The 288,358-nt window shown below is 44.0% G+C and overlaps 1 long non-coding RNA gene across 2 annotated transcripts; it reads right to left on the bottom strand.

The window, feature by feature from the left end:
• Positions 1-113,460: 113,460 nt before the first annotated feature.
• On the bottom strand, positions 113,461-285,502 carry LOC146805123 (uncharacterized). 2 transcript variants are annotated; one of them, XR_014967430.1, is made up of 3 exons: positions 285,409-285,502; positions 283,569-283,655; positions 113,461-114,412 (listed from the first exon to the last, which is right to left on the bottom strand). It is a non-coding gene; the product is annotated as an uncharacterized LOC146805123 (long non-coding RNA). The 2 variants fall into 2 exon arrangements; XR_014967429.1 differs by lacking the exon at positions 113,461-114,412 and adding an exon at positions 269,713-269,842.
• Between the last annotated feature and the right edge of the window lie 2,856 nt (positions 285,503-288,358).

The following is a 288,358-nucleotide window of genomic DNA, read 5'->3' as shown; positions in this document are numbered from 1 at the left end:
GAAATTGCCCCGTTATAGTTAGTGCTGGCAACTCTAACTCACGCGACCGCAATCCTCTGCTGATGCTAATACTGTATTTAGACACTTATTTGCCCATGTCTTCTTCCATACATTTTTAGCTATACATATATTACAAATATTTTTTTTTCATAAAGACACATATGTCATCAGCAGAAGATTGCGGTCGCGTGAGTTATAGTTGCCAGCACTAACTATAACGGGGCAATTTCACTGGTTTTTTATCAGTAAAATTTCCGCTAACTATAACATGTGTGAAACCTATGGTTTTTTCAGTGAATTTGCAAGGTTTTTTAAATGCTAATTCCTAACTATAACGTGTGTGAAACCTATGGTTTTTTCAGTGAATTTGTAAGGTTTTTTAAATGCTAAGTTACTTTACGCCATTCGAGGCGTGCGCGCCCACTAAACGCAGTTCGTTCCGTGCACGGTTTTTATCAACTTTAATAAGCCCTGTACATTTGGTGGCCTTCGGCCACCAAAAGCACAGGGGGTGGGGTCAATGTGGATAGTGTTTTTTTTATTTCGATTTTATAATTTCATGTTGCCAAAATTTAGTTTTTTTTACCTATTAATAAGCCCTGTACATTTGGTGGCCTACGGCCACCAAAAGCACAGGGGGTGGGGTAAGTGTGGATAGTGTTTTTTTTTTTTTTTTTTTTTTTACCGTACGCTTACGGTAAGCGTACGGTAAGCGTACTCGGCGAAATTGCTGAAAAAAAATAAAACCGTTTTTGCTCTTGGGGGATGTTTGTGGACTCCCTCAACATGACTATGTGGGAGGGAGTTGTCAAAACAGCCCCGTAACATGTTTTTGGCCATCATGTTTGATAAACAACACTCCGTGCGAGAGACAAAATGGCGGACGCCGCTTCCTGGTTTCGGCCGATTCGAATGTTTACTAAGATCTAAGAGCCAATCAGAATCGCGCTCGCGCACGCCACCGTACGCTTACGGTAAGCGTACGGTAAGCGTACCGTAAGCGGGCTCAGATATATATATTGATTTAAAGGCTATTTTCTCAGAATCTACTGAACAGATTTACACCAAACCTACAAAAGGCACTTCCTTGACCTAGGGACTACCTCTCTGCCAAATTTCTAGTAATTCTGTTCAGCCGTTCGGGCTGTAGCTCGTTCTAAAGGTCCTATGGAAAAATGCATGGGAAAAACGCGTTTTGGGACCCCCCTTTTATCTCAGCCCCCGCTTGACGAATCCCCCCGAGACTTTCAGGGTAGGAGCGGAGCGTAGCGCCCCACCTATTTTGAGAAATTCGCGAGGATTCATCGACCGGCGCCAAAGTTATTCAAAATAGAATGTTGAGGTTTTCCTATGGAAAAGGGGTCCTAACTATAACTACCTACTGGCGACCGCCAGTAGGTAATATATATATATATATATGCACACACACGCATGCACTCACGCACACACACCACACACCCACACACACACACAAAAAAATAATAAGAAAGCAATGCACGTACACCAGTTCTACGCTGCTACACAGCTTACTCTTATGTCTCTCTGCTGTCTTGTGGGCTTCAACAATGGAGTACAGCTTAGGTCCTATATATACCATACCAAGAATTGCACCTACGTCTGGACATACACATCACACTTAGAGTGTCTTATTGAGAAAATAAAAAAGTGATAGATGGAATACGTGATGTCTAATGAGTCCAAAACTGGTCTGATTTGCTTTTGTTGTCATTTAGGGGGGACGTACTTTGGCAGTACAATCTGGATTGTCCCTGTTAGGGAAGAGCCAGGGTAAATTTAAACAAAATTGGGCACAGTGTCGAGTGGAACATTGAGCAAAAAATCTGATCAACTGGAATGTTAGGCACCATGTAACAACCAGTGACTGAGATTAACTCGAGACTTCTACCCAGCACTGTTTTCCTTTTCAAAGCAAATATGGCATTTAGTACAGTGTCTAATTTGTGCCGGTGGTTTCCGGTGCTGAGCATCAACACTTATTTCACAGGTCTGGGGCTATAACAATTTTCTCCCATCTGCAGTGGGCCTGATAATTATTACAAAATAAATGCACCTGTCCTTTGGGTGGCTGCTGGTATGTTTTCACAGACTGGCCCACCAAGGTCCATGCACGATCAATGTGCATCATCACATTAGTGAAGTCAGCACGGTTGTCTAGAGTGCGAACGTCGAAATCCCATGTAAGTGTTTACTATGAAAATTGAGATATAGTTATTTGAACTTGAAGACCTTGAAAAAATGATCCCAGAGAATAGATGATTGCCCCCTCTTATGTTATATAATTTTGCACACTGGATCCCAAATTGTTACAGGGTGTGCCTTAGTCTGTAAAGCACATTTAGCTCAGTCTTATTGTTGAAATCACTTTTCTACTCAGACTCCAGTGTCTTCTTTTTTTGGCCCTTTTTGGACCTCTTTTGTGCTGCTGCTAAGTATAGAATGATCAATTGTAGCGCTCTGCCGCATGAATTACTATATGTAGGAAGTCTCTACTAGCACAAAATATTTTTAAATAGAGGTTACCAGCTCGTCAATTCAGGATTTCCAACACGGCACGCCTCTTAAACACGTTTAAATGTCAAATCTCATTCTTGAAGTCAGAAAGGTAAGCCCATCTAATCATTACAGCTGAATTACACAGTGCAAAACAGGAGAATCCTAGCTTTCTCGCTGAACCAAATCGTATGATCTTAGGCAAAGATAGAGACCATTGTCAGTGCTGGCTCCTTGCTGCTCATTTTTGTGTGTGTTTGCTTGCGAAAGAGGTGGGTGGGCTGCTGAAAGTCCAAGGAGCTTGCAAGGGACAGGCATAGGAAAGCTGGTTCGAATCCCTGGGCGCAGCAGCATCCTTTGAATTCCGGCAAATCTGGATGTGCTTCGAAAAAAAGTGTAAAATAGTTTGTGTCTGCTTGTTGTGAAGTGCTCCTCTCTCTGTCCACAAAAGTGTTTGCCCAATGTAAAACTGCAAAAAATAAAATGTGGATTCTGCTTGTCACCCCTGCACTAATCTTATGTCCCCATGGATTAAGGACTAATTGGCACATGCATCAAGCTAGGATTTTGCGAGTACTTAATTGCGAATATTAAGGATTCGCAATTAAGGATTCGTAAAATCCTATGCATGTAGGAATCGCTATAATAATAGCGAGTCCTACACATTCCTTATTTGCTACTCGCAAATTGCGAGTCGCAAATAAGGAATAGCTTCCCATTCATTCCTACAGGCCCATAGGAATGAATGAGAAATTGTAAGCACAATTTGCGAGTACCAATAGGTACTCGCAAATTGCGCATGCAATTTCAGGGTGCAAGGGTCTCAAAAGGACACCCTGCTGCACCCCTGAAATTGACCTGTGCACATATGTTGCGCACACACATGCCCTAAGGGCATGTGTGTGTGCAACATGAAACTTTGAAAAATGCACAAAAGTGCATTTTTCAAAGGTTTAGCAAATTACCATGAAGTTCAACTTCATGGTAATTTGCGCCCCATTAGAGAAATCGCTAATATTGTTATTTTAATGCATTGCATTTAAGGAATCTCAATTTGCGATTCCTTAAATGCAATCACAATTTAAGTAATCGCAATTTAGAGATTACTTAAAATGCGATTTTTGCATTTGGGATGATGCATCCCAAATGCAAAAATACCGGTCGCAAAGGGGCAGATTCTGAGAATCTGCCCGTTTGCGACCGTTTTTTTTTTTTGATGCATGTGCCTATAAGGGCCATATGTATCAAGCCTTTTTCCCGTTTGCAAATGGGCAGATTCTCATCGCAAAATAGAGAATTGCAAAATTTGCGATTCTCTATTTTGCGAATGCAATTAAGGAATTGCAAATTGCGATTCCTTAAATGCAATTCTGGAAGCACCAGAAATTTGCTATTTGGCCTTAAGGAATTGCAAATTATCACCAACTTCAAGTTGGTGGTAATTTGCGATTTTCCTTAAAAAAGCACTTTTTTGATTTTTTAAAAGTGCCGTATATCGCACATACATGCCTTTAGGGCATGTATGTTCTATGTTCGCAAAATGTGCACACATGCATATTTCAGGGGTGCACCAGGGTGTTCTTTTGGCACCCTTGCAACCTTGAAATGGCATTCTCAATGTGCGATTCTCTAATTGGTAATCGCAAATTGAGAATGTCTTCCCATTCATTACTATGGGCCTCCTAGCCCATAGGAATGAATGGGAAGGTATTCCTTATTTGCGAATCTCAATTCGCGATTCGCAAATAAGGAATATGTAGGATTCACACATTTTTTAGCAAATCCTACATATATTGCATTTTGTGATTCTCTAGTTGCGATGCGCTAAAAATCGCAATTTGAGAATCGCAAAACTCTTTTTTGATCCATATGGCCCTAAGGATTAACCTTTGATGTCAGAAAGAAATACACATCTAATTATAATTGGTAAATTGCGGAGTGTGAAAGTGGAGAACCTGGGGTTAGTTCTGGCTTTCTTGCTTGACCAAATAGTGTGACATTAGGCAAACACTTTATTTCACAGAGCGAATCACCTTTTTGTTAATTTTCACTTTCAGATCACCTTAAAATACATGAGTTCAGGATGTGTGCTGCACAAAAATCTCTCTTGCCTTTGACTTATTAGCCTTATTAGCCTATTTTGCTCCATCAGTCATTATCTAGTCCACATTATGGGGTACATATCACTGGAGCCAATGGTGTAAGTGGGTGGAGCCAATGGAGGATGTGGGTGGAGCCAGGAAAGTGAGTGGTGGCATCCTACGAAAACATTTGAGCACCTGCACTAATTATTCTACAAATTAAGCATTGATTCAGTAGACATTTCACCAGCCACGGCCCGTATAGGGCATGCTACTGGGGTGGTGACGTGGGGCGGGGGAGGGGCAGGGTGGGGGGTTGTAAAATGCGGCATGCGGCCGATTTCAGGTAAGTTACGGGAAAAAAAACGAATTACGTTGCGCGCGCAACATCGCCAAATGCGATGCAGCGCGCGCAACAACATTTCATGAGGATATTTGAAGCTTATCCCTTCTAAGCATGACATTACTCCTGCTTGCAATCTTCTGGATAAGAAGGAAAAGAAAAGTTTTTTTTACAAAAAACGCTTCTGAAGCTACCCCACATTTGTATACAGTTTCTGGGTCCAAAAAACAAACCACAATAACCCGCTGCGTAACAAATGAATACACCTACGATTTTACACTTTCCCTACTAAAGATAACCCACTTATCTAGGGGAATAGAGACCACAAATGGCAATATGTGCCTACATTGCTGTTAACATTTCATCATCAAACTCAATTGAGAGATACCTGTCTAGATCACTAAATTCATTTGTATGTCTGCAGAGGGCGTTCTCATTATTCTCACCTGAATGAAAGGGAGTTGATATTTGCACTTATTCTGTTAAGAGGTCCCCTAATAGATAGAGAGTGTTTATTATATTACTATTACTGTACCAGAGAGTGTCTGCCACATACTCTAACTAAACACACTACAGTGCCTCTCCTCCTATATATTTCATATCGTACCTCCTTAAACAGACTTGAAGAATCACTGTTTCCCAACTGCTGTATATTTTTGAACGGTTCAATCCGGAACCCCAGGTTTCTAGTTCTGTGTCCAAAAAAATCTGCAGCTAACGTACAAGGTAGAGGGGCTTAAATACATCCACCTTCTCACCTGCCAATGCGCTATACCCACAGAGTGGTCAAGACCGGGTCTGGTCTGACAGATGTCTTGAGCCAAGCGTCGGCAGAGTCATAGCAGTTCCCATAGGAGTTTATTTCTTGTGTTAAGAATAGGTCTGTTTGGCACAGTGACAGTTCCCTTCACAGGTCAGCTCTAATGTCGCACCCTGGGCACTACCACCTCACTTGCCCACTGCACTCCTGCGTCCCTCAAAAATGTCGTCTCCGCCCCACACTCTCCACTGGATCTGTGGTCCTCTGTCATCACGGTGGAAGTTTATTCCCCTCTGTTTGTTTCCCCCCCTATAGGTGTTGTCAGGTTTTGGGGGGCTATGGGGCCCCTGGGCTGGCGAGTTCTCCCATCTGAGGGAAGTGGGGAGGAGTTTAGTTTTTTTGTTGCCTTTGTTTGGCAGGGGAGAAAGAGTTTCTCAAGGGTGCTCGGGGACCAAATCCAAGCAGGGCCCCATCCGCTGCCTCCATGTCAATATGCGCTCTATCTCCATGCACCTGGCTGTCTGGCAAGTTTGGGATCCCCATGGAGCAGCCCTCCCACCTGCTGCAGCTTCACACACACCCCGCAACTCATAAAGATTCGGGCAACGGGCACCCAAGCCTCCCCCCCTCGGGTACCTCTATCCTCTGGTGGGGTCCCCACTGTCTGTAGCCCCAATGGGGCCTTGGGGTCTGCTCAATCACCAGGTCCTGGCTATCCAGCGATCACGGGAGCCTTGTGGACGCACCATCTTGCCTTCCATAGCTCAAAGTATGTGCCTGCCTCATGGCTTGTAAAGAGCGGGCCCACGGGTGCCGCAGCTGCCTCTCAGGTTGCCTCCACTCTCAAGCCACCTGCCTGTGATCTCTGGGGTGCATCGGGGTCTGCAGGATGCCTTCAGTCGTGGGCCTCAGGCACTGAAGTTCAGCTCTCATGCTGCCGACTCCACGTCCCTCAGGCCACACACCAGGCAAAATATTCATTTTAATAATGTTACATCTATTAATTAGACCTAGACACAATCTGTCCCATTTTGGAGATATGGAAAGTGATTCCGAATATAGTGCTTCATAATTAAGAATGATAATAATTTTCATATAAAAGGCGATATGGCCACCAAGGTACCTAGCCAATGTAACATAACAAGCATCATAGATTTCTGAATAAACATTAGAGACGATTTCTGTCATGTCCATGTTCAACTTACATCCTGAGAGTTGCCCAAATACCATGGCAGTGTCCTCAATAGCTTGCAGTGCCTTCTTAGGGGATGATGTTAAGATTGCAATATTATTTGCATATGCTAGGAGTTGGAACTTCCAATTATGCAATCACAACTGTGGAATGGAAGCAGAAATTTGAGTACCCAAATGTATGGACCTAAATAGAGAGCAAACAGAAGCGGGATAGGCGGCATCCCTGCTTTGTGCCGGGATTAATTTGAATACCTTCAGAGAGTGTTCCTATATAGATAATCCTGGAGGTAAAAAAGAGCACAGCAACTGACACTGTGTTATGAAATCTGAACCAAACGCCCTCTCAGACATAATTGCCCACAGGTACTGCCAGAAGAACCTGTCAAATTCTTTGTCAGCCACTAACAAGATCATTCTGGCTGGGCTTTTCATCTCACCTGCAACCTTGAGTGCTTATATAGCTAGATGTATGTGGGAGGTGGTATCCTGTTAGGCTGTTAATATCTTAGAACAGCATGAAACAATTCTGTCCATAGCAGCTCTCATACTTCTTAACACGTTTTAATTATACTTATCCTTTAGTTGAAATGCCAATAGATAGCCCATCTCACTATTCTCAAAGCACAACAGATATTTGGACCAATAATTAGAGCAGGCCCTGTCCGAGATCCATTTCTTCAATTTCATGGTCAATTGCCTAAATATATGGGATGCATACCAAGGTGATTTCGGTACCTAAGTAGGAGTGAGTATTCCATCTCCAGCTGGAGATCAGCGACCCATTTAGCCATACCCTTTCCAATAATATAGTTAGTAGTCTAGCCATGAACAAAGGCTTTCAAAGCATCCCAAATCATTTTAGGGTTAGTAGACCCTGTATTGATGCTAATAAATTCACTTAGACCAGAGCCCATAAACTAATGTACGCAGGGTCCAGCATACGAACAAATGGCCATCTGCATGGGGATGTAACATTAACCAATTTGATTGACTTAAGAAATAATGACAATGGGTTAGGATCTGAAATGATCCTAGGAATTAATTTGATCGATACAGTGAGCAGGATACTATAACTTACAAAGAACATAGCTATGCGACAAGATGTACCATGTGGAGTGGAATGGAAAGTGAAACCAGGTTTATTTGGCCGACAAGCCTGCCATACATCACAAAGAGCATGTGTTTCAAGAGTTTGTTTTATAGCTGCCCTAGATTTTCTCCTGTGCCACTGACTTGATTCATAAAAGGTTATTGAATCCACCCCAGGGTGAATAGTCAAGTTAAAATCTCCATGCATAAGGATTGGATCCTGCCACATACTGAGCTTGCCAAGAAAGAGATTAAAGAGTGCAGTATCATCTGTATTTTCTGCATAAATCACACATACCATTAGTTGTAAACTACAGTTCACTATACGAGTGATCAACCATCTCCCGACCTTTCCAATTTGACATGATGATCGAACCATTCCTTCTTCCTAGATAATAATGCCACCCCTCCTTAGGTATAACAATCCCAGTTTTAGCCAGGGTATAATAACCTAACCTACTCAATTTATGTAGTTCACTAATAGTAAGATGAGTCTCCTGAACAAAGAGAAGATGAGGATTCAGAGTGTACAATTCCTCCCTTTTTAAAGATTTAGCACTATATAGCACATCGAAACCTATAGCGCCTATTGGGACACCTGGTCACGCTAGACCGGGTTAAAGTCAAAGTTTCAGGTCGACCGCGACTGAGTCCTGTGTGGCTACCCTTCGCAGTAAGTCTTGGTCAAGGTTCTTACCTTCTGACTTACAAGGTTTTCTAGAGGTTTTCTTCCCGGGGGTCCCTTGAAGCTCTCAGCCAATATAGATTTGGTGAGGGTTCCCCGGCTTGCCTAGTGGCGAGCTCCAAGTCAAACTTGTGGGTGTCAGAACTCCCGAGCTTTCCAGTGGGACGAACCAGGGATCCATGCTGGCTTGCAGTTGAAGATAGGTGGCTTGGCTCTCACGGTTAGTCCCGGTCATCTTTTCTACATTTGAACTTAGAAACATTTACAGAGCTTTTTCGTCAGGGGTCTCTCAATGTTCTTCACCCGGCCAGCTTCGGTGAGGGTTCGTCGCCTTGGGTTTCAGCTTACTCCCAGTCAACTCTGGAAATTGGACCTCCAGAGCTTTTCAACAGGACAAACCTGGACGGCAGACTGGCTCGCTGTAAAGGGTTGCAGGCATGGCTGGCCAGGTCGAGTTGGTCCACTTATGCAACTTTTTTCCACAGTTGATCCAAACTTCTCTAAACTTCTGATACTTCTTCCTGAAGTTCACCAAAGGGTCCCAACGTGTTCAAAGCTTACTCCAAGAGTCTGGAAGCCCCAAGATGGTCCTTGAAAGTTTGGGACTTCAGTTCCCACAATCCACTTGGACAAAACCATTACAAATCCACTGGTAGTACTCCAGACTGAGGATTTTTAGTGGTGATGTTCCAGGTGAGCTCTGTTTACCTGTAGCTTGCAGGGAGTCCACTCTTTAGTCCTTATGAAGAAAGTTAGGCCCACAGGGCTCTAGTTCAGATTGTACAGCAGGCACAGTCTTCTAAGTGCAGGGCCTGGTTGGTGCAAATAAAACTCCTCAGCATGGACCCTTCTTCTGTTTTCAGTTTCAAGCAGCAGATCTGAGAGGCTGTGCCCCTCTCAGATACTTATTCCAAGTTCCCTGGGTGAAGCAGGAGGGCACTCCTGTCCACTGAGATACAGGGCAACACCCCCAGGTGTGATCACATCCTCCAAAGAACGACACTATATTCTCCTAGAGAGGACCATGTCTCCAAAATTCATCATGACTGATTTTGGAGCAGGGAGAGAAGAGCTGGCTAAGCACACCTCCAGGTTGGCTAATCTCCATAGTCCCTCCCCCTTGCATCTGCTCATTCCTTCCTTAATCCTAGCATCTGGCTGGGTTCAAAGAGTAGAGATGTAAATGAAACTGGTTTCTTCTGCCGGTCTCCTCCTTCCATTGAAGGATATTATTTACAACCCCTCCCCCTGCTTTGGCATTCCTATGTAGCAGAACCCTGTTCTCTCAGAAGAGATGGCTAACCCCAGGGGATATTTATTACCTCATCAAAGGAGCCTGGCTAATCCAATTAACTCTGACCAATCAGGACAGGCCACTGGAAGGCTGAATTTTGGTCGCTAAAAAGCTAACGCGCTGTAGGCCAGATGATCCCTGCAGTGCCATCGGCCTCTTGGTAGTGTCAGTGTGGGGGACGGGAGGCACAGAAAGCCCAGTCAGTTGCCGCAAGGACGTGGCATTCTAGTCCCCAGGTCTCTCTCTCTCTTCCTGCCTTCCTGGCACGCTATAAACAGGACGAAAAACCCCCAGTCCCCAACTCCTGAAACTAGCAGGGTGTGCGGGTGGTCCAAAATTCCTAACAACCCTTCCCCAATGGTGCTGGGATGCAGGAAGAGGATGAAACCTCTTCTCCTGCCCCCTATAACCCCTCGGGCTAATCCCCACCCCTAGCCCAACCCCCTACCCCCGCTACACCTAGTCCTTCCTTTCAATGCACGAACACCCCGGGGGATGACTGGTCTGTCGACCCTACTTCTGCCGGGGGCTGGCATTGCCAATCTCACCTGATAGGGCAATAACCAAAGTGAGCTCTTAATCAGCGAGTAAAATGTTCATGTCTGGCTGCCCCTTCGCTGTTATTGCTGCGAAATGAAATGCGAAGGCCTGATTGTGATGCTTGTGACAATGCTTCCTAAATACTCACTTGGCTTCATTCCTCACAACTTAACTTGCTGCGTCATTGAAAACTGACTTAAATCAAATGAAAACCCGAAGAGTTTTGTTTGTATACAGAAAGCAGTTGACTCCAGGCTGCCTGGGTCACGAGATCCCTGCTCTAACAGAAGGAGACAATACAGCGTAGCCAGAAAATGGTCCATGTATGTATCGCTGCATACCCCCAGCATGGGGGAGCCCCACAGCACGTGGGAGTCCCCCAGTAATGCAGGAGCCCCACAGCATTCCAAATCTCCAGCTTGCAGAGCCTAACTTTTCATTCTGCTCACAGGGTAAGTGTTTTAAATGAGAAGGGACTTGTTCTTTGCTTGCACTTCTTCAATTTAAAAAAAGAGTCCCTGCACTTTTTATCAGAGGTCCAATACTTTTAAATGGAGAGTACCTGCACTTCTTAGTAGCAAACGGGTACGCTGGAATAGTGAGCGCCTACATTTTTATTTCCATTCCAAAATCCTGTCAATCGGACCCCTGTGTGGTACCATTGTTACACGTCATGGATAGCCAACAGAAGCAATATAAATCTGTAGAATTCATGCAAACATTTCATAGCTTACAACTTTAAATTCTGAAGACCAGCTTAATGCAATAATTCCATTAGACGCTAAATGGCAAATAAGCTGTATGACTCATCAGTATACAAAAGACAGGGCTAAAGGAAGCACAGCTAATTATATTGTAATTCTGATAGGGACAAACAAGTCCATGGTGAAGCTCTGCTTCTACTTGCTGGAATAAGACTGGGGCAATTTAGTATGAGGCAAACTGTTTTCGTATTGAAAATAAACGCTAAGCACCAAAGCTAAGACAGAGAGTCGCCACCACTTCTGGACTACAGATGCACTGCCAGCAGGATCACTTTCTCTCTTGTCCAAGAACATGGGACAAAGAAGCTCTCTGCCTCAGTCTGGCACTGCAGGGAGGACTTACTTCTGTTAGCAAAGGTGAGTCCAGCAAGAGAGCACTTACTGATTTGTGCAAAGTGGGCATTTTCTGTGAGATTGTGGGAGCGGGCTAATACACTTTTAGAACTTCTCATTTCTCAAAAGGGTCTAATTTTTAATATTTTATGTCTTTACATGCGCTTCATTGCTTGGTTTTACTCATGAGAAAATACCACTTTAAATGTCACACATTTGGCAGTTGGATATCACTCATAAGACTGGGACCTTGCAGCACTAAACATACACAAGTCACTATTCTCCACTGCACCAACCAGGATTTAACTCTCTGGCTTTCTGGTTCAGTGCATTTACTAATAGAGGTCCCACATGAAGAGCCTTGACAGACTTCAGTTAGTGCCCTTCCATTTATGGTGCTTGCCAGCAGTTTAATGATCTTCTTGGAGTTTCTTGTTGCTCCAATGGATGAAATTTCTGATATTTATATGTTTTTCTAATCTTCATTGCTTGATTTTTGCCTGCGAGAAAGTGTCACTCATAGGTGTTGAATGTCATTCATAATTACACTGAATTTATGAATATTTCACACATAAGCAATCTGAAACCTTGGCAGCTATGCCGAAGGTTTCTTTAGGAGGGCGTTGATGGCTGTGTGTTTCCTTTGTTCTGGGTAGGTGGCTTTACTGAGGGAGGTGTTGCGGCTAGGGGAGGCGGCTTTGCTGAGAGGGATTGCTCCTTTGTCACAGGCATGGTGGGGGCTGGGGATCACTGGAGCCCCAGAGTGGTTCGTTTTTATGACTGTTGTGGTTTCCTCTGTGGTAATGGTGTCCCATGTGGTGATTGTGTTGACTTCCTTCATCACTGGGAGACGTCTGGAGAGGGCCATGGGATCTGGTTGCGGGGGTGAGCTGCTGTATATGGTTAAGATTTTGCTGCAGATGTTTGAGAGGTTGTTGCACATATCTTGTGATGAGTTGATATTTCTGGTGACAGCTCTGGGTTTGGTGAAGTCTTTGAAGATTGCAAAGAAGTCATTGCCGCTGTTGGAGCTGGTGTTTGTTTGTTCAACTAGTGCCTTCCTCTTGGTTTCTCAGATGAGCTAGTCACACCTCCACTCCTCTGAGCACCTTTAAAGGCATCTTTTTTCACTTCCCCTTTCCTGGTTCTTTATTTCTGTTCCAGTTGTCCAGTGTTGCTTGCTCATTTTGAGGTCTTCTTGTGCCAGCTGGGTTGTGTTCTGGTTTTTGCTCTGTTGCTTTATTTCATGGGGGCCATAGTGTCAGCTCAGTTGGTGATTTGCTTGTTAACCCCTTCCATGCTGCGCGAATTCCGCCGCTGTGCTGACGGTTTCTTGCGCGGGCGTGGTCATGACGGAACGGTTCCGTCATGAGCACAGCTCAACCGTGGCTCATGACGGAACCGTTCCGTCATGAGCACCGAAGGGGTTAAAGTTCTCAATGGTATATGTCAAGATGCCTGTGGGTTCCGGTTTGTTCGCCTGTAGAGCAGACTTTGCCTCTGACTAGACTATATTGGAGGGTAGTTATTGAGAATTGAGATTTAAAAAAATCTTGCCTTTAACAACTAACCCCAAAACTAAAACCCCAAGGACTCTAATTGGATTTCTGTGAATAGTATTAGTTTGTTTGTTTTGTTTTCCTGAATCGCTTTAAGAATCATTGCGAAAAAAGTATTTATCATGTATCCATTATCCTGCCCTGGATATGAGTGCAACAATTAACATGGCTTTTGGTATGGATGTTTATCCTTGTAATGGTTAACCTATTCGTTGTGAATGTTCAAAAGTATAACTTCATCTCATGTACAAATTGCCCGGCTTGAATCTTGGTTTGATTGTTACCAGGAATTACAGTATGTTCCAGTCCCAAACAAATTGATTAATCATTTGCATTATGCTAATAAATAATTGCACTCATATGAAATATTGCACCAGTGAAGTATTTCTCATGAGAGTGGGTGTTGCAAGGCAGGAATATCATGGAAAATTGCTGAGCACCTTAAAATTTGTGAGTATATTCAATATTTGTGACATGGCCATTTTTCTAATAATAGTGGTTAACTGTTTCAAATAGTGATGGTTTTAAATATTGGTACTGTTATGTTTGTCTCTCGCTTGTTAACTTACAGAAAATAAACTTAACTTGAAATTTCCTTTATGGATATTTACAGTCAGATTTCTGTCTGGGATACAGCTGGAGATTTGCTCCTGTCAAGAGCAACAGTAAGTCTCGATCCAGGGTGGGTATAGAGAGGGAACAATCTAGCCAAATTAGAGAAAAATATGTTTGACAATATCCCCCTGTGATAAAATATGTACTGGACAGGCAGGATGAAAAGTGAAGCTAAGGTGAATAAACACAATTACTATATTTGTATACAATATCTCACTTCAAGTTTGGCAAAACATTTTTGTTAATTTCCCCACAATATAATTCGATCTGTCTGAAATTTGAGAAATAATGAGGAGAACACTGATGGGTGGCAATTTGACATGAATTATACTAAAATTAGAAATTTGGTGGCAGTAAACATTAAATGCAGTTATTCTGAATGCAATAAATAGCTCACAATACATATCTTGTTCCTTGTAGAAAATATCTATGTGGGGAAGCAGTTGATGGAGAATATCCAAGAGGGTGACTGAGGATTATATACTTTAGTCCAAAACATTTCAGTGTTTTCTGACATGGATAATAGAAGATATGGTTATCAAAAATGGAGTAGGACTGTGCTACGACCATATTGGAATATGCATCTCAATTGCTGAATGAACAACAGACCATTGTAGGACTGGTTTCTTTGTTTGGAGGTAAAAGGGACTCTGAGAGATCTGTTATAAGTTTATACTGTATATTCTATGCTTAGTTTCAATTATCTAAGAGATTTATTCTATTAATATTCATTTAAATATGTCTGATGATATGAACACCTTAAGAAGAGATCACGTCTCAAAACACAAAGTACTATGCATTTCAAAATGACAGTTGCTAAAGAGATTAGGTTTTCATCCTTTCATCCATTCAACAGTTGATTAAACACACCAAGGGGCATATGTATCAACATCTCCATTTGCGATTCTCAAATAGCGATTTTTAAAGAATCGCTATTTGAGAATTGCAAAACGGGATGTATTTAAAAAATCGCAAAACTTTTGCGATTTCTTAAAATTCCTTAATTGCGATTAGCAAATTGCGAAATCGCAATTAAGGAATACCTTCCCATTCATTTCTATGGGCCAGGAGACCCAAAGGAATGAATGGGAAGTAATTCTCAAATTGCGATTCGCAATTTGCTAATCGCAATTTGAGAATAATTTCAAAGGTGCAAGGGTGTTGTGATGACACCCTGATGCACCCCTGAAATGAGCATGTGTGTGCATATGGCGCACATACATGCCCTAAGGGCATGTATGTGCGCCATGTGGCACTTTGTAAAATTCCAAAAAGTGAATTTTTAACAGAAATCGCAAATTACCACCAACTAGAAGTTGGTGGTAATTTGCGATTTCTTAAGGAAAATTCGCAATGCTTTGGTGCGTGTTACATATCATTTAAGAAATCGTAATTTGCGATTTCTTAAATGCTTACGCAAAATTAAGAAATCGCTAAATTAGCGATTCCTTAAATTTGCGATGAGAATTTGCCTCATGCATACCGTTTTGCGAATTTTTAATCGCAAACGCTGTTTTTGCGAATCGCAGCGTTAGCGATTAAAAATTCGGTTGATACATATGCCCCCAAGTTATGTGAAATTTGGAAATCTCTTCCACTCATCAATAACCCTTTTGCTACCAGTTACTAAATTCAGACACATTTCACCTAACTTGGTTTGTTTAATCAACTCATCTGAATGGATGGAAGGATGAAAACCTAATCTGCATAATAATAATAATAATACCCGTCCTCCCCATTTCCATTTTAAGAATATGCCGTTTTTGGCCTTCGACTCATTTCACACCCGTTCTGACTGGGTTGGAATTATCACCGGTCCTACGATTCTACACGCGTTTTTTCTCCATTCAGCCCTGAAGAGTCACGAGTGATTACCCAAGTAACAAAACACTTGTCAGCTGGTTTTCCTATAATGTTACTGTCCACCCCCCTTTTGAGTGACATCTGACCAAAATGAGCAATCTTTATTGGTGAGACTATATACATTAAAAATAGAGACAGGGACCTTGTCAATAGTAAGATTAGTGAGTAACCGTCATCCTTGGGTATCAGTTTCTGGCGAAGTCAGACGAACATTTAGAGATATGTGAGATAAGGTGGCAACCCTGTTGTTTTTACCATTACCCGGTGAAAAGTAAATATTACTGACCCACCGTCTCTTCAATTTCAAGGACTCCAATTCTGTAAGGTGACACTTTATGAGAGCAATATCCGCTGTAAGATTGGATAAGTGTGTTAAAACCTGTTGCCTTTTAATAGGTGAACTTAGATCATTAACATTCCAAGATACAATTTTTTATGGCATAAACCGGAAATATAAAGTGATATATCAGATAACAGAAAAAGAATAAGTAACAAGGACCAAGATTGATATCAAAAATAAATGAAGGAAAAATGGAAGGGATGGAAAGTGGAATACAGAACTGAAAAAAGAAGTAGTGATGAGTAATCAACACAAATGGAAAAACAAAAGGTATCATACATATGAGACAAGAGGACTACGAGACAGAAAACAAAGGGGAAAAGGGTCATACCTAACTATATTTCCAAAAAGTCTGGAGGGTGTTGAAACCATATGGAAGGATGCCACATCCAGGCTCCGGAAAGTGTGCACAAGGGAAACTTGAATGTGTAACAGCATAGATGGAAACAAATACAAAATCAGTGCTTGGAAAGGTAAAGTTAGTTGAAGTAACACATTAAGAGAGACAAATACAATCAATTAATAATAATGTGAACCACAGCGCATGTCAAACAATGTAAATTAAAAAAAAGACACTTGCAATTGAGAAAAAAGATAAATAAATCAAAAAGAAAAATGTAAATGTTTTGTAGATCTGGATACATCTATGTCTTCAATTTGACAATTTTTAAATTCTTGTAGACATGAAGGCTCCTGGAAGGTAGACATTTTGCTCATGTATGGGACCTTGAACAATCAGGGATGAAAAAGTCTATAACAAGCTCCAAGAGTGGGAAGTGCTGGTCTCAAGGGAAGAAATGGTTTGCGTCTGTCTGCCATATTTTTTGCATAGTCTTGGAAAAGGTCAATGTTATTGCTGGACCCAGCGATCTTCTTCATTGATCTAGCTGCTGAGAGAACCTTAAGCAAGTCAGTATATTCCAGAAAGTAGAGAATAACACCTCTGGGTCTTATAGAAGTGGAAGCAGCATTGGGTAGATTACCAAGTCTATGAGCACATTGAATGTTGAGAGGAGGTGCTTCCGATATGTTAAGTATAGTAGGCAGAAAGTGTCTGAGGAACAAAATGGGTTCAGGACTCTCAGAAGATTCTGGAAGGCCATAAATGTGTAAATTGTTGCACCAGTTTCTGTTTTTCAATTCTTCAACCTGTTTTTGAAGCATGGAGGTTTAGATTTGGAGATAAATAACTGTAAGAGAAATGTAAGTGAAGGAAGCGAAATTGATGCTTAGATGATACAATTCTTTAGTCCATACTTGACCATTTATTATCGAGGCCTTTCAGTTTTGCATTGGTTGCCTTATAGGCTCTTATTTCCTCCATTAAAAGGTCCATTGAAGCAGAGGGAGGAGTTTTGGAAGAAGAGGAAGGATCTTTTTAAGATGTTTGGTCGAGCCTTCCTCTACTGTAGTTAGAGGAATGATGAATTCTGGCATGACAGATGAAGAGAGATGTAAACCCCGAGACGTGGGAGGAGTGTGAGGAGTGGAGTCCTCCATCCCTTGTATGGTAGAAAGTGAAGGAGATGGAAGAGGGAATACGAGTGATGATTTTGAGGAGTTTCTATGAGAAACGCGTAGCTTTCTCAATGTGCCCATATAACCAAGTATATGTAGAAGTATAGTATATTTCCAATCATGAGGAGCATAGCAATGGGAGTTAGTACTATTATGATAATGATAATGCAGGAAGAAAAGTAAGGCACAAGGTGAATCCATAAGCTACTGCAGGAAGAGGTACAGTTTCACATGAAGGAAAGTCATATATGGGAGGAAGTATTTATGAGGAGGAAAGGCATAGACATTGGAAGCCAAAAAGAAACCTCAAGGAGCCATAAGTACAAATAAATGTTAGTGTCATTTCACTGAAAAACATACTCAGGCCTAAACAAATAGCAGGAGTGCGCGTTGTTGTAGATGAAATGGAAATATTCAGCATTATGAAAGTCTCCTGAAGCCTTTATCAGCCATTGTGCATCGCTCTCATTGCGGCAGCAAATCAAGATGGCAGGCGCTATGAGGAGAGCAGTGCGTCATGATGAAGTGCAGAGAGATGTGACCTAGCTGTAACTAATGGAGCTGCGCAATTTTGTTCTGAGGCATCTCTGCTGTAGAAACTATCCTTGACAGCGAGCAGCATATGGAGAAGCCGCCGCCTTGTACAAAAGTCATCCCTCGGCCCGCGGAGCTCTACAGGAATGCCGCCATCTTCCCTGGATGAAAGCCACGCCCCAATAGGGACTTTCTAAACCTGGAGACCCAATGGTATTATGTCTGCATTTAAACATTAATTAAAGAGTTTAGAATGGAATGCAGTTCTCAATGCCTTCTTTTTCTGTTTTGTGGTAAATAATTTAATTACCGGGACTTAATTTGATACAGAAACATAATAAAATAGCTCAGTAAATAAGAGGCAGAATCCGTGGTATTAGAGGTTCGGAATGGGCTTTATTCCAGTGGTCGATTATAATCGGTTGCTCCAGGTTCCATCACCACGAAGGTTCAGGAAGTGAAGTACATACATTATTAACAATCAATTACTTTTATACAATAGGCATTACAGTGAGGCAAATACAAGAGGCGTAACAATTGATAGTGGTGATAATATATTCGTACGTAGCAAAAATAGGCGTAACTGGGAGTGATTTAAAGAACGTCATCAGATGTGATGTCATAAGAGGGTGGTTACATGAAAGAATTTCGCAATGTCAGCAGAAATACTTGGCAGATATGCGCGCGCAGCAGCATGACGTGTAATTGACGTGCAACTAGGGGGTGAAGGGGACTTGACATTTAGCTCTACATGTGGCGACAGAAGTCTGGAGGGTCAAGTCAACCTAATCCCAAATCATATCTAACATCCTATGTTTAAAGAACTAAGTTATCCAAAAGAGAGGTCTCTTCGAGTAGAATCTTATTCTATACTGACTATACTGACTGTTAGTGCGTGTACAAGCGTCTAAGTGTCTATACTAGATGCGAGGGCGGAATCTTCCATAGTAATAGGGCTATGAATTACTTGCATGAAGACAGAGAAACCGGGCCTTTGCTCGGTAGCTGGCAGAATGTTTACTTAAACTACTAGACAGGAATGCATTGGGCAGGGATCGGAGCAGATAACTTCGAAGGTGAAATACAGTTTTTGGCAGGCAGCAGGCTGATGTCAGGCTTCGTGAGCCGCGCAGAGAATGAGACAAAGTTCATGGTCACAGATGCAGGCTCAGACTGGAGCTTTCAGAGGCAGAAGGCAAGAAGAGTTTGATGACAGAATCAGGGCCTACTTGCCTGGACTGTAAAATGGCATAAGTGAACCATATAAAGCCGGTGGCCTTTCATACTTAGGAATGGAATATCCGGCCTATTCATGGCGGATCTGACAGAGGACATGTTAACGGTGGACGCACATGTATTTGCGTCTTCATAACTGGAACTGGAGGGAACATACATGTACTTGTAACATGCACATAGAACCGTTGGGGTCCAAGATAGGGGACATAACTGACCAGAAAAATCCATATTTCCACATTCCCTCCTTGTCCCCTACTTGCCCGTCAAGAGATATCAATCTTCATTAATCCATTGATCTGTTCATATAGCATCATTTGTTCTTCTTTCTTCTTCCGGGATCTTGAATGAAAATCTTGATGTGGAGTGCACGATGTGGCACACAGACCACAAATCGCTGGTCCACATTGTAGACATAGACAGCAACTGAATAGTATGAGAAGGCCAATACCTAGGAAAGATAGGACCTTCCATCCAAAGGTAGATAATACACTCCAAAACCACCCGGACCAAGTCCAGGTGCCTGGATTCTGGTGTATCTGGCTTACAATCTTATGAAGACGAGTTATGGCTTTATATACAGATGGCGAATTTTCTGGTATGAAAATGCAACAGCTTGATCCGATGACCCTACAAGCTCCGCCCCTATCGGCCAGGATGACGTCAAGGACAAGACGATTTTGAAGCACAACAATCCGCATAGCAGACTGCTCTTCTGTTAAATTGCCTAAGGCGGAAATAGTTTCGTTCACTACTGCTTCAAGGGTTCTAGTTAATCTACGTATCAGCTTACTATTAGTAACGGTACCTATATAGGGAAAGAGACCTTTATTGAAATCTGTGTATTTTTCCCATGCTGTTTCAGTGTAATCGACTATCGGGAGATCTCTCCTTACTCTATTATATACTAAATGAATATTTCTGTGATAATCAGCAGGAGCTAGAAAAACAGGTGGCAAAAGGAATCCAATATAGCAAGTACCATCCCAATCTAGAGGTAAACGTACATATGCCGTCTGACCACATATGAAATAGGAATGGCGAGAAGCTCTAAATGTAGACTTGCCTTGATCACTAAATTCTACTACAGTGGTGCATTTACTATGGCCCATGTGTATGGAACCATTCTTTCTTATACATAATTCACCTTTTACTGGAAATATTGACATAGCGGGCAAAATTGAAGTAGCTTCTGATTCGACATTTAGGATCATAAGATTGAGCGTAAAATTACCTAATCCATACACTTCATTTTCTAGATCAGTTCCTGTTCTCTGGGGAAGTCCCTCCTTGTTAGGGTGGCAGACTTTAAGCAAAACTAAGTTCAAATTTCCCCATACCCAGTTATCTTGATAAACTGCAGAATTCGAATCTAGAGAATTAATTAAACTAAACCATGCTCCACAGGAGCCGTTGTGTGTGAACGGGTATGGAAAGAGAGGTAGAATTCCTTTATAATTCTGATAGGGAGGGAGTCGGCCACATATCCAACAATTTGTAGCATTGCTAACCTGATGGGAATGATGCAACATACTAATAAACGTGTTATTGCGCAGTGCAAATCTGTAAGACAACTCAAGCGGAGGTAATTCACTAAAAGAATGTTCAGCAGTAACATTGTAAACATGTCTAGAAATAGGATAATATATGTGCAACAATATACTTGCAGTAATTATTAAAAGACTTGAGAAAAACAAAATTAATAACGTCACTATGCAATGACTACGCAGTGATTTACAGTACGCCTGTCGTTTCAACATTTTTCGGGTGCTTTCTCTATTCAGGTCCAAGGGATACATGTCAGAGACAATTCAACCGCTTCACCTTGGAGAGGACTTAAACAATCAAATTGCTCGACTGATTGGGCCTGAGCTTTAATTTATAATGTTCGGAATCACTTTTTTTTCCACAAAAGGAAGTTTTGAGTCAATGGGTGAAGACACACAAGGTGTGGTATTCACATCTGATTTTAGTCCATGAAATTTCTTGATATGACTTGAATGAATCCATCCTTTTCTGCCTTCGATCTTCACGGCTGTTCTTGTGGTGAGCAACACCAGCTGAGGTGACCTCCACCTAGGTTCCAGCTGAGTCTTTCGATCAAAGTTCCTCACGAGGACCAAGTCTCCCGGAACCACGTCATGGGGTTTCACCTCAGTGTTGTCAGGAAAAGCTGCAGCTACCTGTGAACGACAAGATTGTAGTGCAGACATCAAGGAAGCCAAGTAATCTGTCAGCATGTTACAGTCAATATCAGTTATTTTGCGTGATATAGGCGTCCCCCACATATTTGGTGGTCTGCCGAAGATCACTTCATACGGGGATAGCCCTGTTCGAGAGTGTGCTACCATTCTTGTGTAAAAGAGTGCAACTGGTAATGCTACTACCCAGTCGACACCTTTCTCTCTGCATATTTTGGATAATCTTATTTTCAGAGTCTGATTATGTCTTTCTACGAGACCTGCTGCTTCGGGGTGTCGGACACAGTGGAATTTCCACTGATAGCCTAACAAAAGTGAAACGTGTTTCATTAATTCGGATGAGAACGGCTGGCCGTTATCTGAGTGAACAACACGTGGTAAACCGTATCGTGGGAAGAATTCTCGAACCAACTGTTTGGCAGTAGTCGGGGCAGTGTAATCTGAAACCGGGTATGCCTCCGTCCAACGGGAAAGAGCACACACAACTACGAGAACATATTTGAATCCTCTACATCGTTCCATCTGGATATAATCCATCTGGAGGACTTCAAAAGGATGATCAGGAGGATGAAATCCACCCTGTTCTACGGGAACGCTTTTTCCTGGGTTGAACTGGCAACAGATCATACAGGTACGAACTTTTTGTTTGGCTGCAGCTCGTAAATGTTTATTAAACCAAATGTGTTGAATGCTATCTAGCATAGCTTTTTCTCCTAGATGTGCTGGACTATGTACAGTGTTAATTATAACTTGGACCATTGAATCAGGAAGGAACCACACAGACTTTTCCTTCATCATCCATCCTTGATCGGTTTGGATCCCTCCTAATTCAGTCCATTTCTTTATTTCGTCTGGTGTAGCATGTGTCTGTATGTCAATTACGTCAAGAGTAGGATCTTTAACCGTCATACAATGTGTTGGCGTCGGGACTATTGTCTTTGTCATGTCGGATGTTTGAGTTTGAGCAGTCTGTTTAGCTGTTCTATCAGCTAAATCATTGCCTTGAGAAATGATATCAGTAACTTTCGTATGAGCTTTACATTTCATAATTGATATTGCAGTGGGTAGATGTATTGCATCTAATAAAGCATGAATGAGGGGTCCGTGCTGAATGTGGGCACCGTGAGAAGTTAAATAACCTCTCTCTCGCCACAGCACGCCGAAGTCATGTACGACTCCGAATGCATAACGTGAATCAGTGTATATGTTGACTTTTTTATTTGTGGCTTGAATACAGGCTTGTGTCAGAGCGACGAGCTCTGCTGCTTGAGCGGACAAGGTATTTATGCAATTTGTTTCAATGATTTCAGTGTCTGTTGTGACTGCGTAAGCGGCCACTAGTTCTCCTGTACCTTTTCTCATACATGAACCATCTACATACAACGTCAGGTCTGGGTCTGATAATGGGACATCGGTTAAATCTTGTCTGGGTTTCGTCGTGATTGTAATAACTTCAATACAATCATGTGCTAGTGGGTCTGTTCCATTTACAGGTAAAAGTGTGGCAGGATTCAATGTGTTACAACGTCTGATTTCTATATGTGGCTGAAACAGTGTTAGTTCATACCCTGTAAGTCTTGCTATAGTCAAATGTTGTGTTTGCGTTCGATTCACAAGAACCTCCACTGCATGTGGTACTTGTACTGTCAATGGATGTCCTAACACTATGGCATCGCTTTGTCTGATTGCTAAAGCTGTCGCTGCCACTGATTTCAGGCACGCAGGCAGAGCCTGAGCTACGGGATCTAATGTACTAGAAAAATAAGCACATGGTTTGTGTGCTCCTGCTTGTTCCTGTGTGAGTACTGACAAGGCAGTACCTTCGCGTTCTGTAATAAAGAGTGTAAACTGTTTACTGTAACATGGTGTTGCTAAAACAGGTGCTTGACATAGAGCTTTCTTTAAGCTTTCAAAAGCTTGTGTATGTTCCTGAGTCCAAGGGAGAACAGTCGATGTGGCTGCCTCCTGTGTTGTCAACTGAATGAGTGGTTTTGCTAGAAATGCATACTGAGGGATCCACTGCCTACAATATGAAGTGAGGCCTATGAAAGCCCGTACCTCCTTTTGTGTCTTGGGTATTGGCATATTAGCTATTAACTGAATGCGGTCGGGTGTAAGCTGCCTTCCCTCCTTGGACAGCGAGTGTCCAAGATAAACAACTCGCTGGACACAGAATTGCAGCTTAGAAGGGGACACCTTGTGCCCCTTTTCGGCTAGAAATTGTAAAACTGTCAGTGATGCTTTCTCACATTCGGGTTCGCTTCTAGCGGTGATCAGCAGATCATCGACATATTGAAGCAAGGCAGTGTTAACTGGCATGTGGATACTGTCGAGTTCTCGTTTCAGTGCTTGGCTATAGATGCTGGGGCTTTCTGTAAATCCTTGAGGTGCGCGTGAGAATTTGAAGCTACGTCCATTTAAACTAAATCCGAACAAATATTGGCTTTCCGGATCTATTGGGACGCTGAAAAAGGCATTTTTGAGATCAATTACAGTAAAGAATGTTGCTTCGGAATCAATAGCTGTCAGTAATGATGAGATATCGGGGACCACAGGGAATTGTGGCACAATACACTTGTTTAATTCGCGCAGATCAATAACCAATCGATATACTGGCGGGGCCTTCGGATCTGTTCGTTTGAGAATCGGAATTATCGGTGAATTACATACATTGGAGTCTGTTTCTACAACCACTCCTTGGGCAATGAGCTCGTCAATGATTTGTAGTAAAGCCACTACAGCATCTGGTGGTAACTTGTATTGTCGCATTCGTGGTAGTACCACTCCTGCCTTTAGTGTAACTCGATATGGTGTAATATTCATGCAACCAACATCAGTAGGGCCTTGTGCCCATAGATGTGTAGGTAAAGTCTGCAATCGGGGATCCATGTCTCTAGACACATAATGACCTTTAAAATCACGTAAAAACAATCTTACTCCTTCCGGAGAACAACATATTATAGCTCCTAGAGCTTTCAATGTCTTTATTCCTAACAGGTTTTCTGGACATGATTTAGTAAGCAATAAATCTGTAGTTCGGGTCAAAGGTCCTATCGTAAGTGGAAGAGGTTGTGACACTTCATTAACAATAGGTTTTCCCGAAAAACCAAGGGAAATATTCTGTGAGCCTGAGAGGGGTGCCCCTGGAACTTCACTACGTTTTATAGTTGTTCGACTTGCCCCTGTATCGAGTAAAAATTTTCTGTCTTGGCCTAATAATTCATTATGTACATAAGGTCCTTCTTGATCTACAGGGATCTCGATAAGGGGTAAGTCAACTTCCCTCTCTAGGCTGGTTCATGCATATCGTTGATAATCAGGATAGTCATACTGTGCGGTCTGGTACAGTTGTTGTGTCGTGGTTTGCGTGGCAGCAACAGGCAGCGCTGGTGCAGCTGGCACAAACTGTATAGTCTGTTGTGGAGCTGGCATGGACTGTGTATGCTGCAAGGCTCCTTGTTCATTCTGATCCTGTCTAAGTGGCCGTGGTCTTTCTTTTGTAATACCCGTGGCGATATTACGCTTCAGGACTGGACAATCGTGTACATGATGACCTAGTTGTTTACAATAGTTGCATGTCCCTTTTACAGGTCCTGCTAAATCGCCAGAATGTGTCGTACCCTTTTTATGTCCTTCAGCTGGAACTGTCTGGGAGACTAGCATTTTCATTTTCGTGTCTTTCATGCGTCTTTGTTCATGATCTTGTTCCTCTCTAATTCTATTGTGATGATACTGTAACATTTGTAACATTTGTGATGGAGTGTTACCTTGCCAGGTACTCTCGAATTTTAATACTCTATTCTTCACTTGGGGCAAGGAATTTTCAACTAATTTTGTCACAAACAGATGTGGGTATGATTCGCTACTTGCTTTTATGCCACTATTTATACCGAAACATTTTTCAAATTGTGCATAGAAATCACTAGTGTCTTCATCTTGCTTTTGTTTACAGGCTGAAATTGCACCCCAGTCTTCCTTTTTCGTGGTTAATAAACGTGGCAGTACCTGTACTAGTAAACCTGGTAGTGCTTTAGTTTTGTCCCCAAGCCCCGAACCTGGACCTCGGGCCTTTTCTTCATTTTCTAATGCTGTCCAATCTATCTTTTGGTCTCCCACCTCCCACTCTTTTTCCTTGAGTTTTTCATAAATGCCAGCAGGCATTAATACCTTTAATATTGTCATAATGTCGGGATAGGTATACTCTCCCATGAGTAACATGTCTTTAATTTCTCGGTGGAAACCCGCTGGGTCTTTGTCATGACTGGGTACCACTTTCTTCATTTCTAACAATTCTATTTTCGATATGGGTGTATATACAAATACACGTTTAAACTCATTGTCCTCGCCTTTTATTGGGTGCACTTCTCGTAAGGGATTCTGTCTGTCCATGTAATACGTGGTTCTTTCCTTAATGGGCAGTGAGACATGTCCTGTACATACAAAAAGAATGTACTGCTTTCTTGATTCTAGTATTTCTTTAATTAGCTTAGTACCTGAACCTCTCCATTTATTCGTGAGTAATTCAGTCAATATATCAGGTAAGGGACCAGGATCTGAATGTTGGCTTTTATATAGTATAAGAAGTTGTTGAATCATATAAATCCCAGCTAAACGCTGTTCATCTGGGGTGAGATTCAAAAATGTGTGTGCTACTGTATTATCACCATACATTCCGGGACTGTCAACCCAATGGACAGCTGACCTGGCTAATTCTTGTTCATCCATAGAATCGAGAAAATGATAACCCCTTCGTTCTCGCAGTAATTTGTCAGCGGCTTGGAATGAATGCTCGTTAGACCTTATATTTATTATTGGTGTTTGAAAATTCCTGTTATTTTCTAGACATATCGGACGTATCGGATCAGTAAGACATCTAGTACTATTACAAGATCTTCCTCTACCTACATAGGCTATAGTTTCTGACTGTCCTGTGGGCAGTCCTGATGCTTCTTCCTCGCTTTGTTCGAACTGGTCTACCGCTAATCTTTCTTCGTGTAGGCGTTCTATTTCTTTACGGATCTTTCGGCACATGGCTATTATACAGTTTTGCTTATCATGTCTCCCTTCTGATATATTCTGGCTCCATCTGGTAAGAATTTGCATTGCTTCCGGGTCTACCCCCGGTCGGTCTTGATTTCTGATCACACAATTTATGAGGAAACGTAACAGTTCCCCCTGTATTTCCACTTTCTGGTATTCCATAGCTCTGTTAATACATTCAGAATCTCGCCCTGTTTGGACAAAATGGTATATATTATCTAGATGCACAGTCATTCCTGGTAACTTCCCTAAATACACCGCGGCTCGTCTGATACGTAATGATGCTAGGGTCATTTCGTCCTCTTTTCCGGGCACAGGGTCATATCTACAATCTATAAGAAGTTCCTTAAGCGTACGGGCATTTATGAGTTTGGGGGTACGTGAATGTGCTGACTCTTGAAAAGTAAGTTTATTTATTCTAGGTGGCGTAGAAAAGATATTGGTAGCACCTCCGGTAGCCCCGTCTGGGGTATCGGGTGTGAAAGGATTCGTTGAACGTGATACAGCAACTATAGGTGTGGATACAGCTATAGAAGTAGCTGTAGGAACAGATGCAGAAACAGATGTGCTTGCCGGAACTTGTGTCAGAACTTGTTGCTGTAGGGATACGGGTACTGGATCTTGGCGTTGAACCTCCCTGGCAGGCGGTCTATGTGGGGCGGGATTAGCATACTCGGGAGCTGCGTCATCTAAATATGAGGAAAGAAAAACATCTTCTGCGGTTCTAGGATGCCCCTTAGGATGTACCTTTATTGGAAATAATGGGGTTGGCAAGTCTTTTGGTATCCCTGGAGTAGCCTTAGGTAATCCTTCGGCCAGAAGGGGATACATACCATTCATAAGGGCATTTCTTTGTCTGTCTACTTGTTCTGATTTCACTCGTGCACCTTCTTCAATTAATAGATTTTCTCGGACTTCATTTGAATTCTCTTTACTCTTCTCTTCCTGTTTACGTGCTTTTTCTGTACGTCTATACGATTCTTTACGCCATAATTCAATGGCGTCTTTCTGTGATTGTCTAGCTTTCTTTTTCCATAATTCTTCCTCTACTTTCACGATGCACTCTGCATCCCAGGTCCCAGCCGCGGGCCACCTCTGACTTTCTGGTAATTCCTTAGTGTAGTCTACCCATAAATCAAGAAATAATATAGCGTCTAAGCCATGTTTATGATACATGAAGTACCCTGGAGTGTCCCTAGGAGGAATAGGAACGGCTTCTTCGAGTACCCCTTTTCTTGTTGTGATCTGTCTTAATTTCGAAAAGAGCGGCATATTGAAAACTGATCTGATACTTGATTTTGAACAAACTTAATGAGAACTGATCTAATACTGGATTTTGAACAAACTTAATACAATAAACACAATAATGAACAGTCATTCATACCACAATATGCAGGACGTTATTAAAACATTTAACATTTAACATTTAACTGAGCAACGATGATGATGACGATCTAAGAAAAACTTAATCACTAAACATAATACTCGACTTGAACTGAATTATTCTGAATTTATATACTTGATATACTAGATATACTGCTAAACAGTACAGATACACTGCTGAAACAGTGCAGACCGGATTTGTGTACCCAAACCCGTCTGGACCGGCACAACTTATGTGCACGCCAGAACGCCTCCCCAGTAATGGTACTCACCGGGTAGCTCGGAACGGAAGGCCTCGGAAACTGAACTGAACTTGAACCGGACTGGACTCGACTCGAACACTTCGGACACTGGACTCGACTTGGGACTTCGGAAAACTGGTGGGCCTCTGTATACCTCGGATCTTGCTCTCTCAGCTAGGCTCTGGTCGGGATACTTCGCACTTCTCACCGCCTCGTCTGGGTGTTGATCGCAGCCTCAGTCGCCCCCGCTTGACCGGAGGGAGATACAGGAAATCCTGCTGGTACGCGTTATTGTCCGTCCAGCTGTGGCAGGAGACCGGGCCTGCAACGCACCGCCGGCGCGTGAGATGAGAAAGTGTCCCTGTTCGGGCGCCATTCATGTGGTAAATAATTTAATTACCGGGACTTAATTTGATACAGAAACATAATAAAATAGCTCAGTAAATAAGAGGCAGAATCCGTGGTATTAGAGGTTCGGAATGGGCTTTATTCCAGTGGTCGATTATAATCGGTTGCTCCAGGTTCCATCACCACGAAGGTTCAGGAAGTGAAGTACATACATTATTAACAATCAATTACTTTTATACAATAGGCATTACAGTGAGGCAAATACAAGAGGCGTAACAATTGATAGTGGTGATAATATATTCGTACGTAGCAAAAATAGGCGTAACTGGGAGTGATTTAAAGAACGTCATCAGATGTGATGTCATAAGAGGGTGGTTACATGAAAGAATTTCGCAATGTCAGCAGAAATACTTGGCAGATATGCGCGCGCAGCAGCATGACGTGTAATTGACGTGCAACTAGGGGGTGAAGGGGACTTGACATTTAGCTCTACATGTGGCGACAGAAGTCTGGAGGGTCAAGTCAACCTAATCCCAAATCATATCTAACATCCTATGTTTAAAGAACTAAGTTATCCAAAAGAGAGGTCTCTTCGAGTAGAATCTTATTCTATACTGACTATACTGACTGTTAGTGCGTGTACAAGCGTCTAAGTGTCTATACTAGATGCGAGGGCGGAATCTTCCATAGTAATAGGGCTATGAATTACTTGCATGAAGACAGAGAAACCGGGCCTTTGCTCGGTAGCTGGCAGAATGTTTACTTAAACTACTAGACAGGAATGCATTGGGCAGGGATCGGAGCAGATAACTTCGAAGGTGAAATACAGTTTTTGGCAGGCAGCAGGCTGATGTCAGGCTTCGTGAGCCGCGCAGAGAATGAGACAAAGTTCATGGTCACAGATGCAGGCTCAGACTGGAGCTTTCAGAGGCAGAAGGCAAGAAGAGTTTGATGACAGAATCAGGGCCTACTTGCCTGGACTGTAAAATGGCATAAGTGAACCATATAAAGCCGGTGGCCTTTCATACTTAGGAATGGAATATCCGGCCTATTCATGGCGGATCTGACAGAGGACATGTTAACGGTGGACGCACATGTATTTGCGTCTTCATAACTGGAACTGGAGGGAACATACATGTACTTGTAACATGCACATAGAACCGTTGGGGTCCAAGATAGGGGACATAACTGACCAGAAAAATCCATATTTCCACAGTTTGATTAGGTTGTAAAGATCTCTGGCTGTTCTGTGCTGGAGAGGTCCTAGAATCCAAAAGTGACTTTCCCCAAATAATGTTAGCAATGTATTGATCTGTCTATGTTTATTACCTCCTCAAATTCTGGCATATAAGAAATATTCAGTCACTGTACTATAGTCAAAAGAAGCAAGCACACTTAAAAAATGACATAGTGCCTAATGGGAAAAGCATAGTACCAAACGAAATATTGAATGAATAGACAACTTCACAATGGACTACCAGTGTTCTTCTGCACTTGGAACTATTCTACCCCTCCAATCTCTCATTGACTGTATTTTCCTTTCAGCTAAGTTTGTGCAATACATACACCATGCACGCATGCATAGATTGGTGCTTATCTACTGGAATCTTTCCCAGCCAGGTTACATGTGGGAAGCTGTAAACTCATAAAAGTACATTCACCTAGCACAAACAGAACTGGCTTGGGAAAAGGGGAAGTGGAAGTGGGCGCGTTTTGGTTGGTTGAGAGAATAAACATGTTTCCACTGGGTGCGCTGTAAGAGCAAAGGGCCTGATTACGATGGCGGAAGGCCTGCCACCGACAGTCTGTCAATGGAGGGCCCTACGCCATTGTACTGCAGTTTTTTGTCCATCAGATTACCATGGTGGGCGGAAACATTGGCGGTCCGAAAGACCGACTGCAATGGTTCCGACAGGCGGTCATTGCCCAGCATGGTGGCAGTGCCTGTCAGGCACCGCCGTCGGGATAATGATATCCCTTTCCGCCCGCCTGTTCATGTTGGTTAACCCGCCATTAGCAAATTTGACGGAAAGGTACCTTGGGGACCCATATCAGACCCCCTTTCAGCCCGGGCACTTTCTTTTGGGGGTTAGGGGCACCTATGGTGCCCCCCTACATTTCCATGCACCATGTGGCAGGCACCGCATGGTGCCTGCCACGTAGTGCAGGGAAATGTAAGCAGTGCCCTATTTACATTGCAGCGGGTTCTGCAGCCAGCAGCACCCGCTGCAATGTAAAGTATGGCCGGTGCGACCGCCACGGTGGCGGTTGCATCATAATGTAGTGGGTGGGTAGGCCATCTCGTAGGGGGCCATTTTCACTACCGCAACAATGGCTGTCGGACTTCGTAATGACCCCCAAAGTTTGAACCTCTTGGTAAACAAGCATGGAGGGATGGATGGGCACCAATAGAAGATACATTGTTGACAGTAAACATTTAAAGGGATAATAATCATGGAGGGTGTATGGGTAAATGGATTGGCATTGTACTGCAGTTTTTCCTCCGCCAGATTACCATGGTGGGAGGAAACATTGGCGGTCCGAAAGACCGACTGCCATGGTTCCGACAGGCGGCCATTTTCTGACCGCCTGTCGGAGCTGCCGCATTGCCCAGCATGGTGGCAGTGCCTGTCAGGCACTACCGTCGGGATAATGGTATCCCTTTCCGCCCGCCTGTTCATGCTGGTTAACCCGCCATTAGAAAATTGGTGGAAAGGTACCTTGGGGACCCATTTCAGACCCCCTTTCAGCCCGGGCACTTTCTTTTGGGGGTTACACCATGTGGCAGGCACCGCATGGTGCCTGCCACGTAGTGCAGGGAAATGTAAGCAGTGCCCTATTTACATTGCGGCGGGTTCTGCAGCCAGCAGCACCCACTGCAATGTAAAGTATGGCCGGTGCGACCGCCACGGTGGCGGTCGCATCATAATGTAGTGGGTGGGTAGGCCATCTCATAGGCGGCCATTTTCACTACCGCAACGATGGCTGTCGGACTTCGTAATGACCCCCAAAGTTTGAACCTATTGGTAAACAAGCATGGATGGATGGATGGATGGGCACCAATAGAAGATACATTGTTGAATGAGTAAACATTTAAAGGGATAATAATCATGGAGAGTGTATGGGTAAATGGATTGGCAAATAAATATGAGCATTTCTTCAAAGATTTGGTGCTGTAGCTTTCTTCTCTACTGCTGGTGTACCCTAGGCTGCCTTGCACCATTGCACTCATCTTTGCACCACAGTACATGGATAGTTCTGTGAGGTCAAGCTTACGTTTTGACTGTAAGTGTACCCTTCTGGCACACAATTCTATGCTTTTACAAAGTTTAACACCTTACCACTTTGTATATTTGCTGTCCGGTACAGGTGTTGGTAGCTCCACTCACCTGAAAACCAGGTACTGCAGAAACTGAGATAATCCAACCTCTCCCCGAGTGTTTAACCCTCCACGCTGACTGGAGAACAGCTATGGGTGGTAAAGCACTGGGGTAAAGGAGGTAATTAGGGAAAACAAGGGAAGGATTCACAATGTCCAGCAGTAGCTTAAACAAGGGAGGTATCTTGGACAGGTGTTTTCCCTGGCCGATCTCCCTTTGCTTCAAGGAAGAGGCATCAGCATTGGATACTTTAAGAAGAAATAAAACACAACATGAAAAAGATAATAGAAAGAAACCATACATTTATTTTTAGTAACGTGTGTAGTCTGATTTATTCAAAACATGCATAATATGCTCACCCAAAGCTCAATTTGCAGCCATTCAGGCAGGCAAACAAAGAGCTACCAATCAGCACAAAAATCTCCCATTAATCCATAGGAGCAAGTGATTGAAGGATTCCTATTGTTCTCACAGGAATGTAAGGGGCAAGCAAGCAAGAAAAGGGCAAAAGAGGAATTACCAAAACCAAAGGTCCAGGAGGAGAAACTCCAATAAGAATTCAAAATTTGTGAACATTCGTGACAAGAATTTTCAATTCTATTAAGGACACGGAGGCGAGGATTATGCTTCTCATTTCTTTACTAGAAATCTCAGCAGCCAATCAGATAACAGTAAAAAATATATAAAACTACAATACCCATGAGCATACTGGGTATCACCTGACAACAATAGAGTAACCACTATAAAAGGTCCACAAGAGAATACCATATACTCTTTCTTTGGTAAGTATAACAGTTAAAGTGAAGAAAACACAGTCCAACATTTGTGAAGAACTTGGAAAAACAAAGCAGCTCGAGCACTGAAACAGCAGACCAACGGGCTGGAACAGAAGACATGATGCTTGCATCATCAGAAAAACCGGAACCTGCAGATATCCATGAGACAATCCATAGAGACAGAGCAACGCACCTCACTTAGGATCTGAACCTGCAAGGAAAAATAGAGTCGTAATACACCATTCCCTCTTAGCAGAGATGATACAGTAAAAGGGGATGGAAAAACAAGGAATATATCCATATTATATAACATACATATGTAATAAAGGCAGATAATGCAAATCATCATATGGAACACAGAAAAAAATGGGTGGGATAATCCTTGCCTCCGTGTCCTTAATAGAAGTGAAAATTCTTGTCACGAATGTTCGCAAATTTTGAATTCTATGTCAGGACCGGAGGCTCCGATTATGCTTGTTCAAAGCTGCGCCACCACAACAGATGCAATATCCACAATCGGTTTATAATAAAAAGTCTTAAACATAGAATCAGTTGACCAATCAGCTGCTTTCATAATGTCCATTAAACTCACTCCCATGGAAAAAGCTTTGGAAGCCATAGCTCCATGAGCTGAATGTGCACCACATTTTGTAACATCAATACCTGCTTCACTCATGAGCCATCTCACCCATCTTGCCAATATAGCCGGGGTGACCGGACGAAAAGGTTTTTGTAGAGCAATTAACAATTGACCATGCATATCCTGTCGAAACTGAGCAGTACTTACCTCATAATCCTTGATACATTGTACTACACAAAGTTTTGGATTAGTAGGAAAACTCGGATAAGTAACCGAGGCAGTATTACACTTAGTGCATCTGGAGATAGTAAAAGTGACACCTTCTGGTAAAAATCTACGAACTGCAAGATCCAGAGCACGGATATCAGAAAGACGCTTACAAGAAACCAAACATAATAACATGGTTAGTTTTGCCGAAAGCTGTTTGCGGGATAGATTAGTATAGGAGGGCCAAGCGTCCAAGAATCGCAAAACAGTAGAAACATCCCATAAATCAACATATTTTGGGTGAGGCAGTTTTACCAACCTGATACCCCTGAGTAACTTGCAAACCAAGGGGTGCTCACCAGCAGGTTTGTCATTGTTCGTTATATGGCCTGCAGAAATGGCAGATCGAAAATTATTAACCGTTCTATAAGCAAGACCGGAAGAAGCAATCGATGCAAGAAAATTCACAATCAAAGAGATACCTGCTGAAGCGGGATCTCCCTCCCGTTGATCACACCAACTACACCATCGCTTCCAGGCTGTGGAATAATGTTTATGTATGTTGGAAGACCAAGCCTCGCTGATAAATCTGGTAGCGTCTCACGAAAGGCCTAGGATTTTCCAGCGATCCCCGAAACCCGCCATGCAACTAGAAGGAGTTGACCTGACTCTATCAGTGGATGCGGGTTGTTGAGAGGATCCAGCAACAGATTCCAGCACTGGGGAAGAAGGAGCGGCACTGCACAAATCATCTCCAGAAGAACCGGGAACCAAGCCTGAGCCTTCCACAGAGGAGTGATCAGAATCAATTCTGAATGATAATGCTTTGTGCGTGCTAAGACCCTGGGGATCATTACAAACGGGGGAAAGGCATAACACAGATGAGACGGCCAGTCCTGCAGAAATGCATCCGTGGCCACAGCTTCCGGATCGGGGCGCCAACTGAAAAACATTGGAAGTTGCCTGTTGAATCGAGAGGCACACATATCGATCTGGCACTGACCCCATAAGCAAGTTAGGGACCTGAATACATGAGGATGAAGCCTCCAATCGCTGAAATCTCGGAGTTGACGAGAATTCCAATCTGCAATCAGATTGCTGCACTCCAGGAGATATTCTGCAAGCACTGTGAAGTTTCTCTGAAGACAAAAGTGCCAGAAATCCTTGGCGATTTCTGCCAGAATCTTGGACCTCGTCCTCCCTAATTTGTTGACATACCGAACCGCTGACATATTGTCCATGCGGAGAAGAATGCAGCAGTTCGTCATGCGTGGAGACAGACAACGAATCGCAAAAGACCCTGCCAGAAGCTCCAGACAATTGATATAAAGAGACAATTCGTCCTGAGACCCCCGGCCCCCCTTTGTTACCTGACCGCAACGGGCTCCCCATCCCCACCGACTGGCGTCGGACTCTATCACTGTGAGAAGTTGGCCTGGTATATGCTGCTCACTATTTCTAGTGATCACCCTGTACCATGCCAAGCAACCCTTATGGTGGTGGTTGAAGTCAACCTAGATAGACCAGCTATCCTAGTGGTAGCGTGGACAGTGCAGTCTTCAGGCTAAACTCTTGAGGGCATGTGAAGCCAGCTGTTTTACCATATGTAACCTCCTTGAATACCAAATGAAAGGACACCACACAGATATATATTCAAAATATATATGTATTTATTTACTAAAAGTATCCCCTATACTCTTTATGAGCACAGAAGCACATTCGTTAAAACAAGGCAATGCTTAAATATACAAAAGTTGCACAATTATGGATGGGCCGGGGTGGCCCGCTAAACCATATACTAAAATAGTGGTATAAGAACTACGTATAGAAAAGTAAGAAGGCCTAGGGCCTTGAGAATTGCTGGGACTACAAGGAGCTAACAGTAGTTAGTGACCAGGAGGCCCACAGGATGCGTGTGTAGTGCTGAAAGTTACACATGTGCACCTATTGGATTCAATGGGTGCGTAAAAGTCACAAAGTTAAAGCAAAGGGAGTCTTCCGGATGGACCAGAACCTAACAACTGGAAACCTAGACACTAGAGACGTTTCTCTACACAGGAGCACCGGAGTGCCAGCTTTACCTCACCCACAGGAAGCGGGTGCATAGGTGTCAAAGTGCGTCGGGTTTCGTCGTGCAGGTCTATGGAGCCTGAAGGTGAAGATGCTGCAGGCGGCCAGGCGAGAAGAGTTCCGGTGGATCCAAGGGTGGATCTGAAGAGTAGAAGACCTGAAAGCAGAGGGGACAATGTTCAGAGTCACTAGCCAGTGACCGGCGTGGAACCAGGAAGGAACCAGGCGATGTCGGGTGCCAACAGGTGAAAAAGTGAAGCTTGTCTCTACAGCCACGTGGAAGTGAAGATGTCGACGACGTCCAGGAGACCCTCACGAGCTGTCCCACGAAGGCTCTAGCTGATGGCGGTGTTGGCTTCTCGATTGGAGCAAACAGGCCTTGGCTAATGCAAGCCACGCAGGAGTCGATGAAAGCTTGGTGCTCTAACCAGCAAGGTCAGAGGGGCTGCTCCTTTTCACAGGAGCAAGGGCTAGTCTGGAGCAACCAGACCAGCAGGGTTGTTTGTAGATTTCGTCACCAAGATGGCCACTAGCCAACGGGCCAGTAACCGGGATGACGCGTCGAGTGGCAAAAAGCAAAAGGGCCCCACGCAGATCTCGTGGATTCTGGAGGGCTGGTCTTTGGTGCAAATGCTGCTCGGTGTTGGGGCTTCTCAGGGCCCTATGCACAGCGATGAGGATGCCTCGGGTGCTGCGCAGTCAGCCTGTCGTGGACGTTTCAAGAAGGCCGGTCCCACGTCTCTCGGTGCCTCCACGGGTCTCTTCTTTGCAGGGACTGTGGATCGGGCTGTGAGATGTCTGGGAGTCTGGGTCTTGTCGGGCTCTGGGCTCGGTCTCCGGCGATAGGCGGCGACAAAGCAGTCATCGAGTTGCTGGATGGTGCCTGTGTTCACAGGGTGGTCACTCCTTGACCACAAGGGAGATTCTCTTCAGTCTTCTGTGCAGCAGAACGTCGAAGTCCAGTGATTCTTCTTCTTTAAGTTGAGTTTCAGGATGATCTAAAGTCCTGGGACACAGCTCCTACTCTTATTCCAAATCTAGGGGTTGGATTACCTGCTAGGTCCCTCCTCTGGGTGGGACCAGGAAGGGGGGTGGTTATACCCCCTCTACTTTGTTCAGTTTCGCGCCAGGGCTGGGGCTGGAGAGCCCCAGCTCCGGTTTGAACTGGCATATGCACAGGGACACCTTGTGTGCCCCAGGCATGTCTCAATCTATTCAGCCCTCCCTAACCCACTACACAAAATCCTGTCTGGGGTGGTGCAAGCACCTCCCCTGACAGGAAACCCTTTGTCCAAACCTCCCAAGCTGGAAGGACTCCCAGCAGCAGGAGGGCAGACTTGTGTCTGTGGTGGCAGCATCCATTTTGTGATGCTGAGGCTCTGTCTAACTTTACCCTGGTTCTGGTTCTGGTTCTTTTGCTTAACCCTGGTTCTAACCCATTTGTCTGCCTTCTTTCCCACTTCTTGGGGAGAGGTCAGATCTGAGTCAATCAGGTGTTGATGCAACTGCTGGTTCTGACAATTATTTAAGATTTGCTCTCTCATAATTAGATTATACAATCCTGTGTAATCTGCAACCTTACTTCCCAGCAACCAGCCCTCCAGAGCCTTAGTGGCACACTCAACAAATTCAGACCAGTCCTGAGTCTGTGTCTTCTGGGTGTCTCTGAACATTAACCTGTACTGTTCAGTGGTTAAGCCGAACCCATCAATCAGAGCACTCTTCAGGACCAGGTAGTTTCTAGCATCCTCACCACTAACTGTGAGGAGCTTGTCTCTGCCTCTACCTTCAAAGGAGAGCCACAAGATTGCTGCCCACTGCTCTTGAGGGACCTGCTGTACTCTGCAGGCCCTCTCAAGGGCAGTTATCCATTTGTGGATGTCATCCCCAGCTTTGTAGGGGGGCACAATCTTACTCAGGTTTCTATTGTCATAGGACCTGTCTTTATCCTTAGGGATATTGCTGCCACCAGTGGAATCTAATCCACTCTCTCTAGACTGTCTTGCTCTAGAAAGTTTCTCCTTAGCCAAGGCAACCTCTAGTTCTTGCCTTTGGATCCTAAGTTCAGCCTCTCTCATCTTGGCTTCATGCTCTCTTCTCTGAGAGGAAGTCATCCTTCTCTGATCAGAGGCATTGGAGCCTTTAGAGCCATTGGAATGGTCAGATCCACGTGAGCTGGATCTTCTCACCCTCTGTCCCTGGTTAAGCCTGCTTGGGGGTCTGTAGGGAGGTATCCCATGTCCAGTCTCATGTAAACTTAAGTTGGCCTGGCTAAGTCTCCTGACTGGCACCTGGCCATTTCTATCATCATCTGAATCATCTTCCCCCTCATCTACATCATCTTCCTCTTGAGTGCTAGGGACAGGGGCATCAGTATTATCATCTTCAGAGGGTTGACCTCCATCTCCAGACCCTGTAGGGACTGAGTCAGGGGCCCTTAGAGTATCAGAGTAATCTAATAGCTCTAGGAGTTGGGCTATAGTAGGGTTTTGACCCTGCTTAAGACTTCTGGTGTTACACAGTTGTCTTAACTCCTGAAAGTTTAACATAGAATATTTGGATGGTGCCCTTTGAGGGTCACTCTCAACAGCTGGAAGCCCATTGGCTCCTGCTGCTCCGGCCATTCTCTTAGTGAGGTGGATGTGTTGCAATCTACCTGCACTGGTGTTTTCCTATTGGACCTTCTCTAGTTAGTTCTAGTCAGGGAGTGCTACTCCCTTTGCTCTACAACAACTAAGTTCAGTAGAACTTATGTATACTAGTCTTGTTTTATATGTACCTAAAGGTACCTGTATGATCTTTCAAATGATATTTTCAAAGATTACAATTGGTAAAACACAGCAAGCTCAAATCCCAACCGCTGCTCACCAATGTGAGAAGTTGGCCTGGTATATGCTGCTCACTATTTCTAGTGATCACCCTGTACCATGCCAAGCAACCCTTATGGTGGTGGTTGAAGTCAACCTAGATAGACCAGCTATCCTAGTGGTAGCGTGGACAGTGCAGTCTTCAGGCTAAACTCTTGAGGGCATGTGAAGCCAGCTGTTTTACCATATGTAACCTCCTTGAATACCAAATGAAAGGACACCACACAGATATATATTCAAAATATATATGTATTTATTTACTAAAAGTATCCCCTATACTCTTTATGAGCACAGAAGCACATTCGTTAAAACAAGGCAATGTTTAAATATACAAAAGTTGCACAATTATGGATGGGCCCGGGTGGCCCGCTAAACCATATACTAAAATAGTGTTATAAGAACCACGTATAGAAAAGTAAGAAGGCCTAGGGCCTTGAGAATTGCTGGGACTACAAGGAGCTAACAGTAGTTAGTGACCAGGAGGCCCACAGGATGCGTGTGCAGTGCTGAAAGTTACACATGTGCACCTATTGGATTCAATGGGTGTGTAAAAGTCACAAAGTTAAAGCAAAGGGAGTCTTCCGGATGGACCAGAACCTAACAACTGGAAACCTAGACACTAGAGACGTTTCTCTACACAGGAGCACCGGAGTGCCAGCTGTACCTCACCCACAGGAAGCGGGTGCATTGGTGTCAAAGTGCGTCGGGTTTCGTCGTGCAGGTCTATGGAGCCTGAAGGTGAAGATGCTGCAGGCGGCCAGGCGAGAAGAGTTCCGGTGGATCCAAGGGTGGATCTGAAGAGTAGAAGACCTGAAAGCAGAGGGGACAATGTTCAGAGTCACTAGCCAGTGACCGGCGTGGAACCAGGAAGGAACCAGGCGATGTCGGGTGCCAACAGGTGAAAAAGTGAAGCTTGTCTCTGCAGCCACGTGGAAGTGAAGATGTCGACGACATCCAGGAGTCACTCACGAGCTGTCCCACGAAGGCTCTAGCTGATGGCGGTGTCGGCTTCTCGATTGGAGCAAACAGGCCTTGGCTAATGCAAGCCACGCAGGAGTCGATGAAAGCTTGGTGCTCTAACCAGCAAGGTCAGAGGGGCTGCTCCTTTTCACAGGAGCAAGGGCCAGTCTGGAGCAACCAGACCAGCAGGGTTGTTTGTAGATTTCGTCGCCAAGATGGCCACTAGCCAACGGGCCAGTAACCGGGATGACGCGTCGAGTGGCAAAAAGCAAAAGGGCCCCACGCAGATCTCGTGGATTCTGGAGGGCTGGTCTTTGGTGCAAATGCTGCTCGGTGTTGGGGCTTCTCAGGGCCCTATGCACAGCGATGAGGCTGCCTCGGGTGCTGCACAGTCAGCCTGTCGTGGACGTTTCAAGAAGGCCGGTCCCACGTCTCTCGGTGCCTCCACGGGTCTCTTCTTTGCAGGGACTGTGGATCGGGCTCTGAGATGTCTGGGAGTCTGGGTCTTGTCGGGTTCTGGGCTCGGTCTCCGGCGGTAGGTGGCGGCAAAGCAGTCGTCGACTTGCTGGATGGTGCCTGTGTTCACAGGGTGGTCACTCCTTGACCACAAGGGAGATTCTCTTGAGTCTTCTGTGCAGCAGAACGTCGAAGTCCAGTGATTCTTCTTCTTTAAGTCGAGTTTCAGGATGATCTAAAGTCCTGGGACACAGCTCCTACTCTTATTCCAAATCTAGGGGCTGGATTACCTGCTAGGTCCCTCCTCTGGGTGGGACCAGGAAGGGGGGTGGTTACACCCCCTCTCCTTTCTTCAGTGTCGCGCCAGGGCTGGGGCTGGAGAGCCCCAGCTCCGGTTTGAACTGGCATATGCACAGGGACACCTTGTGTGCCCCAGGCATGTCTCAATCTATTCAGCCCTCCCTAACCCACTACACAAAATCCTGTCTGGGGTGGTGCAAGCACCTCCCCTGTCAGGAAACCCTTTGTCCAAACCTCCCAAGCTGGAAGGACTCCCAGCAGCAGGAGGGCAGACTTGTGTCTGTGGTAGCAGCATCCATTTTGTGATGCTGGGGCTCTGTCTAACTTTACCCGGGTTTCAGGTTAGGTACATGTCGTGTCCCTCTAGAAGGGTGGAATGCTACACCCGTCGCCAGAATTGGCGAGTGGGTAGTATCCCAAATCGTATGACACCTTACTCGACATGTTTTGATCAAGCCAATCCAGAGTTCGCATTTGACCGCAAGGTTCATAATGCACTTAAGAGTATATGGTATGGCAATATCATGAAAACAGCTAAAGGACGATGTTCCGAAAGCTGCAGACAGGCTCAGCTCATGCCAGAGCACCATCTCACATGAAACCAAGCACTCTGCCTCCAGGATTGTTAAGGCCTGCCATAGGAGTGACTTATAGGTTACCATGTGTCCATATATGTTAGATATAGATATACTATATCTAAGTAAGAGGTGATTACACCAACTTACCCCAGCTGAGTGATCAGCCAGTTGTGTCAAATAGTGAGGCCAGGCCAGGGGTGGCATAATACATGCTGCAGCCCCTGGTAGGCCTTGGATACACCTATGCCCTGGGTACCTGGGGTACACTGTTACAGGGTCTAATAAGGTGAACCAGTTCCCATTGGTAATGCACCTAGTGTGCATTGGCATTAGTTGAGGGAGAGAACAGCAGAGCTGTGGGTCTGATTAGCAGGCCCACAGCCGCACTAAGTCATAAAACCAGTGAAGCAAAAGCAAAAATTTGGGGGGCCATAGGACAGCAGACCCTACTCTCCTACAATCACCACTTCCGGAGACACTCCGAACAGGGTTCGACCATTCCAAGACTCCATGTGTTCTAGCCACCACAACATCTCCCACCTCGCCTCCTCCGAAAGAGGAATCTGATCGGAATACTTGAGGCCTTTCTGGAGATGGTGGATTTTGAGTCGCTGAAGTGCTCGGTAATGGAGAGGACCCGGAAATATGGCTTGAGGAAGCTAGCAGGCCGACAATCCGAGCTACAGACCTCAATCTGTTTGTGTAAAATGAATCTCAACTCCCTCTTGATAGATCTGATCTTCTGATGGGGCAAGAGGAGTTGGCAAGTGAGGGAATTGACGAGAAAACCCAGGAATTCCATCGATTGAGACGGAATGAAAAATGACTTCTGAGGATTCACCAGAAATCGGAGTGACTGTAAAAGATCTATTGACCACTCCAAATGAGTCATTAACAGACGAGGGCAATGAGCCATGATGAGAATGTCGTCCAGATAGATTATCAGACGAACACCCCGGGCTCGCAGAGATTCCATGTCAGGCCTCAGGAGCTTCGTGAAGCACCAAGGTGCTGACGAGAGGCCGAAGGGGAGAACTTTGTACTCAAACCAGACTCCCTGCCATTGGAACTGCAGAAACCGATGATGAGGACCGTAAATGGGAATCGACAAATACGCATCCTTCAGATCTAGATGGACCATCCAGCCCCCTTCCTGAAGAAGGTCCCGCAGAAGATGTATGCTCTCCATCTTGAAGTGGCGATAAACAACCCAGCCGTTGAAGTCTTTGAGGTTGAGAACTAGTCTGGAACCACCCCCTTTTTTCTGAACCAGAAAGACGTTGCTGAAGAAACCCTGAGGATGACGGGTGGTCCGAACTATGGCCCCTTTTCTTAGAAGAGAGTCTATTTCCGCGGAAATGACAGCTTGATCATGAAGGGAAAAAACGAAGGGTGAAGGAGGAAGAGGTTGAATGGGAAAACTGAAGAACTCTATTTTGTAACCCTTGACAGTCTTTGACACCCATGCATCGGTCGAGTTCAATTGCCGACTGGGAAGAAAAAATTGAATTCTGCCCCCCAAAAAAACTTCTGGAGTTATGATCAGGCTCACCTGAGGAATCATGATGTCCTCCTTGGTTTCCACCATAGCGTCCTTTCTTGAATTGGTTTCGTCCCCTGCGAGTGGGATAGAAGGAGGATTTGTTGTAGCCGGAGTCGTGAGTACCTCCACGATGGGACTGATAGCCACGCTGGGCGTTTTGGTTAAAACCACGGCCGAACGATCGTCCCCTATATCATCCGGCCCATCCAAAAAAACGGGCGAAAAGCTTGTGTAAGGGAGGACTGAGCTTTATCGAGTCCACTAAACGTGGCAACAAATTTGGTCAATTCCTTAAGAAACGGTGGACCAAACAATAAACCTTGAGCCATAGGGCCAGACTCAGAAGTGGACAAATCTGCTAATTTTGGGTCCAACTTCAAAAGAATAGAGCATCTACGCTCACATGATATGGCACAATTGGCGTTTCCCAATTGACAAATGGCCCTCTGAGACCACCCAATTAACTCATCTGGGTCAATGGCGGAGGAAGACTCCTTAGTCCGAAAACCAAGTTCCAAAATATTTGTGAGGGGACCCAGTAAGTCTAATACCTTGTCCTGACAAGAGCGCCATGCTCATTCAATACCTTTTTTGGGATCTTTAGTGTACTTCTTAAGGTAAGTAACCATGGTTGGATCAGTGTCTCAGCTAGTTTATCAGCCAAATCTGGCCGAGGATATTCAGACCGCAGACGGGTCCTCACCTCTTTTTCAAACGGTTGACGAATATGGGACTGGACATACTCCGCTACTTCTGCAGATGGAAGCCAAGAAGAAGAGTTAGGGTGCACAATTTCTGAAGGGTCAAAAGTAAGGACTTGGGGATGTGTAGGTGCATCCGCAAAATGCTCTTTACGAGCCTTCTTAGTTGGAGGAGGAGAGACGTCATGGTCCAAAGACGTGGTAGAAGAAGTGTCACCATCGTCCGTCTGGTGAGACTGAGAAGCCAGCGCCTCCTTAGAAGACTGACCATAGGAGTGGTCATTTGAGAGAGGCTTAGCTAACTTAGCAAAGTCCGACTTGTGAGGATTCACAACTTTGGTAGCATTTGAGGAAGAACGCCCAGAAGACGTAGGTAGCCAGCCCTGTTGCAAAGCATAATTAGAAAGGTGATGTTTTAAGGGCTCAATAGCGTGGACCAGCGCCTTATTCACTGAGTGTTGAACACCCGCTTCAAGAGCTTCAACCAACTCTTGCTCCATGAAGCCAGAGTCCCCTTCATCATAATAATAATATCCTTCCTCATCATAGTATTCAGCCATAGCAACACACTAAAGTGCCAATAATGCCCACAAGAGGAAGTAGCAAAATACTGCAATCCAATATAAAGCCAAAGGCAAATGAAAGGGGGGTTGGTAAAATCCCACAAGGCAAGCCAACAAAACATTTACAAAGTAACCTGAATATGACCAATTAAATGTGGAGGGAGGGCTTGCCAGAAAAGACACCACTCTAGGCAAAGCCTATGCTCTATTATGCAGCCCAAACTGGTAAAATTGTCAGCAGGGCGTAAATTGGGGCTTGGACAGGCTTGTGGGCAATGAGCATGTGAAGCTCTGCTCCCGCGCTGAATTTTGCGATGTTCGCACTCAAAATAAACAAAGAAAATGGCCGCCGCGCATGAGATGGAAGAGGGAATACGAGTGATGATTTTGAGGAGTTTCTATGAGAAACGCGTAGCTTTCTCAATCTGCCCATATAAACAAGTACATGTAGAAGTATAGTATATTTCCAATCATGCAGAGCATAGCAATGGGAGTTAGTACTATTATGATAATGATAATGCAGGAAGAAAAGTAAGGCACAAGGTGAATCCATATGCTACTGCAGGAAGAGGTACAGTTTCACATGAAGGAAAGTCATATATGGGAGGAAGCATTTATGAGGAGGAAAGGCATAGACATTGGAAGCCAAAAAGAAACCTCAAGGAGCCATAAGTACAAATAAATGTTGGTGTAATGTCACTGAAAAACATACTCAGGCCTGAACAAATAGCAGGAGTGCGCGTTGTTGTAGATGAAATGGAAATATTCAGCATTATGAAAGTCTACTGAAGCCTTTATCAGCCATTGTGCATCGCTCTCATTGCGGCAGCAAATCAAGATGGCAGGCGCTATGAGGAGAGCAGTGCGTCATGATGAAGTGCAGAGAGATGTGACCTAGCTGTAACTAATGGAGCTGCGCAATTTTGTTCTGAGGCATCTCTGCTGTAGAAATTATCCTTGACAGCGAGCAGCATATGGAGAAGCCGCCGCCTTGTAGAAAAGTCATCCCTCGGCCCGCGGAGCTCTACAGGAATGCCTCCATCTTCCCTGGATGGAAGCCACGCCCCAATAGGGACTTTCTAAACCAGGAGACCCAATGGTATTATGTCTGCATTTAAACATTAATTAAAGAGTTTAGAATGGAATGCAGTTCTCAATGCCTTCTTTTTCTGTTTGATTAGGTGGTAAAGATCTCTGGTTGTTCTGTGCTGGACAGGTCCTAGAATCCAAAAGTGACTTTCCCCAAATAATGTTAGCAATGTATTGATCTGTCTATGTTTATTACCTCCTCAAAGTCTGGCATATAAGAAATATTCAGTCACTGTACTACAGTCAAAAGAAGCAAGCACACTTAAAAAATGACATAGTGCCTAATGGGAAAAGCATAGTACCAAACGAAATATTGAATGATTAGACAACTTCACAATGGACTACCAGTGTACTTCTGCACTTGGAACTATTCTACCCCTCCAATCTCTCATTGACTGTATTTTCCTTTCAGCTAAGTTTGTGCAATATATACACCAAGCACGCATGCATAGATTGGTGCTTATCTACTGGAATCTTTCCCAGCCAGGTTACATGTGGGAAGCTGTAAACTCATAAAAGTACATTCACCTAGCACAAACAGAACTGGCTTGGGAAAAGGGGAAGTGGAAGTGGGCGCGTTTCGGTTGGTTGAGAGAATAAACATGTTTCCACTGGGTGCGCTGTAAGAGCAAAGAGCCTGATTACGATGGCGGAAGGCCTGCCACCGACAGTCTGTCAGTGGAGGGCCCTACGCCATTGTACTGCAGTTTTCTGTCCGTCAGATTACCATGGTGGGCGTAAAAATTGGTGGTCGGAAAGACCCACTGCCATGGTTCCGACAGGCGGTCATTTTCTGACCGCCTGTTGGAGCTGCCGCATTGCCCAGCATGGTGGCAGTGCCTGTCAGGCACCGCCGTCGGGATAATGATATCCCTTTCCGCCCGCCTGTTTATGTTGGTGAACCCGCCATTAACAAATTGGCGGAAAGGTCCCTTGGGGACCCATATCAGACCCCCTTTCAGCCCGGGCACTTTCATTTGGGGGTTAGGGGCACCTATGGTGCCCCCCTACATTTCCATGCACCATGTGGCATGCACCGCATCGTGCCTGCCACGTAGTGCAGGGAAATGTAAGCAGTGCCCTATTTACATTGCGGCGGGTTCTGCAGCCAGCAGCCCTCACTGCAATGTAAAGTATGGCCGGTGCGACCGCCACGGTGGCGGTTGCATCATAATGTAGTGGGTGGGTAGGCCATCTCATAGGCGGCCATTTTCACTACCGCAACGATGGCTGTCGGACTTCGTAATGACCCCCAAAGTTTGAACCTCTTGGTAAACAAGCATGGATGGATGGATGGGCACCAATAGAAGATACATTGTTGAATGAGTAAACATTTAAAGGGATAATAATCATGGAGGGTGTATGGGTAAATGGATTGGCATTGTACTGCAGTTTTTCGTCGGCCAGATTACCACGGTGGGCGGAAACATTGGCGGTCCGAAAGACCAACTGCCATGGTTCCGACAGGCGGTCATTTTCTGACCGCCTGTCGGAGCTGCCGCATTGCCCAGCATGGTGGCAGTGCCTGTCAGGCACCGCCGTCGGGATAATGATATCCCTTTCCGCCCGCCTGTTCATGTTGGTTAACCCGCCATTAGCAAATTGGTGGAAAGGTACCTTGGGGACCCATATCAGACCCCCTTTCAGCCCGGGCACTTTCTTTTGGGGGTTACACCATGTGGCAGGCACCGCATGGTGCCTGCCACGTAGTGCAGGGAAATGTAAGCAGTGCCCTATTTACTTTGCGGCGGGTTCTGCTGCCAGCAGCACCCACTGCAATGTAAAGTATGGCCGGTGCGACCGCCGCGGTGGCGGTCGCATCATAATGTAGTGGGTGCGTAGGCCATCTCATAGGCGGCCATTTTCACTACCGCAACGATGGCTGTCGGACTTCGTAATGACCCCCAAAGTTTGAACCTATTGGTAAACAAGCATGGATGGATGGGCACCAATAGAAGATACATTGTTGAATGAGTACACATTTAAAGGGATAATAATCATGGAGGGTGTATTGGTAAATGGATTGGCAAATAAATATGAGCATTTCTTCAAAGATTTGGTGCTGTAGCTGTCTTCTCTACTGCCGGTGTACCCTAGGCTGCCTTGCACCATTGCACTTACCTTTGCACCACAGTACATGGATATTTGTGTGAGGTCAAGCTTACATTTTTACTGTAAGTGTACCCTTCTGGCACACAATTCTATGCTTTGACAAAGTTTAACACCTTACCACTTTGTATATTTGCTGTCCGGTACAGGTGTTGGTAGCTCCACTCACATGAAAAACAGGTACTGTAGAAACTGAGATAATCCAACCTCTCCCCGAGTGTTTAACCCTCCACGCTGACTGGAGAACAGCTATGGGTGGTAAAGCACTGGGGTAAAGGAGGTAATTAGGGAAAACAAGGGAAGGATTCACAATGTCCAGCAGTAGCTTAATCAAGGAAGGTATCTTGGACAGGGGTTTTCCCTGGCCGATCTTCCTTTGCTTCAAGGAAGAGGCATCAGCATTGGATACTTTAAGAAGAAATAAAACACAACATGAAAAAGATATTAGAAAGAAACCATACATTCATATTTAGTAACGTGTGTAGTCTGATTTATTCAAAACATGCATAATATGCTCACCCAAAGCTCAATTTGCAGCCATTCAGGCAGGCAAACAAAGAGCTACCAATCAGCACACAAATCTCCCATTAATCCATAGGAGCAAGTGATTGAAGGATTCCTATTGTTCTCACAGGAATGTAAGGGACAAGCAAGCAAGAAAAGGGCAAAAGAGGAATTACCAAAATCAAAGGTCCAGGAGGAGAAACTCCAATAAGAATTCAAAATTTGTGAACATTCGTGACAAGAATTTTCAATTCTATTAAGGACACGGAGGCGAGGATTATGCTTCTCATTTTCTTTAATAGAAATCTTCGCAGCCAATCAGATAACAGTAAAAAATATATAAAACTACAATACCCATGAGCATACTGGGTATCACCTGACAACCATAGAGTAACCACTATAAAAGGTCCTCAAGAGAATACCATATACTCTTTCTTTGGTAAGTATAACAGTTAAAGTGAAGAAAACACAGTCCAACATTTGTGAAGAACTTGGAAAAACAAAGCAGCTTGATCACTGAAACACAGAGTGCACGAAGTTTGGAAAAACTCCAAGGACTGCTTGAAAAGGTGCTAATAGTCCTGCACATACGTTCTTAAATACATGTACAATACTGCTCGTATCAGACATGTTTAAGATACGAGCTAACATTTCTGAGAAATGCACAGGGCAGTTAGTGTACAAAAGGGTATGTATCTCCGCAGAAGTCCTTGCGACTTGGAGATCATAGGTTTCTTTGGCAGAGGTCAAAGGCACAGTTTTTTGTAAAAGAATGGCTTTCATTCTGCTGAGAGTATCAACTCGTATAGAAGAGATATTCATTGAAGTCCGTAAAGGCGACTCCCTGACTATGTCTATTTGGGGAAACAAGACTTGCATACAGCAAGTGACCCTGGATGTCACCGTTACTAGATACGGGATACCTAGCATCATTCCACAGCAGCTGTGATCATTCAACATAATGTAACTCCCATTTGAAAGTTGACCAAAGATTGGATTAATCACTGCTGCCGGTGAACCGTGCAGGTGGCAGGATAATTTGTAGTGGAACCATCACAGGCCCCGTGTAAGTTAATACCCTGACAAAGCAGAGAACCGCTTAGTGCGTATTCACAGTTTTCACCGCTAAGAAACACTTTACGTACCCCACTCCAACATCAGTGTGTGTAAGGTAAATCCCAGGATGTCTTGATGTATTCTTTACCCAACCTTTCGTATTTGCCTGCTGGTATATTTTTTAGGCAATACTGAAAATGGAAAGTCGTAACAGGCAGAGTAATCTTACCATGTATGATCCACTCAGTAGCTGGTTTTTCTGCCACTGTGAATGGTAATTTCTCCAGTTTTTCAATGCTCAGCACCGTATAGTCTGCTCCCCTTTGTGCCAGTTTGATCTGTCTATCAGTGAGATTGAATTCTGCAAACAGTGACGTAGTATTGATTAAACGCCAAGGCACATAGCCAGAACACAGGTTTTGAAGCGTCCAGCCTAATAGCATGATAGAACGTAGGGTGTGACTGAGCATGTTGCAACATGACCAAGTCTTGTTCCATGATGTCTATGACAGAAGATACAATGCTGTCCAAAGAATAAATCCTGGACGACAGAGTCGTTAACCCATTGTCTACTACAGAGAGGGATTTCTCTAAATTATTACAATCAATTTCTCGTATTCGTTCTGCAGTCTCTGCTTGGGTGACCTTCCATGCTTCATTATAAGCAGCATAGATACCGGCATATATGAAACCTTTCTGACGCGGTTTTCTTGGCCCTAGCAAGAATTCCCTAAGGTCTGCACCTTCTTGAAGTAAAGTTAAGTGATGTTTTACATCCTCTAGTGTAGCTTTCTGTAGCCAATCAAGGCAAAGTTTCCCTACACTGTATGTTGTTACTACCCCCGAATGCTGTCTTTGGACATAGCGTGGGTCTGGCCTATGAAAGCTAAAACCTTGTGTTTTCTTCAGGAATCTATCTTGACAGATGTGTGTGTCTAAGGGCCAGAGCAACCATTTTTTTCATTCTGGATCTGATCTGTTGTGATGCAAAATATTATGTACGTCGACCTCCCCCTGTGTAATGCTTTCACTTGTAGGTGCAGGTATAGACGGAGTGTTCATGTCTTTTATCTTGGCTATTCCAAGGCATGATGTTTGTTGGACAGTGTCGTTCAAAAACATAATTTGCTCAGGGATGATACAGGCTCTAAACAAAACTTCTATTCCCTGTACTTGCCAATCTTTAGTACCCCAGAGAGTTTTCATCTCAATGTTGTCTTTCCGAAAGTCGTACCCCCGTCTAGACATTTGGGCAATAAAGGCTGCAGAATAAATCTGTTTGGTATTTGTTAGCATAGTTTTCATTCCTGTCTTATTGACATTCCTAAAGTAAAATGTCTCTGCTTTCGAGAAGTTAAACCCTGAAAAATATGGAAATTGCATTGGAAATGTTTTCGAGCTACCCTTTGGTGGCGTAGAACAATGTTCCCATTGGTTATACATAAATACATTTCTAGGTGTTGCAGATTTATGCAAAAAATTATGACCATAGTGGTTATAACAATACAGTTGTTCATAGTCTGATGAACCTTGTAAATATTCATTATTAGTAAATGCAGTTGACATCTCTAGATCAGACATTATATTATTACCAGTCTCGAAGTCCCAATCACCAGAAAAGGTACTGGAGGTAATAAAGTCACTTAATGAAATTTTAAATAAATGGGGAATCTTCAAAAGCTCAGATGGGCCAAAAATGTCATATTCGGTTTTGTTCCAAACTATACCATCATGTATAGGAATCGCTGTGATGTTCACTGCTGACAAGTCTCTTGCTTCACGATGGGAGGATTTGTGTGGCTGGAGAAGTAAGTTCACTCTTTTACTTGCTGTGTCCATTTAAATATATCGTTCATTAATCAGCATACCCAGAGTTATTACCAGAGCTAACCAAAGTAGAAAGAAGAATATTCCCAAAACAATCCATGGTGAAACCAGATAAGTCTTTTTTGAGAACTGAAAGAAGTTTGTTGCTTGTTCTTTGAAAGTTCTTTGTACTGGTGTCATTTCAGGCTCGCTGGGATCCTCAGGAAATGTATCAAAGTTCATGAAATAGCCAGAAGTAGTTCTGTCAATGGTTGGAATTGCATCTGTATTTGATGAAATTGCTGGAACCAGTTGATCACTTGTTACTTCGTTGTAGACAGGTGTATCTGGATGAACTGTTATTTGGGTCTCAAGAGGTACAAGGTCCATAGCATTGTTGCTTAGTCCTCTATTTCTTACTGTTGAATCTTCAAAGGTGATGAGTCTCTCAGTTTGAACCTCTTGGATTGTAGCTAGAGGAGTGCATCTGCTACATTGGCGGAGTCCACTTGGCCTACTGTTCAGTATCAGCCACATAGTGTGGTTTGATCAGGTCGATGGACACAAATCTTTTCTCCTTTTTACCAGCAAGGGGCGGCAAAAGTACTGTTCTTGATCCGTGGATTGCTAGGACAGGTACTGGTTGTCTGTATGAAGGGACAAATTCCTTCTTATCCGCGATCTTTTATCTGACTAGATCTCCAAGCTTTGGGATCAAGACAGGCCTTGCTGGGATGGCCGGATTTTTCTCAGTGGTAGTTGGCTTCAGGACAATGTTGCTTTGTTGCTTTCTTAGTTAATTTAAGTCCTGTAAAATAGCCAAACGATCTTTGATATCAAATTGTTTGTTTTCCACCACTGTGCCTTTCATATCTAAGTCCGGAACCAACATTCTAGTCCCAAACAGGACCTCATATTGAGTGACACCCCCTAGAGAACTTCTTGGCAAGTTGTTTAGTGCATGCTGGACCCCATATAATTGTTTGACCCACCCATCACCCGAACCTAATACCCTAGCTGTTATAGACGGCTTTATGTCCCGGTTTTTTCTTTCCACAACAGAATTTCCCTCAGGATGGAATGGAGAATACCGCAATGCTACACCCAGACTGGCCATGGCTTCTTTGTAAGTCCTAGAGCTAAACACAGGACCCTGGTCAGAATGTAGTGTACCTATTGCGTATGTGCCAATAAAGACTCGCAAATCTTTTATAACAGTTTGAGCGTCAGCCGAGCGCTGAGGCCACATCCATAGGAACCTAGACTTAGTGTTTCTGGGATTGCATTTGTTCAAGAGGACGCCTGCACATAGATAGTCTAATGCTGTCTAATAATGGTGTCTGAACTGGGCTGGCTATGTTGTAGTCAGGTATCTGTTGGCGTTCTGTACTGCGATCTCCATTGCAGTCTATGCAGTTATTAATGAAGATGTGAATGAAAGTATTCATCCCTGGCCACCAGTACATCTCTTTTAGTTATAAAATTGTCTTTGAGATCCCCTGATGTATCAGACCCTCTCCCAGATGCGCTTCGTAAATCAAAGCTGCTCTACATTCCCTGTTTGGAATTACTCTATCCCCCTCTCCAGAGATTCGAGCAAACGGAACGCCATTTGCATCAATTATATATGAGTATTTGAGTGGAAACTTATTAGGTAGTGCCGCACCGCTGCCTTTGCTTGATGCATTGACAGCCAGCATTATTTCGCTGTTTAGTTTCGTTTTTGAATGAGTGATGCAGCTATGGAAGCCGTTTGCACAGCCCCTTTCGCGGCTTTATCCGCCAATAAATTCCCTTCAACGTGAATGCCATCACATTGGTGACTCAGCGTGTGTATCACGTGAGTGTTCTGTAGTCCGTTTTGCAACTGAACTACTTGTTCCCAAAGCAATTTGTGCTTGATTGTGCCACCTTTTGCATCTTTGAAACCATTTTGAATCCAAATCTGTAAATATTCATTATATGATTGAACACAGTAAAAGGAATCGCACACTATGAGTGTGGAGAATTTGCGATCCGTGTTTTCAAGTGCCATCTTAAATGCTTGAAGTTCAGCTCACTGAGCTGTACAATCTCCTAGAGATTGGGTTTTTGTGACCATTGGTCTGAATTTGCCATCACGCATGCGACCTTTAACGATAGCACACACTGCACTGTAAGCTTGTTTACTCCCTGTAGCGGGTTGTGCAGATCCATCAGTATAAAGTATAAATTCGTACTGGTCAAGAGGGAGAATTTCAGTAGGCAGAATATGGATCAAAAATGTATTCAACATCAGTTGCAGCAAGAGAATTAACCCATTGTATCCATCTCTGATGTAAAGCTTTTGCATTCGGAATGCTAGCCTTTGTAACTGCCTCTAGGGCTGGTACAGAAGTCACAACCATAATGCGTTTCCCCTGTGCTAGGGCTCTTTCTTTTGCTACAGCGGTTTGAACTGCTGTCAGAATTTATTCTGAAGAAGTGAATTTCATTACTGCTTGTGTATACAAGTGGGATTTGTATGCAATTGGTACTTTTTCACCTTCGTTAAAAGTTAAGTAGGTGAATCCGCATTGACCTGGAATTATTCGGATCACTAAGTTGCGTACGTTTACGCGTGTTTGCAAGTATTTCGTTGCTAACATGTCTGTTTGGAGTGAACGCAAAATTTCTGTGTGTTTTTGTGTCCAATGTGTGATTTTAAAATCAGGTTTGATTAATTCGCAGAGAGGTTTAACCCTTTTTGCGTAATTTAAAATGTAAGATCTTCCAAAATTCAGGAAACCTAGAATCAACTGTAAACTTTTCAGCATTTTTGGAGGTTGGAGCAGCGCACACTTTTCTAAACAGTTGGCTGCCAGGCTTTTGCCTTCACTTGATAGTTCATATCCTAGGAAAAGGACGTTGAGGTGGGCAATTCTTGACATTTTAAAGTTGAATTTGTAACCCTCTGAGGCGAAGCTCAATATTATGGTGCTCACCCTGTTCAAGTGCCTATCCAGGTCACCGTCTGTCAGATATATATCATCGCTATATGACAATGCCTCGTCATCATAAGTTTGTAGTAACTCTGTTACCCTTGCTGAGAATAACCCCGGGCTGTTTTTGAAACCCTGGGGCAGGCGACAAAATTGATCCTGTGTCCCCATTATTGAGAAAGCTGTCAAATATCTGCTTTCTGGTGCAATATTTTGACAAAAGAAACCATTTGAAATGTCTAATGTGGTTTTGTACTTTTTACGCACAATGTTATTCATTAATGCTGTACTATGTGCATTTTGTACTGCAAATGTTTTGCAACAGGAATTTAAGTGTCTGTAATCCAAAACTAGACGATATGTATTGTTTGGTTTGGAGACAGGAAACAAAGGATTGTTCATTGATGAGGTGCATGTTTCAATCACCCCCGATATTCAAGTTGATCTAAAATCTCCCTGACCTGTTTTTTAGCTTCTTGCTTAACTGGGTACTGCCTTTGTGCAGTCGGTTGATTTTTTAACTGGATTTTATATGGTGAGGTGAGTCCTCATCCCATCCTCCATGATTTTTATACAGGGCTGGGGCTTGGGCTCCTGCCCATTTCCTGGCCAATGTATATTTTAAATGAATTGGAACATGGTTGGAGAAGGCAGGCATAATGATGTCCTCACCATGTGGGCACTCCCTGACAAATTCTGGTGGCCAGTCCTGTTCTGCTAGAAGTATATCATAACCCTTTAAAAGATGCTCCCAAAAGAGTCCTTTTACTTTTCTCGGTATGTCTCCCTCCATCCGGAGTGTTATTTCATATAACCTATGTGGAGAACTAACCCTGGCGTCTACAGTCTCAACTTGTATGTCTTCATTCAAGTCCACTGTCTCCAGAAGTCTCTTTAGGTTCTGGCGAGCTATTGTAACTTCTGCTGCACTGTCCAGCATGGTCTGGGTCCATTCTCCGTTCCTGAGTTGGGTTCTCAGTATTCTCGGCATGTCTGATCTTCAGACCTGCTACCTTTTCTTGGAGAATTGAGGTTTTGCTTTATTTTTCTGAACGTGTTGATCGTCTTTGGACTTCACGCATTCTTCCTTGTTTTCTGACTGTCCTCTTCTTTCGGATGTCTGTGATGATATCTGAAAGGTACAAGAGGAACGTGTTTTAATATCTTGATATCAGTCAGGTTTTCTCAAATTATCCTTATTCCTGAGGTTGTACCTCCTTTCAGAGGGCTCCTTCTGTGGAGGAGACCTGCCTCGAGAATGAGAACGCTTCTCTTTGGAATTCTGTTTGCCATTTTCCCACTTCTTTTTAGAAGAGGTAGGAGTGTTTTTAGGAAAGACCTTATCAGTACTTTCAGACAGTTGTGGTTTAGCTGTATAGTTCTATTAGCTTTTGTATGTTTTTAAGTAATTCCTCATCTGACATTGATTCAATGTCATGGTCAGGTGTGTAGCCGGCTAAAATCGGCCATGTTGCTCCTGGTCTACCTAGTGGACCGAGCCTGGTAATGTGATTGTAATGTTTTAGGGCGCCTTTAAACCAGAGCTCATGCTCCTGGTATGTGAATGGAATTTCAATATCCTCAAAAGGAATATATTCCTCAGATGGTTCATCTTCTTTATAGAAGTGAAACACATGTGTTACTGGATTTGATTCTGGGAATACTATCCATGAATAGAATACCTCTGTCTGGTGAGATTCATGTGCCTCTATCACGAAAACTGCTCTACCACCTTTTGGTGTTAGGCCATGTTTTATATGTTTTAGAGTGATGGCTCTCCTTAAATTTGGTGGTATGTGTATAACACCCGCCTCATCTTCATTAAGACCTGTAAGGTCAGCCGCAGCTTGACCGTTGTTGACAATAGGATCGTCATCCGACATTGTTTAATGAAAGTTTGCAGAGCAAGTTTCAAGGAAACAAAGATAAGGTGCACAATATTTTGGAACACTGTATCCTTCAACGCTGAACAAAACCAAACAGCTAATACATAGGACTTTCGTCCTACTCAGCTATGGCGAATATTATCCCTACCCATTCCAGACGTCTCATGGAGTTTTATGAGTAGAGGGTCTCTGAGAAAAGCACGACTGAGTTACTTCAGTATCTAGCGTTAAATTAGTGCGTTACCAGACCGTTGGGCACCATGTAGTGTAGTTCGTATATCCCTGATAGGCTCTGCTCTTTGGAGTAACATACACTATAGATTTGACATAGGACTAAGGTCAGTATGTCTCTATCAAGTATATTCAACTTAATTACTTGTGTGTGCCAGCTAACTCAGAGGTCACTAGAAACTTCTCGCATATACAAGAAGGGATTAGTCTCTGACAAACGCATAAACATGACAACTTTGTCTCCTTTAGAATCGGAACAGTCTCAGAATCGTGGAAACAATACATAACAGTTTCCCTCAGTCAATCGTGCATGCTTCGTTTCTACAGAGTTGCACAGAAATAGAGAAACGGGCGTTTCAATAAAAGGGTTTATTGAACAGTCTTATTTCTCATGCAAGTAATATGAATTGCTACAATAGTAAGACAGACTGCGAAGTACAATATGTACGAGGTTAGCAGTAAGATAAAATAATACTGCAATAGCATGGTTTGTAGCTATGACATATATTCATCAAAATACATACATAAATAACATAAGCTTAAATGTGATACTCATCTGATGCTTCTAAACTGTTCTACCCCAGTGTACCTAACCTAAGTGCAGTATGAGGTTTGAAGTAGGTGTCATTACTAAAGTATAGCTAGAAATATTTTAGTTTAGCCAAGAGTTGCCAAAAGTTTCTCTAAGTTCTAGTCAGCTCCATACCTTAGAATGAGAGAGGTTGGAATCTCTTTTCTGGACTCGATAGTCTAACCCCCCACAAGGGAAGTCAGAGAGCACTGGAGCTGAATTCTCTGCGAGGAGGATGGCAGCGTCTGTGCATCAGGCTGGAACTCATCTCCTTCCGAACTTGCCGTGGCGAACCGCGTTGTCTGGATTGGATCGAATCCTCCAGGAATCGCAATTTGCCAGGGCAAGTGCTGGTATATTTATACCTTGAAGGTGTCTAGGAATGCCAGAATTGACGTAAAAGTCGGCAGAGGAACGTCATGAATGAACCCCTAAGGATTAGATGTTCATGCATACTTAATGAGTTCTTGGAGAAATCAATATTCAAGCAGAGGGAAATTCCTAAAGGCTTAAGGGTCTGGTTTTCCAAGAATTTGTTGTGACGTTGATGGATGGATGTAGGTGGCCATGCCTGTATTTGGTTTGTACAGACAATGTCTAAATAAGGGCCGGATTTCTATGTCCAAATAAGGGCAATGTGAATTTTACCTATATAAGGGCATAAATCGGGAAACCTCTATATGGAATCTAAATCTGCACACAACAGTGGGACGGGGGGAAACAACCTTTACAACGCAGTCATTACATCGCACTACCTTTACAATGCAGTCATTATAACGCAACATCCTTTACATCGCATGCCATTACAACGCAGCCATTACAACGCATGTGATTACAACGCATGCCATTACAACACAATATAAGGTAAGTAATGAGGAATAGTAATTTTTACACCTCCCCTATCCAACACTTACCCTACTGTTGCACTCACTGGAGTGGGAATAGTAATTTTGACCCCTACACTATCCAACACTTACCCTACTGTTGCACTCACTGGAGTGGGAATAGTAATTTTGACCCCTACACTATCCAACACTTACCCTACTGTTGCACTCACTGGAGTGGGAATAGTAATTTTGACCCCTACACTATCCAACACTTACCCTACTGTTGCACTCACTGGAGTGGGAATAGTAATTTTGACCCCTACACTATCCAACACTTACCCTACTGTTGCAATCACTGGAGTGGGAATAATAATTTTGATCCCTACACTATCCAACACTTACCCTACTGTTGCACCCACAGGAGTGGGAATAGTAATTGTTGCCCCTACAATATCCAGCACTTACCCTACTGTTGCCCTAAAAGTAATATGCGTTGTAATGGTATGCGTTGTAATGGTATGCGTTGTAATGGAATGCGTTGTGAATGTAGTTTCTAAAAATACGTTGTGATGGCATGCGATGTAAAATCATCCATTGTAATGGATGTTGTGATGTAAAAACTGTGTTGTAAAGGCATGCGCTGTAAATGTTTGCGTTGTATCGCCATACATCTGGGACTGGTCTAGTGTCTCGTTAACCCCAGGTATGCCCGAAGAACCCTGACACAACAAGCATCTCTCGCCGTTAAAACACATCCCTGTTACATAGGACTAGTAATAGAAACCTGTGGTCATTGGTCAAACAGTCACAAAGCACTATAATCATTGCTCCTTCTTTCACAAATCCATCTACTGAGAAGCATTGTGAGGCATGTTTCTTTAACAGATATGAGTCGAAATAGCAATACACTGCAAACGCGAATGCCTCGTCCCTTGCCGGCCACTGTCCTTGCATTCAGTGCTTTGCACACCCAGGCACGCAGCCTCCTGCACTTATTAAAATGAATGAGGTAGGTGTGCTACACCATGCTTTAGTTCGCCGCTTAATTAATGCGAAGGACTGGCTTTCCTACAGGAGTGCGCTATTTAAAGCTAGGCTAGCACTGCAGAGAAGGCCATTAATGAATCTGTCCCAGGATGCATCAGTTATGAAATCTGTATTAACGCCTGAGTGGCTAAGACACGACATGATACCAGACTTCAGAAAAGGAGCTCTCAAAACCGAAGTTTTCTTGAACGAAAAAGTTGGGTTCACGTCCCCTCCCTTAGTACGTCGACAGTATTTTGCAAAGCTAGAGAGGGTTTCAGTATTTCAACTCTCTGGCATTTAGATCTCGATCAGCTAATGCACGTTCAACACCTGTTCGCAGTTTTTTCAAGCCAGTTTCCTGAAGGCGATATAAAATTGCAGTCCCAGCACAGATGTGAGAATGACTGAAGCAGCAGGGTTTGAGGATGGAACAGGCTTACGCATGACGAGACGTAGTAATGGGCTGGAAGTTGTCTAGAAATATTCAGGCTCGTATTCCACGCATAAAGTTCAATGTGCTCGAGGGGGCTATCATATGCTTTACTGAGCTACTATGGCAGTCAATTTTGGTTTAATATTTGTAAAATGGTGTGGTTCCTTTTATTCTGCAATAGACCAGCATTTGCTGCTGAACATCTTCAGGGTGCACATTTGAGGACACGTTTAGACGCCAGGGGTGCTGGAAAAAGAAGTGCAATGTGCCTATTTTTTACACAACATGTAATTTAGAGCTGATGGCAAATTGCAGTCAGCTGAATTTGCCAGCGAGTCTGAATTGCAGCTAGTTTTGGCTGTACGTTTAAAGTGGAATAATGCGGAATTAGCACGCGCAACAATGACACAAATAAAGTTTATATAACAATTGTCTCCTATTTTTAGGCCTATATCAGGCGCAAAACAGTGGAATATCCTATGGTGGTCACTTAGAGTCCAGTGGAAAGACCGTGCACAAAATGCTCATTGAAGCCAATAGCATTTGCACGGAATGTTTTCCGAGTTTTGTGCCCAATTCATACATTGGTGCCACATGGGAAATAACGTGTGCAAATAATGGGGCAGATTTACAAGCCCCTTGTGCTGCCAGTACGTCACTTTTTGTGGCGCACTGGCAGCGCATTACACTGCCCCATATTTACAAGGACAGGAAAAGCCACCTGTGGCTTTTCCTGTCCTTTTAAATACGGACCATTTACACGCAGCACTTTGCGTGAAAGGGCCGTTCCATGGGTGTTGCTGTGGGTGTTCCCACGCAACACCCATGGAACCAGACACATTTCCAGTTTTACGAGGATTCGTAAACCTGGAAATGCGTCAGTATGCTACCCCACCCTAGGGGTGGAGTAGCGAGGCGCAACAAGGAGAAATGTTTTAATTTCTCCTAATGTGTTTCCTCTTTCAATGCATGCTGCATTCTACAGCATGTATTGAAAGAGGAAAATGCCTGTAGTGATTGTTTTTGTGCAGGAAGGTGCCCTTTCCTGCACAAAAACAATCTCCCCATGTCGCAGGCATCCTTGCACCATGGTGCAAGGGTAGCTGCCCCGGCGTGTGGCAGCTGATTGTGCGCCAGCGCAGGGGAGAGCACATGAATGCGAAATATCCTTGTAGAAATGTCGCATTCCTGTGCTCTGAAAGTGCAGCAGCGTGGCACAGCCAAAGTGCTTGCGGTGCCACGCTGCGGCACCTTGTAAATCTACACCAATGTTTCCACCCGTATTGCATACTACATTTCCATATTTTTACAGTTTTTCCCTGGCAGTTGCTACCAGTTAAAATCAATTTTCTCTCAACTCTTGTATTGTAATTGCATTTCTATAGTGCTTATTACCCCTGACGAGACGTCGAAGTACTTTTTCATCAAGTAGCACGCTACTCCGGAACCCATAAAGGATTAGTGGTGAATTAGTATAATGAAATATGAAATTAATTTGAGCAGTGGATATGTTAGTCTGTTATTTGGATTGAGAAAGATAGTGGAGGGATAGAAGAGGACATTTATTTAGTGCTTGCTACCCCTGATGAGGTGTTGAAGCGCTTTTAGGCGAGTAGCACGCTACTCCGTAACTTGGTGCCATTGCTTAAATAGCAATGAAATGTTCATTGCGCCGCTGTCTAAAAAAAGACCCAAATAAGTACCATGAGACAGAATAAGGGCTTCAGACTGTGTCACTACCACTTGTTGAAATTTATCATCATTGGTAAGTAAATGTTGGTGCATTGTTCTCAGCATATGCCTTAACAATACACCTCCTCACAATAAAATAACAAAAATGTATCCAACAAATGTAGAAAACCAGCTCTAGGCTTAATAAAATTATTACGATCACTAATCCATTAAAACAGAGTAAAACATAAAACCACAGTCTCAATATCTACCCACTCTCAGCTGGCATGGAAAGGTAATAACTCCCAAGACTTAAAACACAATATTAATACTAACTCCACTAAAATAGTGACAAGATAAAATTGGCCTGATTTCTCTTTGTTTTTCAAAGAGAGGAGGGTTTCAAATCTTCTAAGAATTGTGAGCTAGAATGTGTTTGGTTTATTGGCCAAAGTAGAGGATTTAGAGTGGCAAGCATTTATTAAAAAGAATAATACTTGCTGCTTCCAGGAGACTTGGGCAACTACAGAAAAGAATATGGAGGGCTATAGTATGTCTCATGTCCCAGCTATCAAGGAGAAAATGGGCCGTCCATCAGGTGGTTTAGTTATGTGGACGTCTTTGATGTTTTTAAGTCTCATGAGTCCAATTGCTGTTCTAAGTGAGTCCCCCAACAAACGTTGACATTTATTACATTGCAATCACTTAGATGCCAGATATCGAAGGCCAAAATGGCTTTATGTCAGCTTTCTCAGGATACTTTACAGTGCAAGTCAAAAGGAAAATTAATTTCAGTTGGTTGCCCTCCACTCTGGTCCCAAATGTTGGCATGAATGCTGGCAACCGGAATTTTCATATTAACTTCTTAGCAGTGGGGTGCGGATCAAAGTCAGATATGTCAGTGAAACAGAATATTAAATCTATAATATCACAATAAAGACATGTGTCTTAAATTCATGCGAAATGGCAATCCAATGAATCACTGGTCTTCATTTCTTTCCTGTGCTCTCAATCTCTTTTATTCCTGCAACACTGCTCTCATTTTAATCCATGTACTGTTTTTTTACATTTTCCAAATTTATATTTACCAAACTGTTACATTTGTATGCAATTTTCAGCAATCTAACTCTTCTCCTGAAATTGCATAACATATGCTCATTGCATCACCAGAAAACGAAGGTTACAATGACATTATAGTTAGGATATAACAAAAATTAAAACCATAAAAATTCACTGAAAAAAACAAAGGTTACAGTGTCCTTATAGTTAGGAGATATAGAATGTTTAAAACCTTACAAATTCACTGAAAAAACCCAAAGGTTACAGGGACGTTATAAGTAGGCTCAGATTTCACTTGTACAAAACCATAGAAATTCAGCAGTTATAGTTACCTGAGCTAACTAAAACCTACGCCCGGCAATCCACTGCTTATGAACTCACATATTATAACACTCATGACATGGTTAGTGACATCACTGATGACATCATCCAATGAACACTTGCACACTTACACCCCTATACAACCTCACATACACCCCCTCCTACTCCCACACAACCACTCACAAACCCTTTCACAGTTCCATAAAAGTACTCACACACCCACTCACAGATTCATAGAGCCATTCACACATCCAGTCACTCATACAACACCTCACACAACCACTAACACACCCATACAGCCACTCATGAACACACTCAGTCACCAATACAGCCACTCACACATCCACTCAAACAGACATAGACACTAACATACCCACTTATACAACCATACAGCAACTTACACACTGAGTCAGTCAGCCATACAGCTACGCACACACCTACTCACTCACACATTATCAGGAACCAATCTAGAAGGATGAACGCAGAAATGCCATCTTCTCTCTGCTGGACACGCAGAGGCAGCTGGACCCCAACAATCCCCAGAAATCATCCGACGAACACTGAACCAGAGACACCAATACGATAATCCTAAGGGAAGGGGGTTTGGGAACAAACAATAAACTAAAATAATTAGTTAAAACAAAAAGCTAAAATAAAGAAAGACACAACTGGTGCACGTTCGTGCTGGTGGAGAAGCAAACTCTGGGTCACAGAACAATCTGGGAATGGATTGTTATGATGTAAGGCCAGGGTTCGGATGGCTTTTGATACTGTCTTTATTTATAACACACTTAAAGATGGCGTCCAAAGTCAAATACATCACGGTTGTACATAAACAGAAATCAAGATGACGCCCATGCTGAACGCCAAGAATATCGTAAGGGATGGAGTACTCCGCTGACTGGTAAGGCTTATTCATAATAAATGAGCTGGGGCTTTCCCATGTTGCGTGCTTTGTAATAAACGTTGTTCTAAATGCTGGGTACTGGGGCAGCTTGTCTGGAATGTCCTTTTCGGACACTGGGATTAAATTTTTTCCTTTGGGCTTGTGTTTCTCGCTCTGCATAACGAATACGAGCGTGTCACTTATTGATTTTGCTTGTGTTGACTTTTATCTAACATACTCTGCATTAATTTGCTCCCCGTAATACAGAGGAGTTTTGAAGCACTGCGGACTGGGTCATTTGCGGCCCAGCAGCTGGCCAGGTAGCACGATCGGGTTCCGTGTCGTGTGTTCTCTTGTTAAATTTGCAAGGTGTCGATTTACATATATTATATTAGGTTGTATTGGATAATATTGTATATTTATGCACTCATGTGAAGGTCTACGAGTATAAATATGATACCTCAAACTATAAACCTAGTCGTGGTGGTGACATGTGATTCAATTTATATTTCAGAATACAGACTTTTTTAATATATACTTTTCCACATCCATATACTATGTGGACTGAAGCTTAACACTGTGGTAAGTAGGACAGTGTTTGGTGTCCTATACTACTTCTGGTATCTGTTAGAGACTAGGATATACCATGTAGTTTGATTTATTTTTCAGATTATAAAAGTTTCTCATGGACTATAGATTCCAGATAGATTATGTAAGGATAGTGACATTTTAAGGTGAGCCACGTTATAACGTTTGGCCTTCAGCTCGGTATAGGGGTGTTTCAAGCACTTACTTTATGGGTTTTATTTAAACACGTTTGTGGTGACCTGATTTCTGCCTCTCCTTCTCTCTAATATTTCCTTGACTATGTTTCCAGATATATACGTGTTTATAATATTGATTTGGATCTTCTTTTTGCACTCTCCAAACACCCCATTGGTTGGAAGTATCCTACACATGGATCTATTTCGCTTCTATACGATGGCTAATACATCACACTTTTACACCTTCTTATCTTTTGGACTGCAGAGAACTAGGAGGGTGTATGGGCCTAACCCAACTCCTTTAATTCCTGACGCCATTATTACATTTGTTTCAACCCTGATGAAGTCTTGTTATACAAAACGGATGAAACACGTGTTGGCATGCAAACTGTGGCATGAAGCTGTTATGTTTGGTTATAAATTTTGTACAGAGGAACTGCCATATAGAATATGAAGTATGTCTGAATAAAAGACACTGGAAATCAACGTACAATACGAACTTGGACTTGATTTTTTGAGTGCTTGGAGCTTAATGTACATTATCAGGAACCAATCTGGGAACATAAACGTTGGAATGTGTTCTTCTCTCTGCTGGACACGCAGAGGCAGCTGGACCTCAACATTCCCCAGAAATCATCCGACGAACACTGAATCAGAGACACCAGTGCTCATACGATAATCTCAAGGGAAGGGGGTTTGGGAACAAACAATAAACTACAATAATTAGTTAAAACAAAAAACTAAAATAAAGAAAGAAATAACTGGTGCACGTTCGTGCCAGTGGAGAAGCATACTCTGGGTCACAGAACAACCTGGGACATCTGTGCTAACACTAGGAATGAGTATGGAGACCAACTCCTGCAGCAGTAGTAAAAGACATCAATAAGAACACAAATAATCAATGACATATATCATGCATAAACTTCTGCATTTGGTCACAATAAAAAAGAGGTCTTTTAGAATGATTAGAATAAATCAGAACTGCACTCACACCATATGGCGCCAAAGATAAATGCACACACACAATATTGCACCAAAGATAAATGCACACTCACACAATATTGTGCTAACGAAGATTACACATAAACACACCATACATTCTTATTTCATTGAGTTAAGACATAATCTGTATCCTTCAGCTGAAGTATGTCCAAGGCTTGAGAGCGTTACCAAGACCTTCTTTCAGCCGTAACAGGATAACAATAAACACTGCAATAATAATATACACTTCTATCAGCAAGGACTATGCACGAATTACATAAATGATATGAGGAGGAAATGACTAAAATCCAGGCAAGTAGCGTAAAGTAAGCTGAGTGGGAACAAGAGGGAACTGTGATATAGGAAACGAAGTCAGAAAGTCTCTGACTGCGAAGAGTTTCATGCGCAGTTACCCAAGATCTCCCCAATAACCAGAAATGAGCCGGGAGTCAAAACAATGGAATTCCACTGAGCACAAGAGTTAAATGTAGCCTAGAAAGGATTTAGACTTAGCTGCGAGTAGCAACAGCAAGGATGGAACAGGACTCGTCCGACCAGCACCTGCAGAGAAGAGCCGTCACACCGCAGGATCCTCAACAGGAAACTCAGTGCGAAGCACTGAAGATGAGCCTGGGTGAGAGTTAAATACCTTTTGCCAGGCTGATGAGTCATGGAGGTTGCTGAGTCATGGAGGCTTGTTGAGTCACGCAGGCTGCTGAGTCATGGAGGTTGCTGAGTACGGAGGCTGCTGAGTCATGGCGGCTTGTTGAGTCATGTAGGCTGCTGAGTCATGAAGTTGCTGAGTCATGGAGGCTGTTGAGTCCTGAGGGTTGCTGAGTCATAGAGGATTGTCGAGTCACGGAGGCTGCTGAGTCATGGAGGTTGCTGTGTCTTGCTCTGGCACGGCCTGGATACAAAGATAAGGAAAACACCACCACATACCGGAGCAGAGAATTAAAGAACTATAAGTCAGCTTTTCTTCCTTGGGGAACATGGGGAGTAAAAGTCGGGATGAGCCGAGGACGAGAGGCATGTGTTGAGAACCTGCTTGGAGCCCCAACCGACAAGCAGTCTTCCTAGGTAGGATGTAAGTGTGTGAAATGCACCTAGCACCCTGGGGTTCACCCTGAATAGTTCCCCCACTTCTGCTGGAGTGCAGAAGGTGGTGGGCAGTCCGATGGATCCTGACACCGATACAGTCAATCATACAGCCACTCACTCACCCATACAGTTACTCACACATACACTTACTTACTCATACATATACTAATACATGCACACACTCACCTATACTGTTACCAGCACAAACTCACCCATACAGCCACTCTTGCATTCACTCACTTACCGATACAGTCACTCACACACACACGCACTAATCCATATATCACTTATATACCCACCCACTCGCCTATACAGCCAATCACACACCCCATCACTTGCCTGTACAGCCTCTCACATACCCACTCACTCACCCATACACCACTGACACACCCACTCATTCATCCACACGGGCACAGTCACATACTCACCCCTACAGCCACTCAGACAGCTGCTCATTCATCTATACAACCACTCACACACCCATAGAGCCACTAACACCTGCTCACACATGGATGCACACCGTCACACACCCACCCATATAATATATGTTGGAAATAGATTTACTCATTAGTAGTACACAAAGTATAGTAATTGAACTTTTGTAGTATCTTTGTAGATATGTTTTACACTCAGTAACTTTAAAAAAACACTCAAACTCGCTGGGTGATGTCATCTGTGATGTCATGAGTGATATTACTGACCATGTCATAAGCAGTGCAATGCAGGGGCTCAGTTAGCTCAGGTAACCATAACTGCTGAATTTCTATGGTTTTGTATGAGTGAAATCTGAGCCTAACTATAGCGTCCCTATAACCTTTCTTTTTTTCAGTGAATTTCAAAGTTTTTAAAATCTATTTCCTAGCTATAACGTCCCTGTAAACTTTGTGTATTTCAGTAAATTTCAACGTTTTTTAATTCTATTTCCGAACTATAATGTCCCTGTAACATTTGGTTTTGTCAGTGAATATGTATATCAGCAACACTCCATTTAAACCTCAATCAATCGTGAAGAATGGAGCACGGACCGCAGTTGAATGCTGGAAACAATTCTTTATTGACAGCTCATCAAGCCTCGGCAGCCATTATGCGTTTTGACCCTACCAGGGTCTTGATCACATAATACACATACATACATATTCAGTATTCTTTCAACCATTGTACACAATGTAAAGAATGATTAAGGCTCACTGTTTTCTGTTTTTACTGATTTTTACAGATAAATGCAGACAGAATTTTTTTTTTCCCTGTCTTTATTTATCTTTAAATGTGGCCATGTTGTGTAGTTCCTATAAAACCTATATAGGATCTGCGCGTTTAGACAACACACACTGTAGGATTGGTGTCAGACTGATTCTAGACACCCTCACTGGGTATGTTGGCATGTGTACCAGCTAGCTCACAGTGCCAATAGAAACTCCTCTTACCAAGGAGAGAATAGTTCTTGCCAACTATCGAACATGACAGCCCTGTTCCCTCAGGACCGTAGAAACAGTGTACTACTTTTCTCTCAGTTACTCGTGCTCACTTAGCCTCAGAGAGATACACAGAATAAACGTTATGGACGTTTTTCAATAAGCATTTATTGAACAGTCGTTATTCTAGTGTAAAATAGGTGTGCTGAAACAACCATTAGACAGTAACAGAAATACATAATTAGAAGCACTAAGAAAGTAAAAGGATGGTAGACTTCTACCGTTTTCCTATAATCATGAATCCGAATATCGGCTGTAATAGCTGGGGCATAAATTGCGGTTTGAAATTGAATTTTGGGACCAAAATCGGAGACTATAAACTCCGTGCCCCATCTCACAACATGGCGCCGACGGACAGTAAACGCACCGCGGACGGGGCCGACGGAGGAGCAGTTTTAAAAACATGATCTCTCCATCGGAGTATAAGAGCCACCAGAAGGATCGTATCTCCCTGATTCCTGCTACGCCATCGATCCCGTGAGTACTGCTGAGACAGGAGCTGCATTGATCAGCTCGGTGATGGGCGGGGAAGCGCTACACTACAGTGTGCGGTAGATGCCCGAACGCGAGACTGTGGCGGTGCGACTTGGCATGTTTCCCTAATTCAGAGGATATGTGCGAGGAATGAACATAGCCCCTAGTACGTACGGCACACAATGGAGAGCGTGCACCCCCTTGATCTTGATTAGAGACCTGCATCTCCTACTGCAGCAAGCCCAAGGCCATGCTCTCCCGAGCGTGCAACTGCCCAGATAGGTAAATTCGAGGAAGTGGGAAGTATTTTTGAATTGCTGCCGGGGGTTTCTCACAACACGCTATATGCAGGGGCTCGTGCTATAGACACAACTAAGACTCGTGAGTCGCCCCGCCTGCCCTGCAAATGGCAGCTGTTTCTCCATCGGGTGGAGATCACTCAACATCACGCGCTCCCCCTAAAGACATGCGGACTCTGGCTCTGCTCATCATGACGATCCTCTGCCTAGTTTGCACCCCCTTTCATCCGGAGTATAGAAAATTGTGGGGATCCACTGAATTCTTACATCAAGGACACATCCCCCCATGCCTGACCTCAAGATGGTCGCCTCAGTCATTGACTCTGTGAACTTTCCATCGACTGCTGAGACCCAGCCATTTTGTCTGAGGCCCGGTGGAACTACCACGTGAGCTAAAGGGGAGATGGGCTATGGATTCCCTGCTTGGCCATCACCTACCCAGCCGGTCCTTGGGCAAACTCTCCTGCGTCTCTCCTTGACCTTATCTCCCTCCTTCCCCTTCACCCTACCGCCCACCGCTCTTCTCTTCTCTTCTTTCGAGCTATTGACCCCTGCCCTCACCCGTCCTTGCTCAGAGTTCCCACCCTGTTTATCCACTGGACTTTCTTACGTGCACTCTCCCTCGTCAGTTTGAGACCTAGATATTTGACTAATGCCCGATGGAGCTACCATGCTTAGCTAAAGGGGAGACAGGCTGTGGACTCTTTCCTCGGTAGTCATCTACCCAGTCGGTCTTTGGGCAGACTTCCCTTAATCTCTCCTGCCGTCACTTCCCTCATCTTCCCCCCTCACAAATCCCACTTCCCCCCTCCTCCCTACTTCTCTCTCCTTTCTCCCTCTTTCAATGTGTTGCTTATTTTTTGACGTAATGTGTAATTGTTATAATTTACTGTAACATTGTGTAACCAAATGTAAAGCGCTCTGATACCTAAGCATGAGTGATTCCTGTTCATAGCCCTTGCCGTTCTGGCTTCACTCTTTTGTTTTTTATGCGCATATCCCTGGGGACTAAGAGTGGAGTAATTCCCTCTCTCTCTCTTTGTTTTGGTGTATACCTACGGGTCTAGCCAGCACTATATAAAACGTACTACATAAATAAATAAATAAATGAATACCAGCGCATATGTAAAATACATGACAGCAAAATGCGTACTCCTACGATGCTACCCGAACTAGGTGTACCTAAGTGTACCTAGCATGTATGTAGGTGTTAAGCCAAGAAACTCTCTAGGATAAAGTCAACCCCATTCCCTTAAGTGAGAGATTGTGGGACCCCGTCTTGGTCTCGAGTTGGACTCTCCCCAAGGGATGTAGAACTCTGCGAGCTGGAGTATCTGCATGCAGGAACCTCAGCCTCTTGTGTCAGGGTGTTGGCAGGGAAATCCTGATCTCATCTGTTTGTCTCAGCAAGATGTGATGTTCATATATCCAAAGGTCTCTCCCAGGGTTCTACCTTGCTGTTACATTTGTCGGACTTAGGATGACGTCGGGAATTAACTTTATACATAGTTATTATACAGGAAATGGTAGTCCTGCAGAGCTTCCAAGAATCCTCATGCATAATGTATGAGGCTTTTACCAGGGAAAATCCAGCCCTTCTGTGTGCAGTGTCGTATCTAGGTAAAAGGTCCGTCCCTAAGAAACGTTATCTATGTAATGTAGGGAAGAATAGAGGTGAGAGGTTATGGTGTTACGTGAGCCTATATTGGGGTACCTATATGCAATATAACACCCACTCCTCATCTGACAGGACGACATACTTAAATTCTAACGTACTACTAGGCTGTCTAGGCACAGGTATGCAAACAACTACAGTAAAACAATAGTTTTGCTAAAAAAAAAAAATCTAAAATATGTTAAAAGGAAGAAAAATTGACTCAAGCAATAGCTCCAATACGTCCGTATATATAGTTCGAACTACTACAAGCATCGGAAAGCCATGCAGGTCATAAAAAGTGTCCATTATTTGGGAGTTCCAATTTTAGTTTGTTTGAAAAAAGGCCAAATTTTTCCAAGCACACGACAAGCCAAATGTTTATGTGTCCTGGCTGGTAGATGCAACATTGCTGTTGCCTGCCTTCTCAAATGACGACCCTTGTAACACCTTACGTCAATTGAGCACAGATGATCTTCCGTACTACCTGCAGCCAATGCTGGGACAACCTGTGTGCCATCCAAGGCCTGCGTGTCAGTGGAAGAGCCGGTATCCATTCCGACAAGAGCAGAGACTTCCTGCGGAGGCTCTAGGAATGAGTGAGGCGTCTTCTCCAATTTCTTGGACATTCCACCCTACTAAGTGATAACAACAACAGATAAGATATCCAGAGGTTTTGTGATAGGATATCCGGCTTCCTGGTATAACTGTATACCCACAAGGGATAACAGTTAAACAACAGTTGCCTTTAGTGATAATAAAGTTTCTTGGGAGAGTGCAACTGGATTGCCTTTTTTCTCTCACTCTCTGTTTGTGAAAAAAAGTTTAGAGGGGCCTCTATAGTCCCGAGAGCATAAAGTGACGATCCCAAAAAGGGAAAAGGATTTCAGACAAAGGTTGTTTTGAATTGTTTTCCACTAACGGTCAGCCTGGTTGCCTGAGTGCCTTTTTTGAAAAGATTGAAAATGGCAGAGGGCCTGGCGTATGATGAGGATGAAATATCATCCATTTTATCACTACCCTCACTGATTTCCAAAACCACACTAAAAAATGTCAGCCAAAACAATGGTGATTGGGACTCTCTAACTGAGCTAGAGAGGACCCAATTAAAGACTCTATTACATGGAGCAATTATGACGGAATACCTCCGGGGCAACATAGCTCCCAACGGTCTAATTGTAGCCAATACCCCACGAATCTTTTTAAATGATCCAGAATTCAGACATAGCTGGTCCTTGATTGCATGGAAATGCACCAGGGACTGGCTCGTCTTAATCATAAAAACAGCAAAAAGACTTTCTGATGCCCTGCTAATCGAAATAAAAACATGGAAAATGGACTAAAAACCCAAATTACGATTGGACAATTTAAAAAGAAATTAGAAGAAAACAACAAAATAATAACTGAGTACAAAGAGTACCTGACTCAAGCCAAGATTGTAAAATTCCAAAAAGACTTAAAAAGATTCAAGTTTGAAAATACTTTTCCATATTCAAAAGAGGATTACAATCCTACAGACAAAGACAGGTCGGATTTTTCTGACACGGACAGTACAGGGTCCGGGCAAAATTCTAGCGATTCCTCTTTCGAGGGTCAAAACCTGAAATAGAACAGCAGGAAAAGGGGCAATCGGTCAAGAAGAAACAGGGGAACTTACCAACAAACAGGTCTATATCAACAACAACCTCCCTTTGGATGGAATCCATTCATGCAACCACCGTTTCAACCTCCACAATTTGGATACCAATGGCAACCTTACCAACCTCCTTTTTTAGGGAGAGGCCATACACGAGGAGGAGGCAACCGGAGAGGTCCCAGAGTACAGTGGGAAATGGACAGAGAAGACTCAACGGCACAGGAACCCAGACCCAGCACCAGCAAGAACACTCGGGAATACTGAATTTAAGCACTAGAACCCTTTCAAAAACTCAGGAAGAAGTTTTGAATAAGGGTCTCGGCTTTGTCCCGACTACCAGATCTAACCTCTTCAATGTAAGAATTGAACAACAGAATTCTTCCGTAGACTACGGTTATCAGTGTTTTTTGCAGAAACAGAAGGATCGCAAGAAACCATCGAAGACAAAAACACAGGCCTAAGGAAGAAGTCCAAATTTGTTCCACCTAATCATATAATGCCACCAGCCCTGTTAGCTTTTGAAAAAGCGGTAACTTTGGAGGTTGACAATCTGAAAGATAACGAAAGTAGAGCATTCAACAATCTTTCATCCACGGAACGAAAGGCCTTGGCTGAAATTGACAAAATGGGTGATATCATAATAAAATCGGCAGATAAGGGAGGAGCAACAGTGATTCTACCTATTGACATGTACAAAAATGAATGCCGAAAACTATTAAATGATCCTTGAAACTATTCAGGATTACAGAGGGATCCTACCGACGAACTGAGACGAAAAATACATGAGATGGTAAAAAAAGCAGCAGATGAAGGATGGATAACTACTGCAGAAGAAAGTTTTCTAAAAGAAACGGATCCTAAGACACCATACTTTTACATCCTTCCCAAAGTGCACAAAAACAAAATTCCACCACCGGGAAGACCGATCGTATCGGGTATCGGTTCTGTTTTGGAGCCGTTATCAAAGTTTACTGACCATTTTTTGAGACCTATGGTACAAAAAATGCCTTCCTATCTAAAAGATACACAAGATATCTTGGTAAAACTCCAACCCTTGAGTTTTGATCCTACAACAGATTACCTCATCACTTTGGATGTGGAAGCGCTGTATACCAGCATTCCACAAGAAGCATCACTCAATGTGATTGAGAGACTGTTACAAGCGGAAACATGGACTTCGATCACACCCATTAATTTCCTCATGGATTGTGCAAGATGGGCCCTAACAAAAAACTATTTTGAATTTGAAGGGGAATATTTTTTGCAAACCCACGGAACTTCTATGGGTATGACATGCGCACCTAGCATAGTCTGCCTATACGTCCACGATTTCGAGATGAAATTCATCTATAAAGATACGAATGTGTACCATAATAACATGGTGTTTTGGAAACGTTTTATAGATGATATTTTCCTCATTTGGAAAGGGGATGAAAATAGAGCAAAATGCTTTCTTGCATGGCTGAACTCTAGGGATGAATACCTCAAGTTTACTATGACTTTGGAAAAAGATTCCATCACCTTCTTGGATTTGAAAATCTGGCCAAGTGAGGGTACTTTAAAAACAGAAGTATTTTATAAACCAACCGATGTGAACAACTTATTAAGGTACGATAGTTTCCATCCGAAGACCCTAAAAGACAGTCTGCCGGTGGGACAATTCTTAGGATTACGGAGAAACTGTACAGACAACGAAACTTATGAAATCCACGCTAAGAAGCTCACGCAAAAATTGATAACGAAATCATATCCTAAAAGATTGATAAAACAGGCATACAAAAGGGCTAAGAATAACACCCGAGATGGACTATTGGAATCCTATGAAAAACTTGAAAATAAAAGAACTGTGTGTGTCACCAATTATGGTACGGAATCCAATAAAATAAAAGGAATCGTTTTGCGACACTGGAAAACACTAAACTCAGGTGGTTTAAAAATGGAAAAACCCATGTTTGCCTTTAAAAGAGGGAAATCAATAAGGGATTCTGTGGTACACACTCGCCCTAAAAAGAAAAAAATTAATACAGGACAACAGATGAATACTTTATGGAACCTACCTGAAGTGGTTGGACACTTTCCGTGCGGCTCATGTAATGTATGCTGCTTAACAAAAACCAGCAGAGAGATCGACGTGGGCCTCAAAACTCCCTGGGAACAGCGAAGTTTTAGCAATTGTAATAGCCAAAATGTGGTATACTCGATGACGTGCAGTTGCAACATGAGATACATAGGAATGACTACCCGCAAAGTAAAAATCAGAATAAACGAACATCGGAGGACTTTTAGATGTGGAAAGACAATTACCAAAATGATGCGTCATTTTCAGACAAAAAATCATACTGAAAATGACTTCATGTGGACCGTGATTGAACGTCTACCTAATAGTTGCACAGAAAAACAGCTCCTCAAACTCGAGCAGAGGTGGATTTACCGCTTATCAAGTGCAACACAAGGCCTAAACGAGGAAATCCCGTGGACTACTCTGATGTGAGAGGAGGAATTGGTGAAATATGGCTTGCATGGCAGATCCTCAAAAAATCAATATGACATTGAACATTTAGTCCAACAAAAACAATGTAATATATACAATAGAATGGGGCAGTAACTGCACCACATGAACAGGCGCCAGTTTGGAGCCGAACAAAGTAAAAAAAGATGAAATCATAAAGGTCATCATGGTCATTGCCACATTAGCGATGCGAGCGTATTAACCACAAAAATAATATTCTATTAAACCCTGGAATAGATAATCAACATTCAAATAAGAAAAAACATACGATAAAATAAGTAGACATTTATCATCTCGTCTACGTATTTAGAATAAATATTTGTAATAAAACGAGGAAAGAACATTCAAATAAATAGAACTATGTGTAAATGGTTGGGGCTTGAAAAAATGATTGGACTACATTACCCAGAAGCCCCTGTTGACCGGAAGCATAGTAATACTTCGTAAACCGGAAATGCCAAAATAACCATAGAGAGAACGACGCGCGGTGCGTAAGAACACTACGAGATAAGTGAAGTGATTACTTAAGACGCCAAAACACCTTTGACTTCCTCGACGGCAGGCGGTGTGTTTACTAGGTACACACGCAGTGGTGGATCCTTGACGAAGTAACTCGTTATATCCAGAGACGAGGGGATTTAAGTATAACCATGGTTAAACTATCCGTGACCCGTTTTGTCCGAACCCTTGTCTTTCTATACCAGAAATCCCAAACACTCCGTAAGGGGCAGGATTTTTGTAGACCTGGTGTAGAGAGCAAAAACCCTTTTTTGTAAAGATGTGTTAGAGGGAAAGGATAGAGACATTGGCTAGAATAACACTCACAGCAGATGAGTATAAAAATGACCCGTGACTTAATATCACCGTCAGCACTTAATAGGGATCGTAACACTTGGGTCCGTGATAAGCGAAGCTCAGGCTAAGCAGTCTTAGGTCTTTAAAAATAAATAAGAACAAACAAATCAGTTTTGTATTGCAGGGCGAGCCATCAACAACAACAAAAAAAGTATTGGGGCAAATAAATATTTTCGGTAATCTATGTTTGGATTTGTTTCGTGTGTGACTACAGGACGCTACCGTGACACACAAGACCTGCATGATGCTAATAAGCATCAACCAGTAGGTGAGAAAGAAGAAGTATGGAAAAATAATAATGTTCGGAAAGATACACTCTAGAGAGACACAGGTACCATGGGAGAGGGGTAGCCTCCGAACACAATAACATTGTACCATGAAGCATGTGTTTAAAATAGACACAATGGCACACGTGTGAATGAAAAGGAAAGTTGCACATATTCGTGTGGGAAGCGGATTCACAACTGAGAGCCACAAGTTTCTTTTTTTAAATGAACACAGAGTGTGGGTTGGGAAATCACATAGTGAGTATAATTTGATGAGGTATAGACATGGCTATTGACACCGATAAAAAATGATCACTTAGTCTGGGTGTTCACACAAACCTTGCACTATAGTAGTGAAAATAATATGACAGGAATACCAAATTGTGAAGAAACATATAACTGTGTGCATATGTTTATATTCTCCTTGTTTGATCTTGTAGAAAATCTACTGACCATCGAGTTGCAAGAGTCTAGGTGAGTGCAATAGGCCTCATGATTGGTATGCATGCAACAAATGCGTAAACACAAGGCAGGGACCTTAAAGTAAGGAACAGAATAACAAAGCCCTGACGAAGGCCCCAGACCCGATAAGGCTAGTAACGTGGGCCGAAACATGTTGGCACTATGAAGAGGGTACATTTGAAAAAATTCCTTTCAAAAGAACCCCAATACATGATTTTAATGATACCACAAGTACCCTAATAATAAAATATTTGAGAGGGGTATACCTGTAGGTATTTTTAATATATCACAACATCTGGTTCCCTGATTAACCAGTATTATCTTATATAAGAACTCCCAAAACACCTTTGGTTGAGTCCGCCCAGATAGTACCACCTTATCTGGGTGTGGAGAAGACGCCTATGATGAAGCATGTCACTATTAGTGAGTGAGGCGTCTTTTCCAATATCTTGGATATTCCACCCTACTAAGTGATAACAACAACAGATAAGATATCCAGAGGTTTTGTGATAGGATATCCGGCTTCCTGGTATAACTGTATACCCACAAGGGATAACAGTTAAACAACAGTTGCCTTTAGTGATAATAAAGTTTCTTGGGAGAGTGCAACTGGATTGCCTTTTTTCTCTCACTCTCTGTTTGTGAAAAAAAGTTTAGAGGGGCCTCTATAGCCCCGAGAGCATAAAGTGACGATCCCAAAAAGGGAAAAGGATTTCAGACAAAGGTTGTTTTGAATTGTTTTCCACTAACGGTCAGCCTGGTTGCCTGAGTGCCTTTTTTGAAAAGATTGAAAATGGCAGAGGGCCTGGCGTATGATGAGGATGAAATATCATCCATTTATCACTACCCTCACTGATTTCCGAAACCACACTAAAATATGTCAGCCAAAACAATGGTGATTGGGACTCTCTAACTGAGCTAAAGAGGACCCAATTAAAGACTCTATTACATGGAGCATGTGAAAAAAAGCTCTAGGAATGCCGCCATCAGCATAGGAATGCACTGAGGACACTGCAGAACATGGGCCGTTATCGGGTCCGGTAAAGCATCAATGTCCGGTTGCGCAACTGATGGAAGTGTCAGACAGAGATCCAACACACATTCTTTTCTGCAGAACAGGCATCGGAGAACAGGTAGGATGAAGTCCATCCAGACTGGTCTAAATGAGAGGAACCAAGAGGCGCTTAGTTCCCCTAGGTGAGGTGTGCCCAGATGTTATACCATGCGATCACGGTATTTGCGCTCTAGGAGTACTGTTTCCATCTCCTTGGTGACTTGGACATCCATTGCATAGCAGAACAATTACAATCAGGATACCAGCTATTAGAAACAGGATCAGCGCAGAAGTCCACCAAAAATGCTTCAGAATACGGAGTGTATAAAGTTTGGTATAACTCCGAGGACAGTCTGAAAGGTGCTTCACAGTCCCAAACCTATGGTCCTAAATAGGTGGACTATACCCATCGCATCAGACATGTTAAAGTTACGATTTACCATTTCTGTAAAATTGAAGGGGCAGTTTGTACGTATGAGTGCCTGTATCTCCTCCAAAGACCTTGCGATATGGAGATCAATTGGCAGAGGTTAAGGCCACGGTTTTCTGTAGAAGCATGGCTTTCATCCTGCTCAGAGTATCAAACCGTATAAAGGAAATATTCAAGGAAGGTCATTGTGGCGCCTCCCTGACTGTGTGTGTCAGAGGAAACAATACTTGCATACAGAAAGTAACCCTGGAGCTCATGGTTACTAGATATGCGATGCCCGGAAGCATCCCACAACAACCTTGATCGTTCAGCATCAAGTAACTCCCATTTGAAAGTAGCCTGAACACTGGAGTAATCATGGCTGTTGGGGTAACCCTCAAGTAACAGGATAGGTTCGCCACTGAACCAGTGCAGGCCCGTGCAGCATAATATCCTGGCATATGAGAGATCGACTTAAAGCGTTCTCACAGTTTGCACCGCTTAGAAACACTTCTAGATCCACACTCATGCATCGAAATCTGTATGGTAATTCCCAGGATTCCGTGATGAATTCCCTTCCCATTTCTTCACATCTGCCTGCATATTGTTGTTCTAGGCAGTACTGAAACTGGAAATTTGTGACCGGTACTGTTATATGTCCATAGATCTACCACTCTATGGACGGTGATTCTGCCACAGTAAAAGGTAATCTGTCCAGTTTTTCAATACACAACATTGTATATTTTGCTTTCCTCTGTGAAATTGTCATCTGTTTTTCCATTAGATTGTATGCAGAAAACAGTGACAAACTGTTGATGAAACACCAAGGCACATAACCTGCGCACAATGATTGCAGCGTCCTGCTCAATAACCTAATAGAACGTAATTGTTATTGCCTGTGCTGTAGTATGGACAAATCTTGTTCTAGTACATCAATAGCAGAAGATGCAATGTTGCCCAGTGAATAAATCCTTGAAGTTAACGTAGTCATGCCATTGTCAACTATGGCTAACTCCTTTTCTAAATTAATCCTATCTATTACTCGTAGTCTCTCCGCTGCTTCTTGTTGGGAGATTTTTCAAATTTCATTATATACAGCGTAATAGAAACATTTATGACGTGGCTTTCTGGGACCTAATAAAAAATCCCATAGGTCCACATCCTCTGTAAGTAAGGATAAGTGTTGTTTCACCTGTGTTAGTCTTGAGGTTCTTAGCCAATCAAGGGATAACTTCCCAACACTGTATCATGTCACAACCCCTGGATGTTCTCTTTGTACGTAGCGTGGGTCTGGCCCATAGATACTGAACCCTTCAGTGGTACCCCTGAATCTTTCTTGACATCTAATAGTGTCTGTGGGCCAAACCAGCCATCCCTTCCAATTGGGGTTTGATCTATTGCATTGTAAAATGTAATCTAATGTAGCCCTTTTCAGTGATGTAAAATTACCCTTGACCTGTTGTGGTGTTTGAATACGAAGTGCGTTCAAATCCTTGTTCTTCCAAGGCAGGAAGTCTGTTGCACAGTATCATTCAGAAATATCATCTGCCGAGGAATGAGGCATGCTCTAAATAGCGCTTCTGTTCCCTGGACTTGCCAGTCTCTAGAACCCCATACTGATTTTAAGTCCATAGTGTCTTTCCATAAGTCGAAACCCTGTTCAGACAATTGGGTAATAAAGGAAGCAGAGTAAATCTGTTTGGTGTTAGTCAGCATATTTTTCTGTGCGGATGTAGGTGCAGCATTATAGTAATATGAGTTTGGGTCAGAAATGTTAAACGCTGAAAAATATTAACATTTTTGTCCGAACGATTTTGAACTACTTTTAGGTGGTGTAGGGCAATTTTCCCATTGGTGATATGTCAAAACATTCCTAGGGGTACTGGATTTATGTAGAAAATAATGACCATAATGTTGATAACAATACATTGTCTTAAAGTCTGATGTGTCTTCTAACATTTCATTGCTAGAAAATACAGCAGATTGTTCTAATCAGATAACATATTGTTGACAGTTTCAAAATCCCAATCATTGGAAAATGTACTGAGGTAATGATATATTTTAAGGAAATTTTAAATAAATGTGGTATTTAAAAGTTCAGTCAGACCAAATATATCATAATCAACGTTGTCCCATACTATACCATCAGGTATAGGAACTGCTGTATTGTTCACTGATGACAAGTCTCTTTGTTCACGATGTGATGAAACATGAGGTTTTAGGATCAAGTTCACTTTTGATGCTGTAGAGCTTTGGCGATGGTAAGTTCCATTAATAAGTAAGCAGAAAACAGTTACTAAGCCTATCCAGAATAGAAAGAAAAGTATCCCGGTGATTATCCAAAGTGCTAGCCATGGTGACACCAGGTAAGTCTTTTTTAGAAAAATGAAGAAGTCTTTGATTTGTTTTTGTTGAGATATTGGGGTTGACGTTGTTTCAGATTCACTTGGATCCATTGAATAGGTTTCGAAGTAGATGAAATAGCCAGATGCAGTTCGATCTATTTTTGGTCGTTCGACAGGCTTTGTTGAACTTGTAGATGGCTCTTGTTGAGGCATGTTTATGTAGACATCAGTGTTAGGTCGAATTGAAATTTGTCTTTCATTTTGATTTGAACTGAGTGGAATTGCTTCTCAGCCACCCACCCCCCACCCACCCCCCCACAAGCGCCTTGAGACTCTCATGGGTGAGTAGCGCGCTTACAATTCCCTGATTGATTGATTTCTGTATCAAGAGGAACTAGTTCCATGGCATTATTGCATAGTCCATCATTCCATATGGGAGACTCTTCAAACGTGATGAGCCTTTCCGTCTGAACTTCCTGTATAGTAGCAAGAAGAGGGCGTCGGCTACCCAGGAGTCCACGAGGCCTACTGTTCAGTATCGGCCACATGGTGTGGTTTTATCAGACTTAGGGGTCGATTCCGATCCGGGTCGGACAGCTCTCCAAGAGCTGTTCGTAGCCTTACCTTGCGACCGACTCGTACCCGGAGCCGGTCCGTCCAGGCGATGAAGTACGATATGCATAACTGACACAAATCCAACCGACATGTAGGCTGCAATTCAAGCTTCATTTTCCGTACGAGCCGTACCTCCGATCGCCGAACCGAGTTGCCCAGAAGCAGTACCCACAGCAGTTTCCGGCCAGACAAGTACGATGCGCAAATCATATGCGCCGGAGGGTTGCCACGTACAGCACGTCACAGCATCCGGGAAAGCAGCATATCAGGTACGATTCGAGCCAGAACACAATCCACGGCTACGAGACGGACCAGCTAGCAACGGGTACGAGACGGAGCAACAAGCAGCGTGTACGTGACGAACACATCATGAATCCCATCGCGCAGGTCATACCAGTACTGTACATCTATGACCGGATCAGGAACAGACGCGGACGGCGCAGACGGTAAGTCAGACACCCACCACACAAACAAACGACATGTACCCGCCAAATGTCACACACACCCAGAGGATCCATATCCTGTCCACTAGCAACAGGCCACCATAGGGGTTGCATGGCCATCACCACTACCAGCCCCATTCATAGGGGACCTGTTGCCCATCAATGCTACCACCCCCACTCATAGGGGACCTGTTGCCCATCACCCCTGCCACCCCCACTCATAGGGGTTATGTTGCCCATGACTCCTGCCACCCTCACTCATAGGGGTTATGTTGCCCATCACTCCTGCCACCCCCACACATAGGGGTTATGTTGCCCATCACTCCTGCCACCCCCACACATAGGGGTTATGTTGCCCATCACTCCTGCCACCCCCTCACATAAGGGTTATGTTGCCCATCACTCCTGCCACCCCCTCACATAAGGGTTATGTTGCCCATCACTCCTGCCACTCCCACTCATAGGGGTTATGTTGGCCATCACTCCTGCCACCCCCACACATAGGGGTTATGTTGCCCATCACTCCTGCCACCCCCACTCATAGGGGACCTGTTGCCCATCACTCCTGCCACCCCCACTCATAGGGGACATGTTGCCCATCACTCCTGCCACCCCCACTCATAGGGGACCTGTTGCCCATCACTACTGCCACCCCCACTCATAGGGGTTATGTTGCCCATCACTCCTGCCACCCCCACACATAGGGGTTATGTTGCCCATCACTCCTGCCACCCCCACACATAGGGGACCTGTTGCCCATCACTACTGCCACCCCCACTCATAGGTGTTATGTTGCCCATCACTCCTGCCAACCCCACTCATAGGAGACCTGTTGCCCATCACTCCTGGCACCCCCACTCATGGGGGTTATGTTGCCCATCACTCCTGCGACCCCCAAACATAGGGACTATGTTGCCCATCACTCCTGCCACCCCCACTCATAGGGGACCTGTTGCCCATCACTACTGCCACCCCCACTCATAGGGGACCTGTTGCCCATCACTACTGACACCCCCACCCATAGGGGTTATGTTGCCCATCACTCCTGCCACCCCCACACATAGGGGACCTGTTGCCCATCATTACTGCCACCCCCACTCATAGGGGTTATGTTGCCCATCACTTCTGCCACCCCCACACATACAGGTTATGTTGCCCATCACTCCTGCCAGCCCCACTCATAGGGGACCTGTTGCCCATAACTCCTGCCACACCCACCCATAGGGGACCTGTTGCCCATCACTCCTGCCACCCCCACTCATAGGGGACCAGTTGGCCATCACACCTGCCACCCCCACCCATAGGGACTATGTTGCCCATCACTCCTGCCACCCCCACTCATAGGGGTTATGTTGCCCATCACTCCTGCCACCCCCACACATAGGGGACCTGTTGCCCATCACTACTACCACCCCCACTCATAGGGGTTATGTTGCCCATCACACCTGCCACCCCCACTCATAGGGGACCTGTTGCTCATCACTCCTGCCACCTCCACCCATAGGGGTTATGTTGCCCATCACTCCTGCCACCCCCACTCATAGGGACTATGTTGCCCATCACTCCTGCCACCCCCACTCATAGGGAACCTGTTGCCCATCACTACTGCCACCCCCACTCATAGGGGACCTGTTGCCCATCACTACTGCCACCCCCACTCATAGGGGTTATGTTGCCCATCACTCCTGCCACCCCCACACATAGGGGACCTGTTGCCCATCCTTACTGCCACCCCCACTCATAGGGGTTATGTTGCCCATCCCTCCTGCCACCCCCACACATAGGGGTTGTGTTGCCCATCACTCCTGCCAGCCCCACTCATAGGGGACCTGTTGCCCATCACTCCTGCCACCCCCACCCATAGGGGACCTGTTGCCCATCACTCCTGCCACCCCGACTCACAGGGGACCAGTTGCCCATCACACCTGCCACCCCCACCCATAGGGACTATGTTGCCCATCACTCCTGCCACCCCCACTCATAGGGGCTATGTTGCCCATCACTCCTGCCACCCCCACACATAGGGGACATGTTGCCCATCACTACTGCCACCCCCACTCATAGGGGTTATGTTGCCCATCACACCTGCCACCCCCACTCATAGGGGACCTGTTGCTCATTACTCCTGCCACCCCCACTCATAGGGGCTATGTTGCCCATCACTCCTGCCACCCCCACACATAGGGGACATGTTGCCCATCACTACTGCCACCCCCACTCATAGGGGTTATGTTGCCCATCACTACTGCCACCCCCACTCATAGGGGTTATGTTGCCCATCGCTCCTGCCACCCCCACACATAGGGGACCTGTTGCCCATCATTACTGCCACCCCCACTCATAGGGGTTATATTGCCCATCCCTCCTGCCACCCCCACACATAGGGGTTGTGTTGCCCATCACTCCTGCCAGCCCCACTCATAGGGGACCTGTTGCCCATCACTCCTGCCACCCCCACCCATAGGGGATCTGTTGCCCATCACTCCTGCCACCCCGACTCATAGGGGACCAGATGCCCATCACACCTGCCACCCCCACCCATAGGGACTATGTTGCCCATCACTCCTGCCACCCCCACTCATAGGGGCTATGTTGCCCATCACACCTGCCACCCCCACACATAGGGGACATGTTGCCCATCACTACTGCCACCCCCACTCATAGGGGTTATGTTGCCCATCACACCTGCCACCCCCACTCATAGGGGACCTGTTGCTCATCACTCCTGCCACCTCCACCCATAGGGGTTATGTTGCCCATCACTCCTGCCATCCCCCACTCATAGGGACTATGTTGCCCATCACTCCTGCCACCCCCACTCATAGGGAACCTGTTGCCCATCACTACTGCCACCCCCACTCATAGGGGACCTGTTGCCCATCACTACTGCCACCCCCACTCATAGGGGTTATGTTGCCCATCACTCCTGCCACCCCCACACATAGGGGACCTGTTGCCCATCATTACTGCCACCCCCACTCATAGGGGTTATATTGCCCATCCCTCCTGCCACCCCCACACATAGGGGTTGTGTTGCCCATCACTCCTGCCAGCCCCACTCATAGGGGACCTGTTGCCCATCACTCCTGCCACCCCCACCCATAGGGGACCTGTTGCCCATCACTCCTGCCACCACGACTCATAGGGGACCAGTTGCCCATCACACCTGCCACCCCCACCCATTGGGACTATGTTGCCCATCACTCCTGCCACCCCCACTCATAGGGGTTATGTTGCCCATCACTCCTGCCACCTCCACACATAGGGGACCTGTTGCCCATCACTACTGCCACCCCCACTCATAGGGGTTATGTTGCCCATCACTCCTGCCACCCCCACTCATAAGGGACCTGTTGCTCATCACTCCTGCCACCTCCACCCATAGGGGTTATGTTGCCCATCACTCCTGCCACCCCCACTAATAGGGGTTATGTTGCCCAGCACTCCTGCCACCCCCATACATAGGGTTTATGTTGCCCAGCAATCCTGCCACCCCCACCCATAGGATGGGTGATGCACCACACATCCATCATACACCAACATTAGGTATGTCAGCAAAATACATCCATTCTAACATCATGACAACAGTGTGTGGTCTGTGACAAATGCCCACGACAGTGAATATGACTTTGAACATACAATGTAACTACCATCACATGTGTGACCAAAAACTGAGTGAGGCCTACACAATGCAAGCATCACAATAGCACTGTGTCAATGTGCACTAACACCCCCTCATTATGTAGAACAAAAGTTAAATGTGGGGTTCCAAACTGCAGCAAAAGTTGAGCATTGTGGTGATGGGGTCTAAAACCCCCCTCACCACAGTGACCAAAAGGTAACTGTCATCATGGTCAAAGCTGCAAATGCCAAACAGCATGTATGATTCCTGGTCCCAACACATGAAACACTTTTGTGGCAAAGTAGTGGTTGTGTCCCATACCCACAGAGATGTGGTGAGGCTAACAGTGCTGTAAAGATCTAACATACTCTAGGCCATGTGCAGACATGCATCGCCCATGGGGGCTGACATTGCATACAGTGTACAATGACACAAACGCAGAAGTGACCATCACAAAGCATACACACATCTTGAAAATAGACACACAAATCAAAACATCCTGTGTAGACTGTAGGTGTCAGGTCAGAAACTCCCATTCCATGGCAGTAATGGGATGAATGTGCAGAATTATGTGATATGACTCACAGGGACAGCAGGGAAAATCACAAAAACAACATCCAGACAATGGCCCCCAACAGCAATACCAATGCACTGGTGCAGATGCACAAACACAAACAGGCAACCTCACACTGCACATCTGACACAACATGTGTGTGTGTGTCTCAGTATCCCCAGGCAACTACACAACACATGAGGGGGGCTGAACCACAGTGACACAGATGTGGACACAGTGCCATACAAAAGTAACCCATCATTGGGCCAACCTTAGTGGGCAATCATGCATTGTGAGGTTAGAGGGAGCACAACAGACACATGTGACACAAGCTGGAATGAACAGCAACTAAAACAGCAAGAGACTGACACACAACAGCACTACCCCCAGGGACCATACATTGGGGTGACACAAGCATGCATGATACGTCCACTGTGATGACAAAGGTAGATGTCGTACAAACTGTGAAACCCAGACATGTGTCCTGTGCCACAAACATACATCACACCTACGCAAACACAAATCACTCAGCATGTCCCGTCATCCATGGACAAACGGGAGGTAGGGGCCGATCCATGCAAACATTCACAAACACCACACACCCTGAACTGAACCAGTGTGCATCTGTGAAGCCCACATGGACAGGTGACATTGCACCTGCACCCATGACAAACACAGTAATGTTGGGAGGAACTAAGGTGCACAGACTCATCACACAAGGACAGTCTACAACCCTGGTGAATGACAGACATACTACACAGTATGCGGCACATGGCCATAACGTCAAAGCTCCCGTAACCTTCGGAATCCCTGCCACAGTCCCAGGACAATGCAGAAGCCAAGGAGAACCACAGGGCACACATGCTGACACCTGCCAACATTGCAGCCCCGAGTGGGAGCAGTCACACACACATACACATGTCTCAATCACCGAAAGGTACCACCTCGGGACAACTACATGATATTGCGAACAAACAAGTGCCTTGGGGAGCCGTGACTGTGTCCCATCTGTGTCTGACCACATCATCATCACTCCGAACGGACAAATCCCAATGATGAAACACCAATTAACAGTAGTGTGTCATGCACCCGCACATCTGGTAGCCCAGGACAAAGATGTGGGATGAACACAGTACAATTCAGCAAGCATCAACAACAGGAACATATCAAGGAAACACTGCCTGTGTATAAAAAGGGATGTGGACACACACACACACATGCTCACACAACACACACCATGGGCCCAGGCAATGTCACGGAACAACACACTTACTTGAGGGGACACAACTCCTGTGGAAGCTCAGCTGTGCCAAACATAGTCCCAGCAGGTCTCAGTCATGTCATCAGAACACTTGATCAGTCAGCCAACAGTTACCACACAATGAAGACTCTGGTCACAACAGCCTGGGTACAGGAGTGTTCCTTAAGTCAACTGCACATGCACAGTTGTCATTTGAGTGACAACTGTCACACGTTGCTTGCCTGCACTGGTAAGGACAGGGGACATCCACTCGGAGGGGCATACATGGGGGCAGGCCAGGCACCGCAGGGACAGGATCAGGGCTCAGCAGAAGTTGGCAGTGAAGGTGTGGTGGATGCAGGAGAGTCACTGGCAACTGCAGTGGAGGTGTCTGACATAGTGGGTGCAGTCACAACTGTGGGGCACAAGTCAGATGGGGTGGGTGCCGGCACAACTGCAGTGGGCAGGTCAGATGGAGTGGACTGGGTCCCCACTGCAGTGCCCAAGTCAGACGGGGTGATCGTGGACTCCACTGCAGTGCCCAAATACATGGGCGCGGATTGGGGTTCAGGTGAGGTCGGCAGGACAGAGGGGGGGGGCCACAGTCTCCACACCAGTGGCACAAACAGTCTGACCGGGGGGTGGGGGTCGAAGAGCAAGTGGTGGGGGGAGGGCCAGAGCATTTTGGGGATGGCGTATCTGTGGGTGGGGGAACCTGGGGCAGGGTGTGGCGGGGGGACCTCTGAAGTAGTGGCCTGGGGGATGGAGGACGGAGACTGTGTCGTGGAGCTGCGGGCGGGGTGGGGTCTTGCTCTTCAGGCACCGGGGGGACTTGCGGGTGGGGTCCTCAGTCTGACTGCGCCTGGGGGAGGGTGTCTGGGTGTGAGGGGCGCTCCCCTCTGTGTGTGGGGACTTCCTCTTCCCCTTGTAAGCTGGATCTGCTGGATCGGTGGGGAAGAGGCCACGGTCACAGAGGAAAAGCCTCTTGGGAGATGGGGTTGCAGGTGAGTCAAGGGAAGGGGTCTTGGAGGGAGAGGTATTGGAGAACTGCGGAGTGGTTGTGGATACCTGTGTGTGTGTTTGCAAACCATCCCCTGTGAGTGTGGTATTAGTCCCCTGAGGTTGCTTGTGTGCACATCTAGACCTTGGTTTGGGTGTTTGTGTGCTGCCCGTGTCTGTGGGTTTGGGTGAATGTGCTGGTGTGTGTGTGTGCTTGGGACAGGGACAGGTAGGGTGCTTGGAATCGTGGATGGGGCAGGGGTAGGAGGGGTTAGGGACTGTTGGAGGAGGGACACTGCTGCCATCAGGGAGAAGGCCAGGGACTGATTGGTTCTCTGTAGGGCAGACATGCCCAATGAAATGCCCTCCATGAACGACATCAGTTGTGTCAACATACTGGTGTGTGCATGGAGGACACTCAGCATTGATGTCTGCCCTACATGGATCTGTTGAAGCAAGTCCACAGACTCTACACTCAGGGCAGAATGGGACACAAGGGCAGGGGGTGCGGTGCCTGGCACAAGGGAGACATGCGCACGAACACGGGAGCCTCCATGGACCTCTGGGATGGGAGCCGATGGGAAGGTGGTGATGGTGGTGGTGGTGGTGGTGGCGGGGACAGCCTCACTAGCTGGGGTTTGGTGGCTGCTGACACCCGCCTCCACAAGGGAGTCATCCTCCGAGCTGCTGTGGCCCTCAGCTGGGGTGGATGGTGCGGAGGACTCCTCAGTGTGGCTCCACTCGCTCTGTGCCACTGGGTCCCTCCAACTCCTCGCTTTCTGTCCCAGTCTGGCTCTGTGGCTCCTCCTGGTCCGTGGAGCTGTCCCCTCCTGTGGCCATGGATGTATCTGGATAGAATTAGGTAAAAAAGAACATCACTCACATTGTTTTGAATAAGCCAATTGTCAGTCTCACCATCAGCCATGACACTCATATCCCTCCTGGACTTGCACCCATATGTCTGTTGCATGTTGGATGCTAATACCCCAATGTGCAGACATGCACCACCTACACATTTGTTGGACATGCAAGTGAACATGTAGGAGTATGTTACTATACACACGTCACATCTCTTGCCACTGACTCAGTACAGGTGTCAGGAAGAAGGGATGGCCAGAGTCTCATTTCACATGCTTGTGATACGTACCAGCAACACACACTATGATGTTCTCATGTCCTGATAGTCAATGCCACAATGGGGTGCATGGAGCACATTTGACCCCAATGCAGGATCACTCATAGCAAGTTAAATGCCATGGCACAGGCATGCCTGGAAAGTCAATCATCACTGTCTCCTGTCACAGGGTCAGGGAATCCAGACTACAACAGTATGCACTGTGTCACAATCAAAGGTCATGTGTAAAGCAATATCTGCAGCTGACAAGTGCACTTGTCCATCCCCTGCAAACAACATATCCCGGACCCAGATGACCCCACATCATTCAAAACAGATATATGAGTCTCTGCGAACACAACTCCCTGTGCATGAAACACAGCTGCCTGAAGTTCACAGTTGCATACACCATTGTGCACTGTCAAGTGATCACACACCTTTATGTCACACAGGTCTTGTCTCTTATAGTCACATCTCAGATGTCCTGCTGACCCTCAAACTCATGAACACCCCAGTTGTCCTGAAAAGGAAGCCACACCACAATGACACAGAGGTAGACACCGAAGGCATATGTCACTAAGCACAACCTGTAAATTGATACAAAGGAGTGGGATTACAGAGTGTTTCTAAATGCCCTTGAGTAAGCATGACTGCCCAGGTCTACGTGAAACAATGGATAGCCCTGGACAGTAGTCAGGTGGCTAAGCAAGTGTGACACACTTGATATACATACTCCTGAGGCCTAAAATTTGGAGTCCCCTGCTGCATGGGTGTGTTTGAAATACCCCAGGCACATGTGGTGAGTCAGACCAGCAATTGGAACACATATCAAGGGCACACACCGATCACATGTCAGATCTCAGGCATTGTGTAAACAATTGACCCACCCATGAAACACACAACAGAGTCACGGTAACATATGCTGTCCGGAACCTGAAGCATAGCTGACTGCAGGGATACAGTGCCCTAGTGACACAAGCCACAGACTGTAGGGTCCACACCTGTATTTCAGATGAGGAGGGTGCATCACACAATTGAGGGACATGAGTCCTGGACTACAAGACCTATGTAATGTGGAAGTGTGACCAGGCCAAAAGAATGCAAATAGCATGTCAGACATAGTACACAGGTTAGGCATTGACTTACCCCTCCTTGCTGCTGTCTGGCCTTCAGCTGCCCATCCAGGTCCGGGAAGACCACCGCCAGAATCCTGAGAATGTGGGGGGTCAGTGTCCGGTGTCCGCCCCTCCTGCGAGGAGGCGACAGCTTCAGCTGGACCCTTGCGATCCTCCGGGTCCAGCCCCGAAGGTCCTGCCACCTCTTCTCGCAGTTGCGGATCTGGCGCTTGTAGACCCCCACTGATGAGTGTCTGATTTGCTCAAGCGCTCTGGCCATCATCCCCTTTGGTATCTCTTTGTTCGCCCTAAGTTGGCAGGTATGCCCAGACGTAGGTCCCTTGCTCACTTTGCCACTGGATTCAAGATAGCCTGGCTGATGAGGGTTATGAACCCGAAACCGGTCCCAGGATGCTTCTTTCCGGTCCAGGGAAGACATGGCTTGGCAGTTCGGGCTGAACTGTTCCCATGAGTCATAGGGTCAGACTGACTTGCATATGGCAATGTCTGAACTGGGGTGGTGGAGTGAGCTAAAGAATGATGGTGGATTAAACCCAGATCAGTTGACTGGGGGTGAGTGTTCGATTTGCTCAAGCGCTCTGTCCATCATCCCCTTTGGTATCGCTTTGTTCACCCTAAGTTTGCAGGGTATGGCCAGACGTGGGTCCCTTGCTCACTTTGCCACTGGATTCAAGATAGTCTGGCTGATGAGAGTTATGAACCCGAAACCGGTCCCAGGATGCTTGTTTCCTGTCCAGGGAAGACATGGCTTGGCAGTTCGGGCTGGACTGTTTGAAGTACTGGGTAATTTAGGAACCCAGCGGTGCCAGGGGTAGCACCCAATGACTTCGAGTTCTTCCTGTCTTGGACCACAGAAACACAGAGTCTTGCGGTGGCGTCAAAGATCATTTTATTATTGACTGCAGCCAGTAACAGCAATCCTAGAAGTACACACGGGTATGTTCTCAGGAGACTGCTCAAACTTACAAAACCAGTCTTCTCCTTATATACAAAATATCATGATTCAGGCACACATTCCTCGTTTTACGATATGGTCATTCATATGTATTCATTACAAACGAAAAGGCAGAGTCATGATGACCATCCCACATTTCAGTTCAGCCAGCCCACAATTATTTACCCAGCGAGGCTCAGATCCCTCATCAGATATCAGCAGACCCCAATAAACACGGGCACCTCCTCCTCGTAAAACAGGCCATAAAGCAGGAAGCAGAGTCAGGTGTGAAAGAGATTAGTCGGGGGCTTGTGTGGGATGAAAGGCTTTATGGTGTGTCAAACCCTGATGCTAATCACAGGTGGCCGTAGGAAAGGGAGCTCGTGAGACCGGACTGACCCCGGGCAGTGGAGCCAGTTCGCACAGGTCACAGAGAAGTCAAGAGAAGGTACATGTGTTCTGAAGGCCTGTGCATGTCCTTAATGTGCAGCCTATGTGAGGGCAACCATAAGATGGCTACCGCTCTAAAATGGAACCCACGAAGTCAATGTGTAATATCGTATACAAAGTGAATTTATCGATGAAACGTTATGCAAAACACTTGTACATACCGCATTGGCCATTCGCGGTTCGCTGATACCGAAATAGGCAGGGTAGGGCCATGCCTCCTACGTGGTCCAAAAATTTAAAGTACCACATGTTCCCATGAGGCACAGGGTCAGACTGATTTCCATATGGCCATGTCTGAACTAGGGTGGTGGAGTGAGCTAAAGAATGATGATGCATTAAACCCAGATCAGTTGACTGGGGTTGAGTGTTTGATTTGCTCAAGCGCTTCGTCCATCATCCCCTTTGGTATCGCTTTGTTCGCCCTAAGTTTGCAGGGTATGCCCGGACATGGGTTCCTTGTTCACTGTGCCACTGGATTCAAGATAGCCTGGCTCATGAGGGTTATGAACCTGAAACCGATCCCAGGATGCTTGTTTCCGGTCCAGGGAAGACATGGCTTGGCAGTTCAGGCTGGACTGTTCCCATGAGGCACAGGGTCAGACTGATTTGCATAAGGCCATGTCTGAACTGGGGTGGTGGAGTGAGCTAAAGAATGATGATGGATTAAACCCAGATCAGTTAACTGGGGTGAGTGTTTGATTTGCTCAAGCGCTCCGTCCATCATCCCCTTTGGTACCGCTTTGTTCGCCCTAAGTTGGCAGGGTATGTCCAGACCTGGATCCCTTGCTCAATTTGCCACTGGATTCAAGATAGCCTGGCTGATGAGGGTTATGAACCCAAAACCGGTCCCAGGATGCTTGTTTCCGGTCCAGGGAAGACATGGCTTGGCAGTTCGGGCTACACTATTCCCATGAGGCACAGGGTCAGACTGATTTGCATATGGCCATGTCTGAACTGGGGTGGTGGAGTGAGCTAAACAATGATGATTGATTAAACCAGGATCAGTTGACTGGGGGTGAGTGTTTGATTTGCTCAAGCGCTCCATCCATCATCCCCTTTGGTATGGCTTTGTTCGCCATAAGTTGGCAGGGTATGCCCAGACGTGGGTCCCTTGGTCACTTTGCCACTGGATTCAAAATAGCCTGGCTGATAAGGGTTATGGACCCGAAACCGGTCCCAGGATGCTTGTTTCCGGTCCAGGGAACACATGGCTTGGCAGTTCGGGCTGGACTGTTCCCATGAAGCACAGGGTCAGACTGATTTGCATATGGCCATGTCTGAACTGGGGTGGTGGAGAGAGCTAAAGAATGATGATGAATTAAACCCAGATCAGTTGACTGGGGGTGAGTGTTTGATTTGCTCAAGCGCTCCGTCCATCATCCCCTTTGGTATCGCTTTGTTCGCCCTAAGTTGGCAGGTTATGCCCTGACGTGGGTCCCTTGCTCACTTTGCCACTGGATTCAAGATAGCCTGGCTGATGGGAGTTATGAACCCGAAACCGGTCCTAGGATGCTTTTTTTCTGTCCAGGGAAGATATGGCTTGGCAGTTCGGGCTGGACTGTTCCCATGAGGCACAGGGTCAGACTGATTTGCATATGGCCATGTCTGAATTGGGGTGGTGGAGAGAGCTAAAGAATGATGATGGATTAAACCCAGATCAGTTGACTGGGGGTGAGTGTTTGATTTGCTCAAGCGTTCCGTCCATCATCCCCTTTGGTATCGCTTTGTTCGCCCTAAGTGGGTAGGTTATGCCCAGACGTGGGTCCCTTGCTCACTTTGCCACTGGATTCAAGATAGCCTGGCTGATGAGGGTTATGAACCCGAAACCGGTCCCAGGATGCTTGTTTCCGGTCCAGGGAAGACATGGCTTGGCAGTTCAGGCTGGACTGTTCCCATGAGGCACAGGGTCAGACTGATTTGCATAAGGCCATGTCTGAACTGGGGTGGTGGAGTGAGCTAAAGAATGATGATGGATTAAACCCAGATCAGTTGACTGGGGTGAGTGTTTGATTTGCTCAAGTGCTCCGTCCATCATCCCCTTTGGTACCGCTTTGATCGCCCTAAGTTGGCAGGGTCTGTCCAGACGTGGATCCCTTGCTCACTTTGCCACTGGATTCAAGATAGCCTGGCTGATGAGGGTTATGAACCCAAAACTGGTCCCAGGATGCTAGTTTCCGGTCCAGGGAAGACATGGCTTGGCAGTTCGGGCTACACTGTTCCCATGAGGCACAGGGTCAGACTGATTTGCATATGGCCATGTCTGAACTGGGGTGGTGGAGTGAGCTAAAGAATGATGATTGATTAAACCCAGATCAGTTGACTGGGGGTGAGTGTTTGATTTGCTCAAGTGCTCCATCCATCATCCCCTTTGGTATCGCTTTGCTCGCCCTAAGTTGGCAGGGTATGCCCAGACGTGGGTCCCTTGCTCACTTTGCCACTGGATTCAAGATAGCCTGGCTGATAAGGGTTATGGACCCGAAACCGGTCCCAGGATGCTTGTTTCCGGTCCAGGGAACACATGGCTTGGCAGTTCGGGCTGGACTGTTCCCATGAGGCACAGGGTCAGACTGATTTGTATATGGCCATGTCTGAACTGGGGAAGTGGAGAGAGCTAAAGAATGATGATGGATTAAACCCAGATAAGTTGACTGGGGGTGAGTGTTTGATTTGCTCAAGCGCTCCGTCCATCATCCCCTTTGGTATCGCTTTGTTCGCCCTAAGTTGGCAGGTTATGCCCTGACGTGGGTCCCTTGCTCACTTTGCCACTGGATTCAAGATAGCCTGGCTGATGAGAGTTATGAACCCGAAACCGGTCCTAGGATGCTTGTTTCCGGTCCAGGGAAGACATGGCTTGGCAGTTCAGGCTGGACTGTTCCCATGAGGCACGGGGTCAGACTGATTTGCATAAGGCCATGTCTGAACTGGGGTGGTGGAGTGAGCTAAAGAATGATGATGGATTAAACCCAGATCAGTTGACTGGGGTGAGTGTTTGATTTGCTCAAGTGCTCCGTCCATCATCCCCTTTGGTACCGCTTTGTTCGCCCTAAGTTGGCAGGGTATGTTCAGACGTGGATCCCTTGCTCACTTTGCCACTGGATTCAAGATAGCCTGGCTGATGAGGGGTATGAACTCAAAACTGGTCCCAGGATGCTTGTTTCCGGTCCAGGGAAGACATGGCTTGGCAGTTCGGGCTGCACTGTTCCCATGAGGCACAGGGTCAGACAGATTTGCATATGGCCATGTCTGAACTGGGGTGGTGGAGTGAGCTAAAGAATGATGATTGATTAAACCCGAATCAGTTGACTGGGGGTGAGTGTTTGATTTGTTCAAGCACTCCGTCCATCATCCCCTTTGGTAAGTGTGACACACTTGATATACATACTCCTGAGACCCAGAATTTGGAGTCCCCTGCTGCACTGGTGTGTTTGAAATACCCCAGGCACATGTGGCAAGTCTGACCAGCAATTGGAACACATATCAAGGGCACACACTGATCACATGTCAGATCTCAGGCATTGTGTAAACAATTGACCCACCCATGAAACACACAACAGAGTCACGGAAACAGATGCTGTCCGGAACCTGAAGCATAGCTGACTGCAGGGACACAGTGCCCTAGTGACACAAGCCACAGACTGTAGGGTCCACACCTGTGGATCAGATGAGGAGGGTGCATCACACAATTGAGGGACATGAGTTCTGGACTACAAGACCTACGTAATGTAGAAGTGTGACCAGGCCAAAAGACTGCAAATAGCATGTCAGACATAGTACGCTGATTAGGCACAGACTTATCCCCTCCTTGCTGCTGTCTGGCCTTCAGCTGCCCATTCAGGTCCGGGAAGACCACCGCCAGAATCCTGAGCATGTGGGGGGTCAGGGTCCGGTGTCCGCCCCTCTTGCAAGGAGGCGACAGCTTCAGCTGGACCCTTGCGATCCTCCGGGTCCAGCCCAGAAGGTCCTGCCACCTCTTCTGGCAGTTGCGGATCCGGCGCTTGTAGACCCCCACTGATTGAACTGCCCGGGCGATGGTCAGCCAGATCTCCTGCTTCTGGTGGGCATCAACCTGTGAGGATGACAAAGTTAAAAGTCCTTTAACACACATTCCCCATATTTGTGCTGCAGTTGGATATACATGTCGTCATCACAAAGGAAAATGAGTTACACAGATAGTGCACCCATGGAAATGGACAAATGCCCTGCATTTCTGACATGTTAACATTGCCTGGGAAGTTGAAACTTGCACAAATGCACTTTTGCTGCAGAACACCTGTACATTACATGTACCTACACACTTTGGGGGTTGAAAGTACTCCGTGACTACGCTTGCCACTGTTGTACACACTGCTAGTACTGCTAGTCAGACCACATGCACAATTAGGAAGGCAGTGGACTGCACACTCACCTGCTCCCCTGGTTTCCCATACAGCTTGCAGTACTGTGGAAGGAGCCCGTCCAGCAGGGCCTGGTTCTCCTCCTCAGTGAAGGCTGGGGCCCTCTCCAGAGTACGTGCCATAGCAGTAGCCAGAGGATGCAGAGACAGCAGCAGTGGTAGTAAAGATGTGGTCCAGTGGCATGTAGTACAGGCAAGTGAGCTCCCTGGGGGCCAGCCAGCCTTATATCTGTGCTGCAGAGGCAGAATCTGTGCCATGTGTCCCAAGTGATAGGTCCAACACGGTTGCATTCTATGAATCTGGCCAATTCATGGAATTGTACGACTCGTACACGTCTTCCGCATCGTTCAAATCTTCACCTTCATAAAACCCTAGAAATTGCAACATTTTTGTAGGCATCCAACTGAATTTCCAGTGCACAACTCGTACAAGTTTTGAATCTGCGTCCGTCTCCATGACAGTCCAGAGCCAATGGGTGCGCACGGCTTGGTCAACTGACTGTACAACGCGTAGTTTGAAAATCCACATGCACCCGTCTCCATACGATTCAGTGGCCAAGGCGTGCGCAGGGCTCGGTCCATGCCTGCACGACGAATATGCATGATAGTCACCCGCATCGGTTCTCATTGCAGTCAATGGCTAAGCGTACGCATGGCTCGGTCCTGAACTGTGCAATGCGTATACATGATAGTCACCCACATCGGTTCACATTGCAGTCAATGGCTAAGCGTACGCACGGCTCGGTCCAGAACTGTGCAATGCGTACGCATGATAGTCACCCGGATCGGTTCATATTGCAGTCAATAGCTAAGCGTACGCACGGCTCGGTCCAAGCCTGCACGACGCGTATGCATGATAGTCAACCGCATCGGTTCTCATTGCAGTCAATGGCTAAGCGTACAGACGGCTCGGTCCTGAACTGTGCAATGCATCTCTGTAGAAGTCACCCGCGTCGGTTGACATTGGTGTGACTTTTTGATGGCTTACACACACAATTACTTGCCAGGGACTCAGGTGCACACCTACCACACTACAGCATGTGCCACACTGTGTCCCATGGCATGTAAGGCTGCATTACCTGTGTGTTTTGGGGGAGCAACATTTGGTTTGTGATGCAGCCACTCCCAGGCTGTGCACGTGTTCATGGGGACAGAATCCTTTGTGTGTTGTGCACATTACCACTGTGATGTGCAACTGTACAGTTATGGGCATGAGTCATGGACACAGTTGCAGGTTGGATATGTTTAGGACATGCCACATACACCTTGAGTCCTGGGTGGGATGGTATGTACATCACAGTGAGACCCATAGCCACAATTCTGATGTATACCCACAGTCTGTGTGCATGTTGTGTCTCAGATGTGTCTGATCAAATGTGCCCAATGGAAGACAGTCTCCACATCCATGTGGTTTGTGCGTCAACATTGATGTTGTGTCTGTCTACGAGACATCCATGTAGGGCCTGCAGAGACAACAGTGGCCACTACCTGTGGGACTCATGGTTGTTTTGTGGTGTGTACATGATACGCGATGTCATGCCAGTGTCCATGTGGCAATACAGGGACCCTGGGTATCTGCATGTCAAAGAGCTGTGATGCCTGGGAGACATCAGGCCTCACTTGTCACTGTGGTGTGTGTTTGTAATGTGACAGCAGTACATAGGTACTGTGACACAGCCCAATGATTGGCCATTGCACTACATGGAACTTATGCAGACATGTGGACTTGAGATGTGAGATGATGGGCATGTAGTTGACATATGTGTCCATACCCAACAGCACACACCTCAGTACATTGTGTATTGTCATGATGTATCGTGATATTTTGCTTGGTCATAGCCACATGGATGGATGAATTGACGATCTTCCTTTGTTCATCTCTGTACTGCAGGGCACCAGCTGTCCAAAGACCGTTCACAGACCTTGAAACCATGCAGGAACGCGACTGCATCCGACGGTACGGCTTCACCAGGCCACTGTTTGAGGAGTTGGCGGAGCAGTTGGCGCCACATCTGCTACCTGGCTGGACATACCCTACAGCACTGACCCCAGAGGTGAAGGTGATGGCAGCCCTGCACTTCTTTGCTACTGGTACCTTCCAGTACACTGTGGCTACTGCTGGTGGTATGTCGCAAACTATGTTCAGTCGTGTGCTACGCGATGTCTTGGAGGGGATGTTGCATTTCCTTGACCTGTACATCAAGTTTCCTAGCCCAGGTCAACTCACTGACATAAAGGATGCTTTTTATACACTGGGGAGGATGCCGAACGTCATCGGATCTATTGATGGTACACATGTGGCCCTGGTACCACCACGGGCACATGAGCAGTCATACCGGAACAGGAAACATTTCCACTCCATCAATGCTCTGGTGGTATGTCTTGCAGATATGTGTATCACACATGTCTGTGCACGTTTCCCCGGTTCTGCGCACGATGCCTACATCATGAGGAGTAGTCGCATTGCAACGCTGATGTCACAGATGCCAAACCAGCGTGCCTGGCTTGTCTGTGTGTACTGACTGTTTACCATTGTGTGTGTTTGGCAATGTTGTATTCCACCCTCTTTCAAAACTCAGCTAATTGTTCAATTGTTTGTATGTAGGTGACTCCGGATACTCCAACATTCCGTGGTTGCTGACACCCCTCAGGAACCCTGTGACACCAGCCGAGATGCGCTACAATGAGACACATGGTCGGAACAGGAGGGTGATTGAGCGGACCTTTGGTCTCCTGAAAAGACGCTTCCGCTGCCTGGACAAGACCGGAGGGGCAAATTTATCCTTTTATGCTGCATGCTACACAACATGACAGTGCGGAAGAAGATGCCTCCCATCCAGTATGACGATGACCTACATCCGCCACCTGTGGAGGATCCAGGCCTGGGCCACGATGCCAGTGAGGATGATGATGAGGGTGACATCTGCACACAGCTCATCAACAACTTTTTCACCTGAATGTGAGTTTACAGGGTTGTTATGTCAATGTATTGAGTTAGCCTGAAATGTGTTGGGGCTGCTCTGTTGCTGTTTGAGTGTGTCTGTGTTCTACTTGACTGGATGCGTGCAGTGATGTGTCCTTTCAGGTGGTCTGTACTCCACAATAGTGTTGAACTGCTAACTTGTTTCTGTGTAGGTTTCTTTTGACATGTTTTGTGCATGTGTATTGCATTTCTCTCCTGTTCTGCTGTGCTTTTGACTTTGTCTTATGTCTGTACTTCCCAGGGTACTTTGCCTGTTGTTTGGTCAACACTGACCCCCAACACCCAGAATCCAACCCCAGGGTGGAAGTTGTCGATTCCCATCAAGTGATGTACCACACACCCCTGGACTTCAATTCTCCGACACTTTGTGACAGTGTGTCCACTGTCACATAGAATTACCTTGCAACTGTTGTGGAATAAACATGTTGCTGATGTGTAATGAACCTGTGCTACGCTTTGTTCTGTGCGTTGTCTGTCTTATCACATCTGACTGACATTTGCTTACCTCACCTGTGGGCTTGTTACCACTGACTGTAGATAGGTGTGGTGTCTGTGCATTCTACTGTATTTCAGGTCAACATCATTGTATGGGATGAGTTACATGGCCATGGTGAGTATGTGTTGTGGTGCCATAGTGGTGTGTCTCCCTCACATGTATCACATCACCATGAGTCACATAACGGTGATTACATTGCTGTAGTATTTGGCATTCACTGTTTTCTTTAGTAGGTCAACATCTCCATGACACATAACAACTTGGAATCACACAGAGGCAAGTATAGTGTACTGGTGAGTTTATTTACAAACATGTGTGAGGATAGTGCACAGGATGGTGGGTGCTGTACATTGGGATTTGAATCCAAAGTTCACAGTAGAGTTGGAAGTGTTGGTAGCTGAAATGTCCTGAGTAAAGTCCACAGTCATCTGCTACATTGGACCAACATGAACCCTCCATGTCATGTAGGCGAGTTGTGTTAGATACGACAAGGTGAACGGTTTGCGCACAAAGAACATTTTCCAGAACAGGTTTTGAAGACTCTCCACCAGAGTCATCTTCCCTCCCTGTGGCACTGGCAGATCTTGCGGCAACAGATGTTGTGGCCACACAGGGAGGTGTGGACATGTTGATGTGTATCTGGTGGAGGCATGTGAGTATGTCCCTATGCACCGCAGTAAGTGCATCCCACTTTGCCTCCATGCGAGCATGATGGGCAGCGTGCTCCTGTTGAATGTCCTTGAAGATCCCCACTACCTGGCCGAATCCTCCGGTGCTATCCTGGTACGCATCTATGATGCGTGCCAGTTGGGGGTCATCACAAGGGAGACATGCACACGAACACGGGAGCCTTCACCGACCTCTGGGATGGGAGCCGATAGGAAGGTGGTGATGGTGGTGGTGGTGGTGGTGGCGGGGACAGCCTCACTAGCTGGGGTTTGGTGGCTGCTGACACCCGCCTACACAAGGGAGTCATCCTCCGAGCTGCTGTGGCCCTCAGCTGGGGTGGATGGTGCGGAGGACTCCTCAGTGTGGCTCCACTCGCTCTGTGCCACTGGGTCTCTCCAACTCCTTGCTTTCTGTCCCAGTCTGGCTCTGTGGCTCCTCCTGGTCCGTGGAGCTGTCCCCTCCTGTGGCCGTGGATGTATCTGGATAGAATTAGGTAAAAAAGAACAACATCACTCACATTGTTTTGGATAAGCCAATTGTTAGTCTCACCATCAGCCATGACACTCATATCCCTCCTGGACTTGCACCCATATGTCTGTTGCATGTTGGAAGCTAATACCCCAATGTGCAGACATGCACCACCTACACATTTGTTGGACATGCAAGTGAACATGTAGGAGTATGTTACTATACACACATCACATCTCTTGCCACTGACTCAGTACAGGTGTCAGGAAGAAGGGATGGCCAGAGTCTCATTTCACATGCTTGTGATACATACCAGCAACACACACTATGATGTTCTCATGCCCTGATAGTCAATGCCACAATGGGGTGCATGGAGCACATTTTACCCCAATGCAGGATCACTCATAGCAAGTTAAATGCCATTGCACAGGTATGCCTGGAAAGTCAATCATCACTGTCTCCTGTCACAGGGTCAGGGCATCCAGACTACAACAGTATACACTGTGTCACAATCAAAGGTCATGTGTAAAGCAATATCTGCAGCTGACAAGTGCACTTGTCCATCCCCTGCAAACAACATATCCCGGACCCAGATGACCCCACATCATACAAAACAGACATATGAGTCTCTGCGAACACAACTCCCTGTACATGAGCACATCACAGTCTCATGTGCATGAAACACAGCTGCCTGAAGTTCACAGTTGCATACACCATTGTGCACTGTCAAGTGATCACACACCTTTATGTCACACAGGTCTTGTCTCTTATAGTCACATCTCAGATGTCCTGCTGACCCTCAAACTCATGAACACCCCAGTTGTCCTGAAAAGGAAGCCCCACCACAATGACACAGAGGTAGACACCTGAAGGCATATGTCACTAAGCACAACCTGTAAATTGATACACAGGAGTGGGATTACAGAGTGTTTCTAAATGCCCTTGAGTAAGCATGACTGCCCAGGTCTACGTGAAACAATGGATAGCCCTGGACAGTAGTCAGGTGGCTAAGCAAGTGTGACACACTTGATATACATACTCCTGAGGCCCAAAATTTGGAGTCCCCTGCTGCATGGGTGTGTTTGAAATATCCCAGGCACATGTGGTGAGTCAGACCAGCAATTGGAACACATATCAAGGGCACACACCGATCACATGTCAGATCTCAGGCATTGTGTAAACAATTGACCCACCCATGAAACACACAACAGAGTCACGGTAACAGATGCTGTCCGGAACCTGAAGCATAGCTGACTGCAGGGACACAGTGCCCTAGTGACACAAGCCACAGACTGTAGGGTCCACACCTGTGGATCAGATGAGGAGGGTGCATCACACAATTGAGGGACATGAGTCCTGGACTACAAGACCTATGTAATGTGGAAGTGTGACCAGGCCAAAAGACTGCAAATAGCATGTCACACATAGTACACAGATTAGGCATTGACTTACCCCTCCTTGCTGCTGTCTGGCCTTCAGCTGCCCATCCAGGTCCGGGAAGACCACCGCCAGAATCCTGAGAATGTGGGGGGTCAGGGTCCGGTGTCCGCCCCTCCTGCGAGGAGGCGACAGCTTCAGCTGGACCCTTGCGATCCTCCGGGTCCAGCCCCGAAGGTCCTGCCACCTTGTGATGGGGTGTCAAGGAGGGACACTACACGAGGTCTTGGTATTTGTGGTTTTATTGTTACGAGTTTTCTTTTAGTCCGGCTGGTTAGCCTTTCCCTCGCATAGGTGGCGGGATCCGTGGTGTTTAGACCTCCGTGGGCCTCTTGGGTGATCTGGTTCCCTCTGGCGGCCCCTTCTCCTGTCACGAGGTCGGCTCCCGGTATGCCCCAGAAGAAGAGAAAGATAAGGGACGATATTAATCTCGATATATATAGGCGCGTCGCGCCTACCACCAGGGACCGGGAGTGAGGAATCACCTTCAGTGTGTACAACAAAAACGTCGACTCGAGTGTCAGTAAAGGTGAGGGGTTTATAACTAAAGAATAGTGGGATAGCTTTAAACTAGGGTCGTTCGGTTAACGCGGGCACTCCCGCCTTCCCATCCAACCCGCTACCCGGTCCCGTACCTGTCCAAGCCACGCTCCTCCCCTGGGAACGTGGCTGGGCGCGTCGCGGGGTCCGTAGCCGCTGGTCCTCTCGGCTCTTGTTCCTCCTTTCTCCGCCTGCTCTCGCTCTCTTGCCTCGTCCGTGTCCTCGTCTCCTTCGCCGCTCCGTTCATATCCGTCCTTCCTCCTGGGATCGCCGTCCGTCCACTTCCTGGCTCCTCCTCCTTTTGGAGTTCCGGGCTGTGTGACGTCGTCTAGGGGCGGGGCTTGTGTTCCCAGATCGTCCCAGTTAAAGGGCACCGCATCGGCTGATAGTAGCCGGTCTTCAGTATCCGATGCCCACTCGTCCTGTTGAGAGGGGAGAACGTTAGGAACACGCTATACCGGGGTCCACCAGTCCGTACCCCCTTGTGCCCCCTGATCTGACCGTAGTGTCCCGTCACATACCACCCCCCCTGGCTGCTCCCGCTCGGGGAGAGGCGAGGATCGAGAGAGAAAGTCAGCGTTACTGTTGTCCCGACCCCTGCGGTGGAGCACAGAGAACGAGAAGGGCTGCAGGGATAAAAACCATCGGAGGACCCTGGGGTTATTGCTTTCATTCCGATACATCCACTGTAATGGGGCATGGTCCGTGTAGAGGATGAATGGCCTCCCCTCAAGGTAATACCGCAGCTTTTCCACCACCCACTTGACCGCTAAACACTCCCTCTCAATCGTGGGATAAGAGCTTTCTCTGGGGAATAATTTGCGACTGACGTAGAGGATCGGGTGTTCGTGCCCATCGTCACCGGTTTGGGACAATACCGCCCCGATCCCGGTTTCGGAAGCGTCAGGATAAACTGCTTCTGGAAGCTGGGGGATATAAGCACCGGGGCCGAAGTGATGGCTTCCTTTAGTTCCCTAAACGCCTTCAGTGTCTCAGCAGTGGGATGCCTGAGGGTATGTGTGGAACAGTCTTTTCGGAGGAGATCAGTTAAGGGGGAGGCTAGGTCAGCAAAAGATGGAATAAAGCGCCTGTAGTAGCCAATTAAACCCAAAAAACCCCGTAGTTCCTTTTTTGTGGACGGGAAGGGGGTGTTTACTATAGCCATGACCTTTTTTTCTTGGGGAGATATGACCCCGTCCCCCAGGACATATCCTAGATATTGTACCCGGTGAAAAGCAGCTCTGGATTTGCGAGCGTTTATGTGCAAACCTGCTTGGCGGAGGGCGTTGAGTACCGTCTTAACATGTTGCAGATGTCCCTCCCAGGACTGGCTAAACACCACTATGTCGTCCAAGTACGCCGAGTTAAAGGAGGAGTAGGGCAACAACACTTGGTTCATCAGCCTCTGAAAGGTTGCCGGGGCTCTGTGGAGCCCAAACGGCAAGACTGTGAACTCGAAAAGCCCTAGGTCAGTAGAACTGGCGGTTTTTTTCCGGTCTTCTTCCCGGAGGGGCACCTGCCAGTACCCCTTTGTGAGGTCAAACGTTGTTATGTAGGTGGCTTCTCCAATCTTTTCAGTCAAGTCGTCCACGCGCGGGATCGGGTAGGCATCGAATGTAGAAATGCTGTTCAACGCTCTAAAATCCATACAGAATCGGGATGACCCGTCGGGTTTGGGAATCATCACGATCGGTGAGGACCATGGACTGGTGGAGGGTTGTATGACCCCTAGCCGTAACATGTCTTTTACTTCGTTCTGGATAGCTTCTCTTTTTGCAGCGGGAACTCGGTAGGCCTTTTGTCTCACTATTTTTCCGGGTGTGGTTTCAATGGAGTGTTCTGCTAGGTGTGTTTTCCCCGGGGAGTCCGAGAAGATGTCTTCGAAGGGACGGAGTGCCTCTCTTAGATGTTCCTTTTGCACGTCCTGTAATTCGGGGTTTACCACCAAGGAGCCCACCGTGGAGGCCTTCTGGCCATAAGTGGGTATTAAGAAATGTGCAGTTTTCGTAGGGAACCCTAGCCACTTCTTGAGCAAGTTTATATGATAGCTTTGCGTTCTGGAGGGGGTCACCTGTAACTTATAAGTCGTGCGTCCTATAGCTTCCGTCACCAGGTAAGGGCCTTGCCATTCACTCTTGAATTTACTGGAGCTGGAGGGCAGCAATACGAGGGCCCACTCACCCACTTGTAGCGTCCGGAGCTTTTTTCCTTGGTCGTAATATCTCTTTTGCTTGGCTTGGCTTTTTTCCATATTGGAATGTGCGAGTTCCCGCAGTTTTCCGATTTTCGACTTTAGTTGTGAGGTGTAGTCTAGTAAAGACCGGTGGTCTTGGTTGTCTTCATTTATCCACGCATCTCTCGTCATCTCCAACAAGGAACTGGGCTGTCTTCCATATAGCAACTCAAAAGCCGAATACCCCGTACTGCTTTGTACTTGTGCCCTTAACACATATAAGGCCAAGGGAAGTAGCTTGTCCCAGTCCCGTCTTTCCGCCGTCAGCATTTTCTTTAGGGTGGATTTTAAGGTGCGGTTGTATCTTTCCACCAGCCCATCCGTCTGTGGATGGTACACGGATGTGTGTAACTGATGGATGTCTAGGGTTGCACATACCTCTTTCATCAGGCGGGACGTAAAAGGGGTACCTTGGTCCGTCACCACCTCCTTCGGGAACCCTACACGGGAAAACAACTCTATCACCTTGTCGGCCACGTTCTTAGTGGTTGGGGAGGTTAGGGGAAACGCCTCTATGAACCTGGTGGCATAATCCACGATAACGAGAGCGTGTAGATGGCCTCTCTTAGTTCGAGGAAGCGGACCTATCAAATCCATACCCACCCTCTCAAAGGGGACACCTATAATGGGCATGGGTTGTAACGGGGCAGCTACGGGTTTATAGGAGGACCTTCTCTGACAGACGTCACATGTTTGGCAATATGTCTCTATGTCCCTAAATACCCCTGGCCAATAGAAAAAACGCAGTACCCCGCTAGTGGTTTTCTCCTTCCCTAAATGACCAGCTGTGAGATGTGCATGTGAGAAGAACAGTATCTGGTCCCTAAAGGGCTGGGGTACTAACAGCTGACGATCCCCTCCTTTCTTCCCTTCCCGGTATAATAGCTCGTCTTTTATTACAAACCAGGGATATGTTTCTCTGGGGTGTGTCTGGTTGAGGTGAGCACTTTCCCAGGCATTAAACAGGGTGCGGTCATTAGACTGTGCGAAGCGGAAGCTTTGGTCTATTATCCAAGGTTCAGCAGTGACGAGACCCGGGGTGGGCGCCTCTAGTCCCTTGGTCTCTTGTTCCATAGTATGCTTGAACATTGTTAGAAAGTCTGGGTTGTCCACCCCCAAAATTACATCCTCGGGTAGGGAGTCAACCACCCCCACCCTCACCGTACATGCGGGTCCGTTTAAGGGAGTCAGGGGTACTAGGGCCAAGGGATAGGGCCTGACCTCCACGTGTATGCACCTTATGTGTACGATTCGTTGGGGTAGATACTGGTGGGGCAACACTAGTTTTTTTCGGACCACCGACTGTCGGTATTCAGAGTCTAAAAGAGCATTCAGTGTCATGCCATTCATCCCCACACGTACGTAAAACGATGCACCCATCTCAGATGAGTATAGGACGCTCCTGGGTAGGTACCCCACGTCCATGGGCTCTTCCACCCTTTTTCGTGGGCAAAGTCTGGCGATATGGCCCCACTCGCCGCACTCGAAACACTGAGGGCCTTTGGGTAGGGGCACTTCGGAACGAGTGGTCTTGGGTCGGGGTACGGCAGGAGGTAGGGCAAACTTTCCCTCGCTTCTACCTCCCATCGGGTGTTTATTAGATTTCTCCAGTTCCAGGGGATAGGAGCGGGGTTGGGCCCTTGCGAAATACTTGGCCATGTCTACCGCTTGTTCGGGAGTTAAATGGGGGTGTTGTTTCAACCATTTTTGTGTCCCGAATGGTAAGGCTTCCAAAAATTGTTCCATATAAATCTTGGTCATAATCTCCTCTTTTGAGCTAGACTCTGGCTTGAGCCACTTGTCAGCGGCCATTTTTAGACAGAAATATAAAGTCTTTGGGTTTTCCCCCTGCAAACCCCTCTCTTTTCTGAACTTGCTTCGGTAGGCCTCGGCATCGAGCCCCAGATGTTCCAGGATGACCTCTTTAATGGTTTGATAACCGGTCATACCGCTGGGGTTGGCCACCTGATAAGCGGCCTGGGCTTCCCCTGACAGGAGTGGTGAAAGAAAGAAGGGCCATTTTTCTTCGGGCCATCCGCAAGCGCGAGCTGCTCGCTCGAAGTTGGTCAGAAAGGCGTCCGGGTCTTCCCCAGTGACATACTTTTGTAGGGACACTCCAGCCGAGCTGGAATAGGGTAGCCGCCGTTCTATGGGTACTGGTACGCCGGGTTCCGGTGTGGCCTTTGGTAAGGACTCAAGGTGGGCGTTCATCGAGTTTTGAAAGAGCTCCCTATCCGCCTGGGCGGATGTCATCTGTCTCTCCACGGCCCAACTGAGTTTCTCTTGCCCCTGGATTAAGTGTTGCACGAGGGCCTCCATCTTTTGATCACAGACGGAGGGAGATGGAAATCCCACTTCTGACACCAGTTGTGACGGGGTGTCAAGGAGGGACACTACACGAGGTCTTGGTATTTGTGGTTTTATTGTTACGAGTTTTCTTTTAGTCCGGCTGGTTAGCCTTTCCCTCGCAAAGGTGGCGGGATCCGTGGTGTTTAGACCTCCGTGGGCCTCTTGGGTGATCTGGTTCCCTCTGGCGGCCCCTTCTCCTGTCACGAGGTCGGCTCCCAGTATGCCCCAGAAGAAGAGAAAGATAAGGGACGATATTAGTCTCGATATATATAGGCGCGTCGCGCCTACCACCAGTTACCGGGAGTGAGGAATCACCTTCAGTGTGTACAACAAAAACGTCGACTCGAGTGTCAGTAAAGGTGAGGGGTTTATAACTAAAGAATAGTGGGATAGCTTTAAACTAGGGTTGTTCGGTTAACGCGGGCACTCCCGCCTTCCCATCCAACCCGCTACCCGGTCCCGTACCTGTCCAAGCCACGCTCCTCCCCTGGGAACGTGGCTGGGCGCTTCGCGGGGTCCGTAGCCGCTGGTCCTCTCGGCTCTCGTTCCTCCTTTCTCCGCCTGCTCTCACTCTCTTGCCTCGTCCGTGTCCTCGTCTCCTTCGCCGCTCCGTTCATCTCCGTCCTTCCTCCTGGGATCGCCGTCCGTCCACTTCCTGGTTCCTCCTCCTTTTGGAGTTCCGGGCTGCGTGACGTCGTCTAGGGGCGGGGCTTGTGTTCCCAGATCGTCCCAGTTAAAGGGCACCGCATCGGCTAATAGTAGCCGGTCTTCAGTATCCGATGCCCACTCGTCCTGTTGAGAGGGGAGAACGTTAGGAACACGCGATACCGGGGTCCACCAGTCCGTACCCCCTTGTGCCCCCTGATCTGACCGTAGTGTCCCGTCACACACCTCTTCTCGCAGTTGCGGATCTAGCGCTTGTAGACCCCCACTGATGAGTGTCTTATTTGCTCAAGCGCTCTGTCCATCATCCCCTTTGGTATCGCTTTGTTCGCCCTAAGTTGGCAGGTATGCCCAGACGTAGGTCCCTTGCTCACTTTGCCACTGGATTCAAGATAGCCTGGCTGATGAGGGTTATGAACCCGAAACCGGTCCCACGATGCTTCTTTCCGGTCCAGGGAAGACATGGCTTGGCAGTTCGGGCTGAACTGTTCCCATGAGGCATAGGGTCAGACTGACTTGCATATGGCAATGTCTGAACTGGGGTGGTGGAGTGAGCTAAAGAATGATGGTGGATTAAACCCAGATCAGTTGACTGGGGGTGAGTGTTCGATTTGCTCAAGCGCTCCGTCCATCATCCCCTTTGCTATCGCTTTGTTCACCCTAAGTTGGCAGGGTATGGCCAGACGTGGGTCCCTTGCTCACTTTGCCACTGGATTCAAGATAGCCTGGCTGATGAGAGCTATGAACCCGAAACCGGTCCCAGGATGCTTGTTTCCTGTCCAGGGAAGACATGGCTTGGCAGTTCGGGCTGGACTGTTCCCATGAGGCACAGGGTCAGACTGATTTGCATATGGCGAAGTCTGAACTGGGGTGGTGGAGTGAGCTAAAGAATGATGATGGATTAAACCCAGATCAGTTGACTGGGGTGAGTGTTTGATTTGCTCAAGCGCTCCGTCCATCATCCCCTTTGGTACCGCTTTGTTCGCCCTAAGTTGGCAGGGTATGTCCAGACGTGGATCCCTTGCTCACTTTGCCACTGGACTCAAGATAGCCTGGCTGATGAGGGTTATGAACCCAAAACCGGTCCCAGGATGCTTGTTTCCGGTCCAGGGAAGACATGGCTTGGCAGTTCGGACTACACTGTTCCCATGAGGCACAGGCTCAGACTGATTTGCATATGGCCATGTCTGAACTGGGGTGGTGGAGTGAGCTAAACAATGATGATTGATTAAACCCAGATCAGTTGACTGGGGGTGAGTGTTTGATTTGCTCAAGCGCTCCATCCATCATCCCCTTTGGTATCGCTTTGTTCGCCCTAAGTTGGCAGGTTATGCCCAGACGTGGGTCCCTTGCTCATTTTGCCACTGGATTCAAGATAGCCTGGCTGATAAGGGTTATGGACCCGAAACCGGTCCCAGGATGCTTGTTTCCGGTCCAGGGAAGACATGGCTTGGCAGTTCGGGCTGGACTGTTCCCATGAGGCACAGTGTCAGAATGATTTGCATATGGCCATGTCGGAACTGGGGTGGTGGAGAGAGCTAAAGAATGATGATGGATTAAACCCAGATCAGTTGACTGGGGGTGAGTGTTTGATTTGCTCAAGTGCTCCGTACATCATCCCCTTTGGTATCGCTTTGTTCGCCCTAAGTTGGCAGGTTATGCCCAGACGTGGGTCCCTTGCTCACTTTGCCACTGGATTCAAGATAGCCTGGCTGATGAGAGTTATGAACCCGAAACCGGTCCTAGGATGCTTGTTTCCTGTCCAGGGAAGACATGGCTTGGCAGTTCGGGCTGGACTGTTCCCATGAGGCACAGGGTCAGACTGATTTGCATATGGCCATGCCTGAACTGGGGTGGTGGAGTGAGCTAAAGAATGATGATGGATTGAACCCAGATCAGTTGACTGGGGGTGAGTGTTTGATTTGCTCAAGCGCTACGTCCATCATCCCCTTTGGTATCGCTTTGTTCGCCCTAAGTTGGCAGGGTATGCCCAGACGTGGGTTCCTTGCTCACTTTACCACTGGATTCAAGATAGCCTGGCTGATGAGGGTTATGAACCCGAAACCGGTCCCAGGATGCTTGTTTCCGGTCCAGGGAAGACATGGCTTGGCAATTCAGGCTGGACTGTTCCCATGAGGCACAGGGTCAGACTGATTTGCATAAGGCCATGTCTGAACTGGGGTGGTGGAGTGAGCTAAAGAATGATGATGGATTAAACCCAGATCAGTTGACTGGGGTGAGTGTTTGATTTGCTCAAGTGCTCCTTCCATCATCCCCTTTGGTACCGCTTTGTTCGCCCTAAGTTGGCAGGGTATGTCCAGACGTGGATCCCTTGCTCACTTTGCCACTGGATTCAAGATAGCCTGGCTGATGAGGGTTATGAACCCAAAACCGGTAACAGGATGCTTGTTTACGGTCAAGGGAAGACATGGCTTGGCAGTTCGGGCTTCACTGTTCCCATGAGGCACAGGGTCAGACTGATTTGCATATGGCCATGTCTGAACTGGGGTGGTGGAGTGAGCTAAAGAATGATGATTGATTAAACCCAGATCAGTTGACTGGGGGTGAGTGTTTGATTTGCTCAAGAGCTCCATCCATCATCCCCTTTGGTATCGCTTTGTTCGCCCTAAGTTGGCAGGGTATGCCCAGACGTGGGTCCCTTGCTCACTTTGCCACTGGATTCAAGATAGCCTGGCTGATAAGGGTTATGGACCTCAAACCGGTCCCAGGATGCTTGTTTACGGTCAAGGGAAGACATGGCTTGGCAGTTCGGGCTACACTGTTCCCATGAGGCACAGGGTCCGACTGATTTGCATATGGCCATGTCTGAACTGGGGTGGAGGAGTGAGCTAAAGAATGATGATGGATTAAACCCACATCAGTTGACTGGGGGTGAGTGTTTGATTTGTTCAAGCGCTCCGTCCATCATCTCCTTTGGTAAGTGTGACACACTTGATATACATACTCCTGAGACCCAGAATTTGGAGTCCCCTGCTGCATGGGTGTGTTTGAAATACCTCAGGCACATGTGGCAAGTCTGACCAGCAATTGGAACACATATCAAGGGCACACACCGATCACATGTCAGATCTCAGGCATTGTGTAAACAATTGACCCACCCATGAAACACACAACAGAGTCACGGAAACAGAAGATGCTGTCCGGAACCTGAAGCATAGCTGACTTCAGGGACACAGTGCCCTAGTGACACAAGCCACAGACTGTAGGGTCCACACCTGTGGATCAGATGTGGATCAGATGAGGAGGGTGCATCACACAATTGAGGGACATGAGTTCTGGACTACAAGACCTACGTAATGTGTGACCAGGCCAAAAGACTGCAAATAGCATGTAAACATAGTACACAGATTAGGCACTGACTTACCCCCTCCTTGCTGCTGTCTGGCCTTCAGCTGCCCATTCAGGTCCGGGAAGACCACCGCCAGAATCCTGAGCATGTGGGGGTTCAGGGTCCGGTGTCCGCCCCTCTCGCAAGGAGGCGACAGCTTCAGTTGGACCCTTGCGATCCTCCGGGTCCAGCCCAGAAGGTCCTGCCACCTCTTCTGGCAGTTGCGGATCCGGCGCTTGTAGACCCCCACTGATTGAACTGCCCGGGCGATGGTCATCCAGATCTCCTGCTTCTGGTGGGCATCAACCTGTGAGGATGACAAAGTTAAAAGTCCTTTAACACACATTCCCCATATTTGTGCTGCAGTTGGATATACATGTCGTCATCACAAAGGAAAATGAGTTACACAGGTAGTGCACCCATGGAAATGGAGAAATGCCCTGCATGTCAGACATGTTAACATTGCCTGGGAAGTTGAAACTTGCACAAATGCACTTTTGCTGCAGAACACCTGTTCATTACATGTACCTACACACTTTGGGGGTTGAAAGTACTCCGTGAGTACGCTTGCCACTGTTGTACACACTGCTAGTACTGCTAGTCAGACCACATGCACAATTAGGAAGGCAGTGGACTGCACACTCACCTGCTCCCCTGGTTTCCCATACAGCTTGCAGTACTGTGGAAGGAGCCCGTCCAGCAGGGCCTGGTTCTCCTCCTCAGTGAAGGCTGGGGCCCTCTCCAGAGTACGTGCCATAGCAGTAGCCAGAGGATGCAGAGACAGCAGCAGTGGTAGTAAAGATGTGGTCCAGTAGCATGTAGTGCAGGCAAGTGAGCTCCCTGGGGGCCAGCCAGCCTTATATCTGTGCTGCAGAGGCAGAATCTGTGCCATGTGTCCCAAGTGATAGGTCCAACACGGTTGCATTCTATGAATCTGGCCAATTCATGGAATTGTACGACTCGTACACGTCTTCCGCATCGTTCAAATCTTCACCTTCATAAAACCCTAGAAATTGCAACATTTTGTAGGCATCCAACTGAATTTCCAGTGCACAACTCGTACAAGTTTTGAATCTGCGTCCGTCTCCATAACAGTCCAGAGCCAATGGGTGCGCACGGCTCGGTCAACTGACTGTACAACGCGTAGTTTGAAAATCCACATGCACCCGTCTCCATACGATTCAATGGCCAAGGCGTGCGCAGAGCTCGGTCCATGCCTGCACGACGAATATGCATGATAGTCACCCGCATCGGTTCTCATTGCAGTCAATGGCTAAGCGTACGCACGGCTCGATCCATGCCTGCACGACGCGTATGCATGATAGTCACCCGCATCGGTTCTCATTGCAGCCAATGGCTAAGCGTACGCATGGCTCGGTCCTGAACTGTGCAATGCGTATACATGATAGTCACCCGCATCGGTTCACATTGCAGTCAATGGCTAAGCGTACGCACGGCTTGGTCCAGAACTGTGCAATGCGTACACATGATAGTCACCCGGATCGGTTCATATTGCAGTCAATAGCTAAGCGTACGCACGGCATGGTCCATGCCTGCACGACGCGTATGCATGATAGTCATCCGCATCGGTGCTCATTGCAGTCAATGGCTAAGCGTACAGACGGCTCGGTCCTGAACTGTGCAATGCATCTCTGTAGAAGTCACCCGCGTCGGTTGACATTGGTGTGACTTTTTGATGGCTTACACACACAATTACTTGCCAGGGACTCAGGTGCACACCTACCACACTACAGCATGTACCACACTGTGTCCCATGGCATGTAAAGCTGCATTACCTGTGTGTTTTGGGGGGGCAACATATGGTTTGTTGTGTGGCACTTTGGTGCAGCAACTCCCAGGCTGTGCACGTGTTCATGGGGACAGAATCCTTTGTGTATTGTGCACATTACCACTGTGATGTGCAACTGTACAGTTATGGGCACGAGTCATGGACACAGTAGCAGGTTGGATATGTTTAGGACATGCCACATACACCTTGAGTCCTGGGTGGGATGGTATGTACATCACAGTGCGACCCATAGCCACAATTCTGATGTATACCCACAGTCTGTGTGCCTGTTGTGTCTCAGATGTGTCTGATCAAATGTGCCCAATGGGAGACAGTCTCCACATCCATGTGGTTTGTGCGTCAACATTGATGTTGTGTGTGTCTACGACACGTCCATGTAGGGCCTGCAGAGACAACAGTGGCCACTACCTGTGGGACTCGTGGTTGTTCTGTGGTGTGTACATGATACGCCATGTCATGCCAGTGTCCATGTGGCAATACAGGGACCCTGGGTATCTGCATGTCAAAGAGCTGTGATGCCTGGGAGACATCAGGCCTCACTTGTCACTGTGGTGTGTCTTTGTAATGTGACAGCAGTACATAGGTAATGTGACACAGCCCAATGATTGGCCATTGCACTACATGGAACTTATGCAGACATGTGAACTTGAGATGTGAGATGATGGGCATGTAGTTGACATATGTGTCCATACCCAACAGCACACACCTCAGTACATTGTGTATTGTCATGATGTATCGTGATATTTTGCTTGGTCATAGCCACATGGGTGGATGAATTGACAATCTTCCTTTGTTCATCTCTGTACTGCAGGGCACCAGCTGTCCATAGACCGTTCACAGACCTTGAAACCATGCAGGAACGCGACTGCATCCGACGGTACCGCTTCACCAGGCCACTGTTTGAGGAGTCGGCGGAGCAGTTGACGCCACATCTGCTACCTGGCCGGACATACCCTACAGCACTGACCCCAGAGGTGAAGGTGATGGCAGCCCTGCACTTCTTTGCTACTGGTACCTTCCAGTACACTGTGGCTACTGCTGGTGGTATGTCGCAAACTATGTTCAGTCGTGTGCTACGCAATGTCTTGGAGGGGATGTTGCATTTCCTTGACCTGTACATCAAGTTTCCTAGCCCTGGTCAACTCACTGACATAAAGGATGCTTTTTATACACTGGGGAGGATGCCGAACGTCATCGGATCTATTGATGGTACACATGTGGCCCTGGTACCACCACGGGCACATGAGCAGGCATACCGGAACAGGAAACATTTCCACTCCATCAATGCTCTGGTGGTATGTCTTGCAGACATGTGTATCACACATGTCTGTGCACGTTTCCCCGGTTCTGCGCACGATGCCTACATCATGAGGAGTAGTCGCATTGCAACGCTGATGTCACAGATGCCAAACCAGTGTGCCTGGCTTGTCGGTGTGTACTGACTGTTTACCATTGTGTGTGTTTGGCAATGTTGTATTCCACCCTCTTTCAAAACTCCGCTAATTGTTCAATTGTTTGTATGTAGGTGACTCCGGATACACCAACATTCGGTGGTTGCTGACACCCCTCAGAAACCCTGTGACACCAGCCGAGATGCGCTACAATGAGACACATGGTCGGAACAGGAGGGTGATTGAGCGGACCTTTCGTCTCATGAAAAGACGCTTCCGCTGCCTGGACAAGACCGGAGGGGCAAAATTATCCTTTTATGCTGCATGCTACACAACATGACAGTGCGGAAGAAGTTGCCTCTCATCCAGGATGACGATGACTTACATCCGCCACCTGTGGAGGATCCAGGCCTGGGCCACGATGCCAGTGAGGATGATGATGAGGGTGACATCTGCACACAGCTCATCAACAACTTTTTCACCTGAATGTGAGTTTACAGGGTTGTTATGTCAATGTATTGAGTTAGCCTGAAATGTGTTGGGGCTGCTCTGTTGCGGTTTGAGTGTGTCTGTGTGCTACTTGACTGGATGCGTGCAGTGATGTGTCCTTTCAGGTGGTCTGTACTCCACAATAGTGTCGAACTGCTAACTTGTTTCTGTGTAGGTTTCTTTTGACATGTTTTGTGCATGTGTATTGCATTTCTCTCCTGTTCTGCTGTGCTTTTGACTTTGTCTTATGTCTGTACTTCCCAGGGTACTTTGCCTGTTGTTTGGTCAACACTGACCCCCAACACCCAGAATCCAACCCGAGGGTGGAAGTTGTCGATTCCCATCAAGTGATGTACCACACACCCCTGGACTTCGATTCTCCGACACTTTGTGACAGTGTGTCCACTGTCACATAGAATTACCTTGCAACTGTTGTGGAATAAACATGTTGCTGATGTGTAATGAACCTGTGCTACCCTTTGTTCTGTGCGTTGTCTGTCTTATCACATCTGACTGACATTTGCTTACCTCACCTGTGGGCTTGTTACCACTGACTGTAGATAGGTGTGGTGTCTGTGCATTCTACTGTATTTCAGGTCAACATCATTGTATGGGATGAGTTACTTGGCCATGGTGAGTATGTGTTGTGGTGCCATAGTGGTGTGTCTCCCTCACATGTATCACATCACCATGACTCACATAACGGTGATCACATTGCTGTAGTATTTGGCATGCACTGTGTTCTTTAGCAGGTCAACATCTCCATGACACATAACAACTTGGAATCACACAGAGGCAAGTATAGTGTACTGGTGAGTTTATTTACAAACATGTGTGAGGATAGTGCACAGGATGGTGGGTGCTGTACATTGGGATTTGAATCCAAAGTTCACAGTAGAGTTGGAAGTGTTGGTAGCTGAAATGTCCAGAGTAAAGTCCACAGTCATCTGCTACATTGGACCAACATGAACCCTCCATGTCATGTAGGCGAGTTGTGTTAGATACGACAAGGTGAACAGTTTGCGCACAAAGAACATTTTCCAGAACAGGTTTTGAGGCCCTGGGGGATGTGCATGGACATCTGCATCTCACTTGTCCTTCTTCGGACGACCCCTCTTCTTCTTCGGTGGGGATCCTCAGGTGCAGGCATCTTCGGTGCAGAAGCCTCTCCGCCAGAGTCATCTTCCCTCCCTGTGGCACTGGCAGATCTTGCGGCAACAGATGTTGTGGCCACACAGGGAGGTGTGGACATGTTGATGCGTATCTGGTGGAGGCATGTGAGTATGTCCCTATACACCGCAGTAAGTGCATCCCACTTTGTCTCCATGCGAGCATGATGGGCAGCGTGCTCCTGTTGAATGTCCTTGAAGATCCCCACTACCTGGCCGAATCCTCCGGTGCTATCCTGGTACGCATCTATGATGCGTGCCAGTTGGGGGTCATCATGCAGTCCAGACCCCTCTGCAAGCCGCGACCTCTGCCTACCACCCCTCCCAGCACTCCTAGCCACACGGGCAGGACCTGCAGTGGCACGCACAGGTGACACTGGGCCCCCTTGGGTGTTGTTACTGGTGGTGTTGTCCTTAGCTTCCTGGAGGTCCTGTGTCCCGGTGCTGTCGGTATTCTGTGTCCTTGGTCTGTATGGGTTGGCAGGGGTGCCCTGTCTGTTGCCAGATGCTGGAGGCGTGGGTACAGGGGGTGCAGATGTTTGTACTGCTGGTGCTGCATGATGACTCACATCGGAGGTGCCAGGTTGTTCTTCATCATCCGAAGAGGACAGAGACTGATCCACACCAGAGAGCTGAGGGTCCACCGGAGTCTGGGACAAGGACTCCTCTTCATTTGCTGCTGTGTCCCCAGCACCACCTGTGTTTGGAAGAGACACACAAGGTAAGTTATGTTTCTACAGGCATCAATGGTTCACATACATGACATTTGCTACTGTATGTCAGGATGCGTGCCTGTACACTGCTTTGTCCAAAGTTGTCACTGACAGAGATTGATATTGATGTGGCACATTGCCCAGCCAACATGAAGCATTTCAATGTGCATGTCGAAGTGTGTGCATTCCCAGCTCATGTATAGATTTGGCTGTACATGGCCATTACTACTCATGGGCCATCACTTTGCTGACACAGGTGTGTCATCCCTGTACATATTTGAACTTTAACAAGGACATACGTGCAATTCCACTGAGGATATGTTGTAAGATTGGGGCATGTGTGGTAGCAGATTTTGCTAGTCTTTGTGTGTCACATTGGTTTATTGGTACGACATGGTCACAGTCCGGTATGCCTGTGATCTCTTATCTACGACAGCTTCAACTCCGACCCCCCCGCACCCACCACCGAGTCCACCACCCCTGCGACTACCACTCGCACCAGTCGCCTGAAGGTCTGGTCCAGCGACGAAGACACCATCAAAACCATGAACTCCATCCACTCCGGATCCCCATCGGACCCCTGCCCTCACCACGTCTTCAACAAAGCCAGCACAACCATCGCGCCCCACCTCCGGAAAACAATCAACTGTTCCTTCGAGACAGCAACCTTCCCAGAAAGCTGGAAGCACGCCGAGATCAACGCCCTTCTGAAGAAGCCCAAGGCGGACCCCAAGGACCTCAAGAACTTCCGGCCCATCTCCCTGCTCCCTTTCCCGGCAAAAGTGACCGAGAAGATTGTCAACAAACAGCTGACCCGCTACATTGAAGTTAACAACATCCTGGACCCTTCCCAATCCGGTTTTCGCAGCAACCACAGCACCGAGACTGCCCTCATCGCCGCCACTGATGACATCCGGACCCTGATGGACAAAGGAGAAACAGCCGCCCTCATCCTCCTGGACCTATCAGCAGCCTTTGACACGGTCTGCCACCGCACCCTATCAGCACGCCTCCATGACGCCAGTATCCAAGAGAAGGCCATGGCCTGGACCACATCCTTCCTCTCCGGCAGAACCCAGAGCGTCCGCCTCCCACCCTTCCGCTCCAAAACCACCGAGATAATCTGCGGCGTCCCACAGGGATCCTCCCTCAGCCCAACGCTGTTCAATATCTACATGGCCCCCCTCGACCACGTCACACGACAACACAACCTCAACATCATCTCCTACGCCGACGACACCCAGCTGATCATATCCCTCACAGAAGATCCCCACACCGCCAAAGCTAACCTCCACAGAGGAATGAAGGCCGTAGCCGACTGGATGAAGGACAGCAGACTGAAGCTGAACTCAGACAAGACAGAGGTCCTCATTCTCGGACCCACCCCATCAGCCTGGGACGACTCTTGGTGGCCCACGTTACTAGGCACAGCCCCGGAACCCACGGACCACGCACGCAACCTGGGGGTCATCCTCGACTCCACACTCTCCATGACCAGGCAAGTCAACGCCGTCTCCGCGTCCTGCTTCAACACCCTCCGTATGCTCCGCAGGATCTTCAAATGGATCCCCCTCGACACGAGAAAAACCGTTACCAAGGCCCTCATCGCCAACAGACTCGACTACGGGAACGCCCTCTACTCAGGAACTACAAACAAGCTCCTGAGACGACTCCAACGCATCCAGAACGCCTCGGCCCGACTCATCCTCGACGTCCCCCGCCACAACCACATCACACTCCACCTGAGAGGCCTGCACTGGCTCCCCGTCAACAAAAGGATCACCTTCAAGCTCCTGATCCACGCACACAAAGCACTGCACAACACCGGACCCACCTACCTCAACAACAGACTCAGCTTCCACACCCCCACCCTAAGCCTCCGCTCAGCCAACCTCGCCCTCGCCATAGTCCCTCGCATCCGAAAAACCACCGGCGGCGGCAGATCCTTCTCCTACCTTGCCGCCAAGACCTGGAACACTCTCCCCACCATCCTCGGACAGACCCAGGACCTGCTGGCCTTCAGAAGACTCCTCAAGACCTGGCTCTTCGACCAGTAGCACCCCACCTCTCCAGCGCCTTGAGACCCTCTCGGGTATGTAGTGCGCTTTACAAATGCAGTGATTGATTGATTGATTGATTGATTGATTGATTGATTGATTGATTGATTGATTGATTGATTGGGAGAAAGTGTTTTTTACAGTGCTCCTAGTTCCCATCTCATTTCATACAAGTGATGATGTCACCATCGTTAATGAGTCTGATGCTGAGTTTTGTACGTGCATATGTGATTTGACTTGTCAATGTTCTCCATGGTTACATGGATTGGGCAAGGAAGCACGCTGGCTTTTCAATGCTCATGACAGTGAGAGCCGGTGTTGTGTGTGTTGCGGTTTGGCTGCTGTGAGTAGCATGTCTCCTTCAATGCAGTCCAGGTTAGTCCTTGTGTCTACAGTGTCTATGTCAGTGAGTGGTGTGTTGTGTGAAGGATGCATATGTTGCAGCACGATGTAGGAGTGGAATGCAGCTCACAACAGCACCGAGCGTGAATGAGACCATGCTATGGTGTTGACTATATTGGTGTGTCCATTCCATTCACCCCCCAACGACCCTCAGCAGCCAAGGGGACTTCATCCTCCAACCAGCAGTGCACCAGGAGGCTCCTGTGTAGAGTTGTTGAGAAAGGGAGCGGGCCTCTGACCACGTCTCAGCAATCCTGCTGTGCTGGACTTACTTGTGAAAACAATAGGGGTTCAAGCCCCCAATGACCTTCAGCAGCCAAGGGGACTTTATGCCCCAACAAGTAGTGAGCCAGGAGGCCCTGTGTAGAGTGGTTGACAAAGGGGGCAGGCCCTCCGACCACTCCAGCTGGGGGGACTTACTTGTGGCAATAATAGGGGTCCTCCAGTAGTGTTGTGTAGTTCCTAATAATACATAGGATCTGCGCGTTTTAACAACATAAACTAAGGGATTGGTGCCAAGACTGATTCCAGACACCCTCAAAGGATATGTCAGCCTTTAGACCAGCTAGCTCACAGTGTCGCCATTACCTCCCCCTTAACCTTACCAAGGAGCGAATAGTCTCTGGCAACTTGATCCTTCAGGGATTGTGGAAACAGTACAGTACTTTTTCATCAGTCACTCGTGCTCACTTGGTCTCAGAGAAATACACAGAATAAACAATGGGGACGTTTTCAGTAAGCATTTATTGAACCAGAGTCATTCTAGTATAAAACGTGTGTGCTGCAACAACCATTAGACAGAAACAGATGTATAAGATTACAAGCACCAACAGAGTAAATAAAAGGTAGAATTCTACCATGGTGCTAAAACAGTGAATATATGCAGGTATATAGATACATGACAGTAATCAAGCGTACTCCTATGATGCAAACCCTACCTAAGTATACCTAAGCATGTATGTGGGTGTAAAGCTAAGAATCCCCTAGGGAAGAGCCATTCCCATTACCTGATGGGAGAGAATGAAGGACTCCATCTTGGTCTCGAGTTGGAAACCCCGCAAGGGAGGTCAGACCGATGCGTGTTGTAGCTTCTACAGTCAGGGACCTCAGTGTCTAGTGTCAGCATTGAAGTTTCTCCTCTGTCTATCTAGTGTTGGTATCGGTCTTTTATACCATAAAGATAGTCTCGGGTTCCTTACATAATCGATGTGTTGTAAGTATGACTGTGCAAATTAACTTAGAACAATACCTGCAATTATGCAAAGTAGTTATTTCGTCCTAGGATGAAGATGACCATGACATTTTACACAGAATGTGTTCATGGTGTTACGTACGTCATGTGTAGGGACTTTTCTAAGAATCCTCATACATAATAAATGAGGCTAGTTTCCAAGAAATTGATTTAATCAGCACATAACTAGGTAAAAGGTCAGTGTTAGAACCGTTATGCAGAACAAGGTAGGAAAAATGTAGGTAAAAGGTCATGTAGCTACGTAGGCCTAGATTGGGGTACATTGGGGAACATAACACCCACTCCTCATCCAAAGGACGATAAGATTATCTAATACTAAAGTATGCCTGATAAAAGAATAAAAATATTTGATGAAAACTAGTATAAAAACATCTAAAAACATAATATAAGTTAAATAATGATGCTATAAAAATTTTAAAGCTCTATCAGTCTAAAAAAGAGTCAATATATGATCAGACTGACTAGGCACTCTAAAAGCCATGGTACTCAGTGAGAGCAGGAAAGTTAAAACAAAACGATGTTTTCGAATTCCAATTTGACTTGTTTTGGAAAAAGGTTGAATTGTTCCCATCACCTTCGAGAGCCAAATATTTATGAATTCTGTGTGGGTGATGCAACATCATTGTTGCTTGCACCTGCAGACAACAGTCCCTGTAACACCTCTTGTATTAGGTCAATGGAGCAAAGGTGATCATCTTTAGTTCCCGCAGCAGCCACCGAGAAAACGCTTGAAACCTGTGTGCTGGTTATAGAGCCGGTGTCTGTTCTGACAGGAACTGAAGCATCCCATGGAGGCTCCAGGAGTACCGTCATCAACATGGGAATATGCTGAGGAAACTGATACTTGGGCCTTTAAGGGGTCCAGTGGCGCAACCTAAGGAAGTGTTAGGCATATTTCCAAAATGCATTCATATCCGCAGAATAGGCAGCGGAGCACAGGCATGATGCAGTACACCCAGACTAGACTGAATGATAGGAATCGATGCTCGTTTAGCTTCCGAAGCGGAGCTGTGCCCAGATGGAGTACCATGCGCTTACAGCAACGTCACCCTAGGAGTGCTTTTTCCATCTCTGGAGAAACTGGGCCTTCCATTGCATAGATGGAAAATTAAAACCAGGATACCCACTACAAATAGTAGGACCAGCGGAAGCTCTCCAAAAATGCTTCCCAATACAGAGTGTATAAACACTGGAATAACTCCGAAGAGTGTCTGGAAGGTGCTTAATAGACCAGAACCAATGCTGTTAAATAGGTGCACAATTCCCTTCTTATCAGACATTTTAAAGATACGATGAACCATTTCCCCGAAATGGAGCAGGAAATTTGTACGGGACTAGCGCCTGTATCTCAGATGAAGACCTTAGAACCTGGAGATCAAAAGTCTCTCGGGCTGAGGTTGAGGCCACATCCTTTTGCAAAAGCATGGCTTTCAGTCTGCTCAGAGAATCAAACCGTATAAAGGAAACATTCAACAAAGGCCATTGCGTCACCTCCCTAACAGTGTGGGTCGGTAGAAACAATACTTGCATGCAACAAGTAACCCTGAAACCTACTGTGACAAGATATGCAATGCCTGGAACCATCCCACCGCAACTTTGATCATTCAGCATCAAATAGCTTCCATTTGAAAGCAGCTTGAACACTGGATGAATCACAGCAGCTGGGGATCCCTTCAAGTGACATGATAAGTTGGCAACTAAAGCATTTCAGGCTCCATGAAGCAAAATATCATTGCAAACTAGAGACTCACTTAAAGCAGTTTCACGTTCTGAACCACTGAAAAATACTACAGTGTCCCCATTCCTGCATCTAAATCTGTAAGGTAATTCCGAGTACTCATGTATAACTCTCTCTCCCAATGCTTCATACCTTCCCACCTGCTGATACTAGTAGTAGTATAAGATGCTTTATTGTATTAATCATTTGATTACAATAAAAGAGAAAATGCAAATGCTGAGTTAAAATAATTTCTATGATTAAACATCATATAAAAGAACATATATAATTCATAATACCATATATATATATATACATGTTTTAAAAACAATCTAAGCAGTTAATGCTTTATAGGCATGTTCTAAAAACGGAACCATCCTTATAATTGCACTGTCCTCTTTGAGCCTGAAACAATAACGTACAGCCTCTACAGTTGTTCTTATTTTCGCATTATTAAACAAGGGACGTAAGTATATCCTCCGTATCGGCAACAGCTTCGGGCAGATGCATATTAAATGTTCAAGAGTTTCTTTACCTATTGGAATTGGAATATTGTGACTAGCAGTGTAATATAGCAATGGATTAACCATTATGTGGAAGGTGACTCAGTCACGGTGAAAGATAATTGGTCCAATGTTTCAATGTGTAGATTTGTATATCTTACATCTCTATGGGCCATTGACATCTTTCTTTCCGTTAGATTGTATGTCGAAAACAGAGTTGTGCTGTTGATGTAGCACCAGGGCATGTGACCAGAACAAATGATTGTAGGGTCCAGCTTAATAAAAGAATGGATAGCAATTACGATTGTCCATGTTGAAGAATAGACAATCCTGTTTCATCATATCTATAGCCGAAGACACAATTTTAACCAGTAAATAAATTCTAGATGATAGTGTGGTCATGCAATTGTCGAACACTGCCAAAGCCTTTTCTAGGTTAACATTGTCAATCTCACGCAATCACTCATCAGCCTCCTGTTGAGAGATTTTCTATACCTCATTGTAAATAGCATACAAGAAGCGCTTTTGGCGTGGTTTCTGGGGACCTAACATCCCTGTTATCCATGTCATCTGAGAGTAAGGACACGTTTTGTATCACCTGGGTCAGTGCTAAGGTTTTTAGCCACTCTAGACATAACTTCCCAACACTGTAGGATGTCATCACCACCAAGTGTTCTGTTTGTACATAACGCTGGTCAGGCCTATGGATCCTGAACTCTTTGGTGGTACCCCTTAATTGTGACTAACACCCATTTGTGTCGATTGGCCAAACCAACCACCCCTTCCAATTGGGGTGTGATGAATTGTAAGAAGCATCATGTTGTATGGTATCTAATGTATTCTCACTGTTTTGTGTGTAATTTTGCCATCCCTCAAAGGTGTGTTCAAGTCCTTGATCTTGGCAAGCCCAAGACAGGAAGTCTGTTGCACTCTCTCGTTCAGGAAAATTATTTTATATTGTATGAGGCATGCTTTATATAAGGCCTCAGTTCCCTGAACTTGCCATTCTTTAGTCCCTCAGACAGATTTTGTTTCAATAGCGTCCCTCCAAAAGTCAAAACCCTTTAAAGACAGTTGGGAAATAAAGGAAGCAGAGTATATATGTTTCGTGTTAGTGAGAATATTTTTCTTCGCAGGTGTTGGTGCAAGCTTATAATAATAAGATGTTAGGTCTGATGTGTTAAATCCCGAAAAATAAGCAAACTTCTGTGCAAATGTGTTTGAACTACCTTTCAGTGTTGTTGGGCAATGTTCCCAGTGATCATAAGAGAAAACATTTTGTGGGATGCTTGCTTTGTGCAAGAAATGATGACCATAGTGTTGGTAACAAAATATGGTGTCAAAATTAGATGTATCATCATACAATTCTGTAGTAATTAAACCGGAAGCATTGAAGAAGATGCTTTATTCTTGGCTACATGGTTTGTGGAGCCGGCAAACACAATGGCTCCAGCAGAGCAGCTCCAACCAACAGTGCATCCACATTCCTTTGCCTCTAGGTAACAGGTTCATTCTAGTAGATGACTTAACCCACACTTAAAGAGATACATACTACAATCACATCTGCAGGATACTACACATCTTCCCTTCTTCCCCAAAAAAACCACACAAAAAATATGAAAAACACCAGGAAGAAAAAGCAAGTTAAATAGCACTACTATTTAAAATCTGTATTTTGTAGGCTTAACAATAACCCTAGAACTCCTTCTAAGACTGACCTGTTGGGAACCCACATCACTGCAAGGCGAATCACTGTTTTCGCACACAGAAATTAGGCCCCTTAGTGCAAACGTTCACCACTTTGCTAAGATTCCACCAATAACCTCCCAAAACCTTCACAGCATTCTGAAATTTTTTCAGAACTTTGACTGGATCACCAAACTTACTCTCTCCCTTCTTGGTAGGAAGAGGAGTTCTAAACCTGATCATATCGCCAACCTCGAGTGGAGCAAATTTGACTCCCTTCTTAGCATCATACCACTCTTTCTGTTTAACCTGAGTACGGGACATAGTCCCTCTACCAATAGACATTAACTTTGAGACATCTGATTCTGACTTAATCCATTTTGACACCCATCCTGGTATGGAGTACTTTTTTTCTCTACAATCTTATTGACAGTGTGTGTGCATGTAGAAACCATTCTGTGATAAGCATTTGTGTTTTTCATGTGTTTGCAGACAGATAACTGTGCTGTTTTTATATTTTGGTAGAATTAGAAACCAGTCATTGTTTATGAATTTGTGAAATGAGTTATGTTTCTACACTAAAATGTAGTACTCCTTCTAGATGAAGAAATGTGTTTTGGTAGAGTGCAAGGGATAGTGTTGTTTGTCTAGAATCACACAGTGATTCTGTGTGCATTTCGGAACCACTGTGAGAGAAGCATTTGGTAACATTGTGTATTTGCTGGCAGATAACTGTTTTAAAACCTGTCATGTTGTCAAGTTTTAGTAGCATTAGAAGCCAGTCTTTGCTTATGCATTGATAAAATGAGTCATGCTTTGACACTAATGTGCTGTACTTTAATATGTAGATTGTGTGTAGTCTCTTTACCCTTTGCACAGTAGTGAATGAGTTTTGGTAAACTGCTAGGGATAGTATTGCTTGTCTAGAATCACACTGTGAGTCTGTGTGCATTTGGGAACCACTGTGAGAGAAGCATTTGATAACATCATGTATTCGCTGACATTTAACTGTTTTAAAACCTGTCTTGTTGTCAAGTTTTAGTAGCATTAGAAGGCAGTTTTTGCTTATGGTTTGATTAAATGAGTCAGGCTTTGACACAAAAGTGCAGTCCTGAAATATGTAGATTGTGTGCAGTTCCCTTACCACTTCCACAGTAGTGAATGAGTTTTGGTAAACTCCTAGGGATAGTGGTTGTTGTCTAGAATCACACTGTGAGTCTGTGTGCATTTGGGAACCACTATGAGAGAAGCATTTGGTAACATCGTGTATTTGCTGACAGATAACTTTTTTAAAACCTGTCATGTTGTCAAGTTTTAGTAGCATTAGAAGCCAGTCTTTGCTTATGCATTGATAAAATGAGTCAGGCTTTGACACTAAAGTGCTGTACTTAAATATGTAGATTGTGTGCAGTACTCTTACCTCTTCTAGACTAGTGAATGAGTTTTGGTAAACTCCTAGGATAGTGTTGCTTGTCTAAAATCACACTGTGAGTCTGTGTGCATTTGGGTAAGGATTGTGAGAGAAGCATTTGGTAACATCGTGTATTTGCTGACAGATAACTGTTTTAAAACCGGTCATGTTGTCAAGTTTTAGTAGCATTAGAAGCTAGTCTTTGCTTATGCATTGATAAAATGAGTCAGGGTTTGTCACTAAAGTGCAGTACCATGTACTATTCTCTTCACTGTGCCAGAACTGAAAAATTAAAGGTTTTACCCAGGCGCTGTCCTAGCAGTAGTCTGATGATTTAGTCAGTTTCCAAGTGCTCATGTTGTGAACCATACATTACCACATAGACTGTTTCAAATGTCTATGCAGTATGCATGCAGTCTTCTAACACTTGTCTTTCACACCTTCAATTCCCTAGTCAGTATCCATACAGTCCAGCAAACATCCTGTCACTCCCTTTGCACTCCTCTAGTGACCCATTCAGTACCAAGTACTAATCCATTCACTGTGCCAAAAGCCAACCACTTATAAATTCACCCAGGCACTCTCCTTGCTGTACTCTAATCATTCAGTCAGTACCCAAGTACTCATGCAGTGAGCCAGACCTTAGCACATGGACTGCTTCAAACGCCTATCCACTATGTATGCAGTCCTGTTAACCACCTACACAGTTGTCGTTCACACTTTCAATTCCCCAGTCAGTATTCATACACTTCTAGCAAACACCCTGTTACTCACCCAGTGTGTCTCCTTATAGTACTGTAATCATTCAGTTAGTTAGCATGTAGTCTTTTAGTGAGGTAGGCTTCAGGGCGTGAACTGCTTCAAAGTAGTATGCACTATGCATGTAGTGTTTTAACCATCGTCACACTTGTGGTTCAGGGCTATAGTTTCTTAGTCAGTTTTTATATAAAATGTGTTTGTACAGTAATGGAATAGTATAAATGTGAAAGTTATTAATATACATTTATTTGTGATTCTTTTTTACAGATACTGTTTTTCAACGTTAAAATAGAGAAATCATGGCAGAAAAAAAAAGAAAAAGAAAAGAAACTCAGAAAGGCGCAGGAGTGTTTCTCATCAGTTTGCACTCTTCTCGTGCAAGATCGGATGAAGGGTCCTTAGGTGCTTCATCATACTTGCCGTGCCGTACGAGTATTTCTTGTTAGGATCCCCTCGCGACAGCACTCTTTTGCAAATCTTGCACATGACCAAGGTGGCATTGGTCTTTGTTTGCCCCTCGGGAAAAGTAAAACATTTCCACACCACTGAAGAAAAGCGTTGTGGGCGTGGTGCCTCCTCCAAAAATTCATCCTTAGATTCAGTGAATATGTTTAAGCGACAACATTTACAGTTTTTGTAAGTTAAACTTATAAACTTTTGTTAGCCATAAGCATTTTATATATGTGTGATTTGTATCTTGTGGTATTTTACTGAGAATAGCATGTTGTTGTTTTTTAACAATCTTTCTGATTGTTTTTTTTTTTGCCTGCTGTTAAGTGATGAGTACGATTGAAATCACTATTTCTAGTGAAATTCAATATATTCTGAGAACAGCAAAAAAGACAAACAAATTACTTTGTGGAAATTATGTTGTGTTGTAAAAAATGTATTATTACATGTTATAATTTTTTTTTCTTTTCTTTCACAGATCCAAATTTTAAAATAAGCAATTTATATGAATTTAGATTGCAATGAAAATCTGGTAAAAATGTATACCTGTTTTTATTCCTATTACTGTGAAGGTAAGTTTAACTAAGTCTCAATATGCAGAATGAGGAGGTATGCAAGAAGCTACAAAGTTGAGTAGGATGGAAGGCAAGATGGCCGCTGACTGACCTCTGTGAAAGTCGCTGCTGCAGCCGCCTCCCTCCCTGGGGAAGACACTGGGATATAATGGACATACTGCGATTAAATATTCTGATAGAATAAGAAGGGATGTTGTCGTACCCGTACCCACTCACCTGGTTGACTTTTAAAGGCTACTTGAGGAAGATTGCCGCAGCGAGTATCTTGGCGAGAAAGCTGTTGCTTGATCTGCTCTCCCCGAGCTCTGATAACAAAGGGCCGATGGTTGGAGTAAAAAGAATGGATGCAAAAACGGTAAAGACGACGGGGATAGATCCGGTGTACCTACGAGAGGTACTGATCCTCCAGCTCCCCAAGGGGTCCAAGTGTCCCAAATACCCCCCGGATCTTCTGGTCGTGGCCGAGCGGTATCAGTAAAAAGTAAATCGACGAAGAAAGCCGGCTCGGCTTCGAGTGCTCCAGATGTCTCTGCCAGTCGGGCTAGACGGGGAGATACGAAGGAACTCTCTCTGCGGCTGCCGACAGTGGCAGAAGCGTTTATGATGACGGCAGGCTCCCCAGTGCAGTCTGCAACCACAAGTGGAAGTATGACGGCGAGTTTGGAGACCGGAGGGCAGACAGTAGCTGGAGACAATCGTGGAAGCCGAGCAAGGGACAAGGCTGAACTTGGGGTTCCCCCTGCTGGGGATAAGCGAGCACTGTGCGTTACTGATGCCTCTGTAGTCTCATCAGCTGGCGAAATTTTGGATAAAGCTGAATCGGACGTCTGTGGTAGCGAGAGCCACAGAGAAAAAGCGCAAAATGAAGATAAAGGAGAAGAGGGATTAAGTAAACTTCTAGAGGCAGACACTATAGGGGAAGAGCCAAACATGGCGAGTCGCCAGGAAAGAAAAGTACAGGTTGCTCTAAACCCCCCTATAAATAACCCTATAAATAACAGGGGTGTAGACCCTAACAGGATGGACAAAAAACTGGAAGAATACGCAAGAGCGAAGGTGTAACTCAACAACAAGGGGCAGGATGCAACTCAGCCCCCCAGACACCGACAAGTTCTACTCTGTAAATGAAGACTCAGATAATCTCTCTAGCAGTGAGGAAAAATCATCAGAGGAATTAGATTCAGCGACATCCTCTGCTTCCCAGGGGGCGGCAGCACGCAGATGTATGACCCTGAAACGGAGGTCAAAGCAACTGCTAAATGCAAGATTATAAGCTACTGCAGTGAAGGAGCTAAACTGGGATTACTCAGCTACTGGTCAAGTATACGAAGATACACCAGAAGCTCCCGGAGCTGGAGTGGGAGCTGCCCCCCCGGCCTCGCTAGATCTGCTATACTCCACTCTTAAGCAGATGCAAGGGGAGGCCAGACAAGAGAGCCGTAGAGCACGCCAAGTGACTAAAAAGCTTCAAATATCACTACAAAACGTAAATAAGCTGTACACGGACATAGCGGAAAGGGTGGACCAGGTTGAGCAGAGAACCGAGAAACTGGAAGAAGAAGTAGGGAGGATTCAGGTATCTAAGAAGGAACAAGAGAAGCAGACGGAAGACTTTATGTGGAAAATAGAGGATTTTGAGAATCGACAGGGGCGGAACAATGTTAGGCTCTTGGGCCTTGAAGAGAATATTGAGGGTGGTGACATCTTGGCCTTTGTGGTGTCCTTATTGAAGGGTGCCTTCCCGGATCTTTCTCAATGGAACTGGGCCACAGAAGTGCAAAGGGCACATCGGTATCCTGTAACAATCAGAAAGAATCAGCATACAGGACAGCCAGAACACCCTAGAGCAGTCCTTATCTATATTTGGAATTTCTTATTAAGGCAAGCTATACTAGATAAGGCAAAACCACACACTAAACGCTCTTTTGACGGCCATACTTTCTTTGCTAGGCCCGACTTCTGTCACAGCACTGTAGAGAGAAGATGGAGAATTCGGCAGATGATAGCGCCTTTTCAGGAGAGGGGCAGTGAGGCATACTTGCTATATCCAGCTAGGCTCAAAGTGGTGGTGAATAGTCAGGTCCGGATGTTTACATCAGAGATTAAAGCACAAGAGTATCTGGAAGAATTGAAAACTACGAGGTGGGGCTGGGGGTGTGGCCTAGGGGGGGCAAAAAAAAAAAGAAAGAAAACAACAAGGATTCAAGCTTGGTTTGCAGGCAGCAGATGGTGGGGAAAAAATCAGGGGGGGGTGCTGCAGTGGCGACTAGAGATGATCAGTAAGGCTGCCACATATAGGTCATACGTGACCTATTTGCCTGTGATGGGACTGGGGGGGTGGGGTGGGAGAAGGGACGAGTGTGGTCAGGGGGGCCGGACAGGGTGGGGGTAAGATAGGGAGGAGGGGAAGGGGGGGGACGGAAGAGCACAGCACAGAACACTTTGGGTGGTACAAGGGAGATTGCAGATTTTTGGATCAGGAAGGCTACAGCATAGTATTAAGTTTTAAACAAAAACATAAAAATGAGTATTAGAGTGGCATCTGTTAATGTGTGTGGCCTTAATGATCAGCAAAAGAGATTTAGAGTTGCTGCGTATCTTAAGACACTGCGTATAGATATTCTATGTCTCCAAGAGACCCATATTGAGGAAACTAGAGGGTACCTTATGGAACTATTGGGATTTAAGCTGATTACTGCCACTAAACAGGGGGCAATGACAAGGGGGGTAGCCGTTCTAACTCGTCATCGGAATCTGGTGATCAAAAGAAAGGCTGCAGATAAATGGGGGTGTTGGGCCCTGGTAGAATGTGCACTGCAGGATGAGACATTTACTATTTGTACTGTATACGAATCAACGGCTGATGATCCAGAACTTTTGGAATTTATGGAAGTTGAACTAGCCTCATGGTCTACCCCAGTGATAATGTGCGGGGACTTCAATATTGATGGTATTGGTGGATCATGGGGGCGTACTGGGTGGGTCTATAACGGCCGGGAAAAAAAAGTTTATTACGCCCTCACTAATCTTCAGCAGAATAACGCTTTGGTGGCTGTATGGGGGCGACTTAGGCCTAAGGACTCGGGTAGCACTTTTTTTTCAGCACCTCATAAATCAATTTTTAGATTAGATTATTTCTTTGTCTCAAGTACATTGTTATCAAGGTGTAGTATAGAAAAATACCCCCGGGTTGTCTCCGATCACAGCCCTTTGATTCTCACTGGTACTCTTACTGAGTGTCCTAAGCAGAAGCGAGAATGGACATTTGAAAGAGGGCTTTTGATGGAACCAGAATATGTGATTCATATGAATCAATGGATAGCGCTTTATTGGGGGGGTTAACCGTGGTAGCACAGGTGCAGGAATTGTATGGGATGCCTTTAAGGCTTGAGTTAGAGGCGAAACTTTAAGCTATAGCTTGCTACGCCAAAAAAAAAGAAGCGGCACTGTTGGATAAACTCTGCAAGGCATTAGCAGTGGTAGAAGAGGAATTGGTGGCTGCAATCGTTGGTGGCAATTTATTGGAGAACCTTATGCTGGGAATTGCAGTTATGCGATCAGGGATAGGGGATATCTCCACAACAAAGATAGCCGCACGATATTTAACAAAAAGCGAAATATGCCACGAATTTAGTGAAAAGGTGGGGCATACTCTAGCTGCCAGATTAAGACAAAAGAGTGCTGTAGGAGAAATCTCTGAGATTAATGATAGTAATGGCTCCCCTGTAACAAACGTAGCCAAGATTCGCAATGTGTTCCGCAGCTATTATCAAAATTTATACAGTGAGGATCAGCGGATAGAGAAGAACGGAATTCAAGAATACTTGGAAAAGATCCCTAGGGAAAATATACTAGAAGAAGAAAGGGAGAGTTTGGAAGGGGAAATCACGCAGGATGAAATCTATGCAGCACTCAGCGACTTACCCTCGGGTAAAGCTGCTGGGCCCGACAAAATCCCCCTCAAATTCTATAAAATATTTAAAGAGGCTATCGGCTCGGACTTGGTAAATATTATAAGGACGGCTCAGTTAGGCTGCGCTGTCCCCGATTCTTGGTCAATGGCCGAGATAATAGTTTTTCTTAAAAAAGGCAAACCACCGAGAGACCCTGGCTCTTATAGGCCCATTACGCTAATGAATAGCGATGTAAAGATTTACTCAAAGGTATTAGCAATGCGGCTTAACTTAATCATTGGAAAAATGGTACACCCCTGCCAACATGGGTTTATAATAGGCAGAGGGACCACCCAACATATACGTAGGGTCATAACACTATTCGACTCCACTATAGTCTCGGGAGATCCTATGGCTCTAATTCTAATGGACGCTGAAAAAGCCTTCGATAGGGTCTCATGGGATTATTTATGGGCTGTTTTAAGGTGGTTTGGGATTGGAGATAGATATATAAAGGCAGTACAGGCTCTCTATAGAGACCCGACGGCTTATTTAAAAATAAATGGTGGATATACGGCAGCCTTAGCGATCAAGCGTGGTACACGGCAAGGCTCTCCTTCTTCGCCTTTGCTCTTCGCTTTAAATATCGATCCACTTATCCGAAGACTAGAGGTTAATGAAGGCATACATTCAGTTACATCATATGGGTGGGAGACCAAGACATTGGCTTACGCGGATGATATCGCTGTGATAACTTCTAAACCTGGGGAAGCATTAGTCGCAATTGAAAATGAAGCTTTAATTTTCGGTCCGGTTTCTGGATATGTACTTAACCAAACCAAAACTCAAATTGTGAAAAACAAGATGACTATAATTGATGATCCTAGGGTGGTAGATTCGGCAACATATCTTGGCATAGATATAACCACAGATTTAGATACCTTAGTAGATAGAAACATCAAACCGGTTATAAGGCAAGCTACGAAATACCTAGATAGAATGAACAATTTGCATCTATCAATAGTTGGATGCACTAATGTTGTCAAGATGATAATTTTGCCCAAAATATTATATCTCTTCAGGGCGATCCCTTTGGAATTTGAGAAGAGATGGTTTGAAACATTAGAACATCTGGTTAATAGATTCATTTGGGCCCATGGCAAAACGAGAAGAGCTATACGATTTATGTCACTCCCTAGGGAAAGAGGAGGCTGGGCAGTCCCTGATTTTAGGATGTACTACTGGGCGGCAGCCTTACAATACATGGGAATCTTAGTTGGAGCTCAGGCTAAGGACCCACCAAACGGCCTTCCAGAGATATATAAATTATTATTGGGAGAAGAGGCAACTAACTGCTTTCTACAGTTTACAGAGCCTAGCTACTTTAAGCGGACGAGATTTAAGACACTATCGGCTGCTTATAATATTTGGAGGGCATTAGGGAAAAAAATAGGCATTGGCAGGATACACTATTACACGCAGCCATATAAGAATCCCAATTTTCCAAACACTTTCTCTGATAGAGTTATGGCAGATTGGGGACGATTGGGAATCCAAAAGGTTGGAGATATCATGGGGATAAGGGGAATTTTCTCATTTTCTGAAGTTCAGGCTTTGTATGGGGTGGATAAAAAGCATTTTTTTAAATATCTACAGATTCGTAGTTTTTTGAAGGGGAAAATAGGAGGGGTGACTGGGCTCTCCCCAATAGAAATTATGGATATATTAAAAATGGGACAAGAGTGTACTATCAAGAAATTGTATTTTGAACTGGCTTTATTAAAGGCTGACGATATGGAGAAGCATGGCAAAAAATGGGGAGATAAACTTGGTATAAAACAGGAGGTTTTTGAGAGATCTTTAGAACTGGGGCAAACTGCCCACTGCTCAGCAGGGCTGCAAGCCCAACACTATAAAACTATTTTTTCATTATACTATACACCAGCAAAAATCGCACAATGGGGAGGGCAGGAGGGCATTACGTGCCCCAGATGTGAGAGTTACGATGCAGATTTGATTCACATGATGTCAACATGTCCCAAATTGCAGAGCTTAAAAGGAGAAATTGAGAAATTCCTTATGCATTCTTTAAAAGTTAATCTCCATCTTACCTCAGTAGTAATTCTGTTGGGAATTAGGGAGGAGGATGAAGCAATAAAGATTTCAGAATACTTCATATTCCTTACTATGGCGGTGCTGCGAATCTGTATCTGTTCGGCGTGGCTAGATCCTAATCCACCAACCTTTCAGCGATGGATTGCCAGGCTTCTTTCGATTTATAATCTCGAAAGAGGAATTTATGAACGGAAGGGGAAGAGGGGGAAGATACTAGGGGAGCGTATATGGGGTCCAGTTCAGAGATGGAAGAAAGAGCTAGAAGGAGGAAATGTTTGTGATAATTAAGATATATATACATATGAAATGCTCTGTGAGATACAGTACTCTCTCCTAACAACATACTTTGATTGTAATATAAATTGAGGTTACTTCCGCTCTCCATACCCTCTCCAAAAACACCATTTCCCCCCCCACTTTCCCTCCTTCCCTTCTTCTTCCTTTCTCCGTTTTGTTATTTTTTCACTTTATTATGCATTTAGTTTTATTGGATGTGTATCTCTAAACCTATGCTGAACTGTTACTTTTTTAATTTTTTTTTGTTGTTGCTTGCTTTCTTCTGTAATTAGGAAAAATGTTCTGGATGGTTTGTACCCAATGAACCTAATCTATAATGAACTATATGAATAATTGCTGTGCTTTTTATGAAAAATTTAAAATAAAAAAAATAAAAAGAAAATCTGAAAAAAATGTATAGCATTTTTTATTCCTATTATTGTGAAGGTAAGTTTAACTAAATCTCAATAGGCAGACTGAGGAGGTCTGCAAGAAGCTACAAAGTTGAAACACGTTTCTAAAAACACTCTGTTTATACCTATGTAGTTTTGAAATCTGACCATATTCAGATATCATGTGACCTGCAGAAAAAGAGATTTGAGGGGTTCATAATATTTCCCATTGTACCTATTGAAGGACCGCAATCATTTCAATCATTCTTCTTTGAACATCTTTGCAGACAAACTCTGTGCTTACCTTCTATCATACTCAAGGAATTTTAAAACCGGAAATATGTCACTTTTTGTAACATAGCTATTGCGCAAGACACTCTTTCATATTTACAAAGAGAGGAAAAGGCACTCTGTACACTTTTTATACTCCATGGAAATACAACCTCATTATGCACACCACTTTGCGTTGAAAGGGTGTTCTATAAGTGTTGTTGTGCATGATTGCACTGAATACTCATAGAACAAGACACATGTCTAGATTTATCAGAAGTCATAAATCTCGATATGTGTGTGAATGCTGCACCATTTTAAAATTGGTGTAGGAAAACACAACAAGGAGAATTGTTTTCATTTCTCCACATTTTTATATCTTCAATGCATGCTGAAATGTTCAGCATACATTGAAGGAGAAAAATGCATTTTCTCATTGTTTTTGTGCAGGAAGGTGTGTCTTCCTGCAGAAAAACAAACAGCATATGACACAGATATTCTTGCACTGTGGTGCAAGGGTGCCTGTGTCACCACATGGCTGCAGTTTAAGCAGCCGTGCAGAGAGAAGCATAGATTTGCAACATATTTATGTACATATGTTGCATCCCTGTGCTTCGGAAGTACTACAGCACACTGTAGTTAAAGAGGTTACTGTGTGATGCTGCAGCACTTCCTCATAGTTCTGCACTTATACATTCACCATACGACACTAATGCATTCATTCAGTCAATTACGTACTACACATACATTCATCTAAACTTTCACACACTAACAAAGAAATTTAGCTCTTTTTTTAAACCAGGAAAGTTAGTTCTTAGAAGAACTTTTTTTTTTCTTCTTTCTTCTTTTATATTTTTTTGGGGGGTTTTCTAACAATTTTGTGATTTTTTTGTTTTTTCTGGAAAAAAAAACCAAGAAAAAAAACCAGGAGGAACCAAACAATGAACTTCAGGGAACAAAAAAAAAACAAAAAAAAACCTAGCAATTGTGACTTTCTTGCCAGCGGCAGATCAGAACGATCGACTGCTAACCATAGCACAAAGTCGCATTGCACTTAGTGCAGAGCACTTTTAAAAATTGAAATTGAGGACGGATGTCCAAGTTTTGAGCTGATGGATGCACTCTTGAAGTGCTCAGCTGCGATGAAGTGCAAGGCGCAGGAGTGTTTCTCATCCGTTTGCACTCTTCTCGTGCAAGATTGTTCGGATGAAGGGTCCTTAGGTGCTTCATCATACTTGCCGTGCCGCACGATTATTTCTTGTTAGGATCCCCTCGCGACAGCACTCTTTTGCAAATCTTGCACGTGACCAAGGTAGCATTGGTTTTAGTTTGCCCCTCAGGATACGTAAAAAATGTCCACACCACAGATGAAAAACGTTGTGTGGGTGGTGCCTCCTCCAAAAATTCATCCTCAGATGAATGAGGAGATGCAGGTGATGCCTGCTGCCCTGAAGCCTTTTTTAGTTGAAAAAAGTGTAAACTTAGTCTAAAAAATCTTCTTCTCTGCAAAGAGATGCTCCTCCAAAGAAGGTGAAAGAAGAATGATTGAATTGGGTGGGGTCTTTCAATAGTTAGAACAGGAAGTGTAATGAACCAATCAAATCTCTTTTTTTGCAGGTCACATGGGATCCGCGCACCCTGCGCTTACGCATCACGCACCCAGCGCGCATCTGCGAAATTGAATAAAAAAAAAATATAGGATTACATGTAAAAATATATTACTTTTAAGACTAGTTTAGAGTTTGTCTTCAATTAATATTCACATGAAATACATATATATGTTTTTTTAAATGTTAAATATTTCGCGGGATCCACGCACCTACCGCGTCACGTACATGGAACGTGTCACGTCTAGGCTGGGAGTCGCGTACCGGTCGTATTGCGATCACGCACTGAACACGCACCCAACGCATACCATGCGCGGATGCTAACGCGTAGGGATCGAGAACGGAGCGCATAGGGTGCGCGGATCCAAAAACATGGAAAAAATATATATAAAATAAAGTTTTGAACATATGGTTAAAAAAATAGTTTTTAAATATAAAAAAATATGTTTGAAAAACCCAATAAAAACAAATAATATTTTTAAATTTTGAAAAGAATTAATTGAAAAAAGAAGTTTAAAAAATGGTGATAAAAAAGTATTTTAAAAAAACATAATTAATGAAATTGACACACTGAATTTGAAAAATATAGAAATCCAATGAAAATCATTAAACATGATATCTTTAGAGATAAGTTATAGATAGGAATTAGCATTTAAAAAACCTTTGAAATTCACTGAAAAAACCATAGGTTTCATGCACGTTATAGTTAGGAATTGGCATTTAAAAAACCTTTGAAATTCACTGAAAAAACCAAAGGTTTCAGGAGCGTTATAGTTAGGAATTGGCATTTAAAAAACCTTAGAAATTCACTGAAAAAACCATAGGTTTCAGGGGCGTATAGTTAGCTGGACATTTCCCCCGTACAAAACCCTAGAAATTCCCCTGTTATAGTTAGTTCAGCTAACTATAACTCGCGCCCCCGCAATGCACTGCTGATGACGTCACATATTACATCACTCATGACATGGTCAGTGACATCACTGATGACATCACTGATGACATCTCAAATGACATCACTGATGACGTCATCCATGTGATAAATTAGTGCATCTTCTCATACCCTAATATAACCTTTGATACACCGACTCAAAATTTCAGACGGCCATTTTGAAAACCATAGATACTCCAATACCAATAACTACATACCCACTCATTGACACTTAGGTCTACATACATCTCCTCTCACTCACCTGTACAGTCACTCATACTTACAGTCACTCCGTACAAGACTATCATATGCATTTATACACCTATATAGACACTCACACACCGCCAATCATCCATTGAGGTACTGACTCACCTAGTCAGTCATGCAAATAATTAAACACAGTCCAATTTACTCACCTATACAGTTAAACACACTCAAGTTCACTTACTCATAAAAATACTAACAAATTCTGACTCTCTTATACAATTACTAATACAAGCACACACTCATCTATACAGCCACTCCTGCAATCACACACTCTCATATATAGATAGTTATATACTCTTACACACATATACACTGCGTTTCACATATGTAGTTACTGACACATGTACAACTGAGATATACATTCAATCACTAACACACCCATACATACACTCACCCAACCATACAGTCCATCACAGTTGCACTCTTAAAACCATGCACCCATAGAATCACCCACTCACACATCTATGCACAGAGTCACACACACCCTACCCACACAAACACTCAGGCACCCATACAGATACTCAGACAACCAATCAATAACCCATATAGACACTCATATAGCTATTCACAAAACCATGCAGCCACTTATACACCAACACACAGACACGTACAGACATTCACACAGTTTAGTCACTAGTCTGCAGTAAGATACATTTAATGACTCACTTATAGAGTCAGTTACGCACCTAGAAAAGCATCCATTCACACACTTGTACACCCACTCATTCTTCAACAGGCCTTTCCCTATATATATTAAACATATTAAAACTGTACAGAAACACATACTCAGTGGATGATGTCATCAGTGATGTCATTTGAGATGTCATCAGTGATGACATGAGTGATGTCACTGACCATGTCATGAGTGATGTAATATGTGACGTCATCAGCAGTGCATTGCGGGCGCGCGAGTTATAGTTAGCTGAACTAACTATAACGGGGGAATATCAATGGTTTTGTACGAGTGAAATGTCCAGCTAACTATAACGCCCCTGAAACCTATGGTTTTTTTCAGTGAATTTCTAAGGTTTTTTAAATGCTAATTCCTAACTATAATGTGCCTGAAACCTATGGTTTTTTCAGTGAATTTCAAAGGTTTTTTAAATGCTAATTTCTAACTATGCCTACAGAGATAGGACATGTGAAGAAAGAAAAAAAAATGCACAGAAAGAAAAAAAAGAAATGCAGAAAGAAGCAACAGAATTACTCAAAGATGAAGAAAAGTGCAGAAAGAAGGATAACGTGCAGAAAGAACAAACAGAAGAGCAGAAAGAAGCCTTATTGCAAAATCATCCTGTACCCTCAACTTTTTCAGACGGATACTGGTGGTAACTGAGTCTGACTAACCAGTCCTAGAGCCTGTGCTATGTTAAAAGACACTTAGAATACAGTGAAAACACCTACATACACTAGGGAACACTATGTGTTGGGGTCCCCCTGTGATTGGCATGACCTCCTCTGTAAGCCCCTAGTATATAATAGGGCAGGGGGATTAAAACTACCTCTTAAAACTCGCCACAGTACACGTCACCTCAGGCCCCGTCCCCTCCCTTCCCCACTGTGTAAACACACCCTGTGGCCGTTTTAAGTTGGGAGATTAAGTCCCCTTGAATCCTGAGGGTCCCTAGGGTCCAACTAGACCACTAGGTACCTCCAGTAAGCGCCACAGAGCTGCGTTGCAGAGAGATGTAAAAAAGGGGCACAGCTTAGAGCACCGCTCTGCAACGTAGCGCAGTGGTGCTTACTGGAAGCACCTGGTGAGCTAGTTGCCCCCAGGGTCCCTCAGGATTGAAGGTGAATTATTTCCCCAACTTAAAACGCACCACAGGGCGTGTTTGCACACGTTAACTCAGGCCCGTCCCCTCCCTTCACCACTGTGTAATCACGCCCTGTGGCTGTTTTTAGTTGGGAGATTAAGTTCATTTGAATCCTGAGGGTCCCTAGGGTCCAACTAGCCCACTAGGTACCTCCAGTAAGTGCCACAGAGCTGTGTTGCAGAGAGGTGTAAAAAGTGGCACGGCCTGGACCACCTCTCTGCAATGCAGCTCAGTGGCGCTTACTGGAAGCACCTGGTGGGCTAGTTAGCCCCCAGGGGCCCTCAGGATTGAAGGGGAATTATATCCCCAACTTAAAACGTGTCATAGGGCGTGTTTGCACACGTCACCTCAGGCCCCGTCACCTCCCTTCCCCACTGTGTAAACACTCCCTGTGGCCGTTTTAAGTTGGGAGATTAAGTCCCCTTGAATCCTGAGGGTCTCTAGGGGCAAAATAGCCCACTAGGTACGTCCAGTAAGCGTCATTGCAGAGAGGTGTAAAAAGGGGCATGGCCTACACCACCTCTCTGCAACGCAGCACAGTGGTGGTTACTGGAAGCACCTGGTGGGCTAGGTGGCCCCCAGGGACCCTCAGGATTAAAAGGGAATTATTTCCCCAACTTAAAACGTGCCACAGGGCGTGTTTACACACGTCACCTCAGGCCCCGTCCCCTCCCTTCACCACTGTGTAAATGCGCCCTGTGGCTGTTCTAAGTTGAGAGATTAAGTCCCCTTGAATCCTAAGGGGCCGATTCACAGAACTAACTTATGACAAAATCCTAAACTTACTACCAATTTGGTATTCACAGAAGGCACTTACTCATTTTGGTATTCACAGAAGGCACTTACTCATTTTGGTATTCACAGAAGTTAGGAGTCCTAACTTTAGGACTCCTAAATGCCTTCTGTGAATACCGAAAGTCTTAAAATTAGGATTTTTCTCAGTTTAGTAGTAGTATAGTTAGGACTCCTAACTTTAGGACTCCTAAATGCCTTCTGTGAATACCGAAAGTCTTAAAATTAGGATTTTTCTCAATTTAGTAGTCCTAAATTTAGGACTCCTAACTTTAGGACTCCTAAATGCCTTCTGTGAATACCGAAAGTCTTAAAATTAGGATTTTTCTCAGTTTAGTAGTAGTATAGTTAGGACTCCTAAATTTAGGACTCCTAAATGCCTTCTGTGAATACCGAAAGTCTTAAAATTAGGATTTTTCTCAATTTAGTAGTCCTAAATTTAGATTTAGGACTACTAAATTGAGAAAAATCCTAATTTTAAGACTTTCGGTATTCCCAGAAGGCATTTAGGAGTCCTAAAGTTAGGAGTCCTAACTATACTACTACTAAACTGAGAAAAATCCTAATTTTAAGACTTTCGGTATTCACAGAAGGCATTTAGGAGTCCTAAAGTTAGGACTCCTAACTTCTGTGAATACCGAAATGAGTAAGTGCCTTCTGTGAATACCAAAATGAGTAAGTGCCTTCTGTGAATACCAAAATGGTAGTAAGTTTAGGATTTTGTCTTAAGTTAGTTCTGTGAATCGGGCCCTAAGAGTCCCTAGGGTCAAACTAGCCCACTAGGTACCTCCAGTAAGTGCCACAGAGCTGCGTTGCAGGGAGGTGTAAAAAAGGGGGGAGCCTCAGAACACCTGTCTGCAACGCAGCTCCCTGGCGCATACTGGAGATACCTGTTGGGCTAGTTGGCCCTCAGGGACCCGCAGTATTGAAAGGGAATTAATTCCCCAACTTACAACTCGCCAGGGGGCGCGTTTGCAGAGTGCTGCAAGGAGGGGGCGTGGCCTCCGGCGCGATGCCGGTCTTTTATTTATTTTATTTTTTTAAGAAGGGGGGCTGTGTGGCCCCCTTCTTTTTCTAAGCAAGATCTTTCACAATACCTCTTTTTTCTGCAAATGTTTCACTCCAGAAGACATAGCTATGACCTACAATCCACACTGTGAACATCTTCCAAGGAGATCTGGATGCACTCAGGAGGTGTCTTTCAGAAGAATGGCAATATGAAAAGAAAGACAGTTGAAAAATGGAGGCATACATACTTTTTTTTAAATAAAAAGAACTCATTGGCTGATTCAAACCATTTTACAGTTAAAACTAGGCTGTATGTTTACATTTTTAAAAGCATGTTTTGGATTGGTTCAGAAAAATGTGTTCCCACTGAACATTACTTTGGATTTGCTGTTAGGTTTGAAAAGTCAAGCACTCTTGCTCTTTGGATTAGAAACATTGTGTGCTGAACTTCTCGCCTCTCTGCTCACACCAGTGTTCCATGACCTGTTGCTATGGTAGCAGGCAGAAGTCATGTTGGGGGAAGGGATGATTTGGAAAAGGGTTGACATTTGCAACCAATAGAAATGTCTTATTCCATTTGAAAAAATGTGGGAAGGACTGTGATTTGACATTAACATGTATATGTGTGAAAAAAGAGAGGGAAACATTGCCATTTACTGGTTCTGGTGAGAGGAGAGAGGTGTACAGCTCTGAGATTCTGGCTCTAATAATCTGCTGTTTGAGTGCCACATTTCTTTCTCAACTAACTAATTTTAAAGGTGAGTTATGAGTTTGAGAGGGGATGTATGTGGTGAGTTTTGTTATAAATAATAGAATTGTGATTCTTCTTTTAAAGTTGTGTTTAATATTTTGTGTTTTAGGAGATATTTAACTGTCTTGAACTTGTAAAATATTATGGAGTATGTCTTCACTATAAGTTAAGGTGTACTGGTATCACTGAGGAATACTGTTTTGTGCCTAGAATCACATTATGAGCCTGTCTGCACACAGGAATTGTTGGCAGAGATTTAATTTGTGTTGGTCATGGTCTCAAGGAGCTGTTAGGGCATGTGCTCTTTTCTGCTTGTCTAAAATATAAGGAAAATATGTCAGGCTGTCACAGTAATTATCACTTGCTCCACCACAGTAGCAAATGTGCATTGAAATTGCCAAAGAAAATATCGCTTTCTGCCTAGAATCACACCATGAGTCTGTGTGCACACAGGAATTGCTGTCAGAGATTTAATTTGTGTTGCTGTTGTTCTGTAAAACTTGCACTTTCAGGAAAGGACCAGCTTGTTTTCTTCAACTGTGATGGTTAGCACTCAGCAGAAATCACTATCTCACAAATGAGAGGCAAATGCAAACACATTTGAAATCAACAGGGTAGATTTTCCTTCCAATCTTGCAATGGGCGAGGTTGTTCCTACATGTTCAAAACTCCAATTAACCCTTAACACACATGTACTCTTACACACATCTCTGCAGTCTTCATGCAGTTGTGCAAGTCTCCATGCAGATCTCTCTTGCATCTGACAATACACAGTCTCTAGAAACACACTCTTTGCACACATGCAGCAGCTTCTCCTACACTCCAGTGCGTACTACTCAGCTCTGTGTTGTGTTTCAGATAGCAGTGTGTAACGCAAACACATTAAACGTCACCAAGGCTCATTTCCTTTGCTCTAGTCTAATCACTCACCCTGTAACACATGCTCATGGTCTCAAGGAGCTGTTAGGACATGTGCTCTTTTCTGCTTGTCTAAAATATAAGGAAAATGTGTCAGGCTGTCACAGAAATTATCACTTGCTCCACCACAGTAGTAAATGTGCAGTCAAATTGCCAAAGAAAATATCGCTTTCTGCCTAGAATCACCCCATGAGTCTGTGTGCACACAGGAATTGTTGTCAGAGATTTAATTTGTGTTGCTGTTGTTCTGTAAAACTTGCACTTTCAGGAAAGGGCCAGCTTGTTTTCTTCAACTGGGATGGTTAGCACTCAGCCAGAGATTTAATTTGTGTTGGTCATGGTCTCAAGGAGCTGTTAGGACATGTGCTCTTTTCTGCTTGTCTAAAATATAAGGAAAATGTGTCAGGCTGTCACAGTAATTATCACTTGCTCCACCACAGTAGTAAATGTGCATTGAAATTGCCAAAGAAAATATCGCTCTCTGCCTAGAATCACACCATGAGTCTGTGTGCACACAGGAATTGTTGTCAGAGATTTAATTTGTGTTGCTGTTGTTCTGTAAAACTTGCACTTTCAGGAAAGGGCCAGCTTGTTTTCTTCAACTGTGATGGTTAGCACTCAGCAGAAATCACTATCTCACAAATGAGAGGCAAATGCAAACACATTTGAAATCAACAGGGTAGATTTGCATTCCAATCTTGCAATGGGTGAGGTAGTTCCTACATGTTCAAAACTCCAATTAACGCTTACCACACATGTACTCTTACACACATCTCTGCAGTCTTCATGCAGTTGTGCAAGTCTCCATGCAGATCTCTCTTGCACCTGACAATACACAGTCTCCAGAAACACACTCTTTGCACACATGCAGCAGCTTCACCTACACTCCCATGCATACTACTCAGCTCTGTGTTGTGTTTCAGATAGCAGTGTGTAATGCAAACACATTCAACGTCACCAAGGCTCATTTCCTTTGCTCTAGTCTAATCACTCACCCTGTAACACATGCTCATGGTCTCAAGGAGCTGTTAGGACATGTGCTCTTTTCTGCTTGTCTAAAATATAAGGAAAATGTGTCAGGCTGTCACAGTAATTATCACTTGCTCCACCACAGTAGTAAATGTGCAGTGAAATTGCCGAAGAAAATATCGCTTTCTGCCTAGAATCACTTCATCAGTCTGTGTGCACACAGGAATTGTTGTCCGAGATTTAATTTGTGTTGCTGTTGTTCTGTAAAACTTGCACTTTCAGGAAAGGGCCAGCTTGTTTTCTTCAACTGGGATGGTTAGCACTCAGCAGAAATCACTATCTCACAAATGAGAGGCAAATGCAAACACATTTGAAATCAACAGGGTAGATTTTCCTTCCAATCTTGCAATGGGTGAGGTTGTTCCTACATGTTCAAAACTCCAATTAACCCTTAACACACATGTACTCTTACACACATCTCTGCAGTCTTCATGCAGTTGTGCAAGTCTCCATGCAGATCTCTCTTGCACTTGATAATACACAGTCTCCAGAAACACAGTTTTTGCACACACGCAGCAGCTTCTCCTACACTCCCATGCGTACTACTCAGCTCTGTGTTGTGTTTCAGATAGCAGTGTGTAACGCAAACACATTCAACGTCACCAAGGCTCGTTTCCTTTGCTCTAGTCTAATCACTCACCCTGTAACACATGCTCATGGTCTCAAGGAGCTGTTAGGACATGTGCTCTTTTCTGCTTGTCTAAAAGATAAGGAAAATGTGTCAGGCTGTCACAGTAATTATCACTTGCTCCACCACAGTAGTAAATGTGCATTGAAATTGCCAAAGAAAATATCGCTTTCTGCCTAGAATCACACCATGAGTCTGTGTGCACACAGGAATTGTTGTCAGAGATTTAATTTGTGTTGCTGTTGTTCTGTAAAACTTGCACTTTCAGGAAAGGGCCAGCTTGTTTTCTTCAACTGGGATGGTTAGCACTCAGCAGAAATCACTATCTCACAAATGAGAGGCAAATGCAAACACATTTGAAATCAACAGGGTAGATTTTCCTTCCAATCTTGCAATGGGTGAGGTTGTTACTACATGTTCAAAACTCCAATTAACCCTTAACACACATGTACTCTTACACACATCTCTGCAGTCTTCATGCAGTTGTGCAAGTCTCCATGCAGATCTCTCTTGCATCTGACAATACACAGTCTCCAGAAACACACTCTTTGTACACACGCAGCAGCTTCTCCTACACTCCTGTGCGTACTACTCAGCTCTGTGTTGTGTTTCAGATAGCAGTGTGTAACGCAAACACATTCAACGTCACCAAGGCTCATATCCTTTGCTCTAGTCTAATCACTCTCCCTGTAACACATGCTCATGGTCTCAAGGAGCTGTTAGGACATGTGCTCTTTTCTGCTTCTCTAAAATATAAGGAAAATGTGTCAGGCTGTCACAGTAATTATCCCTTGCTCCACCACAGTAGTAAATGTGCATTGAAATTGCCAAAGAAAATATTGCTTTCTGCCTAGAATCACACCATGAGTCTATGTGCACACAGGAATTGTTGTCAGAGATTTAATTTGTGTTGCTGTTGTTCTGTAAAACTTGCACTTTCAGGAAAGGGCCAGCTTGTTTTCTTCAACTGTGATGGTTAGCACTCAGCAGAAATCACTATCTCACAAATGAGAGGCAAATGCAAACACATTTGAAATCAACAGGGTAGATTTGCATTCCAATCTTGCAATGGGTGAGGTAGTTCCTACATGTTCAAAACTCCAATTAACGCTTACCACACATGTACTCTTACACACATCTCTGCAGTCTTCATGCAGTTGTGCAAGTCTCCATGCAGATCTCTCTTGCACCTGACAATACACAGTCTCCAGAAACACACTCTTTGCACACATGCAGCAGCTTCACCTACACTCCCATGCATACTACTCAGCTCTGTGTTGTGTTTCAGATAGCAGTGTGTAATGCAAACACATTCAACGTCACCAAGGCTCATTTCCTTTGCTCTAGTCTAATCACTCACCCTGTAACACATGCTCATGGTCTCAAGGAGCTGTTAGGACATGTGCTCTTTTCTGCTTGTCTAAAATATAAGGAAAATGTGTCAGGCTGTCACAGTAATTATCACTTGCTCCACCACAGTAGTAAATGTGCAGTGAAATTGCCGAAGAAAATATCGCTTTCTGCCTAGAATCACTTCATGAGTCTGTGTGCACACAGGAATTGTTGTCAGAGATTTAATTTGTGTTGCTGTTGTTCTGTAAAACTTGCACTTTCAGGAAAGGGCCAGCTTGTTTTCTTCAACTGGGATGGTTAGCACTCAGCAGAAATCACTATCTCACAAATGAGAGGCAAATGCAAACACATTTGAAATCAACAGGGTAGATTTTCCTTCCAATCTTGCAATGGGTGAGGTTGTTCCTACATGTTCAAAACTCCAATTAACCCTTAACACACATGTACTCTTACACACATCTCTGCAGTCTTCATGCAGTTGTGCAAGTCTCCATGCAGATCTCTCTTGCACTTGATAATACACAGTCTCCAGAAACACAGTTTTTGCACACACGCAGCAGCTTCTCCTACACTCCCATGCGTACTACTCAGCTCTGTGTTGTGCTTCAGATAGCAGTGTGTAATGCAAACACATTCAACGTCACCAAGGCTCGTTTCTTTTGCTCTAGTCTAATCACTCACCCTGTAACACATGCTCATGGTCTCAAGGAGCTGTTAGGACATGTGCTCTTTTCTGCTTGTCTAAAATATAAGGAAAATGTGTCAGGCTGTCACAGTAATTATCACTTGCTCCACCACAGTAGTAAATGTGCATTGAAATTGCCAAAGAAAATATCGCTTTCTGCCTAGAATCACACCATGAGTCTGTGTGCACACAGGAATTGTTGTTGCTGTGTTTTGTGCAATTTGTGTTGCTGTTGTTCTGTAAAACTTGCACTTTCAGGAAAGGGCCAGCTTGTTTTCTTCAACTGGGATGGTTAGCACTCAGCAGAAATCACTATCTCACAAATGAGAGGCAAATGCAAACACATTTGAAATCAACAGGGTAGATTTTCCTTCCAATCTTGCAATGGGTGAGGTTGTTACTACATGTTCAAAACTCCAATTAACCCTTAACACATATGTACTCTTACACACATCTCTGCAGTCTTCATGCAGTTGTGCAAGTCTCCATGCAGCTCTCTCTTGCATCTGACAATACACAGTCTCCAGAAACACACTCTTTGCACACACGCAGCAGCTTCTCCTACACTCCTGTGCGTACTACTCAGCTCTGTGTTGTGTTTCAGATAGCAGTGTGTAACGCAAACACATTCAACGTCACCAAGGCTCATATTCTTTGCTCTAGTCTAATCACTCACCCTGTAACACATGCTCATGGTCTCAAGGAGCTGTTAGGACATGTGCTCTTTTCTGCTTGTCTAAAAGATAAGGAAAATGTGTCAGGCTGTCACATTAATTATCACTTGCTCCACCACAGTAGTAAATGTGCTTTGAAATTGCCAAAGAAAATATCGCTTTCTGCCTAGAATCACACCATGAGTCTATGTGCACACAGGAATTGTTGTCAAAGATTTAATTTGTGTTGCTGTTGTTCTGTAAAACTTGCACTTTCAGGAAAGGGCCAGCTTGTTTTCTTCAACTGGGATGGTTAGCACTCAGCAGAAATCACTATCTCACAAATGAGAGGCAAATGCAAACACATTTGAAATCAACAGGGTAGATTTTCCTTCCAATCTTGCAATGGGTGAGGTTGTTACTACATGTTCAAAACTCCAATTAACCCTTAACACACATGTACTCCTACACACATCTCTGCAGTCTTCATGCAGTTGTGCAAGTCTCCATGCAGATCTCTCTTGCATCTGACAATACACAGTCTCCAGAAAGAAACTCTTTGCACACACGCAGCAGCTTCTCCTACACTCCCGTGCGTACTACTCAGCTCTGTGTTGTGTTTTAGATAGCAGTGTGTAACGCAAACACATTCAACGTCACCAAGGCTCATATCCTTTGCTCTAGTCTAATCACTCACCCTGTAACACATGCTCATGGTCTCAAGGAGCTGTTAGGACATGTGCTCTTTTCTGCTTCTCTAAAATATAAGGAAAATGTGTCAGGCTGTCACAGTAATTATCACTTGCTCCACCACAGTAGTAAATGTGCATTGAAATTGCCAAAGAAAATATTGCTTTCTGCCTAGAATCACACCATGAGTCTGTGTGCACACAGGAATTGTTGTCAGAGATTTAATTTGTGTTGCTGTTGTTCTGTAAAACTTGCACTTTCAGGAAAGGGCCAGCTTGTTTTCTTCAACTGTGATGGTTAGCACTCAGCAGAAATCACTATCTCACAAATGAGAGGCAAATGCAAACACAGTTGAAATCAACAGGGTAGATTTGCATTCCAATCTTGCAATGGGTGAGGTAGTTCCTACATGTTCAAAACTCCAATTAACGCTTACCACACATGTACTCTTACACACATCTCTGCAGTCTTCATGCAGTTGTGCAAGTCTCCATGCAGATCTCTCTTGCACCTGACAATACACAGTCTCCAGAAACACACTCTTTGCACACACGCAGCAGCTTCTCCTACACTCCCGTGCGTACTACTCAGCTCTGTGTTGTGTTTCAGATAGCAGTGTGTAACACAAACACATTCAACGTCACCAAGGCTCATTTCCTTTGCTCTAGTCTAATCACTCACCCTGTAACACATGCTCATGGTCTCAAGGAGCTGTTAGGACATGTGCTCTTTTCTGCTTCTCTAAAATATAAGGAAAATGTGTCAGGCTGTCACAGTAATTATCACTTGCTCCACCACAGTACTAAATGTGCTTTGAAATTGCCAAAGAAAATATCGCTTTCTGCCTAGAATCACACCATGAGTCTGTGTGCACACAGGAATTGTTGTCAGGGATTTAATTTATGTTTCTCTTGTTTTGTAAGACTTGCACTCATAGGAAAGGGTCAGCTAATATGATAGGATTTGAAAAGCTCAAAAAAATTGTAATGAATTAAAATTACATAAAAGTATTTTTTTTTAGTTTCTTGCAGGTATTGCTGAGCAACAGTGAAAAAAATTAAAGATGCCTATAAAGTCAAGAAAGAGAAAAGAAAAGCAACAACAACTATATTTGAACACAACTGGTAAAAAAAAAATAGGAGGAGAGGCTCGTGTTGGAAAAAAGAAAAAGTCTTCTGGTAAGCAGACTAAAGAATTTTAAAAAAATATCTTCGAAAAAACAAAAAATGTTAAAAAGATATCTTCAAACAGTGTTTCAAGTACAAAACAACAACAGAGTCGACAGCAAAAACAAAATGCTAATGTACAATCAGAAGTAAGAAAGAGTGACTTAACACGAAAAATAGATTTTAAAAACATTCGTCGAAAAATGTTTCAGAGCAGAGTGATGTTAAATTTGCTAAAGGATGTGAAAAAATATAAGAAGAAAACCAAATTTTATAAGAAAAAGAAATTTATTGAAACTATTGTTACGAAGGCTTTGGAAATAAAAAAAAAACTTTTCATTTTAATTTTGAACAGGATGCGTAGATTAGATAAATTAGTCAATGCAATGAAGTCACAAAGCAAAAGGAAAAGAGTAGTGAAAAATAATAACTTTTGTAAAGTGTTCTTAGGAGAATGGAAGCATAGTTCAAGTACTGACCCATTTTTTAATGAAGAAAGTTATCTTCAAAGTAATAGTTTGTTGCATGCAGTTGACACCAATGGTAGAGCATATGAAGTTAAAGATGGTTGTGTAATGGAAAAGGAGAAAATGGTTCCAAGAAATGAGGAAGAAGTGATGGCTGATGAGGTTATGGGGAGACGTCCTAAAGCCCCAGTGTACACTTGGAATTGTAGTAGTATTTGTACTGTGCGTCAGGAATCTATTGATAAATTACGTGACTTTCTAAGAGAATATAGTAAAAAGAGTGTTAAACAGAAGATTAAGGTGCTACAAAGACTAGATCCATGCAGAGTGAGAGAGAATACTGGTTTGCAAGGACATTCTCTGGCTTGTCTATCTAGGAAAGTTTGCCAAAGTGTTTTTCACCATTTTAGGATGCTGGCTGTTCATCATACTGAAATGAGAAAGTTTGTGAGAACATTGTATTTTGCTAAAAGTCCAGCACTAAAGTTAAATGAGTTGAATAATGCTCTGTTCCGTGGATCTGTATCAGATGTAGTGAAAGTTACTGATGAAATTCAGTTTTGTTACTTTGGTCCAGAACAAGAAAGTGTAGAAAATGACACAGTTATTGATGAAAATGTGGAAGAGAATGTAGAACTCACTGTTAGTAAAAATTTTGAAGATGAAATGACAAAATTTACTATCATTTCTAATGAAAGACCAAATATTACTTGTATTTGTTGCCGGAGAAGCCATTATAAAACTCAAACAAGGAATGTTGATCTGTATAAAAAAAGTGAAAATGAAGATAATTATAAGTGGAAAGATTTTGCAACATATATATTTCTGGAAAATTGTTTTGAATTGGGTGAAGATCAGCGTATTTGTAAATACTGTTATAACAAGTTAGAAGAAAATAGAATGCCAGCTAGAGCTGTACATAATAATTTAGAATTGGTTGATATTCCTCCAGAACTTTCTGATTTAAATACGTATGAGTCTATACTCATTCAATGTGTCCATCCGTTTCAGACCATAGTGCGTATGGAGCCCAAAACAGGTAAATTACCTCCTTCAGATTTACAAAAAGGGTTAAAAGGAAGAGTTGTCTATTTGCCAACGGATTTGAAAAAAAATATGGAAACAATTGATGCAGATACTTTGGAAACTGAACCATTAGTTATTCTGGTTAATGGTGTACCTACAAAGAATAAGAAAATTTGGCAGGAGCTGGTAGATGTATGAAAAGTACAAAGAGCAAATTTGTATTTGAAAAAAAATAATAAATGGTATGAAGCAATTTATATGGATGAAGATGAAGAAGTTTTACTAGAAGACAGAGAAATACCAACTGGGCAAATTAAAAAAGTGGATAAGTCAAAAGAAGAAGAAATTTATGAACATTTCAGCATACATCCTCTTCATTCTAAAGAAGTTATGGGAAACGCTATTGATCTGTTTCAGATGAAGAAAGCAAAAGGAACTCCTGTGAGTGTATGGGAGGAGAGCTTGGAAGCTCGTTGTTTTCCCCAACTGTTTCCTACAGGAGAAGGTGGACGATGTGATGAACGTCCAGTACAGATTCCTGCTTCTGAGTATTGGACTACAAGATTATATGCAGAGGATCCCAGATTTCGTCAAAGTATTCCTTATTTGTTCCATCTTTTATTTGAAAGTGACTTGTCTGCACTATCTTATGCAGTAAATCACATTTTAAAAACTGGAGTACATCTACATAATGTGTCAGCAAAGGACTTTATCAACAAAGTGCAACAGCGAGATGATCATTTGGAATCTCAATTGATCAATTTGATGGCTTGTCAGCGTGGGACTAATGAATATTGGTACCGACGCCATGGAGAATTGAAGTGTATGTTACGTAATTTAGGAACTCCTACATGGTTCCTTACCCTGAGCTGTGCTGAGTACGCTTGGGATGATTTACTGGATTTTCTGCGAGAGGCAAATTCAAACATTAAAAACATCCAATACAAGACAGCAGGAGAATTGTGCTCATTGGATCCGGTTAATGTTTGCAGATATTTTAATCATAGATTTGAGGCTATGATGTCCTTCATCTGCAATAAAAAAAATCCACCTCTTGGAGAAGTTGTGGATTTCTTTTGGAGAAAAGAGTACCAAGCAAGAGGTGCTCCTCATATTCATATGCTGTTGTGGATCAAGGATGCCCCAAAATTTGGAACAGATGCTGATGAAGCAGTTTTATCTTTCATTAAAGAATATGCAACATGTGCTATACCTAAAAGCACAGAAGAGAAAAACATAAAAGAGCAAGTTTTACGTTTCCAAAGTCATCGGTGTGGAAAATACTGTCGACGAAAGTACAAGAGTAAAGATAAATTCTACACAAAATGTCGATTTGGATTTCCACGACCTGTTCTTTCAAAAGGAAGAGTCAACAGTTTTATGTCAGCTGTGACACATACTATTACAAGAAAATCGCCTAAGAATACCTACAACCTAAGAAGAAAAGAAGAGTCAAAATATATAAATGACTACAACCCAGTCATATTATCCATGTGGAATGCTAACATGGATATACAGTATGTGGCTGACAATTCTATTGCTGTTGCTCGGTATGTCACATCTTACATCACTAAATCTGAGAAAACGGAATTGAAGGAAATGTGGGAAGAGATTTCTCACGAGAAGACTGTCAGTAAGAAGCTATACAGTTTCAGTTTAAAGATGTTATCGCATCGAGAAATTGGATCCTACGAATGCTCAGATAGGTTATCATCTGCAAGCCTGTACTCGAAATCAAGAAGAATAATTTGGGTAAGTTTAGGCCTTGCAGGAATGCGAAATCGGGTACTGAAATCTATTCGAGAAATTGAATATTTAGCAGAGTTCGAACCAGAAAGTACAGACATTTCAAGAACAAACATGTTGGACACATATTACCCACAAAGAAGTCATCACCTTGAGAACATGTGCCTCTATGAAGTGCTGCAGAACTACATTTTTAAACGGAATGTCACAGAAGACATCAACAATGGAAAATATAAAGTCAGTGGTGAGGAAGGATGTTTGGTGAAGCAAACAAAAGGAAGTTTGATAAATCACCGGAAGCTGAGTTGCGACACTACTGACAAAAAGGAATTTTACTACTTGGCACTTTTACAGCTGTTTAAACCATGGCGTTCAGAGGACGAACTACTTGGAGAATTCCAGAGTTATGAAGATTCCTTCAATGCTAGCAAAGACAGCATAGAATGCAGTACTTTCACAACTTATGTTCAAATGTTAAATGAAGAAATTGAACAAGAAGCAACAATTGCAGCTGAAGTAGCTAGAGACAGTTCTCAAGACAGTAAAAGTTCTGGGACGTTCAGTCAAGATCCTCTAGGACAACCAATCGTAGCAAAACGAAGCAGCAATAGCCATGACTGAAGTCGAAACAGCTATGAATCAAGCTCAGGATGATTTAATAAACTTACCGAATTTGGAAAAACAACTGAATGATGAACAACAACAAATTTATGAGGAAGTCAGGAAAAAAATTGATCACGGACTACTACATGAAAATAAAGAGTGCTCATGCACATCTTTTGAACCAATGAGAATGTATGTGAGTGGACAAGCAGGAACTGGAAAAAGTTTCTTAATTAATGTAATTAGAAGCTACCTACAGAACAAAACGGATTCAACTTTGTCTTGTGTTGTTACTGCTCCAACTGGGTTAGCAGCGTATAACATAAAAGGAGTTACCTTACATCGTTTGCTAATGTTACCAGTAGAGCATGAGAACAAAATACAATACCACAAACTAGCAGGAGAAGCATGCTTGGAAGTTTCAAGAGTATTGAAGAAAATGAAAGTACTCATTATTGATGAGGTAAGCATGGTATCAAACTTAATGCTTGCCTTTGGGCATTTAAGAATGCAGCAAATACTAAAGACAGACTATGACGTGTTATTTGGAGGAAAACACGTCATAGTTTTTGGGGATCTTTTGCAACTTACTCCAGTTAAAGGACAACCGGTATTCCATACACTTACACATGAAGACACGAAAAAGTCATTAGGAAGTATAGGCAATGTAAATATTTGGACATATTTTGAGTATAAGGAACTCATTACCAATATGAGGCAAGCCAATGATGAGGATTATGCAAGTATTCTGAAAGATATAAGAATTGGACTACTCACAGAACATGGCAGAAAAGCATTACAGAGTCGATTGCTGAGTAATTTGTTTACAACAGAAGAAATAGTTCCAGAGAAAATATACAAGAAATTGCTGAAAAAAATACTGTAATCTGCTTAATGCCAACACTACATGAATGCTCTGTATTCAATCAAGAACTTTTGAAATTGGAAAATGAAGAGATCATAAAACTGGAAGCTGTGGATAAAATTCAACATGAACGAATAACTATTATATTGACAGGCAAATTGGCTACTAAATTGGATTCTCTGGAGAAAAACATTTCAAAAACAGCTGGTTTGGAAAAGAATCTTTATGTATGTATGAACTGTAGAGTAATTTTAAGACGTAATTTGGATGTAGAAAAAGGTTTAGTGAATGGAGCTATGGGTAAAGTTGTGGGTTTTGTAAAGTACCAGAAAAAAGATGGAATTGAATTCTTAAAAATAAAATTGGATCAGATTGAAGAGGTTAAAGACATTAGTCGTTGTTCAGTTCGTTTTTTGCTAGTGAAAGACTTATATGTACGTAGGAAGCAGTTTCCTTTTTCTCTAGCATATGCTGTAGCTATTCACAAGTCTCAAGGATTAACTGTAGATAGTGCTTTTGTAAACATTGGATCTAGAGTGTTTAAAGAAGGTATGGCATATGTTGCTTTGTCACGCGTGAAAAAATTATCTGGTTTATTCATGATAGACTTTGATGACTCAAAAGTTAGTGCTGATGCAAACTGTGTAAAGGAATATAATAGATGAAGAAGAAGCTATGCTCCTCATTTAGGTCAGTATCCTGTGTCTGAAAAACGTGTTGTTTGTCGGAAAAGGAGAATTGAGAAAATCTGTAATGAGGATGTACAGAAGAGAAAACAAAAAGACAGTGATGTGACTGCAAGCAAAAAGAAAAAGGACAGTGTGGAAGAGGTTGTTGGTTGTCATTTTGAAAATAGCTCTGGTGTCAACTGCTACGCAAATGTAGTGCTGAATGTTGTATTTTATCTTGAATTTTTGCAAGAACAGATAATAGTAAATCAGGGGAAAAGATTCTGTTCTTTGCTGAGTCTCCTTTATGAGAAGCTGAGTAATGATAAAAATAAAATAGAAAGTGCTTCTGATGTTAGAAATCTTTTAGATGTATGTTCTGGATGTACACAGTTTACACAAAATGTCCAGCAAGATGCACAGGAATTCTTAATGTATATGCTAATGGTACTGGAAGATGAAGGGGTAGAATTAGAACATTTATTTGGTGTCTCTTATAAATGGGAACATTGTTGTGAAAACTGTATGAACACATGCAGTAGTAATGTTGATTCTGAAAGGTTCATATATTTACTATTACCAGAAAGTAAAACAGTGACTTTTAGTAAATTAGTTAAAGATGCTAATCACAACATGGAATGTTCTGAATGTAAATCTGAAATGTTGTCATCGTTATTTTTAAAGAAATATGGACAGTCTGTAATTTTAATGGTACAACGTTGTAGAGCTGATGGAACAAAATTGGAAACTTTACTAAAGAAGTTTGTTGGAAATCAATTATCTATATCTGGAAAAACTTTTGTAGCAGTTGCAATAATTTTTCATGACGGTCCTTCTATAACTTCTGGTCATTACACAGTTTATCTTAAATGTGAAAAAGGATGGACACTGTGTAATGATTCTCAATTGATTTTCAAGCAACGTTTGCCTTATGATTTACCCAATTCTTACTTAATTTTTCTGAAACCCAAATTATAAATACTAAATTCAGCATCTGAAGAAAGCATTATTTAAATTTTAAAGGATTAAAATTGAATATTTCACTCAAAAAGGATTTTAAACTTACCATTTCGCCTCAAGGAAAGGTAAAACAAACAATTGTGGACTTCTTTGACAGATATTATTTTGGCATATGTTCTTTTGCAACAAGGTTTACAGACGTTATTTCTTGAAAATTGTTATTGTACTTGAAAGGTATTTTTAATACATATGTGACATTTCTATTAAGGTATGTTTTAGTGAGGATACATTTGGGGCTTTTTTAAACAATCTTTCAGATTGTTTTTTTTTTGCCAGCTGTTAAATGATGAATACAATTGATTTCACTATTTTCACTGAAAATCAAAACATTCTGAAAACAGCAAAAAAAGGGCAAAAAAATTGCTTTGCTAAATATGAAAAAACATGTACTGTTTAATAAAATGTATTGTTGAATATTAATACTTTTTTTTCTTTTTTTCAGAACTAGAAAGAACATTTAGAAAATGTAATTCAGTTTCCTTGCAATTAAATAAAAACATTTATTTCTAAATAAGTTACGTTGATGGTCAGGTAAGTTTAAAATATCTGTATGTCTCACTCCTTTTGTTTCATGCTTCTTTTTCTTCACCTCTCCTTACTCTGCTTTTCTCATTTCTCTTCTCACTCTCTCTTCCTGCTTTACTACTCTTTTGTAACTCCCTCACTCCTTCTCTACTACTCCCCTACCTTTACTACCTCCATCACAAATTTTTTATCCATGTTTCTTTCTCTGTATCCATATGTCTTAGTCTTTTTAACTGCCTTACTCCTTCTCAGTTGTTTGCTTTCTGTCTCTGTATCTGTCACTCTCTGTTTGTCTGTTTTACCCTTAATTTCCTTAACATCTCTGGGGCAGATTTACAAGCCACCTGCGCCACCACTACGTCACTTTTCTTGACGTACTAGTGGCACAGGGTGCTCCTCCATATTTACAAGGAGAGGATAAGCCACTCTGTGTGTCTTTTCCTCTCCTTGTAAATACAGCCAATTCACACGCAGCACTAAAATGAGCTATTATCTTTTTTGATAGGTTTAGGGTACCCATACGTAAGTACTGATGCAGAGTTTACAGTTTAATAGGAAGACTCTCTTCCCTTCATCTGTGAAATGTACACCATCTCTTTTTTAATTACTTTGCCACTCCCCTCTCTTTGTCAGGGAGTCCCTGAAGGTTTACTAAAGTTGAAAAAAATGATTATTTTTTTTAAAAAACATCATTGGGTGCGCGCAGGGTGCGTGCACCCCAAAAAAAAAATTGACAGATAGATTCAAAAAACAAGTTTTTGTGTTTAGATTTTAGGTGGCTCTAAAAAGAGTTCTTGAGTTAATGTAGGGACAGAGGAAGAGAAAAACGAAAAAAAAAATAACAAAACTATGGCCCAGTGCAAGAGTGCTCCTCAAATTTTCTCTGAATGAGATCAATACTGCTCTCACCCATAGTAATAAGAGTACCACAATCCATGCACCGTGTAGACATCCTCTCAAAACAAGGACGAATATCCAGAGGTGTGTAAGAAGGTGAAGGCACCATCGCAGAAGAAGTTCTCGGCTGAGCTGCCAAAGATGTGCTCGGCTGAGCTGCTGCAGATGTCGGTGGAGGGTTTGCTCCAGAAGCTGGACGAAAAGTCACAGGATGCATTTTCTCAACGTGCCTCAACATTGTGTGAATACTAAAAGAGTACTTCTTATTAGCATTCCCACGTGATAAGGTCCGCTGACAAAGTATGCAGGTGACTTTTGGTGCATTCACCTTCTTTTGTCCCTCAGGAAAAGTGAAAAACTGCCATATAAAGGAGTCTTTCTGCTTCCTCTGCCTCTGTCTCTCAAGAGTGTCCTGTTCACTCTCAGAAGGTGGCTGGTGCTCTGCCATTGTCTCACAAAAACAGAGTAGCTCCTTCTCCAAGGGAATCAGAACTAACAATGAGGGGAGTGGGTGTGGTTTTGGAAGAATCTGGAACTGAAAGTACTTTGAACCAATGAAAAGTGATGTTTCTTGATCACATGACTTGCCATGAGGGGATTGGGTGTGGTGTTGAAACAATCTGAAACTGAAAGTAATGAAAACCAATTAAAAGTGTTGTTTTATTAATCACATAACTCGAGGTGCGCGCACAGAGCAAGCTCAGAGCGCGCACAGTGCAATTACGCATGCGCGAACGTGTACGCGCGCATGCGCATAAGTATTATGCGCGTACGTAACGCGCATACGCAGCACGCGCGCATGTGCGAACGTCAGCGCGCGTACTCCGCGCGTATGCGCGAGTGTAGCGCGCGGACCACGTACGACGCACGCATGCGTACGTACGCATGCATACTGGGTGCGCGCTGCGAGCGCGTACTAAAACGTACGTATGCGTACGTATATAACGTACGCATGCGTACACAAAAAACGTACGCATGCGTACTAGGTGCGCGCTGCGAGCGCGCACTAAAACGTATGTATGCGTACGTAGATAACGTACGCAGGCGTACATGAAAAACGTACGCATGCGTACTAGGTTCGCGCTCAGTGCGCGCACCCTAAAAATTTATATAAAAAAAAAAATTAAAGTGTACATAAGTTAATAGAACATATTAACTATGCTGTTCAACTTTAACCAAATTCAAAGTAAAAAACAAAATGAGCAACACCAAATAAAGGATACAGATAATCTATAAATGTATACATAGGGAAATTTTTGTAAAAGAAATATATAAAAAATATATTAAAAAATTCTAAAATTAGCATTTAAAAAACCTTTGAAATTCACTGAAAAAACCAAAGGTTTCACACACGTTATAGTTAGGAATTAGCATTTAAAAAACCTTGAAAATTCATTGAAAAAACCATAGGTTTCACACATGTTATAGTTAGCTGGACATTTTACTCGTAAAAAACCAATGAAATTCCCCCGTTTAGTTTGTTCAGCTAACTATAACTCGCGCGCCCGCAATCCACTGCTGATGACGTCACATATTACATCACTCATGACATGGTCAGTGACATCACTCATGACATCACTGATTACATCTCAAATGACATCACTGATGACATCACTGATGACATCATCCATTGAGTATGCCTTTCTGAACAGTTTTAATATGTTTAATATATATAGGGAAAGGCCTGTTGAAGAATAAGTGGGTGTACAAGTGTGTAAATGGATGATTTTCTGTGGTGCGTAACTGACTCTATAAGTGAGTCATTAAATGTATCTTACTGCTGACTAGTGACTAAACTGTGTAAATGTCTGTATGTGTCTGTATGTTGGTGTATAAGTGGATGCATGGTTTTGTGATTAGCTATATGAGTGTCTATATGAGTTATTGATTGCTTGTCTGAGTATCTATATGGGTTCCTGAGTGTTTGTGTGGGTAGGGTGTGTGTTACTCTGTGACTAGATGTGTGAGTGGGTGATTCAGTGGGTGCATGGTTTTAAGAGTGCATCTGTGATGAACTGTATGGTTGAGTGAGTGTATATATGGGTGTATTAGGGATTGAATGTATATCTCAGTGGTACATTTGTGACTAACTACATATGTGAAAGGCAGTATATATGCGTGTAAGAGTTTATAAGTGGGTAGATGTGAGAGTGTGTGATTGTGAGACTGACTGTATGGATGAGTGTGTGCTTGTATCAATGATTCTATAAGAGCGTAAGAATGTGGTACTATTTTTATGAGTAAGTGAACTTGAGTGTGTATAACCGCATAGGTGAGTAAATGGGAGTGTGATTATTTGCATGACTGAGTAGGTGTGAGAGTACCTCAATGGATGATTGGTGGTGTGTGAGTGTCTATATAGGTGTATAAATGCATATGATAGTCTTGTATGGAGTGACTGTAAGTATGAGTGACTGTACAGGTGAATGAGTGGAGGTGTATGTAGACCTAAGAGTTAATAAGTGGGTATGTAGTTATTGGTATTGGAGTATGTATGGTTTTGAGAATGGAACTCTGAAATTTTGAGTCGGTGTATCAAAGGTTATAATAGGGTGTGAGAAGATGTGGTAATTTATCACATGGATGACGTCATCAGTGATGTCATTTGAGATGTCATCAGTGATGTCATGAGTGATGTCACTGACCATGTCATGAGTGATGTAATATGTGACGTCATCAGCAGTGGATTGCGGGCGCGCGAGTTATAGTTAGCTGAACGAACTATAACGGGGCAATTTCATTGGTTTTTTACGAGTAAAATGTCCAGCTAACTATAACATGTGTGAAACCTATGGTTTTTTCAGTGAATTTGCAAGGTTTTTCAAATGCTAATTCCTAACTATAACATGTGTGAAACCTTTGTTTTTTTCAGTGAATATATATATATATATATTATGCCTACATGCTTACATAGAAGCTTTTCAGCACTAATTAAGTGGTGCTTTTCATAATACACAGTGGCAGCAGGGAATTGTAATGCTACTCAAATTCCATTTGATTTTTTTCAAAGTGATGGGATGAGAATGTCCCCTGCATGGTGTACATTCATGTTCCCCTGCCTTGAGTGCCTGACTGCATGTATATGTTATCCTGTTTTTTCATTTTGGCGCTAGCATCACACTAATCTAGTATGTTTCTAGAGACCAAGGCCTGTCCCCCAACATGAGTGAGGTCCTGGAGGGTTGCACCAATCATGCCCTTTTAACATCAAAATGTCCAACGGATGGATAGGGCTATGTGTGAATATATTCCAGTTGAGATCCCTGCGTTAAGCATAGAATTTACCCAAGACAAAAAACTATCCACTCAGGAAAATCCACACAAGACAGGATTCAAAGTTAAACTATGAAGGTTTATTTGAATTAAAATGTCCATACAGAAGGCAAAAGGCATTAGTTAGTGAATTAATCATAATATACAAAAATGTCAATCAATGTTTTCAGCAGAAACTAAGCCATAATTTAATCAATAGCCAGTCTCATACATGGTCTAGCACAAGGAAAACCAGAATCAAGGAGCATTTGTCATCCGGACTACTCAGTAATTGGCAGTAAAGAACCTGAAAATTATTCTGAGAACAGAGTGATAAACAAACTAGCATGGAGTCTGCGCTCTAAGAGGGTCAGAGGAAGACCTGGAACGTTTTCCAAATGGTGGGCTTTTATAAACTTTTAGGCAGAGAAACTGTGCAGTCACAGTGGACTGAAAAAGAAAGTAGCATCTTTGAACCAATAGGTAAATAGAACACACATCACATGGTAAGATTGACTTTTCCCTAAATCTAATGTACATGCTCTACCATGCCTCACACAGGAAACAATACCACATTCATAATACAAATAGAACTTCCTTTCATCCAAAGGAAGAGGCATTCAGTTGTGTATATTTGGAAATCAATTTACTCCAGGAACATCAGAATTATAAAACGCTACATTTTATAAATGTTACAGCGCAAGCAAGGCCACAGAACCAACTGAATTTCATACTATTAAATAAGCTATGAAGGTCACAAGTGAGCTCTGTAACACACTCCCTGGTAGGGGGAAGATGAGTAAGCATCAAGCACAGTAAACTACATGCATTAAAAAGTGCAATTCTGAAAACATAGGTAGGTCACTATCCTCTAATGTCAAGCTAAACTCTCTCGTTATATTGAAAACAGTAAAAACATTGTATTTGCGACTCTTATTTGTTAATGTGGAATCTGCTTCATCAACTTTTTTCCCATGATAAAACATCATCACAATACCACACTACAAAACAGTTTCTTAGTTCATAAGTTGGTTCGTCCTACTTGAATTCTCCAGTGCCTGCAACTCGTCAAACACTTCAGGCTTGCTATTTTATAGTTCATATTCAGAAGTCTTGGTGCCAAGAAACATTTCTGCTTTCTTAGTCTCTCTATTAAATCCTTTTCTGCAATACAGTAGCCGAAAGAAGGGAAAACGAAGAAATAAACCTGTTACACATAAAGGGGTTGATTACGGGTCTGGTGGTCCAAGGACCGCCAGACTCAAGGGGGCACTGCAGTGGTGGTCTCGCCACCACCCTATTATGAGTTGAGGGGTGGGACCACCACAGTCGGTTCCCTGGCAGTGTTGTAGCCGTGTAGGGCATCCATATGCTTGGCGGTACTGCAGCGGTCCCGCCAAGATTTTAGGAGTTTCCTCTCCACCAGGGTTTTCATGGCAGTTCCTCCTCCATAAAAACCCTGGCAGAGAGAAAACAAAGGGGGCCCTACAGGGCTCCTTGTTCCTCTGCACCCTGTGGACAACATGTGCCCCCCCTGTGTGCATGCACCCCAGTTCCTGCACGGCATGGACTTTTCAGTCCATGCAATGCAGTGACTGTTTTTGGTGTTCCCATTGCGTTGCATGTTTTTAGAGGCACTGCTGTGGGAACGCCCAAAAAAATCCTGCCAGACAAGAGCAAACTCCTAATCTGATGGGCGGCCTCACCAGGGGTTTGGTGGTGCCGCATCAGGGCGGAACCAATGCTGCACCACCAAACTCATAATGAGGCCCAACATGATTCATGGGATTAGCACTCGTCTCATCAAACCTATTCCAACATCACCTAAACACTCTCCAACCTTGAAAGATCATCTTCAATTTCACTAAACCATGAACCAACCATTTGCCACATAACAGACTCTTTAAAAAAAACTTTTCCTCACAAGAAGTGTTAGTTATGTTTGAAATGAATTAATTAATAAGCTTTACTATTATCAGGAATATAAGCGCAACACTGCCTTACTTTCAATATTCAGCATACACCACTCACCTTTGCAAAAGAACATCTAAAGCTAACCTATTTTACAAAACCATAACAAGCAAAGCAACCATCGCCTCATTATTCTTGGTTAATGCTCCAGCTGCATTAGTTGCAAGTTGATCCACTAAAGTTGACATCTTCCTTATCTTCACATTATTCAACGCAACACAAATAGGAGGAATAAACACACCAAAAATATCCATGAGCACATGTCCAAAACCACATTTCACTCTTATGAGTCCATTTTCAACCATTTCATCCACATGTAACACTCTCTGAAACACTAGAGCATGATAGTAGCTACGCACCCAATTCAGTGGTAGGTTAAAAGCGGTCTTACTACACACATAATGAACCCCTCTAAAATTGGGTTATTCACCCTTCAAGAAATCACCATCACCCTCAAAACTATAATTATAAACACTCTTTCCAACCACTTCAATCACTTCAAAACATCAGTATTCTCAAACATCATACACACAACTCCTATTCTCTCTTGCTCAATTTTAAGTCTAGGATGCATTTTTGAGTTTCTAAATTTCTCTTCAGCTTCAATTTCAAACTGTAACTCAATCTCTCTAGCTTAGTTCACATTGCTACTCACTTTTACTTGTCTCTCATTAAATTCTGTTATACAATTCTGTTCAATGCTACTCAATTTACACACGCTTATCTCATTGTAAGTATTAGTTGTGATGATAGGGTCTTCCATTCTAATATGTTTTAAAGCCGAACCCAGATCACCAATGATAGGCAGTTCCACAAAAGGAAAAGCTACATCTACATTGTTCAGCTCCAGGAAGCCTTGTTCTTGAAGAATCAACGTTAATACACTACATGTGAGTAGATAGGTGAGCGACAACTGACTATACGTTACCCCATCTGTAACAAACATAGATAAATATGTACATACAAAACAATTTGTGACATTCATTATTAATAAATGCTCGGTCAACAGGTTAGTATACATACTCTGTGAATAATCAATAATAAACATTTCATAATTACTTAATCTCTTATCCCTCGAAACATTCATGCCAGCATACAATTAAATTTCAGATCTAGGAAACGCATTTTTGACGAATAAAGGCTAACAAGGATATCTAGCAATTTTACTATCAGGAAAACTACAGAAACTATTTTCAAAGCTAAATAAAAGATCTTTTTAATTTCAACCCTTACTTCTTTCTATAAAATCAAATAAAACAAAAATCAAAAACAAAAATCCAAGATTCTATATGTGATCTGTATGTGATGCATGTATCTTCAAAGACTTCAAAAATAGATACTCCAAAATGTAGTCAGTCTGGGCCCGATTCACAAAGGTAACTTACGTGTAGTAAAGTTACAAGTGTGGAGTCACTGCACAAGGGGCGGAATCTCCGCACTTGATGCAGAATCTCCACACTGCAAAGAGTGAGCTGTGCGGAGATTCCACCCGAGTGCGGAAATTCCGCCAGCAGTGCAGATGCTCCACACTCGTAACTTTACTGCACATAGTTTACCTTTGTGAATCGGACCCTCAGTTCAGACAATGTTCATAAGGAATCAAAACACTAACAGTCTGCTCTACCTAACTATTTTAAAGAACGCAATTAAGTTGTTTAATTGAAAAGCTACTCTAGCTAAGGCATGAGTTCAAACAAAAACATAAATCAAATTATTTCAACAACATTTTGTTTTTATTTTACTGTTATTCAAAGCAGATAAATCAGTGCATAAATCATCTCTTTGCACAATAAAATATGTACAACAAATACAATGGCCCGAATAATGGTGATTCTCATGGACTTCCTTTCATGCAAACCCTTCATACAGTCTCGCATTCAGATAAATCCATTTATACCGTGAAAGCACACTAAACATTCATCACGAATTATACCTAGTAATGATTCAAGATCCCTATACATATGAAATATAGAAGGAATTTTTACTTCATAGAGCAGTCTAGTTGCTAATGTGCGGTTTAAGGATTATAAACACCAATTACAAAGAGATTCCACCTAAGTGCGGAAATTCCGCCAGCAGTACAGATGCTCCACACTCGTAACTTTTCTGCACATAGTTTACCGTTGTGAATCGGACCCTCAGTTCAGACAATGTTCATAAGGAAACCTACTATCTTCGACTGGGTACCTAAAGCAAGGTACTAAATCAACTTCTTTTGAGTGAAAAATTGGACTGTAACTCAAGAAAAATAACTGAAAATAATGTATGAATTTAAAAAGAAATTTAAACTTGAAAATTCAAAATCGTTTCTTCAGCACCCCACCAATATTGAATGTTGACTTCTCCAATCTCATTTCAATGCAGGATCACAGTAGTTCTTCAAAAATAAACCAACAGTCTTTCAAATCAATGTTTTTTTTCTCAGGCTCAATGCTAGTCAGATATGACGACACTGATGAGGCATACTTCTTGTACAGTATTCTCACTCTTGAAGATCTTATGTCCACTATCTGCTCACTCAGTTGTCTCTGAGTGCTCTGTCTATTGTTCTTCTGCCTCTTCTTCATCTGTTTTGGGACTGTGATGTGCTCTTGCTCTCCTTTTCACTTGCCATGTCATCTGTGAAGTTTTTGATTGATCTTATCTAGGGGATCTTGGAACACACACTTTTTCCTGCACTCTTGCTTTTGCTCAGTCTTCTGTTTTGCACTTCTTCTTCTCAATTTGCCTGTCCAGCCCACCCCCAGCTGGATCCACATAGCGAACTCGAGTTTGAAACTGTGAATCAGTGGTTGGTGTCAGCAAGTCTGCATACTTCACAGCAGCATTCGTCACAAGAATAACCCAGGCAGTTCTTTCTCACATGGTTCTTCACCATGGGTTAGTCTCCAGGAACCAGGTCAAGGCACGGTTACCAGTGGCGGCTGGTCCATAGGGGGGCACAAGGGCGGCGACCTCCCATCACCGGCACGCAGGAGGAGAGAAAAGCTACTTTGTGCATTTCCAGCCTCCAGAAATGCAAACAGACGCACTGACAGATTTGTCAGTTCGTTTTGCTTTCATTTTTGTGAAGGTGTCAACGGAAGTGCACAGAGGAGCAACACAGGGCAGGGAGTGCATCAGCTCCATGTATTGCACAGGTGTGACGAGCGCTTTTCATTTCTGGCCTCTTCACACATTCGCAACCCATAGACATGCTGAGCATGCTCTTTGCAGCGCGGCTTGTCTAAGAATTGATGCATGCACGTGCTGTGAGACCATAGAGTCCCAGGCCCTCTCAGGAGTCAGGATGGAGCAGGTGTGAAAAGAGGGTTAACACTCAGCTCTAACCTGATTCCTGATACGGATGCGATCAACATGTTCCTGGCACTGCAATGAAAAGACGGAATGGAGCTATTCACGACGTGCAGAAACACGCAGGTAAGTAAAATACGAAAAGGAATCCTTCAATTAAAAACATTTCCTATAAGTTTACTTCTTACATGACAATTGCGCTTCTGTACACGTTTTATGTAGATATTCTGTACTCATTGTTCTGTCTTTGTTTGCTTTAATTATCAGGGAGTGGAAGTGCTGAATTTGGAAAAAAATATACCATAATGTGTGGCAAAGGAAAGGGGGTTTAAGTCATAAGGGCCAGAGCTTGAAAACCAGAGTCTGACAGTCAATTTACAAATGTATTTCAAAATACATCTGCTGCAATGAAATTGACATCAATCACATATTTGACAGTAAATCTGTTCTAGATTAACTAACTGGTCACAAAGAGGCTGCATTTCAAACTATTTTACAGAGTTAAGACACCTTATGCAGATGTCTCTGTCCGCCCAGCAATTTTGAGGAGATGATGCTGGAAATGATGACTCTAGTGATTAGCACAGCTCTGGGAGAGTTCTTTGTTTTGCCCATTCACAGTTTTGACTCATAAAGTAGTACAGAGGATGAATGTGCCTGCTGCAAGGCACACTGTGTAGCATGCAGATCACAGAATATTTAGCTAGGTAAGTTGTCATCCCATGTGGGAGAAAGTTTGGAGAAATACCAGCTTTTCTTCTAATCAGTTACCCAAGCTCTGTACCAAAGTCACGACTTCTGTCTCTTTTGAGGAAAACAAATAAGTTGCTTTGAGAGAGTCTTTTGAAAGGCATTGGCAAAGTATGACCATTAAAGACACAATTCTAACGCCCACCCAGAGAGATAGGCCTTTAAAATTGCTTTTGCACCTGAGACAATTATTAAAGTTGTAACAAAGACGTCTAGCACAAAATGAATTTAAGTGAAAGGATATTGCCCAAATGACTGCTCTGAGAAATAATACAAATGCAAATCTTGCTTAGGAAAAATGAATACATGGCTCCGCGTTGGTTCCTTATTTGAGAACATTGTCACTAATAACACACAAACGATTTGGTTGCTTAACAACTCCCTTCGTGGGATCCAAGCCTTAAATCTGGCCAACACTGGAATCCACTGAATGGGTGTTACATAAGAAATAATTATATTTGCAACAAATAACAGATATTGTGAGGTATACCAACTCTCTAGTAGTTAATAACCCCTCTGTTTTTTTAATTATTCCCTTCTAACAGATGGGCTTTAGACCCAAATGCAGCACAACTGATAATGTGCAGAGTTTATTCTACTGAATTTTTCAGGCAAAGCATGTTTTGAATGCAAATCTCTATGCATGCTTTAGAGATTACCCAGCACCATTAGATACGTGAAACACAGTCTTCTTTGAGAAAGCTAAGAGTTTAGGACACACCAGTCAATTACTAAGGACTATTAAATATTTATATACAGGCACTTGGGTAAGAGTCAAGTTAGGGAAGGGCAATCACGTTACAAATGTATTGTAACAGCAAAGGGCTTAAGAAGGGTTGTGTATTACCCCTCTTGATGTTTAGTCTTTACACAGTGGATCTTGGTAATGCCCATAGCAATGCGAGAGCCTCCCCCCGCACTTATGTGTAAGAAGGCCATTCAAATCTTAGAATACGCATATGATATTGCTGTCCTAGATAGCACCTAAATTGGTCTTGTACTTTCTTCAGGTGCCATCCATCAATATAATGTTGCTTTGGAAAAATTAATAAAACCAATGTAAATACTTTAGGCACAAAACATAGATCATCTGAGAACTGTTTAATGGGTAATCCGGTGTTATAATCACAAATTATTTTCCCTTCTAGGAGTCCCCCTTTTGAGTTATGTATGCCTCTTATTCAGGTGTATGTTTTAAATATATGCACATGTATTATTATACTTATTCATTGCTACGTGATATTTCAGTCTGCTTGAATATATTCATATTTTTGTACAGCTTGAATTACCATTCAAGTGATTGCTTCTAAACAATGAATAAGGCTTCATGGAAATGTATATCTTGACTTCTCCATTAATGTTTTTACACCAATGAGCACGTTTTCACAGAATGTAAGTAAGTGAAATGTCAGAAAGACTTTACAACTAAATGTTTATCTTCAAAATGTTCAACAATGTTCAGACATAATATATAAATTAGAACCAGGTGTTATGATAGAGAAAGTTTGCACCAGCGACTCAAGACTGAGGGTCATGTGAGCAGCAATATCCGTTCCTTGTTGAATGTTACCAGCCTCACGCACTTTATCTGCTAGCTTGCAGCCACAGAAGACGACAGCTGTGGGTGCTTTTTGCTGACAATTGGTTCTATTGTTCATAAAGGTAGGCTTGTGTAAATCATCTATGAAACTCAAAGTAGATTTTGTTTTTGTGATAAGTTGATCTTAGTTAGCCAAGAGAAAGGTGGGGTTGATAATATTAATGTAATGGAGTTTTATGATACCATCATACTGTTATATCATTTTATATTATCTGACTCCTGACAAGTATCATTGCCACTATCTTGTTAATTTGTATATAGTTATTATTGATATTGTGTGATTTGACTAAGTCCTTAGTGTGAGGAGATCTAGAAACCCCATTTCTGGGCTTTGTTTTGGAAACAAAGCTAGAAAGCATATCTCTGTCAATTTCATATTCCTCTTCTCACAACAACCTGAGTGTTCAGTTAACTAACTCAGGATCTCTCTGTTGTACCTGGCTACTTTGAAAAAAGGGGTGCATCACCAATCTTTAACTAAAACTGATTATACTCAAGGCTTAAAAGCACCTTGGTTGACCAAACCTTAAGGTTATATGGGCTGAGTTGGAGGCTTTTCCAACTAGGGTCGTCTCAGCTCTAGGACTAGAATAGTGTACAGCTTATATAGGAAAACTTTTCACCCGCCTTGCAGTCAAGTCAATATCAAATTCAGTTGGAATTTTGCATCACTAGGTACAATTTGACATACATTACTTATTTTGTAAAATTCTGTTATCGTGTCCCAAGTGCAGATCCAGGTACTTTCTCTTGGCCCCACTTTTATGAGAAAGCTGGAAGTCCTTTACATCAAATATTGGCAACTGTAGCCTATGCCATTATGACAATGATCTTCAAACTATTTAATGCTGCCCCCATGTTGAGAGAAAATCATTTGAGCCCTTAAGAAAGGCAAACATAATTTCTCACATTTAGGCTATAAAATTGTGAAATTATTTAACAAGCAAAATATTGTTCACACATTTTAGGTATGTTCAGATGGCCCTTTTAAAAATGCTGTCAAATACGTGATTGCCAACATTCCATTGGCAACCAGCTATCCCACAGTGTGATCCTTTATCAGAAAAAGGAGTAGGGACTTTGGGGTTTATTTGGAGTCCCAACCCCCATTTTGACACCCCCTGCCAACCAAGACATGAGTGGCAAAAGACGTTAGCGGTGTCCATAACAGATTGGCTCATGGCCACACTGTTTTCTTTCATTAACAACACAGCACTGTTTTTAACATGGTGCTTGTCTCTGTTTCCCAGAGACATGATAAATGTTTCTTCTTGGCCACAGCCTGGCACCCCCCTGAGATCAATCAAAGCCCCCAGGGGGGTCGGCCAACAGTTTGAAGACCTATTCACTATTAGGAGGAATCTCTGTATCATATCTTCTGTTGGTGGTCAATTCTATTGTTAGTATAAAGAAAAAGACAGCTTCTAAGATTCAGAACTGCAGAGACACTATTTACATTTGCTTAAACAATAACACCACAGTTATATACAGCGCAAGTTATTTTTCTACATTTATAATTGGCTATGTAAAAAAGTCACCATGTGTTTTTGGACAATTTTGCTGAAAGCTCTAAAATGGATAAGCCCATCTACACTTTAAAATTTGAACTATTATCATAGATTTTATTGTACTTGATAGATATGAGGTGCATGTTGAAGGTCTTTTTTATGCTGTAATACATATATTTGTTATGATATTATTTGTTGCATTTTCTAATCTCTGTTTTTGCTCCTTGTTATAAGTGACGATTATATCGCGCATTATTTAGTTTTAATCCCACGATATTAATTTATTCTTTATGTCCATTGACCTCAATTTGTTCCATCGTTTATCCTGCCGGCCTTATCACATTGGCTGGGCCAGCTCACCAACAGTAGTGACGTTCAGTATATTTCATCTGGAGCTATGCGAGGATTCCCCCTACTTGCAATTACAAGACACCGTGAATGTTTTACACAGAAATGTGATGGGCATTCCCTTCCTCTTAAACCTTTTGGAAATGGTGCTGAGCAAAGAAAACGTCAGAGAATTGGGTTACCAATATGTTTTGCAATCAGCAATAGAGATGAGCAATCCACCCAATTCACAGGGAGATCTAAGCCACTCATAGGGAGATCTAAGCCACAGTCGTCTTAAGGCTCTGGATTGGTCCTAACAGCCAAAGCATGAGTCAAGTCACTGATAGACTCAACATGTACTCTCACTTGAGATGACGTAAAAAACTGTGCGTTCAGTGGAGGAGAAATACACACACTTTTCTTACATTTATGATCCTACTGCCCGATTATTTGATTTCACTTTAGATTTGAGTGGAACCCAACCTTGTTGCTAATATATATGTATATTACCTACTGGCAGTTGCCAGTAGGTAGTTATAGTTAGGACCTATTTTCCATAGGAAATCCGCAACATTCTATTTGGAATAACGTTGGCGTCGATTGATGAATCTTCGCGAAATTTTCCAAACTTTTGGCCAGCTCGGGTCCGCTCCTATCCTGAAAATTTCACGGTGATTCGTCAAGCGGGGGCCGAGAAAAAAGGGGGGTCCCATGCATTTTCCCATAGGACCTGTTGACGCAGCTACAGCCCAAAGTGCTGAACGGAATTACACCAAATTTGGCAAAGAGGTAGTCCTCAGATCAGACTCATGCCTTTTGCATAGATGGTGTAAATCCGTTCAGTAGTTCCTGAGAAAATCAAAAGTAAAATCACATATATATCTGGGCGGAGCCTAACCACACATCTCATCGTGAGATCTGATTGGCTGTCAGCACTTCATCCAAGAAGTGTTGGCAGCCATCTTGGGACCAATATACATGATAGCACCTCATTAAAAAGCATTGCAGTTAATAGAAGGTTTTAAGATTTTAGTTACATTATAACTCATTTGTTGATAGTACCATACTCATTTTAGGAATTGTGGTGTGTTCTAAGGTGATTTTACTCTGTGAAAAAGCCTTCTGCTGTGATATCATGAATCATGTTTGAGAGATAACTATTTTCTCATGCTTTTCCCACAGAGGTTTGGAAGGTGATCTATAAGCTAAACTGAGAGCATATTTTCTGTAAATTCACATTATCTTTCTCAGTCATGTGAGAATGAAGTCTGACATTCTCAGTAAAACATGTACATCCAACAAGGGCAGAGACTGTCAGTTGATTCCTTTGTGTTCTACTGCAGCTTCCCAGAGTGTTCTAAAGAACAACTAGAGCGCTAACAGTCTTACTTACGACAAAAGTATGGCACACCTGAAGCCATCTTGATTGGAATAAACTGGTAAAACTTAAAACATTTAATTTAAAAAGGAACACAATGAGGGGGTTCATTTTGCCATAGAAATTATGATTAGTGCTGAAGAAAGAAAAATGAGGGCACCTTTTGAGTGACTTCTCAAATCCTCTTCTATTTCATTAAAAAAATTCTGATATGCAGACTGAAACATGCACTTTTAATACGAGTAGCAGACTTCCGTGGTGAGCATTAGCTTTACTACAGTGATCTAATAAGCAACTAGAGTGCTAACATTCAGAATTTATGGCAAATGTGTGACACATCTGAATGCCTTCTTGATGGAATCAAAGTAAAAAACTGAAAGTATTTCCTACTGAGGAGACTGTAGTAAATGAGGAAATTAGGAAACATCATAACAAATAAGTCTCCCAAAATGGCCAGCAGAGACAAAAGAGCCCAAATGTAGCCCAAATATCACCCAGATGTAGCCCAAGTTTATCCCAATGACAGAATGTGCCAGAGTGTTCTAACGAACAACTAGAGCGCTAACAGTCTTACTTATGACAAAAGTATGGCACACCTGAAGCCATCTTGATTGGAATAAAGTGGTAACACTTAAAACATTTAATTTACAAAGGAACACAATGAGGGGGTTCATTTTGCCATAGAAATTATGATTAGTGCGGCAGAAAGAAAAATTAGGGCTCATTTTGACTTCTCAAATCCTCTTCTATTTCATAAAAAAATTCTGACATGCAGACTGAAACATGCACTTTGAATACCAGCAGCAGACGTCCCTGGTGAGCAGTAGCTTTACTACAGTGATCTAATGAGCAACTAGAGTGCTAACATTCAGAATTTATGGCAAATGTGTGACACATCTGACTGCCTTCTTGATGGAACCAAAGTAAAACACTGAAAGTATTTCCTATTGAGGAGACTGCAGTAAATGAGGAAATTGTGAAACTTCATAACAAATAAATCTCCCAAGATGGCCACCAGAGACAAAAGAGCCCAAATATCACCCAGATGTAGCCCAAGTATAGCCCAAAGACAGAATGTCCCAGAGTGTTCTAACGAACAACTAGAGCGCTAACAGTCTTACTTATGACAAAAGTATGGCACACCTGAAGCCATCTTGATTGGAATAAAGTGGTAACACTTAAAACATTTAATTTACAAAGGAACAAAATGAGGGGGTTCATTTTGCCATAGAAATTATGATTAGTTCTGCAGAAAGAAAAATTAGGGCACATTTTGACTTCTCAAATCCTCTTCTATTTCATAAAAAAATTCTGACATGCAGACTGAAACATGCACTTTTAATACCAGCAGCAGACTTCCCTGGTGAGCAGTAGTTTTACTACAGTGATCTAATGAGCAACTAGAGTGCTAACATTCAGAATTTATGGCAAATGTGTGACACATCTGAATGCCTTCTTGATGGAACCAAAATAAAAAACTGAAAGTATTCCCACTGAGGAGACTGCAGTAAATGAGGAAATTAGGAAACTTCATAACAAATAAATCTCCCAAGATGGCCACCAGAGACAAAAGAGCCCAAATGCAGCACACATATCACCCAGATGATGCCCACATGTAGCCCAATGACAGAAGTGTGCAAAATACTTATTTTTTGTGTATTTGCAGTTTTATATAGTGCAGACTTGTCAGGTATTGGAGTGCTTTACATGAGCATTGGTTACATCACACAAGATCAAATTTATTTTGGTTGTAGACATGGGGAGATTAAGTGATTTGACCAGAATCACAGAATGTTGATCTGAAGCAGAAACTCCAACCTGGTTCCCCAGTTGCAAAGTCTGCAGCTCTGGAAGTAACACCACATCCTCTCCCCTAGGTGCAACATTTAATCAAGTGGTCAACTGGATAAAAAAACATAAAGATTACAAATAATTAAAAAGTTCTTTGTCGCTATTTGAAAACTCAGAAAATATGTCCTCATTTTAGTTTTTTAGAGCACTAACCATAATTTTGATGCAAATAAGACCCTCTCATATATGTAATTTCTAAAGGAAATACTCTAGGTATTACAGTTTTGATTACATAAAGATGATGTCAGGCGTTCCACACTTTTGTAATAAATATAGAATGTTAGCAATCTAGTTGTTCATTGGGATACTGTTGAGAGGCAGAGGCCAGGGGCACGGACTCTGAAAATTGAAGGCAGGTAGGAGAGTGCAGATGCAACAATTTGACCACACTGGGCAGGCAGGAAGGGCAGTGGCAGCACAACAGACTATGGAGGGCAGTGGAAAGGGGGGCAGGGGCAACAAACCAACAATACAGGACTGGCAAGAGAGGCTGTGGCAATATAATAGACCATTGTGGGCAGAAGGAAGAGGCAGTGGTAATACAACCATACATGCCAACAGACCCGTTTCAGCCAGGAAACGTCCAATGTTTTTAAGCTCAAATGGGCTTTATTTGATCTGTCTCCTATCTACAATCTCCTCTTTTTCAATGTAATTCAAAGGGGAAAATCAATACCCCATTTTTTTTTCAAAATCTCCCTCTTACCAAGTTCAAAATGTTCGCAAGTATGGTACATTGGATCATGGTAGGCAGGAGGAATTGGGGTAGGGACATGGACTCGGATAACAGAGGACAGGAGGGACATGGAGAGGTGCACTAAACTGACCCTACAGGGCAGGCATCAGGGTTTGCAGCAGCACAATACACCACACAGTGCATGCGGGATGGGAGTGCAGCACAACAATCTATAGAAAGCAATAGGGAAGGGACAGGACCATGCACATGGACAACAGAGAACAGAGGGGAAAGAGGCAATGGTAGCTAGCTGACCATAATGGACAGACAGGAGAGAAAGCTGCACCATAACAGACCATAAAGGGCAGGAGGGACGGATCAGGGGCATTGCAATGGAACAGACAAGCCAGGAGAGAGGGTCTGCACATGGAAACAGAGGGCTGGGGGCAAGGGGGCAGGGCAGGAGCAGCAAGATGACCGTGGAGGTCAGGCAGAATGGGCACTAGAAACAAGACACATCATGGAGAGCAACAATGAGACTATGATGGCATATACACAGACCTTGGAGGGAAGGTGGGAGGGGGTCAGGGGCAGCTAGCTGACCACACAGGGAAGGTGGGAGGGGCCATGGCAGCACAGAAGACCATGCATGGCAAGCGGGGGGGTTAGTGGCAGCACAATGGCTATGATGGGCAATAAGGAGGGTGCAGGGGCATGCACAAAGGACCATGGAGGATAGAAGGGAGGGTCAGGACCTGGGCACAGACAAGAGAGTTCAGGCGAAGGGGCCTCACAACAGACCGCGCGGGGCAGGCAGGAGGAGCAGTTGCAGCGCAACAGACCAGGGAGGGCAGAAGGGTGTGGCAGTAAAATAGACCATGGAGGACAGGAGGAAGGGGATAGGGGCATGGCATGTGGACAGGCAGGGTGGAGGTGGCAGGGACAGGTTACAGTCATCTGACAATGCTAGGCAGGGGGGAGGGGAGTGGCAGCTCAACAGAACACTCAGATTAGATAGGAGTGGCAGGTCCATGGAACATGGTGGGCAAAAAGGATGGAGCAGGGGCATGCACAAAGACATCAGAGGGCAGGGGGATGGAGAATAGGGGCAGCAAGCTAAGCACAGAGGCTAAGCAGGAGGTCAATGATGGGCCATAGAATTGGGCAATGGAGGGCAGGAGGAGTGGACTGGTACATCATGCTAAATGGAGGGCAGTGGCAGCACATCAGACCATGCATGGCAGGAGGGAGGAGGCTAGTCCATGGATTCAGACAACAGAGGATATGGAGGAGGTGGATGGGGCAGCAAGCTAACTGTTCAGAGAAGGTGGGTATTAGGAACTTTATTGTTTTTAAAATGTGTGTCTGTGCGAACTACTTAAAATATGAACAAGTATGCAGCATAATCTCAAGAGGACGTTTGTGACTGTGACTCTGGGCTCACTTGGCAGAAACACCCCCTGACCCTCCACTCCGCATCGCAAAATGTAATGCCCGTGAAAAGGGTAGGTGGACGCAGTGTTATATAGAACATAGTCCTGAGAGCACGATTGAAAATGAAAACTAGATATAGTATATGGTATAAACTATGCACCAAAAAGTGAGATATAAGATGAACCGGGGCGTGAAATATAATATGCAATACATTGTGCGCAATGACAGATTCATTGGAGAGCGCGAGATAGCACAGGCACTAGCGCGTGCTATGCGATATGCGCCTTGGAGTGTAATATGCACAGGGCAGTGTTGTGTAACCTAACTAGTCTCTAAAGTTGTAATATAAAATATGTGCTGGGGAGTGTAACGTTGCATATGCACTGTGACAAAGATATGGATCCCAGATTGTAATATGTATGGCATAGCGCTGTGCGTTATAACATAGGCATCGAGGAAGGCACGTTAGATGGGGCAATATAACCCGTGCGACGGCAAGTGTGGCATGACATATTCACAGGGTGGTGTTACAGTGCACATGGGCTAGCGAGTGTCATAGCATACGCACTAGCTGGTGGAATACAACACAGAGGTGTGAGGCACTCGGCGGGCACTGGTGGGTGTAACAAAGCATTGGGCTCAGCCAGGGGCACGCTGTGACTCTCAAGTGAGGTTCGTCTCCTTTCCAGAGAGTATAATAAAATGTATTACACATCCGGCGGTGGATGTGTGTTTTATTAACCGTGAGGGGGGTTTCTTGCATAGTTTGGTCGACTTTTTGTCGAATCCCCTTTGAATGGCTTGGTGTGCGCGTATATTAAATGTACCCGTCAATAGCTACCCATGTTTGTATAAATAAACGACAAGGGTGTCTACTTGGAGAGCACCCACAGGCGGGGGCGCCAGGATTAGGCACGGTAGGGCGTCAGACACGTCAGAGCTTCACTAGCGGTGTAAATACATTCCATGTGGATTCATTCTATGTATAGTGGCCTTTTAATGAATATCACGGAAATCGTCATGGTGATAGGTACATACGGTTTGTCTAGCATGTCCTAGGTTTTTCTATGAATATATATTTTTTAAAAATAATAAAAAACAAAGGCCGGCCCCGGGGGATGGGGTCCCCGGGGCCATAAGTGGCCTGAGGAGGGGGGCATCGCAGCCCCCTCCTAAAGAATAAAAAAAAAAAAAGGCCATGACCCGGGGGTTGGGGTCCCCGGGGCCGATTAAGGCCTTGGGAGGTCCAAATTTATTTTTTTCAACAAAAAAATTAGGGTGCAGGCCCTGGGGGATGGGGTCCCCAGGGCCAGTAAATTAGAAAAAGAAGGGGGGGCCACACAGCCCTCCTTCTTAAAAAAATAAAATAAATAAAAGACCGGCATCGCACCGAAGGCCACTCTGCAAACGCGCCCCCTGGCCAGTTGTAAGTTGGGGAATTAATTCCCCTTCAATACTGAGGGTCCCTGAGGGCCAACTAGCCCAACAGGTATCTCCAGTATGCGCCAGGGAGCTGCGTTGCAGACAGGTCTTCTGAGGCCATGCCCCTTTTTACACCTCTATGCAACACAGCTCTGTGGCGCTTACTGGAGGTACCTAGTGGGCTAGTTTGACCCTAGGGACCCTTAGGATTCAAGGGGACTTAATCTCTCAACTTAGAACGCCCACAGGGTGCGTTTACACAGTGGTGAAGGGAGAGGACGGGGCCTGAGGTGACGTGTGCAAACACGCCCTGTGGCGCGTTTTAAGTTGGGGAAATAATTCCCTTTCAATCCTGAGGGACCCTGGGGGCCAACTAGCCCACCAGGTGCTTCCAGGAAGCGCCACTGCTCTGTGTTGCAGAGCGGTGGTGCAGGCTGTGCCCCTTTTTACACCTCTCTGCAATGGCGCTTACTGGACGTACCTAATGGGCTATTTTGCCCCTAGGGATCCTCAGGATTCAAGGGGACTTAATCTCCCAACTTAAAAAACGGCCACAGGGCGTGTTTACACAGTGGGGAAGGGAGGGGACGGGGCCTGAGGTGACGCGTGCAAACACGCACTATGGCGCGTTTTAAGTTGGGGAAATAATTCCCCTTCAATCCTGAGGGCCCCTGGGGGCTAACTAGCCCACCAGGTGCTTCCAGTAAGCGCCACTGAGCTGCGTTGCAGAGAGGTGGTCCAGGCTGTGCCACTTTTTACACCTCTCTGCAACGCAGCTCTGTGGCGCTTACTGGAGGTACCTAGTGGGCTAGTTGGACCCTAGGGACCCTCAGGATTCAAATGAACTTAATCTCCCAGCTAAAAACGGCCACAAGGCGTGTTTACACAGTGGTGAAGGGAGGGGACGGGGCCTGAGTTAACGTGTGCAAACAAGCCCTGTGGCGTGTTTTAAGTTGGGGAAATAATTCCCCTTCAATCCTGAGGGACCCTGGGGGCCAACTAGCCCACCAGGTGCTTTCAGTAAGCGCCACTGCGCTGCGTTGCAGAGAGGTGGTCTAGGCCATGCCCCTTTTCACATCTCTCTGCAACGCAGCTCTGTGGCACTTACTGGAGGCACCTAGTGGTCTAGTTGGACCCTAGGGACCCTCAGGATTCAAGGGGACTTAATCTCCCAACTTAAAACGGCCACAGGGCGTGTTTACACAGTGGGGAAGTGAGGGGACGGGGCCTGAGGTGACGTGTGCAAACACGTACTGTGGCGCGTTTTAAGAGGTAGTTTTAATCCCCTGCCCTATTATATACTAGGGGCTTACAGAGGAGGTCATGCTGATCACAGGGGGACCCCAACGCATAGTGTTCCCTAGTGTATGTAGGTGTTTTCACTGTATTCTGAGTGTCTTTTAACATAGCACTGGCTCTAGGACTGGTTAGTCAGACTCAGTTACCACCATTATCCGTCTGAAAAAGTTGAGGGTACAGGATGATTTTGCAACAAGGTTTCTTTCTGCTCTTCTGTTTGTTCTTTCTGCATGTTATCCTTCTTCCTGCACTTTTCTTCGTCTTTGAGGACTTCTGTTGCTTCTTTCTGCATTTCTTTTTTTTCTTTCTGTGCGTTATTTCTTCTTTCTTCACATGTCCTATTTCTGTAGGCATAGTTAGAAATTAGCATTTAAAAAACCTTTGAAATTCACTGAAAAAACCATAGGTTTCAGGCACGTTATAGTTAGGAATTAGCATTTAAAAAACCTTAGAAATTCACTGAAAAAACCATAGGTTTCAGGGGCGTTATAGTTAGTTGGACTTTTCACTCGTACAAAACCATTGAAATTCCCCCGTTATAGTTAGTTCAGCTAACTATAACTCGCGCGCCCGCAATGCACTGCTGATGACGTCACATATTACATCACTCATGACATGGTCAGTGACATCACTCATGACATCACTGATGACATCTCAAATGACATCACTGATGACATCATCCTTGTGATAGAGTGGCAGACCTCCTCTCCCCCTAATATAACCTTTGATACACACATTCAAAAATAGAAACTAAAATTTTCAAAACAATGGACATACCAATATCAGTTTCAACAACCTATTCAGTAATTCTAAGATCCACATACACATCCACTCATTCACCAACAGTCCTATACAGTCACTCATACATGTACTCACTCATCATATGCACTCATACACCTATACATCCTGTTACACAATGCCACTCATCCATAGAGTTACTCACACACATAGTCACTCATGCTAATAAAGAATCAAACATCCATTTACTTGCATATACAGTTATACACACACCACCACACTTACTTCTACAGAAACTTACACATACTTAGTCTTTTAAACAATCACTTATAGAAACACATACTTATTCATACAGGAACTCTTTCAATCTCTCACTCTCACATATACTCACTTATATACACCAATAGTCACATATACTAGTTTAAAACATAAGTAGTTACTCATAAAGACACTATTGAGACAGTCATTCACTCACTAACACACCCATGCACACACTCATCCACTCATACAGTCCTGCACACATGCTGTCTTCAACACATACAAACAGTGAGTCACTCATTCATGCACCTATGCACTACGTAATACCCCCACCGAACCATACAGACACTCAGACACTCATACTGATACTCAAAAAACCAACTAATAATCTATATAGACACTCATGTAGCTACTCACCAACCCATGCAGCCACTTATACACAAAGCGAGAGACTGATACAGATATTTACATATTTAAACATTACTCACTAAGCCATGTATTCACTAAGATACACTTAATCAGTCAGTTATACAATCAATTTTTCAAAAACAAATCATCCATTTAGACACTTATATACCCATTTATTCTTCCATCGACCTTGAGATATACATATATAAAACATTTGTAATTTTCAGAAAAACACACATTCACAGGATGATGTCATCAGTGATGTCATCAGTGATGTCATTTGAGATGTCATCAGTGATGTCATGAGTGATGTCACTGACCATGTCATGAGTGATGTAATATGTGACGTCATCAGCAGTGCATTCAGGGCGCGCAAGTTATAGTTAGCTGAACTAACTATAACGAGGGAATTTCAATGGTTTTGTACGAGTGAAAAGTCCAGCTAACTATAACGCCCCTGAAACCTATGGTTTTTTCAGTGAATATATATATATATACATATATATATATATATATATTCCAATAAACTGAGACATTGACAGAAATAGAGTAAAATAATCAGGCAAACAAAAGGTTAAAAGAGGTCAAGAGAAAAAGAAGGCATGTGGTTTTTAAAGGATGTTCTCCAAAGTAACAGCCGTCATCGATCAATCGAAAGCTGGTTTTCTCTGATATGGCGTGAACTAAGGACCACCAAGTTGGGTATGTAAGGAAGTGTCAGAAACTTAATAATGTGTCGCTAACTGATGTAATCATCTGAGAAATGTCAAACCCTAGAATTTGCACCTTCGAATTGGACTTGTTTGCAATATCGCGCGCTATCAGTCTTATTCCAAAATCAATACTTCATTTTCTCAAACAGAACACAACCTTCAGAAAGTCCGAAATGTGTTGCCAGTGAGTTTTCTTCGTAGCAATGCTGCGGCCACATGGAATAATACCATGAAAAATGCAACTCCAACCACTTAGATGCTTTCAAATGACCACTATGACGTTGGACATTGTCTAACAAGCATGTAGGTATATGAAAATGCATGTGCGTTCATGCTGTAGGAAAAATGCTGCATTTTTTATAGGACTAATAAACAACCCTCAAGTGAACCTTTTTGACCATCCCACTTCCGGAGTAGTCAGTCTACATGGTTGTCCATATTTTCTAGGGCCAAAGTGCTATTTCTAAACAGGGATACGACATATCCAAGTTCCAAAACCATATTTGACTGTTGCGCCCAAAACAGGCTTTCCACAGGACTTGCCCGAACAAAAGTGCTGATTTGCTCAGTTTCCAGTCACTTTACACTACTTTGTTTTGGCACTTTATTGATCGCAGGGAAACAGGCTAGCCTTGTGCTTCAGTGCGTGACGTGACAGTACACCAGCAAATGGAATTTTCTTAATTGATATTGACAATAATTGATGTGTAATAGCAATGTATGCATTTCAGCATCCAGGTGTACATGTTAACAACATCTTCTTGAGGCCTCGTCCCTCATTGGGCCTATTAGGGCCTTAGAAGGGTATAGGGTAAAGGACAAAACGAAACCCTATCAGTTTCCCTGCCTTTCGGAATAACTCGATCCTTCTCCTTACCCGCCTTCAGCACTGGTTTATTAAAGGCATACAGAGAACTGGTAGCAAGGGGGACATCTCTAATTATGGCGGATAGCCCTACGCTGGTGGGGGAGGGAGAAGGCAGTGCTTCCACCAAAAGATGGGCTTCCCAGCCACCCGGCCAACGAGCTGCTGAGCTCACACAATATAAACAGAATTCAGGACAAGGGCTGGGGTACGGTAATCTTGAGTGCCTCTAAGGTTATTTATATGGAGTCCAAACAAGGCAGAAGGGTAAGGCAGGACTAACATCTTGTCATGTTCCTCAAAAGTATTGGTGGCATTATGCTCCAAAAGGACAATGCAACCTTTTAAGCTAAAATAAAAATGAGCACACATAAATAAATCATGTTTAACAAATAAAATCATAATCAGTAATCCATAATCCAGACACAGGGTCCCTTTACCCTATCCCATCCCTCCACCGCGCTAGTGGCTCCCAAATTCTTAGACCCCGAGCTCGCCCTACTCTTCCCTTTCTTGCATATATAGGTTTCTCCAAATTAAATGTAGCAATTTATTTATGTGTACGACATTTTGTTTAAAAAGTTTTGTGGAGTTAACAATTAACTGATTTCATGAAATGTGCATTATGAAAAGTATAATAAAAAATATATAAAAAAAAAAAAAATGAGCAGTTGTCTCCCACCCCTCCCACTGAGTTATCATCATGAAGGGAAGGGTGGTGGGAGTCAGACAAACCTGTGAGGGATTCTCTCATCGACAGGTGACATGCAGAGCCCTAGCTTGAACCCTGACATTAGTTCACACTAAAGCATTGCATTTGACACTAGACTAATATTAGGCATGAGCTATTTGCCGACAAATAATACGAGTAAGAATGAACTGCATTGATCATCAGTATGTCAAGGAACAAAATGAGTGAACTCTTTATATACTCTCATATTTCATCACTAATCCCTAATCAATTAGTTTGATTCCTATCTGTGATAACTCTAGCTGAATGACCACATGGTTTGTATTAGAAAATCAATGGCGAGTCATGCATTACCCCATAAAATTTAAGCCATAAGGCCCAAAATACGAAATGTAGCTTTCGGCATTCCTCCAGCAATCGGTCCATCTGCTTTGCCCACTGCAATGTCTGGTGTCTTTTATGCCTTTTCTATACATGGGGGCAGATTTATGTTTCCTGGCGCATCCCTGCGAATCAGCAAGGATGCGCCAGGAAAGATGCGTCACGCAAGTTTACCCTTGCGCCACACATGATGCGCCGCATTTACAATGTGGCGCATCATGGCGCAGGAATAAACAGATGCGTGACGCATCCGATGGCTTTAGGTTGGCGCAGTGCTTCAGTTGCGTCGCAAGTGCGACGCAACTCCAGCACTGCGCCAAACTACCCTATCCCTAACATGGTGCGTCAAGCCTTACGCCTGCTTCAAGCAGGCGCAGGGTTTCGGCGCATCAGCGTTGGGAAAGTGACTCAGTCAAATCTTATAGATTTGACTGAGTCACTTTTCAGGGGCGTTCCTGCGACGGAACGCCCCCCCCTCTGTCGACATGCCCACGTGAAACCTGACGCAGGTTTTACGTGGCGCAGGGCTTTACATCGTGACGCATCTCCATAGATGCGTCACGATGTAAATATGGCGCAACGTGGCGCAGGGTTTACACCGCCGCTGCGTCACAAAAGTGACGCAACGGCGGCGTAAAAGTGGCGCATCTCCGATATAGATCTGCCCCATGGTATCCTATGGAGCGAGGGGGGGTGGGTTGATCCTGCTCGACCTGTCCCAGTCATATGATGATCAGTGCTTTCTTTCGTTTTCAGGAAATAAACTGAAGCTAGCCCTATTGTATTTGGTCAAATTCTCTCATAAAAAACTGAGCAATGCCATTGATAGGTGCTGAGCTTCCAGGAGACCCAACCACTGCAGAGAAAGTAAAAACATTCTCTGGTTTATTAATACGAGCCACAAAAAGCAGAAATGTGTAGCAAATGACCACATATAATTTTTGAAGCTGAGAGTCCAGTGTTTTGCAAGACCCCACTGTACGACAAATGGGTATATAGTTCTGTTACAAAAGGCATGGCAAGATGGAAAATAGAGATTTTGGAATGGGGTTTGAAGTTTAAGTCTGTTTATGTTGGAGACACAATAAATATCATGGGGCATATTTACAATAACTGGCGCATCCCTGCATATCAGCAGGGATGCGCCAGTTATTGTGCGCCACAGCTCCGCCACCATGGATGCGCCGCATTTACAATGCGGCGCACCATGGGGCAAAAACGGCACAGATGCGTGACGCATCTGTGCCGTAAAAGTGGAGCATTGCTGGAGTTGCGTCGCAAGCGCGACGCAACTCCAGCAAAGGTCTGGGGGCCCCTTTCTTGTGAATGCTGCGTCAATCCTTACGCCTGCTTCAGGCAGGCGCAGGGTTTTCACACAGCATGGGCCTAAAAGTGACTGAGTGAAATCTTGTAGATTTCACTCAGCCACTTTTAGGAGGCGATCCTGCGACAGAACGCCCCCCCCCCTGCGCAGGAACGCCTACTTCTGGCGCAGGGCTTTACAACGTGACGCATCTCCCAGATGCATCACGTTGTAAGTACCCCGCACCATGGCGGAGGATTTGCGCTGCCGCTGCGTCACAAAAGTGACGCAACGGCGGCGTAAATGAGGCGCAAGGGGCTTGTAAATCTGCCCCCATGTGTGTAGTATTTATGCCTGCTTTAAATGCAGTAAAACGTAATAAAAGGGATTGAAACGAAAATAAGGAGGGGTTGTATAGTGAGCTGAATTAGAGGTGTGTTAAAAGTGGCTTTTGTAGAGAGGGAGGAAGCAATTAAATTCTAGAAAACGCTTACTGCCTAGGCGCTCCCCCTCAACTCCTGCCTTAGCTAAATTGCATTGGCTCCCGTTGAAGGAACGAGTTTCTTTCAAATCTTTATACTCTTACCATAGAAATCTTAATGGCAAAGGTTCTGGCTACTTGAAGAATATGATTTCAGCCTACTCGCCCCAAAAATCTCTCAGGTCAGCCAATGCTCAGCTTGCACTCATTCCTAGAATTAAAAAATCACGCATCGGAAATGCTCATTCAGCTTTTCAACCGCTAGACTGTGGAACTTATTACCCCATCACTTACACAGGAGAAGTCAGAGTTCTCTTTTCGAAAAAAAAAAGCTGCAAACTTGGCTTTTTAGATCCATCTAGTCCAGTGGCTAGTGTTTATATATGATAGGACAGGAAACCCTAGCACTGGGACGCATCTATGGACGTAACTGTGCGCTCTATCGAACACCTTATTATTTATTATTACTTGTATGATTTAGGTCTTTTTTTCTGCCATGTTTGCTGATAGGTTGCCCACATTTCTTTCAGTCTCAGCGTTTGGTAAGCAAAATGGCCTGAATACAGTCATATAACCTTCTCACACTATCTGGTTTGCCATAAAATGTGTTCAGCCCACATCACTTCAAATTTCAGCACATCTCAGCAGTCTGTGGCCTCGCATCTGCAGGACACACAATAAAGATTGACAGAACCCAAACTTCCTGAGCAAGGAAAAAAACATCAATGACTGAAGATCAGGGCTTCCTGACCGCTGCTCTGATCCACATCTGATCTTCTTCTAGCTGTTGCACCCTTTGATGTGCCAGCATGCCCACAGGAACACCAAACTTCACTTGGCATCAGCTGTGCATACGGCAGATGTAAGCATGCATGCACATTCATGTTGGTCCACTTCTGCTGCTCGCTGCTTGTCAACTGTCTGATTCAGGTGTCACAAAATACATCTCAGAAAAAGCATGTTGGCAAGCGAAGGAGGGTGATTCCTACATCTTGACCTGCTAGGCTTTTTTTACGGTGAACCACCAGGTGTTGCTGGGCAAAAGCAAAGGATGGGTAGCCATCTTGTTTCTCTTATATCTCTGTCATCTACCATGTTAGTACCACTTGCTTCAATCTGATTAAGCACTTTGACACTTTATATCTTTTTTCCTATTTAAGATACTAACCTATGTAGTAACTCTGCCAATTGGTGTGCAATTATAACTTAACCTGCCAAGACATCTTAGTACTTTCACACAGGTTCTATTCCATTTTTCACTGAGGTACTCTCCTACTTGCATTTCTGAAATGTTATACTTTCTTGTTTTTCTTTTTCTCAGCCAGCACAGATGTTCATTTGGTTCTGGATCAGACCACTTCTGGGTAGTTAAGTGTTTTTTTTTAATTGTATGGTTCTTCAGAGGGTCTTCTTTTTCTACTATTCTTTACCAGCTTCTTGCACCCATCGCTGAGGGTATCTGAAGGTACTTTGTGAATGACACTAACCTGACTGTGTGCAGTAAGACTACAATACGCATGCCTGCTGTTTCTCAAGTCACACATTACTGTCTGAGTGAAGTATAGCTCTGGATAAAAGCCACTTGTCCTGCTCAGAATTTGGCAAATACAGAGTGTGTGTTGGTAAGGAAAGCTTCCTTTTCCTTGCCATGGCCCGTGATGATGAGCACTCATCCTCCACCAGTCAACCAGGTTAGAACTGCAGGCATAAAAATGGAAATCAGCTTAAGGAAAGATTCAAAGTTAGAGACCAAAGTCATCAGCCTGTTTCTTAGGTGCTTGAAAATGACATAAATTACCTCATTAGCTCACATCTGTTCTCTGTACCACCCTGGAGATTTAACAACACCATACATAGATGACAACAGTGATTTTCCTATCCTCTGCTTCTCACAAACTGTAATTGAAGCTCAGATAAAGAAAACCAGAGGAAATGGGTCCTCGGGCCCAAACCGAATACCAGCATCGATCTACAAGCTTGATCCAGGGCTGTGGGGCAAACAACTCCTCCAGCTGTTTAACTTCTGTCTTCAGGAAAGCAACACACCTGAGTCTGAGTCTTGCCACAGGTCCAATCTCCATTCCAGTTATAAAGAAGGCCCCTACTTGAACCCAGACTGTTACTGAATGACCGAGCTACAGGACATCGATCAAAAAATACAATTTGCTGGTATCCTGTTACAAGAACTAGAATGTTGGGTGGAAGAAGCTAGATTGATCCAACAAAACCAAACAAGCTTTCGCCCCAAGTCATGCAAGACCCACAATCTTGTGGCTCTCTTCATCCTCATGGAGAAATGCACTCAGAAAAAACTGTTGTTACACAAGCTTCACCGATTTTTCAAGAGCTTTTGACCACATGGACAGGAATTTGTTGTGGCACAAACTGGCATTGTGGAACATCCCGGCAAATCTCTTGTGCTGTGCAGCTTTTGGACTCTGAAACCTGGGCAAAGGTGATCCTCGGCGCGAACAAGGCCTTTCCCCAGCAATAAGAACTGGGCGAGGTCTAAAACAAGGGTGTGTCTTTGCCCATTTTTGTTCGATCTGTTTATTTTAGACCCGAGCAAACTACCAGATGAGGCGCATTCTTATCCCACAAAACTGGGAAAACAACTGCTGACGTTGCTGCAATATGCAGATGACATAGTATTGATGAACTTAACTCCAATTGATCTGCAAATACGCTGGCCATTAACTGTACACAGAACCGCACAAAAGTGAACCTAGAAAAAACAAAATATTAATTTTTGGAGGCCGCTACAACAAGAAGGGAATATAGCACCTGGGAGGCAATTTGGTGGAAAAAAGTTCTATTTACAAATACTTAGGGGTATGACTCCACAAATGCCATTCCCCCAGACTCCACTTAACTTAAATGCATTAAGCCTTGCTTGGCTTCACTCATCACCGCTTTTCCAAAAATATTTAATGAGATCTCTGTACCAACTTGGAAACCAGTCCTGACGGCAATTAAAGCTAAGCTGATCCCAATGTTAGCCTAAGGGTCAGAAGCCTTCCCAGGAAAGCTAAGCCTATTTCTGAACAGCTCACAATGCAAGGCTTTCCGCCTCACGTTTCATCTTCTGCAGTATACCTCAACTGCACAGATCTGCCTAGAGTTCGGATTGAAAGACCAAGGGCTAGCACAGCAAGGCGTCATTTTATAGTACCTGTCATCATTAAGAGAGGCCATGCTGGAGACATTAAGATCTCTTATCTGGCAAGAGATTCAAGAAGGCAGTAAAACGAAGCAAGGCCCTAGAGGTGTTGAACACACAGCATCTCTGGGAAGTAAACCTATCCCATAACTCTTTTAAGTCGTTATAAATAAACAAATACAATTACTGTAGTGGATCAAAGACAGGGAATCCTTAAAAAAACGTAAGCACTCATGGACATGCGTGAACTAATACATACCACAAAACCCACAGAGCTAATTATTTGAAATGATTGAAGGCTTCCACAAACTCAAGTTTTTAGCTCAGAGGTTTGGCCTTTCACCAACCAGTGATGCATTGCCTCTATGGGCCACATAGCCAACCTCAACATCATGCAGGGCAAGAAGAAACCATTTTGCACATATTGGGCATTTACCCAACTTTACAAACTGAACATAAAAAGCTATTATGCAACAGCTTCAATTCTTATGGAATCAGTAGGTGGTCATGCACTTATTTTTTGCCTACATGGCATGAGTGCCCAAGTAATAGTCTGTTTTGCAAAGTTCACCGCCACCACTGAGAATTTGCTCAAACTGGGATCTAAAACATCCCAACACACATGAGCGTTCACAAAATGCACAACATCTTGACTACATCTGAGTGCACTTTACGACTGAACCAAGACCCACAGCCAGGCTTCTCGACGCATGCCCTGTTGCACCTTTCAAACAATTAGCACTTTAATTGTGTGGCATTGTCCCACCATTATCGGATAACTGCTGCAACAGTTTAAGGCAGCGGTGACCACTACCAAACAAGCAACCAGATAGCAGAACAGTTACCATGCATTTCAATGGAGTGCACTTCTAGACATCCTAACCACACCTGAGTTCGCTTTATGACTGATCCAATCACTCATAGCCGAGCCCTTGACAAACTCCCTGTTGCACTTTTCATGCATCTTGCACTTTAGTTGTGTGTCATTGCACCCTTATCGATTAACTGCTGCAACAGCTCAATGGTAGGGGTGCCCACTACCCCAAGAAACAATCAATCGGCAGAGCAATTTCCATGCATCGCTTTTTTCGAGTGCACTTTTAGACTTCAACTAAGAGCCACAGCCCACAGCCGGGCTTTTCTACGCATGCCCTGTTGCATTTTTACGCATACCCTGTTGCATTTTTTAAGCATTGACTCTTTAACTGTGTGGCATCGTACTATTACTGGACAATTTCTGTAATAGCACAATGGCAACGGCCCCCCCTACCTGAAGGAAGAACCAGCTGGTATAATAGCTATCGCCAATTGACCCTTCGGTATTTTCATTAATTTTGAACAATTTGAAGAGACTTGATCAAACCCGTTCTCAAAATGTCTCTTTTGACTGTGTACATGGTATTGTCTACTCCCTTTATTTTCAACTTGCTTTTAACCCCACTATTTTTATCATGTTAGGTTTTAATTAACTGTATTATGATTAATAACAATTTATTTCAACATAAATTACCCTTATAAGGGACACAGTGCCTCCATGACCTGAGCTGTCATTTTTTATTGCACTGACTATGGTTATGTAACTTTTTTAGACTCCAGCAACAATTAATACAAACTAATAAAGTCAAAACAGTTTGAAGCTAAGAGACCATACAACTAGAAATAGTTCCACCTGCTACAATCCTGGAATCAAACTGACTTAAAGACAATATGGCCTATCAATCAGCTACACATAACTTGCTCAGGGGGTTCTTCTAAAAAATTAGGACAAACCCTCATCCACCAACCGAGGTAGCATGCTTCATTATGGAGTTGTCACATCCGCCCAACAGTTTGTGAGGGGGGTGGATGTGCTCCCTATTGCTACAGGAAGTACCTAATGGTGGGTTGGTGAATACTACAGACTCATAAGGCAAACGATCCTGATATATAGATTAAAAATCCCTATTCAATTAACCAGTAATCTGAGTTTATTGCGTCTTCCTAGAGGTATGTTAAAAACAAAAAGGATAGGATTATTGGGAACATTTTTTTCCCATATCTCTTAGTACGACATTTTTAGCCAATCCTATGGCCCTTCTAAGGGGTCCACTGCTTTCTTCATTGCCGTGGTCCCCCATGTGATATATCTCAGAATAATCTTTCTGTAGATGATGTCATCTTCTTCCTTTCACAATATAGCCTCTCAATATCTTCAACCTCAAAAATCAAGGTACAAAATCAAAATTCTTCAGAGTTCATACAGTCAACAATTCTATGGGTACTTTAGTACTTCTTCAACTATGTAAGTTTAAAAAAATTAGACATTTAAGAGAAAGTAAGGCTGGCATATAGAAACAGCTTCAAAAACAGACTTCTAAAAATAGTACCACGAGCACTAAAATGAGGGCAGATCATTAGATGAAAAGAGGGTATAAAATGTCTACAGATGTCAAACGCAAATACACTTCAAATTAAAATAAAAATAGACTTAATTGAGGCAAAAGTTGAAATCCAGTTTCTCTAAAATTATGTCAGCACAAAAATATCCTCGAATCAATTCAGTCTTTCAAAAAATCAAAGTCACAAATTGAAATTTCTTAGTTCACTCCATCAGGAAATTATTTAGCATCATTTATTTCATTTCTCAGTACATGTACTACTTCACAGAAAAGAAAATATTTTAAATCATTCAGGTTGATGTATTTTTCTTATGGCACGACCTTTGTCAAGTATACACATACAGGAGCTGTGTATTTCTTGTTTTGCATTCTTACTCTTGATTACTGCTTCACCAGTTTCATTGTCAGTCAGCTCTAACTGCTTCAGCTGGACTTCCATCACTTACTTTCAGGCTATATTTGCTTTGCCATGCTCTGCTTCTTTCTCTCACACCTCCAGGACATTCAGCGTGGAACAAGCCAGCATCTTCAAGTTCATTCACTTCATCTGCCTCACAATGTTCTGTTTCTCAATTTGCACTTTTTCCAACTAATGGAGTCTTGTTTTCGCTCTGACTTGCACTTGAGGTTTCAAGAGTTGAATTCTCTCCTTGTTGATTTTGAACTCTTTGTCTTTATTCTCTGCCTTCTGGATCCACATAGCAAACTCAAACACTTCATAGTGAATTAATGGTTTGCATCACTGTTTCTTCATCAGTTGTAAACACTCTTAATTGGGGATGCATGGGTCCAATATGGCAAACATACACATTTCACAGCAGTACTTGTTAACTGTATGATTTGATATGGTCCACTCCACCTGCCTTCTAGACATAACTGTCTCACATTTCTTCACCAAAATCCAGTCACCAAGCTCTAAGTTGTGACAGGGCTCAGTACTTGGAGAAGGTGATGCAAATTGCAGCTGGTGAGAGATAGTGTCCTACATCAGCCAAAACCTTACAGTTATACAAAACTATATCATCAGTAATATTCACAAAAGCAGCAGATGATGGAATATCAGCAAATCCACATGGCTCTCCTCATGAACACTTCATGTTCCCTCAAACCTGTCTTCTTGTTTGGGGTGCTTCTCATGGTGAGTAAAAATGTAAGGTTGAGCATCTGACCATTTCATTGACATTGAGGAACACACCTTGGCTAATTTAGCTTTTATCATGCCATTGGCCATTTCCACAACTCCTGATGCTTCTGTGTGATCCCTACAATCAAACTTTTCCTCAATCTTCCGTACTGTACACAAGACTCTCAATATTTAATTTTTAAAGTGTATGCCTTTATCTGTCTCAATAAAGCTTGGCAAACTAAACCTTGAAACCAACTTCGTCCGTAAATATGGAACCAATGTCATTGCATTACACATCCTTGTTGGACATGCCTCAAACTATTTTGAAAACAAGCAAACTCTAATATATACTTCTGACTATTGCACTGTGGCAGTTCTACAAATTCCACCTGGAACCATTTGAATGGACCGTCTTATTTTTAAGTGTGACTCATTTTTACTTTTGTTTTTTCCTCCATATTGATCTTCTGACATGTATTGCATTTCTGACACACATTTTCTACAATGGATAAGAAATGTAGATTAAACCAATATTTCACAAATATATCCACCATTTCATCACCTCCCCATCTCCATAGGTCCATGCATGTATCTTGCTATCTGCTGTAGTTTTTTCGTCTTGATTACATCCTGATTTTCCACCTTTTTATTTCTGCATCTGGAGTCTCACTTTGCAAATCCATCAATTTTACAATTGTCTGAATTGTCATAAAAAAGAAAAGCACTTAAAACATAAACATCTGAATCATCTGTTTCTCAATTGCCACTTGAAATTGATAATGTGTTAGACATAAGAGCACAGTATTTATCAGACTCACCTGAAAACAGATTACTCAATGTAACTATGTCACTGCCATTCTTATGTGCACCACATTTGACAACAGCAATCTTTTAAGCTAACTTCAGTATATTCAATCAATTCAAAATGCAGCATGCTCTTGTGACGGCAATCGGTTCAGCTTGTGTTGAGGTTACATTACACAGGTACAATGCTTCCACAATGTACAAACTGCATAAACCACTCGAAGGGTTCTATGAAAATGTTTCAAACATGAGCCGTCCACTAATACAATCTAATTAGCCAATTCTAGTGGTACACCTTGAATGTCTGGTCTTGTTCTTTACACAATTCTGTCACATCACTACAATTGTGCTCAAAATCATCCCCAACTTCACTTTTCACTTTACAATTTGGCAACAGTGTTCCAGGATTTCATACATTACGCCGTCATATAGAAATGTTTTCTGTAGCCAGAATTATTTTCTCATATTTAGGTAAATGGCTACTTGTCAAGTGCTGAGTGCACAAGTGAGCTAGCAGTGTTTCAACTGAATGTGGAGCAAATGTAATCAATATGTGACCCACTACAATGTTATCACTCTGTATGATGGCCAATGCTGTAGCAACTATGTTTTTCATGCACTCTATCAAAGCTGCCACAGGTGGGTGTAGGGTTGCAGATAAATACATATTTGGCCTTTTGCATCTCCATGTTGTTGTATAAGAACAGAAAGTGTGCATCCTTCTTTTTCATGACAAAATATGTACAAATCCTTCTCATAGTCAGGCATTCCTAGGTAGGTCTGGGTGAAATTTTAATTACGCCAGAATAATTAGAGTCATTTTGGTAATTTCACATCACTCTCTTGACACAAAATTACTGGAAATTATGAGATTATGCAAATTCACATAATTTTGAGTAGTTTGCCACAAAAATCAATCCTATCATAGGAGGACAGGAACAACAATTTTAGTGAGTGTAAGCATCTGCATGATGCTCTTGTTTGTGTTCTGTTGTATTTTGCGCTATTTTCTTAGCACCAAATGTATCCTCGAGTCCATTTTGGACACAAGGGTGCATTTTGAGCTAAGAAAATATCTCTAAATGTTGGGCAACATTCCTTGCATAATCTTACATGCTTTTTCTGTAATTTCACATAATTACACTAAAGCAAATTACGTGAGTTAGCCCACCCCTATTGATAGGGTGGATTCCATACACAATGAGGCCTCATCTCTGGGAAGGCTTGCATACTTTCGTCATTCCAGGGTATTGGATCCCTAACATCATTGCTAGTCAGTCTCTGTAGAGGTTTCACAATCGAAGAGAAGTTGGAATTCCACTGACTACAGTAGCAAAAAAGTTCTTGAAACATCCTCACCTCTATCTGTATTGTGTTAGGATTCATTCTCAGATTTGCAGAAATGCGTTCTTTGGACATCTTCCTTATTCCTTTCTCAATCTGATGTCTCAAATAAATGACTTCTTTATGACAGTATTGCATCCTAGTTTTCAGGCCCATGATTTGACAATGCAATATTGTCCAATTTACAACCCTCTTGTGGTTTTGGTTTTACAGCAGCAATTAAATCATCAATGTACTGCACCAGTACTGAGTTACAAGGCAATAGTAAAGATTCCATTTCCTTCCTGAGTATTTAGGAAAAGATTGAGGGACTCTCAGTATACATCTGTGGAATCCTACAGCACAAAAGGGCCCTATTTTTAAATATGAACACAAAAAGTATTTGACTGTTCTCATGAAGAACAATAGAGAGAAATGCTGAACACATGTCAGACCCTGTGTACTACTCTGCATCTGCCTGGCTCTACTACTGGATTCAATAGCACCGGAAAATATGGAATCATTATGTCCATTAATTTCGCACAGATCTTTTACTATTCTCCATTTCCCTTTTGGTTTTTGTAAGCCCATTATTGGCGAGTTACATGAATTTCCAGGGACTTCTTTCAGAATGCCCTGCTGAATCATCTTTTCAGTGACAGGTGCTATTCCCTACTCTGCTTAATGAGTATGCTTGTACTGAGGACTACAGGGATACTCCGCATTCAATTTTACTGTAATTTGGTTCTGCACTTTTAATCACTCCAATATCTTTACCTGTCAAATTCCAAACCTCTCTATTTATAGTGTCTTAAGACTAGAGGTAAGTTGTTGGAACTGGAAACATGGCAACCTTTGCATCTTGAGTTTTTTAATGTAATGTTAATGTTAGAAATTGGGACTATAGTAGGGATCACAATCCTAATCAGGGTAAGCTAGAAACACACTTTAAATTAACCTGTGCTCATTCTCTGGTAGCTTGGCACAGAACAGGAAGGCCTAACTTAAGAGACAATGTGTAAGGTATTTGTGCAACACACACAGTAGCACAATAAATGCACCGCAAAAGGCCTCCACACAGGTTTAGAAAAATAGAGAATATTTATCTGAGTAAAACAAGACCAAAACAACAAAAATCCAATCAGTTGAAGTCAAAATATGAATTTATAAAGAATAAATGCAAAAACAGTGCTTAGAAGTCACTAGCGGTCAAATGCTTACTTGAGGTCGCGAGGGACCGGTACAAATCCAAACTTCACGCTGACCACGATGGAAGGCATGCCACCTACGAGACTCACGCAGGTCCCACTGAAAAAATACCTTGGATGGAGCAAGAGCTGAAAACGAGAGCACGATGCATCTGTTCCTATTCACGCAGTGGGTTCCTGCGTTGCTGTAGAGCTCCATAGAGATGAATGCACTGCGTCAGCGAGCCGCCCAGAGCATCGTCATCAGGCGACGCAGACTGTGGAACTGCTGTCGTCGAACAGACTTTGTGTCGGCATTGAAGGGCAATGCGTTGGTTCTGACTGACACAGTGGTGACGATGCATCGGTTTTGAAGAAAAACAGCAGCAGAATCCACTTCTGAAGCCCAGTTCTGGAGGGGGCACCTCAGGCAAGGGGAGGACTTACAGATGGTAGAGCCCAGCAGCACCAGCAGGATTGCAGGAAGTCTTTTGTGTCCCTGAGATTTCAGAAAACAGGAGGCAAGCCAGTAAGCCCATGGAGTCACTCTGGGTTCAAGTGAGATGGGCCCAGTTCTTGTCCTCAGCAGGGCAGAGAGCAGCAGCCAGGAGGACATCTCAGCAAAGCAGAGAATCAGTTCCTGAGAGCAGTCAGTCAAGGTAGAGTGGCAATCCTTACAGCACAGCAGTGTTTACTCCAGCAGAGTTCCTCCCCTATCCAGTAGGATACTGATTTGACAGGGTCAGAGCCCCAGTACTTATACCCAAAAGTGCCTTTGATGTAGGGAGTGACTTCAACGTAACTCTCTGAAGTGAACAAGGATACCTATCAACCCAGTCCTATATGCCAGGCTATCTGTGGGGGGATGAATCAGTGCTTTGTGTGTGAACAGAACACTAACTATTGAAATGTAAGTGTCAGCCTCTCCCATTCCTCCCTGCCTAGGAAGACCCATTAGAATGCAGATGAATGCAAATGAGTGCTCAGAATGCAGAGGAACCTCACCTTTCTGTGTTTGTGGCTGTCTAGACGGAATGCACAAAGTGTAACTGTTACACAGGCCAGACGAGTATTGGAGACAGACTGCAGGCACACAGGGCAAAGTTTAGAACAGAAAAATGTCTGCTTTCTAAAAGTGGCAATTCTAAAATAGTAATGTCAGATCCAACTTTACCACTAAGGAGGATTTATCATTACAGTTCCACAGATATGAAACATGTTTCTGCTACTCCTCTCTAATTAGGAATTACAGCTTTAAATTATTTTAAGGAATTCCCAATTCTAGCCTATGAGAGGAGTAGTCCTCACAGTAGTGAAAAAAGAATGTAGCTGTTTGTCACTACCAGGACATGTAAAACTTAAAAGTACATGTCCTAACTTTTACTTACATAGCACCCTGCCCTTAGGGCTACCTGGGGCCTACCTTAGTAATGAACAATGTGTAATAAAAGGGGAGTTTAAGGCTTGGCAAGTGGTCTTACATGCCAAGTCAAAGTTGCAGTAAACTGCACACACAGGCCTTGCAATGGCAGGCCTGAGACAGGTGTGGGTGGCAACACCAGTGAAGCAGACACAATAGCAGTATTTGTATTACAGGCCCTGTGTATATGGTATACCACTTTACAAGGTACTTAAAAGTAAACTAAATATGCCAATCAGGTATATACCAATGTCACTATGTTTATGGGAGAAGCCCATGCATTTTAGCACTGATCAGCAGTGGCAAAGGGCTCAGAGTCCTATGGCCAACAAAAACATACAGCAAAAGGTGGAGGTAAGCAGGCAAAAAGTGAGGGAAGATCACCCTAAGAATGAAAGGTCTCAACATCATCTTCTTTTGTCTGAAGGTAAACACCATCCAGTGTGCATTGTAACCTGCATGAAAGATCATGACCCAGCAGATTTGCTGGGCTTGTATTACTAATTATAAACCCACTTCTACTTTTCCCGAAAGGGGTAAGTCTAGAACTTACACTGGTTTAACCATAGATCAGGTAGGATCTGTATCAATCAAAAATAATATGTGAAAGTCAACAATCTCTCTTCAGGCACCGCCATTGTGCCTGACAAGGCCCAATTCCAAGTGAGGCTGCAAATTGTGGAAAATTGTCACTAATTACTGAAAGTTTCTGCTGAACTTTCAAATTTGGCTCGAATCCTGATGTACTATTCTGCATAAATTACTGGGGCTGAAGGCATATTCTCATTGAACTGCCTTGTATTTTGCACATTCTCCACAGATGCCGGGAAGGCTTGGATCATTGACTGCATCATCTCATTCTGTGCCACTGGAAAATGTGTTTCATTTGAGTGGCCATTTGTTTCTCATTTTGAAATCTGTTCACATTAAATATGCAGTCTTTCTTCCACTGTCCATCTCAACCGTACATGTGACATGCTCCTGATTTTATCTGAACACTATTACTGTTAGTATTATTAATGTTATCAACATTGTTAATAAAGCTTCTGCGCCTACCTCACAAACCACCATTTCCACCTTGTACACCACCTAGAAAAACAACTTAACCAGAAAGGTGGCCACTTTTCTGAAACAAACTTGGGGCCTGATTTAATTTTTGGCAGGCAGCCCATTGTTCTGCCAGGGTCATGGAGTAAATGACTGGTTCCTCACTGCGGAGGGACCATACGCCAAATTTATAAATGACCACCAAGCAGGCAGTCATTTATAATGCTTGGGCCGGAACTGCTGTCATGGCAGTTCCTGCCAATGCATTCCACTGTTTGGTGCAGGGCTGCATCAACATGATGCAGCCCTACACCAAGCTCTTTTTTATTTATTGTCAAAAAGAAAATCCTGAAATGGGATTTTCTTTTTTAAAACACAAAAATAATGCTCCCCTCACCATGGGAGTCATCTCCCATGGTGGAGGGGGCATTATTAGCATTTTACTGTCCCTCACCACCAGGGTTTGCCTGGCGGTGATGGACAGTAAAATAAAAATGGCTATATGTCAGCCCACCATGATTGGATGGGCGGACATATAGCCATTTCTTTGATGGCTCTAACTCCATCTGGCTGTCGGAGAGGTTAGGCAATAGCAGTGATAGAGTAGTCCCTACCATAGCCAAACCTATGGTCCGCCCACATTTAAATCAGGCGGGCGGACCATTATGTTGGTGGTAAGGATACGCCATCGACGTTGCAATGGAGCATTATGACTGCCAACATATAAATCAGGTCCTTAGTCTGTGCCACCATCAACTTTTCCTTTGCCGTTTCTTTCTCGCATCACAGTAATCACAAAAATACTTTGCATAGGCAAGTATTCCATCTAATGATTTAACCTGCCGCTCCCTCTCTATGCATTTACTAACAACTGGGCGGGGGCCAACAAACTATTATGTCCCGGGTGTAACGAGACAGATGAGACTGAGACCCATGTGATCTTTTTTTGTCACTCATATAAGGCCACTAGATCTAAATGGGTCTTTCACCTCTGTAGGAATTTGGGAATTAGAAATTTTAGAGAGGGTTTTAGGCTACTGAAATATGATACACATTCGGTCCTTGTTGCTGCTGTATCCAAATTTCTTTTTGCTGTGTGGTGTAAACGCAGATGCCTAGTGAAAAGTTAGGGCTGAGATTTGGGTGGTGATATTTAAATCGATTTTGTTAGCGTGATTTTAAAATGTTATTACTGATGTCCAAATTTCAAATCATGTCTACCAGCATATTTATATTGTTTTTTAAAAGGTATGGTGCAAGAGGATGATACTTTTCCTTATATGGTCAAAAACTGCTCCATCTAATATACCACTCCTAGTCTAAAGACTTTAATGATCTAATATCTCTGTGGGAGTGATAATTGTTTTTATTGTTATCTTCCTGTTAACAGGGTTTTAAATCTAAACAGCACCTTTACCTGTTATTTGTTTCTATCTTTTATTTTCTTCTTTTTAATCTTTAATATTCAAATTCTATTACGATGCTGTATTTTTAATCCTATCTTATTGTGCTTTTATGGCAGTAATTGCCGAAATAAAGCTTTTGACTGACTGACTGACTGATTTAACCTGCCAACAGATCACACTCTGCTGAAGATGTGTAGTGATCTCCAGACGCAAGTCTAAGATATAGGCGGAAACAAATCCAAAGAACCCTTCCTTTGCTAGGTCATCAACTCCCTATGCTGCCTGTAAGTCTGCATCACTCATTTATAATATGCATGAACGGACATTGCTGGATTTTGTGGCACACTCATGATGTTCAACCAATTAATGTGTTTCTGTGGAACATTTCCTCTCAAATGTTCGATAAACTGAGTATACTTCTACATGACAATTGGTAAACACTTAGAATTAGGACCCTCTCACCATGGTTCTTTATTGGACCATTTTATCACAGTCTTAAATTCAATCTGCAAGTCTTTATGCACCACAATTGAAAATAAAGTATCCAAATCTTCCCAAAGCACCATCGAAATGATCACAATTCTCTCTACCTTATTATACTACTTTTCTGGTTCCTCCCTAAACTTTGGAAAATTCTTCATAAATGTCCAGCATTCATGACGAGTCATAGGGAAATGTACCTGAGCTCCTATCACAAATGGAACTCTCTTTCAACAGTCACTTCACATTCAGAATCACTCGCTCTGACAACTTTTTTTCATCTTTGCCTTTTGTGGCTTTTCAGAAGTCTGAGCTGCATCATCATTGTACTTTTTATATTCTACTAATCTCTGATCAAATCAATTAAGTTTCTCAGATTTGTTCTTAATTGTACAATGCTCTTTTTTTGCAACTCACATTCTGTCATTCTCATTCTGTTTGTTCCAAGAATCCACTTTTTCTCCAAATCAGCATCAAATTCGTCAGACAACCTCTCAGGTTTTTCATATGCACAAATAGCACTCTTCCTTGCTTCCAAATTCCATAACACTAATTCTCTATATTCATTTTTTAAATGTTATTCGTATAAATGTCCAAATGGAAAATTTGGCCCAAATCCTCTTAAATTTCATTCTGTTATTTACACAACATTTTGGCTCACTTGACAGTGCAACCTCCAAATTTCAATTCAGAATGCCTCTCGCTTGATTCACTTATTCAATTTTTTTGTGCTTCTGCATGTGCTTCATTAAATGAAAATTGTTTTGTCATTATTATCAAATCATTTATGAGCTCATCCTCTTCCTCAGAATCACTTTTATTCTCAAGTTTATTTCTGTCTTATGCTCTTTTATTTTTGTCTGAGTAAGCATTAATCACAGAAAACACATCCACAGTTTCTAATATGTTTTAACTACACTCCTTATTGGTAAACACAATCTCACTTCCAACCAATTATCCATGGCCTTACCAACTTGACCCTTCAACATTGTTCTCTTCACTTTGGCCACATAATCCAATTAATTCAATGCCTTAAACTGATCAGTTCTTCGATGTGGTCTCATCTCAAACATGACATGTCTCAAATACTCAAGTTTTTTCACATCAAATGCACCATTCTCAGGAAGCTGCAGCTTCTTGTCACCTTTAGCAGCATTATGCCATTCTGTAAACCACAGACACATGTAAACTATGATTTAGCAGCATCTCATATGCAGTATTCCCCACTGGAAGTGAAACTTCCCCAACATAGAATGGTTTCTTAGATTTTACCATATGTGCACACACTGTTGATTTAACCAAACATTCACAATGCACATAATGAATCGCAGTACAATTTAAAAACAAAAACCTTAAACACAATGTAATATTAATAAACCAAAACACATAAACCTTTGTCTGCCTACCAGGACACAAGAAGGAAATCAAACTCACCACTGAAAAGGGATATAGTACCTGGTGATATTCCCTACATGCACTATGAGCTACTCATTGACAACTAGAATACTAAAGATCTTATCAATTTTGACCTGTAAATAATCTAGCACCACGCTTTATTCAGCAGACAACTTTATATCTAACGTAAGTTCTCAATAAACCTTATAACTTTACATAAGTCAAAGAAAATCAGCAATATCTTTAATAAAGCATAACCCATGATGCATTACAATGATGTACAATTATTTATATATGTCACAACTTGGCTTGTTGTGTGCATATGCCACATGACACACACACGATCATCAAATCAATACAATACATGTGACATGACATCCCTCATCACGCAAAAACCCATTAATGCTAACCAACTCCGCTCATTAGATGACAGCAATGACCCAAAAATCTCAGAAATTCTCCAACTTTCCATCAACCAAAAAAGCTAATTAATGTGCTTAATTAATGTTAATTAGCATACATAATTAGTCTGTTGCCAGCATTTTCCACCAAAAATCTGTTGCCGCTCTAATGAACTAACTAAGAGGTTCGATGCACAAGATTGGAACTGACTGTGTATTTGTAAGAGTAGTCCAAGGCTAGTGAACAAACCTGCGTGAGACCAGGATTTCAGGTTTAAATTTCAATGATTTATTCAAAAATATGTATCCAATTATAAGTGAGCACAACAAAAGCCACAAAGTACTGACAAAAATGCAGGTGTCCATTTAAAAATTCTCTTTATTCCTTATCAAAAGCACATATAACAGCCAGCGCCTTTCGTTCCTCTTAATAATATGGTACATTTGGTAATCAAATGGCAAATCTGATACGTATGTTCAAGTGTACATTAAGGTATCCATCCTGTACTTCCAATGTCTTGATAATATAAGTGGTCAGTCGTACTGTAATGACACCCTATGTCTGGCATGATGTCAATTACATTCCGAACACTAACTAACACTAAGTGTTCATCTTAGAAGTAGACAATAGTGGCCCATGTGTAGAAGGTGAAGTGAAAAGCCTCCCAGTATCATTTTTGATCAATACAGGTGCTACCCGCTCCGTGGTTTGTCTGATGAAGGTCCCATATCTACCCCTCTCAGGAAAAGAAATCCAAGTTTAGGCATTTCAAATAGACAGATCACTAATCATTTTTTGGCAAATGTCCCAGTAAAGGTTGGCCCTATTGAAACACCCATGAATTCCTAATATATATGACAAGTCATGTTAACTTATTAGAAAGGGATCTTTTGTGCAAGTTTAATTATACAATTTTCTGTTCACCAGATGGAGTGGCAATTCAGACCCAAGATGAAGATGCTGACTTTAAAATAAAATCACAAGAGTCAGATATCTGTTTGTTCCCTGTTTTGACAAAATGAGTCTTACCTCCTGATTTAAAGTGTACAGTAAAGGAAGAAGATTGTGATTTTACAGGTAAAGACATTGGACTGATAAAGGATGCTGAGCAAGTGAAATAAAGGTGATACCAGATGCTGTTTATCCCCAAACACATCAATATAATGTGAGGCAGAAGCAGTGTCAGTGACTGAACAGTGAATAGACCAGGGCACCTTAAAGAAAGTATTGAGCAGTCCCTGTACTTTCTCAATGATGGGACTTCAAAAGCCAAATAAAAAATGGAGCATAGTGCAGGACCTTAGAAAAAATACCTGAATTGTAATACCATGCTTTCCTGTAGTACCAAATACTGCTGTAATCATTTTCCAAATTCCACCAGATATGTAGTGGTTCACGGTCATAGACTTGTTACCAAGCACTCTTCTCCATTCTCTTACATAAGCACAGTCAATTTACTTTCAAATTTATATTTTTTAACAAAATTCAGATTTAGTGTAGGGTTCCGCAAAGGTATACAAAAAGCCCTTTGATGCTTAATCAAATATTGAGAAAAAGTGTTGAGACCTTAAATTTGCCCTGTAATTCAGTACTGGCTCAATACACTGATGACCTATTGGAGGCATCTAGAATAAAAGAGAGCTGCAGATTAGACAAAATTGCATTGTTAAATAATCTCGCAGAGCATGTGCACAATGTGTCTACTAGTAAACTCCACTGCTGTCAGAAAGAGTTTATATACTAAGGGAAGGAAAAAGGTGTCCAAAGAGCACATCACCACAGTGCTGAAACTGAACCCACCCACAACACAAGGAGTGATGAGAATGTTTCTGCGAATGATTGACTTCTGTTGTCAGTGGATTTGTAACTTTTCCTTAGTGGCAAAGCCTCTACAGAGGACTGCTCAAAATGATGTGTGTGATCCAGTACCCAGGAATTACAAATTCATGAGTGCCTTCCTATAGATGAGAGACAATGTCTGTTGTCCACCAGCACCAGGAATGCCATACTACAATAAAGATTTTTTCCTATTCTTCACGAGCGTGGCGTGTGCACATTGTCTTTGTTGGCACCGACCCAAAGAGAAGTGAAATGGCCAGTGGGCTTCTTTTCAGCCATACTGGATCAAATGGCCGCAGCACTTCCTGGCTGCCTGAAATCAGCCACATCAGCCTATCAGCAGAGTGAGGGATTGTGATGGGCTACACTCTTATTGTGGTGGTTCCTTACTCATTTGAAATTTTGCTGACTCGTACTCAAACTCAGCATATGACAAACAGCTATTTGATCAATTATGAACAAGTAATCTTACTGGCTGAAAATATTCCATTAAAAGATGTAAGGTTCTGAATCCTGCCACAAGGTTGCAATTTCAGTTTATGATGATGAGGAGGAAGTTCAGACCACGGCTATGTGGATGTTACAGACTTATGCACCAAGCTAAGACCATACATCCTGGATGTACCACTTGAATTGGCCTATTTGACAATATTTGTAGATATATTTTGTTGAAAGACCCTTGTGGGACTTTGAGAGCAGCATATATTCGGTTTGCATCACATATGGTACCGTGGAAGCATCCTAATTAAGCAATACAACCTCAGCACAAGTAGCCAAATTGATTGCCTTGATAAGAGCATACTATGTGGTTGATGATTTGAGTGTTACCATCTATACTGACAGGCAGTACAAGTTTGGTGTGGTCCACTATTTTGGCCAGTTATGGTCACAAAGGGGTTTCATGTCTTCCTCTGGTTCTCCTAAACACAATGAGGAATACTTTTTAAATCTTCTAGAAGCACTGCAGTTACCTGGAGAAATTTCTGTTGTGAAATGTGCTGCACACAAGAGTGGCAATGACAAGGTCGGTCACAGTGAGCATCTGATATGCTGATCATTGGCAAAATATTGCATTCTTGAGTCCAGCTCATTCAGTTTAGACGAACCAGATATAACTGAGAGTGACCATGTAACCAATATGTTGTTGACAACAGTCCAAATGCAACACATCTGTGATCTGGTAGAAAAAATAATGGAGGTGAGGGTGCCTTGGAATCCTCTGATATTGGCAACAGGACCGATCAGGCAAAAGAAAAGTCGAACGCATTTTGTAGGGGTTGCCTTATTGCTGGTCAAACGCCAGTATGGATCTAAAGCTCTATACAAATGGAGAAAGATTGGTTAATGGACATGATCAAATGAAACAAATTGGAAGACACTTACGAAATCAGTCTCCCAGAGACTGCTAGATGGAGGGGTTTATTTGCTCTTCTTCGCATTACTTACTTAGTCAATGTCATTGACTCTATATAAGCGCCACGAATAACCAACAGATCAGTGTGAAAGTTACAGACGAATTGTAATATCAATTCAGGTACAAACCCTGTTTGTTCCTGAGCCACTCAGAATGAGAAACTTAGGTCCTGGTTTAGAGATTAGCAGATGGGTTCTCCATCACAAACCTGACAAATATCCTGGCTGCCTTATTAGAATTGCATTAAGATATACTGCACTTGTATTCAGGCGGACAGGATCTCCATCAGTTATGTGTTGGAATTTCGATCAGCCGAACTCTAAATCAAGCCTTTAGTCTTTTTTGCCATGTTATTTTACCAATAAGCTTGCACTGAATTCTATGAAAACTCATAAAAACTGTTGACTTCACTGAATGTCTTTGCAAGAATTAAAACCATTTTCCTCCACATTATTATTATTGTCTATAAATTGGTTTTGTGGTCAGTAGCTAAAAGTGTTCACTGTATATTTATAAAATTGATTTCAGCCTTATAGTCTTAATTCTTTAACTCTGATGCTATCTAGTGTGTTGTGTCCTTGCACTCTCTAACAATTCCTGAGAGGAAATTTAGACCGTGACTCTTGCCTCTTCTACTATGGGGTAAGACAGGGGTACTTACATGGGATGGCAAGCCCGTCTGCGCCCGTCCGCGCTCTGGCCGCGCCAAGCGCCATAAACGCTGCCCGATTTGATTCAGCTCGTCTCCACTACTCCAGGGACGCCCTACTTAATATTGGCAAAGGGAAGTCAGGGGCTTCTTTGCAGGCTCTGACCTGTGGGTTGGTCAACAGCAGATCAATGATAAAACATCATCAGGAGATCCATGACCTTCTGGAGGACCGAGATCTGAACCTACTATTCATTACGGAAACCTGGATTACCCCTGACTCCTCGGTGGAGCTGGGACTTGCGTGCCCAGCAGGCTACAAAATTCTTCAAAAGCCACGCCTGACGGGGAGAGGAGGAGGGGTAGGCATCATTTTTAAAGACAAATGGGACTGTGTCCCTCTGACGACAAATGATATAGTAGGGTATGAACTCCTGGGTTTCTCCCTACAGGAGTCCAAGGGGAAAATGTTGTCGGGCATGGTCTGTTATAGGCCCCCGGGTATGGATGGTCACCATCAGGTCCTACTGGACACCATTACCACCTTGGCTCTTTCACACTTTAGACTGCTGCTCCTCGGAGATTTCAATCTGTGGGACACAGGGATTTTAGGGAGCCACCTGAAGGCTCTGAGCCAAACCTGTGAGAACTGTGGCCGGCAGCAGCTTATCCAAAAGCCTACTCATAAGGGAGGTAACATTCTCGACCTAGTTTTCGCCAAGCAATCTGAAACAGAGGTACTCAGCATAGTCCCGATGAACTGGACTGATCACTTTTTGATTCAGTTCAGGATAACTTTGCCAAGTAGCAAGTTGACGGGAAGTAACTTAACCACCTATCGGTGGGGGAGAGACTGGGCGAAACTTTCTAAACTCAGCCCATCCCCCCTATCTCATTGTCAGATCATACTTAAACCTGGGGAGGCAGTTGAGGAAAGTTACATGAGATACAGTAACTCTATCAACACTGTTCTGGAAGAACATATCCCTAGGAAAAAGCTTAAGATCAGAAGTACACCCTCGGCCCCCTGGTTCAATGAGGAGCTGAGAGGGCTACGTTCAGCCCGCCGGCAGTGTGAGAGAAGATGGCGCAGGGCCTACCTAGATTCTGATAAAATAGCCTTAAAATCAATTCAAGTTCAATATAAGCAGGCTATTAAGGAGGCCAAGTCACAATTCTATGCAAGTTCCATCCTGCAGGCACCCAATGGCTCCAAGGCTCTCTTCAACATTGTAAGAGATCTAGGTAACCCTGGCTGCCTGGCTAACAGAATCCAGCCATCCCAAATCCTGTGTAATGAGGTCGCCACTTTTTTTATTGACAAGGTCACTAGAATCGTAGGCGGACTTGACCGCAGTATAACGGAAATGTCACCCACCAGCGAGGCTGTCAGGAAGGACACTTCCCTGAACTGCCTCTCACCCCCCACAGAAGAGGCCTTTAGTATTATAGCTCGGCAAATTTCATCTGGCTCGCCTCTTGCCCCCTTCCTCATAAAATCTGGAAGGAGTTTGGCCTCAATCTATTTCCCGACCTTTGGCATATTTGTTGCCAATCCTTGAACGAGGGAATAGTACCAGACTGTTGGAAACGGGCGATAGTCACCCCCCTGTTGAAAAAGCCTTCTCTAGACCCTACGCTGCCTGTTAACTTCCGCCCCATATCTCTACTGCCTTTTCCAATCAAAATTCTGGAAAAAGTGGTCAGCAAATCCCTGTCAAACTATTTGGAAGTGAATCAGCTGCTGGACAGGGACCAGTTTGGATTCCGGCCGGGGCATGGAATGGAAACTGCCTTGACAACAGTACTGGACGGAATTCGCATGCGTGCCGACAAAGGAAAGTCTTCAGTACTAGTGTTACTGGACATGTCGGCCGCGTTCGACAAGGTCAGCCATGCCGTACTGTTGTCAATACTGAAAGACCTAGGTGTCAAGGGATGCGCTCTGGAATGGATACGCTCCTATTTAGCGGGCCGGCAACAGGCAGTCATGATGACACCCTTCACCTCCCCCTGGTCCCCGGTTCGCTACGGTGTACCTCAGGGCTCAGCAACTAGCCCGATCCTTTTTAATGTATACCTAGGCCCACTGATCCCCATTATAAAATCCTTCGGGATCAAAGTGATCAACTATGCGGACGACATTCAACTGCTGATCTCCCTTGAAGGTGAAGATGCGGTACCCATAAGTTCCTTTCAGAAATGTATGGGGCTGGTCACAGACTGGCTGAAGACTAACTCCCTGCAGCTGAACGCAGATAAAACTGAGTTGCTGCTATGTCATGCTGCCAGAATACCTAACCTTCTTCTGGGTTAGTTTAGGCTCCGACCAGAGGATGCCCCTATAGAAGCTGCTAAAACGGTCCGCAATCTGGGGGTCATGGTGGATGAGAACCTCCAGATGCAAACTCAGGCCAACAAAACAATCAGCACCTGCCTCTCCCTGCTGAGAGCTCTCCGCCAAATTCTTCCACTCTTACCAAGTAAGGCGAGGCCTCTAGTGGTCCAGAGTGTAATTCTGAGTAGACTGGATTACTGTAACTCCTTGTATTTGGGTGCTCCCCAATACATTGTGCAGGGGCTACAACGAATCCAGTCTACGGCAGCCAAACTGGCACTGAATCGACAACGTGATTCCTCTGTGCAACAGGCACTGAGGGATTTACACTGGCTACCTGTAAAAGACAGAATTACTTTTAAATCCCTGGTCTTGGTCTACAAAGCCTTACATAATACAGGGCCGTTACCTCTGCGAGAGCGCTTCTCATGGTATGAACCTAAAAGACTTCTTCGATCATCCAGTCAAGGCCTAGTCTCCGTCGCTAAAATCAAACTAGCAAGGATGGGAGGCAGGGCCTTCAGCACGGCAGCCGCCTGTCTCTGGAATAAGATCCCCCAAGAACTGAGACTGGCCGGATCCTTGATGGGGTTTAGAAGAGGCCTCAAGACTTGGCTATTCGCCAATAACAGACAGTAACTTCCTGTCTAGCTGAACTGAACGTTTAACATGTTCTAACTATCTTTGTCTCTAAGCGCCAGGATACCCTTTGGGTGACAGTCGCGCTATACAAAAGCACTATACAATACAATACAATACTAGAGATAGTCCCCCTGACCATTTTGTTGTAAAAGTCCTCAGCTGGTCAGCAGGTTTTTCCAGTCATCCATGGTGGGGCTGGCGCAAGCAAGACACCACTTAAGGCCACCACTGCAAGTTGGATTATATTGGTATTCCTTGCATGGACATTCAATATTTGTGCCATCTCTAACAGAGCCAAGGTGCTTTCAGTTATGCTAATGTGTCCATCAGATACATCTACTAGCACATATTCTCTGGGCAAAAGCTCCTTATACTACTGCTCAATGACAGCATCTTACAAAATGAGTTTATGTAGACATTGGAACCTCAATGCAACTGTTAGAAATAGGGTTTCTGGTTGGCTAGAGTATGCACCTAAGCCAGGCAGAACCCACCACTCTAGTCAGAGTAAGGGAGTTACACACACAAGATAACCTCTGCTCACTCCCATGGTAGCTTGGCAGAGCAGTTAGGCGTATCCCATAGGCAATGTGTATAGCGACACACACTCACCAGTGACACACTAGGCACACCACAAAAAGAGATTCAACACAAGGTTATATAAAAATATCCTTTGTATTATACATCAAACACATATTAGACCACAACCACATAATTCACTTTGCCGGTGAGGGAAGGATACAGGGGCCAAGCAGGACCTCCGTTGAGGATTCCTGCCTCTCGGCTCGCTCAGCAAAGAAGAGTCAAACACTTCCCCTGCTGGACACCCGAGGGAAGCAACAAGGATTCACTCACTCCCTCTCGGTCCCTGCTTGGGACTACCCAATGCTTCGTGTTGCAGCCTCCTTCAGACAGCGTCCACACCCAGGCTTTCCCGAAGGTGCTGCGTCTTTCTCTGGACAGTGACTGCAGCGGTTGCTTTGCTGGTTGCTGTGGCAACGTCGGGGCGTCTTACGCTCCTGCCAGGTGGCCGTGACCTGATGCTTTCCTGAATTTCCTCAGCCCAGGGAGCCTTTTCAAAGACAATAAAGTGCACAAACCCCTCAGCAAAGCATGAGGAAGTTGATGTAAGCACCAGGGAATCCTCTTCTTTTAGATGAAAAATTCATCGCTCCACACGTGCTGCGAGTAAGCCGACATAAAGTGCACACCCTGCACTTTGAGGCACAACAACAGGGGAAATTAAGCGCTCACATTGCAATCATTGTAGTTGTTTTTAAAAAGGTGAAGAGTAGTTTTCAGTCCTTCTCCTGCTCCAGGCAGTAGCAGCAACTGCAGGCTAACCCACCTCCTAAGTATAGAGAAGGGGGGTTCTCCTCACACAGCTCTTCAGCTTTCTCCACAAGCAGGTTACTTTTAGATCCAGCAAGGATATTTCCTGAAGTCTTTGATTTATCTGAGATTTTCAACAGGAGGCCAGCACACACAAGCCCTTGGAGATTCTTCACAAGCAGGATACCACAGCAAGGCAAAAAGAGTCAGTCCTTTTCCTCCACCACAGACAGAAGCAGCAACTGCAGGCCAACCCACCCCTCACACAGAACAGCAGCACTCCTCACACAGTTCTTCTGCTCTTCTTCTTGGCAGGGTCCTCTTGTTCCTTGAAGTAATCTGAAGTCCTGAGGTTTTAGCTGTAATACGAATACCCCAAATTGTCAGTGTTCTATTTGCTGTAAGGGTCTCTGAACCCAGTCCAAACCAGTCCTGTCTTCCATGGTGCAGCATGACCACAGGGGGCAGAGACAGCATTGTGAAAAGGAGACAGCATATTCAGGTGCAGGCGAAACTCCTCCCACGAATCTAAATGCAGACCAGGTCGATTCAGCCCTGAGATGAGTCACCCAGGCAAGGCAGGGCACACCTCAACCCCCCAGGGACTGTCTAGAGTGAATGCACATCCCAGCTCCTGTCACTTGAACATCAGATGCTGAATACACAAACAGCCAGAAGCACACAGAATGGTAAGGTAAGAAAATGCCCACAGTGGCATTTTCAAACACAGAATTTTAAAACCACCTTCACAAAATGGTGTGTTAATAAATTCTAAGTTCAGAGAGCCTAAACTCAGTTTTCCTATCATGTCCCTATTGCAAGCTACACATGTAAGAATGTTACAGTGCAACCCCAATGATAAACCTATAGGACAGATAGACTTTCTATAGTGAAAAATGAACTACACAGTATTTCACTATCAGGACATGTCACACACACCAGTACATGTCCTAACTTTCACATACACTGCACCCTGCCCATTGGGGTACCCTGGGCCTACCTTAGGGGTGCCTCACATGTAAGGAAAGGGGAAGTATGGGCCTGGCAAGTGGGTGCACTTGTCAGTTTACAACTGCGCATGCAGACACTACAATGGTAGGTCTGAGACACATTTACAGGGCTACTCATGTGGGTGGCACTACCAGTGCTGCAAGCCCACTAGTAGCATTGGATTTACAGGCCCTGGCATACACATACACTATACTAGGGACTTATCACTAATATGCCAATCATGGATAACCAATCATTTCACAATTTATACAGAGAGCATATGCACTTTAGCACTGATCTGCAGTGTTAAAGTGCCCAGAATCCTATAGCCAATGGAAACAGGGTCAGAAAAATAGGAGGCAAAAAGCAAAAGGTTTGGGGATGACCCTGTGAAAGGGCAATTCCAACAGCAACTTTCCATCTTCCCCTTTTTATCCTGCTTTTGCTGCATATGTGAATATTTGATTGAGAACAACAGGAGAAGGGCAGTGTACAAGAATAGGGTATAATTTTACCTTTTCTGATTAATCTGTTGCTGCCAATCTATAACTTTCTGCAATTATCAGCATGCCAAGCCCACAAACAACTCCTCTGCAATCCGTCAGAATACTACATCCATACACATGATTTACTTTAGGGAACTAAGCAAGGTGAACACTTAAGTAAGTAAATGGAGCATGATCATGTACATGCATGCATGGACAAGCTGTACCTGGCTTTGCAAAACTATTTTAGGAAGCAGTTTCTGGTCCTGCCACTAGGTGGCAGGGTCCGTACTGATTGGGACAATGGAAAGCTTTGGGCTAGAGGTAAACACTAACCATAAAGGTAAAGTTATCCTGTTTTCACATACACAGATGCACAGTGACCGTTTTCCCAACATAACTCCTCCACCTCACTTTTCTTCTCTTGACACCCTACATGGATTGATATGACAGAAATCAATGGAATTCCAGCACCATCCAACTGAAGTCATATTATCAGTGGTCCAGAAGATTGGGCTGCTTTCCCTGGAGGTTCATCAACAAAACAAAATGGACAGAATCAAGATTGTACTTGACCTGTTAATATGGGGAGCCATAAGAAGGTGACAATCCTGCCAGTCAGAGAAGTGGGCTGTAGCACGAGAATGCAAATGAGGAGCCCCTTTGAGTTTGTAAGGAGGAGGAAAGGGGTGGAGTCTTGATGAGAATACTGCAGTCAAGTTGACATGCAACCAGGTGATATTTGCTTCAAGATGCATGAGCATTTTTGAAGAGATGAATGAGCGAAAAAATTGAATTCATGGATTACGTGTATTGCATCCCTTTGCAAACTAAGGGCCCAATTTGGAGTTTTATTTGTAATGTTTAACAGTAGTACAGCTCAATAACTGTCAACGTCAAATGTCACACAAAAGTCACAAAATATATACCCATAGAGTTTCAGTTATAAAGCAAACAAGATTTATAGGTTAAAAAATCCTAATAAACCTCAATCACTCAAAAGTGCATAGTGACCCCCAGGTGCGTGAAAACCATAACCAGCAGAAACATTGAGGTAGTGCATAAGCAATACCCTGTACATTGGTAGGGCAAACAACCATATCCTAAAGTCTATGTTAATACAATGAACACTGTTATTGGATCGCACAGTGCCATATGAGAGCAGTGGTTTGTTTCACAATAATAGTCAACGGTGTTTCAACCCTATGGAGGATGGGAGGGTCTCATCAGGACTAAAGATGGCTTGGGCTAACCTATAAATAGGAGAAGACACCTGCTTGACCAGGAAACTTGGACAAAACCTTGTTCCTGAAAAAATGTGTGCCACCACAGAGTGCACTAAGGTAAAACATGTTAATACTCATGGGACAATGCCTAAAGACGGATCTGTGAACACTAACAGAAAACCCCCATTATTCAGGTTCACAATGAAGACGTAAAATGAAAAACTGGAAAATCAAGCAATAAACTAGACAGGGGCAAACTCTTACCCATGAGAAGATCCAAAGAACGCCCAATAGTAAGCGCTCATAGGTCAAAGCTTGCTGCAGGAGATAAGGAAATTATGCTAACACCCCAATGGGCGCACTCATGGGGCAAACCGGACCGAATGCGACATCATTGTCCAAATGCAACAAATGCAGAAGCTGACTCCACAGTGGGAGTGCGCATGGGCCGGAGCGGGAGGGTAGGGGAGCTTCCTCCACACATGCAATGGAGAACACGGCAGCCACTCAGGCTGCAAACTCCTTCTCGTGCTCAAATATTGTAAACAGGAAAAGGAACCTGGCTATAGAGGATTGTCAGAGGTGCAGTTTACTTATGGGAGGATTACGGGATTGGGCATGAGTTGGGAGTCACTGCTACTCTTAACATTAATATGTCCAGAATAGGCCTGTGCAAAATTGTAAAAACAATTTCATACTGACTATGTGAAATTTTCATGAACTTTACACATATTATGCTTGGCCGTTTATCTGCACAAAAATGGTACACGAAGTATGGCCTAATATTCCAAATTCACGCGAGATACCTATTCAAAGTCTTTCGTTACAGTTTCTAAAGTAATGCAAACGCCATTGCTCGCATAGCCCACCTCTAGTTTTACAGTTCTGTAAATTTTCTGCTGAACCAATCTTCTGCAGGGTAAAAGTAAGTAAAAAAATTAAAGAAGAAAAAAAAAATTATGTTAAATACATGAAACTCATTGTTTGGGCTTTACAGAAGGTTACACTCCCATGATAAAGATTTTCCCGAGGCATAATGTATAGACCCAAAGAGAGAACCCTGAAAAGGGACTGATAGCATTAATTAAAAAATTCAAGAATAAACACATCTTTAAAATGAGTAACTGTCCTTTAAACATTTTTGGCAGGTAATCCGATCACATTGTCTGTAAATTTGCATTCACCATATAAAATAATTTTGAACAATAAGATACAAGATCAGTCACCAAATCATTTAGACGTGGCACAAATACCTAGCAAGACCAAATCCCTGTGACCCTAAAAACAGGAGATAAATGGTATTTTCACATTTTGGTGGCATGACATTACTGTTTTTTTGTAAACAAAAGAAGCCATCCCATCTCTCAGCACAACAAAACTGATGTAGATTAAAGGAAAATAGTCCTAGTCATAGCAAGTTGGTGCAATATAAATTGCATGAGAACTGATGGTTCAACCAAGCTCGAAATTGTTTACTCTTTCTGAATCTAACAAGTCTCTTGATTTGTGAAACAACTGCAAACGGAAGAGGCACGCCTGATAAATAAAGTAAACTTGAAAGGCAGCAACCTGCGCTGTTCTAACCCTTAATTTCAAAGTCGAAGCTTGAAAAAGATTCTTGGGAGCTCATAAAATATTGATATATATTGTGCTTTTTTGCGATTTTTAGGTATTTTCAGATCTCAGCGAGTTCTCGCAAATATTATCAATCACGGGCACATGAGGAAAAATAAAAAATACCTTGAAGGGTCCATCTAAGTAATGCATTTGATGCTTTCACTGTTGCCAAAGTTTCAGATACATCTTTCTGCCCAGGGATGCAAATGATGCTTTTGACAGTTTGTTTTCCAATCTTATTAAAAATGGAATTTACTGTTTTTAATTAGACTGGCAGGCAGGGAACCAGCTCAGCTTTGTAAAGCATGTTCATTAAATTAGTAATGAAGCTCTATTCATGTGACATAGCGCTTCTATCAGCACACTGGCCCACCATCGAGGGGCTTCCGTAGTATTCTCAGGGCACATCCCATTGGTCCTGAAGGAACCCCACTGGTTAAAGAAGCTGAGAGAATAAAAGTAAACTTTTCTGCACTGCTTTCAATCTCTGGGAGTGCCACAGCCTCAAAAACCTTTAGGTCTTATTTCCTAACTATTCACCAGATCACAAACAGATTCAACAAGGACAATTTTACTGCCACTCATTTGGAGGAAGTACAATCGGAGTGGTTCTATGTCAGGACAAAAATATCAACCTGCTAAAACATGGTGGCCAAAATATTGACTACCAAAATATACTGAAGGTAAGTATATATAGGTGTGTCACGATTTACTATTCTTATCCGAACATCTAGGTACCTTGAAGAACTCGTCAAGGTACCTAAGCTACATCAAATTAAGCGCCTCAAACTTAAAATCTATACTTACCTATATACATTTGCCTTAACAATATTCTAGTGACAGATATTTTTATCATATTATTGAGGCAAACCAATATTAAATTCTTCACTTTCTGGTAGTAAACCATCAGAGATTTTCGTTTTTTTAATTCGCCTTGAGTGAAAAAAATGTAAGAAAAAAGCAAACGAATTGTGCGAGCTACGCATACACAACAGGTGTTTATCATAACTTTCCTCGATTAGTTTTACAAACTGAACAGAAGGCAAGAAACAGGCATTTTCCCTTTATTTATTTATTTTTATTTATTTATTTAATGCATTTTTATAAAGCGCGGACTTTACCCAAAGGTGTCAGAGCGCTGTACAATAGAACCAGTTAGGTTACATGAGAGAAATGTTACAAAATAGAACGTTACAAAAATAGCAGGACACAGTATCAAACACAGCAGGCAAGGGGAGGTAGGGAAAAACATAGAAGGCAAGAACAAAATATCAAACACAGCAATTTACAATGACTAACGAACTTCCTGGCAGGGTCTGAGAATGAAGGAATTAGTTCTGAAAGTGTCTTTGGAATAGAAGAGATTTGAGGTCAGCTTTAAAGATCCGGATGGAGGTGGTGGCACGAAGCAATGGAGGAAGCGAGTTCCAGATTCTCACCGCATTACCTGAGAACGATTGAGCCATCGATTTTTCCCTTTTGAAGGAGGGGGGCTCAAGCAGAAGCTTTTCCGCATTCCGAGAAGGTCTCAAGTCTCCAGAAAATGTCAGTTTGTTCGCCAGATAGCGAGGGGAAGAAGTGTGCAAGGATTTGTGTGTGATGCAGGCCATTTTGTAAATAGCTCTTGCCTCGATGGGAAGCCATCGGACAGAAGACAGGATAAGAGTGATGTGGTCACTTCGTTTGGACCCTGAAATGAAGTGAGCTGCTGAATGGAGGACGGATTTGAGGGGGGAGAGGGGAGATTTGGGTAGGCCAGTCAGAAGAGAGTTACAATAATCCAGTCTAGAGAGAACTAGCGATTGGACCAAGGTTTTTAGGTCTTTCTCCGGGAAGAACCGACCAATCCCCCACAGAAGGCGCAGCTGATAACGTGCGTTCTTGGCAATGGAGTTGATGTGTGAGATTAGGTTGAGTATTTTGTCAAGTATGACACCTAGGAATTTAGCGCAGTCGACAATGATGGGTTTACTGTTGAGTAAATTCAGCTGGTCCATCCAGGATTGAACAGGAGGCGGGAAGAGAGAGGTAGATATGAGGAGTAATTCAGTTTTGGAGGGATTGAGAATGAGTTGATGAACTAACATCCAGTTGTGAATAGAGTCGAGAGTAGAGTTGAGTAGTGAGAGATCTTGTGAGGAAGACACTTTGAGGTAGATTTGGGTGTCATCCGCATAGAGATGGTGAAGGATTCCAGATTTGCTTAGGAGGTTCCCTAATGGTTCCAGATAGAGGTTAAACAGAGTGGGTGCAAGGATAGAACCTTGAGGGACACATTGACCAACCACCAGTGGAGACAAGAGACTTTTCGCAATCTTGATCATTTGGGATCTGTCCGAGAGGAATGAGGCAAACCATTTAAGCACTGTTCTACGCCCATTCTCTGTTGAAGAGTGTTAAGGAGAATGTTGTGATTTACAGTGTCAAAGGCTGAAGAGAGGTCAAGAAGAATCAGAAGGCTCGATTCCCCTGAATCGAGTATATGCAGCGCATCATCGATCACTTGCAGCAGGGCTGTTACAGTGCTGCAATTTTGAATAAAGCCAGACTGGAACACGTCAAGGAGATTATTGTCCATAATGTGTTGGGAAAGTTGTTTTGCAACACATTTTTCTGTGATTTTTGATAGAAAAGGGAGATTGGTGATGGGGCGGAAGTTGTTGAGGTCGTTCGCATCTGCTGAGGCTTTTTTTAGAAGAGGGGTAACCTATCCTGCTTTGAGGACAGCTGGGAGGGATCCTTGACTGAGGAAGAGATTAACTAGCCTGGTCCAATAAGAGAGAGTATTGGTATAGAAATCGATGGCAATGACACTAGGTATGGGATCAGAAGAATGGTTGGAGGGTTTGGTTTCGAGGATGCATTTGAGGAGGTCATCTTCTGAGATGGCGGCAAACTTCTGCCAAGTGACTAAGGCTTTTCGCTCCTCAATAGGGGTGGGGTGGGTGACCTGATCCACCAGTGATTTGACCTTTTCATCAAAGAATATAGCAAATTCAGTTGCTTTCTTTGAAGCATCCTCAGGATTGATGGTTTGGGGAGAGCAGTTTGGGTTTTTGATGAGGTCGAAAAGTTTTTTGGGTCTGTTTTCAGCAGAGTCGAGGAGGGATCTGAAATGTGATGCTTTTCCATGGAAGATGTGCTTGTGGTATTTGGATCTTGCCGAACGTAAAAGAGAGAGATTGGAGGTAGATGGAGATTGTCTCCACTGTTTCTCCAAGATTCTAAGGTTTTTCCTTTTGTCATAGAGAGCTTTATTGAACCAGGGTGCTGAGGGGGTGGGTCTTTTCCTTTTGCTTTGGAGTGGAGCGACAATGTCGATTTTGGCTGCTAGGATTGAGAGGCAATGGGGGGTGAGATGGTTGACATCCACGCTAGGGTCTGGACTAGGAAGTGAACGCAAAGCAGAATCACATAGAGTCTCAAAATCAATGTTTTTAGTGTTGCTGAACCAGGTAGAAGCCCTTTTAGGTTGGCCGAGAGTTATAACGTGCGAAAGGTGAAAACAGAAGGGAATGAGGAAATGGTCTGACCAGTCTACATGGATAGGGGGAGCAATGGTAAGCAGGTCTGATTTAGAAATAACAAGGTCCAGAATTGAGCCCTTGGCATGTGTAGTTTCCGAGCAGTGTTGAACGAGATTTTTAGCTGAGAGAAAGGTGGCAAGCTTGTTGGCAGCCGAGTCTTCCACGGAGCCCCAGTGGAGATTGAAGTCACCTAGGAAGATCTGCCTGTCGCTTTGAGAAAATTGGTCACTAATGAAGTCGGTGAGTTCCTCCATGAAGGAAGAGCAGTTACCGGGCGGGTGATAGATGGCATGGAACCTGAAAGGTGAGCCGTGATGAACTTGAAGTTCTAGGGATAGGCATTTGAATGTGCGGAAGAAGATGGTAGGAAAGGCTTTAATTTGAAGGGAGTTTCTGAAGATAATAGCAACACCTCCCCCGATCTTGTCTGTTCTGTCGTTTCTGAGGATAGAGTAGTCGGTAGGTATCAGAAGATCAAACAAAGTGTGGGAGGAGTCATTAAACCAGGTCTCAGTGAGGAAGAGCATGTCAAGATTATGGTGGGTGATAGTGTCCGAGATTTCCAGTTTGTGTTTGGTTGCAGATCTGCAGTTGTGGAGCATACAATGTAGCTCTGACACAACTGTTTTGGTGATGCGAGTGTTCGGGCTGTTAAGGGAGATAGGGAGTAGATTCTTGAATGAGGGTGCCCCTTGAGGGGGAGGCTGGTAAGTTCTGACGGAAGAGATGGTCTGAATGGTGAATTGAGTAGAATTGTTAGGAGAGGAGAGTGGAGGGGGATTGACGTTGGTAGTCTTGTGGCTAGCCAGTAAGTTGGCGATGTCTGTGGAGGACAGACTGTGGTTGGCTTTATTGGGGCGCTGGAGCAAGGAACTCCTCGGGAGGTGATTAGGGAAGGGGGATATCATAGCACTTAAAAGTGAAATGGATGCTTCAAGCTGGGAGATGGAAGAGATGAGAGAATCAAGTTTATTTTCCAGGGAGAGGTGGGCTGAGCACGGAGTGTTGGGTGGCTGGATGGTTAAGGGAGGGGGTGAAGTAGGCGAAGGAGGACAGGGGGAGGAGGGGGACCGGGGAGAGTGTTGAGGTGCAAGGGTCGAAGGTGGGGAAAGATGGTGGTAGAAAGGAGTGGATGGAGTTACAGTGATATTTTTACTAGTGTTGAGCAGAGGTGAAGAATAGAGATCATAAGCAGGAGGAGAAAACTGAGAAGTAGAGAGGGAGGGCGAGAGGTGGAGGGGGGTCAAGGGGAGGCCAGGGATACAGTAAGATGAGAGGAGAAGGGGCTGTACAGGGAGGGGAAAGAGGAGGGTCAATGGATGGCCAGAGGTATGGGGAGATTAGAGGAGAAGGGGCTGTACAGGAAGGTGAGGGAGGGGGTCAATGGAAGGCCAGAGGAATGGGGAGAAGAGAGAAGGTGCAGGCCAGGTACCGTAGGCTATGAAAGGTGAATGTAGGGGGACAGGCACCAGGCAGAGTGGGGGGGATTGGGCTAAATGGTAGTAGTGGGAAGAGTGAGGGACTGTAAGGTCAAAGGGAGGACGGAATTACCAAGAAGGGAGAAAGGGTTGTGAAGCATAGGAGGAGGAAGGACTGTGAGGTCAGAGGGAGGGAAGAGGATTGAATTACCAAGAGGGGAGACAGGGATGTGAGGCATAGGAGGGTGGAGGGGAGGTTGTAAAGAGATGGGAGGTGTAAGAACAGAATTGAAGGTACGAGGGAAGGGGAAGAGCGGAGAGGGATGAGGAGAAGGGGGGAGGGAAGGGGGATGGTAAGGCGAGTTGTTCGGTAGATCAGGTTGTAAGAAAGGTGGGTTAAGTAGGGGGGAGATGGGTAGGAATAGGGCGGTTAGGGAGCTGGAGATGGCATTGGAATATTGGGGAGATGCAGGATGGGGAGGGGAAGCTGGATGTAAAGCAGAGGAGGTAAAGGGTAGATCAAATTGGGAGGGGGGAAGAATGGGAGGGGAGGGAGCAAGAGAAGGGAGGGATAAAGGGTAGACCTGTGACTCCCGGGAGAGCGGTCTGAAGGGATATAGGGGTCATAGGGGGTAAAAGGGAGAAAGTAGACGAGCTAGAAGAAGAGGAATTGAGTGAGATCGTAGTCGCAGGGGTGGGACGAAGGGAGTGGAAGAGGTGGTCAAAGAGAGAGAGACAGGAGTCTGTAGCTTGGATCATGACAGTGCCATTGTTATAAAGTGTAATGGTGAGAGAGCCATTAAAGCAAGCGGAGGGAGACATTTTTAACCGCTTCCCATGCGGGAAAGAAGAGGAGGAGGAGACGTTGAAGGAATTGAAGAAGCTGGAGGACCAGGAAGAGATGTCGTGAGTGAAGAAAATGAAGTCATTTTTGATCTTCCCTAGACGCCCATTATGGAATTGGTCAACAAAGAGGGAATCTGGAAATCGTTCAAAGGTGTTATGCTTGAACCGTTTTGCTGCTGCTTTGGACAGATTCGGGGAATAAATTACTTTGAAGCAGTTAATTCCAGACTTAATTCGAATAAAAGCCATGATAGGGAGATGAGGGGATGGCGTGGTGTGGGGGTAGAAAAAGGGGCTACTAGGGTAGCGATAGCGCAAAGAAGTATAATAAGAGGGGGGAGCATGAGTGCAGGCAAGTGCAGAGTGTCATATAAATGCCTTGAGCACGTCCCCACATCCAGGTTGCAGGTGCCGTGTGGGGGGAATGTCCTGGAGGCCTCTGTAGCACTCCAAGCCCAGGGTGCGCTTCGGGGGGATCCAAATCACCCAACAGCAGCGGGGTCCGGATTCCAAGGACGTAGTACACCTCCGCCATTAGAGGGGGTCTCAAGGGAGCGATTTCACCGAGGCCGGCCAGTAGGGGTTAGTTGCCAGTGGCCTGGGTTCCATCAGTCTCCAGGTTCAATCCGATTCACCCAGCATAATTGTGATTATAGGAAATCCAGAAGTACCCCTTTGGGGTATGCACATAGCAGCTGCCACCTCATCCACATATGTATTCACCACTGTGAGTTCCCGAGGGATTTAATGCTGACTTATGTCGAAGACATCACTGCTTCGGTGGAGTGCTGGCAGCCATGTCGGGGTCAGGTGGAACACCAGTGTGCTGCCGATTTTTAGGCTGTGTGGAGGAGGGCACAGGGCTCTTGTCACCTCACCGCTCTGCTGCTGCGTCGAGGGAAGTAGCTCCGCAGGGGGAGTTGCTCTGAGACCCCCCTCAAGAACTCACTGCTATAAGTCGGTTGCCGGCCGCCATGCTAGGGTCAGGCAAGGTAAAGTCCCCGGTGTACTGACATTTTCTAGGCTGCGAGGGAGTCACAAGGCTCTTCTATCCTCACCTCACTGCTGCTTCGTGGAGGTAAGAAGCTCCGCCGGTGAGAGTTGATATGAGAGCCCCCTCCCCACATCACTGCTTCGGGGGAGTGCCGGCCGCCATGACAGGGTCCGGCAAGACGGGCGTATCCTCTGTGCGCTGCCCTTATGGCACAGGGCTCAATTCTCCTTGATGAGATTAGCGTGGTGGCAGGCGGGAGGAATGTCAGGATGCCCGCAATCGTCCCAGCCATCGATGGGGGTGTCATAGAGCGTCCTCACCAAAAGCAAAGCGCTCGACCCAGGAGGGGAGCGATCATGCAGCGGAGGAAAGGGCTTGTCAGGGGTCAAGAAAAACGACCTTGCAGGTGGGCAAACATCGAGCCTGGCGGTCCGGTGGCCAGTAGATAGGGATGCCGGTAAACAGATGGGTGGATGGCAGGGCTAGCGGGGGACATCAACCGGTGTGGTAATCCCCAAACCCCAGAGCTCCTGCAAAGAGCTCCCACTTGGCCATCTTTTTAAGTTATAAAAAAACATATAATTGGTAGATCTTACAAGTATTTTAAAGTAGCATTTTCGTCCGTAGCGCCTTTCAGATATTTCATTTAACAGACATCATAAATACTACAAGAGGAGCCTGTCCCAGATGGCCACCGCAATAGCTATAATAGACACTGCCATCAACTATTTCTATTTCTACACACTATTTCCCTCCCCTCCCTTAGTAAAGGACACATGTTAGCCCTAACAATATTCATGGAATAGTAAGAAGATCAACAGGAGGTGAACGAAAACCATCAGTTCCAGAGGCGGGGGGTGTGGGCAATGTTATAGTGGCAATGAGTAATAAGGGAAGTAGCACAGCACCGGTAAATTCGGGAAGACGAGTCTCTTAAGGTCTGAGCCAACCAGTGTGGTCGAGAACCAAGCAGAGAGGAAAAGAGAAGGGGGAGGGAGAGAGAAGAGGAGCTTGGGAGCCGCTTTATGGGAGCGGGCTTGGCTCGAGTGTTAGTGGGGCATTTGAGTAATGCTCTGCTTACCCTCAGGGGAGATCTACACACCAATTCAGTACCACCCTAGGAGCAGACAACTTAAGAAGCGCCTCCAGGGAGAGTACCAGGCCGTCCCAGTCACCTGCAATCGGGCATTTGCAAGGGCCTCTCATCTCCGCCTCAGTCTATTTGAGGGAATATAGGTCCTTGTCTCGCAGTCTTTTTTCCCGCATTGAATCGCAACGTGGTCGTTACAACGACCGTGTTGTGATTCCGCATACCATTACTCCGCAAGTCAGAACAACGACTTTCGGAGGGGGGGCGTTGGATGTTGGAATAGTATAATTTACTATTCCAACTCCAGTCTGTGCGGACACTAGGGAAGGTGTTGGATTTTAAATCTAACACCTCCCCCCCCCTCCGCAAGTCGTTGTAATGGTATGCGGAATCACAATGCGGTTGTTGTAACGACCGTGTTGTGATTCCATTCAGGAAAAAAGTTTCAGCATAAACGTTGTTTACCATTTGAGGATACCAGGCATCAACCGTGGGTGGGCGCTACTCCTTCCATCTCACAATAATTGTGCACTTGGCAAGGAGCAATGACAAATAGAGAAAGCGGACAACATCTTTGTTTTTAGTAGGGATTGAGATTAGTTATACCTGTGACGGCAGTTTGTCCAGAACTGCGGACCAGCACTCTACGTGATCAAAATTCACCGAAGGCGCTACAGAGCAGGGACAGGAGTGGCAAAGTTTCAGTTTGAAAGCCTTTATTTGATTTTACGCAAAATTATAAAAGTGCAATTAAAACAATATACATAAAACAATAAATTAACATTCCTCGGAACATGATATAATGCTTACGTAGTGTACAGTTCGAAAGTGCGGAATACATTGAAAAATATAACAGCTAAACAAAAGACAACAGGACCCACCAACAATCACTGTAAGAGACAAAGAACATTAAAACACAAAACTGAAAGCCAGTTATCCTTCCATAGATTTACGTGCTTTAACCACCATCTTCAAAAAAGAAGTAACTCTAAAGCACACCTCAGCGGTATCTAGAAGTTGCAAATAAAGTATCAATATTCTACACTGCCTAAATGCTAAATGTCTTAAAAAAGGGTTTAAAAAAAACTAAATACATCCCCAAAAAATTGCAAAAAAACATAAAATGTAATGAGGACTGGGGAGACACATCATCACAAGGGCTAACCTGCAGGCTGCTACTAAAAATGTTAGGCCCAAGCGGAAAGTTTAGTAATCACCAAACAGTCCCAGCCCTAAAGCGAGCTAATAGGGACCTTTCCCACTGAGTTAAAGGGAGATCTAAATACAGAATAGTAGTGCCAATTTCACAAAATTGGATGTAATCCTTAATAGCGGGCTTCACTAATTTGTCCCTTAAACTCTCTGTCCGACTAAACTCTAAAAAAGTAAGCTTGACAATCTGTTTGTCACTCTTTGAAAGGGACTCTGGCATATTAAAAAAATGCAAAAGGGCAATCTTACATAAGGAATCCTTCAAATAAGTCAGGCATGGTAGCGTAAACTCTTGTTTACAAGATAAGTAGTCCTTATTAATCTCCCTGTTCAGACCTGCTTCCCAGGGCCAAGCACACTAAATACGAAACATACTGCAATGATAATTCCGTATGCAAAATATAGTGTGAACTGACTTGTGGGATTGAGAGGAGTCGCCTTCAGTCTCAGTTTTCCTCGTACTGGAGCGATGATGAATTAGATTTGCCCCACACACCAGCCCCATATGAAGCAGCTGGGACATACTTAGCTTTCTAAACATAAAGTAAAGACAGCATAGTAGTGCAGCCTTGGGGCTGCGATAAGTTAAGTATAGCTCCTGTAGATTTAGACAGCTTCAGACAGGCATTCAGAACCTGGGTGCGCCAAGTACCCGAAGAGTCAAAATAAATACCTAGGAATGAGTAACTGTTAACCCCTGTGACGATGTTACCACTAATGGGTAAATTCAAAATGTTAGTTTTGCCTGGGCCGGAAGCCATAATTTGAGACTTGCTAAAGTTAGTAACTATCTCCAGTTCCACTATGAAAGATACAAAGGTGCATAAAAGTTTGTGAAGAGCATTCGGTGTACAAGCCATAAGAACCGAGTCATCAGCGTGATGGAGCGGGATTTCGCAAAAAGAAACCCGCTCGAATCGAGTACCCCTGTAACATGTTCTAACTGTAAGTAGTGAGTATATACTAATGTGCAACCTCACATCACACATGGGAGATTTGTTTTGCAATATGCATGAATTAATCCTAACAAATACGTAAATAACCGGAAATATAATAATATTTTGTGTAGAATGTGTTATGAAGGTTTTGCATGGCAAAGCTGCATGTATATGTAGTAAAAAGCATGAAATGTGTTGCTTTATCATGATATTAATGCCGCTTTTTCTGCTTATGCTATGCTAGGTTAACTATTAATATGGAGTAGAGATAAGGTGGGTGGTTAACAGAAAGATTACATTATCACATAATTAATAAATGTCAGTTGTCTGTTCTTTCAGTAAATGGACAAGTTTCCATCTTGTGTTAAGTTTTTTTTTTTAAACATATTTTTATTGCCATTTTCATATGTCACATATTGTACATCATACAAAGCTTTTGTATAGGTACGTCAGACCGTACAGTCAATGGTGGTACATATCCTCTGAATATCCTGGTTATACGTCAACGGGGAACATAAACAACGTACAGATATATCGTGCAGTGTGTACCCTGTTGTCTCAGATATCTGATATGGCGCATGAACTGGGGTGTAACGCAGGCATAAACTAGGGGACGGGCATGGAAGAGCAGATCCAGTGTATGCTAGTGAGTGTATGAACCGTTGTATGGGTAAGGCACCTCTGTGACTCATGATTGCCAATCCTGCTAGGTTCGACCTAAAACTGCGATAGCATACCCGATGCTGGGGCCTGTTATGGGATCATGTGGTCGGAATTTCGAGAGAGTGGTTGGGTAGGGTCTGTGACTGCGTATGCTGGGCCGCCAATGTGGGCGAAGTGTCTGTTGGATCTGTTCCCGGGGTTAGCTGCTTGAATTGATATAATAGCATGGCCCATTCCATAGATATAGGGTGTTTGCGGACCCCTCTCACTTCCTCCTCCTGCAATGTCTACTCCTCCGCCGCCGCCCATTTGTGCGTAGCTCCCACCCAAGCCGCTAACGGTGGACCAGTGGGGGTACGCCAGTGCATGGCGATGCTGCGCTTAGCTAAAAGCACCGCAAGGGAGAGGAAACGAGTCTGCACCCTGTGTTGCTTACTTGCGCGAAAGATGCCTATGGCACTGGCCTCCCATGTGTTCATGCAGGCTAGCCCTGTGAGGGTACTCAGACCAGTGTGAATGTGTTGCCAGAAAATTTTAATGACGGAGCATTTCCAAAACATATGTTGGAAATCCGCATCCCGTTCATGGCATCTAGGGCATAGGAACTGAGTGTCGGGGTAGAATCGTTGGAGGCGTGCAGGTGTTAAATAGGCCCTATGCAGGATGTAATATTGAATGTTCTTAAAGCGTGCGTTTCTAGATATCTTCTTAGGGTACTCCAAGGCCCTCTCCCACTCCCTTTCATGAAGCACGCGCCCGATTTCAGCCTCCCAGGTGGCGCGCAGGGTCTCTAGTGGTGTATTGGTCAGTTCCCGTATGGCTTTATAAAGCCATGTAGTTAGATGGCGCCCCACTCCCATATGTAAGATCGTGTGGAGAACTGGATGTGTTTCTGGTTCCCCTCTGATTAGGTCCTGATATGGTCGGTAGCTATCTAGGAGTTGACGGTGAAGTAGGAATTGTCCCGGGGGAAGATCGTATTCTTCCACAAGACTGTGGAACGGTCTTAATTGCCCGTCCTCGAAAAGGGACTCCATCTCTGTTATGCCACAAGATGTCCATGTACGAAGCGCGTTGTTCGTGTAGTATTGTTCCTGTCTGGGCCATCCCACCAAGGTGAGTAGAGGGGAGTACAATGGAGTCCCCGGGGACATGCGGTGAATCCTAAGCATGCACCTACGTGCCACTGACATCTGTAGAGGGTATGTGCGTTTTGGTTTAGTGCCAGGAAGGAGTAGGCGGCAGATCTCCGGAACCGATATTCGTCCTGCGATGGTGTGAGTTTCCACAGTATACCTGTCTGCCGTCCAGTGGGACAGCCATTGCAGCTGTGCCGCCAAGAAGTAGGCCTCGAATGAGGGGGCTCCCAAGCCACCCTGTGTGGTGGGCAACTGCAATTTTTCCAGGGCTATTCTGTGTTTGGCAGACCCCCAAATTAGTGCGCTGAGGAGGGAGTCCAGGTCCCTAAAAAAGGCTCTGGGTGGGATTACTGGCAGGTTGGTAAAGAAATACAACAATCTGGGGACCATGATCATTTTGGCCAATGCCACTCTCCCAATTGGAGATAACAGAAGGCTCTTCCAAAATCCGACCGCAGCCCTAATACCCGCCAAGGCCCTGATATGATTACCCTCAAACATATCTGTGGAGGAGTGATAGAGACGGATACCAAGGTATCCGGGGGCCTCCGCGCTCCAGGGTACCCGCTGAGCGCCCAGTCTAACTTCCTGTGGGGGCAGATCCGGATGCAGCGGGTAAATCGTGGACTTGTCCCAATTCACTCGTAGTCCAGAGGCCGCTGTAAATTCCGTTAAAGTCTCCCAGAGGGGAGTCAAGTCGTCCGTGATGTCCCTCACATAGATCAACAAATCATCAGCGTATAAGGAGACACTATGTATTGTGCCTGCTATCAGGATGCCCCAGCTCTCCCCCTCCCGCCGAAGTCATATGGCTAGAGGCTCAACCGCCAGGGCAAAAAGTAGGGGAGACAATGGGCAGCCCTGTCGCGTGCCCCTCTGGACCGCAAACTCCGTCGATATGCACCGGCCCAGGCGTACCCGCAAAGTCAGTCCGGTGTACAGTAGGCGCGTATAAGCTAGGAGGGTGGGCCCAATGTCCGCTCGCTGCAGTACCGCAAACAGAAACTGCCATGTGAGGGAATCAAAGGCCTTCTCAAGATCTAAGATGAGACAGGCCGCTCGGGGGTATATCCCCCTCACCTGGTCCTGGATGTGGAAAACCCGGCGTAAGTTCTGGGACGTGCGTCTGCCGGGAATAAATCCGCACTGATCCGGGTGGACCAAGGAGCGTATGATTTGTACGTATCTATCCGCAAGTGTCTTCCCGAGGAGTTTGCAATCAGCGGACAGCAGCGAAATGGGGCGATAGGAGGCCATTTGCTGCGGGTCCCGATGTGGTTTTAAGAACGTCACGATTACGGATTCTCGCATGGATTTCGGTAATTCTCCCGTCTTCAGCGCCGCCGCAAACATCTCCACCAATCGAGGAACTAGTGGCACTGAAAATGTCGTGTAGTATTCTAAGGGGAACCCATCCAGTCCCGGTTTATTACGGGCTAGGGCATGCAGGGCCCGTGTCACATCTGCTGCGGTTATTACTGCGTCCAGAGCCTCCCTCTCTGTCCTCGTAATTGTTGGGATAGTCAGGGGGTCTAGAAATCGATCCACTACATTTTGTGGGGTAGATGCAGGGTCGTTATATATCTCCGCATAGTAGTCGCGAAAGGCCCCAAGGATTCCCGCCTGGGAGCGCAGCAGAACTCCCCCAGGGTCCACAATCTCGGTTATGGGCTTGACGTCCGTGTCCTGCCTGGCCAACCACACCAAGAGAGTGCCCGTTTTGTCCCTCTCCTTATGCATCCGTGTAGCGTACGAACGGAAGTTGTACCTTCGTAAATCCGCGGCGGCAGCTTGATAAGCAGTTTTTGCTTTGGTTATGCGCCGCGCCTCCCCCTCGGATGTGGAATCCCGTTTAGTGAGAGCAGCCAAGCGCTGCTCCGCCGTGGTGAGAGCCTGCTCTAGTACGCGCTTAACTCCCGTTATTTGCTTCAAGCACTCTCCCCGGGCCACCACCTTAAATGCATCCCATTCCACTAATGTGGATGATGCTGTACCCGAATTGCGCATGAAGTAATCTTGGATGCTACTCTCCTGTTCGTGCCGGAAGACCTGGTCCGACAGACAATCCCGCGGCAAGCGCCAGGTGGGGTGTGGGGGCCGCCAGTTCAACTGGAGAATGTGTGCATCGCGATCGGAGATCATCCTGCCCAAGTAGTCCGTGTGGGCAATCTTGGGCAATATAGCCACCGAGCATAAAAAGTGGTCAAGACGGACGCGTAGATTGTGGGGGATGGAATGGAAGGAGTACAATCGGGTCAGGGGGTGGCGCGACCAGTGTGTAACCCACGCCCGGAATCTGTTAGTTTGCTTATGTGCCGGGGAGTGCGGTGGAGGGGGGTGTGAGCGGTCAAGGTTCAGGTTGAGCGTGCAGTTATAGTCTCCTCCCAGGACCCAGGGTATGGAAGCAAATGGAGCAAGGACCCCTGTGAGATGATCCCAAAACTTGTCTTGTTCTACATTAGGGGCGTAAATGCTACCGAGCAGTACAACCTGTCCATCCAAAAGACCCTCCAGCAGTGCATATCTACCGTCTTTGTCTACCACCCTCCGAAGCTCCTGAAAGGGGGTTCCCGGTCGCACCCAGATCAGCGCCCCTCGTGCATACGCAGAATAGGTTGTGGCGCAAATGAGACCCCGCCATTTTGACTGTAGTTTCCCGTCCTCTTTCGCAATGAGATGAGTCTCTTGTAGAAAAACTATCGGGGTGTTGTGACGCTTTGCATAGGAGTACACCGCATATCGTTTGCGCGGAGTGTGAAGCCCCCTAACATTTAGGGTAAGGATGGTAACATCAGTGTGTGTCGTATTAGGTGCCATGGCTTTGTGTCTGCTCGCCATGCGTGGGGGCTGCGCCTATTGAGGTGTGTAAAGCTCGGCCAAACGCGCTGACTAAGGGTGCCTGTATCCCCCGACGCTGTGTGACCATGGGTAGTGGATGTCTGGATCCGTGTCATTCCATGTGGGGGGTTGGGGAAGTGTTGAACTGGGGCAAGCAACTGAACAATCGGGGTCGGGAAACATTCCCAATGCCTAGGGCCCATTGCCTAAAACGATGCGTCCAAACCTGTTTACCCAATTAAGGGGGGTACAACAATATAAGAAGGGGGCGGCGGTGCATGCGTACTGGGCCAGAAACGAGTCGGGCCATTAGTAGGGAAAATGGACGTTGCTGCTGCTTTAGCAAGTGGTGGGACTGATGTCTATATTCGGTGGGTGGGGAGAAAGTGTACTTAGCTCTATGCCAGTTTCAGAGGTCTCATCTCGTTTCGTTCGGGATCCAGATTGATCGTCAAGGATGAGGTCCGCTGTCTGAGGAGTGACCATGGGGGGCGTCACAGAGTCTTCCCCCGACATTGTTCCATCACTGTCATTCTCATCTTCCGAGGTAAAGATATGTGGCGGTCGGTCTATGTCATCCGGTAGAGGAGACGCTTGCAAATCGATTACTGCTTGTAGAGCCTCCCTCTGTTCTTTCACGATTTGCTCTAAATCAGGAGAGTCCTGGGTGCGTGCACGGGCTCTGCCACCCACTCCACCTCGTGGGCGCCGCTGTGATCGCCTTCCTGATCGCGATGGCTTAGGGTGTGGGTCTCTCGTGATCTCCGCCCTGGACTGCCGTGTGCAATGTAGGTCTGCCCAATCCTGTGCCTCCGTGGCATTAGCAAAAAATACAGTGGAATCGGCATGGACCACCCTGAGGCGAGCTGGGAATAGTAGAGAGTATTGGATATTGTTCTCACGCAGCCGACGTTTTACATTCAGAAAGGAGGCCCGTTGTTGTTGAACTGCTCGTGCATAGTCCGGGAACACCATGACCCGCTGATTGTCGACCTGCAGGGTGCCCGCCACTCGTGCCGCGCGTAGTACCGCGTCCCTGTCCCGCCATCTTGTGTTAAGTTGACCAAAATGTAGTGGGTGAAACTGGTAGCGCGCACAAACCTCATGACCAAGTGACTGGACTGCTGAATAAGCTGAAGGAGCGTGGCTCAGTGCAAGACAATATGCTTGACATGCGGCCAACTCCAGTGTCTTCATGGGAAAATCCTGTAGTTGTTGAATGTATTAATTTTTGTTCCTTGATAGTTACACATGTACTCATGAGAGAGAAGGGATGTTAAATTGAATAAGTGGGAACGGAAGTTTAACAATAGGGTAGTTAAAGAATCGTGATCTAATGGTAGGGTGACCTTCTGCCCCTAGATTTAAGCGAATCCTGTAGCTGGGACAGGCGATTTTTAGCAACATTAGTGGGACAGACATATGAAGTAAAGGTATAAAGAATAGATGACTTAGGGGTGGGGCGGCTGTTGGTGCGAGTTTCGGAAGAGCGGGAGGAGAGAGAGAGAGGGTGCGCCGCTGATCGTCGGGTTGCAGAGAGGCCTAGCTGTTCCTGCCCTATCCCTGGCCTGACACTTGAGTCTTTGCTCCCTGACTCTCTGTCTGGGGGTCCCCTACTACTGCCTAGGCGGCGGTTTTCTACATTCATATTACTTGGGTTGATATTTCTGATAACTCAAATTTCTTTGCACTTTTTGTCTCTTCATCTATCCCTCCAAATTGATGAATTTTGATTAATGCACATGTCTGATGTCTATTTATCTATCCACTCTATGCAACGTATGTTGTGTTTTTATTGAGATCGTTCATTTGCTGAATGTTGGATTAGATTGTACTTTCTCTTATGAGGTTCCCCAAGATTAATGCATTTGAGTTAGATAAAATTTGATAATTTGCAAACAAAGAGTCTGTGGTTATTTTAGTCCGTTTATAATTTGAACTTCGTATAGAATTACCATTGCCTTCAATTCTTCAACTAATTGGTCCATCGACCAAGTAGATGAGAAATTGAATAACAAGTTTATTGTGTAAATTGTGGACTGTCTAAATATTGATCACCAGGGTAAATATTTCAAAAGGTATTTGAAAACTTGACACCAGCACAACAGGGATTTGGGTGTATGTGTATGGGCCAAAATAAGGGAAGTTTTTGAATGTTCATCCCTGTCTAAAATATTGGGTCTGAGCTGGATCAGTTTCTTGGTAGCAGAGTGATGGTTTAATTATTGATTAATTAGGTAATGGTTATTGAGTATTCATTATATGTTTTAACCTGAAGAGTTAGTGTTCTGTTTATATGTTGTCTAGAAGCACAGGTACAAGGGTTGCCTGAGGAATCTCGGGAAGGAATTAGCCTGACGTAGGCAGAAGAAGAGTGTGGATAAAGAAATCACACTGCAGAAGTACTTTGTCTGTTGTGATAATACTGAAAAGCTAGGTAGGGCTGTCGATATTATATTTAGGGACATTTTCGTGTAAAAGAGGAAAGTCTGTAATAGTGAAGTGTCCCCTTTTGAAACTCTGGCAGTATCTCCAGAAGGAGTAACAGGACACCCTTTTTGTATGTCACAGGTCCTCTTGTGAAACATTGGTTTTATCCCTAGAGGAGTAATAGGTCTCTCCGGAGCTTGTTAAAGAAGTGAGATAACGCTGGTCGTTATTATTGCTTGCAGTGTTGGAAAATCTCTCGGAAGGGTGAAGACTATCTCTTTATTTAGCGGAGCAGACAAAGTAGCATCGTCTTTATATGTTGTTACTAACCTATTTTTGATTAAGAAAAATTCAGAAAAATATTGTCGTAAGATTTTGTAAAGGAGGGGTCAGTAGCAGGAGTGATACTGACGTCACAAAAGTGCTTCGCTGGTATTGGAGGATACAGCGGGTGTGCGTCGAAGAGCAGATTGTAAAGGGAGGGTCAGTAGTAGGAGTAAACTGACGTCACAAAGAACCGCGCTAGAATTGGTCAGACCTTGTGGGCGAATAGAGTGGTGATTGGTTTATTAGTGTGAGACGCGCTGATATTAGACAAGACTGAAATGACGTGATTTATTGTAATTGGTTGGTTGGGGTAAGATAGGATAGAAGTTAACAAATAGGGAAAAGAGGTATACGGAAAGGTCTCGTTGATTTGGTCAAATAGAATTTGCTAATCGAAAAGCCTGAAAATGGATTTGATAAAATAATAAAGAATTTCTTTAAAAAGGACAAACAAATTGTGAGATTACACATGACTATTGGTACTGTAGTTCCTCTATTTGGGGAAAATTCAAACTTACAGAAAATACCAACATTAGCAGTCCCAAGAAGTAGTGTAAGAAGTGATATAGTTACAATAACAAATATTGAAAGTCAAGATGACCCAAAAAACATTTTGTTAGATCTACCAGTTGGAAATGTCATGACTGAGACCCTGAAGAGAAGTACCCAATTAGACCCGAGGAAAATAGGTCAACTTACCACTCCAATAGCAGGGAGTTCGATGGGTCCATTACCCGAAGAGCTCAATATTTGGATAAAGAAATTGACCACGCCAGAAGCAAAGCCTAAGAGTGTGAATGTGAGTCAATTAAAGGTAGATCTAGATGAAATTATTATTGGGACAATAAGTCCAGATAGATTGGGAACCTATACTGACGAAGAGCTGTTATTTTTGTGTACAAGTATTACCTGGAGAGCAAAAACGTTTCATGAAAAATTATCAGTGGTGGCTAGTGAATTTGGTGTAGATATAGAAAAATCGAAGTTGTTACAGAAGTCGTATTGAATGGCTTTCACTGATAAAGATTTAGAAAGTTTGAATACGTCAGGAAGGAGACTACAGATAAAAGAATTAATGAATATCTTGAAGAAATGGGGAACTATAGAAAGATGGAGGAGTAAATGGGTGAAAAAGAAGGAAGAAACAACTGGAAAGGAAACTTCCATGTTTCAATTAAAAGAAACTGAGCATGTAGAAAGAGCCTGTCCTATGAGAGAAGTTCCAGGTGGAGGATATGTTCATGTACCTTGGACTAGACAGGATACATTATCATTTACCAATGATTTCCCCAGATTACGAGAGAAACCTAATGAGTGGTATAAGCAAATAGATAGATTTGTAAAGGTTTCAAAGGTATTGTTGAAAGATTTAGATGGCCTTTTTGAGATAGTGGTTACGGCTGATTTGTGGACAGAATGTAAGATTACTGTTGACTGGCCAAAAGATGAGTATCCTAGAGATGCTAAAACAGGTGCTCCATCTGAAGAGGTGATGAAGAAATATTCTCAAGTCATTACCTTTTTGAAAGGAAAAATCTCTCAGAAGGAAACAGATTGGGTTAAGATTGACAGAACAACCCAAGAGCCTAAAGAGTCAGTTCACGCATATTATGAGCGGTTGTTACAGGTGTTTAAGCAGTACAGTGGATTTGAGAATATTGGAGATAAGGATATGAGACATTTTGTGTATCGGTTCGTCTATGGATTAAGACCAGAAATTAGTGCAATGATAAAGCAGCATATGCTATGTTGGCAGAGTAAGTCGATTGACGAGATTCTGAGATGTGCAAAGTATTGTAGTGATGATATTGATTCTCGGCTTAAAAAGTTAAAAGAAAAAATGATGTGGGCACAAGTGAAATTGGCAGAACAACAACAGGAAGTTAGTAATGTTCCACAATGTCAGGGTCAGGTGGGGCAAGCAAACAGTGGAAATCGAGGAAAGTTTAAAATGAGTAAGGAAGAGGCTAAACAGAAATATCTTTGTCATGCTTGCGGAAAGTTGGGACATTGGAAGAACAAGTTTAGATCTGGACAAAAGGGCAATGAAGTAAATAAAAATGTAAATACACAGATGCAGAATGAGGTGATTGGGAATCAACAGCAGCAGCAGCAGGTAGTTACTCCCCAGTTACAGGTGCCACAACCACCTATATCTCACAATGTGAATGCTCACATGCAGATATACAGTGCAAATTCGGGATTTCGAGGAGAAGTACAGTTTGGTAAGAATCCATCAGTTTCGAAGTATTTGGTACGTTGTAGTGAGAGTGATTCGGATTTGTCTCAATAATGGTGCCTGAGGGGGGGAGAGTGCGTACTTGGCGCATCTTTAGTGGTAGATCAGTCAGGTCCATTTATTGATGGAAAAGTAGAAGGTAAAGACATCACCTTTTTGTTGGACACTGGTGCTACCCGTTCCACTGTGAGAGCAAAGGAAATCCCAAACCTACCTCTCTTTGGAGAAACTATCCAAGTAGTAGGTGTTGCAAACAAACACATTAGAACTCCTGTCACAGCCCCCTTAGAAGTTCATATTGGAAACTTTAAAGACATGCATCGGTTTGTGGTGTGTGATACCAGTCCTCTTAATCTCTTGGGCAGAGAATTGTTGTGCAAAATGAATTGCACTATTTATTGCACACCGGATGGTGTTGCAATCATGACACCGGATGAGGATGTTGAATGTGAAATATTAATGGCCCAATGAGAGTCAGAAATAAGTGAATTATTTTCACTACTGACAGAGGAAGACTTGCCAGAAGAGTTCAAAAGTACAGTGAGATCGGATTGCTGTTGTAAAATGTGCTGCACATCAACCAGGAGATGATAATGTAACAAAGGGAAACAGATAAGCGAACCATTAGGAAAGCGCAGGCTGTTTTTTATGAAGAAAAAATAGCAAAATCTTCCAACTCCTCTTAGGAGCTCTTTAAAATTGTTAAATGACTTACCACTGTAGACCAGGGAGCAAACATCCCCCAATACTCCATAGAAAGGTGCAATGGGTTGGCCACTTTCTTTAAAAGCAAAGTGGAAAATATCTACAATTCTCTCCACCCTAATCCTATGATGACATTAGGAGCTTCACAAAGCCCATATAACAAGTCACAGAGTGAGCATAGGGAATCAGTCCACTTGGCCGCACCTGCTCTCATGTCCATCCCACCGGTAAACACAGATCATATATCTTCTCTACTACAGAAAATCAAGTCAGGATCCCCACTGGACCCAGCCCCACCGCATATCCTTGCCCAGGGTGGAAACCCCGTTCTCATCCAACTATGCAATCTAATTAACCTCTCTTTTGAAAAAGGCAAGGTACCCAGAGAGTGGAAACATGCAATCATTAAACCCCTGCTGAAAAAAACACATTTGGACCCCGCTGACCTAATAAATTACCGCCCAATATCGCTACTGCCTATAGTGGGCAAGATCGCAGAAAGACATGTGAACACCACGATCTCTACCTTTCTCGAAAACAATAACGTCATTCATCAGACTCAGATGGGGTTCAGACCCAAACACAGTGCCGAGTCAGCCCTGTTGGTGGTCACCGAAAAACTCAAATCTATCCTTGACCAAGGAAGAACTGCGGCTGTAGTACTCTTAGATTTGAGTGCCGCTTTTGATGCGGTAGACCACTCAGTGCTGACTCAGAGGTTGGAAAATGTTGGAATTGAAGGAACAGTGAAGCAATGGGTTGCGTCATTCCTGAGTGATAGGACCTTTCAATGTATGGAGGCCAGCTTTAAGTCGGACTCTCTCTTAGCACCATGGGGAGTCCCTCAGGGATCCTCCCTCTTTTGAATATTTACCTTAGTCCTTTGGCCCATATAACACAGGAATTCGGTATCTCCATCATGTCATATGCGGATGACACGCAACTGGTGTTCTCAATCTCAGACTCTCTCAACTCAGATCACCGGCAACTTATCCCTTGCCTTGAAAAAATTGGATCATGGATGTCGGACTGTAGACTTAAGTTGAATGGAGATAAAACAGAACTGATGATTCTGGGTAACAACTTCAATCCTCGATTAGAAATCCTCTGGCCAGCAAGTTGGGGGCCATCTCCCTCCCCCAAAGCAACCATAAAAAACCTAGGCATGTGGCTGGACCAGAATTTAACTATGGAGGTACAGGCCAAAAAATTGTCTGGTACCTGTTTCGGGATGTTACGCCTGATCAGAAGAATTATATCCCTACTCCCAGAGGACGCAAGGAGGACCGTAGTCCATGCCTTAGTGATATTGAGGCTGGACTACGGCAACTCTCTCTTTCTGGGTTCTCCCAAATATGTAACAAACAGACTACAAATTGTTCAGAATGCAGCTTAGGAGCTGCCAGACTGCTTCTGAACATACCCAGACGTCAATCAGTCAAACCAGGATTGAGGGAACTGCATTGGCTCCCGATCCAAGCCAGAATCAAATTTAAGTCCTGAAGTCTGGCCCATCGAGCCATGTATGGGAGGGGCCCTGCCCTAATCCAAAAGCTGGTCACCCACTATTCGCCCCACCGACATCTTAGATCAAGTTCAATATTCCTGATGAAAGCGACCACAATCAAAAGAGCCAGATGGGGTGGAAGATCCTTCGCCCATCTGGTACCCACACTCTGGAACAGCCTAGACCCAGAGCTTCGACTCACTGAAAATGAAGCTTCCTTAGGAAAAGACTTAAGACATGTCTCTTCCCGTAGGACTAGGTGCTGACTGCTTTTACCTTTGAATCACTCCAGCGCTGAGATGCCCAAGGGTAGTCACACGCTTTACAAATCCCATAAACATAAACATTGTGATGGAAGACCAGTATTACTAGATTCTTTACTTTCTTACATGACCAGGATGTACCATGCACATGCACACATTGGAAGAGATGCCATGGTAAGTATGTTCAAGCAGTCCTGGTACAATCCAAAGTTCAGGGTCATCGCAAAGAGTTTGTGCCAAGGGTGTGTTATATGCCAGAAGCAAAACCCAGGAAGAAAACCAGTTGTCAGCTGGGGATTAACTGGGACAGCAGGAGGACCTTTCACTAGACTCCAGCTTGATTTCATTGACCTGCCGCCATGTAATGGAATAAAGTATGTCCTTGTCATTGTTTGTTTGTTTTCTCGCTGGGTGTATCAATATACAGATATAGATTTGGTATTTTCAGAAGTACCAATCGTAAGAGAACTAAACAAAGTAGAAATTGGTAAAAACGCATGTTATTTGGGTGAATTTTTCCATATTATGAAACCTCTAGATGTAGAACACGCTTATAAAAATAATTTGACTTGCGGACTGCATTTTGGAGAGAGACTATTTTTGGATATGGTAGAAAATAAAAGAGAGAGCTTCCAGAAGAAAGCTGTTGAACAAAAATCACAGGAACCACCTTGGGAATTTATAGAGGGAAATTATGAGAAGGGTGAAACTTATGCTGAGATGACCCTGGATTGGTCACAGAAAGGGAAGTTATGCTTATTAAGATCAAAAACTAACTACAACAATTGTTTAATTGGCACTAGTGAATGTGAGCATACTTTCCAAATTACTGGTGGTTGGGAATTAAAGGGTGGAACTGATGCTGTCTTCCCAGGGATAAACTATGTATGTGGTAGTAAAGCCTATTACAGGTTACCTGCCCATTGGTATGGGAGTTGTTATTTTGGGATTGTTTTTCCAAAGGTCCATCATATAGACCGAAAGGACCATAGTGTCAATGAAATAAAGAACGGATTAACACGTAGTAAGAGGGCAAGTTTTTCTGAAATAGTAGGTGACATTTTCAGTGCACTGATACTCTCAGTTGGAATTGTTTTAAATTCACATAAAATTTGAAAATTGTCTACAGTGGTTGATCGTTTATCAACAGACACTGCTGGTGGATTTTTGATGATTGATACCAAAATGGTGGCAATCACATCAATGGTTTTACAAAATCGAATTGCCCTTGATATTATCTTGGCAAAAGAGGGTGGAGTACGTGGTATGTTAAAAATTAAACCCTGCTGTACCTATATCCCTGATGAAAGTAAAGGGATATAAGGATATATTAGAAATATTACAAAGTTACATAAGGATCTAACACAACTGGAGGTTAACGGTGTTTGGGAGAAAATTGGTAAGAGTATCTCCGCTGTGAGTAAATGGTTTTCAATGTTTGAAGAAAGTCTGTTAGGAAAAGTAGTAATACCAGTACTTTCAATAGCAATAACAATTTTAGTAATATTAACGGTGTATAAATGTTGCAAGTGCATGAAAGGAAGAAAATATATATCAGATAAAAAGAATAGAAAGAAAGGAGTAAAAAGAAAAAGAGACGAAATAGAACTAGAAGAAATAAATGAAGAGTATTATGACATGATATAGAAGCTAGATGAGAGTGCCATGAAATAAGAAAGGGATACTAAACTTTAGATAAAATAAAGGTGGCACTCGGTATGTTGAGTATTTGTGATGGCTTCCAAAGCCTTCAGAGGCGGAATTCATGGAGCGGGATTTCGCAAAAAATAATGGTGGTTTTCTACATTCATATTACTTGGGTTTGCATTTTTGATAACTCAAATTTCTTTGCACTTTTTGTCTCTTCAACTATCCCTCCAAATTGATGAATTTTGATTAATGCATATGTCTGATGTCTCTTTATCTATCCACTCTATGCAACGTATGTTGTGTTTTTATTGAGATTGTTCATTTGCTGGATATTGGATTACATTGTACTTTCTCTCAAGTGGTTTCCCAAGATTAACGCATTTGAGTTAGATAAAATTTAACAATTTGCAAACGAAGAGTCTGTGGTTATTTTAGTCTGTTTATAATTTGAACTTCGTATAGAATTACCATTGCCTTCAATTCTTAAACTAATTGGTCCATCGACCAAGGAGATGAGAAATTGAATAACAAGTTTATTGTGTAAACTGTGGACTGTCTAAATATTGATCAGCAAAGTAAAGATTTCGAAAGGAATTTGCAAACTTGACACCAGCGCAACAGGGATTTTGGTGTTTGTGTATGGGCCAAAATAAGTGAAGTTTTTGAATGTTCATCCCTGTCCAAAATATTGGGTCTGCGCTGGATCAAGCGTATAGTAATGCTGGCATACGGGTCATCTCCATCACGGGAAAATCAACGGAAGCATTAACTAGACATGTGATAAGGTTATTGATATAAAGAGTAAATAATAACGGGGCCAGGATACAACCTTGGAGTAGCCCCCAAGAAAGTTCAAAAGAATCAGTCAGTTCACCCATAATGCCATTACAAACTATGGCTGACAAATTAACATGAAGGGTATGGAGAAACCTCTCCAAAGAGACTTTAACCCCCATATCCAACAAGATTAGCCACAACTTGGTTTGAATAACACAATTGAGTACAGTAGACAGGTCCATAACAGTGAGGTGTGCTGTGATGGAAACTCGGGAGTCTGAAGTAGCTTAAGCAGTATAAGTTTATTCTTGAACTCAGCAGTTGTCAGGAGGACAGGCTAAATGCTCCTCTTCCAGTGAAGCCCCGTCAGCACATGACCCACAGGATTCCACAGCTCGAGGAACTAAGGAATTGGAACCTTGTGAGCTCATTAGCTGGTAAAGCTGACATAAACACAACACTTCCCCTTTCCCAGAAAAGAACACAATAGTAAAATGAGCAAAATAAAATTACAATAATAGAGAAAAACACGTATAAGATAGCATAGTTACATAAGCACAAATCAGAGCTAAGGACGACAAATGTGTGTGACGTAATCCTTCAAATGCTTAGGTTTATCACAAGCTCTGCCAGCTCTTGTGAATTCAGAACCCTTAGGTCCAATACACTCGTTAGGACCCGAAACAACTTTAGGTTTGCACACTTCAGCATTGTTGACATTGGCATTGCCATGATCGCCCACAACTTTAGATTTGCAGACTACAGCATTGCTGATTCTGGCATTGCTACGATAACCCACACAACTCTCCCCCTCTGTTATATTAGAATGACAACCCTTCTTGGTAACTATGGATGTATCAGACCCAAAGGCACCCTCAGATGGAGTACAATCTTGAATCCAATCATACCTGATCAGGCGAGTTTCAGCATGAGAACCATGCCGAAAACTCTTCACGCGTTCAGGGGAATTCTTGCACCTAAAAATAGCAATCCTATTGGCATTCCACACTTTCACATCACTGAGTAAGGCAGAGTTGCACATAACCTTGACAACCTTGAGGGGAGCAGAAAACGTACTTTCCCTTTTACGTGTTAGTCTACCTTTCTTAACGTTAATGGTATCATCTACACAAAGATGTACTTTTTTGGAACCACGGGATTGGTTATACTTGTCTCAGTACTTCAATTGAACAGCCTCCAAGGAATCTTTAACCTTCTTGGCAGACCACGAAAAAGAACTAGTACATTTTAACCATCCAACATTGTCTTTGTTGCAAGGAGACCTGCCTCTCATCAGCTCAAAAGGAGAATGTCCAGAAGACTCACAGCGTGTAAGTCTGTATGCACAAATAGCTTTTGTTAATTCATCCTCCCAATCCAGATGATTGCTAAAGGAAAGTACAATTATATCCTTGATTACTCTGTTAAAGCATTCCACGCTACCATTTCCCTCTGGGTGGTACAGAGAGGTAGTCCTGTGAGTAATGCCAGATTCTTTAATAAACTTCTTGAAGATACCACTGACAAATTGCCCACCGTTATCAGAAATAACATCTTTAGGTAAACCCTCACGTCCAAACACATCAGCCAAGAACAAAAGTACTGACTCGGAGTCCACCTTGTATTTTGGCCACTTAGAAAAGTGATCCACTAAAACTAAATTATATTTCAGTAGACCAACAGAATTTTTTAGAGGGACAAAAATATCAATACCTACTCTCTCCCAAGACATATCAGGAACAACAATGGTATGCAAGGGAGATTTGTGGGTAACCAAACTCTTGTCAGAATTAGTACACTGTACACAGTTTCTGATAACTTTCTCAACTTCTTTGTCAAGACCAGGCCACCAATAAGATTGTTTGATTCTGGATTTGCACTTCACAATGCCCAAGTGACCCTCGTGGCATAAGCTGATAATTTTATTACGAAAATCCAAAGAAGGAACTAATCTTCCACTTCTAAGTAGGAGACCTTCCTCTTCATACAAGTCATTTCTGACTTCCCAAAACGCTAAAAGATCACTGTCCAATGTGCCTTCCCAGGCCATCCTTTGCGAACATGGTCAAGGACCGAAACCAAAATGGGGTCACGCAATAGTCCTTGGACCCACTCATCATGGGAAATGCTCTGCAATTCATCACCAAAGATTGTAGCAACCAACCAATGATCCCACTCATTTTTTCCTTCACACGTAATAGGCAAAGGGCATCTACTGAGGAAATCAGCAATCCTGTTGCGAACACCAGATACATAAACTACTTCGTACACAAAATCTAACAACTGCACGGAAATGCGTGACATTCTGGGTGAAACATTGCTAAGGCCTCTAGAAGAAAGTACATTGGTAAGCGTTTTATGATCAGCCTTCACAGTGACACACGTGCCCCAAATATATTGTCTGAAATGCTTAAGTGCCCAAACACATACTAGAGCCTCTCGTTCTGTAACTGAATATTTCTCTTCCGTGCTAGTGAGGGCTCTGGAGGCAAAAGCCACAACACATTCCTTGTCATCTTCTTGAATTTGAGATAAAACTGCGCTGAGACCTTTCCCACTAGCATCGGTATTAATGAGACTCTTGAGGCAAGGTGAGAAGCCCTTTAGTGCAGGAGCAGAACATACATCATTCTTGATACACTCAAAACTCCATTTACATTCGTTTGACCATGAAAATTCACAACCTTTTTTAAAAGTTGCCTGATACAGTACATTTTACTTGAGATGTTGTGTACAAATTATGAATAAAATTCAGCCAACCCAAGAAAGGACTTGACCTCATCTTTATTCTAGAGACTAGGTGCATTCTTGATAGCATCCACCAGTTCAGATTTTGGACAAATGCCAGCAGAGCTGAATACATGACCCAGATACATAATACTTCTTGCCAGTTTGCATTTAGATTCTTCAGCTGTAAGGCTGTTTTGTTCTAACACCTTTAAAACCTTAACCAGAATTTGATCATGTTCCGTGCTGTCAGAGCCCATAAGAAGAATATCGTCCCGGAAAAATACAATGTTTTCCATATCTTTGAAAATCAGGTGCATGGGTCTCTGAAACATGGCCGCGGCAGATGCCAATCCAAAAGACACACGTTTGAATTGGAATCAGCCAATTGGTGTAACAAAAGACGTAAGGTGCCCTCTGTCAACATGAAGGGGAACCTGGTGGTAAGTAGAGGTTAAATCAATAGTGGAGAACCAGTGCTTGTTCCTAGTGACTGAAAGTAATTTAGAAATTCTAGGAAGTGGAAAAATATCAACAAAAATGTTTTTATTAAGTTCCCTCAAGTCCACACAGACGCAGATACCACCGTTGGACTTGCATGCGACAACCAAGGAAGCAACCCAGTCAGATGACTCTACTCATTCAATAAGTCCATTGTCAACCAATTTACGTAATTTGTTGATGACCTCCTCGTTGACAGTCATGGGAATGTTTCTAACCTTGTGGATGCATGGACAAGCGTCCTCTTTAAGGACAATTTTATGAGAAAAGCCTTTCAATTCACCAACACACCCTGAAAAGACTTTAGGAAATTTAGAAATAATCTTGTTAAAATCATCATTTTTGGTCTCAGACACACTTAAAACTGGGTCAGCACTGTTAGGATCAAGTAAAATCCCCAACTCGCCTTGATCCCACGACCCAAGGACACAAGTTTACACTCTACACACCTGCCCTTGTATTCAAAAGACAGTTTTTGAAAACCTAGCAAATCAATAGGTTCCCCAGTATAGCTTACAGGGTGAATATCAGGAGTTTCCAAGAAATCCCCAAGATTTTGTACAAAAGATTCAATCCAGGTATTTTGATTAATAATAGAATAAGGAGAACCTGAATCAGCCATGAGTGCTACAAGCACACCAAGAAGCTACGATTTTACAAAAAGGTCTTTTCCTAACCTTACTCTCATTACCATAGGATTCCTCCCTAATGCAGAGGAGTTTTGACTCTTCAGCTTCAGATTCTGTACTATCTTCCTCTTGTACAAACTCATTCTACTACACCTCTAACAGATTTAGATTTCTGACAGACACAAGCATAGTGTCCTAAAACTATACAATTCGCACATCTTTGACCTAATGCAGGACACCCTTTATCAAGGGCAAAATGAGAAGAACTCCCACATTTTTAGCATTTTCTTTTCAAATCAGCAAACTTGCCATTTTGAATGGGCTTAAAAAAAAAATTCTTACTCATATCTTTCTCAAAGTTTTTCTTGCCCTGTTCATTAGAACGAGCGTGAGAACCTCTCACAATTTTAATAATATCTTTACCCTGGACAAATTTAGAAGAAGAGATCACCGTCTTGGCACACCTAGATGTAAGTCCAGCCTTGGAAATAATGGCAGTAATTTCACGAAGACTATCATCCCCATTTATCCATAGTTTATCTTGCAAATGTATATTGTTACAATGCATAACCGATTGGCACGATTTAATTCTTCTTCAATTACTCCAAATTTAGAAGGAAGAGACAAATTCTTCAAAGCAGCAATGTAATCGTCAACTTTTTCATCAGCACCTTGTTTGCGATGATGAAAATTAAAACGATGTACCGCTTTGCAGACAGTGGGCACAACATATGCATCTAGATCAGCTAAGGCATGAGAAAAAACATCATCTGCATCACCAGCTCTAGGTTTTTTTCAATGCGATTATGAATGCGTAAACCACCAGAACCCAAACAGGTTAATAAGATCTTCTTTTCCGCTACAGGAGATAATTCTTCACTTTCAAAGGCATCAAGATAGTTAATCAAATAGTCTTTCCACTCTTCCCACCGCAAACTGAACACTTAGTCATCTTTAATCATGAAAGGTTGGGGAGCTGGTAGGTTCATTGTGGCCATGGTTGAGAAAATCCCTAAAGAATGAAAATTACTGTGAAAACAGTAACTAGACCAGAAGGAGATGACGTACCTAAAGAATGTAATAAAGTATAAGTAACCAGTCAAAATACTAATGTAAATACACTGATGTGTGTATCACAGTAGCACTTCCAAGGCGAACTCACAGATGATGAGGACACAAGGCATGAGATGTACAAAAGAAAATACAAATGAAAATGACACACAAGGTGTCTGTGTAACCGCGGAGTAATTGTATTTACCTGCCACCTCAAGAACACACAATAGCACTCACACAGATGCATGTGTAAAAGTTACTGTAATACAGGCTGTTGATGTTAGATGGCAGATAATTATTGAAATTAGTCACGCAGGTGTGCGTGTCACTGTAGCGAAGATCAATAGGAAGAAGTAGAATTAGACAAGCTGGTGTGTGTCACCGTAGTGGAGTACGTGGTGAACAAGGTAAAGTTCAAGTCGTAACCAAAATGGCCGCCACGTAGAGACGTTGCGTGTGCAGCGTGTAAGGTCACTGTCGCACAATATAATGTACCAGTAAACAATTTGGCTTCGCTTCTTTAACAAAATGGCTGCAAGACGTTGCATAGCGTGTAAATGTAACCAAGGCACACAGTGTCACAGCCAGAGGGAACAAACAAGAGTGCTGCCAGGAGACGTCACAGAAGGTTAGCGGTAGAGCAGAAGTCTCGAGCAGAATAGAGGTAAGAGGCTAGTGCAGATTCAAATTCGCTCACTCAACTGCCAACGGACACCAATGTAAAATGTACCAACCTATAGGCGGAAGATCAAGTGTGGAAATGGGGCTGAAATTCCCCGAATCACTCAACAATACATTTCCTTGAAAAAAGGATCCAACGTAGACACATCCGTGACAGATTCGTAGCCTCACGCTGTCTTTTCCAACGTAGACACAGCCGTAGGCACACTCGTAGATTCACGCTGTCATGAATAAGGAGTGAAGGTATAGACACATGGGTTCACTGAGTTCAAGTAGCTCGTCACCAGTGTTGCGATGTAAATTCTGGAGTCTGAAGTAGCTTAAGCAGTACAGGTTTATTTTTCAACTCGGCAGCTGTGAGGACAGGCTGGATGCTCCTCTTCCAGTAAAGCCCCGTCAGCACATGACCCACAGGATTCCACAGCTCGAGGAACTAAGGAATTGTAACCCCGTGAGGTCATTAGCTGGCACAACCGACATAAACACAACACTGTACAGTGGGCAGTGCCTAGCGACGTTATTCTTGCCCAAAATAAGATGCAAATTCAGGCACTGCTCCACTGTACCAAGCCCTGTCCTGGAACCATACTGACAAGGGGTTAATAATTGTATTTTCTTTAGACCAGGGTGTAAGGCGAGAAAATACAACCCTGCCTAGAAAATTCACAGTGCCGTCAATCAATGAAGTGCATCTATCACAATGAGGGATGTTTAGGCTGCCCTTCTTTAAAATCGGAATGATCACAGAGCAAGACCATGCGCTTCGTAACATGTTGCTCAAAAAGATATTAAACAGGTTAGTGAGCAGAGGGCCACAGTCCTCAGGTTTACACTTAATTAGATCAATTGGCATACAATCAGACCCAAGGGCCGGGCCCTTGGACTTTGAATAATAGCCATGGTGTCTTTGGCTGATGTGAATGACAAACATGCAGCATTCTCCAACCTACTCAGTAACAACTGGGTTAACTTCTCCTCTTTCTTTGTTAGATATATTGCCTGAAATAAGGAACCAATTCACTACCAGTGATGCTGCATCGCAACATGTTAGCTGGTACATCCCTCTGACAAATTCTATTGACTAAACTCCACAACATTTTACTGGTCTCGTGGAGCACTGCAGACTCCATCTGTTCCCTATCTGCCATTAGCAGGTAATTTCTCCTCCTCCTTAACATATTTTTATAAACTTTCCATGCGTTTATAGCATTGGCCTGAATCATAGGCTTGGATGCCAAAACTTTACTGAGGTTACGGTCAGAGCATTCAGTACTGAACCATCTGGGCTGAGCAGGAACAGCCTTCGCTAACTTCATTAGACTTTCTTTAATACAGTAACAAATATTTCCAAAATACGCCAACATATTGTCCTCCCTAGCAACTTCTGATAAACAGGCAAGAAAGAGCCCTAGATTGTTAGCAATAAGGGTAGCAAGAAAAGGCTCAGGTGCCAACAAGGACCAGTGGTAAAGATTTTATTGATTTTGTCAAGAGTTCAGGTAGGCCTTGTGCAATATGTTTAGAACTTGGCTTTCTGCGATGTTGTATGTGGGTATGCTTTTACCTTCTACCCTTCTTCGTCATCAAAAACTCTGCAAGTTACACTTCCCAGGGACTGGAGTGATAATTGCGTGTGTAGCTAAAGTGATATATACAACTAGCTAATTCTCCTTGAGCCATTTCTCAATATGTTTAGTGTCAGGTGAGTGTGTTTCAGGCTCTGTGTCCGTAATGTGCCATTTAACCCTAAGAGCTGGTACATCAGGAACTGCCCCTTGTACAGGTCGAATTGTTCTTGGAGAAAACCGAATTAGGGGAACCATACACCCTGAAGCTGGTCTCCCATAAACGTGATGCTCACGTCCTCCCACCGCTTCAAGATCCCAGTTGTAAGAAAGCCTAGATGGTTGGGACAACCAATCAAAGGGATAGCAGAAGCATAAGGGACAACATGCTTAGAGACTAGCCCGCTCCATCCGAGGCACTCCCGGGCTGTACATAAAAATTAGAGTAGCATGATACCTCGCCTAGAGCCTGCAAGAAGTAGCCAATGCAATTCCTCAAGTCACAGGGGGTTCCTCTGGAGCTTGTCTCCTCCAGCAAGTGGCCCAAAGGCCAGTGACTGAGCCACTGGAGCTGCAACCTAGGTAATGGTGATCAAAGTTCAGAGACTCCAGCCCACTCTGCTCCACCAGGAGATTCAGCTTAGCTAGGTTGACCCTGCACTGGTTGCTATACCAGATTTCTTCCCCAAGTTGGGCATCTAGGTCCTGGAAGAACTTCCTCTGGAGGAGGAGAGAAAGTTTAGCAAAGTAAAACAGGAGGTGTTTGCACCCTAAGGGCAGATGTTGCCCTGGCAAAATTACCATTGAGAAGGTACTGGGCCAAATGTTAGATCGTAACCTCCTGTTAGTGTGAGGAAACTCTTTCTATGAAATAGGGTCACACTCAAGCTCGAGCGGGATGGGACTGTGCAGGGCACATCAGGAAGAGACAGGATTTAGACCAATTGACCTGCAGGCCAACAGAAGAGCTAACCTCTGCGATAATGCAAGCTATGATCATATGATCATTCCAGCCTCGAACTTTGACGACGATGGATTATATGGCGCGGGATGCTGACAACTAAGATACAATATCGCTACTAACAGATTCGGACCTGTTAATCAGCACGTACACAGGCCGTCACGACAGTTTATACTGAAGATTATTAACAACTTCTGTCATTATATCTTCTTTTGAAGGTTCTCCCAAATACCGCACAATTATATGTGGATAGAAGATATATAGACCTGGCCATATCCACAGTTCGTGGCAAACTTGCAGTCTGCATGATCAAGTTTACAAGAGATCTCCACGACCAACTAAGATAGTAGCTGAGGATAGCAACAGATTTGCAAAAGCTTGAATATACAACCCACCTCTAGCAGAGATCTGTCCCCTCGTTTGTGCACAGAAAAGTTTTTCAATCTTTATTGGTCCTGATGAAGGTGAATCTAAACCATTGCTCACCGAAACGTGCGTAGACCAGCATCGCTACAACTGGACAAAAAGGGCTATTTGGACATACTCAGAACAAAGAATAAGAGTATAGTAAATTCAGCACTATAAAATGTACAGACAAATATGAAAATTCTCTGATTGTTTTTAGACAAATTTAATCATCCAGTTGTACACTCTCTTATTGTGGTTTTTTTTTGTTAGTGTGTTGTATGTGGTATGAGTGTCTGTATGCAAGATTAGTATGCAAGATTTGAATGTAGGGAATTAATTAGCCTTTCGAGGGGCTAAGTATTCTGTGTTTTGGTTATTCTATAAATATCCAATTGTAATAATTTGTTTTTCAGTATATTTGAGAATTATTGAAAATTATAAACACTGTAAATGAAATGTTCACAATCACTGTTTTGATACAAAAAATACTTTTACTTACAAAATGAAAAATAAACAAAGATAAAAAGTAAATATTCTCGCGTGTGTATACATTGTATCTTGGTGGACTTCACTGTAGGTGCGCATGTGTGTTAAAACTCAATGAGAGCATTTGCCAGTAATAGAAAGAAATATAGGCCGTCAAAGAGGTTACTTTACGTTAATTTTTGTTCTCTTCCCCCCTCTTGAGCCTAACAATCCTGTTTTTGGGGAAAACCTTTTCTTAGACACATATGATCTTCCTCAATGTGTTTAACGTAAACCATATGTTTGTCTGCATACAAAGACATGGCATGAGTTCCATCGGCTAGCGGGATGCCCCAAGTGCGACTCTTCAATCAAAGTCTGACAGCCAAGGGCCCCATGGAGAGTGTGAAGCATAAAGGAGGGAGGCGATAAGGGGCATCAATACCAGGTTCCCCTCCTAACCTCAAAGGGGCCTAGCTAAACCGACCGGCTTGGACTCCAGCTATAGGGCTTGTATAGAACAACCAAATAAGCCATATGATACGCTCATCAAAACCAAATCCTGCCAACACTGTGAACAAATACTCCTGATTGAGAGTGTTGAACGGTTTTTTCACCAATGCATTTTCCATAGACTTTTTAAACGGACTTAGCAGCAAAATTGCAGAGTCGATTTTCATAAGCTTTGGCAGGAATATAGATTATAGTGTGGAAAGCATCCTTTTTGTAATTTGATATGGATTTGTTCAGTAGATTTTAGGTAATAAGGGACTAAAACATAATACAGCAGTACTTTCGGGGCATACTGAGGTACATGGAGGTGACAAATCACAATATTATTAGTTAATTAAAGCCCTTGCAAAATAAGAAGGCAGGCATTTTGTTTAGATCACACTTTGTCTTTGTTCTGTATTTTCATGTGAAACATAGCTTGCTGTTGTTTTTAATGTATAGGCAAAATGAGGGAGCTTTGGAAATTCTGTAGAGTTAGGGAAAAGTAGTTTTATTGTTTTACATATTCAAAAAAATGTTTAAGAGTACTGTGGTGCTCTCAAATCTAGGAAGTACTGCAGTACTTAGTGAAATAAAAAAAGGTTATATACAATAAAATTCACTTAAAAAACCATAGGTTTCACACATGTTATAGTTAGCTGGGCATTTTCCTCGTGAAAAACCAATGAAATTCCCCCGTTATAGTTAGTGCAGGCAACTATAACTAACGCGACCGTAATCCACTGCTGATGACGTCAGATATTACATCACTGTATTTACACATTTATATACCCATGTCTTCTTCCTTTTTTTTTAGCTATACATATATTTATTTATTTTTTTTCAGAAAGACACATATGTCATCAGTGATGTAATATCTGACGTCATCAGCAGCGGATTACGGGACCCCTTGACCCCTGCTAGGGGGTCAGGAACTGTCCAGCGTGCCCCCTTTACATGTTTTTCTCCTTTGTGTTTCACCCCCCTCTCAGTGCGAGAGACAAAATGGCGGACGACACTTCCTGGTTTCGACCGATTCGAATGTTTACTAAGATGTAACAACCAATCAGAAGTGCGCTCGCGGACGGCCGAGTGCGCGCACCCTGCGCGCACGCTGCGCGCGTATAGATATATATATATTGATTTAAATGCTATTTTCTCAGAAAATACTGAACAGATTTACACCAAACCTGAAAAAGGCACCAAACGGACCTTATGGCTACCTCTCTGCCAAATTTCACGTAATTCTGTTTAGCCGTTCGGGCTGTAGCTGCGACTAAAGTCCCTATGGAAAAATCCATGGGGAAAACGTGTTTTGGGACCCCCCCTTTTTCTCGGCCCCCGCTTGACGAATCACCCCGAGACTTTCAGGGTAGGAGCGGAGCGGAGCGCCCCATCAGTTTTGAAAATTTCGCGAAGATTCGTTAATCGGCGCCAAAGTTATTCAAAATAGAATTTTGAGATTTCCTATGGAAACTCGGTCCTAACTATAACTATCTACTGGCGACCGCCAGTAGATAATAAAATTAGACATATACAGGGTGGCTCCTAAGGGAGCCTTTTTAAGTAAAGCAAAACCAAAGGGGATGATGGATGGAGTGTTGAACATTGCAAGCACTCACCCCCAGTCAACTGATCTGGGTTTAATCCATCATGATTCTTTAGCTCACTCCGCCACCCCAGTTCAGACATCGCCATATGCAAATCAGTCTGACCCTGTGCCTAATGGGAACAGTCCAGCCCGAACTGCCAAGCCATATCATCCCTGGACCGGAAACAAGCATCCTGGGACCGGTTTCGGGTTCATAACCCTCATCAGCCAAGCTATCTTGAATCCAGTGGCAAAATGAGCAAGGGACCCACGTCTGGGAATACCCTGCCAACTTAGGGCAAACAAAGCAAAACCAAAGGGGGATGATGGACGGAGTTTTGAACATTGCAAGCAATCACCCCAGTCAACTGATCTGGGTTTAATCCATCATGATTCTTTAGCTCACTACGCCACTGGAGTCAAGCTATCCTGGCTGAAGAGGGGTGAAACCCCGAAACCGGTCCTAGGATGCTTGATTCCGGTCCAGGGAAGACATGGCTTGGCAGTTTGGGCTGGACTGTTCCCATGAGGCACAGGGTCAAGACTGATTTGGATATGGCCATGTCTGAACTGGGGTGGCGTGGTGAGCAAAATAACGATGGATTAAACCCAGATCTGTAACTGGGGGTGAATGTTTTGCCAATGTGCAACATTCCGTCCATCATCTTGTGTGTTTTGCTGTTCGCCCTGTGTGGGAAGGGTTTGCCCAGACGTGGGTCCCGCGCTCACTACGCCACTGGAGTCAAGCTATCCTGGCTGAAGAGGGGTGAAACCCCGAAACCGGTCCTAGGATGCTTGATTCCGGTCCAGGGAAGACATGGCTTGGCAGTTCGGGCTGGACTGCGTAGGCACAGGGTCAAGACTGATTTGCATATGGCCATGTCTGAACTGGGGTGGCGTGGTGAGCAAAATAACAATGGATTAAACCCAGATCTGTGACTGGGGGTGAATGTTTTGCCAATGTGCAACATTCCATCCATCATCTTGTGTGTTTTGCTGTTCGCCCTATGTGGGAAGGGTATGCCCAGACGTGGGTCCCGTGCTCACTACGCCACTGGAGTCAAGTTATCCTGGCTGAAGAAGGGTGAAACCCCGAAACCGGTCCTAGGATGCTTGATTCCGGTCCAGGGAAGACATGGCTTGGCAGTTTGGGCTGGACTGTTCCCATGAGGCACAGGGTCAAGACTGATTGGCATATGGCCATGTCTGAGCTGGGGTGGCGTGGTGAGCAAAATAACGATGGATTAAACCCAGATCTGTGACTGGGGGTGAATGTTTTGCCAATGTGCAACATTCTGTCCATCATCTTGAGTGTTTTTGCTGTTCGCCCTATGTGGGAAGGGTATGCCCAGACGTGGGTCCCGGGCTCACTACGCCACTGGAGTCAAGCTATCCTGGTTGAAGATGGTGACACCCCGAAACCGGTCCTAGGATGTTTGATTCCGGTCCAGGGAAGACATGGCTTGGCAGTTCGGGCTGGACTGTTCCCATGAGGCACAGGGTCAAGACTGATTTGCATATGGCCATGTCTGAACTGGGGTGGCGTGGTGAGCAAAATAACGATGGATTAAACCCAGATCTGTGACTGGGGGTGAATGTTTTGCCAATGTGCAACATTCCGTCCATCATCTTGTGTGTTTTGCTGTTCGCCCTATGTGGAGGGTATGCCCAGACGTGGGTCCCGTGCTCACTACACCACTGGAGTCAAGCTATCCTGGCTGAAGAGGGGTGAAACCCCGAAAACGGTCCTAGGATGCTTGATTCCGGTCCAGGGAAGACATGGCTTGGCAGTTCGGGCTGGACTGTTCCCATGAGGCACAGGGTCAAGACTGATTGGCATATGGCCATGTCTGAGCTGGGGTGGCGTGGTGAGCAAAATAACGATGGATTAAACCCAGATCTGTGACTGGGGGTGAATGTTTTGCCAATGTGCAACATTCCGTCCATCATCTTGTGTGTTTAGCCTTTTTAAGTAAACATATTTATATATGTTTGTAAAGCCAACTTTTGACGTTTGCAATGAAAATAAGTTTTTTATAGGTTGAAGAATGTACACCAGCAGGATGATACAGTGCTGCAGTGACATATTTTACAATAAATAAAAAATTGAAGACAAGTGAAAATCGTGAAAGAATGCTGACACTGCCTTGTTCACATGTCTTCATGTCTTTTCAAACTTAGCCACATTTTGAGTAAACCACTTCTTCATTTGTCTCTGACAAATATTAGAGAGCACAAAATATGTGTTCAGAAACATAGACATTAAGATGGAAAATGTTTCCTTCATTTCCATTTCCAATGTAACTCCAGTTAAGTGACCTATATCATTGCCACCACTATAGATAACCACAAATTCAGGATGGCCACAATTACTGACAGAGTAAAGTAGAGGGTGTAACTGATTACATTTCAAACCTCTTTCACCATTCCATGTTAGTTCAAATCCTTTCAGACCAAGATCATTTTCTACACCTACTTTCTTAGCATGCTGTGGGGCTCAAAAATGAAACTTGCCCAACAAACTAAACTCTTGCCTGTACACTGACATACAATAATAAGGGACACAAAGACAGACAAATATATGAAGAGTTACAGGAATGCCCATTAGGAAACCACATCATACCAACAATTTCAATTTGAAAAAGGGCAATTATTGGCTGAATCTAAATTGGGTTACCAATCTAACACAATGCTACCAAAAAACAAAATTAAGTAATAAAATACACTAGTCTGCAGCAATGATGTTTATGGAGTATTACAAAGGTATTTAAAAGCCACATTTCTAGTCACATTACAAGGACACCGAATAGAAAAGTTGATAATAAATACAATTTACAAGTAACTCATTATGTGATTAGTTAATAATACAAAGTGGGCTATAAACACAGTCCAATACTACAAAATACGAACAACAACCATAGAGACTCTGTTGAATGTTGGAAAGCAATATAGCTCTATTTCTTCATAAAGGACATGACAGAGCAATTGAAAATTATACCTTCTCACCTCCATCTACATATTTTAATATAAAACAGATACCTTTCTATATGGAATACTGTTAGGAAAATAACAAAAGAATATTTAACACTTCTATTAGGGAAATTACTACTGTAAACAGGACTTCTTTATGTCTTTTTAAAATCATATTTCGCCACATTGAAGACAGTGCCTGCCAAACAATACCTGGAGATGCAAAAAAGGAAACCGTACAACAGAGAGAAGAGAAAAAACAAAATTAAACACAGAGAAGAGGACGCCTAAAGTAAAATAGTGATACTGGTAAGACTACAAAAAAGTCTACTAATATTTTGAAACACCCTCATCTTATTACTAAATAGGTTAATAACAAGCAATTAACAAAGAGAGCATCATTAACAGTTAGCAATTCAAAAAAGAAAATGTTGCCTATTCGAGAAAAATATACTTTCAGTAAAAGAGACAACATTAGGAGAATAAGTGTAGAGCATTATAAAACTTGTTGTGAAAATTCTGCTTCAAATACTTCTTCTCTAGGGAAAAAAGACAGAGAAACCTATATGAATCATGGTTGGGAGATGACATAGCTCCAGTGTTGCATGAAGCTGTTTCTCTATCAAACTATCTCACAAAATCGTATAGGCAAAATAGGAGGTGGCCTAGCTGTTGTATTCAAGCAAACATCAAATATCACTAAAGCTGACAACTTCTCAATACAAGGTTGTGAGGCCCTCTTCACCAGTTGCAACTCTATACCATCTTCCTCCTGTAACGTCCTACTCCTTTACAGACCTCCACCTAGTAATGCAACATTCTCAGACACAGTTTCAAACCTTATGACACTACACTCCAACCTATGCATTCTTGGTGACCTAAACATTTGGTTTGACAAACCGAATATGCCCATCCAAAATCAATCATAACTGGCATAGATGCACTGAACCTACATCAGATCGTCTACAAAGCCACACACATCGGTGGACACATCCTAGATGTCATTTTTGCAAATTCAGAACTAGTTACCCTTCAAACAATTACTCCAGTCACATGGACAGACCACCATATGCTTAGTTTACAACATAAAACAACACAAAGCAACACATCTAAAATCACCTTACATGCATCTACCTATCAACTATAGAACAAACTCAATTTTGAACACCTAGAAACAGAACTAACATCAAATACAGATCTTGGCACAATAAATTCCATACAAAAACAATATGAGTGGCTACAGGAAGCTTTTGATATCCTAATACCCTATACCTCTCTCAATATATCCTATACCTCCACTCTCTGACTCATCTCTGACTACTACTATGATCCCCAAAATAACTCTTTCTAGGCTCTTCCCTCCTCTACCCCGCCCCTTGCATCATCTCAAAACTCTTTTACTATTGATATCTCCCAAACAAGCCTTTCTAACCCATTCCTACTGACTCTTCCCTCTCCACCTCCCCTTTACTCACCCCAAACCTCCTCCTACAACTAATCCCTCTTCTATCCCTCCACTATCCTTTTCAATTCAACTAACAGACTCACATGTCCACCACTCAAATTAATTTAATATTTCCCTATACTAATTCCCCACTAATACTGTTTGGGTTCCGGAGTAGCGTACTACCTGCCGAAAAGCGGTTTGACGCCTCATCAGAGGTAGCAAGCACTATAAAAATACAAACCCTTCCATTTTCCATCCCTCCACTGTCCTTTTTCAATCCAAATAACAAACTCACATGTCCACAGTTCAAATAAATTTAATATCTCCCTATATTAATTCACCACTAATCAATTTTTGGGTTCCGGAGTAGCTAGCGACTCGCCAAAAAGTGCTTCAACGCCTCATAAGGGGTAATAAGCGCCATATAAATGCAATTACAATTACTGACACAATATGTTCAACATATTGTTGAAAAAGCATTTGAAAAGAAAACGCTTAATTTTCATAATGAATTGAGTCAAAACCCTTGCCTGTTTAATTATAACCTATAAAAGACATAAACTAAGACAACATTTTTCAGGGAAATTGGAGACATACATCAAGCACGGAACCATATTTTCATGAAGAGAGTTACCATCAACAGAATAATTGTGTGCTTTCAGTTACACATGATTGATAATGATATTTATGTTGGTATCACATCTTACATGGAAATTTAGCAGGGGAATAAAAAAACAAACACAAAACAATTATTAGTGAAGATTTACAGGACATCAAAAAAACAGAACCCTGGATGTGAATGGAAATATACTTCTATTTGTAATATCAGAGACGCATTCATTGTGAAGCTAGGGACTTTGTAGACAGTCTGGGGGCATGGCTTAGCAGCCAACAATGATGCACGCATGAGCGAGAGGCTCCGCGCCGACCACCCATTTATTGGCTGAAAAAGACTGTTCCCATCACCACGCACTCTGCTGGGTGCGGCAGCCCGCTGGCTCCGGTGAGACCCTGCGATAGTTGCCGACGACGAGTGATGGCGAAGATACAGAGAGCTGCCTGGAAGGGGCACGGCCAGGCCCATGAGCATGAGGATCAACGGCTTGGGGGCCGAGCTTGTGCTGGGCTGTGGAATCTGAGAGATTGGTGCCTGCGGTGAGCTGTACTCACGCTAAAGAGGTAGCGGATGACTGCTGGCGGGAGCCTGTTTGCCTGTGACAGCCCGGTGGTGGCTCCTGTGGAGCAGGGTGTTTCTATTCTGATGCGGCTGACGATATTGGGAGCGCTCACCTACACCGCAGCTGAACCGGAGGTGACCTGGGAGCTTCCTTCCCCCTGAGAGCAGCGATTGTGCAGAGGATAGACCCGAAAGACGACTAACCTGGGGCAACGTAAGTGCCCTCCCCACCTTCGTGCAGATCGTAGCAAGTGGAGTGCTGCCTGCCGCTGTGCCTGACTCCCTTCCCGACAGCTGCATCGCACAGAAGCATGAAACGACATGCGTCCATAAGACCTGGGGCTGCTGGGTGCCGGCAGACCTGGTACTGAACTGAGAGTGTATGGCGGCAGCGGTGGCCTGAACTCTGCCTCTGGGGAATCCGTCTGGTTTCCACATGACTGATGCAGACCTTTTATGCCCACCATGAAGCCCCACTCACCCTAGCCCTGGTGGTTGGGCTGGGAATAAAGTGTGCCTTGTAGGGGTGTGAGCAAGAGGAGAGCAACGGAGAGTGGATATAGCTGAGGCACTCGTGACTTGCACTGTGCTCTTGATGAACCCCAGTTGCTCATTTGTCTGCGAGGCGACAGCAGAGTATGGTAGTGGTGTGGCACTCTGGCATGACTTGGTGACCCTGGTGGTGTGGTGAGCGCCTGGCCCTGGGCTTTGGATGATTTTCGTAAGCCCACTTGAGGGGGGCTTCTCCCCCCCCACATCTGCCCTACCTGCGTTGGTCTATCGCTGCTGGCCCTGGCTGTAGCTTCAGGGAGGCCTGCCTGCTACGGAGTGAGGACCCTGTTAGGTGAGGGACGCTGAACCCCGTGGAAGCTTGCGCTAGTCCCTTGTTTGTTTCTCCTGCTGCTGGTGGGGAGGGGACTGCGCTGAAGAGACCCTGGGGCTGTGTTAAGACACTTGGGTCCCAGAGTGACCGCCAAGGGTAAACCCAGGTCGAAGTTGCAGGAGGCTGCCACGGAGTGGGAGGAGATCAACGGGAGCCAGCCTGGGTTGCTTCTGGGGAGCCACCCACTAAGGACGACATACAGCAACTGGCTCGGATCCTAGAGGCTATATCGGACATGAAGGAGACTCTTCACCAGGACATAAGCACGGTGTCCGTGGAATTGGGACTATTGCGTGCTGAACACCAGAAACTCAGTGAAAGTGGTGGAGAACTCCCTGGAAGAGTTGACCCTGGCACACCAGGCGGCGCTTAAACAAATAGCAGACCTAAACGACCGGATCAGCATACTGGGGCGCAGAGCAGAGGATAGCGAAGGGTGCAATAGGAGAAACAATATCCGCATCCTTGGCCTGCCGGAGGGGATCGAAAATGGTAATATGATATCCTATTTGGAACCATGGCTCTGCACAGTGGTTGCTCCCGAAGGATTGACACAGTTGCATACTCTGGAGAGAGCACACTACGTCCCGGGGCAGCCTCCGGCACCGGGTCGCCCTCCTAGACCAGTGGTAGCCAGCCTCCTGCACTACTGGGATAGAGACATATTGCTTCAGAGAGCTCGTTCAGATGGCCCATTTGCAGTGGGTAATGGCAGGGTCTCGATATTTCCGGACTATACCCTTTAAGGTGCAGCAAAATCGCGCCGCCTTCCTTGAGATTAAGAAGGCGGTGAGAGGAGAGGGTCTCCAGTACTCCTTTATCTTCCCAGCTCGACTGCGCATCATAGAGAATGATAAGACATACTTTTGCGAGAACGCAGCGGCGGCCTGAGAGTGGTTGGAGGAGTATAGGACTGCCCCCGAGGGCCCCAGGAGCAGGCGCCGCCTCGCCAAAACCAACGGACCGGAAAGCGCACCAGGAGAGGACAAACGAGAAGTGCCACCAAAAAACCAATCCCTTCACAGACAGAGTGCGAGAGAGCTGTGGCACTACAGGGGGTGGCTAAGATAATGCAGGATGATCGGCAGCAGTCAGAGGCAGGGTCACATTCGCCAAGAGGATCGACGAGCTCAGAATCAGACTCCTCCAATGTGGACAGCTTAATCATGCCACAAATTACCCTGAAGACTGTGGACCACATTATATAATAAGGACTGTAAGGTACAAAGAACTTGATCACGCATCCGGGTCCACTGGGGCCAGCGGAGCCACACTTGAACACTGAGGTAAAATGGTTCAGATTTGATTTATCTAGTGGTCAGTGCTTGGCATGGTTTCGGACACCATACCTAAGGTCACAAGCCATTGGAATAAGCCACGACCCTCTGTAGGACTTCACCATAGTTAGTTTGGTCCTTGCTTGTCTATTAGAATTGTATGAAGGGTTTAGGCAGGTGGCCTTTGCCACACTGCTCTGGAGACTGGAGAGTTGGTCCATGTTGGGATCTCTTTTTTCCTTGCTTTGGTTTTGTTCTACCCTTATATAAACCCTGTCTGGTCTACGGTGTAGTGATCGAAATGCTTGTTGCCTTTGGGGGGCAGGGAGGGGGCTTGAGGGTGGTGGGGGGGGTAGAATACTTTGCTGATAATGACAACACAATACCAGACATTAAACCTACTCACGTGGAACATTAAAGGGATGGGCTCCATGACTAAGCGCCACAACATACACAAAAACCTTAGGAGGCGAGGAGTGCAAATAGCCCTACTGCAGGAGACGCACCTACTCAACCAGAAGTGGACAGATTGCGTAGGCAGTGGAGGGGGCAGGTACACACTACGTCCTTTTCGGCATATGCCCTTAGGGTTTTAATCTGGATTAGAGCAGGAGTGCCCTTTGAACTAATAAGGTCTGCTATTGACAAAGAGGGCAGATATGTCTTCCTTTTGGGGAGACTGTGGGGGTGAGAGATTACATTGGGTTGTGTGTATGCCCCAAATCAAGACCAGATGGCCTATATGGCTGCACTTTCCTCCCAAGTGGCAGGAAATGATGGTGAATTCAGTACTAATAGGCATCAGAAACTGGCAGAGATTTGCCCGAAATTTGCCCGAAAACAGACCGCGGAGACCGCAGAGACTCACTCGCTGTCCCGCTGAGCCGCTGTCCCGCTGAACCGCTGAGGCTGAGACTGAGGGCGGAGGGCTAAGCCGGTGGCTGCTACCGCTGCCGTTGCTGTCGTTGCTGCTCCCGGTTGCAGGCTCCCGATTGAGGCAGCCCCGGTCCCTGAGGGTGCTGGAGGCCGGAGTCCGGAGCCCGGTGTGCGAAGTGAGGTAGGTGGCGTTGCATGTACGGTGGGCGAGGAAAAACACTCAAGTCACCTAAAAGTGAAGCAGACCAAGAGTGCAGTCTGACGGCGTAGCGGAGCCGCTTGATCTGCAGAGTGCCAGTGAAGCGTGGACTGAATGGTGGCCTGAAGTGGAGCAAAGCGGTGAGTTGGCGTGGTAGAGAGGGGGTTGAGGGGCTCGGAGCATAGGAGATTCGTAAAGCCTGTTGCCCCCCCACACACCCCTCTTTGTGGCTTAGCTTCGGTTTTAGCCCTGTTATTGCCCTGTTGTTTTTTTATATTTTTTAAGTATTCTAGAGCATTTTAAGCATTTCAAGGTCACTAAGATACCAAACACCTAGGCCACCAAGCTGCCAAGCACTCAAGCAATTAAGGAACTAGGACCCTGTCTCACCCTGCTATAATCCTGTCACAAATTCGTCACAACTTCATGAAGCTCATATCAGATTTTGGTATTACCGAATCTACAATTGCAAACTGTCCTTGGAGAAAAGATCTACTGGAGGTATGCAGGAGTTAGAGGGTGCCTGTCATGGATCCCTGTAGTGTCTTCTTATCATTGAAGACTACTGGAGACAAGCGCGGTTACCTTCCTACGCCTTCCTGCGTCTTCCTGAGCCCATAGAGCCTGTGCTGGCAGCCAGTAAATCAATCTCCTGCCCGAGATCGTGAGATTGCGAGATTGCGTGCTGTGCGTTGGAGAGTGGAAACTCGGCGCTCGCCGCTCGGTGCTCGGTGTTGCTCAAGCAGCTCATCGGCGCACCGGCGCACTAGCTCATTGGAGCTATACCTCTCTGGCTGTGCTGGCCGGCCTGGCTAAGAGACTTGTATTATAAGAACTAAGATATGACCGCAAAAAAATTACGCTCTGGCAGACTGGTGTACACAAGAGCTTGCAAAAAAACTAGAGCTAATCCTCTAAGGAACAACTTACTGTAAATAAACTTTTTGAAGAGTTTCAATACCATCCCCTCCTTCTTTCCTAACAAAGAAACAAGTTTAAAATCAGTAGGGATGCTGGAATCTTCCCAAAAAGAACATGAAGATCATGTAGAGGGTAACGTAATTCCCGGAAAACCATTGCCAGTGGTACCCTCCATACTACCGTCTAACATCAGGGGGTCATGACCTACAGATCGTCAACACTCAGACTCTAAGGTGTCTGACTCTTTGCTGCCAAATTTAATCACCCACTCCCTTGTAAATGAAGTCTTTGAACCCGAAGGAGTATCTCAAATAGTCACAAAAGCGGGAGAACACATAATGGAAGATTTCACGCTACCTGATATTAATGTAGATCAGTCTCATAAAATGTCTCACGTTCATAATCTAGAATCGTCCAGGATTCTCATTAGTGCCACTTCCCTTTCCTCCAAGGATTATCCTGTTAAAATGCAACTGTTCAGTAGTACACCCAGTGGAACAAGCTTACTATATTCACAGGGACTCATTAAATCCTGAACTGTCCCCTTTAATTAATAAACCAGAGTCAAAAATGCTGATGTCGGAATCATTACTCTGCCTGGAAAGAGTGCTGGCTTCCATTTTAGCCCTAATGGAGAAATCAGTAAGTAACGCTGACTCCATTTTGGACTGTTTTGCCCTGACAAAGTTTATAGCCTCTGATCCAAAATTATTGTCAGGCAAAGCTTGCGTACTTCCCCTCAGAATGTCTAATCCAGCGAAGGGACCTTCCACTCCCCTTCTTTTGGAGGAAGACTCCGACAAGCTATATTCTACTCAAACAGATTCTCTTCCACATGTTAAAGGGTGGGACTTTGGCATCCAGGCTCGTAAGCCTTTCTTTAGTAGAAAAAATAAAACCAAAATGAAAGAAAACGAAGATATACTTGATAAGTTACATTCCTCTACTCTACAGCAGCTTTTCGATTCTGACTCTATAGCTACAGTGGTTGTACCTACGCCCCGGCCGCAAACTAAGATGGAAAATACAAATTCAAGCACAATTCGAAAGGTCATCCCTATCTTCCTAAAAACTGGTGTAAAATCTTTAAAGCAGCCTAACGAGGAAGGACTTAAAGTCGGTTGCTCCCCTATTAAGGAAAAGGCTATCAAGAATAAAAGTAACAACGCCTCTATGAAAAAGAAGAAGGAAAAAAGTGAAAAACACAGAAGGATAAATAAAAAACAGGACAAAATGATTACGCTTCGACACTAACCGTATCCATATTATTCCATCAAATTTGGATTTAAATGTTCTGAAGAAAGAAGATGGACAAACAGAGTCCAATCTGTGGTGTTCTTGTTCCTCTTTTCTGAACTCAAGCGTACCAATTAAATCTACCCAAGATGCAATGACATTAGATATAAATGTTTCCCCTATTGTTCAGAGTATTTTGAACCCTAATGCTTCTCTATTTGCTTCTTTTTCAGGTAATAATGTCTTTTATAATCCCAATGATAATATTCCTGAGGTATCTAGCCTAGTTAATAACTCATATCCTGCCCCTTATAGCTTGGATTTTTTTTTTTTTTACCATGAACCACATATGAATAGGACATTTTTGTTGGGTTGCTTTGCTGAAATTTCGGGCCTTCAGATGATCAAAAGCAATGACATCGCTCTGGTTGAAGTAAAAAAATATAACAATCCTAGGGGTGCAAGAGTAAAATTTGCTTCCAAAGCTATCTCCCACCTGATAATGGCACACAGTGATAAACTACTTTATTGTGGCATTGATGTTTTAATACCAGAAGTGGAGCTACCTTTAAAAAAAGTGGTACAATATAAGCTGCCTTACATCGATTTAGAAACGTCCGCAAGAGGCAAACCCTGCTCGGAAAAAGAGAGTATTGTGCAGGTTTTCCTCGGTAAAGGTGGTAGGAGGGTTTCACTCTATACAGAGAAAAGTATTCAGCGTGTGCTTCCTGCAGAGGAGGAAGATAAGAAATGGAGTTGGGTTGCAGGCTTTCTTAATTCAAATAGACCCTTAGGCCTAAAATGTGGGAACTCTTCCTAGCAAGGATATTAATGTGATATCCTGGAACACAGCCGGCTTAAGCACTAATAAAAACATACTCTTATTTTTGAAAGAGCAGAATGCCGATAATTTGTCTACAAGAGACCTGGATCACAAAGAACTGGTCCACCGAAGATTACACTGTGCTGAGCTGGCCTGCGCTCCCTGTGAATAAAGGCCACGCTAAAGGAGGCATTGCTATGTTGTTAAGTACAAGCCTTAGTTGGTCTTATAAGGAAATTTGACATGCCTCTGACCTAATTCAGACGATTAAGTTATATCATAAGGATGTCCAGGACCACTTGGATTCCTTGTTGATTATAAATGCATGTTTATCTCCCAACGCATCTTATTCCTATCTATTAAAATATATTTTCTTTTTTATCTCCTCCACCCTGGAAAGTGAAGACTGCAGGTCCCGATTATTAGTAGGAGATTTGAACTCTAAAGTCTCATCTCATAGTATAAGGGTATTTTCTAACACCAAAAAAAACGAAGCCCTAAATATCCCCATTTCCCACTTTCCGAATAAAAGCAGGACAGACAAAAGAGGAGTTTTATTACTCGAAGGTTTGAGAAGTTTGGATCTCATAATTGCTAATGGGAGGCTAGAAAAGGATATTCCAGCAAATAACACTCATAAGGCGCCAACTGGGAGATTTATAATAGATTATTTAATTGTTTCTGCAGATTTTTCTGTAAACTTACAAATATAGAAGTCCTGGGAAATGTTTTCAGTGACCATATGCTGATTTGCTTTAGATTTGAATTAACTTGTGCTAAGGTAGGCCCCTGGAACTTCAAAGGCGAGACAGTAGGGTTCAATGCAACAAATGGTAGAATTCACTGGAATATTCAAGCGTCCGCTAAATTAAAAGCATACTTAACGGCACTAATAAGAGACCAGCAGCATTTAATATCGGTCAAGTGTGATTCTACCCAACCAGATTTACTTGAAGCTTTTTCCCATAATATAGGTCTCCTGGCTAAATCCTGTAAATTAACACATGCTCCAGTTAAACGGATATCATATTTCAACCCATTGCTTACTATAAATAGGGAAATTAATAAATCCAAGGTTTATCCAGGGTTTTACACTGGGGATATCAGATAAAAAATAGCGAACCAGATTCATTAAGAGGTTTCATGTGTCATGAAATCTTTGGTGTTAAGGCAGGTATTTACTCTTTTTATCGTGATTTCTCATTGGCACTAAAAATCTTTGGTATACAAGAAGAACCAGTGATCACCCTCCCACCATTAGAATTTAAATCTCTCTTAAAAACATTAAGTGGCAAAATCAGCTTTAATAGAGATACTAAATTCTGTAATTCTAAAGAGAGATTAAAGCTAATAGCCAGGACAAACTCTCCGAGAATTTCACAAAAATACTTATTTTGGAATTTAGAACATGGAACTCGACGTTTGCTCATTTTATGTCGTATGAATCTCTTACCTCTAAATGACTTAACAGCAAACTGGTCCCAGAATTTGAAAAATGGAAGAACTTGTATTCTGTGTAAGCTGAGCATTCAGACCCTGGACCATGTCTTGTTTGCCTGTCAGGCATTGGCTTAGCGTCATCACCACTGGCTTCAGGTGATGTTTTTACAAAATTGTGTTAAAAATGTTGCATCAGCCTGAGACTATCTTTTTTGTCCAAAAAACGAAGCAGTGTGTGTAAAACTTTTTAATTATTTTTAGGAGCTTATGTATATATTTTAAATCTTTTACATATTCTTTTAATTGGGTGGTTAATCCCCCTTGTTTGTCATCTTCTTACGAAGTATTAGTTTTTTCTCCTTTTTCAAATTGTATTTTGCACATTGATTGGTTGCTATTTACTGCTATTTTGCACAATAGGGATATCGTTGCGTTCGTTTCCCACTATATCCTTGTTGTTAACTTTAAGATTAATTGAAGTGGGATTTTGGATGTATTCTGCACATGAACTGGCTGCTACTGAATTGCTTTTTGCACAGGTTACGATATGCTTTGTTATTCCTTTTCTTGCTGCTAATTCCAAATTGAACTTTTTAGCCGAAGCTGAACTTTGGACTTTATTTTGCATATGACCTGGCTGCTACTTACTGTCCTTGGCACATTTTAGGTTATGCTCTGTTATTCTTCTCTTCTTGCTTCTAATTCTAAATTAAACTTTTAGCCGAAGCTGTATTTTGGACTTTATTTCGTATACGAACTGGCAGCTACTATTCTAGGATATGCTCTGTTATTTCAATCCTTATGCAGCTAATTCTAAATGCTATTTTCTGGCGAAATAGATATGTGCTGCTACCCAAATCATGGAGATAAACAATTAAGCACTGAAGTTATGTATATTATTTTTATTTAAATGTACCTGCCACTGTTTAATACGGTCCTAAACAAATGCTATCTTCTACAGTAGAGGTCTTGGGCCTCTGTTTCTGCCTTGAGCTAAATGGTTTTATTGTTGAAAATCTTAAGTATTTTGTGTATTGGGATAATTGACTGTGTTGACTGATGTTATCTAAAGGAATTCTAGCCTTGCTAATGCAGGCCTCTGATAATTTTATGATGGTCTGCAGAATGAGTTCTGTTAAGTTTTATTACTTGTAATAATATGCATGTACTTTTATTTGGACCTCTTAGAAGTTCCAAATCGTTAATAAAATATTGAATTGAATTGAATTGTACTAATAGGGGGAATTTTAATGGGGTGCCAGACGTGGAGTTAGATCGCTCTCACTCTCCCCTGCCCGGGGCCCAGACCCGCCGAGTGGCGACTGGGCTCCAAGACTGGATGTCCCACTGGGGTTTGCAAGATATTTGGAGGATCCAACATGGGAATACATGAGAGTACTCCTTCTATTTCCCTATTTACCAACTCCACACACAACTGGACGCTTTTTGGTGCTCCCCGTCCCTTGGTGCTTCTATTGAACATAGGGAATATCTAAGACGGACTCTGTCTGACCATAGCCCACTATTATTGACTTACCAGCCACATGGAATACGACCCCCAATACCTATGTGGCGCCTTGACCCTAAGTCCCTAGAAGACAAGCAGTTTGCAGAGGCTCTGCACTCCTATGTCAGTGATTATTTTGTTACCAACGATCACTCTGCATCCTCTGCTCTGATAGAGTGGGAAGCATTTAAGGTGGTGGTGCGGGGTCACCGTATTGGGTGTAGTGCAGGGGTACGCAGGGAACTCAACTACGAGCTGTTGGCCACAGAGGGAGAACTACTGACACTTGACAATCTTCAGGGACGGGAAACACAGGCTCATCTATGCCTCCTGGAAAAACGAACACAACACGGTGACATTTTAGAGCGACTTCGGTCTTTTGATTATAGGACGTATATGGACAGAGTCCAGGGGGAAGAGGGCCGAGTTGGTTGTCTCCTAGCCTGGATGATTCGGCCGGAAATGCATGGTGTCCCGATTATGAGCATACGGACAACTGCTGGATTAACTCTGTATGACCCAGGGGAAATCAATGCCTTGTTTAGGGATTACTACAAGACCCTTTATGCAGACCCATCTGGGCCCCCGGATACTACTGTTGATGCTTTCATGACCCCATTAGGCCTCTGCACCTTAGACGCGGAGGCACGCAAGAAGTTGGGTGGGCCAGTGACCTTGGAGGAAGTGAGGGGAGTCATTGACGATCTAGCTAATGGGAAAACACCAGGCCCTGATGGTATCCCAGGCAAGTTTGATAAGAAATATGGGGCTGACCTGGCTCCAAGACTGGTGACCCTATATGCGGAGTAGCTCCTATTGGGCCAACTGCCGGACACCACACGAGATGCGTTGGTGATCCCAATCCCTAAGACTACATCCTCGGATGCTGAGGTGACGGACTATAGACCCCTCTCCATGTTAAACACTGATTTTAAGATACTCAGCAAGGTATTGGTGCTCTGGTTGCTCCTACACATGCAAGACCTAATCCACCCAGACCAGAATGGGTATATCCCACAACACCTCATATAACCTGCACTGGTTGTACTCTGTGTTATACCACCCGGTGGGCACGGATCTCTCGATCGGCTGCAATTCTCTTGAATTACCTAGAAAAGGCCTTCAATACCATGGGATGGGATTACCTGCTGGCTGTTATGAGGGGCCTGGAAACAGGCGATGATTGGATAGCATGGGTGCGACTACTGTACACTCGTCCTACAGCCAGGGTCAAGACCGTCAGAACCATATCCCCACAATATCCGGTTGAACGAGGCACCCGACAGGGTTGCCCCCTGTCGCCACTCCTCTTTGCACTGGCCATAGAACTGTTGGCCGAGTTCTTTCGACAGGGAGGGGAAGGCATGGGGCTGACCATGGCAGGATGAACGCATACTATCTCACTCTATGCTGATGATCTACTGGTCTACTTGTGTGACGCTGCGCAGGAGTGGAAATGGCCTTGGAATGTTTGGATACATTTGGGGTAATGTCAGGTTTACGAGTCAACATGCGCAAAACATACTTGTTCCCGCTGGACAACAGACACTTTCAAATACCTAGGTGTTCAGATCTTCCACTCGGAATATGAAGGAGGGAAACTTGGACAGAGCACTGCGGTCACTTCGATCTAACGTACAGTTCTGGGGTACATTACGCCTCCCTATAATGGCCAGAATATCATTGGTGAAAATGCTTATGCTCCCCGAGTACTATATTATTTTGCTAATATGCCCGTGCTGATGCTTGCGGCTTGGTTCCGCAACTTAGAATCCTTGGTGAGAGACTTAATCTAGGGAGAGGGTAGGCGCAGAGTGTCACTCCAGACATTGAGATGCCCTATAGATGCAGGAGGCTTAGGCGCTCTTGACTTTGAAGTGTACCAACTCACTACTCAACTGCAATCGCTGGCCCAATAGCTGGAGGGGGCGCACACTGATGGGACCTTCTTAATGGAATCGGACCAGAGCTCCAATTTGTTGCTGGCAAAGATCCTGGTGCCTGCAACTAAAATTCCCTACACCTCAGTAATGCAGACTACAGCATTGCAGTGTTAGAAGCGTAGTCTCAGAAGAATACCTGACACTCCCAAATACTCACCAGGGTTACCATTGCTGGGACTGCCTCATGGCGACCCACAACAGGTCACTACTGGGGAACAACTGGCACCTTGGACGGCGATGGGCCTTGAAAACATGGGGGATTGCTACCATGAGAAACATCTGCTCCCCTTCTCGGAGTTGGGGGAGGGCTGCAATTTGCCCTGGGGCCAGCACCTAACTTATGAGGCACTACGGCGCATGTTTGCCCAACCCTGGGGTCAGAATAGAGTGGAACTGGGGACACATGGTGTGTTGCACTCGCTAATTACTCTGGGTACAGCAAGACACCAAATTAAATGGTTCTGTTCGTCGGTACGCGAGGCCTCTCTGACTCCTCTGCTACCGTTGCCTGAGAAATGGGACAGAAATTTGAAAAGGGCTCTCTCAGATGCAGAGTGGGGCAGAATCTTAGAAGAAAGTAGCACGCGGAGCAAGAGATTGAAATACATTCAATTCAATTATGTACACATGACTTACTTGATGCCCCATAGAATCTTTGTCACCTTTGGAGGGGAGCCGAGGCGATGCCCGAGATGCAACCTAGAGGATGTAGATTTACTGCATATGACTTGGGAAGTCCTCTACAAACTTAATGCCACACTGGGGCAGGCGCTTGGCCATGTCGCGGACGTCTGCTTACTTGGACTTTTCCCTAGATCCCCTAAATGGAAGGCGGGCAATAGATTTATAGACTTGGCCGTGGTGTTGACTAGGAGGCATGTAGCAATCACATGGAAGACAACCATGGGGCCACAAGCACATATCTGGCAAGGGGAGATGTCTACCTGGGCTAGCGGGGAAGAAAGAGCGCTCCATAGGGAGGATTTGGGAGGAATTCGCCAACGCCCTCTGGCGGACCAATGGAGGGACATTTTACATGCTTGGGAATTCCCGCCTTCCTCCTGTAGCACTGATGGAGAAAGCGAATCTCCCCCACCCTAATACAGAACGCTGCAGCGCCCACGCTTCAGACCATTAGATTATACGGCTGAGACTTTTGGGAACCTCCCCCCTTGCACGATAGGACGGAAGTCTGAGGATCGGCTGGCAGAAGGCCCCAGTCTGAGACGAGGCTAGATTTTGACGGAGCCCTACACCACAATGGTACAAAGGGTTACCCCCTTTCTTTCTTTCTTTCCTTTACTTCATCTCTGTTCCTCCTCTGCCCGCATCGGCCCGCCTAGACTCCTTGGCCCTCCCCTGGGTGCCCAACGACACGCACAACATTTTACTCACGAATGGAACTTAACCGAGCCTGGGCAGGCAATTTGTTTTTATTGATTTGTAAAAAGAAAGCAACAACCATTCAGCACCATACCATAATGATTTAGGACAAAATACATGAATTTGCACTACGCAGTACACAGACACTAATAAACACAAAGCAGAATGAAATTGGATAATCCCCTTAAAGACTAGACCTCCCCCCAACCATTTCCTCCAGACTCTACGATATTTCTTAGGGCACCCCTGTGCCACATACATGACTTTCTCCTGTGTGGCGCACCAGTCCACCCCAGTCCGCCATCGCCCCACACTCGGGGGTTCAGGGCACTTCCAGGAGGCCGCAATGTCTCTCTTGGCAACCACCATAGCTGTATTAAAAAACTGTTTCTCATTACGAGGCTACAAGACCCATCCAGCCCATCAGTGATGCCCAGGATCGTATGCTTTGGGACATGGGGGATCTCCCACCCTAAGATTTCGTTGAGTTCCTCCTCGATGTTCCTCCAGAACCGCGCCAGGTGGGGGCTGGTCCATACCATATGAAGGAAGTCAGCAGGGTCGTGGCCACACCTGGTACAGGCTCATGTCGGACTGAACCCCGCCCGATGAAGGCGCACCGGGGTGAGATATGTGATGTGTAAGTAGTAGAGTTGCACCAAGCACAGTCTAGCGGATGTGGTGACCGTCCTGGGGGCCATAAGGGTGTCTTGCCAGTCCTCCTCATCCAAGGGGCCCACCCAGGCCTCCCACTGTGCCCGCAGTCGGTCCAGGGAAGTAGGGGTATTGTTGATCAGCGTACGATAAATACGGGAGATGCCACCCTTCCCCAGATCCCCAAACATAATCTGAGCTTCAGGCGGGCTGTGGTCAGGAAGCCGTGTACCGGTTGTAATGTGTGTGTGTAGGGCGTGCCGCAGTTGTAGATACCGAAAGAATTGTGATTGGTGCAGTGAGTATCTGGTCTGGAGATCGTCGACGGAGCGCATGTGGTCCCCACCCATACGTCACCCAAATGCGAAATACCTATAAGGTCCCAAGCCCCAAAGCCCTGAAGCTCATTAACCTCTGTGAGCCAGGTCCCGCGCCACAGGGGTGTACAGTGGGTCAGTGTGCGTGTCCATTTAGTGTGTTGCAGTGTCGCCCGCCAGGCCATTAACAAGAGTGTGTCACCTCCGGCAGACAGGAAGGAATCGGGGATCCATACAACATGGATTGAATCTTGGAGAGGCACAGCTTCCCCAGCTCAAGCCTGTAAGCCAGATCAGACCATCCTCCATTGAACCAGTCATGTATGGAGAGAAGTTGCGTGGCTAGTTAATATAAATAAAGGTGAGTCATTCCTAGATCCCCGTCGAATGAGGGGATCCTACAGGTACTTAGCGCCAATCGGGACCTACCGCTCCCCCACAGGAACTTGCTGGCCATACTGTCTAGCTCGCGGAACCAGGCCCTGGGAAAGCACATTGGAGTGTTCTGAAGCATGTAAGGGAAGCGGGGAAGCACCATCATCTTAAAAAGGGTCACCCTCCCCATGGGGTTAAGGGGCAGTGACTGCCACTTCTGTTGGTCCTCCTTGGCCCGTTTCACCAGGGGAGTGGACAGGCAATTTGCTACCAAGTTTTATTACCCTGTTTGACGGCATTTTTGTAAATAAGATCCTTATGCGGCAGAGACACCACATACCCTCATATAGTTAACCTAAGTGACAGACATAGCAAGATATTGACTGAGGCCATATAGAACTGGGAGATGTTATCAGGAAACTGTAATATTGTAATGGTTGCAATGTGTACTGCTAACTAACACGAAATATGATGGCTACGCCCCACATTGAAGACACACTTAGGACGTGGAGTGTTTAGACACTATACTAAACTCTGTAATACCCCACTTGGAAGAGACTGTAAGTGATTTATGTCGAAACATTAATATACACCGCTAACTGTATAACAAAATGCCAATAAAAATATGTTTAAAGCTAGGGACTTTGTAATGACTCATCACTACTTAAAACATCTCCAAACCTTAGAGGTCTACCCATTTCGGACTATTACTAACTTTCAGGGACATAATTTAGATTGTTTTAGAATCACATGTGTGATAGCACATTCCATCATATCAATATGTTCTCCAAATATGATTCAATGGTAAGTAAACTTGTGCGGACATTATACTTTGTGCAAACACTATCATCACAATTGGAGGAACTGAGTTATGCTCTATTTCACTCTAATTCTAAACAAGTGAACATTATTACAGAATATATCCAATCTAAATACTACTGTCTGAGAACAATAATTGTCCACACATTGCCTTTACCCAGAATCAATCACAAAATCCATTAATGGACTGGTCAATTGCAAAATAGATATTCTTGAGTTTCAATCAATCAAACAGCATTTGTAGAGTATATCACTGTCACCCCTAGGGGTATCTGGACACTGTGTGTCTGTTGAAGAGCCAGGTCTTGAGTCTCTTTCTGGAGTCTACCAAAGAAGAGGCTGTACTGAACTGGAGGGGAAAGTCTTTCCAGGTCTTGGCAGCGATGTAGGAGAAGGAGCGGCCATCGCTGCGGCTGTGACAGATGCGGGTGGTGCGAGGGCAAGTGAAGAAGAGTTCAGGTGTCTAGCAGGTTGGTGGAAGTTGGTTGAGGTAGACAGGTCCTAGGGCATAGAGGGCTTTGTAGGGGCACATGAGGAACTTGAACTGGCATCTTTTCTGGATAGGGTGCCAGTGGAGGTCTCTCAGGTGGGGGTTGATGTGAGTTCATTTGGGGAGGTCCAGGATGAGTCTGGCTGCAGCATTCTGTATGGTCTGGAGTCTTCTGAGGAGCTGGGTGGAGATGCCGGTGTAGAGGGCATTCCCGTAGTCGGGGCGGCTGGAGACGAGGGCCTGAGTGACGGTCTTTCTGGTGTTGGTTGTGATCCATCTGAAAATTCTGTGGAGCATGAGAAGTATGTGGAAGCAGGAGGAGGTGACTGCGTTAACTTGTGATCTCATTGTCAGTTGGCTGCCAAGGATTATGCTGAGGCTGTGTGTGTGGTCGGTCAGTGTGGGTCCGAGTTCTGCAGGCCACCACCTGTGGTCCCATGCGGAGGTGTTCTTCCCGAAGATCATTACTTCAGTTTTGTCGGAGTTGAGTTTAAGGCAGTTGTCTCTCATCCATTCGGCTTTGTTGATCATGGAGTTGGTTTTGGTATTTGAGAGATCCTCGGTGAGCAAGAGGATCAGTTGAGTTGAGTGTCATCTGCATAAGAGATTATGTTGAGTCCGTGGGATCTGACGACATCTGCGAGAGGCGTCATGTAGATATTAAACAGGGTGGGATTGAGGGATGATCCCTGTGGCATGCCGTATGTGATGCCTTTGCTTGTGGAGGTGGAGGGAGGAAGTCAGATGCTCTGTGTGCATCCTGTGAGAAAGGAGGTGACCCACTTGAGGGCATCTTGCTGTATGCCTATGTTGTGGAGTCTGTTGATGAGGGTGTTGTGGAAGACCATGTTGAATGCTGCGGAGAGGTCAAGGAGGATCAGGGCAACAGTTTCTCCACGGTCGACGAGTGTTCTGATGTCGTCTGTGGCAGCAATAAGCATTGTCTCAGTGCTGTGGTTGGTACGGAATCCTGATTAAGAGGCGCCAAGTATGTGGTTTTGTTCCAGGAATTCAGTAAGCTTCTGGTTGATGGCTGTTTTGAGAACTTTGACCGGGTAGGGGAGCAGGGAGATCGGACAGTAATTTTTGAGATCGTTGGGGTCAGCTGAGGCTTTCTTTAGGAGGGGTCTGACATCTGCGTGTTTTCATCTGTCCGGGAAAGTTTCTGTGGAGATGGAAGTGTTGAGGATGCTGGTGAGTTGCATGCTGATTGGGTTCATTGCGAGGATGTAGAGGTAGTGGGGGCAGGGGTCGGTGGAGGCCCTGGAGTGGATGGAAATCATGATGGCTGAGGTGGTCAAGGCAGTGAGTGGTGCCCAGGTGGTGATGGCTTGACTGCTGTTTGCTGGTTGGTTGAGGTCATCAGAGTCAAGGGTGGTGGGCTGGATGTTAAAATTGTTGTAGATGGTGGTGATATTACTGTGGAATTAGTCTGAAAGGGTGTCACAGAGTTCTTGAGAGGGGTGGATAGTGTTCTCTGGCTGTCGGGTTGGAAAATTCTTTGACTATTTTGAAGAGTTCCTTTTCGTGGTTGGCTGGAGAGTCGATGCGGGTGGTGATAGCTGCTTTCCTGGCTTCTTTGATTTACCAGTGACAGTTGCTGAGGGCTGTTTTGTGTGCTGCTCTGTCGGCAGGATTCTTGGTGGCATATCATAGTTTTTACAGTTGGTGGAAGTTGCACTTGGTAGTCCTGTGTTCTGGGGTGTACAAGCTGGCATGTTTGGGGATCTTGTTGGATTTTATAGGTTTCAGTGGAGTGACTCTGTCAGCGCTGATCCAAGTGGCAAAGCTCTGGACGGCCTGGTTGAGGTCTGCTGAGGCCTTGGGCTGGGAGGTGGTGAGGACCTGTGACCTTTAGTTTTGGTGACTTTTCTCTATCTGCAGTGGGAGGAGATCTGGTGATGGTGTGCTGGTGTCGGTGATAGAGAAGTGTACGATGATGTAGTCAGTTCAGGTGAGTTCTAGGGTATGGCTGAATTTGATTCTGTTGCTGTAGGTGAAAATGGGGTTGAGTGTGTGTCCGGCTTTGTGCGTGGGTTTGGTGACCAGTTGGGTGAGGCCAATGTTGCTCAGGTTCTCCTGGAGGGTGATGGAGTTGGTGACATTGGGGTGGTCGCTATGGAAGTTGAGGTCACCGAGTAGGACGTAGTAGTGAGAGTTGATTGCTAGGGGTGCGATGAGGTTGCCGATGGCATTGCAGAATGTTGATAGGGGTCCCGGTGTTCTGTGGGCCAGGCTGCCTCTTTTCGTGGTCTTCGTGTCGGTTGTAGTAGGAAGTTGAGGTGTTCCTTGAGAGGTGTGAGGTCGTCGTGGGTGATGGTGCATCTGATGGTTTCTTTGAAGATGATGGCGATGCCTCCACTTGTTTGTTGACACGGTCACAGTATATCATCTTGTACCCTTCGGGAATGGCGGTGGTGATTCAGGGATCTAGGAGGGGTAATCCACGTTTTGCTAATGAAGGCAACATTCGTAGAGAGGGTGGTGATGGTGTCTTGAATTTCCATGGCAGGTTTGCAGAGTGAGCAGGTGTTGAGCAGGACACAATGGAGTGGTTGTGGGGTGTTCTTGGTCTTGTGGGCAGGAGTGGAGCGTGATCTTTCATAGGTTGCATCACAGAAGAAGTGGCAGTGTCAGCAGGTAAATGATCCTTTGGTGGATCGTAGGGAGGAGGAGACGCAGCTGTTGTTTCATTATCTGGGGTTCAGGTCCAGGAGTTCCTTGGTGGTGTACCACTGGTTGGTGGGAGGGCCAGGAGTCCTGGCGCTGGGTGTTGTCCAACTGGCATTGGGTTGGCAGCACACCCGTAGCTCGTATCAGCTGCATGGTTGTACGGCGGCCTCCATTAGTGGTCATGGTAGGTGGTCCAAGTACAGGTAGCGCAGGGACAGCAGTCAGCGCAGGAACAGCAGGCAGCAGAAGAGAGGGGAGAGCAGGCAGTGCAGGGGCAGCAGAGTAGGCAAAACACAGGAGCAGGGACAGCAGGCAGCGCAGGGGGAGGGATAGTAGGTTGCACAGGGACAGCAGGAAGCGCAGAGGCATCAGGCAACACAGGGGTAGAAGGGACAGCAGGCAGCACAGCGGCAGGGACATCAGGCAGTGCAGGGGCAGGGATAGCAAGCAATGCAGGGACAGGGACAGCAGGCATCACAAGGGCAGGAATGAAACAGGAGGGCAGACACCTCTAGCTATGCTACGAAGGCGGCTTCCCACGATGTGGGTGCTGCAGGCAACCTTTATCCTGAGCCGGGAGGTGCAAAAGTGAAACTCCAAGCTGGCCCGACTCATTGGCTGTTGGTCAATGCAGTCCGGTCTGACTGGCTGGTTAAGTCTGGTGGTTGGAGTGATTTTCGGGTGCTCTCTGCACTGAGGCAGGCAGGATACAGGACCTCCTGCTATGAAGGCTGCTTCATAGAAACTCTTTCTGAAATCCCTAATCAGATTTGCATTTGTTGCAAAAGAATACATTACAAGGAGGGAGTGCAAATGATGGATCTCCTTGAAACAAATGAAAAAATAGGATAAAATGAAGTGGAGAAATCGAACTCTGTTTCTATTCGCAAAAAAAGGCATAACCTGTGCGAATACAATGTAATCTGCAACAACTGCCTTGATAAATTAGACCATAACTTCTTGCCTTCACGTGGAATTTATAACAATTTAGAGATATATCCAATCCCTCCAGAACGGCAGCAAATGAATGTATATGAAAGCATTTTAATTCAAACAGTGCATCCTTTTCAAACCATAGTTAGAACCAAAATCTTGAAATATTCAGCCACACGAATTAGCATATGCACTAAAAGGAAACGTTTTTTTCCACTCATTGGATTTCCAGACAATAATCATAACCACTCTTGGAATTGAACGCAAACTAGAGGAACCTTTAATGGTTTTAGTCAATGGAGTACCTACAAAAGAAAAAAATTCAAGAATTAATTAGCATAGAAAAAGTTACAATACCTTCAGAAAAACAACATCTACTATGAAGAATTTGACATTGCAATCTCTTCTAGATAATTTGGAAAAGCAAGTCAAAGAGGACAACTTAAAAATATCAATGAAGAATAAGCTCAACAAATATATGAACATTATAGTATATACCCACTACACTCAAGAGACATGATGGGTGATTCTTTAGAAGTGTATAAGATGAAGAAAGCTAAAGGACAGCATATTAGCCACACATTGACCTTCGAAACCCAGGTCGAAAAAACTGTGAGTTCTTATTTTTGGATGATTAGGATTTTGAAGAAAATACTGCCTCTTCTTCCATATGAGGTCAGGATACCAGTCGTCAATGCACTCATCACTTCCCGCGTAGATGTATTTAAACATTCACCAACTTTTACTTAAACAAGCTCCAAATGATTCAGAATGTGGTGATTCTTTAGAAGTGTATAAGATGAAGAAAGCTAAAGGACAGCATATTAGCCACACATTGACCTTCGAAACCCAGGTCAAAAAAACTGTGAGTTCTTATTTTTGGATGATTAGGATTTTGAAGAACATACTGCCTCTTCTTCCATATAAGGTCAGGATACCAGTCGTCATTGCACTCATTACTTCCTGCCTAGATGTATTTAAACATCAACCAACTTTTACATAAACAAGCTCAAAATTATTCAGAATGTGGTTGCACACTTGGTCATTGGAGTGCCCAAACACTCCTCAGTCAGGAGGGAAGGTTTGAGATCCCTTCACTGGATGCCAATAAAGAAACAGATGTCCTTCAAAGCGCTTTGCGTGATGCATAAAGCTCTCCACTCTTAGGGATTGAGTTATATTAGGAGAACCCTGAATTGGCATGTCCCCAGGAGATCTCTGAGATCAGAGGGACGTCATAAGGTAGCGATTCCATGATGTAAGAAAGCTAGATAGGTAGAACGTGCTTTCACAGTGGTGGCTGCCAGGTTGTGGAACTCCCTCCCCGAACATATACCACTGGAAACGGTCAACAATATGAAGATCTTCCATTCCAAATTTCAGCATGTGAATAACAAGCTACAAAATGATATTCAGAGGATCTACGCTTTCAAAAAGATATTCCTTATATTTTCACACTACTTCAAACTTTCTGTTACTTCTTATGCTGTTGCACATGTTAAGTGAGTTGGAATTGGTTTCACTAATATTAAAGCACAGGATTTTGTTGAGAAGGTGCATGAGAAAGATGAAAATCTAGAATATAACTTAATCAACATTATGACATGTCATCAAGGAGAGACAAATGAATATTGGTTTCAAAGACAGAGAGAATTGAAATGTATGCTCAGAAATTTAGGGCTACCTACGTGGTTTATTACTTTAACCTGTGCTGAGTATGGATGGGATGATTTGTATCAATTTCTTCTTGAAGCAAATGATAATATTCCAGACATTAACAGGAAAACACCGGCAGACATTTGTTCTTTGGATCGTGCCAGTCTTTGAAGATATTTTAATCACAAATTTTAAACTATGCTTTTCTATTTAACTAACAAAAATAAAAATCCAGTTGTCGAAAAGAATATCAAACAAGAGGCTCACCACATATTCATATGCCTCTCTGAATCAAAGATGCAACTAAGTTTGGATACAAGTCTGATGACTCATTTCTAAATTTGATTGAGTATTATGTGACTTGTGACATCCCAAAAAAAGACAACAACAAGAAACTATCTGGGCAAGTTTTGCACTTTCAATATCGTAAGTGTCGTAAATACTGCTTAGGAAACTATCTGAGCAAATCTCAATATTACTCAAATGTCGCTTTGGGTTCCCAAGACCAGCTCTACATAAAGGAAGAGTCAACAATTTCATGTCATCTGTAAGACATGTAGTTACCAGCAAATCATCATAAAACACAATCTTAGAAGACCACAAGTATCACAATGGGGCAATGACTATAACCCTTGAAATCTACATATGTGGATGCCAACATGGATATACAATTTGTCGCAGATAACTCAATAGAGTTGTTACTTCATACATTACAAAGGTAGACAAAAACAGATATCCTTAAGTACAATATTGTACAGAATTAGCTTTCAAATGCTATCTCATCGTGAGGTTAGTAGCTATGAAGCATGTGACGGATTACTGGTAAACCAAAGGCAATCATTTGTCTTAGTTTAGGCTTGTCATCATCAGGTCGAAAAGGTCTGAAAATTCTACCCTAAACTGAATACCTTATACATTTTAATCCCACAACAAAAACATTTTGAAAACAAATATGTTGGACTATACACAAAGAGAAGTCCATTGTTAGAAAACTATGCCTCTATGAAGTTTAACAGTTCACACATATGGAAACAATGTGACAGAAGATATCAACACTAGTAAATTTACAGTAGAAGGTACCAATAGTTGTTTAATGCGTGATAGTAAACTTACTCTTATACTCGTAAACTTGCTTGTGATACAGGAGAAAAGGAAGATTTTTCCTATTTAGCAGTTCTTCAACTATTTGAATTATGGCGCAAATAAGATAAACCTATAGATCCCTTTTAATGCTAAGAAGATGCATTTAATGTTTATAAAAATGACTTTGCATTACCTGAATTTCAGATGTGCTTAGAAAAACTCGATCAAGAAATAGAAGAAAACCATATTTATGCAGAACTTCTACGCAATGCTTCATCTATTAATAATAGTTCTACTTCCAGGACTGCTGATCTACTTGGACAGCTAATTATTGATACTGAAGCTGTTGTTGCCATGGAAGGGGTTCAAAATACAATGCACTAAGTGAAAAAGGACTTACATAATTTAGATAACTTAGTATCTTAATCAAATAGAGAACAACGAGTAATTTACAAATACATAAAAAAATTAAGTAGCTCATGGACTTCAACATGAAAATACAATATGTGAATGTACTAATTATGAATCTACATGACAATATGTAAAGGGACAAGAAGGCACAGGGGAAATCTTTCTTATTGAAGAAATTACTACTTACGTGCATAAAGTTACTAGCTCTAATTTATCTTGTGTACTTACTGCTCTGACTGGCTTAGCACATCAAACGAACTACCTACATCATCTACTCTATCAAGTCAAGTCAAGTCAAAACAGCTTTATTCGATTTTTAAAAGAAAAACCATAAAAGCATACATATAAAATAGTTCATTTTTTACAAGAAGAAGTACAAATTAATAACAGTTAAAAACATATCCTAATTCATGGAGATCCTAAATCTTATAATGGTTTTAAGAAATGTTGAAACAGAGAAAATGAGGAATTCATCATCCAGCAATTGCAGTTTAACCAAAGCCACTCTACATTGCCTCAGCCCTAGTTTTTTTAAAACGGGTCGGAGCAACCTTTTCCTAGGTTCTGAGTAATATTTGCAAAAAAGGATACAATGCAGAGACGATTGAACGGAGACCTCGTCACAGGGACAGGGAGTAAGTTCCTTAGACCAACAATTCATCACAGGAAAAGTCACTAATCTAAAAAAGGCATCAACCCTAAATCGGGTTAAAAGCATTCGAGAATAGCAGCTAGGGACAAGATTCAAGTATGGCTGTATGCCTTGCTTCTGAATAAGTAAATGGTTAGCCATAACGGAGCTCTTACATTTCTCCAGCAACCAGCGTTTCTCTGACAGAAAGACCAGGCATAATTTCTTACGTTTTTTTCTTGACAGTTCTGCCATGGTGTCTGGGGAATCAAAGAATTCCGGATGGCCCATCTCAACAAAGAAACTTTTTAGATATTTAAACCAGGAGATTTTTGGAGACCCATCTAAGCCAAGACAGTCCTTGATTATATCCCTGTTCAAGCCCGTCTCGGTGCCCGACCAAACTTTGTGCCACAACAGAATGGGCTCTAGGTTAATGAGGTCAGAGATATAAGGTACGCCCAGCTCTTGATGACAAACGTAAGAGCAAGTGGACCCAGGTACTGCCAGTAAAAAATGAAGAAAAACATTTTGACAGATCTGGATGGTCGAGGCGTTTCCTATACCCCAAATTCCTGCACCATACAGTGCGGTGGATACACATTTGGCTCTATAAATGTCCAACAGCACTGATACAGGACGACCCCCTACCTTATTAGAGAAATGTTTGACGGCTCCTATAGCTCGTGAGAAGGCTAATTTTCTTGATTCCCTTGCTGCTAGCCAAGTGCCCTTTTTATCAAAATTAATACCCAGATAGGAGAAAGTATTGACAGTCGCAAGTTTTGTGTCGGATAAAAAAGAATTGCAGCGAAGGTTCTTCTTTTTTGTGCAGCACATAGTAAAAGTTTTGCTGATATTGATCTTTAAACCCCTATTGCCCATGTACTCTGAGAATTTGCTAATCGATCTTTGTAGGCCGATTTGAGTCCGGGCCATAATTACAGCATTGTCTGCATATAAAAGAATGGGGATGTGGGAGTTGCCGATTTTTGGATAGTCCTGCTTATCTTCCAGGAGGTGAGATGCGACTGAGTTAATATATAAGTTAAACAAAAAAGGAGCTAAAATGCAGCCTTGTCTCACGCCCTTTCCTATAAGGAATTTGGAAGAGCACTCCCCCTTATCTCCGAAACGAACCCTAGCACCCGCATCTCGATATAATTCTCTGATAAAAATTAGAAGGTTTGGGTCCACACCCATGTCCTGTATGGTTAGCCAGAGTTTGTTGCGGTTGATGCAGTCAAAAGCCGAGCTTAAGTCCACAAATGTGAGGAATATATTTTCGTTTTTTGCCTCAACATATTTGGCTACTAGCAGAGCTAGATTCAATCCTTGCTCAATAGTTCCCAAACCTTCCCTAAAACCATATTGGAACTGGGAGAGAATACCTTTTTCGTCGGCCCATGTTTGCAGTTTATTAAGTATAACTCTCCCCGCGATCTTCATGAGAGAATCAAGTAAGGAGATCGGTCTATAACACTTCGGTGTGTTACGATCTCCTTTCTTGAAAATGGGGACCACGATGGCTTCCTGCCAAGTCTGTGGGAAACCCACTTTAGTAAAGCTGTTAAGAACATTGGTTAAAAGAGGAGCCCATAACTTATTGTTTGCCTTATATATATCCACGGGTATTCCGTCCGGGCCCGGAGCCTTTCCCGCTGGGCTCTTATCAATGGCTATCAGAACTTCGTCAATAGAGAAGGCAACGTTAATTGGAAAGTGCAATCTATCCTGTAAGCTTAAATTTTTCCCCCCTTCTGTAACTACCGTGGGGTCTTCTTGATAGAGTTCCCGAAAGTAAGTCACCCAAGTCTCTTCAGTGATTGCTATTTCAATAGAGTCTGTTTCATTATTAGTAAAAAAAGGAGCGTTCACTGCTTTCCAAAAGGCAGTATTGTTTTTAGATTGACAGGCTTCTCGGAGGGTAAACCACGCGTCCTGTTTAATTTGTTTCTTCCTTTTTTTAACTGCCTTTTGATAAGCGGATCTGGCCGATCTGACATCCACCATTACTCTGGAGTCTCTCTTTAGTTGGGTCAATAAGTAGGCGTGAGTCCTACTACACTCTCTGTCAAACCACCTCTTGGTTTTGTTAGCCCCATGATGAAGAGGTTTTGGAAGTAAATTCCCAATTTCCGCAGAAATACTAAGGAAAGCATCGGTCACTTTTGAAGGATCGGCGCTCTCAATTAGACAAGTATTGAATTCATCTACCCTGGAGCGGATTAAAGTACCGAGAAAGGCCGCTGGTTCTACTTTGTCCCATTTTAAGGTATAACCATTCCTCCTGGCAAGCCGCAATCTATGGTTGTATAGATTCTGAACCGTGGAATCGGTGTTGCTTTTAGCCTTCGGTATGGCCAGGGACAAACTGAGGGGTAGATGATCACTCATTGCTACCTCGCGTAATTCAAACGAGCAAATGTAGTCAGAATAGCGTTTAGATATAAGCAGGAAGTCAATGATGGAGTTACATCCTCTGCCTATAAAAGTGGGGCTGAATGGGACTGATGGAGAACAAAGTTCGTTAGCAAAACCCAAATCCAAGGAGAAGAGTATGTCGTTTAGATTTTTTCCTAAAGGGGTGTGGGAAAAATGTGCAGAAGGAACGCCCTCCCTTTCCCCCAGGTCACATATGTTTTGATCACTGAGTGGACATAACGTGTGATTAAAATCGCCAGTCCAAATAACACAGGTATCAGAGGAATCCTTGTCGTCCAAGTTTTTTAAGGATTCAGTTAGTTCCTTAAGTGTTGAGGCCCACAGATCTTTCGGTATGTTGTTATAAAAATTTATCAGATCTATATGTAACTTTCCCCCAAGCGTGATGTGCAGAATTTGGTAAAAAGCAGAGACTGGTGCAAAGGAGATTTTTATGTCTTTTACACAGTTGGAAACATAAGTGCATAGACCCCCTTTGTTTCTCCCTCTAGTGGTGGGTATTGCAGGAGTGTGATAAGTTCGGTAGCCCATCATATGAATGGGATCAACCGTCCAACATTCCTGGAGGCAAATGAACGAAAACGTTTTCAAAAAAGTGATACAATTTGTGTCTCCTAGTCTGGAGGACAGACCTGCAATATTCCAAGACAAAAGGGTGAGGTCAGAGCATGTGTCAGCCTCTTGTAAGGAAGGAGGAATAGAAATTTCACAAGAAACAACATTGACAACCGGACCACTGTTTGGACTTAAGGGATAATTCGGAATCTCTACCGTCATAAAGTTGCTAAAAGTAGTATCAGGATTAACCCGAGGGGGGACTATCAATTGTGCTGTCTGTGGATCAAATGATTTTAACTCATCCTTGTTTACAGCCTTCCCTACAAGTTCTGAGGCTGGGGGGTCATTCGGGGGCAGTCAATCAACCGCATCTAGGCAACTGTACCTATTTGCGCATGAAAAAGACTCCAACCAGTCCTGGTCGGTTATAGCCATCCCGCCTCTTTCAGAGTTGCCGTTAGCTTTACCTCGCCCAACCTGAACCCACCAGTTGTTATTAGCTTGGGGAGGATAGAAATAAGCAAGTGGGAAAGGGGTAATGCTGGTAAAATGTAAGGAGGATCGTGTCTGTTGGATGTGTTTAACCGCATGAGGGTTGCTAAAATTGATCACAATACAGTCCCCTGTTGTATCTTTATTTCTTCTGCCCACCCAACTAACTCTCCGCACAAACAGAATCTTTGCGTGGGTACCAGGAGGGAGTGGTCGGTTGTTATTGAGCCAATGCATTGTTTTGTTCTTTAGCTCGTGATATGACTCAGTAACGTTAGCTCCAATACAAGGTACACCCGTCAATACAATAACATATGGGTCGGATTCTGGTGGAAGATCTAGAATGGGTAGGTTATGTACGTTTTCATTGGGCAAAACCCTTCTACTAACTTTCGCATTATTATTCTGTACCGTGTCGTTTGTAACTATTATATTAGCATCTGGGGATTTCTGCTGAGGTATTTCTGCTATAAGTTGATCTTTAGTGGCACTAATGCTGGTAGATTTTTCAGTGCAAGCAATAACCTCGCCGGTTCTCCGGGATGTATCTAATGGCCGAGCCAAGTGAGGAATAGTCAGGAGAAGAGAGGTTTTCTCTGTAGAGTTACTTGCAATATTAGCTGGTGCGGGGGATTTATTATGCTCTCTATGTAAATCTATCTTCATTAGTTGATTCATTTCAAGATTTGTTAGAGCAGTTTGTTCTATTTTTTTAAGGCGCTCTTCTATCTTGATGAGCCTATCTAAAAACGGTCGGGTAGAGTTATCAAAAATTTCCCTTATTTTTGAGAGGAAACCCTCATCTATTTGCGTGGATTTGTTTGGGGTTACTTCAGACAGAGTTTGTTCGTTAGTCCCCAGAGAAAGATTAGACGGGAGTTTATCGTTTTTGGATTTGTTCGGTATAGATTTATTCCCCTTTTTACCACGCGGGGCAGCCTTTTGTTTTGGTTTGGCCCCTTGGGTTGAAGCAGGAAGGGGGGAGGTGACATCGGAGATGGCATGTGATTGAGCTCGAGTCGAAACACCGTCAGATTGGACATTCACAGCATCAGACGAGATGATGACAGATCTGTTGGTATTTCTAACAGTATTAGCCCTTATCCTTTCCAAGCTAGAGTCCATAGTTAAGTCAATACTACCCCCCTCGCTAATCGTACCATTATTTGTGCCAGAAATAGTATTATAAGGCGCAGGTGAAACAACTGTGGCAATAGTCCCTAGAGAAGAACGTTTGGCAGTAAGCGAGTCCAACGAGAGACGACGCTCTGTTAAGTCAATTTCACGTTCTAAAATGTTGGCTGCCCTAACAATGAAATTGTCCAGAGTTCCAGCCAGAGTAGTATTGGTAGCGGTACCCTTAGCCCTAGGCATTCTTTCTGCAAGTTCTGATATATATATCTCTCTCACTAAGAAGGCCGAGTTGCAGGGGGGGTGGCCCAGCCCAGTGTCTCCAGTCTCGAACGGCCTCAAACGGCCCGCTCTTTGCCCGGTCTTAGCCCCGTGCTAAGACCCGCACGCGTCCCGCTAGCGCGTGAGGGCAAAATTATGTTTATAAAGGGAAAGGAAACGGTGTTGGGGGAGGAGTCAGGAAGAGGACCAGGTGCGGATGATCAGCTTCCCGCACAGCACCCTGGTCCTCGCAGTCCCGGTTACGCCGGTCGCTCACCATAAAACAAGCATCCAGCAACGTCCCCTCACCACAGCAGAGCACAGCACAGCACAGGGGGGCCAACAGCAGGGAGCGTAGAGTCAGGGCATCAACAGGGCATCCACAATGACCCAGGCAGTGAACAGCGAAGTCCCAGTCCCTCGAGCGACGCCCTGTGGACCGTGATAACAAATGGGAATATTTAAATGATATACTGATACCAGCCAAGAACTAGGTAGAGACCTTAATAAATTAAAAGTTTTGATTATAGGGAGCCTGGTTTGGTGGTCCAACATGGCGGACGCGCCTTAGCGGAGCTCCCGCAGCCTGACAATAATCCGTAATTAATCCTTTATCCCGCATATCCTTTACATTGTTTGGAGACTTGGTGGTGCCTGCTGATACTTCTGTGCAGCTGTCGGCGGGTTGCAATGCCAAACTAACCACGACTGGATGACGGAGACCCGGCTGCCCGAGACGAATCCCAGCAGCTGCTTCCATGGTATGCAGCGAGAGCAGTGGGGCTCCCTAGAGTGACGCCGTCGTAGACCTGGCTTGGTGGTGAGTGTCTGGGCGAGCTAAACGTGGGCTGTCGGGACCTCTGCAGCCAGTTTGGGTCGCGGTGCTATGCCGGAAGATGAGGCAGGTGCCTGAGTGTGACTATGTGGTGCCACACCTTGGCGGGCTGTGTGGAGCCGTGAGCGCTGGGGCTGACAAGCCCGTAGATTCGGCGGTCGGACTGGACTGCGGCGGGGGTGACTGGTGTGCGTGACACATCCCTGGGGGTTTGCCCTCGCTGGATCGGCTCCATTGAGGCTTTTCCCCCTGGATTGGCCTGATGAAACGCAAAGGCTAGCCCGGCCTCGGTATGGAACTGAGGCATCTGATCTGTGCTACACCCGGGGGGGGGGGGGGGGTGCAGTGCTTCTGGGGAGCTGGTATGCTGAGGTGACGATCTTGCGTTCGGCTCCATATACAGATCTTCAAGGGCCGGTCAGGCCGCAGTGGTAGGGAGGTCACTCTGAAATGAGCTTTGGCGCCCATACTACGATTGGGCAACCGGATTAAGCTGCAGCATAGAAGGTTGGCATACGTATGTAGGCCCGACTCTGCCGCACCAAGAATACCTTGAACTGTCCCAGTCTACCGCAGGAGTGTGAGAGGCTGAGAGGTGACATTAAGGCTGTTGCCACTTGCTGCGACCGACTGGGTAAAGTGCTGATGTGCAGTGGGAGCACAGGGGTGAAAGGCCTGCACCGAAACCGCCATATAGAGCAGTGTGGGACTGACTGGGCCTCAGATGGAACACCTGCTGGTGGCAGAAAAGGATTCCCGTGAGGAGGCTTGCCTTGGGCAGTACGCCTGTCTAATAAATTGAGACACCAGGGGATATGAAGAGGCACCCACTAGGGGAGGTGGGGGTGTCCAGCACACAGAAGCGGTCAAATGAGGTTTGATGTGGCTTGTGGGTGCGGCGGCCTCCCCCAGCCAGGTCCTTCTCTGAAACTCATGCACTGGATGCCCTGAAACTACAACTTGATTGAACGTGACGTGACTGGTGCACTGCGCCACTACATCCGAACCGCCATCCATCCCATCACGATTCACTATGGCTAAGGATAAGTTGCCTGGCGCCTCTTCTAAGCAAAGCACGATAGATAAATATGCCAGAGCGGTAGCCCCGACATTTGTACAGAGCACCACAGAGTTGGCTATGCCAGAGAAGGTGGCGCTGTTGGGAGCGATAACCCAGTCTAGGGAAACGCTGGAAGCCAAGATAGGTGCTGTAGGCTCTGATGTAATGCTCCGGCAGGACCTTCGAAATGCAGTACAGCGCATTACAGAAACAAAATCCCAGGTCTCGGCTGTAGAGGACACTGTGGGCACACTTCAGAAAAAAGTAACTACATTAGAGACACTCACAAGGGGCCTGGCGGCGCGAGTGGAAAATGCGGAGGGGCGCTCCCGCCGAAATAATCTCCACTTTGTTGGATTTCCTGAGGGATGTGAGAAAAATAGCGTGGCAGACTTTCACACTAAGTGGCTCAAGGAGTGGCTCGCATCTGATGTTCTTTCTCCCTGTTTCATAATCGAGCGAGCCCATCGTGCGCTACTGCAAAAGTCGCCGCCCGGTGCCCGTCCCCGCCCAATAATAGCACAGTTTCTCAATTATAAAGACAGGGATGTTATCATGCAGCACGCAATCTATGTCTCCCAGCGCATAATGATATTTCCAGACTATACTAGGCTGGTACAGCAGCGCAGACAATCCTTTGTCGTGGCTAAGGCCCGTCTCCGTGGTCTTCAGCTGCTATACTCCTTGTTATATCTGGCCCATTTGCGAGTGGCTTATCAGGCACGTTCATATTTCTTCGGGACCCCAAAGGAGGTATTTTGCTGGATGGACGAAACCGTGAGGATCAAACCGCATACTCTACCCGACTGGACTCGGACTCTTCATCCCGGGGCAATAGGCGTGGATCACCTGATGCAGACGGTACACACCGGCGCCGATCACGCTCCAAAAGCGATCCCAAACTCGTAGCAAATCCTGGAGGCGAATGTCACTCCTGGATGAAGCTCGACTTTACAGGCGCTTTGTTACATCACCTGTGTCAACAGACGCTGCGTCCACACACCCTCCCGAGTGTATGCGACCTGAGTGGAGAAATCTCTACAGACCCATCACACATTGCGAAGTGCTTTGCCACTTATTTTGCCGACTTATATGCTCCTGCGAAACAGTACCTGCGGAACTCGTTCAGAAGTTCATTGACGATCTCCCCCCGCAGACCCTCTCTGACGATGTCCACGCGACACTCGATGCCCCACTGTTGGTGGAGGAATTACACACCGCATTACTGGATATGCAGACGGGGAGGGCACCTGGTCCCAACGGTTTCCCATGCAAGTTCTTTCAGAAATACCACTCTCAGCTGCTGAATCCATACTTTGCAGCTCTTGAGGCGGCCGTGGAGAACGGCAGATTGCCGTTGGATTGGAGATACACTGAAATAGTTTTTTTCCAAAAGCCGGGTCGACCCCGGAACATTACTCGTCATATCGTCCGATATCTCTTCTTAATGTGGAGGCTAAGCTGCTGGCCAAGGTAATCGCCAATCGATTAGTTCCTCATATCACAGACCTGGTCCATCCAGATCAGGCCGGCTTTATGTTCGGCCGCGCAACGCGGCATAGCATTCGGCACGCACACAATGCCATAGCTGCTGTTAACCGACTTGAGGGACCAGCTGCGCTCCTTCTTGCGGACATCGACAAGGCCTTCGACTCCCTCAGCTGGACCTATCTTTTTGCCTTACTTAGCTGCTTAAATATTGGCCCCTATCTATTGAATCTCATCCGTCTCCTATACACTGACATAATGGCCTCAGTCCGAGTGGCTGACTCCATCTCTAGATGCTTTACTATCGGACGAGGTACAAGTCAGAGATATCCTCTCACCTAATATCTCTTTGCTTTGGCTATGGAGCCGTTGGCAGCCTGGTTTAGAATAGATGCGCAGGTCCGTGGTTTTGAGTGGGTGGCGGGGATTTCAGACCGTATAGCACTGTATGCGGACGACGGATTGTTCTTCCCTACACACCCCGATAGGACCGGCCCATGCCTTCTCAGAAACATGCATATTTTTAGTGATACGTTCGGCTTATACATGAATCGGGGCAAGTCCTATCTATAGCCACTGAGAAGTGGCGATCAACTGGGTGAATAGTTGCGAGGAGTGGAAATGGCCCCGGAGGGATTCAAATACTTGGGGTTGTTTCTTTCAGCATCGCAAACTATCACATGGGCTAGAAATCTGGCCCTGCTCTGGGCACAGGAGGGTGATCAGACTAGAGTGTGGTGGACCTGGCTTGGCAGTTCGGTCTGGACTGTTCCCATGAGGCACAGGGTCAAGACTGATTTGCATATGGCTGGGTATAAACTGGGGTGGCATGGTGAGCTAAAGAACGATGGATTTAACCCATATCTCTTGACTGGGGATGAATTTATGATTTAGTCAGCATTCCATCCATCATTTGTTTGTGTAGCACTTTTCACCCTAAGTGGGATGGGTATGCCCAGACGTGGGTCCCTTGCTCACTGTGCCACTGGATTCAAGCTAGCCTGGCTGATGAAGGGTAATATCCAGAAACCGGTCCCAGGATGCTTTTTTCCGGTCCAGGGAGGACCTGGCTTGGCATTTCGGTCTGGACTGTTCGCTATGAGGCACAAGGTCAAGATTGATTTGCATACGGCTGGGTCTAAACTGGGGTGGCATGGTGAGCTAAAGAACGATGGATTTAACCAGATCTCTTGATTGGTGGTGAATGTATGATTTATTCAGCATTCCATCCATCATTTGTTTGTGTAGCACTTTTCACCCTAAGTGTGATGGGTATGCCCAGACGTGGGTCCCTTGCTCACTGTGCCACTGGATTCAAGCTAGCCTGGCTGATGAAGGGTAATACCCAGACCCCGATCCCAGGATGCTTGTTTCCGGTCCAGGGAGGACCTGGCATGGCAGTTCAGTCTGGACAGTTCCCATGAGGCACTGTCATGATTACGTGTCTAGCTTCACAACCTAAAGGGGGTTGTGCAAAATACATTGCAACACCCTTGTTAAATGGTTAAAATCCCATCCCTATCCCATGCACCAGCCCTGCCTTGATTTATGTTAATGTTACTGCCTTGATGATATATTGATGTTAATGTATTGTCTGGATGATGCTTGAGGCACATTATAATGTGAAAAGAACTTCGTTGCTATCATTTAACTATTGTACAACTGCTCGTTGTCTTAGGGGATACTGTGCTGCTTCATTCTTTCCTCATGGAAAATGTCCATGCGTTGCAAAGCGCGTTTAAAAACTGCTGACTGCTGACAAACAATGGCACACGCGCGTTAATGAACATTGAACAACAGCTGAGAGATCTGTAGCCGTAACGGTGTCCTGACTGCACGTACTGTTCATGTTAGAATGTGAACGTGCGTGAAAGCCGTTTCAGGTGTGGCTTGCTATAAAAGCCACACCCGTCTTCAAGAAGGCGCTTTGCCTTCCACTTGTTAATGGAGAAAGAAGTTTGGATAGGCCTTGCGACTTACCTGCTTCCAAACGCGGCGATCCTGACCTGCTTCACGCGGCAATCCAGATGGTCTTCATCCCTCTTGCTTTTTTCGTCATGGCTGGACCTGAAAAAAGAAGATAAGTGAAAACATTTTACTTTGGCGCCCATCGCAAGAAAGAACTGTTGATACTTTGACTTAAAGAATATTTGGACACTTATCATTCATTTTGAGGAAAGGAAGAGACACTTTAAATCCTTATTTGAACAGTCGCTCGAGCACAAGTGTGCTATAGGTTTATAGCGCTCAATTGAGCTATATCATGTGCATAAGACTACTGAAGATTATGATTTGTTTTGGTGAATTCTATGTTCTTTTATTTTAAAGTTTAATAGGAACAAGGAACAAAAGGCCAAGAGTCACAGTGTCATCACAGTAAGTCTAACGTGAGCAAAGATAATCCTCAGTTAAAGTGTATAGAGAGTGGTTATGAATAGATGGGGGTGCACAGTTCAGAGAGTCCAAGAGGCAAGTAGTTGTAGAAAAATAACTTCTTTATTTAAACTTTAAAGAGTTCATCTGGTATAAAAGGTACAGCCAACGCATTTCATTCCCCCATAGGGAACTTCATCAGGGCTGCAACATGACTAGACAACATATATATTAGACACAGGATTAACACGACAAACAAATATATCAAAATTGTACCAAAACAATATCTCCACTAGACCAACATAAACAGAAAAACAGACATCCAACATTTGACTAATACATATTACATTACATGTATGATCACAAAACCACACCTATTTGGAATATCAGCAATTATATATAAAAATAGAGGGGCATCCTGAAGGTCTATCAATATATCATATTTATAGAACAGAGAGTACACTTTCTATTATTTCTTATTTGGAAAAGCACACACCACATACCCAAATTTCCATTAATCACAAATGAAATAATCCAGAACTTATAATACATGCTTAGAACAAATACAAATGGCCAACAGGTGAATCGATCAGTTTCTACATTTTAAAAGTGATCAAAAAAATCTATCTTGGTTCAATGTATTACAATCAAAAATGTAAAACCGCCTCAAAGCTTATAAATAGTCCTAAATCACAATATTGTGTGCCTATTGTCCCTAATCATACCATAACAAGTAGATATTGACTTGTAAACCAATGGAAGCATGCCTTATATTTTCCAATTTTCAGTCACTGTATGGTTCCCAAATCATTCATAGGGTAGAGTGTATTGCACTTGAACCCATAAATCCTGTTAAAAAATGTGATATCTAATATTAAACTTTAATAATCAAAGGTCAATATCTGACGTATCTTAAAACTGACCATGCGCAAAATTGGGTGCATGTTGAGAAGAGGGACAATATCAGAGACAGAAGTGTATCAACCAAAAAGTAACATTAAAAAGCGGATCATACCATATTCAAGTTGGCATTATCACTTTTTTATTAATATTTTCAGGAGAAGAGAGAGCTACATGGGGGCCCCAACCGATAATCATCATGAGTACAGAATATATCCGAATTCGCAATGGTCACACCTTCACCGTGCAAGGTGATGCAGTGAAAATTGCTCTGCATCACCTACAACTACAACTCCCAATATACTCTGTGCCGAGAATATCAATGGTAGATCAATCTGAACCACAGCAAATGAAGAGAGCAAATGGAAAGGATAGCTTTTCAAAGAAAGGGGTAAAGTTATGAAAAAAGGCATACTGCTTGCTACAGCGTTACAAAGTTAAAGTGCTGAGCAGCATGCCGAGATCCATACATCCCATATGTAATATACGTAAGAGAAAAATAAAGAATAGAGTAAACTACATGTATCCCCAGTGAGCATCTCCTTACCTAAACCAGGCTTCCAAAACTTCCGTTCCTTTCTGTTTTTTCTCGTTGGTAAAACAGCAGAATTCGCCATTGTTATAAATCTATGGAGTTCCACCCTCAATTTGTGCAAGCAACCAATGAACATGGACCATGTCAAAAACAGTTATTCGATCCTGTATAGAACCAACGCAGACCGGCTGCCATTAGTAAGTGGTCCACAACCGCCGAGTTTCTAATAACTCATAACCGCATATGCCAAAAAGAGAAAAAAAACATATAAATACTGTGATTCAGAGAAATGGAACAAATTCTATATGGTAATTGCTAAAAGTATGAGGTTAACCATATTACGGCCAAACACTCATCTATATATTTAATCATTTCGTATTTCATAAAGCCCCATAAACATATAAAGGAGTATCATAGAACAAAACAATGTGTATCATTAATATAAGTCTCAATCGGCGAGAAGGGCGCAAGGTGAGTAGAGTAAATGATAGAAAATAAACATCCATCGAGATTCGCAAGGGCGCCATCTTGGACCGGTCGAATTTGTGACAGATCCATGAGCCATGGCAGAATCTGAAGCAGTGCCACAAATATAAATGCAGTATTTAATCGATATAGATATAGTAGGTGCTTAAAGTAAATGTATAAAAACAATTATTTATTATGGGTGCAATTTCAAAATCAGATAACAAGCACCAACTGGCAGCTCTCAATGACAAAAAAGCGGGTAGACTCGATTTATTGAGTATACATCCCTTGAAACAAAAAAAACGGACACCATCTTGAAGAAGGTGTAATTTTTTTAGAAAACACCGTAAGCTATCAGAAAAAAGGGGGGAGGCACTGTGAAAGATATACGATAAGGTAAAAGAATAGTTTCTTCGACAATGAGAGGGGTTAACTAGAACCAAAATTCACACAGAATATCAAAAGCATAAAAGATAACCCTTAAAAAAAAAACACTTATTTACTCGGCAATATTTCATAAAATTAGCGTGTGTAACCACACAGCAGGATATATGAGGATTCTATAAAAGTCATCTCATATAGTTTTTCATTTTAAGCAATTTGAGGCTGTCGGGGTTCAGAAAGGTTTTTAACGCAATTAGCATATTTTAGTGAACCAATGGGGACGTGAACTAGGAGACAATAAAAAGCTTGGAAGTACAGAACCATGTAAACAGCCATGTAAAAAATGCAAGTACTGTTTGTACATCATACCAATGTTAGATCTCTGTATAATGACACAATATCCCTACAGCCATGTCAATTCCTCCAGGCCTGTATGTTAATCATTTTCAAGGAAATAGTACATTTTATGATCGGTATTAAAACCTTTAGTAATGCTACAAAGCTTACAGATCCATTTTGCTTCACATTGCCTGAGCCGCAACTCACGATCACCACCTCTTTCCATAATTTCTGCATGTTCAATAGCATGGAGCCAAAAGTTAGCCTGCCCATCATGTTCTTTTATAAAGTGTTCTGTAAGAGGCTATCTAGCATCCCTTTTAAGTATAGCCCACCTGTGTTCCTGAATTCTTATTTTCACGCTCCATTTAGTACTGCCTACGTAAATAAGTCCACATGAACATCCGATAACATATACCACAAAGGTGGTGTTACAGTTGATAAACTTAAAAATGTTATAGTTCTTCGAGCCATTATAGGCAAAACTCTTGATTTTATTCACCCCCAGATCACAAACGTTACAGGTGGTACAGGTAAAAAACATTTGTTTTATTGGTAGCCAGGTAGCTTTCTTTTCAACATAGGTCTTAACATAGCTAGGGCAGAGATCATTTCTTAGAGTTCTTCCTCGTCTCTATGTAACAGAGGGATTTGTATGAATCACCTTTCGTAGACTGGGTATTTCACTCAAGAGATTCCAATTTTTCTTAAGTAATTTGAAAATAGCACTACTGTGCACTGTATATTGGGTGACAAATCTGACATTGTTATAATCCTTACTAGTCCTTGCTCTTCTTCCTTTGCTCAATGTAGTCTCCCTAGTAAGAGCACGTGCCCTTATTTCAGCTGTGTTTACAATTTTTTTATTGTATCCTCTTGCCAAGAGTCTCTCTTTGACTGATCGGATATTGTTATCAAAGTTGGTTTCTTCGCTACAATTGCGCCTGACACGTACCATTTCTCCATATGGGATATTTTTGATGGTTGAACTGGCATGTGCACTTTCCGGGTGTAAAACTGCGTTACACGCAGTTTCTTTACGGTACAAAGTGCTATAGATTAGGCCATAACCACTACTGTTTGCAGGTAGGCTGTTGTTACTAATTACACGCTCACTTACAGAACAACGTGTTTGTAGCAGAGATTAGGAAATTAAACCTGAAGACAGTTATTGAGGTTTTTCTTGTTGCCTCGCAGGTCGACAGCAAGAAACCATCAACATCCAGTATCCGGCCCTCCTCCCCATCTCTATCATATAGCTTTTTAGTGAAAAAATATTGCAGGTTATTGAACAGATATTTGGGAAGTTGGTCCCTTGTGTCTCTGTGAAACCACATCCACACCCTCAGAAGAAGATAAGGTAAGAAACAGTGCGGTTATCTGACAGAAGGCAAAGCCCAAGGATATTGTTTCGCCTAGAAGCAATGGATGCAACTCAGCTAATCTCTTTCCAAGACATAGTTTCTCTTTTACAAGTCATTAAAACTGAAAACGCGGCTTTACGAAGAGATGTGTCCACTCTTCAAGAACGAATACACAAACCCATTCTGAAACCTGCAAGTTTTCAACCTTCTTTCTCCAATACATGCTCTAACACCACTACAGGTGATACAATGACACAAATTCAAGTTGTCACTCCTGTGTCAGTGCCCCTAGCACAACCAGAGCATTTTTATGGTGATAGTAATAAGTTCACCATTTTTATGAACCAATGCCATCTTCATTTTTTAGCAAAACCTTCAGCATTTCCTGATGACTCATCAAAGGTCGC

This window comes from Triturus cristatus, chromosome 8 (assembly GCF_964204655.1).
Source record: "Triturus cristatus chromosome 8, aTriCri1.1, whole genome shotgun sequence".
NCBI classification, from domain to species: domain Eukaryota; kingdom Metazoa; phylum Chordata; class Amphibia; order Caudata; family Salamandridae; genus Triturus; species Triturus cristatus.
This window is presented reverse-complemented; position numbering and strand designations above follow the sequence as displayed.